This window comes from Corvus cornix, chromosome 1 (genome assembly GCF_000738735.6).
Source record: "Corvus cornix cornix isolate S_Up_H32 chromosome 1, ASM73873v5, whole genome shotgun sequence".
Taxonomy (NCBI): domain Eukaryota; kingdom Metazoa; phylum Chordata; class Aves; order Passeriformes; family Corvidae; genus Corvus; species Corvus cornix.
Genome location: NC_046332.1, coordinates 65145614 through 65433971, shown reverse-complemented (window position 1 = coordinate 65433971; position 288358 = coordinate 65145614). Strand labels below are relative to the sequence as shown.

General features: G+C 35.3%; 1 protein-coding gene and 2 long non-coding RNA genes across 4 annotated transcripts; 2 read left to right on the top strand and 1 right to left on the bottom strand.

Annotated features, from left to right (window-relative positions):
- Window positions 1-32443: 32443 nt before the first annotated feature.
- LOC104693119 lies at window positions 32444-43232 on the top strand. The gene is made up of 3 exons (XR_752479.2): window positions 32444-32699; window positions 37646-37717; window positions 43012-43232. It is a non-coding gene; the product is annotated as an uncharacterized LOC104693119 (long non-coding RNA).
- A 20550-nt stretch (window positions 43233-63782) lies between these two features.
- LOC120410827 lies at window positions 63783-79780 on the bottom strand. The gene is made up of 2 exons (XR_005603179.1): window positions 78998-79780; window positions 63783-64641 (listed from the first exon to the last, which is right to left on the bottom strand). It is a non-coding gene; the product is annotated as an uncharacterized LOC120410827 (long non-coding RNA).
- Window positions 79781-79826: 46 nt separating this feature from the next.
- Window positions 79827-276525, top strand: KLHL1 (kelch like family member 1). 2 transcript variants are annotated; one of them, XM_039560154.1, is made up of 11 exons: window positions 79827-80367; window positions 139614-139796; window positions 151595-151731; window positions 166735-166931; window positions 202824-203036; window positions 221868-222054; window positions 236229-236453; window positions 249495-249657; window positions 262627-262839; window positions 266893-267064; window positions 268042-276525. In XM_039560154.1, the coding sequence occupies exons 1-11, from the start codon at window positions 79877-79879 to the stop codon at window positions 268099-268101; spliced, it is 2241 nt and encodes a 746-aa protein (XP_039416088.1). In that variant the 5' UTR covers window positions 79827-79876; the 3' UTR covers window positions 268102-276525. The 2 variants fall into 2 exon arrangements, with proteins under 2 accessions (XP_039416088.1, XP_039415521.1); XM_039559587.1 differs by having other exon boundaries at window positions 236211-236453.
- Window positions 276526-288358: the final 11833 nt, after the last annotated feature.

Genomic DNA, 288358 nt, shown 5'->3' with positions numbered 1-288358 from the left:
GGATGCAATCTCTGGGAGTTCAAACTGTGGTAATAATTGCTGATGGAAAAATATTGAAGCATGTTGAATTGTTCCAATTTTAAAGCAAACTTTTTGATATTGATTCAAACTTTCAGGTCTAGTAATGAAAAACAGAGGGAAAATATTAGTGGATTGCTGGCCTGTTCCACATGGTAACACCATCAGCAACATCAAGATAGCACAGTCTGCTAGTGGACATGCAGCAAGGTACATCAGCATCACTTCAAGTCCTAACTGTTACAACCAACCCCACTTCAAAAACAGCCAGAACAGTTTTTTGTTACAGCCAAAACCCCACTCTGTACTGGATATATTAAAAAGGTAAGCACACGCAGAGATCTTCAAGGGTCAAAAGGTATTGAGCTATAATAGAGGTAAAATTAGTGGTAAGGAGTTACTATTTCAGTAATAGTAATAGACTTTTAATATCTAATAATGCATATTGCATCTGCATAATAGTGAAAGTAGACATCACAAAGGTGGCAAGTAAATTAGTGAAAGAGGTAGTGGTGTTTGAAAGTTTGACACCTTTATAGGTGAAAAAAACTGAAGGAGTAAAAATGGTTAAGATAAAAACTATGGCATGCCTTTTAATAGCAGGCATAAATTAATTTAGTATTATTAATAAAATAAATAATTAATGTCAGTGTGAAAAACATGAAGCTGCACAAATTAGGCAGTGTGAAGGCTACTACTCAAATATATTTACCAAATCATTCTTCAAAGAAATTTATAAATTAAGAAAACTGGAGAATGACTAAAAAATGTTGCTTTGGTAGTAAAGTTGTTGCTTCATTGGAAGAAAACTGTGCAAATTTTTTGCTGCTCCTGTGAAAGCTGGAAAGATTTTGCTCTTTTTTTTTAATATCTTTACCAGTTTACTATATACCATGTGAACCTCCTGTCAAAAACTGTCTCTTCCTTCATGGTTTTTAATCTATAATCTGTGCTCCTTCTCTATGTCACTGAACAAATTCAAAAATTTGGCAATCTATAGTACACAAAAGCATAGCAAGCTATTTATAACTATAATTCAGAGGCTGACAGATTCTACGTGAGACAGGGCTTGCTGCCTGCAGAATCTCTTTTCCATTTGACAGCGTACAAACTCACCAAATCCTTTGAAGAACAATAAAAAGGCATTTGGACATGTTAGATGTTTGAAAACTAGCAAGTTTCCAATAAGTTAATGAATTAAACATATTATTCTGTCTTACTATTCATTCCTTTACCCTGAAAGGATAACAGACAAAATAATCTGTGTTCTATACAAGAGATTTATTTGAGAGGGCACTTTTTTACAACTACTTCATTGTGGAGGCTGTTAAACAGCAAATGAACATGAAGGCGTGCTCCACTGAAACTTAAGATGGACTGCCACTATTAGTTGAAGGGAGATGGACAGGAACTGTTTATGAAGTGAAGGGGGGAAAAACCCCACAATCAACAATCATGGTGAAATTGGTTCCCAAAAGCTGCTGGTTTGGATATTAACATTAGAAATCTTGCTACTGTGTGGTGTGAAATTCATAGTGTTCTGAATACAATGGATATAAATACAGAATCACAGAAAAGTTGAGATTAGGAGGGTCTCTTGAGACTGTCTAGTACAAATGCCTTGCTAAATTACACCAACTGGAGCAGGTTGCCCCTGACCATATGCAGGAGGTCTTGAATGCCTCCATGGATAAAGACTGCACAGATTTTCTGAGCAGCCTGTTTGGCACTCTCAGAATAAAAATGTATTTTTTTCTTATGTTCCGATGGAATTTCTTGTATTTCAGTTTCTGCCCATGTCTTTTCTACTTTTACTGGATAGAGCTGAGCAGAGTATGTCTCCATCTTCTTTATCACTTATAAACACTACTAAGTTTCCTTCTGTCTTCCTTCCCTTCTCCAGTCTGAATAGTCCCAGCACTTTCAGCGTGTCTTTGTACCAACAGATGCTTCAGCCTCTACTCAACTTTGTGGCTTTTCACAGGAATATTCATATCTCTATCGTATTTGAGAGCACTGAACTAGGTCTGGCAGTTGAGATGTATCTCCCCAGGAAAAGATCCCCTCCTGAACCTACTCGCAATAGTATAGCCAAGGTAACCCAGTAGGCTGTCATCCTGGGTTGCCAAAGGAGCACATTGCTGGACATAGTTTCTTATTTGTGGAAAGGGATTGGTTGAAAAAAAGGGGAGGCAATACATTTTAGAGTGACCACTTCTTAAAATTGTCTCAAACCAAGGCAACCAGGAAAAAAAAAGCCTGTTGAAATAACGGTAAGGCTTATATGCAACAGTGTGTTTCATCATAAACTAAAGCAGAAGCTAGATGCTAATGCAACAGATGAAAATTTCCTCCCTTATGAAGTTTAACTAATTTAAATCTTATCCTAAAAGTAGTTCAAAATTCTGGTCAAATTCACCTTCTATTAGAGCAAGATTAGCAATTCAGAGTTGTCAACAAAAAATCGAAGTTTATCAGTTAATATTTGATGGAAGAAACATGCTATATAATCACAAAGTTATTTAGATTAACATGTTAGTGCAATGTCGAATAAAGACTAATACAATGAAGATATTTTCATAAAATTAACATATTAAGCAGTGAAGGTGCAAAGGGCTCGGTTGAAAGTGATGAACAGTCACAATGCTTTCTGAAACCAGGAAAATTTTAAATTACATTATGCATCCCAATTCATGTCTCATTAATATTAATATTGTTTAGACATCTAGGAGAGGGAGAACTGAATATATACTTCCCAGTTTTTATCTTTATCCAAGAATTGTTTTCAGAGGAGACAAATGAGCTCTTGTGGCAAAGCAGATCAACAGTCTACTGGGTTACTTTGGCAATTCCATTGCTAATAGGTTCTTCCAGCTGATTCTTCTAATTTCACTTCACTCCTTTGTCTCCCATTCTCGATACCAAAACTCTTTTCACTACTCTTCTGTGTCTCTGACAAATAGTGGGTAGAATAGCAGAAGTCACAAGCATATCTTTCTTCCCTTTAAGTCCAAAATTGTTACTTTAAATCACTGGGGTCCATGAAGTACTTGCTAGATATCAACAAAGCTTATTTCTTTTTAAGATGTTATGTATATGTCTTGCAACCAAAAAAAAAACAACAAAAAAACCCAAACAAACAAGCAAAAAAAACCCCTCCAAAACAAACAAACAAGTATGAAAGAAGTCCATATCAGGTCATTTCCGCTTACAAAAGAGAACTGATAAAAACAGGAATGTGTCTGGATAGTTATGAACCTGCTATACCATCTACTATTTTAGTGTGAACAAATACATTATTTAATAAATAAATAAATAAACAAACAAATATCCCTGCAAAAATATGTTACCTTTTTTATAAAAGTTAATAATATGATATTGGTAAATTAATAATTTAAGAATAATAGAAAAATATTGTTCAGGTGTTCTCCATGAGGCTCAGACTGGCAGGAAAAATGTAGCAAGAATGTTTATAGGTTAAGATGTGTATATGTTTGTCAGACCATGACAGGAGTAAAAAGTTTAGAAATTCACTTATTTTGATATATACATGCTTGGTCTTCCAATGATCACACTGGACTATGGAAAAAAGTAGAAATCCTTACCAGGGCAACATACCTATACAGAGATCAACAAGTTAACTTCTGACTTAAAACATACACAAAACATATATATTGAGATAACAGATGAAAATAATTGATTTACTTTCGTTCTGGAGTGTGGCAAAAGTGAAAGTTCAGGTCAAAAAATGCTATGCAACAGTGTTGCTATGTGTGAAACATCTGCAGTAACATATGGGAAAAACCTCAAATTAATATTAGCTCACCAAAAAACCCACACAAACAAAAGGAAGTCTGAAGATGATATTGAGTAAAGACAGAAAGAAGAAGTGAAAAGTCTAAACATCAAGGAACCATCACAGATATAGACATAGAAATTGCATAAATTAATTAGGAAGAAAGGGATAACAGAAGTAACAGCCAGCAAAATTTCAAGAATGACAAACAGAAGTTGCAAAATATGAATTTAAACTAATGGCAGAACCAAGACTTCATGCTTTGCCTTTACTTTGCAAAAACTTAAATATCCCCCCCCAAATAACAAGCAGGGAAGGTTGGTCTTCTGAAATCTTGCCCTTGAATGGTTTTGTTGGGTTTTTTAAAGGAAGATTTTAATGTGAAAGAAAAAATAAAATTAGCATATATTAAATTCAATAAGTGCACTTCTCATCCAGTAACAGAGTAGGTAAAAAGTAACTTTGAGAAGACTGCTAAACCAGTAGAGGCAGAACAGGAGCTTTGAAGTTGCTTTAGCAAGAGAAGATAGAAAAAGTCCTTTGAACAACTTATGATGAACTGTTTGTGTCAAACCAACAACTGAGTTCTGTGGTGGTCTGTGTAATTCACTGAGAATCTAAGAAAAAAGTCAGGTATGACAACCATTAGATTGTCTTTCTGAAATTCCTTCTAGCTTGTGTATATGCTTCTTAACCTACTTTAGTGTGACATCCTACAGATCTATCCCTTTTTTTAACAGAGCCTTTTACCTCAGGGTGGATTGATAAAGAGAGCTCACTTGACAGGAAACCTCTTATGCAAGATTAAAGGCAGGATTTGCTTTGTTTTTTGCAGCCTCATGAAAAGCTGACATCTATGGGACAGAAGGCCACATGGTCCCAACTCTGAGGCTGTCATCACAGACCATCTAATGCCATAGAGCATTTGAAGGTTTCACAAGTCTGTTCTAAGGTTTGGAACTATTTTCTGACTGGAATATTAAGCCTTTCCAGAACATTATGTAATTTTGTTTATATGGTAATTGAAAGGTAAAACAAGTATTACCTTAGGCATAAGGAGATGATATGCTAAACTAAATTTTCCATAGGTGCTCCTGGTGCAGATATCACATTTTCTTAATACTAGCTTGTCATTTCTTGGACATTGTATTAAATGATATGAAATTATATTTTATAATTTTTGTACAAAACAGCAACTTTTGTTGAAGCAATGTGTAAGATTATTAAAATCAACAGGGAAAAAACTTTAAAACTCTTTGTGAAGATTCATTTGGCTTTCATCAGAAAATCATGAAGAACTAATCTGATGATAAAACTAACATGTGAATTCTCTCTTTATACACATCTCTTTCCATACCAAGAAAATGATTAAACATTACTAACTTTATTCAAGAACATAATATAGAGAATGGAAGAATTATTTTCTTCCTCTCTACAGCAGTGAGGGTCAGTACTTTCAGCTTTCTTATGTTAACTAAAATATTTTCTGTTACATACAGGATATTGCTGCAAGCAGGTTTCATGTTATAGAGATTTCATGGTTTGTCAGACTGGGGGAACCACAGCACAAGCTGGCTCAGGCAGTTAAGTCCAGGGCCAGCAGTCTAAACAGGCAAGGGTGTGATAATCCAGTCATTCATGGTAAGGAGACAAGAATTTAAATACTCTGAAAAAACGGTTCTAATGAAAACCCCAGTTTCATTATCAAAACAGATATGATATCTCTGGGGTTCTGAGATCCCCAGTACTCAAGACTTCTTTTTTTCTACTGCAATCTCAGAAAAAAAAAAAAAAGCTTTGGTTGCATCAGATGTTTTAGAAATCCCAAGTTAATTTAGTGCCAGCTGGAAAGCCTAGTCAGATAACTAAGAATCCATGAAGTTTCAGAAGCCATAAAGTTTTTTCTGGGATTTTGCAGTTTCTGGAATTGTCTTGGGACTCAAGAAACTACAGAGCTATATATGTATTTAACATGTAAGAAATTACTCTGTATGATCCCCTATGGTTTTACTGTCCTGAGATCGTCACCTGGATTTGTGCATTTTTACTAATGTGAACATTAGTAAAACCCTTAACACCATTTCTCACAGCATTCTCCTGGAGAAACTGGCTGCTGCTAGCTTGGTCAGGTGTGCTCATTGCTGGATAAAAAACTGGATGGACAGTTGGGCTGAGAGAGTGGTGGTGAATGGAGATACATCCATCTGCTGGCTGGTCACAAGTGGTGCTCCCCAGGGCTCAGTACTGAGACCAGCCCTGTTTAATGATTTAATCAATGATCCCATGGACAAGGGGATAGAATGCACACTCAGTTATTTTGCAGACGACACCAAGCTGGGTAAGAGTGCGGATCTTCGTTAGGAAAGGAAGGCTCTACAGAGGGATATGGGTGGGCTGGATCAATAGGATGAGGCCACGAATTAGTGGTGGACTTGGCAGTGTTGGAGTCAATGATCTTATAGGTGTTTTCCAACCTAAACAATTCTATGATTCTGTGATTTACCATCTGTTGTTTACCCCACTCATTAAGCAGAGAGAGTTCCTACTTTGTCTAAGGAACACTTAATAACATTTAGATTAAAAATTGTGTAAATTTTCACCATTCCAACACTAGCTTAAAACAGTCACATATACAAATAACACTTCTTTCCAGAGATAGTGCATGATGCCAGAATGATGTTAAGCATAACAAAGAAAACTTCAACTCAGCATAAAGGGAAACATCCTGAAAATGTTGGAGTGATGTTTGGGTGTCCAAAGAAACATTCTTGGCTGCCCCAGCAAGGCCAATGTGATGGGCTAATCAGAATGGTGTTAATGACATCACCATCTTCGAGCAGAAAAAGAGAGTTCAGCACATATTTTCCAAAATACAGAATTTCCAAAGCCTTTTCAGTTTTTTTCCGCTTAAATGATGTCTGAATCTGTATTATTGGACCCAAAGCAATCTGAATACACACCCTCATTGTGTTCTGATTTTTGCCAAAAAAACCTCTAACCACTTTCTTTCGACTGCCAAATCCAATTGATGAGATCAAATTCAGGCCATGAAAATTTTCCAAAAGTGAGGAACAGCCCCATAGTCAAGGGTGTGCTAGATGCTAAGGACACATTTATTATTGTTCCAGAAAATAATCAGAGAAACTTCTTGATGAAAGGCCAAAATCTGAGAATTCAGAAGAATCTCAATTTTGACATCTGTTTTAACAGATGTGGGTAAACCATGTCAGGGATGTTTTCCTGCCTTTGAAAATTGTTTTTTAGCCTAAAAGCAGAAGAGGATCCACTGCATCATTCGCAATATTAGGTGTATTAGTTTGCATTTCAAAAGCAATGGTTTAATGCAGCAAATTAACCTAATGTACATCCTTTGGGAAAAAAATAAATGTCTCTCTTATTGTTTTTTACAGGTAATTGAGCATAATATGTTATTCTATAATATGAGGAGAAGTTTAGGGTGCCCTTGCACTGCAGCAGTAATTTGGAGGAATGGGAACTCATTTCATGTCCTTCCCCATCAAGGTATTTATGAGTCAGATCTGAAAACCTAAATGCTGCATGACTGGGTAAAATTTCCAAAAGTTGTGAAGGAATAGAAGCCAGAATGTAAGAAAGAGGCTTTACAGTAGAAGGACTGTAACTATAATTCTATGAGAAATAGATTTTAATGAGATGGAATAAGATCCTGCAACAGGGAATCCCAAATTAGATATTTCCAGGACTAGTAGGCAGACTTTTACATAAGCCTACACATGTTGGGGTGGCTCAGCCTGCTCTCGGGCTGAAACCATCAAATGTCAGTCACCAGAAGAGATCACTGAGATCTAGGTTACCTCCCTCTGGGTGGCTCCAATCCTAAATTACCTCCCCCTGTTCCAGAAAGTTCTCCCTTTTTTAGTTATTAATTGGTTCCCTGTTATGACTCCTGCCTCCCTGTTTTCCCCATTTGTTCTGAAAAATTGTATCCTCCCCTCTGCTTGTACCCCATTGGTTGTTTTCCCTTTTCCTGCCTTACTCCACCCCCATATAAAGGGGGCTAGCCCGCGTCTCCTCGGGGCTTTTGCTGGTCCCTGGTCCTTCCTGCAAATAAACCTGTTGGAACTCACACCAGAAGCCCCTCCCGCCTTCTTTGCCTCCGGGCTAACGCGAGCCATTCCATCGGCTGCCCGACGTGCTTCCTCTGAGGAGGAGCCAGCGCACGCACCCATCCCACGCCGATTCCACTGAGCCGTGCAGCGAGGACGCTGTGGCGGCCAACGCTGCGTCCCCTCTGCCCGAGGGCACACTGGGGCTTGTGGTGACAAGCCTCCGGTTGCGGTATACACATTCTTTGATCCACATGCTAAGACTACTTAGAGAACACTTACAAGCCCTTACTCAGATTTAGCTGCCTTGCCGACAGTGGTTACACTGATTTTCATGCTTTTGTGCGTTTCTTACAGTCTACATCAGCAAAAATGGTGAGTGGCTTTTTTGAAGCATTTACTTTCCCAATACTTCCTGAAATAGTTAATTTATATGGCCTTTACCTTCAGGAAAAGAAGAAATCTTAGGAGATACGAAGACAAAAACATTTATTTTGCCATATATCATGGTTCACCCCTAGGCTAGAAGAGCCAAAGGGGAAATAATAAAACAAGAATTTAAGGGTGAAGTCAGAGGAAGAGATGATAGCTATTTATGCTGCCTCTGACCTTTTAAATAGGGTCTTAGAATCTGGCCCTAAATTTATCCCCATAGAAATTATACTCAGAATTTTTGGGGGTTGTACTTAGTCCACAATTAGTTTTGTCTCTGGTGAGTTCACTATTTGTTAATTTATGTAATCTCTTGTTTTGTATATGTATCCATGTCTCATTACTGGCTTAGACCTTTTTGCCTTCCTCTTTTGAGTTTTTATGTTTATGTATTTTTCAAATTCTTATGATTCACATTTAAGAACTGATTCCTGTTTTCAGATCTCTGTTAACCTGTTGACTGTATTTGTTTACTGCCCATTTCTCATCAGGAGTCTTGCACAAGACTCTGTTGAAGTGCTATAAAACACAAAATAATACACAGTTCAGAATAGATGCATCATTAGCACAAACGTGCTAGGAGACAAATACACACAAGATATTTGCACATTTGTTATGGTTCACATTGCTTTGGTAATGCTTTTATTTTACCAGTTCCTATGCATCTTTGAATATTTTTTCTGTTTACTTGCTGTCTTGTTAAGGTGTGACTAACCAGGATGAGTTAATATTCTGCAATGCTGAAAGTAGCCCACTGTTTTCCTTGTCTACTTCCAGCTGCCTACCTGTTACAAAAACAGTTTTTCAGTACTTTACATCAGACTCTGTGAAACACAATGTGCAAAGGCACAGTATCAAAAAAAATAACAGCTTTTTACAGAGGAACTTCTTACAAAACTACAGCTACACCTGCCATTTAGAGCGCTGGATGTTAGGCCTTGATTTCATCTTCAGGGAATCCTCCCTGCTTGACTTCCATTTTAATGAGAACAGCAGACATCACTGTGGCCAGTCCTGTTTATCAATGACCTGGAAGAGAGGATCAGGTGCAGTCTCTAAGTTTGCAGATGACACCAAGTTGGGCAGCAATGTTGATCTGCTGAGGGTTGGAAGGCACTACAGAAGGATCTAGACAGGCTGGATCAATGGGCTGAGGCCAATTGCATGATGTTCAATGAGGATAAGTGCTGGGTCCTGCAATCGGTCGCAACCCCCTGCAGCACCTGGGGAAGAATGACTGGAAAGCTACCCAGAGAAAAAGGACCTGGTGGGGCCAGTGGAGAACTGCTGAACATGAGCAAGCATGTGCCCAGGTGGCCAAGAAGGCCAATGGCATCCTGGGCCGCATCAGCAATACTGTGGCGAGCAGGACATACCAGAGCACATTTGAGGTGTTGATGCTGCACCTCAGGTCCTGTGTTCAGTTCTGGGCTCCTCACCGAAAGAATATTGAGGTACTGGATTGTGTCCAGAAAAGGGTAAAAAAGCTAGTGAAGGGTATAGAGCACAAGCCTTAAGAGCAGCTGAGGGAGTGTACTAGTTTGAAAACAAACCAGTGGGAGGCACCAAGTCAGAATAACAATTTAATGGGGAAATTAAAGAAAAGGAAAAAAAAAAAAAAAAAGAAAACACTGGTTCAAACTGACAGAGTCAGGATACAACCTGACACCCTGTTAGTCAGGGTGCTGGTAGCAGTCCAGTAGAATGGTGACTGCCATCCTCCTGAAGTGGTAATCCTGTAGAAAGGGTCTGCTCTTCCTCAGATGGTCCAGTGGTGGCTATATAGCTCCTGTCCTCTGGAAATCCAGTGGAAAGGTTGTCTCTGGTGTCCAGAATCTCAGATTATATCCTGGATGGAATGCTTGGTTCCTCCCTCTGGGTGGAGCATCTCACAATGGGATAATTAGTCATGAGGCCAGGTGTTGATTAGGCTCATTTACAGAAGATAGTCCGGAGGGAGTTATCTCTGAGTCAGGCGGCAGGACAATGATGGGCCATTAACAGAAAGATAGTCTGGGGGGAGGAGGCAAGGAAACACTGCCCCACCTGATTTCAACGGCTGATGGGGATGGTAATAGAATACACTGCAACCCAGGACAGGGAGCTGATGTTGTTTAGCCTGAAGAAAAAGTGGCTCAGGGAGAAATAGCCTCAACTTGTGCCAGGGGAGATTTAGATAGGCAATCAGGGAAAATTATCTTCCAGCAAGAGTACACCTGCTTTGCTCCAGCCCTTCCCCTTGTTTTCTGTGACCTGGGGTTAGCAAAGACTGGTCTCACTAACAAAGAGTGAGGGAAAGAAAGCATTCAGGACTTTCATGGAGAAGATGTACATGCTAGGTATCAGTCTTGATGTCAATGACAAAATATACAAATATATCAGGAGAAATGGAAGCTGGGACTTAAAGTACAATATTTCCAGTAGATTAGAAATTCACTGCCAGCAATGTGAAAAAACACCCCAAACTCCCAAATCTATATCTACAGAGTATCTATGTGTAAAATATATAAACCTATGGAGAAGGAGAGATTTTGGGCTCAGAATACCCCGAACAGTGTCTGTTTTATTTGCTTAGACAAATGGTTAGCACACCCAGAGGGACTGAGCTATGAGCAAGATATATGCATACTTAGACTCACAGTTTTGACTGAGGAATTGAAAAAAAGTGTTTCTTAACATATTTGCAAAAATCTTCTTAATAAAAGCTCCAGACCATTCCAAGGTGCTATCAGGAAACAAAACATGCTTTCACATGCTCTAAAATTGTCTATAACATATATGATTCAATATTTGGCTGTTTCCTAGATAAATTAGACAGAGAAAAAATTCTCTTAGAGGACTTCACAGACTTAAGCCACTTTTTTTTTTTCCAATCTATATTTCTATGGAATAGTTATTTGTTTCAACACTACTTTGCATTTATATTTTTGTGGTATAGATAATGCAGAAATAAATAACTGCCATCAAAAGCTTTGTGTGCACACAAAAACACACACACACACACACAAACACACACACAAGATCTTCCAGCTGAACTGGAACTGCTACTGTTATTTGACTCCTTAAAAAAAACCTCTTAGCTATCTTTCCCTCTGGATGCTATCTTTCTGTGGCTTTATTTTATAAGTTACACTGCCTCAAACGAGCAGTGTAGGTTATATGTGTGGATTTGACACACAGGAATTTGAAAATCTCTTAAGATGGGGTTGACACCTGAGCTGACAATAAAAGTAGACTTGATCAACACAAGTGACAATGAAAAATACTTGTACTGACTAATTTCAATGAGGACACAAGAAATAAATACTCTTTAAAGCTTTCAAGCTCAGCTTCAAATAGAACACATGCAAGTAGACATGATTTTTGTCTCTCTCTGTCCTCATCATGAGTAAGGTATTAACTTTACTGATCAGTTTGTCTAAGAACTTTGATATTTTACTGCTGGTTCTGCATCATTTAGGGGCAAAAAACTCTTTTAGCAACCATTCCCAAATTTTTTTTTTTTTTTTAAACTATCATTCATATGAGCACATTTTTAGATATTTTGTAAACTACTATGGAAAATCCTGCAAAAGCTCATATGCACTTTTCAACTGCTATGGAATGTTTAGTATTTAATCTGAAGGATAAAAGGGTAAGAGAATGGAAAAAATTCTTTGAAAACCTAAATGCCCTGGATGTCTTATAGCAACATAAAGAAAAACAGCAGACACCTAATTGCCATCTTCACCTACACAGCTAAAAGAGGTCTGCTATAAAAATTACATGTAATCAATATGAATGCAGCTATAAACAGAACCACACATGGCACCCTGCAATTTAATTCTGTCCTTACTACTGCTGGGTTCCACTTCTATATTTATAGTATGCATAATGAATGAATACATTTTAGAAGTGATCCAAGGGGGGAAAAAAAATCGCTTTCCTTTTTGACATATTCAGAATCAACTACTTGTTTTTCTTCAATCCAAATTAAAATATATTTGGGTTGTGGCTGAGCTGAGGAAGAATTGAGTTTGGTTTGTGTAGCAAAGAAGCTATGTGAAGGAGAACATTTCATTAAGCAAAAGAAAAAATATATATATCATAAACATAATAAAAATTCAAATAAAATAATAAACAAATTTGCAAAAATAATAAGCAGTAAGAAATGCCAAATAATTAACAATTGAATATATATTGTTTTCAGATGTACAGGTCTGTCAATCACTTTTAAAATCTGTCTTCTGGCTTACCTTAACAATAACTTTAAAAGTATTTACCATTTAAATATAAGATACATAATTTAATGGATAACGTGTTGAAAAATAATTTTCCAGGTGTTTGTGATTTTGGGTGTCTTTCTATGGTCACCTTATGCAACTCAACCTTAGTTAATTTTTCCTGAAAACTTGGGTCCTGAAGCATCTACTGGGGATTCATTTTCTGACCTGTGCCATTGTGATGGGTAAATTAATTCTCTGCATTCAGATTTTTGCTCTTCTTTAGTGAAAAAAAAAAAAATCTCATAACTTAACAATCTCTATGTAACTCAATGAGAATTTAAAATACAAGCTCCGTGACTTATTTTTAATTAATTATGTAAAATAAAATTTTAAAGACAATAGAGCTAGAGAGTAACATGAACATTATCAAGAACTAAGTAAAAATACTTCTCTGTTTTCATAGCAAAGGAGTAACAACACTGTTGTTATGTCTGAGATGCATAAAAAGATGTGTGGCCAACAGCTGAAGGGAAGTAAGCAGGTCGCTACTCTGCTCCTATGAGACTCCACCTCAAGTATTACATCCAGCCCTGGAGTCCCCAGTACAGGAAAAGCCTCTTAGACGTCTTGGAGTTTGTCTTGTGGAGGAGGGCCACAAAATCATCAGAAGACTGGAACACCTCTCCTATGAGGGAAGAGAGGCTAAGACAGTTGGGGTTGTTCAGCCTGAAGACGAGAAAGTTCCAGGGAGATCTCATTGCAGCCTTTCGGTATTTAAAGGGTGCCTGTAAGAAAGACAAGGATAGACTTTTTTAGCAGGGCCTGTACTGATGTGCCAAGGGATAATGGTTTTAAACTAAAAGAGAATAGATTCAGATAAGATGTAAGAAAGAAATTTTTTAAAATGAGAGAGGTAAAACAGTGGAACAGTTTTCCCGGAGAGGTGGTAGACGCCCCATGCCTGGAACAATCAGGGTGGACAGGGCTTTTGAGAAAGCTGATCTAGTTGCAGATGTCCCTATTCACTGCAGGGGCGTAGGACTAGATGATTTTTAAAGGTCCCTTACAACCCAGACTAGTTCTTGATTGTATGATGCTATTGTTACTGAAAATAGTAGGTTTAGAATGGATATGTTGCATTCACTATTTGTAGTTGCCAAAATCTTTGCTAGCAGGAAAACCATGAAGAAGCAAACGTTTTATAAATATGCAAGAATCTTTTTCTGCATGTTTAAGAGGGTGGGAGTGCATGCCAAACAGAGAAGAGATTATTTTGCTTTGCAGTTTGTGTCCGTGATCAGACCCAAGGTCCCATAGAGTGTGCACAGAAGACCGGACCAATACCACACACATCACGTCTGCCTCTATGTGTTGCATTATTGTTTCTATATGTGCTGCAACTCTGAAAGCTGAGATCTGTGCTTTCAAGAGTCTGAATGTGGCAGATATGCTCATGTCATTGTCTATGCCATGGAAAAACACATTACATAGAGACTGAACTGCCCATGTTGCCATGGATCCTGGTGTCACCTTGGAAAAGCATATGTTTTTCTTTGTTGTTGGAAACTACTAAATATTCTTCTGTTCAGACTCCATAGCACCCTTTTCCATGCCTCATCTACTGCTCTGATATAGCTGCCATTATAACTGATCTTGTACTTTGTATTCACAACATTATTATTCAATAACCTTTCTTTTCTGTTGAGAAATTGCCTTCTGCCCTTGTGTTTGACCTTTGAAGTACTTCTACCTAGCAGACCTTTCTTTTATTTTAGTATTTATAAAGCATCATCCACTCTTGCAAAATGATTCATAGAATCACAGAATGGTTTGGGTTGGAAGGAACACCTTGAAGGTCATCTAGTTCCAACTCTTCTGCCATATTCAGGAAACTTTCCACTAGACCAGGTTGCTCAAAGCCCCATCCAACATGGCCTGGAACACTCCTAGAAATGGGGCATCCACAACTTCTCTGGGCAACCTGTTACAGTGTCTCACAACTCTCACAGTGAAGAAATTGCATAAAAACATTCTAATAGAATAAAGATACCACCTCCACTGTTGCTGAAAGACTGTTTATTCAAATTCAAATTTCCTAAGCTCTAATTTTCTCTGCAATTGATTTGCTCCATAACCTCAGATTTTTCTGTGATTTAATTGGCTCCGTTTTACTTTGGATTGATATTAACTAATTCAGTGTGATTCTTTTGAAGACTTAGTAGAGCATTGTTCATGATATGAAAAGAAAAATGTTACATGAATGCATATTATCATGTTTAGATGCTTTGCATCAGCCTGCTGCTCATTGATGTTGCCTATAAGCAAGAATTAATGAAGTGAACTGTATCTGACAAAAACGTCTTCAGCAATTGCTAGAAGTATAGTGCTATGAATATACTAAAAGCAATGGCACTGTCATTGCACTCAGGCTGACAGGCTTTGCTAAGAGGCAAGGAATGTTAACTTAGGCTTAGATCTGTTAAAATACTGTACTCTGGACATGGCTTCCTATGTTTGGCTGCTTTGTTGTGCCAGCAGGATGAACACCTGACGATCTGCAGCAGCTAAAGCCTGTGAGCTCAAATATATTGATCTGCTCATGCTGATATTGTTTATTTGGCTACTGGAATGAAGCTGATTTATGCCAAGTTGGTTTAGAAAACTTAGAAAACCCTGTATAACAACATGCATCTATCCAGAACCGACCATACACATCTGTCCAAGCTTTAATCATTCACCAGTCTTTCAGATTGAAGGGAATTCTTTTTTTATGTTTTTTTCAAGTCTCAGGTTTACAGTTTTATTGTTGAATAATCGCATACATTGTTGTATACATTAAAAGTATAGTGTATTTCATATTAAGGAGTTTAATTAATGTTTGACAATATAAGCTCCTGAAAAGATTTTACCTACTCAGAATTCTTCATCTGGTTTAATATTTTAAATAGCGGGGGTTTTTTCTTTAATTAAGAAAAATTAGTAGTTAATGGACTGATCAACAGTGAAACCAAAACCAAGTCCTTTTTTAAAAAGATTTTATATTCAATGTGCCTAAATTTTGCTTCTGCTTTGAAAGGTACAGATAGAGAACAAATGCAGAAGGAAGGCCATGATTTATTCTCCTCAGAAGACACATTTGAATATAAAATGTTCTTTTCAGCAACTTTAATAAATATTTGTAAGAAATACACATATGTTTTAGGTACTGACATAAAACTATATATTCTGAGCACCCTAATCAATCATTTCTTTACTAATTCCTACTGACCATTTGTCTGGGAAGCATAAACTTCTTAGCTGTGTTTTGGCATATTTATTCTACAGTTGGTTAGTATTTTGAGACAGAATAATTTCCTCAGTGTATCATCTGAAGTCTACTTATGCTCAAATAATCCTTTCTTTCTTCTAAAACTTTAGTATAATTTTTGACATTTCCTTATCCTTTTTGCTATGATACATTTTATGAGATACAAGAATTCCACTTGTGTCTAAGAAAATCTCATTAGATTAAGCTACAGCTACAGCTTCAGCATTTCAGCTTCACCCATGAAAGATCTTCACTATACAAGATATTTTTCTTTGAATTCTAATTTCTTCTTTGATAGTTCCACTCCTTCTTTGTGGGTCCTTGCAAAATAAATTTTTTCTTAGAGATATTAGTTGTGGATGTTTAGGTGTGTTCTTGCTGCCAGATCTCTTTCTGTTTAATTTTATTTTTCTTCTGGATGTATGACAAAGATTTGATATAATCTTGTATCTTATCAAAAAACAAACTACTTTCTCTAACTTTAAATCAGGTTCTTAATAACCTTTCCCTCACTTTTGGGGATTACTATTATAACACTGTTTACTGAGATTCTAAATGCCTTCCAAAGATCTCTCAGTAATCTCAAGACTTCTTTTAAGTCTCTTTTATGAGCTTCTTACATAAGACTTCATATTCTCTCAAATATAGACTCTAATTCTTTTAAAGGCTTACATTTTTTAAGGTATCTTTGAATTTTTTTTATACTCTTCTCAATAGCTATGTAATGCAATTGTATAGATTGGAGTTTTTACCTATGAGTCCCTTATTTAAACCTTTTATTTTTTTTCCTATAGGTTCACTTCTCATTCTATCTCTGCTGCTGCTACCTTGAAGTGCCAAATTTTGCTCTAACTTACAAATTATAATTCTATTAAATCCTCAAGATGAAAAAGGAGTGAATTTTTTTTTTCTTTTCCTCAGTTAACAATATGAAATTAGTTTTATATAGACTAGGATGCTGCAGAGGTAGTTTTTCTAGTTTGAACAGTCAGTATGTATGGCTTATCTTAACATTTTTCTAGTCTACAATAATACTTTTAAACTTTTCATCAGAATAGATAGCATGCAGTTTTTATAGTAATATCTATTTAAGGCTATACCATAATCCAAAAATATGAGAAGCAAGTGCAGTAATATATACAAAAAAAAAAAAATAAACATGAGATTTATGAGAATCAGTGAAATAGAAAAGCTCTAAGGTACTCTTTTTTCAAGTGTGATCAAAGATGATTGACCACTATTTATTGGTCTGCAGTTCTGTGTGTGATAGAGAACAGAAAAAAGTTGATCATTAGAGGAGTGGAAGGAAAATGAAACTGTAGAGAAAAAAGGCTAAATTGAATGCACTGGTAAAAATTAGACAATGACAGAAATCAGGACAAGAGTGAAATAATTTCACTTGAAAGTTTCTTTTAAATGATGAGAAATGCTGCAGTGTAGGCCTTAACAAAGGATAAAATTCCCTTCTCCAATCTGCACTGCAGTTCTTAATGGTATATTCTGCAGCTGCCCTGTATACAGGGCTCCCACTGATACTAATAAATGCTCTTTTCATAGAACTATTGCAGAATATGAATAGAAATCAAGAAGATAAAAATTTTGCTGTATAGAAGGGTTTCCTGATGTTCAGAGGGAAGCTCCTGTGTTTCAGTTTCTGCCTCTGGTCCTGTCATTGGGCACCATGGAAAAGACCCCGGATCCATCCGGTTTACACCCTCCCTTCAGATATTTATATACATTGATCCCTTTCCCCACAGCCTTCTCTTTTCCAGGGTGAAGAGTCACAGCTTTAAAATACCATTTTAAAATATCCAATTAAGGAGTGTTATTAAGAATTTATAGAACAATAGGTAAAAGATTTTTATGATTTATTTAATTTGAAATCAACACTGGTATCAATTTAAAGAATGTATAATTGTGGATGCTAGCAAGGGCTAGCAGAGGAATTTTCCTGTGAAACTTTCATTTCTCATAAGGAAGCAGTTAGAGAAATCCAGCTTCTCCCAGCTTCTCTGTGAAAGTTCTTGTTCTCATGAGAACTGGGTGGATAACAGTTTTTAAGAATGTAAATCATTTTTGCAGCTGTAAATTGTTGTGGAAGCTGTAGAATTGTTTTCAGTCTTGAGAGAAAAATATTCGGAAATGGGTGTCTTACTGCTCAGCCTATCACCTTGGGAGGTGGAGCGCCAATAGGCCAATCATGTAATTTCTCTTTTGCGAACCATGGTATAAAGGTTATGGATGATTAAACGAGGTCACTTCAGCCATACCTTACAACCTGGATTTGTGTCGTGACTCCGTCGTTACTGGGGATAACATCGACATATAATATGTTAGTTGACAAAGTAATTGCATTTATACACGTGGTGTATTGCATATATTTAGATCTGAATGAATTTGTAGAATTTCTATTAAAATAAATCTTCATTTTAAAAAGAAAAACTAATGCAGTATTTGATTGATTATTTTTAAGGAATTTCAGTAAACAATCTTCATGATCCTTAGTATTTCATATATGACGTTTTAATACTTGTACTCAGTACAAGAATTCAGTTATAATAGTGAAATGGATTTTCAAATATGTATCAGTAATTTCTTTCAAAGACCAGAAAATTAAAAAAGTTACAGGTAAAAGAGTAAAATTGTACATTTGGTAGACAAAGACGGGGAAAGGAAAGAAGGAATTTTTAAAATTCAGACTAGCTCAATCTAAACTGACTGGGAGTCTAAAATAGGTGAGCAAGATTTTTTTGTTGTTGTTTGTGGGTTTTTTTATCCTAACTAAGATAAAAACAATAGAAAAACAGAGATTATAAGGAATCCAAAGGGATTTCTGCTCAGACAAAGCAAATAGCTTATTCCAAAGCCTAGTAATTAGTGAAAACCTTCAACTTCTCATCTAACTTCAGACATAGGCAGTCTGCTTCTCTCTTTGATGTATTGACTCAAGGATTTTTTTATAATCAATACAGAGTAGCAGGAATTTTTAGGCTGTGATTTAGCTCATCTTAAGTAGATATCTTAATTTAGATGAATCACATATTGCAACTGTCTGGTTTTTTTCATTAACTATAAACAAAAGCTGAGAACAACTACCTAAGATGCAGACTTCTCCATTTAATTGGATAAACCCTCTCTCACTTCATTGGGTCTTGGATTTCTAGAAGCAAAAATATGTTTTTTTATAACTGTATAATGAAACATATCAATATGCTAAATTAGTCCAAAATAACCCATGAGGGGAAGAGGATGCCTATTAACCTGAAAATGAGTGATTCTGTTCACTCTAGGACTGATTCTGCTAGTTTCCCACGAAGACAAATTGATTTGGGGATATTGAGCTGACCAGCTTGTATTTAAGTTTTAATTGTAACTGAAGTCCTTGGTGCAATAAACTTTCCATGGAAAACAGTAATAAAAAGTAGTAATTTATTATCCTCAAGTTTCTGAATACAATAATTTTTAAATAATTCAACAGTTAAGCAAACACACACGTTCCCCTTCACATGCATCCCCTTCCACATCTACCCAGGTGCCTCCCCACCCCCCTCCCCTCCCCCCAACCAGCCAGGATCAGCACAGCAGATATTTAACACCTTAGAAAAGACTGAAATGCTAAATAGATCTCTTCCTGTGCAAAATATCTGGTACAATCATGGGAAAATTTTATTTTAATATCTACATCATATTTAAAACACAGCTTTATATTTTATTTCATTTGCAGAATATTTTCATTTAATTTGTTTAATTAAAATCACTTATTTCTCATGCACTGTATTTCTATGAATATTTTCTTCTAAAAATAGAAAAAAAATTATGTATTTTCAGGATAAAACATTGGCTTATACAATTTAAACAATAATGATATGGAAGCATTTATTTGTCCCTCACTAAGGTGGAATAAGTATTTAATCACAGACCATTTACAATTAAATACTTTACATTTATAAGATGGTTTCAAAAATTTTTGATCCTCATTGCTTATTCATTGTAAACAGTAATTTTTCAGTGAATGGAAAGTATGTGTGGCATATGTACATCAGTTAAAACACCAGTTACTACTAATGGCCAGGCCGAATTACAGTAAATAATGCCCTGAATGATGTTATGCCGCCTTCTTTGTCACTTCATGACACAATAAAGTGTTGAAATAGAGTTTACCTCTTTGATAGTCTCCCATGTTGAAACCCATCCCATCTATTTTATATTGTAATTCTTGTATCTTTTAAAATTTGATATGTTCTACATGGTTTTCATTAGCCTTTCTGTTATAGTAGTGAAAATCACAGATAATAAAATTTTGTGCAACTTTGAATATAAACCGAGAGAAAACTTGCTCCTATACTTAAACCTGAATTTCTTCTGTATTCAAACTTTATTTCACAACCATCAAGAGTCTCATTTGTTGCTGCTCAAAGCCCTGTTCAATCTGACCTTGAACACTTTCAGGAATGGGACATCCACGATTTCTCTGGGCAACTTGTTCCAGTGCTTCAGCGCCCCCCCAGTAAAGAATTTCTTCCTAATATCTAATATATGCCAGAATTAATAAATCATATAAAATCTGAGGAAAGTTTTGAAATTATTTTGATTTGAAACCCTTTTTGTATTAGTAACAACTTACAGATGACTAAATTATGTGGATGGACATTTGATCTTGACACTTTTTGAACAGTGCATGGAATTTAAAATTAAAACCAGTAAAATTACAAACTTCTTACAATTTACTCTTTCCTCTGATATTCAAAGTTGCATATGCCAAATCTCAGACGCTCTCAGAAGAAGTTTTTCTTTCAGACTAAAATACGGTTTATATAGAACACTAGCACTAGTGAAGGTTCTCTGGGCGGTAAGGCGGAACGCCTTCTCATTGGGTTTGTGTACACAATGCATTTTATCCAAACTGGAGAATTCATCCTAGGTGTGTTACATCCATAATTCTTACTGCACCAGGCCTCAAGATTCTGTGAAAATGATCCTGTGGACCTTGAACATAGCTCATGTGAAACAGATGAGAGGTGATGCTAAAGAAGTTGAGGGAGAGAATAAAGAACATATGGCCCAGTACAGACACCAGAAGCTACTTTTTCATATGATCCACAGCCTGAAAAATTGTTTAGCTCGATTTAAAGGCTGTGTTTGACAAACAGGGCTGAAATAGATCTTCAAAATATCTTGTAGATCAAAATCCCTTTAAGCAAATTACCCTGGCCAATTACCTTGCTGCTGATAATTCGCACTTCACCCCAACTGATCAGGCCAAACAATGTTGTTGCAAAAGTATTGTGAAAAAGGTAGGCACATATTCACAGATGCAGGGGAAAATCCCCTTAGATGATGATTCCTTAGGAAAGTGTAACAAGTTATGTACCCTTACCTACAGTGCAGTATCGTTGGTGGGTTCACCATATGTCAGCACCACTTTAGAAAATAAAAGTTTGATCCACAAAAAATATTTAATATGTCCTGTCTTATCTGCTTCATTTCAGCCAACGAATAGGCTATGTTCCATTAGCAAAGTGTTTATAGTCATATTTTATTTAAACTGTGATAATTCTTTATTTTTTTTCTAAATCCAGCCACTGTCTATCCATAATGTCCATGGTAGGGGTGTAATTAAGTTTCACATTCACCGAGTCAAAAATATCATTCTCGTTATCCTTTTATTAAATTCCTGACACCTAACATCAGTCTGAGATCTGAGAAACGAACTTAATTTGCTGTTTGCCAAGTATCATCTATGTGATACAAATTCTACTTGTAAATCACACCCACACGCTGCCATATGATACTACTAGTAATGTCTTCACAACCTTTTCTTCATCGTTAGTTATTTTGGTGAAGTGAATGTTTAGAACATAAGCAATGGCATTTGTTCAAGATGTGCCAGAAAGAGCTGCAGTCTGTTCACTTCTTCGCTGCCCACGTTAGCACTGTGCTGTAAAAAAGAAAGATTACTAGGAAAAGTGTTACTTTTAGTCTAAATTTGTAAATGATATTCGGAATGCCGTGTTAAATGGCAAGATGCTATTTTAAAATATGGCATCTTAAGGGAAAAAGTCTGCTTTAAAGAGGTTTTGAGATGGTTGTTTCTGGGGGAAAAAAAAATGGAGGCATCCCAAGGTCTTTAGCTATTTTGAAGATTGGTTAAAAACACAGTTCCTTCATATAGGAAGAAAAGAGGACAATAAATGCAACTCATTTTAAAATGGACCTATATATGTTTCTGGTTGGGATTACTGGACATAATTTCTTGTAAAGTCGAGGGACTGCAGTTAGCTCTCTAATATTTTCCTTGCTTGAAGTTCATCTGCATTTGCACCTATATCCAGAGTCTCAATTTATTAGTGATGCTATAGTCCATCTATGCATTGAAATATGCAACTAGAGCATGTGTCTCATACTTTCTAGCTAAAATTGGCTGGAACTGAATTGGTATTTACAGTGACTTATATTACAATATTCTTATTTTGAGAAGTTTTCTTTAGACAATCTTTCAGCAGCAATATCAAGTAGTACAACTTGCAGCAGGGAAAGCCTTGTGAGAAGAGAAAATAGCTACACTCCTGCTTTCTCAAGTTTCCTGTAGTTAAATCAATGCCAAAAGGCTTTTCATAGTAATACTACTGTCTTGCAGGAGTACTTGATATAATCCTACCTTTGATAAAATTACTAATGGGCTACGTTTTGCACACGGCAGAAAATTTTTGTTTTAATAATATGGTTTTAATAAGTTGAAAACATGAACTTATGCACCAGTTATATTGACATTCCATGTGGAATGTATGACTACTTCCTAAGTTTCACAATCTAATTTAGAAAATGTTCACTCTGTGTGACTTAAAAATAAGAATTCTAGGCATCTTCATTCATGCTGTTATTTTTTTTAAATAAACTCATTTTACCAATAGAAATATTTTTCCATGACAGCTATGGAAAATACCTATGTTTACTCAGTATTGCAGCATCAGTATATTGTTTATAATTATTTCAACATGGTCCCAAACATTTCTGACTGTAGACAGCAGAGGTTAGCAACAGTGAATGGGAATAACTTCTGAACAACTTCAGTAGGTTTCTCAGGAAAAGGCTTGCTTTCTGCCGCAGCAAATTTTCCCTGAGATATTGTCTGGTTAACAGTTGCATAAAAAGAGTATTTTTGCACAAATCTTGAGGCAAATTCTGTCTCAACTTTACCAGTGAATTCAAAGAGGGTAAAGATGGGGCTTCACACACCTCTGTGCACTTTCAGTACCCAGAGGGGGGTGATCCCTGAAACAAGTTTTTTATCTCTCTTCAGAGCACAATGCATATCATCACTTCATACATCTTTTTCTGGGACTCATGGCAACTAAGTACTAAGAGGCTCTCTTGCTTGCTAAAGTGGGTTCACCAAAAAAATTTGTACCGTTCGCAAATTTGAACACGACTACAATAGAGTGAATTCAAACACTGGCAGGATAATACTCTACCCCAGTAGTAAAATGCCACCATTAGAAGACTCTGTAAAAATACTGTGTACATGCCCAAGTTCTGGGTTGTTTAAAGTCTTCACTCTAAATATATTTTACATTTCGGACATATTAAAAAAAAATTTGTACTGGAAATGAGCATCTCTCACTGGCTCAGGGAAATATGAACTGCACATCTTCATGATTCTAATTCATTGGATTTCAGGCAAATTGACACCAACTCTTTTTCCACAGGTTTTCTATGAAACTAAGGAGTGGGAGAAAACTTTAAACACTGAAGATATGATTTTGTACTTCACAAGTTGATGGGAATTTTGCTATTGGTTTCAACAGCAATCCATATATCAATTCTTGCCTTTGACCCAACAGCTTTTCCTCCTTGGTAATTCAGCTCCTGGTTTTGGCAGAGTAAGGAATACTTTTACTTTGTGTTCTTGGGTTTTTTGAGGTTGAATATATATGTTTTCTAGCTGCCTTGTTCTTGAGAACAAATCATATATAACGTATTATCACAATCCCTATTTATGGCACATTTTCCATTGCAAATTTTTACAGATTGTGTAGGAAAAGACAACAGCTTCAAAGCCTTATATAATTTTGACTTTCGTGCCAAATGAGCCCTCAGAGAAGAACCACTCAATTGATTCTTCTTTTACTCTATTCCCTTCCTTTCAAAGCACTCAAGACACAGTGCCTTTTCAGCCATCAGCTGCATCAGGGCAGTGGGAGAACTTTATTTTACTGAGAACACTCAGTATGGTCCAGGATTGTAAATCTGTAAACAGTAAGCTTGGGTGTTACATTAGGTGTCAAAGGCCACAATAAGACAGAGTTCCAGGACAGCCACACAGATCACTATTGACATGCTGAATCTCACTCGAAGTACGTGAGAGGATTATATCATTTTGATTTTTCTTCCAGGAGAAGAAAGCAACAACATGCAGCAGCTGTTGTTTCTCATGTGGAAGCTCAGAATGAGACCATGGAGTGTTCATTCCAGCAATGTTCCAGCCAAAGTTGCAGGTAACTGTAGCAAGAACTAGATCTGAAATGTTTAAGCAGATCAAGGAAGAAAAGGAGAAACTTATTCATCTGTAGAAGATTTTGAAATTCTAGGGCAGGGAGTGTAGCACATATTTTATATGATGGGCTCACTGGCCTGACACTGAGCCCAAGCAGAAACATTATGTAAAAAAACCCAAACACACACGTATTTAAATACATTATTAGTAGGTAGCTGTCCTCCTGTGCTAAATGCCACTGGGTCCAAGAGCAGCATTGTCTTTCCAGAAAGCCTGTTTTAAATCTTCCAACTTGCAGCTCTAGTCCAAGCAATCCCTGTAAGTAAGGAAAAATAATCCTAGGATGTCTGTGTGATGGGAAACTGTTCCATGAGTCAGGTATATGTTATAGACTCTCCACTTGGAAAGCACCTTCGAATTCAAGACCATGTCCTGAAAAAAAAGTAGATAATCTCAGCAATAGGAGTCAGTGAAATTTTGCTCCATTTTTCCCTTTTTATCTTGCAGAGATTAAATCTTACCTACGTTCCACTCAAACACAGTGATGGACAGGAAATTACAAAAAAGCAGAAAACCATTTTAATTTTGATGGAAGAAATAAACTGAATTTTTAAATTTACCATTTTTCTTTCCCAGTAAATGTTGCTGAATGTCTATCAGGAAAGGAGAAAGCAAAAAGTCTGAGAAAATCCTGAAAAATAAATTTATTGCTGAGACAAGTGTATTGTATTACCACTGTCACATGAAATAATCAGAGGGAAAAATTTAATTGGGAAGAACTGCACATCGTTCTGGAAAAAACCTCCAGCAGCAGTCTTACAGACATCAGTTCCTGGTATCAGTTTTAATAGTTGGGGTTTTTTTAAATTTTGTATAAGATAAAAATATTATTGCACCTTTATGTTTTCTTAATATAATTGTACACATGGCCTTTTTTAATACATATGCTATAGGACACTGTGAAAGTAATTAGCTATAAATATAAATGCGAAAATTTATAACTATTTAGAATAAAGTAAGTCTAATGTGATGTAATAAAAAGAAAACAGCAGTTTTCTTCTGATGAAAAAAAAAATAAGGAAATTGTAGAGTGCAGGCATATTATTTCACTTCCTGATGAGTAGGTTTGCTATGGCCAATGGATTTCATTAGAAGAAAGAAATTCCTTTTGAAACAAAAACTCAAATTGAATTTACATGAATGCTATGATGTTTAATTTCACCAATCATGAACAAAAATTCTCATCACTTGATATGGAAATCATGCTGGTAGTGGACATCAGGATACCTTGCCCATGCATCTGGAACATGAAAAAGCATTAGCAGGCAGGTAAGACTGTGCTCCTGTACCAGTGAGAAGAGAGTGCAACAAGGACATTTTCCTTTAAGAGTCTTCAGGATTAACAGCAGAATAAATTTTTTCATGTGAAGTATTTATGAATATAATTAACCTTTAAAATAACATTGTTTTCAAAACCTTGTTTACAGCATCTCTTATAGACAGTTATTATAGATATAAAAATAAAAGCATTTTTTTCAAACTGTTGTGCACTCTAAAACAATCTACAATAAAAATAGTATTTTTTCATGCTGGAAATTATATGAATTACAATAACGCCTTGTAGCACACTTGGCACTTTAGTCTCTTGTTTAACATAGTTTTTTATTCATCTAACAAGTTTCACATTGACTATTTTTCAACCTTAATTAGTGGTGCCTTTGTACTTATGCAGCATCCATGGAGAATTTCTTAGGTTTTATTCTGTACGTGATCCCAAATGGCAGGTTCTGTATTCTGCCATCTGTCTAGCTTTCCTGTTTGATGCAGCTTCTGAGAGGTATTTTCAGATTTGAGGACTACCTTCAAGAATGATGTTAAATATATGCATTTTACTTCTTGGTTAATGCAAAACTATTTTTCCTTTACAGCACAGTAATAATAGGAGAATAATGATGGTAGATTCAATTCTCATACTAATATACCAAGAACTATTATCATCATCAGAAACCAAGCAAGTCATATTTATTGCACATGCAGTACCACCACTAATGCACATTACCCTGTAAATTCAAAATGAATCTCTATCGTAGGAGTGGATTGAATTTTTCTATTGATATTTTGCTTAAAATGGAAAACTAATTATTTTGACAGCCAATTCATAATTCCAACCTTTCAACTACTGCTTTCAAACAATTGAAACATAGCAGTTTATAAAACTATACAGTACAGTACACAATACCAGGTCAGGTCAGACACATTAAAAAGAACAAAAAACAACGGACAGATTCATTCACATCTGCAAGTCCTCAAGAATATACAAGCTCAAATGTCTCCAAAAAATCAGGCTGGTAGCACAAACAATCTTGCTTATATCACCCTCCAAAGCAATCTTCTGCACCCCTGCCTAATACACCTTCTGCTCTATTCCTTGGACTTCACATTTGCATATCTACAGAGTCCTGCCAACTGAGTCAAAGTTTAGATAATAGTTTTCTGAGATTTAGAAATGCTGTGTTACATTTACTTATTTCATCTCCAAGATTACTTTAAGTTTCTGAAGTTAAATATGTGGAGTATGTCACACACATATTTTGCATATTAATTCTCCTTCACATTAAAACTTCTCACAGAGCTCTGTGACACCTTACTGCAAAAATATATAGCTGAAAAGAGTGGTTAGGGGAAGTTAGAATAGCCAGAAAACCATGTAAACAATCTAACAATAGAGCCTTGAATTTCTGAATTAATTGTGAATATAATGAATTCTGAATATAATTACACCATGTAAGGTCAAAATATAATATTTAAAATATTTTCATATAATAATGAGCATGGGAAGAGAGAATCCAGACAGACATCTTTTTGAAACAGTTCCAGGAAAAAAACATAATCTTAACTTGAAAGTATAGCATTAAATATTTTTATACAACCTGAATTGTCATTACTTATGACATTACTTATGTCATAAAATAATATGATTTGTATAAATGAATTGGAAAACAGGAAATAAGCTAAGAAAAAGATTCAAGCTATAAAAGATATGAGTTTGTCTTACTGTTTAAAATTTTCCTTCTATTCCAGATTAAAAATATTAGGTGGCTAAATGGTCACACATTATTTTAAAAAGCATCTGGATATAAAAAGCACATAAATTTCTGTAGGACTCAGATGTCAGGTATTTCTGAAAACCTTTATTTGACTGCTTCCCAACCCTGACTCAGTCCACTTAAACCCAGCTGTATTTCAGATGTGAGTGAAACTGTACATGTAATGCATATAGGTTACATATAATCTGCAGAAAAAGCTAGATAAATTTGAAGATCTTTTTCATGTCATTTTAAATGGCATTTAAGTTCTTTGTACAAACACACAGATGGGATTTCTGCTGTCTTCTTAAGGCCACTTCCTCCAGAGACCTCTCCATTAAATCTCTATAGTTCTCCTCTTCTGGTGATCCCCAGTCAGCACCAGGATTGTCCAGCTGTGTGTAATTACTGTATGCTATTGCTGTGCACTGAGGGGTTCTGTGTGACAGCATCCCGTGAGCCATCTTAATGTCACCCTATTGCTATAAACTGAGGTACCTCAGCTGGACCTAAAGGGACAAGATTGTGCAATGATTTCATAATATAAATTAGGTACTAAAAAGGGGGCTGGAGAATTTAAATATTTCTGCTTCCAGCTTAAGCAACACTAAGTCTTGGTCTTTATCTGAAAAATTATGTGAATTAACCCATTCGGCATTCATAGGCCAATAAAAAATTGTGAATAATATACTAAGGACTGTCAAAAGAGCAACAATTGCAATAATTAACTTATAAAAATAATTTGTTTGAAGAAATCAGGAAGAAGGAGTAATCATGCATATATCCTACCCTGAGTATCATTCTGTTTATTTATACAGGTTTCTTATTATATTCGCATCTAATGCATTGGACGTGTGCTTGTGATGACACAAATACTTGCAAAACTTGCCAGATAAACCATGCATTCTCTTCAAACAGCAAAACATTTATTTACAGTTGGATTTGCTAATTATATTTGGACTTAATGTTCTTAAAGGTCTTTTCCAACCTAAATGATTCTATAATTCTCGAAGTCACACATCCTGCTCTATTGAGATATGTCATCAGACTATGCTAATACAAATTTTTGGAACTGCTAATTAAAATTCTACAACCACAGTGAAGCTGGGGAGGGAACACAGGTCACTACCGTTACCTTGTGGCATGCCAATACTTCCTTTTAATCACAATGCTTTTCATTTTTAAATCCATGACATCAGAGGCACTAATTAAATGTCCTTGGAGCAGGAAGGAAGCCTTCTTCTCATTTTACTGATGGGTAAGCTGAAATGCAAAGCAGTTAATTCAAAGTGAAAAAGTAATAAAGTCAATACTAAAACTCATCACAGTTTTGTTTACTACCCTAAATGCTTACTATCCCAAACACAATAACAACTGTAAAAACATTGTGGCTACTTACTTTTTTCCTATACCTACATGGCAGGTAGGTATATATTGATTCCAAACAATGGTAATCCACAATAAAGCATCCTTGACATCATGTTCAGGTTTTGCATAGTGAGCTCTTCATCTGATAAAGTTATTCCATTGCAATGGTTTGGGGAATATCTTAGAAGGCTGGGTGTTTGGTTTTAAACCATCTTGACCATTCAGGTATTCAGCAGTCATAAGAAAGTTTAAAATAAGATATGCATTGATTTTCATATATGACAGACATACTTCTACAACAGAGAAGGCTGACCTAACATTTTACTACATATGGGTGAAGTGGTGTTCTGTTCCCCATAGGTTTTTCTATTTATTTTTAACTGCTTTCCTACCAGATTAGTGAGCTAAACTAGCTCAGAAAGGAATCAGATGAGTGCCAGAGCTTTCAAACAAAAAAACAGATGCAAAATGGTGATTTGTAAGTGCCTTTGAAAATATAAGTTTTTGTAGTTTTCATAGATACATGACATTCTCTAGAATGATATTGCTCCAATATATTTTTTTTAGCTTCTAAATTTTATGCCTTCTTTTGTCTATTTTAGTAAATAAATTTTCTTTGATATGTTCTTTCAAGCTGAAACTGGTTCTAGTAGGTATAAACACACTGGTAGGTAAAAGTAGACTATAAAAGATAACATTCAGAATGTATTTCCCTTAACTTTCCATTAAAGCAAGTGAAAAAGCAGGCAGGAGATATTCAGATAATATGCTATGTGAATTGAAAAGAACCTGTCCTTATTTGAAACAACTGAGAAACTCACACAAAGAAATACAATTCAGAGAGATTAAAGGGTCACATATGATGTCAAATCTATACTTTTAATGATTGAATTAAACAAGGTTTCTCTAAGTACAATCATATAAAATAAAGGTGAATTTGCAGAAGCAATTGAACTAGATCTGTTTTATAAATACAGTGTTTTCTAATTAAACTGAGGATTCAGGAATCAACCATGAAATTAAAAGGATTTAGGAACATACAAATACCAAGACTGGCAGATTATTAGATTTAACAGTCTCTTTGAGATAACATTTATTTTTAACTTCTTCTTGTAGTGGGTCTGATGCCATTAGGAATGCTGCAATTAAAAAAAAAAAAAAACCAAAAAAACAAAAAAAAAAAAAACAAAAAACCAACAGTCTCAAAAAGCTTTGAGAAAGCAGAGAAAAGTATGATTTATAGTGGTTAAGTAGTCCTTTAAAAGATGTCTCTTGGAAAAGAGATAAAAAAAACTCTAATGACTGTGGAGTACATTACGAAATTGTAATGAAGCATGTAAGGGGCAAGAGCCTGTAATAAAAATAGTATGCTGGGTTCATCTGTTGAAAACATTCCAGAATGGTTGAAATTATGATTCATTTGTTATGGGAGAAAAGAAAAGAAGAAAACATAAGGAAAAAAAATATTTTGAATGTACTTTCCCTATTCCAAGATGGTATGGGGGCTTTATTTCATTTTGTCACTAAGGCTATTTCATATCTTATCAAATGTTTTGCAGTAGAGAGTGAGAGTGTTCACACTAACCATACAATATTGATGGATCTCTATACAGCAGCAGATATGGTTTAGCAGTCCTTCACAATTTAGTCCTCCAAACTGAATGAGTGTGGCAGATTTAACCTCACTGCCCAGTCCACCAGAATCCTTAATTATCTTTAAAAATGCTTTTCTATATCTCATTATCTGGACATGTCTCCCTATCTCCACTTTGAGCTCCTTGATCTTTCATCTACAGGACGAGATCAAATTTAGTCTGCCAAGGATACAGCCTTTCAAAACCACATATTTTATCTTCTGTGTTCTTAAAAGTATATTCATACTGCAGGGATCCATTTGGAAGGTCCTAGACTTTTTGTTTCTCAGATCTGTTGCTGTGTAAAATAGCTCTTATTTAAATTTTTTCTGTGCTAAAGTATATGGTCTGTGCTTAAATTATTGTGATGCTAACCCATTATCATATATTCTGTAGTCTTACAGAGTATGCAGCAAAGTATTCTGTTCTTCTGAGGACATTTTACTATTTTTATGAGAAATGCTGAAGGTCTGAATTTAGTTGCAAAGGTCACTAATTCGCAGATTGCAAAATTGTTAAGTCTAGTAACAGTAGGGAAAGTGTGCTGTTCTGTGTGTGTAAATGTCAAGTCAGCTGCTGTTGGGATAAAAAGCATGAACATATCCAAAGATCTCTGCATGGATATAAAAGAAACAAATAAGAAGATATTTATTGTGACTTCTGCACTAAGGAACAAGAATAAGTATGAAGCGCTGATTTCAGTGGCTAGACAGTATCATCCTTGGGCCAGCTCTCTTCAACATCTTCAGTAACAACCTGGGCACAGGACTTGAAGGAACAATGAGTAAGTTTGCCAAAGACACCAAATTGTGAGGAGCTGTCAGCTAACTCCCTTGAGGGCAGAGAGACCCTGCAGAGAGACCTTGACAAATAAAAGAGATGGACAATCACCAAACATACGAAGTTTTACAAGGGCAAGTGCCGGATTCTGCACCTGGGACAGAGCAATCCTGGTTGTGTACGTAGACTAGGGAGCAAGAGGCTGGAGAAAAGCGCTGCAGAAAGGGACCTGGGGTCCTTGTCAATGGCAAGCTGAAGATGAGTCAGCAGTGCCGTGACAGCCAGGAGAGCCAGCCATGTCCTGGGGCTCACCAGGCACATCATCGCCAGCCAGGCAAGGGAGGATGGTCCTGCCCCATTCCCCACTGGGGCAGCAAGTGCTGGGGCAGTTTTGGGAGCTATTAGAGAGCATCCAAATGAGGGCTACAAGGACAGGACTCGAGGAAATGGCATGAAGCTGAGTCAGGGGACATTTAGGTTGGATATCAGGAAGAAGTTTTTCATCCAGAGGACGGCTGGGCACCAGAAGAGGCTCCCCAGGGAAGTGGTCACAACATCAAGTCTGTCTGAGTTTGAGAAGCATTTGGACAATGCTCTCAGGCACATGCTGTGATTCTTGAGGATGGTCTGGTGCAGGGCCAGGATTTGGACTCAATGATCCTGATGGGCCCTGTCCAGCTCAGCTGATTCTATGATTCTATCCTGGCCACTAAAGGTATATTGCTTGGTCTCACCAGATTTTGATCTGCTATTGTTGTTTAGAATTTGTATACTAGTGACATTCTGTAGCATATACTGGGTAATGATGTTTATCACAAAAGACAAAGTGCCTTTTCTCAACAGAAAATTGAACATACACTCTATAATCTTGAAAAAATCTTTTCCTTGAAACAACACTGTTTTATGCCAAGTATTCCTTCCAGACCTTAAGGAGAAAGAAGGCAAAATGATGGGTCATATTGCAATGAAGTATTGTAGATGTTCCAGTTCATTAGACCTATATTTATACTTCCACTATCCTTTTGTAAAAAATCATGGTTTTGTATAGCATGTAATTTTCTAGCAAGACACATTTTTGTAACTGAGCCCATCAGTCTCTGTGAAAATATATTTTAAAAAGCACATGACATATAAGTAGGCAGTGACAAGTGGAGGAAAAAAGTATGAGAAGCAGCTCTCTATGATACTAAGGTGAGACAAGAAGGAGGAGGAGGTGCTCCAGTTGACAGAGCAGAGGATCTTCTGCAGTCCCTGGAGGACATCATAGTGAAGCCAATTGTCTCCCTGCAGCCCGTGGAGAACCATGGAGAAACAGCTACCTACACTGCAGCCCATGGAGGACTCCATGCCACAGCAGCTGGATGTGCCTTGAAGGAAGCTGCAGCTTGTGGAGGGAGGACCAGAAAGCCATCCTTGACCTTTACCACATAATGGAAGAGTATGTGCAAATGTCAAAGAGCTGCTCTTATCTACTCTTTCCAGTTATTGTCATAGGTAAGTAAAGAGACAATATAGGAATTAGAAGCCTAAATGCTTTAGCTTGAGGCTCCCATTCTCCTGCCCCCCCCCCCTTCAAAATTTAGTTTTATATGATATAAAATTCAATATAAAGTTCTTAAGGCTTGGTGTTCAGGTATTATAGAAAATTGGAAGTGCAAATAACTCTTGTCATTGTACTTTTTTTTCTTTTCACAGAAGTAAAAAATAAAATTACTGTTTGCTAAGGATTTATGGAAATCAGTTGGTAGAGGTGGTGAGAATGAAGAGTATAATTAATCTGAAATGAGAATATCATTTAGGTACCTCAGTTGTGTACAAGTTCTTTGCCAGGAACTCTAGACTTTTAAACAGACTTGGGACACAATAATTATCTCTGGCAATATTTTAGTGTGTATAGTACATTCATCTTTAAATAGCTCTATCTGTTTTATAGTTATGACTTACATTTTAAACTTTATTTGAAAATAAGTATTTGTGATTCAGATCATTTACAGTTCTGAAGCATTGCAGTTGTTGACAGTTTTTGCTGTCTCCTGAGGGCAGGAAAATAGTCTTTGTAACAATACTGAAACAAACTAGTTGGAAAAAATATTTTTCTTCATTCTTTTCTGTCTATTCTAACAGGCACAGCTATGAGTCTAACCACTGCTATGAGTCTGAGCTGCCTTGCCATGGATGGCAAACTTGTAGTGGCTGGCAGTTTATTTGCACACATTCCTGATCCTGGTTGTTAACTGTTGTGCAGAAGGATCTGTAAACTATTTTCACAGAAGGACATTCTTGAATTGCTTCACTTGTTTCTGAACCAGAGAACTAAGCTAGCACTGCATTTCTGAGATCTTGCTGTGCTAGCCCCCAAACTCATTTCCTTAAAATGAATTTTACTTTAAACCAAAGCTCTTCATTACTTCATGATATAATCCTGTTGTTCTTAATGTTCAGGATATTGTTTTATAACCACAATAATATATTCCAGTAAGCAAATATAACATCTGTCTTAAGTAGTATACATCACTTTCCTTTGTTTCATGGATCATAACATATGCAAGAAATGTAATTAACAATAAATGTACAGGGTGGGGTAACTGGCCACAGGTTTAGGATTCTTTCTCCAATTAATTTTGCTTTGAAATTTAGCTCTTGTCATTTCAAGTGTGCCTTTATTAAAGCAATCAGCCTGTACCACAATGAAGAACAATAAACAGTGGCTGACCATCACATATCAGTTCTAATAAAAATACTGGTCCAAGCCCCAGAGTAGCACAGGGGACTTGTAATAAAGCCACAGTTCTGCAGGCATCTTCTCAGCCTGGAGAACAGCAGACTGGGGAGATGTTATAGCAGCCCTTCAGTATGTGAAGGCAGCCTAGTAGAAAGAGGGAGATGGGCTTTACACAAGAGCATGTAGTGATAGGAAAAGTGTTAATGGCTTTAAAACCTGAAGAGGATATGTTTAGTTTGGATATTAAAAAGAAATTCTTTACCATGAGGGTTGTGAGACACTGGAAGATGTTGTGGATGACCCATTCCTGGAAGTATTCAAGGCCAGGCTGGACAGGGCTTTTGAGCTTAACCCAGCCTAGTGGAAGTGTCCCTGCCAGTTGGCAGGGGGCTTTCATTTAGGTGAGCTTTAAGGTCCCTTCCAACCTAAACCATTCTATTATTCTATGATAATATTCATACTGTGCAGTAGCAGTAAGTAGTTTAAGATAGAAATAATAACAGACAGTATTGATTCTGAGAAATCGCAGTCCAATGAGTTTAACTGTTTCGGTTTTACATATATGGTCAAAATAGCTGTATTATTTCTAGTAACAGGCCTGGCACTTAAATATTGTACATACAAGAGTTTTATAATTTTTAAGGGTTCTGTCACTTGGGAGTTTCTTTTCTTTTCTTTTCTTTTCTTTTCTTTTCTTTTCTTTTCTTTTCTTTTCTTTTCTTTTTTCCTTTCCTTTCCTTTCCTTTCCTTTCCTTTCCTTTCCTTTCCTTTCCTTTCCTTTCCTTTCCTTTCCTTTCCTTTCCTTTCCTTTCCTTTCCTTTCCTTTCCTTTCCTTCCTTTCCTTTCCTTTCCTTTCCTTTCCTTTCCTTTCCTTTCCTTTCCTTTCCTTTCCTTTTTCCTTTCCTTCCTTTCCTTTCCTTTCCTTTCCTTTCCTTTCCTTTCCTTTCCTTTCCTTTCCTTTCCTTTCCTTTCCTCCTTCCTTTCCTTTCCTTTCCTTTCCTTTCCTTCCTTTCCTTTCCTTTTCCTTTCCTTTCCTTTCCTTTCCTTTCCTTTCCTTTCCTTCCTTTCCTTTCCTTTCCTTTCCTTTTCCTTTCCTTTCCTTTCCTTTCCTTTCCTTTCCTTTCCTTTCCTTTCCTTTCCTTTCCTTTCCTTTCCTTTCCTTTCCTTTCCTTTCCTTTCTTTCTTTCCTTTCCTTTCCTTTCCTTTCCTTTCCTTTCCTTTCCTTTCCTTTCCTTTCCTTTCCTTTCCTTTCCTTTCCTTTCCTTTCCTTTCCTTTTTTCCTTTCCTTTCCTTTCCTTTCCTTTCCTTTCCTTTCCTTTCCTTTCCTTTCCTTTCCTTTCCTTTCCTTTCCTTTTTTTCTCTCTTCTTTTCTTTCTTTCTTGAGTTGTCTTTTCTGGTCTTTTTCTTTTCTCATCTTTTCTCACCTTTTCTTGTCTTTTCTTGTCTTTTCTTTCTTCTTTGACATTAATTTGCATACCATTAAGTAGTTACAGTTAATGACTCTTCCCTAAATATCATTTTTAAGTATAAAAATGGATAAATAAAATTGTGAAGATAGAGCATTTCACAGTGATTGTAAAGTCAGAATTAGAGTTAGATATTGAAAAATCAGAAATACAAAATTAAAATTATGGAATAGATGGTTTTAAGGGATTTTATCTGTATTTCTGTGATACAGATTATGACTTCAATTTTTATGGAACATATCTTCTGAGAATACATATTAAAAGTTACTACTTTAGATAATGAAAATATTTCCAAAATAAGGAAATTAATTTATGCAGATGAAAATATAATATTCAAAATATTCAACATCCAGTACAAAGGACTACCATTATATATTAAGCTTCATGGAGATTTCTAATCTCACAGAAGCATAGGAAGGTTTTTCAGCTGATTAGAAAATCTCTAAAAACAATTTATCTTTGAAAAAAGATAAATAAAGATCAGAAAATGGAACACATCCACACTTACTATATGTTGGTTACTAAATATTAGGTCTGTTGAGTGGATGAGTACACTTCCTGTTCACACACACATATTCCTTCCCTCTTCAAACAGTTGTGTGATTTTGGGTCTCAAAGAAGGGACTGTTTTTTCTGTTCAGTATGTTTTGGTTCTCAGAGTCAAGGGGTATTCTTCCTGGATGTGAAGTTCATAAAATTAATAAAATATTTGGTAAAAATTGTTACACCTTCATGTGAACCATTTGGGCTGCTTACATACAATTCTTTTTCTAAATATTATGGCAATTAAAGAATAATTATGTCAACAACAGATCATCTTTTGCAGAAAGACATCCATGGCATGTTATTACACACCTATGGCATGCATTTTTTATTAAAGGACTTTTTTTTCCAAGAAATCTCTCTACATTTAATTTTTCCAATTATTGAACTCTGGATTCATTAAAATATGAAAAACTCTCATTAAAACCAACACCTTGCTCTCCAAGCATCAGCTACCACAAATACATTTGGTTTCTGTCTAGATAATACCAATCTGTATAGGTAAATTTTAGGTATAACCTTGAAAATAGATTTTCTTTTATCAGTTTATATTTTTACAAATATCATTCTTCTACAAACATTGTTAAATTTAATATAATAATAATAATTGTTTCTAGACATTTTGACAGCTAATAAGATAAGAAATCTACTATGGAAACTTGCCTAAGCTCATTTCCTTTACAAGACCCTTGTGAGATGTGGAATGTAGCCAACAACATGGTGAGAAACCCATTCCGAAATTACCAACTGAATAACTTGATTTGATGAACTTAGAAAATTCTTAAGTGTTATTAGCAAAAACACAGTTTGAGCAAACAGAGTTCAGATTAAGAAAGAACAGGTTTGTTCATTTGTTGGATTTCTGGAGGTCGATATTGGAAGCATATCGCTACAAATACAGTGAAAGAAATATATATTGATTCCTCAGCTCCATAAAAATGTCCAGTAGAGGCTTTGTTTGTAAGAGGTATGCAATAAATACACACTTAATTAAATTACAGACACATACTTTTGAATGGACAAATCATAAATTTACCCTCTTGAAAATCAATACATCAATCATTATAGAAATAATATGAGCAATAAATGAAATTGCAAGCTGGTTTTAATTAAAAGGTAATAGTGCAAATATGTCATGTATATTTTTTCAAGATCATATTGCAGTGCTTCTGCCAACTATAAATACTACCAGAAAAGCTGAAAATAAATACCTTTCATGGCACTTAGTTTAACTACAGCAGTTTTCACAGGAAGCACTTAAATAACCAGCAGTACATTAAAGTTCCTATCAGGCCTTCTGGATTAGTACTTGCAAGTTACTAAAATGTATGGACCATGGTATAATTTAAAGTAATTTGGTAAGAAAATATATGCTGAGCATATATGGTACCCTGTCCTTAATTCCTATCTTGCAAAATAAAAAAGTAGCCATTATTATAAATATGCAAATTAAAGCATATGGAACATCTATGCAAAGAATGCACTATAAATTCAGGTAGAAATTATAATCTATTGAAAAGCTGATCAGTGAAGAGAATGGAGCAGATGCTGGGCTGCATCACATCACTACAATTGTTTGTCTTCATCTGACAGAAACCTATTGAGCTGGAAGATCCATTTTAACCTTAGTTTAAGTAGTGACTAAGAGCACATACATTTAAATAACCTTCTCCAGGTCTTTTCATGTCTTCTATTTTCTTTATGAATAGGGAGAGCTTATGCTACAGATTGCAGAGGCACTAAGTAGTGACTAAAGGAACTTGCCTATCAACTGCTTAAAGGTAAGTGGTTTTCCCACCATCCTTCTTTTCTTTTCCTTTGGAAAATCTAGAAAGATTTCACTAGAAACAGTAAGGTCATCTATCACAATATCCAATACATCCAATGAATGATGTAGAATAAATATTGTTCTCCATAATGTCCTTATTTTACCCTTTCAAAAACTTGACTTTCAGTGGGAAAATTTGGTTATTTAATCTTGGATGTTTAGACTCAGTGAAAATTAAGTTCTCCACTTTTCAAAGGTAAATTGTTAGGAATTGTTGTGAGAATTGCTTCTTCAGCAATACGTTTTAAAAGTTACTGCCAAAAGGTAGTAGTGAAATTTGGAGTGTAGGAAAAATCTGAAATAAATTAAAAAAAACCTCACCTGATTTGTAGAATAATGTACAGACACATATAAATATACATAAATAAATATTTTATTCCTGTAACCAAACCATCCTGCACAATTTAAGTTGCTTAAAACCATAGAAATATTACAAGTAGTATTTTCAATTACAATAGAAGAAAGCACTGCTATTTACTTAGTACAGAAAATCATATTAGAAAAAATATTCAGGCCAAAATAGGTTCAGAAGCAATATGGTTTCAAATAGACTTGGATACTTTCTACTCCTTAAACTGCCAAGGGCTACCCTTACATTGTGGAAGATAAGTGAAAAAGTGGCAACTGAATAAAATGTTTCATTTGATTGTTTGTTTGTGAGATTGAGTTGTTTTTTTTTTTTAATTTATTTTGTTTTGTTCTATTTTGTTCCTAACACAAAACTTGTTTATTTATTATTTGTAATGTTAATTAATCCTATCAGGAGATATTTAGGTTTTGATTTTGGAAATATATAAAATTCACAACAGTTTTTATAGAAGTAAGTGGCTAGAACGCAACACCAAACAACTATCTGGAAACACATTTTTAATGTCATGTTTTTCAAAAACAAACTAATTCACAGAAGGCATGTTTCAACCTTGAACTACAGGTACAATTTACTAGCTGGGCATTTTTGTTTTCATAGCTCTAAATACGATTTGATTTGGTAGAAACCCTATTAAAGAGAAAGGTGTTTCAGAATCTTTGGTTTCCATAGGACACTATCGTCTAGAATACTAGTGAAAAACTCACTGAAATTAAAATTCTCACCTTTTTCAGATGTGACCAAGTAATCATTGTACCCCTTTATTCCTAGATACTTGAGACTAACCATTTATTTACAGCAGAATTCCTTACATTGCTTTTTAAAGGTGGCATTTTTTTCTAAATACTTTGACTTTTCTGAAGAATAGTGGAAACCAAAGTCTATAGCAGTCAGTATCAGGGCATTACAAATTAATTCACCAGGAAAAAGAACCAGATAGCAGATGAGGAGATGTACTTATTTTTTCGAGTCTAGATTCTAATAGTGGGATAACTGCCCTTGGAGCAAGATGGCAGAAATAGACATACAAGCAGGTTGCTCTGAAAAGTCTGGATGAGAAGCTCTGGTTTGATAAAGTGCAAGTGTGTTCTGGGATTCTGGAAACAAAACAAATGGTTTTGATCAATGACGGGAGAAATAGTGGAGAAGTACAATGGGAATACTCTTATTTAGTGGGCTTGTCTTCTATAGACAACACCACAATTGTTTTATAATATTGTACAAATGACAGAGCAGTCAATTAGACCATTTCTGGAAATTTTTGCCAGTGTTCCAAACAAAAAAGCTTTTGCAAATATTAGCAAAAAACCCCACCTGTTTATCCAAAAAGCATTAAATTATAGATTGTAAAGGCAATTAAAAATGCAAAAATTGCCAGTGGAAAGCTAATGGGTGGCTAAACATGTATCCACAGGGTACATGTCTCTAAAGAAATACTAAAATACATTAATTCTTTATATCATAATCTTATCCTCCTTCGTATTCTAAATGTGAATTAAAAAACATAATTAAGGACTCTATACATATATGTCAGATTCATCTTATATATAAAGCAAATATTTTTTCACTGGTTTTCTTTAAGTTCTGCTGACTGCATTACACATTAATTTACATGCTTTTTTGCTTCTTTCTGCTATCAATACTGTGCAACTCATGCCATCTACAAAGTATGATTTCTCTCACCTAAGTAAATATATTTAATCTTTAGGGTCCCTTTATATTAAATTGACAGAAAAGTAATTAATTTGTTCCACCTAACATTGATTCTTTTGGTAAAGTTCACCTTGAGAAAACTTTTTTCTGCTAGGATTCAACTCAAGGATTGAAATAATTGAGAAGACTGGTAGGCACTGGAGCATGGAGAGCCCTTCAGCCTCTGTGGATATATATTACAGAATAAAATTATCAACTCTCTAAACTCTATTGATTGTACTGAACAGAATTCTGACTATAATCTGTTTCACATGTAGATATCCCCTTTAAAGATATATGGTAAGATTAATCTCACCTCCTGTTCTGTGCAGGTATTTGTATTTCTATTGACTATTTAGGAAACCTAGATGAATTTCAGATGTCTAAAGTTAGGTGAAGCCTAAAGTTAGGTGAAGCCCACTCTCAACACCTAGAAACTCCTCCCTATAAACTGCAAAACCCACAATGCTGCAGTTCTGTAAAATTTGCCAAAGCAATGACTATAGCATTAACTGAGGTTGCAAAATACCTGCACACAGACATTTTTCAAGATATTCACAAGATATTCTTTACGTAGGAAGATTTGAAGACACATCTTTTATCTCTTTGCTGAATAAAACCCCCAAAATATATTACATTTTTGAATTTAGCACTATTTCTATTACAATTATTTAACTTTGCATGGCTTAATTAAAAATCATCCAATTCAGAGAAAGATTGGTAAACCCAGATAGGAAAGAAAATCAGAAACTGGTTACTCAGAGTGTGAGTAGGAAGACAGGGAAAGATTTAAAAGAGTAAGGAAACTAAACAGAAGCAGTGACAATGAGAGACATCCTGCAAGTTTCCTGCAGGGATTATGTATTATTTAATCAGTGACAAAATTATAAGAGCCTGCACATTTGATGTCTCACCACAGGAACACAATAGGCATTATGCATAGTCATAATTGCCAAAGTAACATGGCAAAGAGAAGGAAATACACAGAATAATATAACTGAGTAATAAGACTTTTTCAATAATTGAAATTCAGGTGGTGAATTATTCAAATAACAATTTTTATATTGTAAAGCAGCAGATATGGACAATCTGGTAAACTGCATATATGTATCACTTGAACTCAGAAAATGATTCACAGAAAACTACAGATTCTAGTTTTGATCAAAAGTTCCTGAATGTCAAATAAGAAAGTATAAAAATGCAAATCAGAACATTTGGGTAAGGTACCAGGATCCAGGGATCAAGAAATTTGTCAAGGCTGAAAAAGCACAGCTGAATCCTCACAAGCTCAGCCTATGCTAACAAATTAACAGTGAATCAGAGTTTTGTCTATTACTAAGGGCAACTCTGTGGAAAAACCCTGCATTCATACCATTAAACTATTAAACTCCCTTATGCTTCAGGACATCATGAATACATCCACAGTGCCTTTTGGGGGTCATCCATAGTCAGTGCTAATTCCCCAAATGTCCTAAGAAACGCTTTAGGAGACTGTAACTGGCACAAGCTTTTCAGGGATCATTCCTACAGACTAACAGAATATGAAATACTGTCCAGGAGCATTTCCAGGAGCTTTAATATATAGATGCAACCCAAGGCTTCACTACTGATGTTGTTTACCATTCCATTTACTTTTCAACTCTTTACTTCAAGCTTAGGCAGCTTTCACAACTGTGCATTCAATAAACCTCTCTATCTGGTCATTCTGTGATTTCTCAGTCTGATGCCCTTGAATATTAAGTGTGTATCTTGCTCTCATTAATAGCTTTCCTTCTGGCATGCTGCTTCCCTGTACACTCGGGTGTACTAATTGGAAACCACTTCCTATCTGTTACACCAGTTTGTAATCCCAGGCTTACTTGTGAGGTGTGAAGACTAAGGTATGGCTCAAGAAGGCTTCATTAGAAATGCCTGATAGTCCACTATATGATTTTCATTTTAAGTTGCTTAGCAACCTTTCTCTGGTATCAATCCCTGCATACAGATTGGCAAAAGGCTCTACAAAGGAAAGGCAGATAATCAAGGAAAGGGAGAGATATATGAAAGAAAAATCTGCATTTATTAAACTTATTTTTGTGAATTAATTCATGCCTGTTCCTTTTTTCACTGATTATTAGTAGAAGAGCAAAGATGTCATTGTAATCTGTGCCCCTCTCCAGTTTAAGATGATGCCAGGAATTAATGGATTAAAAAAAAAAAACAAACAAAAAAACACAGAAAAAGAAAAAGAAAAGAAAAGGATTTGTGTCATGACAGTTGTAGACTGAAGGATCTAAATGCAAAAATCCATCCACTCTTCCCTCGAACTTCCTAGTAGGCTATTTAGATATTACTTTATGCTTTTTAGAAAGGAAATTCTTGAGAGTTAATAATGGGCTCATTTTTAATGCTTTCCAGCTTTTTTTTCACTTTGGTACAAGTTCTATAAATGAAAAGCTGTGGAGTTCTGGAAACTGGAACTGCTCTACAACACAGACTGTTATTTACCATAGGCTTGAAATTAAAGACACTTTTAACTTGTTTTAATTTTCATAATTATATCAAAGGCTGAATTTGTGGAAAATCTTGCATCATTATCATATTATGCATATATATCAGGATATAGATACTGTACTGTGACATAGAATAATATCAAAATTATCTTTTTATGGTTATGTCTACTTACATCTGGAGTCTAGCAACAGAACCAACAGAAGTAACATACCCAAAACAGTGCAAAATCAGCTGCTTCCAAATGAAGGCCAAATGTTGTACCTCCCTTTGACTACCTTTTGATAAAGGCCATGTGTACTTCCCTTATGTATTCAGCTAGAGCCCTAAAACTTTGAAGTACAGTTTTATACAGGCATGGGAATGGATCCTTGAATGAACAGTTATAAAGCACAAAGAGTTCCCATCCAGCTTCAAGCACTTCCCTCTCAGTACGTGACTCCCATGGTTCTTATCTCAGATATCCCTTTGGTGTACTCACTAATAGTGTAAGGAAATTTAATTTGAAAATTTCTCCTCTTTTTTATATTGTACAAGATTGAATTTGGCAACTGAAGGCAGTGATCAGAAAAAGACACAATACCATTCAACTCTCAAACTCCAAAAATTTAGACTAATGGTGAGGAAAGGATTGTGAGCAGGATAAAAATTATAGAAGTATTAAATCTCTCATAAAGCCTTTTTTTTCTATTCCCTAGGTATTCCACATGTCAGAGGGATATGGACTCAATTCCTAATAGCTACTGAAAGAAAAGACATAAATTGGGATTTACCTCAGTAACATTTTGATTTCTTAGTCTTGTGTCTGAGCCTCTGACATCTACTTCCCTGTCTATTTAAATAAACATGTACCTTGTGTTACTATATATTTTGACTGGTTTTGTTGCAAGAGAAAGTGAACTCATGTAAACTTGGGCTGAAGATGAAGGACTTATGATGCTGACCACCTGAAGCAAACACTTCCTGCTTAGGGTAGATTAAATCAGTACAGGCTTCTTGAGGCTTGTGGGCAGCCATCCACAGTGATGTGCCACTGGGAGCTTGGTCCATATTACTGATTATGCATGGAACTTGAGCAGTTTAGCTGGTCACATGAATGCTGACACCACTACAGAAAAGATCAGGCATGGCTGTCAGGTCTGTGAAGAGACTGTGTTACTGTAGAAATCTGTCAGTAATGAATTCTTGCAGTAAGTATTGCATGCAGTACTTCTGACTCCTATATCCTTATCATGTACACAATGTGATGACAATGAAGGAAGAGGACACTGTGTCTGTATATCCTCCCAGGCCCACGCAGAACATCCTTTATATGTTTTCCTTTGACAATCCCATCTATTCCTGCTTAGCCCCCCTCCTCGTCTGTGTCTTATATTATAAGTCTTCCACCTTACAGGGCAAAGTGGGAAAACACTACCATCCTACATTCTAGTCAGTGAGGGAGCAATCTTCAGCTGCCAGCATCTGTGTGCTCTTAGAGCAAGAAGCTAAATCATCAGCCACACTGCACTATAGATAGCAACTGTAATATTTATTGGCTGAGCATATGTGATATCTGCATGATCCACCTAATTGGTTTTTGCTGTGACAGATGGGAACCATGGTGTCCAGGTGTGCTGGGTTTTGCAAACTTTCTGCTTCTGTAAGACTAGAAGTTGTGACTCTTCTCTCAGAATTTTCTTAGAGAGATGACAGCATTTTGTCCATGAAAACTGAATCTTCTACTTTCTAGGTAGTTCATCTGGGGTTAGGGGAAAGAGGTCTTGCTAGCAGAGAAGGAAAAATAAACCTCCAAAGTTTGTGGGTTTTGCAAAGCAGGGTAATGATGGATTTGAAGAAGGCGCAAGACTGAGCAGAAATGTGGAGGGAATGAGTAGGAATAGGAGGTTTTAGTGTGATGCCCTGCAGCACTTTCCCTTCATGGTGTTGTATTGTCATCTTGATAAAGCTGAGTCACCTGAATGACTCCAGCTGAAGGCTGTCTATCCATAATATCTTCCATTGTGTAAATAGGGAAGTAGGATGTCTGCCTGTAGGCAGCCATCTCATGATTAAATGCAGTTTTGAAAACGCACTAGCCTAAATTGACATCTCTATTTTTAGGCAACTGAATCACATCCCAACAGGAACTAATGCGGAAGTACGAGTGGTCATTGTGAACCAAAGGATCTCCCTGCAATCTCTCTCAAATTTCCTACAATGAATACGAGAATACTACTTTACAGAATTACAAAAATATGGTTGATGTACCATGGAACCTCCAAGGAAAAGAATTATGGTGAAAAAATAACCCAGAAAATCATTATGAGTTTAACAATTAGCAACTGAGAGGAACTACAAAGTCTCTGAGTCCTACTTAGGTATTGCATGTAAGAAATGTTATAAGGTGATGTCAATTAATGCATTATAGATGCTGTACAGCCATCACATCTCTTATTATCACATTTTCTTTTGCTGCATTTGGCTAGAGTCTGAAACACTGACATTTAAAACTAATCTGTTGGGAGAAATGCTTCTAAGTCTAAAATTAAAATTGCGTATATATGTTTCAGGAGTTCAGTTGGGAAGTAAGATATTGTCTAGCATCTAAATATGTAATTAAACAAAGGCTCCTTAATTATACTATGCTCATTAACTCATACCTATAATAAATGCCCATCTTTAAATATTTATATGATTGAATTCATGTTGTTGAATAATGTACTTCAGATGATTTCTGTTTAAAACAAAACCATTACTGTGCATATTGCCATTGTAAATGCAGTGAGGTGGTAATAACTCAATGTATTGCAGGGCTTAGGGGTTTTTTTTAAGATGGACAACTACAAATTATATTAGTGTAATTTTATGTCAAGTTTTATATTAATGAGGATGACCAAAAATGCCCTGCAATAGGGAACCATGAGATTTATTTGAAGGGACTGTTTTCAATAGAATGTTATTTCAGCTTCTGGTTAAAGCAAGCCTTGTCCTTGCAGACCTGGAAAACTCAAGGCAGGTAGGTGTTTCTCCTGTCTTATTTTTCAGTATATCCAATATTGTTTTCAGCTACTGTGAGGAGATATATTCAGTTATGTATATATGATATAGTCAGATGATAACAGTTACGCTGCTATCATTCTGTGTCGCAGCAGGGATTACTGCAACAAGCATATTTCAAACCAGGAGTCCTGTGGAAAGACAGATTCGTGGTAGATGTTTCAGAGATGTTTATTTCTCCAGCCGCATGGCCGGGGCTCCGCTCAGGAACTCCGCAGTCACGGGACCCGAGGGACCTTGGCCACACCGGGGAACACAAACCAACCAATGGGAAACAAAGGTGACCAGGGGCAGGGAAACCCCGTGTATCCCCCCCAGGGCCCCTCTCCCAGGGCTCCATGGCAGGGGGGAAGGGACCCCAACATCTCACCCGTTTTATTTTAATAAAAGGAGAATGAAAACAACTGGATAAACATAACAAGAACAGTTTCAAGACAAAACAAGCCACCCTACTGAGTCTTTAAATGTCCAAACAGATTCTGTGGAACATCTTAGGGCTGACGGAAGGGAGACAGAACTCTCTGGGCATGCTTTGTGGGGAAACTGAGGCAGGAGAGGGTTTAATTTCTTCCCTCCCCCTTTTCATCCCCCCTTGGCATCGGAGAGGAATTGTAGGGAAAGGGAATTGTATAGGGAAGCCATGGAGTGAAAAACGGATTAGGAATAAACTGGGGATAGAGTAAACTTAGGAAAGGGCTCATATTGGGTATAGGGTAAAAGGGGGAAGTAGGCTGTGGGTAGGGAAATTGCTGGGATGGATATTGTTTATAATTTTGTGCATAATGGCTGCCTTTGACTGGAATACCCCCAGGCCCAGTAACATTTGCTGCTTGTAAACCCTTCTTTCCTTGCACTATATCAAACTGTACAACTTCTCCATCTCCTACACTTTGCAGGTAATTTTTAGGGTTATTCCTTTTAATGGCAGTTCTATGGATGAATAGATCTTCCCCTGTATCATCTCGTGTTATAAAACCATAGTTGTTTTTTACATTGTACCATTTCACAGTTCCTGTGACTTTCGTGGCTACAATTCTGCTATTCTCATGTCCACTGCATCAGCAGAAGACTTCATGTATTAGTTTCTCTCTTGTTTGTGAACAGGTATGAAATATAATTTCCAAGTTAGACTCAAATTTGTTCTTAATCTATAATTGCTGTATAAGAGGGTATGAGCTCTGAGCTTTTGTGCACACCCAATGCACTTAAGTCATTAATTTTTGGGGTGGTCCAGAAATTCCCTGTGAAGCTATCTGCATAGTTGTGATAATGGACTGACTGGAGAAAAGTTTATTGACTGAAATCTTAGTCATCTTCCCAACAAAGCCTATGACTAATTTGCAGAGGACCTCTCCAGGTTAGAATTTCAAACTCTCCCTATGATTCTCCCAGGTGAAATATTTCGTCCGTACCAGTCTTTATGTGCAGAGTATTGACTCACATCTTGGGTTAAAAACCTGACCTTTTCAGAAACCCCAAATGGTTCCTGTGCAGAACTGACCAAACTTTGAGTAAAGGAGATCCTTGTAAACAGTCACTATAAAGTGTTCGTGGAGATACAGAAATGGTCACATGTGAATCTGTTGCGCATACCGAGGATAAGCAGGAGATGTTTCGCATGTGGTTTAAGTAATGGATCGTACACATCCTGGTCATGTGGTCATGCATGTCAGGGAGCAGCAAAGAGCAGGGCTGCCCCCTGAGCTGAGCTGGAGCTCTGGGTGACCCTGGCATAGGCTGAGGGCAGTCATGGACAGGGCCAGTCCCGTAGAACATGATCTAGGCAAGCAGAGCAGGGGTGGATGCTTTGCTGGAGGATGCAGGTGAGGCTGCTGGGGCATGTAATGCATGGCCATCTTCTTTGAGATTCCCCATGTAATTCCCATCCTCAATGCAAGGATCTCAATACTCAGTCTTTTTTCTTTTTTCTTTTTTTTTCTTTTTTCTTTTTTCTTTTTTCATTTTCTTCCTTTTCTTTTGTTTGTTTCTTTCCTTTTTCTCTCTCTCTCTTTTTTCTTTTTCCCCTCTTTCTTCTTACTCTTTTTCTTTTCTGTGGAACACTTAAGCTCTGCTGGAAAAGCTGTTCTCTGATAATGTACACGATCAGAGTCAGCACTGGGTACTAAGGAAAAATCACTGGAGAAAGCCTGGCATGCAGTCAGTAAGATGCTAACTAGATCTAGGTATAACCCCCAAATTTCTCTTTTGTTTGAGACAGTATATTTTTACAGGTCCACTTCTAGGTAAAAAACAAAAAATCTTACATGAGTAGCTTAAGGTACTTTTGTCCTTTCTTCTGCTTAGGTTTATTTGTTGTTAACTGACATAATTATTTCTTTGTTTTTGCTGATTATGTTTTATAGTGAGCATTCAATTCTTTTTTTTCCTTATTTTTACCATTCTTTCTGAGAATGAGGGACTTATTCTTTTTAGCCTTCTATTTTATTTTTTACTAGACAATTTTCTTCTATCTTATGATTTAAAAAATGAAGTTATTTTTAATGTAAATTCTGTGAAGTATTAAGTAAGCAAATAAAGTATCCCACGTGTGTCTGACACATGAAAAAAGTTATTTCAACTTTTGAAACATAAATTGTTGGTAATAGAACTAATGATATCTGTAATTCATATTCTGAAATAAGTACACTGAGATGAGCTTGTTACAGTCAATATTTTAGGGTAAGACTTCAATTATGTATAAATTATCTGAGGTTACTGGTGTGCTGTATTACTAGGCCTGTTATAAAGCTGTGCAAACAAAGCCCACACGGAAATAGAAAACCAAATAGTAATCATGTAGCACAGCCAAATTTCCTCCCAAACATTTCTGGCAAACTTGCATGCTGGTATCAAATACCAGAATGTGTATTGCCTTCCTAGTCTATTGATATTTTTGATCCCCTTTATTTTAGTCCATAGAGTAAGAATAGAATTGAACTTCTGAAATAATAGATTTAACTAACACAAACTCTATGTTTGTTATGATGTAACCCTATCCTTCAGGAGAAATTTCGTATTTATATCTCAATGATTAGCAGACTTGTTTTACCATTCAGATAAAAAATACAAGCAAAATACAAAGCTAAGCTTCATTTTGTCTGTTTTGGGTTGTTTTGGTTTTTTGTTTGTGCTTTAGATTTTTTGAGTGATTGATTTCCACTTTATCTTGGTCTTTTCTTTCTGTCAGTGAAACAAAGCATAGAGCTTTTATCAGCAATAAATGGTTGCTTTCAGTTGTCTTTAGGTATCTAAGCAGAGATCTGTACTTAGAATCACAGAATTCTTTAGGTGGAAAAGCTCTTTAAGATCAAAGTCCAACCACTTACAGCACTTCCAAGTCCACTAAATCATGTCCCTAAGCACCACAGCTATGCATCTTTTACATACCTCCAGGGCTGGTGACCCAACTGCTTCCCTGGGCATCCTGTTTCAATGCTTCACAATATGTTTGGTGAAGAGATATTTCCTAATATCCAATTTGAATTTCCCCTAGTGCAACTTGAGATTATTTCATCTTGTTATCCCTTGCTATTTGGGAGAAAAGACTGATCCCCACCTCACTGGATTCTCCTTTTAGATAGCTGGAGAGGGCAATAAGGTGTCCCTGTACCTCCCTCTCTCCAGGCAAAACAACTGCAGTTCCCTCGGATGCTCCTCATTTTGCTCCAGCCACTTCCCCAGCTCCATTGTCCTCCTCTGGACTTGCTTTGGACTTGCACTTGCTTTGCCTTTCTTGTAGTGAGGGGCTCTTACAGATGGAGTGATACACTTCACTCATAAGAGCAAAGCAACAATTTACTTTATTGATATAAAACAGCGAGTTGAACAACTTTAATGGTAAATGAGACAGAAGTTTAACAAGATTTGATGACCAGGTACACTTGATTATTTACTATATAGGGTCAGATAAAACTATCAACAAGACCCTCTAAGTCATGAGGTTTTGGAAGGAACCCCCTGCTTTTTAAATTCCCTCTCTGGGAGGGACCTAGGTATGGCTGGATCCAGTACCTGCCCCTAACTTGTTCAAAGGCTTATGTCTACAGGATTAGATGTGCAAAATCATTTCTTTATAGAACTCAGCTAAGATTTCAAAGTTTAGCCTGCTGTTAATCTCTTACCAAGGATCTGCTGTGGAATCTCTCAGCCTCAAGGAATAAACTTGAGAGGCATCACTGCTAAAGGGGAGATCCTGGTGTGTAGCCCATGGTTGTGTGGGAAAGCTCAAAGGGCCCTGAGCTGTCCACTATTTATAGTGTAATTATTGACCTATAGTCATATCTGCATACCAGCAAGAGGTGTGGGTCACTGTCTCCAGACAGACCTTGGCTACCCCATTGCTCTTGGTCACCTTGTCATAGAAGGAGATCATGTTGGTCAGGCAGGAGCCGCCTTTCATAAACCTGTGGTACCTTGCTGTTATCCACTGGTTGTCCTGTACGTGCCATGTGAAGGCTCTCAAGATGATCTTTTTACACTGAAACAATAAAACAGACCAATTCTTGTCTCAGCAATTCTGCTATTAAATGAAAGTTCAAATTTAGATGTTAACTTTATTCATAGTCATTTTATACCCATTTTTTCTTGCACCAACATTTATCCCACAGCTCTAATAACTCTTATTTTTATGCTCTACATTTTACTACTGCCTTTTCGAGCTTCTTTTCACCTGTTTTAACAGTGCTAGTAGCTCTTGTAGCTGCTACTCCTAAACATAACTTTTATAGTCTCCTAATCAGTCAAGTCATCTTTCTCTGGGCACAAGTATACATTGGGAGAAGAGTGGCTAGAAAGCAGCCATGTATAAAGGGAACTGGGGGGCCAATTGACAGCAGGCTCAATAAGATCCAGCAGTATGCCCTGACAGCCAAGATGACAAAATGCATCCTGGGGTGCATCAGGCAAAGCATAACCAGCCAGTCAAAAGAGGCGATTATCCATCATACTGTATTCAGCATTGGTGCGGCCTCACCTGGAGTGCTGAGTGCAGTTCTGGGCCACACAGTGTTAAGGTAGCCCAATGCATCCAGAGGAGTTGGAAGGAATGTCCTTTGAGGAGCAGCTGAGGACTTCGTGTTTGTATAGTTCAGAGGAAATGTGGCTGAGGGGTGCTATTGCTCTATACAGCCTCCTGGGGAGGGGGAGAGGGAGGTGCTGAGCTGTTCTCCTTGGTATCTAGTGATAGGAAGCATTTCTTTACCAAGAGGGTGGTCAAACACTGGGACAGGCTTCCTAGAAAGGTGGTCAGTGCCCCAAGAGTGTCAGTGTTTAAGCATTTGAACAATGCCCTTAATAACCTTTGTTCAGTATTAGTCAGAGAGCTGGACTGGATGACTGTTGTAGAGACCTTTCAACTGAAATAGGATATTCTGTTCTATTCTGTTTTCTAAACCTTTGTAAAATAATTCTGATATCTACTGGGAGTAGCAGGGCACTTTTGAAACTTTCCCTTCATTTTTTCCACATCTGTATTAATTTGGCAGAGTACAGTCATGGTCACAGAAGCAATATTCTACTGATAAGCTTTCAGTTAATCCAGCAGAAACTCACTCTATAAGTTCCTATACACATGACCCCACTAAATTTTGTCCCATTTATATTACTGTATTTTGGAAGTTCATCTCATTATTCCCTTATATAACATTCAGGTCTTGTTATGTATTAATGATGTCTCCCAAGAAATAAGGGTAGGAAGAGTTTAGAAAAGACAGAAGCATTGCCTGATATTTTTCTGTATTATTAATGTGAAACAATAGAGAAATAATAAACTTTAGTAAACATGAAATAAAAAGTCTAACATTATTAGAAATAGTATCTTCCCTTAATTTAACCTTATTCTCTTTTCAATTCCCACACTGTCTCTCCCAGTGTTACCTCTGTTATATAGCATTTCTAAGAAGCGTATGGCTTCCATTCTATTCATTTCAGTGCTCTGCCTGAGGATAGAGAACTATGATCCTAAGTCACTTCCTCCACTAATTTTACAATTATGACCTACAGAGCATGAGTTAAAAAGTCACTTTTGAATTAATCTCTGTTCTTATTCATTCAGACTTGGAAGTTTATGCAGGATAGATTGAGTGTAATCCTTCCTAATGGATTTGATAAATACAAGATCAAGCAGAGAGTCCCTTACAAGAGTAACCGTGCTAGGATAAACAGATTACAGCATGTTTAAAGAACACAGTATCCTGATTGCTGCCTTGACATCCATTCCACTTCTCTTTTTATAGGGTAAAGCAGCAGTCCATGATAGTGTCTGATATGGAATAGCTGAGAGCTGGGAAATAAAATCTGTTTTGCAGGCAGACTCTTTGTAACACATAACTGATAAAGAAGCTTCCTCATGCACTGTTATTCAGCCTGAGGCCTGTGTTAAAAATTATTTCAGAAAATTCAAGATATTAAATGTTTAAAAATGGATGAGCGGGCTTCCATTTGTTGCTATTCATCACTTTTCTAATTTTCAAAAGCATTTTATGAGTTTTGGTAGTCATGTCCCTAGCACTTGCTGAAATAAATTTAAAATGTTAAGAATGCTCTAGAACTGGAGTTTTTATTGCAGTAAAATGACACTTATGAAGGTATTAATTTTATTTTCGTAAACCTTATGAAACATTTCACCAAATACTCATAAGAGCTTAAAAAAAATATTAATCCTCTTTAACAAAATATTTTATTGAAATGCTGGTAAATGCTTTCTGCTGTTTTTGAGTAAAGCTGGCAAACTGATTTACACTGTTTCAAGTACTAATGCATAGAACCCAAGATGCAGTTCTTCTATAATATATGATTTTTAAAAAATAATTAATAAATAATGTAGTTATTGGGTTTTGATGCTCAATTACATTTTAAAAAATTAAAATAATCTATTTTCTCGGAAAAATATTTTAGGTAAGGTACACTGGTTTTGCATCTTATTGTGTTACCACTGAAGTCAAATGAAAGTTCTGTAAAAGATTATGTAACATAAAAGAGCCCATAAAATCAAGTACTTCAGATACATAGGATACCAATAAACTAAAGAAGACATGTAACTTTTCATTTTTTCTGGGTTACACTGGCATGCCTTTAGCTGTGGACTAGTGTCAAAAGAAATATTAATCAACTCCCCTGTAATGACTCATATTAAAATACTGCAGTTGGATAGGATATGTTAATTATTTTGAATTTTGTCATTCTAAGAGTAATTTTCAATGCCATTTGAGATGTATTTTTTTCAAGATGTCTATTGGAGAGAAACAAATTTTTAATTTGTTAATATTCTTTATTAGACTTCTTTCTTTGCATGCTACTTTCCAGACAGAATGTTCTTTGATTTCTAAATCTGAAGGGAGAGAATTGCATACTGAGAATATGGCTGCTCAAAAAACCACTTTGCAAATAATGACAAAATTACTGAATCTGCACCCCTGTGTGTTTTGGTTTGGGTTGGGTTGGGTTTTTTCTTCCTTTTGGGAGTTATATGACAGTAATGAAGGTGTTGATAACTACATGCTATCTGGTAATGAAAAGCCATGATGTCAATAGACTTATGGAATTAGGTCTCTTGAACTTCACTGTTTGAGATGACATTGGCAGATAAAAACCACTTAAATCTCAGACATGTGCACTTTCAACAGTTACATAACGTGGCTGTCTCAAGGGGTAGACGAGGAGGAAGGTCAGATGGGTCAAAGCACCAGTCACAGCTGTGGTGTGTGATCAGGGAGCTGGGCTGTGAGCTCCTGTGGGTGTCACCTTTGTGCCCTTTTCTGCAGTCTGAGTCTCGTGCCTCTCTCTCTTTCCTAAATACATGTGAGCCAGAGCACATGGGGGTCCCCTGCCTGGCTGCACTTTGGGGTGAAACGGGATATTTATGGCAGTGTCAACTGCACCCTCAGGATCTCCTCCTTTCAGAGAACCTGGCAGCTCCCAGCTACCCAAACCTGCCACTTGGCTCCTGTCACTTTCCCTCCCTCCTCACTTTTTTCAGAGCTCAGTCTCATACTTTGCTGCTAAGATTTAAGACTTTCTTAGTGGATGATGATTTTCACTGTTTCTACTATATGTGAAATACCAACTTTTTCCTTGCAGTAGGCAGGTTTACTGTTTTTATTCACTTGTAAACTAGTTACTTCCTGATCTGAAAAGGAAGGATTGGGTTGTGGCTTTTTTTCTTTTCCTTCCAAACACATAACTTTCCTTAAAGCAACAAATTTTCACTTTTTGAGTCAGTCCAAAAAGGTGCTTTAGAACAAACTATTAGCAGCCAGAGCTAAAGGCAGGACAGAAGATTGTAGATTGTTAAGGTTACTAGTATCAGTATTTTGCAAATACTTGAGAGAGATGTCTTGGCTATTTTTCAGGGGTAAGATTGAGCTGGACAAATGCAGTGCTAAATGACATTTTTTAACTTTTAAAGCATATCAGATGGTTTATATATATATATTTTATAAGTAAGACATTAAAAAAAGGAAAAGGGAAAAATTCTTGTTAGGATTTGATTGGAGCATAACTACTAATTAGATTCTTGGTATAATGTTTCTGTCTTAATATGAATAATCACCTTGTTTATGCATTTCTTGCTTATAATTTTGTGAGCAACAAACTCAAAGAAAATGAAAACAAAGCAAGCAGGATGTGCAATTCTCAAAAGTGTCCTTTCTTGCTCCTGATGGCTGGTTTTGTCATGATATCTGTCTTTCTTTACATTTTGATATTTGGCTTAGAGAAGCTGTAAATGGCTGACAGGTTCTTTTTACATTTATTTAGATTCCAGCTGGGACTTTATGTATGGATTAGCTTGAGGCCATGATAGCGAACAAAACATTGAAATATAAAACGCTTTCTTTGCATTGGAGGCCACCTTCTACAGAGATTATGTATAAAATTAAAAAGTGAAAAAATATTCTACACCTGGCAGAAAGTTTAAGAAACTCTTACTGTTAGATGCAGATTCATATGCGTTGTATAAAGATGTCTATCTATTAAAGAAAAACTGAAGTGTCCTTTTACAATGATTTTCTCTCTGCTTCCTGTCTTTCTGACACACCTGTTTCCTACAGAGTCTTAAGACACATGAGCACATGGAATTTTCTTCATCTTTGTGTAAAATCCTTATTTATATCAGGAGGATTTAAACTGTGAATTGAAGATGTTAATTTTACATTTCCAGAAGCTCACCAGCCCTAAAGAAAAGAGATTTGGCAAATCCTCCCTACAAAACGACTGTGACATTCTAGTTCTGGGGTTTTACTCTGTGAAAAAGTCAGGAAGACATCTAATTTTTAATTAGTTCTCCTCATTTGGGAGATCATCTGATTTTACTGGCAGAATTAGCAAGTGAAATCACTCAAGAGCTGCCATGTAAATGTCCCCTACCCCTAGGGACTCAGTATATTAAATGAGTACAGTGTTAACCTGGAAACATTATTATTGATTTTAAATGAGAGCAGCTCTGAAATTTAGAGGAAATCATTAAATTGAAATAATTATTTTGATTCCATTCTTGATCACTGATAATGGAAATTAGACGTGCATATCTCTTTTATGCATAAAAGATGACAATTTCTGTCGCCCTCCTGCATTTTGCTAATTATAATAAATAATTTAAATTAATTCCAGACAAATTTTATAGTGTTTTCTGACAAATAAGAACAACTTGCAGGACATATCAGAGAATAAAAAAGGCCTTAACGCCTTGATTTTTAACTTCTTTTGCTAACTTATACATAATATGACATTTTACTAAAACAATTTAGAAAAAATATTCTGAGATTTTGTTAATTGGTTTATTTTTCCAGTGCCATTTAAGTATTCAAATTCAACCGTATTTCTATGGCAAATTTTCAACACTCAATTTGATTACAAATAAAGACCATTTCTGGAGTATCAGAATGGAATCTCATTTACTGCAAAATTTACAATGCTTATGTAAATTCTAAATGACTGCACCCTGGAGCCACACAGACAGCTGTCACATACTTAAAGCTCAGCCCGCCAAAAGTTCTTGAATAAGGACCCCAGCCTTACTAGAACTGTCATTCTTATCACTCATCCTTTTACTGCTTGAGAACAAACAATGCCCAGAGATAAGCAGAGATTTGAGTAGCTATGCTTCTCAGTCACTAGTCACTATTTTTATTTTTCACTAATTTTACTGCTAATGAAAAAGGCTTACTTAAAAAGAATCAAGCATTTCCAGTTAACTATTAAGACTGAAAACTAATTTATGTAAAAATTCACCTGTAATGACATGTTCTTTTAATGTTTTAATGTATACATATATATATGCATATGCATATGGATTCATACACAATCATAGACTCATAGAACCCTGTAGTTTGAAAATTACCTTTCAGATCATTGAGTCCAGTAAATGGTAGTAAGAATATCTGATATAATCACAAAAAAAATACATTCAGGCATAATATAATAGCATAGCTTTCCCAATTCCTTTCTATCTTTTACTCCAAAGATGACACGTCTCCTTAAAATAATTATGCATTCTTACATTTTAAAACATAAATTACTGTAAAAAGACTAGCAAAAAGTGGTCTTTATTTCAAAAATCCACTCTAAGTCAATGGGGACTGCATCTTCTAAAATCAGATAAGTGGTATGCAAATCTAGCACAATGCAGAGGACTAATTTTAAATGTAAGCACTCTGAAAGGATAAATAGAAGCAGAGGGGGGAAAAATTCACATATTACATTTATTGTCATAAATGAAAATACAAGAAATACAACAACTCTTCATGAAACTTTGCAGTCTTTAGAAGTATAGAAAACTAGATACTTTCACCAGGGAGAAGTTCATCCAGTTTTTGACAGCCTCAGATATACATTCCTTTCTTAGTCACTAATAATTTTTAGAAATAACGTGCAAGAGGAAAAAGGTTGAAATAATGATAATGAAATACAAAAAAGAGAAAATACTGCATTTTTATTTAAGGCAAATTTTAAGATTACATTTTTCAAAAAACAGATTCTGTTAGAAACTGCATCATTTCTTAGACAGCTTTATTTTATATAGTCCTACAAAATTTAGGGAAGTGTTCCAAATTTCATTGCAATAGATTTTGGTCTTCTTCTACTAATACATTATTAACACCATTAATACTAATAAAGGGGAAAAAATAAGAAGCAATTCTATCAGGAAAATGTATTATTATTTTCAGTAATAACTGCATCTGCTCTCAATGACTAAAATCAAACTTGTCGTTATATAAAACACTATACCTAAAAATGGAAATTTGTTTCTAAGGACTATCAAGGAGGATATGAAAACTCATTAATGAGTTTAAAGACTTCTGTTAAACAAAAGCAGAGCACTTGAAAATGCTTAGAAATCAACATAACTACATACAGCCTGGAAAAATATATTAGTAAAACAGAAAGGGATTCAATTCTATAGTGCTCTTGATCACATAGTCATTTCCAGCTGCAGAATATTGATGTAAATCATTATAATTTTAATATTTCTAAGAAGGTAAGTATGTATGTATACTCAAAAACCAAACTGATTGGAATCTGTGATTTTAGATTTCTGGGACTTTCCACTATTTCTTTCTATTGTTGGAAAACTGAGTATAAAAGCACCTCCTTTATCAAATTTTCTGATAATTTTGACTTGCAAATAAAGCCCAAAATGTCAATATTTGGATGGCCCATAATAAATGGATACTTTCTGCATATTTCACTGAAAACATAGTCCCTTTTACTGCTTTTTTCAGAGCTTAAAAGAAGAAACCATTTTGGAAGCTTTGCCAATAAGCTTCCCTGAATAATAATTCAGTGAATAATATGTTGGAATATATAAATAAGTGATAACCCATTATTTACATATATATGTTTTGAGAATATTAATTCCAGTAATGAGAGAGAGTATCTGTCTGATTTATAGGCCAGTCACTATAGTTTTATACAAAATAAGGGGATGATTAATGATTTCCTTTTCACTTAATTTCAAACTTTTTTATCTTTTTCTGTTATGATTTCTCAGAAAGTTGCATCTTATGTCCCTTCAAAAGAATACATAAAAAAGTATTACCCTAACAGAAAGATACATTCAGCTATGAAAGAAAAAGATCTCCAGGTAGCTGGAACTCAACAAGGTATAATCAAAGAAATATCTCGAGCAGAAGCTGTTTCAAACACTTGAAATGTACAGTAGAGTTTGTAACTGTGTGTCCTCCACCTGGCTGCTACTGGTTCTTTGGGTCTTTTGAGTTACTGATTTTTATCCAGCTACAAAAACTTTCCAGCAGAATCATGTTTTATTAACCATTGCTATGTCGCAGGTCTCAAATTGCTACACGCAGACCTATCGTTCCCATTTACTACAGACTAGCATACAGATAGTAACTATGTAATGAATGTTGATTTTAAAGTATATACAAACGTTATGATTCAAAAGTTCTGTGAAGAGATCATCTAAACTCACTATGTGCCTCCCTAGCTCTGAATTTCCACAGAAGTACTTTGGTGTGACCTCCTTGGGAATCTTTCAGTTAACCAGCATGTACATCCCATGGACCTAAAAAAAGTATGGTTGCAGTGTTATTTCCAAGCCATTGGCAAGACTTTTGACTTTTTGAATTTTAAATAACTGCTGAGAGACAAACTGGTACCTCACTTCTAATTGACATGATTTCTCTGCTGTCAGAGGAGTAGCCCAGGCTGTCAAAGAGCTTTGTTTACTCCACACTGTACACCAACAGGGTAAAAGTAACCTCCCAGACTTCCCAGGAAAAAGCTTTAGAGATTATATTAAGAGATGTTAGGTTGAAGCAGATAAATTATCTTGGCTTCTTCTTTTGAAGCGGTGCTTATATGCAATAAGAAAATATTTAATGTGTTAGAGACATACCACAAGTGTAAAAATAGCTCCTATATCCTCTCAAAGTTGATATGAATTTGAAATTCTGAATTAGGAGGGATAAATGAATCCAAAATTTTCAATTTCTCTCAGCTTTTCAACTGCTGCACTATTACTGTGGATTACTTTACTACTACTGGTAATATTTTTTGTTTATTATTACAGTTTATGAGGGACAAATACGGTGGCAAAGTTTGTTCACTGTGGTTTGAGATATCTATATGGCCATTCAGAAGACATTGGATTCAGTACACAGCTTTGAGGTTAAAGAGATAGGTTATGCAAATGGATCAAAATGAGAGTCCCTGCAAGCCTGCACATAAACAAAGCAGTGATACTAGTGATTTAAAGTCAAAAAGGGACAGAAACATATTTTTTGACACTACATGCCAAATCCAAATTTTGGGTTTGGGCAAAGCCAAATTTCCAAACCCCAAATTAAGACTCCATTATGTCTTGCCTCTAATCAGATTTCAGGGGTAGCATTTGTTTCAGGTTGGATCTATCAGTTACTCATGCAGTTACCACTTTAGGCAGGCCTCCATAAAACATAGCTACCTTCCAGCCTGGATACATGGATCTATGTATCAGCTTGTAATACTCAAATCTGTAGGCCAGCAAGACTTCTAAGACTGTACACTGTAGCTAATTTCCACAGTAAATTTTGGGAAGCATAATCTAAGTGTGTTCAATATCACAAAACGTGAATGGACGAGAACAAAACAAGAGACTTATCTCTGCCACTGCAATGCAGAGAAAATACATCTGTAATTAAAATTATCTAACTATAATCTAATGTGGATGTTTGTTTGTCAGGATTAATTATAACACACAAATGTTGTTTATGGTTACAAGTACACAATTAAGGACAACACAGTATAAAATTCAAATAACATATGGCATTTGTAGAACCAGCAGTGCCACCATAAAAAACATACCAGTTGTCATATTTTATTAATCTTATGATAAACCATTGCTGCATTGTAATTAAATGAACAAGACAGTCAGCCAACATCATTATCAGAGCTCCTGTTTTCTTTGAATCTCTTGTAACTTAGAAATCCAATTATTTATGAAAATTACATTGTTTTATTGAATGTGAATTACTGTAGGGATAGCAGACTTGAGTTATTCTCCAGTAATATTATTCCAATATAGCAATGATTTATGCCAAGTATTAATTCTGTCATGTTTCATATTGTATCTATTTATGCGTAGTTCTTGGCAAGAATAACTAGCCCAATATTCCTTAGGTAATGAGCTATTAAGTTCAACAAGTGAACTTACAGTGTCCTTCGAAATATAACATTCACATTTAGCTCTCATTCATGTCAGAGGTTAATAATTTCACAATTTAATAACTTCCATCAATCAAAGGTAATCAATATTATTTTGTTTCGTATGGTGGAACGAACATAAAATTTGGTAACATATCAGTAGCAACCAAAATGTGAAAAAAAAAAAAATTCTTTTCATTATTTGAGAAGATTTTAAGAATTAAAATACCACTGAAAATGAAATGAAAAGCTAACACATTGTGAAAAGATAACCCTAATTATTTTCATTACAAAAATAAAACCTGGAGATATAAACCAACAACAGATGAAGTATCTTAAATTAATTTTGTGTTGCAGTGCTGACCACTCTTTGGATAAATAATCATTAAAATAATGTCTAATCCTATATTACTGATTCTTCTCAGCAACAACAAAAAATCAAGAACCTTAAATCTTTCAGGGTCTTGTACACATCTTGTAAGTGTTCATCTTACATTGAGGGGCACCAGATAAAAGACATTTTGCCCCAGAATGTCTTTGGTATTACTATGTAGACAGCTAAATAAACTATCATCCTATTCTGATTTTAAAACTCAACAATACGTCAAGTAGACACTCCAGTTACTTCACTAAGAAAAAATCATTTGACCTAAAATGGGTGAAGTGGTTCAAATGGCAAACTAACAGTTGCAAAAACAATTTCTAGTAAATTCTTGGAGATCTGAGATAAAAAAGAGACTAATTATATGTGAAATACTGAACATATTGCATCCAAGAAGAAATTAAGCAGAATTTTAAACTTAGAGGACTGTCATACATGTTTTTCTTGTTCTCAGTGAATATAAAAATATGGGCCACAATTATATTATATAAACCTCTCAATTGAGAAGTTACAATGTCCAATCTGCTTCTTAAATGCTAAGTATTTTCAAATTACTTAATTTTGTGTACCTAAATCTATGCAATTGACATAAGGAGTCAGTTCTCACAGCAGAATCCTTTCTGGAAAGGGCTCTGCAAAGGATTTATCTAAAATTGAAAGGATTGTGGGAGAAGCTCTGGCATGTGCATAAATAAACAAGAACAAAACACCTCACATAATGAATCACATGAATTTTTATCAAAACACATGATATTTTGTCTAAAACTGCATTGATATCTGGATTGCAGAGTAAACCTGACTGATTAAATACATTTTCATGTGCAGGCAGAGAACTACATCTTTATAACTCTTAAATCAATAAATTAAGATGCTATGAAGGACAGAAATAATTGATATGTGGATAGATACGATCATTCATTAGCTTATGCATGTTTTGGTTTTTTTTTTTAATCAAGACAAAGAAATATTTTAAATCTTGCTTTTCAAATTGCAGCTTTATTCCACAATAATCTATTGACTGGAGCACAGGGCATGTGACAAACAAACAAACCAACCAAAACAAAACCAAACCCACCAGAAAACAGTACATCTAAAACTGCAGGGAGAGTAGGAAATCTGAATCTACAACTACTATATCCTAATAAACTTCTATTGAAAGGGAAACAAAACTCTTCTTGCTGTGCTCTGTATCTTAAGAAGAAGGACTGTTAATCATCCGTGGAGAAAACAGCCTCCCTGGGGATTGGTATTGTCTGAAGAGTAATGGCACTAAACAGATACTTCTCACTACTGGCTAACTATTGGCTCATCATTCAGCACTCTAGTCTTCTAGTCAGTCTCAAATATATCAACTTGTTTAGGAAGCTAATAGTCCGCCAAAAATGACTGGGATTTCAGTCTACAATGAACAGATCCGAAAAATAGACTTAAAAATAAGGAACCACAAAAATATTCTGCAGTGCCTAGTCCTTTCCAGAGCTGAACTCAAATTAATTTCACACAACACTTACCCTGTTTGTTTCTTTCTATTAATGGAGTATTTTAATCATACTGGAAACATGTTTGTTATAGCAATGTTTTGTAAATAATATTTTTTACTGTTTCCAAATGAGCAATTCATAAACAAAGTATATAGAGAGTAATTACATGAAACAATGAATTTTGGAACTACGAGAGAAGAGAATTTGCTTTTAATGTAATTGAACTAATTTTTGTCATGAAATTGGATTGACATATTTTGGAGTACACATCTGTAATTGCTTCTGCAAAAATAAACAAACAAACAAAAATCAAACCAAACAATCAAGCAAAAATAATTCCTAATCTGCCCAAGCAGTCTGGTGAAAGAGAGGAGACCTAACAAGTATGACTTACCTGAATGAGAGCAAGAAAAGGGATTTGAGCTCTCTGAGACCTCGGAAGGCAGTCCTGAGTTTTCTGGACTGTATACAGCTCTGCATAAATTATATTTGTGGATCATAATGAGAGATGTTTGTATGACAGAAAAATACATAATTTTAATTATATGTTGTGTAATTAATTCAAATTTCTATACAAGCAGAGTAAATATTTGGGCAGCTCCAAAAGGAATTTAAAAATTCAAATAATTTAAAAAGAATTCAGTGCTTTTTTATGATTCTGGGTCATCTTATTAAATGCCAGGCTAACATATTGCAAACCACTATCCTCTCTTTTTAATGAAAATGAAATAATGAAAAATACTTCCAAAACCTTCTGCATAGATTTTTAAAAATGTAAATTAAACTGTACACTTCAAATTGAATTAAAATAGGAGAAAGAAAGATTCTATAAATCTTCATCAGTGAACTCATGCCCAACTCTAACAGAAGACATATTTCAAGGAAAGGTTTCTTCTGTCATATCTTCTGACACCTTCATTTCTTCCAGTTTCTTCCATCACACTGCCAGAATAATATTCCCAAAAAGTGCATGAAGATCAAAAAACCTTTAGAACAACAGAAGGAACATAACAATTGCCATATCAAAAGGGGGGGGGGGCGGGGCGGGTGTTATTTCTTATTTTTTATTTTGGTTTGGTTTTAATTTCCCTTCTTAGCCATTCTTCATCTCATCATTTACATGGCCATTTCTGTAGCATCACTGGTTTTCAGTCATAGAGGACTTTTATTTCTCAATTTCACTTGACCAAAATGATTCCATACATGATACTCTGCAGGGCACATTACCAAGTTAGACTTCTATCCAGCCAGGTAGCTTTCTATCAAGGAGGCATAATATGACATGGGAGTCTAATGAGGTTAGTCTGTGCTTCAATAATTTCTGTTGGACACTAACTTCATTGAATTTATCTGACTTTTCTGACCAGTTATTCTTTCTAGCATCTATATAATTCCAAATAAATAGGTTATTAAAGTACAAGTAAAGAAGTACTGACAGGAGAACTTAGTGGCTGTGGTGCCATTCAAGTGCATCTGAGACTCAGACTTCATATTTCTATCTGTCCATATAATACACTTGGTTAAGAGCTAACACAGCATTTATGAATTTATGTTGTGTAAACACACAAACACAATGCACAGGCAAACCAGACTTCTACAGGGTTTGAATACACTATAGCGAGAAATACCTAAAACCGTACATAAAAAAAATTCCAAAAAAACAGGCACTAGTAAATGAAATATGCCAAATATTAAAAAAAAAAAAAATACTGCCAGTAGATGTGTCTTTAGGTATCTTAAGCAGCTGCAACTTGAAGGAGAAGGACACAAGGGACTGTGTTATATTTGTCATGTCACTGAATGGTAAGGCAACTGGATGGTGCCAAGTCTTACCATTGACTATAACGCAAAGCACAGATTTAGCTTTCAAAACTACATGTGATATCTGAGCACAATAGATTTTGAGTGTGTGCAGTCTGGAGCTCATTTGCAACTTGCATGACCCTACACTTACTCTGTCCTATGTTCTTACCAATTTCTGTCATTTGGCCACAGAACTATCCTTTAAAATCTGCCTTACAACCTAAACTACATTTGAAAAAGGACCTGGAGACAGCAGAGGGGAACTAGAGATTAAAGACTTTGCCTCTGTTAGTAGCAAACCCAAAGACTTTAAGTGTGAGAAACATTCAGAGAAGGGTCAAGTTCCAGATAATATCTGTACAGAAAACCAGATCCACTGATGGGCTATTTCCACACTTGGAAAATATACAAATATCTTTTGGAGTTTAGTGTACAAAATCATAACTAATAGGTATGTTTCAGCTACATTTTCTTCAATAAATAAATAATAAAATGTAATACACAGCTAAAACAGAGGTAATAATTTTAAGTTCTCAAAGTAAAACTCCAGCAATTGGCGGTAATTTTCTTTATAGTTAAAATGAAGAACATGGAAGGAATAATCAATACTTCTGAAAGCAGAATCGACTTTTGAGTGCATTTTTTAATTAACTTCTTAAATCACAGTTTGCTCTTAATAACATTTTAACATCATGAAATATTTTGTTTGCAGTGTTCACAAATGTAGACTATTTTTTTAATTAGCTAAAACCTTTCATTCTCCTACTTGATGACAAATCTTCATACAGAAAACACAAATACAGTGGACTGCAAAATTCTCAGCCACAGCTTTGTAACTAATTTTTTTCCTTTCAAAGTTTTTAAGGATCATTTAAATGAAATCTAAAGGTCTAGAAGAGAATTTACTTTTTTTTCTAACAAGAGAGATATTAAAGTATGTTTTTACAGTACAGATAATTTTCAGTGAGAAGATGATGTCAAAGTTGATAAACAAGCAACAAATAAAACATGGCATATAATGATGATGCATAAATATGATAATAGCATAAAAGTAAAACTTTTTGCAAGGCTAGAGTGCTTGAGAAAATTAATCAAAGCCAGATGGCTCTGATAGTTATTTGACGTCTCTCAATGCCAAACACTACTAGTGGTGTTACTGGAAAAGTTAACTGACAACAGGTATGTTACGAAGAGAGGCACAAAAGTGATGGGCACTTATTTCTACCTGTGCTATAACAATTTGGCATTTTAGTCCCCTTAGTTACCTGTGTTAATGGTATAAGAAAAAGCTTGTACTTAAGTGTCCATAGACATGAAGATTGGCTTTAAACAGCTGTGAACTTACATAAAAGGTGAAATCCTGCTAGGGTTGCAGGTCCATGGCTATGCTGCTGGCTATAACTGTGTCCCGAGATAAAGTTAACTGAGCTGGACATGGCACGGCAGGGGAAATGGCTGGATGTGACAGATAACAGTATGAGAACCTGAAATAAATTACAGAGTACCATGAGTCATGGCATGGGGTGCAGAGGTGGTTAAGGCAGAATTATCCAAAAAATGACCAAAATTCACAGCTAATTGGAGGGATAACTTGGCATCTTCATGATGGCAGTTTCTCACAGGCAAGAAGTGACAAGGCAACCACGTCAGCAATGACCTACAAGGCTGAGGTTACAAAAGAAATGGTCACAGAAATACCCAATTTGGATAAAGATGCAGCAAAACAGGGATCAATAGGGAAGAAGTAATTGAGGTCTTTGTAGATAGGTAGGTGGACATTGGGGCATAGAAAGGGAGGTGGCAAAAAGAGAGTTAAGATAAAGGAAAAGCAGTAATAAGGTATGTTAATGTTGAAATTGGTGCAGCCTGGGTGTACCTTCTGGGCAGTCCTGCACTTAATCACTGTAGCCTGAATCAGGACTGTAGACAAAGCCTGCTGCTCTGAGCATAAATCAGAAGGTCAGCCCTGAAGGAAAGACATCTTGAAGGAGCACATCTGGAAAACCAAATCTACAGTGTCTCCACAGGAGGTCTCGTTCCTGACAGCACCCACATCTGCCCATCACCTCTAACAAGAATAAAACTTTGATACAAACATTCCCATGCAATTCAGATTTCAGGTTTTTCAGCTGCAGATGTAATTTGAAATAATAAAAAGAGATTCACTGGAAATATGATGTCAACATTTATTATTTTGGAGATGTCAAAGGAATACTTTTCTTAAATTATTTTTTTAAATTGCTAGTGTTCATGGCTTAGGATTTGTCCAACCACAATTAACAATTTGTACTTTTAATAGTACCAGAATGCTTCTTTTTTGGACTTATAAAAAGATAGAGATGTGAAGCAAGCAAAAGGCAGACAACAAAGACTGCACACACAGGATAGATTAAACTACTAGGAAAATTTTGCCTGAGATCTGAGACACTTTGTTTCCTGTACCTGAGGAAGAACTTGGATTAGTATCTTGAATTTATTGTAATTAAATGGCATTTTCTCACCTTAATATTTGGCAATATATGCATACACATCTACAACATTGCTGGGCTGCAACTCTCTTAAATGGTATCACCAACTAAGCTATAAAACATAAATACATAAAACATATACTAGCAAGAAGAGAGAAAATTCTTTTCAGAAGTATTTGTTAAATTCTTTATTCAGTTTGCTTTTTTTTTTAATGGAGCCTTTATGACCAAATGGAGAACTTTCAATATCCACTGCCTACTTTGAAAAAAATTCGGAATAAACTGCAAAAAAAAGTAATTTATTGAGCTAGAATCAAGTGCTACATGTTATAGAATCCCTTGCTTCAAGAAGACTAAATATGTATAACCTTCCTTTTTATCAAGTAAATTTCAACAGAGCCTAATTGTGCAGTCTGTCTACCCATCCATCTCTAAACCACATTCTCTCTGTGCAAAATGCTTTTTCCATAATTTTTTAGTAAACTAAAATATTTTCACCTCATTTACCTTAGATTTATACCTCTTGCTCCACAGAAGCAACACATGACGAACTCTGAGCAAGAAAAACATAAACTTTCAGAAGGAAGCAGCAGAAGTCTACCTCAGCAATAATAATTTCTTTTCTTGATTAGAAACAATTAAATATGGATTTAAAGAAATGAAATTTCCCATCTCACCTTCTACAGATTTATCCTCCATTTGAACACTATGACTTCCAATAAGGATTTCATTCTATAGCACTTTAGTGTATTCAATAAAAAAGTAAATTTATCAAAACATGAAATATTTAAAATTTCATACAGTACAGGATAAAGAAAAAAAAAGGTTACCATGTGACCAAATTATAGGATACTAGTTATTTTAAGAGATAACCTGGTATGGTTTCGATTTTAAACGGGTAGGCAAAACACTCAGCTGTCCATTACCAGTTTCTTTTTCCAAGTGGACATGAGTCACATTCATTAAAATTGTCATATTTCAGCAACTCTGACATTCAGAGACAGTTTTCAAAAGTATCTTTGAAATAGTCGCTTCTGTTGTCAAGATGCCATGGAAGTTACAGCCTCCATGGCACTCTACAGTCAACTGTTGGAGAAATGGATGCATGCTGGAATGGTGGCAGTGACTTCACAACTCATAAGCAGGCAATGCTTCTTAATTAATTAAATAACATTAATTAATAAGATAAGACAAATGAATTCATCTCCTTGCTGAAGTGCCTTGTTCAACACTCTACCTTACATTTCTTGAAGGAAGAAAAAAATATGTGACAAAACCCAGAAATCAATCAAAAAAGACATGGACTTAAATGTAAATAATGTTTTTTCATTTCTTTCAGCATATTCCATCAAATTTTGAATTTTTTGCGTTTGTATTCTTACCAAAAGAAATATCCTAGATAGTTTTATGATCCAGTTTAAAAAAAAGTTGCACCATAAACTCTTCTATAATTTGGTCAAAAGCTTATGGTTGGGCTTTCAGCTCTGAAACTCGTCCATGAAGATGCCTAACTCATATCCACTAGATCTATCTCAAATCCTGTAGAAGACACTTTCAGTTAAATCCTTTTCATAGCTGTTACTTTACATCTCTATTGTCTTTAGGTTTCCTTGTCATCAGGGTTCTTCATATTTTCAACTATATGATACCTTTATATATACTGTAGATGTAGCTAAGGTGCTAAATCTGCACAACTAATGCAGCTGCAGTACTAAGGCTTATAAAATTTCTTTTCTGTGCCTTCAGTGCCTTGCTTATCAACTGTATTGAGATGGAAAACATGAGGCAAATACAACATATTATTACTTTCCATACAATTTAGGTTAATAAAAATGAATGCTATATTGGGATATTTTCCAAGAATTGTTTACTGCCAAATGTTAATGAATACTAATTTGAATTTAATCAGGACAGTATTTCCCATAAATTTCCAATTAAAAGGAATATATTTTTCTATTGCCAAGAGATAAGTGGTGTTCAACAAAGTTTAAAATATATCTAAAATTCAAATATGATTTTGATACACACTTTACTAAATACATATCAAGAGGTATAAAAGCCAGTTTATTGGAGAACGGCATACAATCTACTTAACAAAGAGATTTAGTTTATGATTAAATGTTGGGTGTGTTGTGAATCAGATATCAGTGGGCAGCTATCTTTAAAGGTACAAAGATAAATATTCACTAATAAGAAAACCTATATTTAACATTGAGAAATTCATTTCAATTTTTTGTTTTGGAAGATGAGTTATTCCTTAAAAAAAAATTATGAATTCCACCAATGTTAATAATCTGAAGACAAATTTCAGATAACTATTGAACCTGAAATCCACATAGAATCATAGAATGGTTTTGGTTGGAATGGATGATGAACTTGTTCTAATCCCCCTGCCAATGGGCAGGGAACATTTCATTACACCAGGTTGCTCACACTTCCAAGAATAGAGCATTCACGACAACTCCAGCCAATCTGTTCTAGCGTTTCGCCACCCTCTCAGCAAAGAATTTTTTTCAAATATCTAATTAAGCCTTCCCTATTTCAGTTTGAACCCATTCCCTCCTTGTCTTCTCACTACATGCTCTTGTAAAAAGCCTCTCTCCATCTTTCTTGCAGGCTCAGTTCTAGTACTGGAAGACCACAATCAGGTCACCCTGAATTCTTGTCTTTTCCAGGCTGAACAAACTAAGTTCTCTCAGCCCTTCCTTGTAGGAGAGATGCTCCATCCCTCTAATCATCTTGGTGGCTTTCCTCTGGATTTGTTCCAATGGGTCGTCCTTCCTGTACTGGGGACCACAGAGCTGGATGCAGCACTCCAGGTGGGGTGTCACCAGAGAGGAGTAGAAGGCAGAATCACCTCTCTTGACTTGCCTTTGGTGCAGCGCAGGGTATCTGTGATTTCCTTGTCTGTAAGCGTACATTGTTGGCTCATTTCTCATCGCTCATCCAGCACCATTCCCAAGTCCTTCTCAGCAGGGCTGCTCTCCATCAGTTCACTCCCCAGCCTGTGTTGATACTGGGGATTGTCCCGACCCAGCTGCAGCACCTTGCACTTGATCTTATTGAACCTTACGAGATTCCCATGGACCCACTTCTCAAGCTTGTCCTGGTTCCTCTGGATGGCATCCCCTCCTTCAGGTGTGTCAACAGCACCACTCAGCTTGGTGTCATCTGCAAATTTGGTGAGGGTGAGTCATCGATGAAGGTATTAAATAACACTGGTCCCAGTATGCACTCCTGAGGGACCCCACTTGTCACTTATGTCCATTGGGACTCTGAGCCATTGACCACTTCTTTCTGAATGCAACTTTCCAACCAATTCCTTATCCACCTAGTAGTCCACCCATTTCTCTCCAATTTAAAGAACAAGGGAAAAACCTTTACTCCTGGTAATCTGCAATGCTTAACTGCTAAATTACTTCTGGCTCCATTTTGCACATCTGTCATTAGTCATCTTCAAGACTAATCCATCATTAAAATGGCTAGCTTGCAGCAGCCTTTCTCCGTTTGGTCACTGGGCTAGTATTAATTTTCCTGTCTTCAGTAAGTTAACAGTAGCCAAGATAGCCATAGCAATGGAGGGTGTACATCCTGTCAGCTTATTGGAAGCAAAAGGATAAGCAAGAAAGAGCTGAGTCATTACTTAAGGAGTACCAAACATAATTGATGCTGGGAAGGATGAAGTGTTTACACTTTCCTGCTTCAGCTTTCATTAAGGAGGTTATGGATTAATGGACATCACACTAAGACAAAATAAGGAAAAAAGTTACTTAGATATAGGTCAGATGAAATTTCATCAAGTTGATGAACTTTTCTGCACAGGATTTAGAAAAATGGCTGAAAAAAGAGAATAAATGATCTTCCAAAATATTAGGAAAAAGCAAAAACTTTTTTTTTTTTTAAAGGAGGAAAATCGCCCTGGCAAACTGGCTCCCATTGAGGAAGAATGTTAGTACAAAAAATATGGAATATCAAAAGATGTTTATTGTTGGCCAGTAAATTATGCCCTAACAAATTTCATTCAACCAGATACCTCATCTCATTGATATGTTTGAAATATTAAGGTATTTCATATAGTGTTTGGTACTATTTTCTTAAATGACCTAGAAAATTACAGTGAAGAAAAATCTGCCACAAGGTAAGAATATAAATGGTTGGAAAACTGTACTTGGCTGCTGTTCATTGCACACAGTAGCACAAGAAAAAATGTTGTGCATGTTTACATATGTATTTGTCTTCACTATTGTTTAATATATTTATCATTTTATAACAGAAAATAGAGTAGACTATTCAATTTGCAGATCACTTCAGACTTGGACTAGGCTTTGGAGACCACATTAAAATTTAAAGAGACTTGAGAAACTGAAGTTGTTTATCTTCCAAAACAACTGCAAACTGAATGCCAACAGTAATGCACTTTTAGCTTAAAAGAATATGAAAGATTACTGTTGTCTTCACTTAAAAACTACATCCTAATAGTCAAACTGCACATGAATATTTGGGGCAAATAAGAAAAGTGCCCAAAAGTTTACCATAATGATTCTATTACCTGGTATTTTCTTCAGTCCCCTTCTTTTAGATTATCAGAAATAACAAGCCTTCTCTTTTTAGGTTTTCTAGGTAGCAGTACTTTGTACTGCTGATATAATTTCTACTGGACAGTCAATATATGTTCTGGCCATTGCAGTATCCTAATTACTGACCTTCTTTGTTAATTATGCCTTCTTATTAGTTATATGCTGTTGCAATCAAAGTGCCAAGCTCAGGTTAAAAGAAAATAACAAAAAATATTTCAGCCCTTATATATACACTTGCAGCTACAAAGTTTTGTCTCAATTTTACATCTAAATTTAAGTTATATATAACCTTATGGAACTGCTAAAACATAGTGGAATACATTAAAAAAAAAATACAGACTTTCCATTAAAAGCATTTTCTAAAAAACCAAAAAAAATCTGTCAGTTACAATTTACTCAACTTTGAGGAGAAAGTTGAGGGTAGAAGGAGGGAAAGAGAGTTAGAGAGAGATTAAGTAGAAAGTTATCACCACCATGTAGATTTTTGCAGCATCCCGCTGGTCCTTCTTCACCCTGGTCTTCCATGGTGGGGTCCCAGAGTCATTCTTCTGGAAGTAATGCTTTTGTACAGTTCAAGTCCCAGGTTCCAGTCCACAGGGCAGAGATGCCATTCCCACAACCTGGGTTATCATGCGTATCCTTTCCCACAGTTTCCGACCATATAATTTTTTTTGTCTGGATAAGTCTTATCTCAAGTTCCCATAGTCTGCACACTATGGTGTACTAATTCCAAGTCTTCACTTTTGTTAGACATGGAATGAAGGCCTTCCTGTTTTGCCACCTGTGCTTATCTCAAGTTCCTGATGTGGTGTCTTATCTTATGGGAACTTTCTTCTTTAACAGTGTTTTGAGAAATGCAAATGCATTCTTTAAGTCCTCCCAACATTTTACCTCTAAAAAAACCTCTGGGCGAGGGATTAAAAATATAGCATAGTTTTTCAGGAAAAATCAGAGAAAACACTGTAGGAAAACAATTCTGCAAATAGAAATAATTATAATCATGTGAAACTTCAGATATATACTTATGTAAAACATTTTTTAGAGAGTCCATAACCATAAAATCAAATCTTTCTGCTTTTGTACTATGTACTTAAAACCAGGAAATTTCAAGCAATTTGTGATCTTAAATTGTTAACAGTTATTACTGTAAGTGTCATGACATTTGGATGGAAAAGTATCCTTTCAAGTTGTTCAAACAATTACAATCCTCTCATCTGAATCACAAAGCATTTTTTTCAACGGAAAAAAACCCCAACGGTATACACTTTGGGACACTCAGTTCAAATGAAAGTGTGAATAAGCAGATGACAAAAAAAAACCCATTCTCAAATATTTGGTTTTTCAATGTGGTCAGACACTGAATGTAAACAATCAAAAGATTATTTGTACACATAGTCATAGACAAAGCCCCGTCTTTCGTTTTCAAAAGGAAGGACAAGATAAGCAGACAAGAGCTTATTTTATTGCCTTATGCTCAGTGCTGAAGAATTTTTTTAAAGAAATAATAAATTTCTGTAAAAAATACTGTAACTTCTTACACTCTTTAATGCTTTGATTGTGATATGAGATGCGAAAGAATGAAATGCATTGTAAATAAAGATTTCATTGTCGTTAACAGTTACTTTAAAATTAAAATGGCAGGCAGAGATCTCCAAGAGCACAACTACATCCGTATTTTATTGTTAGGATTCCCAGAAAGAGCATGAAGTCAGAAGTTGTCCAAACATCCACCATTTCTTGAAAACAACAGAAAAATATCTGTAACTATGCAATATAAAATTTTAAAGTACTCTTACTCATGCGGTGACAAGGCACTTGATACAAGCAATAAATACATTGACTGAAACTAGAAAGTTTAATTATCATGGAGAAAAGGCTAGTAACTTCCTAATCTGGAAATACACAAGTTTTCAGTCTGGGAATCTGTCTACTGAGACCAGAAAATACAGGAAGGATAAGGTATTAAAAGTTTGATGCTAAACAGTAACTCAAGCCAGAGAATATATCTCTGTGAGGATAGGGGTCTTACATACCATGAGAGATGGGGAAAATAGGGAAATGCTTCTCCTGTTAGTGTGTGTATTCACAAGAATTTATAGTAGTAGGGACAGAAAGCTACATCCAAAGGGAAATGAAACTGTGAGCCGAAGAAGAATTGAGGGGAATTCATGATCATCATGTTACTTGTTTTAATCCATAGTATTAGACATTTAAGGAGCAACAAGATTTACTGCTTAAGTAATTGTGTGAATGAGATGGAAACAAAATTTTAGATTATTTGATTTTTTCTTGATTCAGCTTAATTACAGAATTTTGTTTATATTTTTCAATGGCAAAGAAAAAAAATAGAGGTTCATTTTAAACGTTAATAGAAGTTAATCTCTCTTCTGTGCTTCAAAATATTTTACTCTAATTGTAGGTTGCAGGAAGAAAATGTTTATTTAGAAATGCATACAGTAATGCTGTTAGATGGTAAATTTTTGCTCTTCATTTTATTTCTGAAATAGCATAAACTTTAATATAAAATGATATGATTACACTTGCTACTACACATTAATCTGAGCAACTATATTATATTCATCCATGTATTCCTCAAATTAACTGTCTATATACATAATGTAGTGCAGTTGAAATTAATTAATTTCTACTTCTCTGTTTTTCTACTTAGATGACAAAGTTTGCAATTTAGAAGGTAAACAATATTATCAGATGGGATTCTTTAAAACAACCCAATATTCACTTACTTAGACAAAACATTTTGATTTTTATGGTTAAATTTTTTAGGTATATTATGTTTTCCTAGGAAATAAAACAACAAAGTAAATCATAAGTCAGATTTATTAAAAAAAAAAATTCTTTTAAAACAACCTGGTCACAGAGGGTCATTACAAAATATCTCACAAATGTTTTCAATGGCAAAATTCGCTGAAATAGTATTATTTTTAACTTCAAAAGAACCTGTAAGCTGAAGTATAAGCATCGTAAGGTCATGTCTAGAACAGTAAACAAAATCTCCCTATGCCTGTTCTCTGCTCTGTTCAGCCTCTGGACCCAGGCCAAATGGCATGGTACAATTTACCTCCATATGGCTAAATGCTCTTACCCTCCAAAATGCTGGCTGTATTCAAAGTGCCTACTGAGTATGTTCCCTGACTTATGCTAACTTCTGAATGAGTGTGCAAGATGCTGGTATGTACAAGCCAAAACTGTTTTAAGACTGTGATGCCTTATCAGTATTGACCAGTATGCCAGTTACATTGGCTGTTTAATTTAAGTAAGTCTAATATAATTTACTACTACATGTGTAGTTGTAAAATTCTAGCAATTCCCTTTTTATAGAGCCTATTTTGCAAACCATTGGTGTCTACATTACTGTGAGTTGCCAACATATATTTGGAAGTTTTCAATTCAGATTAAAAAATAAACATTGAATAAAAGATCAGCAAGAAACCTCATATTTTTTGAACAGAACATGAAAGCAAACCAGTTCTAAGAAGATTCTGACTCACAGAAAAATGACAGCAACTATTACTGAATCTAGCGAAGAAAAACCACCCTATTTTCTTTGCATCACCAGTATTTCCAGAGAGATCTATATCATTCACAGAAATACCACTAAAAGTGTTAGTTTGAGATCAAAACAAAACAACATAGTGATTTTTATAAGATATTCTACCACTTAAAATATATAGTAACAGCATCTACGTGAATCAGCAAGTGGTACGATGACCAGCCTCCAAATGCTAAGGGCTAAGGATATTATGTGGAGTATGGCATAGGAGCAGAAAGGGGTATGCTCAAACCTGCAGTAGATGGAGTTCAGCTGTTTCTCTTGACCATAACTTAGGAGAGAATCCATGACACTTTCTTCAAATAAGGAGGATTTATAGCCAGCTTGGGAACTGTGGGTAAAAACTATGTATTTCACAAGAGAACTGACAACTGTTACAACCAGAGAAATTGTGGGAAATTATTTAGGAATTTAAGAACCTTAATATTCCTTAACTTTCCTACTTTTTGAAAATAATTGGTGTCATAATTTCATGTTGTCTAGCCTTAGTTTACTTGTGAATCTTTATCCATGACTAATCCTGTAGCATTTACATTTCTTAAGTGAAATTCTCTGACCATTTAAAAACTGCTTGAGGGTGTGTTTATACAACTGCTTGTGATCATGATGAAATGGATTAAGAAATTACTGTCCCTCAAGCTTATATAAAATAAGCAACTGCTCTTCTAGGCTCCTGCAATGCAGAATAAAATGTATCTGTTCAAGTTACCACTAGGGGTAATTCATATATCATTTTTTTATCCGGCATTACTAAGGAAGCACTCAAAAAGAACAACTGTGGAGAAGCAATTTTTTTTACCAACTGAAATAAATGCAGTTGGTCATGTCACCACACTTTCAGAAACCTGGCCTGTATTGTGCTCTCACTTTTAATTTTGAGAAATGACACCATTTAACTTTTTAACTTACTGAAGGTAAAATCATTCTCAGCAGTTCAATCTCAGTTGAAAACTCACTACAAAATAAACATACATAAGGACTGACAAGTGAATCAGCTCTGGTTTATTTTTGTCTGGTTTTATTATTCCTTTCTTGCCATTAGAAAACAATCATAGTAAATAAGCGTAGGCATATCTATAGTATTTTAAATATGACTATGCATACTACTATGGGAGGAAAATCAGCTCAACAATTTGACTCAGAGGAATGCCAAAGCATTATGTGTATACATTATAAACAATGTAAGAGTTTAATTTCCCTCTACTACCACCTATTCCCAGTGTTTCTCAATTTACTTACCAAAACAGACTCAGAATATATCTACACATCATAGAACTTGTTCAAAAGCTTTGTACACAGCAAAAGTTTAAATAATAATTCTAAAGCATTATTTATTTGCTTGAATCACTTAGCACACTGACATTTTCTGCACAAAGCTTGATCTCTCAATGGATGTCCCATCCCATCAATTTCTCAACTTTCTTTAGCTTGTATTCTACAGTTCTGTTTCATAGCATCTTTTTAACACCCTCTAGCTTCTGAATGTATAATTAACCACCCACAAAATAAGCATCTTTATAGCTGAAGTGCATGTTCATTCATTCATGCGAGAATTCCCACACTGAAGTGAGAATTGTTGTAAAACTTCATTCTAGTACCATCCTTACCCAAAGCACAGTGCTGTCTCTTAATTTTTTTTTTTTTTTTTTTTTTTTTTTTTGGTGCTTGTTCTCATCACAATTTAGTGTCTTCTGGATTAAAAGACAGGATAAAATTCAGTAACAAAAATATGCCTTATCCTTTTAATTTGCTGAGAGGTATATCCCTTCTCTTATTAGTAACTATCATTTCCCAGCACACCCATAAGCTCATCAACCTCAGACTCATTTGCTGTATCTTTCGACTTTATGTAATACAGAGACTCACATAGACTAAGACCACTCTTAACCCTAAGGGGTTTCTTGGCATGATGGTTCCTCTGTTGCTTGTTTTATCAATCAGTAACTGCAACTGAAGTCAACTTCAGTCCTAATCCCCCAGTTCTCCCTGGAGTACAACATGTAAAGAACTTGATGTAAATCTTGTACCTAACAATAAACCGTACTCCAAACCTTTGCAACAGGAAGGAGGAAAAAAGAGGGTTAATAAAATCTGACTCGTTTAGATACCTACTTCAAGTTTCTTCTCTTTGGAAGGGCTTTTTACTACTTGAAAGATTTATTAAAAGGATATATATCCCTAGGCCATTTTTTCTACAAAACACGAGCATGAGACTTCCTTAGGGACATGACTATGTGAATTTATTTCATTTGAAGAGCATTAGAAAGGCAAAAACACAAAGGGAAAGTGTCAGGAATCTGACTCATAACAGGACCATAAAGATTAACCACTTTCATCTGTTTGCTTGACTAATATGTAAAGAAAAAAGAGCCATGAATACTTTCAAGCAAAGTCTGTAAAGTTATTCAAGATTTGAGTGGCAATGAATAATCCAGGAAAACTACATCAGGGATGAAGTTAAGAAACGCTGTTTAATAAACAAAAACACAATGTGATATACAGCGTGCAACCAACACACAGGAAAAGTTTACCTGTGATCATTATTATTTTGGCTATACTTCATGGAACACATAAGGTACAGATGGAAGGCTGCAAGACATCAAAATCTTTCCCTTTGACAACTTAAAAGACAAGTGTAATTTCATAGTTCTGTTCATATGTCTATGTCAATCCCATATGAGTAGACTAAGACATACTTGACTAGTAAGCTAATTACATTAGAGTAATTCCTATGAGTAAGGTCCCTAGAACTCCAGTAGAGAACCATTTTTTCTTCTTCTGGATGGAGAAGCAAGTCTAGGCAAATTACAGAGTTAAGTTAATCTTTTTATGTACCAGAAGTTTCAACTGAAACTCAAACACATTTTGTGTTCTTGTCATGCAATAATTTAGAATATGTTCTTAGTCTCACTGGCATATGTCAAAAGCATTCACTGGGAAACATGAAGATAAGAATCTGTGAAAACCTAACTAAACCAACCTGTTTAATTCTTTTACTTCATGCTCAGGAAACCAATTTATTAATTAACTATCAATACTGACAATGACTGATTTTTCAATGTAGCTTTTCTTGGGGGTAGCTCTTGTTTACTGTACATTGACAAAGTAATTGTGATTGTGATATGAACTATGCTAATCAAGACAATTTTCCAGATTTCATTTTACGATACTCAAGTGTTCACTCATCTTTATGTAGGAGAATCAGGCATACATGCCAAATTAATGCATCTCTTACTGCAAAAAGTATTTATGTACTAAAATATGAAAGAATCAAGTAATGCTAAGAAGTATGTCAGTGCCTATACATGGTATTTTGAAGTGATTTTTGTTATTTAAAAAAAAATTCAAGACTTTATTTCAGTTACTGACATAACTGAAATAAAAATATATGAATAACAGATAACCTGGAGTATTTTCTACCTCTTTTCCTTATAATTGCTTGATAGCTTGTACTGTGACAGGTGATAAAAAACCTAAATCACTTTCTTGGGTGATACTGTAATATATATTCATTGAGTGACCTCTGGAGTATATTTAGAAATATACTTTGTTGGAATGCACTGTCATTTATATTTATCTATTTTGGTGAAGATAGAATGTCTAACCTATCAATTGTTCACATCAAATGATCAATTTAAGTACTAATGCAGATTTTAAAATGACTAAGATTTATAACATGGCAAGGAAATGATGCAATTCTCCTCAAATCAGAGTATCTGAATTGGCCTAATCAGTTAAGAGGTATTAAACACAGAAGAGATAGCAACCTATCTATATGTTCATTGATTAAAACTATTTTATATGTAGATATCCCCATCTTTTAGAGCATGTAACTAGGCACTAAGTAGCCAGTATTCACTATAGATGATTTCATATATTTCATCATAAGAGACGCATTTCTAGACTCTCAGAAATTATTGAAGTTTCATCTGTCCTATTCTAGATGAAGATTTCTAGGCATTTCTTCCTGCAGTTCTCCTAAGCAGCACATAGTCAGATCAGTTCTCAGATAAAAATGAACTGTCTCTTTTGTTTGGTTTAGAATGGTTTTTGTCTCTTTTTTTATCACTGAATACTGAGAGCAAACTTGAGGCACCAGGGAGTTTTCAGTCCAGCTGTGGTGGTATAAATCAATCTTTAAAATGCACAGTGGCAATTTTTCTTCCTTTGAAAGTAGGACTTGGTGCCTTGAATTCTTGCACTGTTAAATCCAAGACTTTATCAGTATTAAACACAAACCCTAATATTGGTTTGTATCCAGAAGCAATACTTCACTGATAAACTAAACAAAACAGTAATATACTTCAGCCATGAAGTAAATATAACAGTAATAAAATTTTTAATTTGTGTTTGATTTCTGTGCTTCCCTGGAGGAATTTTCAAGCTATAATACTTTATGAATGAGGAGTTAAAACAGACCAGCTTGAGGGAAATAATTTCTTCAACCTCTTTTCTTGATTTCACAAAGAGTTAGAATAACAGACTTTTGAGAGCTCATGAGTACATGGGTAAAGCTGGCCAATGCAAAGATTACTGGATGAAAATACAATCTATTTCATCATTTTCTTAGGGATAAATCTTCTTCTAAAATATTACTTGGTAAAGTACAGGTGAATTGCAGGCATTCTGTGTATCATCTTATTGCCACCAACTTTTCATGCATGAGGTTTATGAGCTAGCAGGTGACGATGTGCAGTTTTGCTGCCATATCCTCTCCGACATTTCACCATAGAGCTTTTAATTCTGTAATTATGTCCCCAATGCAGTGTACTCTGTGACACCCCTCCCAAGTGGGCAGATGTTCCTAAGCAGATTTCTTATGTTGTGAAAGGAACCTCCTTTGGGTTTAGCACTGTCAGACTGCACTAAGAGCAAGTATGAAAGGTAAGAAGCAGATGTGTTGTGCAATTTCTGTTTGACACACTGTTCCTCTAGCCAATGTTTTCTACTGGTACAGTAACACTGAGCCAACAGGCTAATGAATGGAGCCTGCAGAATACATCGTTAACCTGTAACCTCATCCAGGCTGCATGCAGTCTATTAAGTCTGTACTCCTATGATTCACATTTTTGTGTTTACTGCTGCTGATACATTTGTTGTTGCACTTTATTTGGCTATATTTGGTATATATACAGCTGTCTCAGAACTAAAATACCAAGGTGAGGAGACCTGCACTGGAGACAGCACGAGGCTGAGAGGGGCAGTTAGTGACCTGCCGACTTACTTGCACGAGGAAGCCTGAAGCATCTTTTTCCCTCTGTCTCTTCACACTGACGGCCCCAGAGCACATCTGCGTCACATGCAAGGGAGGGGGCGGCTTGGTGAGAGGCGCCGAGATAGACGGAAAATTGTATACTGAGGACCTTGACAACCTCACGGGCGGGATTTTTTTTTTTTTTTCCCCTCCTACGTACAGTGCATATAAAGGAGCTCCGTTCTCTTTCTGTGCCAGCTCTCGGGCATTGCCATCCCAGATAACGGAAGGCATGGGACTCCCCAGAGAAACGGGATGGGAAGGCGGGACGTGGAGAGAGGCTTCCAGGTGACTTTTTCCTCTCTGTCTGCACTCGGTCACGGAGCTGTAAGAGACTGAGGAAGTGCCACCTGCCTCCCGCTGTGGCTGCCGCCGCCGCCGCCGCTCCTCTCCGGGCTGTAGCTCGCTCCCCCGTTAATCAGACTAGCGCGTCGTCGCAGCCTCCCTCGCCCGCTCTTCCCTCGCAAGTGTCCGTCTCCCCTGAGAGGTGTCTCTCATTTCTGCCTCTCTCTCCTCCCCTTTCCACTGATCACCGTGCGGTTCTCGTCAGCTCTGGGCATCTCTCCCTCTCTCTTTCTCCCTTTCCCGCTGGGCGTCTCTACCTCCTCTTGGCTCTGTGCATCGCTCCATCCATCCTCCCTCTCTCTCCGCACTGGTGTGTGCGCGAATCTCTCTCCGCCCGGCAGCTGCCACCCCTCGCCCTACAAGCCCAGCGCCGCCCGGAGGAGCCGCCGCCGCCGCTGCCGGAGCGGGGCCGCCCCGCGCTGCCGCTGCCGCCGCCGCCTGGCCCTGCCTGGCTGCCGTGAGTCCCGCCTCAGCCCGCGCCCGTCCCCCGCCCGCCGCGGCACCATGTCCGGCTCCGGCAGGAAAGACTTCGACGTGAAGCACATCCTGCGCCTCCGCTGGAAACTGTTCAGCCACCCCTCGCCGGCGGGCGGCCCGGCGGGGGGAGGCTGCCTGCCGCCCGACAGCAGCTTCGAGCACTGGGGACCGAGCCAGAGCCGCCTGCTGAAGAGCCAGGAGAGAGGCAACGGCGTCTTCTGGAAGAAATCCGCCTCCTCCGCCTCCTCCTCGGCAGCCACCACGGCCAGCCCGGCCAACGGGACACTGCTGCCCGCCGGCGGCCGGCTAGCCACGGGGCACGGCCCGGGACCGCCGCCACCCCGCACCGTCTTCTACGTGGAGTCCCTGGAAGAGGAGGAGGAAGAGGAGGCGGTGCCCGGCGGGATGGAGGTGGCCCGCGAGCCCGAGAAGCCCCTGGAGCCGCCGGAGGGGGAGGAGGCGCCCGGGGGCTGCGCCGATGGAGGCAGCCGGGCAACAGGTGACGGAGGCGGGCACAGGTAGGGGAGCGCGGCTGCTCCGGCGCCACCTGCGCGGCGGGCGCGGGCGGGTCCGCGGGGGTCATCGCGGGGCTCTGCGGCCCCGGAGGACAGTGGCGGGGTGGGTGCAGCCGGGCCAGTGTGCCGGCGGTGCTGCGGCAGGGCGGAGGTCTCGGGGCGGGAGGATTCCTCCGTTTGAGCTGGCAGGGTTTGGAGGCGGAGAGAAGGGCGGCCGGGGGACTGCCCGAGAGCCCCGGGAGAGACCGGCCAGCCTCATGGTCAAGGTGCCGCGGATCACGGATTCTGCCCTTGGCCTTCCTCTGACCTTGCCCCTTCTCTTGGCCTGCGGCTGCTTCTGACCTGCCCCTGTCCCTGACCTGTCCCTGTCCCTGTCTCTGTCCCCACCTCCGCCCCCGCTCCTGGGCTGCCCCTGCCCGCGGGGCTGGCCCGAGAACCGGCGCTTGTCAAAGCCGGCGCTCCGCGCTGGGGATCGTCGCTACCCAACTTTGTCAGAAGTTTCTTAAAACGCTGGCGGGAGGTAGTGTTGTTCTGGCTAGTGGGATGACAGATGAAAGCTCAAAAGTAAAAGTGTCCTATTTCCTGAAACTCGGTGACTAAACCGTGTTGCACCCTACCTCAGAGAAAAATAAGAATTATAAGAATTTTCAGAGTCATGAACCCAGTGACACCTGAGAGGATGTAAGAACAAGCAAGACACATCCAGATTCTTGTTTTTCATACAAATGTGTTAATGTTGAATTGCTTTTCTTTCTCAATCCCTGCCCTCCTTGCCCCCAGCTGAAACAGAAATTAAAATCATTTGAAGAAGGAAATGTAGTTAAGAGAGAGCTTTCAGAAAAACTCTGATACAGATCGTCCTAAGGGTAAAATGATTCATTGCTTTAGCTCTGCTTGCCCCCACCTCCCCATGGTTAAGATTACTTCATTTTCATTTCCCTTGTCTTTTTTTTTTTTTTTTTCTTTGTGTACGGAGAGAAATGTACAGTTCGGTTTCTAAACATGAAAAGAAATGAAAGGAATGATTTGTTTTTTTCCTATTGAAAGTTAAACATACAGTCTTAAATATTAGATGAAGGGACAGTACCGTGGGTATGTTTGGATTAGTATGGCTGGAGATAAACATACATGTAACTGAGTATGTTGCACCTTTTCAGAGAGCCCTAAAGCATATATTGTCTCCTTTAATTTCTTATTGTTTTGTCAGTTAGCATAGTTCATTTAGTAGGAGCTATATAATTTAAACATGTGGAATAGCTGATAAGTGACTTAGGGTATGTTTTTAAAGAAAAAGCAATACTGAAGTTTTTATGAATATTGGAAGTTGTTCTGAGCAACAAGAATTCGAATTTTAATCAGATACACTACAAAGACAGGTAAAACACTAGCCCTAAAATTATCTTTTCAAGGCTTTTGAAGAGTGAGTGGGAGAGGTTAAAAACTAGTACAAATATAGTTTCATTATATAGACTTTTCATTTAGGTGTGTCACTGATCTGAGACTCTGTAAAGATCTGCACACTAACAGAAACTTACTGAGTTTTAATGGTACCCCTTGATTTGCACATAAGAGTCGACTTGGTAGAATTTGTGTACTCTGTGACATGTATCTGATTACTGCACTTACTGCTCTTGATTGTTATAATCCATTTATTCCATGTTCTTCTTTCATTGCTACTGAAACAACACATCTAGTCATCAGTAACTTGTAGTCCTGTTGAAGGAATATGCTTAAATTTGTTCAGATTTAAAGTAACTGTGTCAGGAGAGATGATTTTATTATTAATGAAAATGCAACCTTTTGAAGTATGAAAATGTTTAAGTTAGTTTTAGTCTAAGACTTTGCTATTTCTCATCAAAGAACCTTTCATTTACCTCTATGAACTTTGTATGTTATGGCAAGAGGTGGGCAAGTGCTGCAAAAATGGCAGTTCTGTGCCTGAAAGTCCTGTAATCCAGGTCTTCTAATGCCCTGGAAGTTTCTGTCTCACTCATTCTGTAGAGATAAGTCTTATAAATGGTGCCAACTTCTTTACTTCACTGTGACTGTAGGATATGTAAATTACTCCCCAGTCCAGAATGACAGATACTATCAAATACATAAACAGATGAACATGTGGGACTTCGACCAAGCCTTTAGGCATATACCTGGATTTTTGGTACAGAAAGTGATAACTTCTGAATTTCCATAGTGTTAGTCCTGCCCATATTTAACAACTGCTTTAATATTTGAGGACTGTATGGAAAACAATATTTTTGTTATGTGAAAGTGGTGAGAATTCAATATTTGAATATGTTCCAGTATAGACCGTGTCAACATTATTTCAAATGTTGTGAACAGGAGGTCTCTGGGCAGTAACAGCTCGAAACCCAGTGGTAGGACATAATATGAGGAGCAGTTTGACAAGTTGGCTTTGGTTTTATGCTTGGGATTTCTAATTTTTTTTTTGTTATTTCTGCTATTGACATATATGTACAAGTGAAAATTACTTTTTGGTTTTTATTTTTAGTGTGTACTTGGGATCCTTGTATCTCCCAAAGAGTTTTCATTTGGTTCTTGTTTGGGTTTTTTGTTTGTTTGTTAGTTTCTTTTTTTTTTTTTTCCCCAGCTGGTCTCCTCAGCTTGAGACATGAATTTTGTACTGGTATCCTTTTTCAGCTCAGCTGGGTTTGTTTTTCAGTGGAGTTTTAGTTACTGTTTCTACATCTAAGCTAAACACTAAGCTGGATGATCTCAAATTCTTAATTTTAATTTTAGTGTTCTGTTAGATATTGTGGAATAAGAAGTACATTCTACTTTACTGATTTGGGTTTTTTGCATGTTTCTAAAGAACATCCTGTCTTGTCAATTGTACAGTACATCTATTCATAAGTAAGGCTATGTGTATAGTCCTACTGGCATTAAGAAGACTGAAGGGTTAGACAGGGCATGTTTTAAAGTACGTACTTAATTGTTCTATTTTTCATATTGTATCTGTAAAAAGAAAAAAAATGTTTTATGGCTAAGAATTAGTGTTAGAACACTGTCTGCTTGAAATTGCTTGGAATTGCTTGGAAACATGCATATCAAATTGGTTTAGAGCTGGCATGACAAAATTGTCAATAGATACAGTGGATATTTAAAGATGGTTTTTTTGATCTTCATTTCCTAAGACAAAACTGTTAGGAAAAAAAAATCTATAATGTGAATTTATAATTAAGATTTACAAATCAGCCCCAAAATTCTTGGAAAATACCAGTGCAAAGATTTGCGATATATCCATCAGATCCTCGCATTTTATAATGGAGATTTTACATGATCATGACAGCTCTTTTCAGGTGAGGGGTTAATCAACCCTCAACATGAATGGGATTCACTTAATAGGCAAAGAGTTACTATTTTAATCCCTCCTTCCTGAGTGGATGGTAGCATGTTTTGCTTGCCTTGCACTGTTCAAATCCTGTGTAGATGTAATTCCTCATGTGCTCTCAGGACTATTCACCACTACACGCAGTACATGCCTCACAAACTAGTAACAGGTTTATTTTTACAACAGCCCTATTTTACAGTGGAGGACTGAACCAGAAAGAGAGAGAAAAGAGAAAAAAAAACATTGAATTGATTGGTTTCAGAGCATATAGCACTTTTCTCCCACTAGTTCCTCTGTTCTCAGTTGCACTCATAAATGATGAGCCCATCTGCAAACCAGCCCCAGAGTCCTCTGGTTGTGTGCAAGAGGAGTGGAGAACATGGGATTCAATTAACATTTTGTTTAAGAGACAGCTCCAAGAAGGATATGCCAGATATGCTTAACCCACATAAAGGAAGCACTGACAATGCAGAAGTCTTTCATAAAACATACAATAATTTGAAAATAGAGCTTCTGAAAGAAAATGTCAAATCCTCCCACGATTAGATACTAATAGTGTACCTTGAAGCAAGAACTGAGAGGACTGAGTACTGTGCCTTCCTCACACAGCAGTTTCATGCTCAAATGTTGAATTGCTAGAAAAAGTAATGAGGAAAGCATTTTACTCTGTTGCTGTCGAGTTTGTCAATGTGAAGTAAAAAATTCAGTATTAATGGGAATCCAAAAGGTTAATAAATGAGAGAATGATATTCTAACTCAAACATTAACTTAGAAATTTAGTTTGCAAGTCTCTGTGGTCAAAACTATTTATTTAAATTAAATCATTATGATCAGTGTAGAATCAGGAACATAAAAATGTACATGATTAAACTATAGGATCAAAGCTTTTGTACAAGCATTTATTTTGTATTTTTCAGTTCTGAGCCCACAAATCCTGCATTTTGACTCTTTTGCCCATTAGTCTCTCCCACTTCCAAGTCTTCTTCCTTTTCTTCTAGCAACTTACAACCTTCTGGTTGGCATGCATCTATAGAAAGTTATGAACTTGGAACTGGTCAGGATGAGCAACATTCTCAATGCTGCTTTCTAATTTATTGAGAAAATATTTTGACCATATTAGAAAATGTAGATAAAATTGTCATAAAAATTTGCTACTTAAGTACTTCATGTACTGTTGTAAGTGTATCTAGTCTCATGAGAGGTTTCTGGTCTCTGGTTTCTAAGTAAATGGAGTTTCCTGTTTACAGCTTTCATCTCGCTACCTGAGCTTACAAAAAGAGGACAATCAAGGTACCTTCCTATGTCTTAGTCTATCCTGTGAGCTCTCACACCTTCAGGTATTTTCACAACTGATCATGGCTGTGGCCTTTCTGAGGTGATATCCACATTTGAACCATAGCTTCTGCTGTGATAACCAGATCCTAAAATTAGATACTAAAGAAGTCAAATTAATAGCTGTGTATGTTTTTATACTATCTCATATAGACTTCTTTGTTAAGAAGGTAATTTAATGCTTAGGGTGGAATATAGATCACACAATTCTGCATTTCTACGTTATGGAATCAGAAGAGAAAAATCCATTTGTTTTTATCATGAGCCAGTTTTTCAACTTGATTATGAAACTTCTAAAAATGGTTATATAACTTTTATGCTTTTGTATTTATACTTTTAACTTTCACAACAAAAGAGTCAGGGTTCTTACACAACACAGGCCACAGACCTTTCTCCTCCAAAGCTCTTATTCATTCTCAGAGGATCTATGCTCTGTGAATGGGAGGCAGAAGAATCCGGTGATAAAAATAGTGCAAGATCACATAGCTGAAGACTGTATATATACATGTATGGAACTAAATAAGTTACAAGGAAAATCCAGGTCTAGAACTTCCTAACTTTAAAATCTGGCTCTGCTACTTGTAGAACAGCATTTCTAAAGCTTGGCTGTTTGTTTTGGTTTGGTTTTTGACAAAAAAGCAGAAGAATGCACAAGTCACTTCATGTGCTGTCATTTCTTTTGTCCACCACTTGAATGCAGAACTGAAACTTGAGGATTCACTGTGTATCCCACGGTCACATGAACTGACATCAAAAGAAAGTTCTTAATTTTTATGTGGGTAATTACAATGGTGATGGTGGACTCTCTGCAGAAAGATTGAGGAATTCAACATCTGAAGAATGGCAAGTCTTCAGAGTCTTCTGCTGCGTTTGGGATTCTAGTGATAAGCAAGAATTCATATAATGTTCTTCTTGGTGCTCCCAAACTTTCTTTTGTTACATCCTCTTTACATTATTTTTGTTTTGAGTATCCATTCTCCTGGGTCTTATTCTAGCTTTTTTTCCTTCTTTCCACAGTCTCAAAGGATTCCCAACTGCCTTCCTCAAATCCTAGGTTCCTTACCCAGAAAGCATTACTTGGTTTTACCAACCTCTCTTCCCATCTACCTTGTTGATTTGCTTACCAGGTTACTTTCTGTCCAGCCTTGTCTGTATCTTGTCAAGATACTTTCAAAAATAAAGTCAAATTTCCCCTAGTTCATTATCAGCTTCGTGGACCTCTCATTCTTCTGTTTCTCCCTATTTCGTAATCTTTGAATTTCAGTATCATTTAAACCTTCCCTTATCTCCTTTGTCAGTTTTAATAAAATCCTGATAGAATTCCCATTCCTATGTTTTTACCTCAGCTCCCCATTTTACTATGTTCTCTGACTTGTTTCATCACTGGCTGCCAAGTTGATGATACTATTTACTATGTTTAATGGGTCAGCAAGATACTTTCAATTGAGTAACTCATTCAGTCCATGATGGGGATTTATCTTCTCTCATCTCATCGCTTTCTTAGATGCACATATTCGAATAAGGTGAATTATCTTTCAAATGTCCCTATTTCTCTTCATTGAGTGTAACAGTTATCTAAAGTGGCTAGTTCAGGTTCAAATGTTCAATTTAAATGTTTAATGTTCAATTAAATTTGATAAAAAGAACATAATTTGAAGTCTACATTGCAAATTCAAACTGTTCTAAAAAGACAGAATAAAAGGATAGAATTAATTGAATCTATTATATATTCACAGCGTTAGTAAAAAGCATATCTCTCATCTCATTAAAAGTATGGATGCTGCTAGAAAACATCAGCCCATTAAACACACTAGAAAGGAAGGGACTTGACCAGTTTTTTGGTTGTTGTTACCCGTGTACTTTAAACATTGACAAAACCATCCATTCTTTTTTCCTCTGGACTAACTTGCACTGTTTTGCATGAATATTTCAAAAAAATTCAAAATTAAGAAAAGATTTGGCAGTGAAAATATCAGTTGCATGGAGAGTGACTGAATCAGTAAAATACCTCTAAAACTATGGACCTCATATGGGTAACATCAAAGAACATTACAAAAGGGAAATGCTTTTCAACCTGTTCATAGTCAAAGTGAAAGCAAGTACAGAGAACAGCCATCTGGAAAATCCAGTTGATGGTGCATCTTTATAGATAAGTCTCCAGAAATACTGTTGGCTTGAGTATAATTTTTTTTTTCCTTGATGAAACCATTTCTGGAATAATAATAGTAGGGACTTACATAAGTCTATACAAATAAATAGATATCATCTACATTTCTCTCTGTATATAAACATCATAAGATTTACATATATTAAAAGTGCATTATGTATATAATTTATATAGTTATTAATAAATAAATTAGAGTTGATTCCTTTATACCCTTTTTGTGAGCAGTGAAGTTCACTTAAATATTGTGCATGGAAAAAAAATTAGAGCATATTGTTGGAATCTGTTCCATTCATAAGAATGGTGCTGATACATATAAACATGCTCTTAACACATGATCATTTCTTTCTAGCAGCTACTTCTTAGCCTTGTGACACATTTTTTTTATAACCGGTTGGAATCAGTTTAAAAGTTTGCTCTTTCTTTTTATATCTCAAGCTTGCATTTTTTAGGTGAAAACTGCTCCTTAAATATTATGCTATGATGTTTTGGCAGAATTTCCTAGCATACAAATTTTCTGGTGTTATTATAACAATTTTTTAGAATACAGAATTGATGACCTAAAGTAAACTATTTACACTAGAGAAAGAATTAGATGCTATTAAAGTTTCAGAAAGGAAATTTCTCCTATAAAAAGTTAAGAGCTGCTACAACTTCCTCAGAAAGATAACTAACTCTGTAATCATCCCTAGTAAAAAATAGAAAAAAGATCCCCCAAATTCCCAAACCTTAATTTTACCAAACATTTAATTTCAGCAGTATCTAAAATGTCTGATTTTTATTTCAAAAAGTCATAACTTACCAATAATTTAAGACAAACACAGATCCAAAATACTAAAATATTATGATTTTTTGGTAAGAGTTTTAATAAAGCTTATAATTTTCTTTAGATGTTTTTCCATTAGTATTTTAAATCTTCTATTTCAGAATTTTTGAAAATGTTAATTTTAAATGTAGTAACAGGTTAAAACATTATCATCATTTACACTTTAAAAGTACTCTTTTAATTTATTATAAAATAATAAGTGAAAACATTTTTCTGCATAATTAAGTATGTTTCTCCAAAGCTCATGTTAAAATTTAGCAGGAAGCTTCAATACATGCTTCAAGTTTATGTCACATTGTTCTTTCCATATCTCCTATTTCCAGCTGAAGTCTTGAATGTTTGTACTGGCAATGCTGAGGATTACTGTTAGTTTAGACCAGTGATACCATTCTCTTGTCATAAAGATATATATATTCAAGGCATCAGAGGTGATTGTCATGAGTAGCCTGGTTTTCCAAACCACGTTTGTAATCATACCTCCTATTTCTTCCCTCTTCAGGCCTTTACTCCGTATCTCCCTGCCACATTTTGGCTGTTGTGTAGACCTGTCCTACCCATTAGGATCCTGAATCCATTCTTTAACTTACACAGGCACATCTTATCTCTTGATTTCCATTTTCACTACTTCGTATGAAATTTCATCTGTTCCACTTGACCCATAAAAAATATTTACTTTAATTAATGAGATAAAATGGAAAATAAATGATCATTACTTAGTTCTCAGAAATGAGCCAACAGAAACAGACATAGAGAATTAAGACTTGGTTCAATGTGGTGTGTATTCCAAAGTTTGGACTTCAACTTACTATATTAAAATGGAATGTTAGAAATAAAACATGTACGATTGTGCAGAACTGAAAATAAGAGATTTTATATTTTAGTGTTTGCCATTATCTCAAAATGTATTTGAAAGATGGAAAAGTCTTTTTCAAAACTTAAAAATTATTTCTTGAATCTAAACCAACAATCTGTATCACACGGGATTGATTTTCTGAGTTTAATAGGCAATGATTTTCTTGCTCTTTAATAAGTAGCTGGGTGTAATTCATGGAACACATCATCTGCCATTCATTCTTTTTTTAACTGTATCAGTCAAGTCTTCTGTTTTACTATGTTTCATCAACATTAAAATATCCAACCTTTTGTAACATCTGTATTTTCCTGTCATCTGTTTTCATCCTTCCTCCCACTCTAACCATATGGAAAAGCAGCACTGGTTTGACACCTTGGTGTCTTTTTGCTCCTATGTAGGTTTGCTTCGTGCAAAACTCATGGAGGAAAACAAAACCAAATCAAATAATCTCAAAAGATCCTTGAATCTGAAAGAATATAGTCACACACTCTGTCTTTGCTGAATATAGTCCTAGGATTGAATCCTATTTGGGCTCCTAATTCTTTCTAGAGATTCTTCAATGGTGTCAGTGATCCATACCTAAAAATAGAATGTAGAAATATGTAAGGAGAGAAAAGTACAGGATGCATACCTCATGTGTAGTTTTGTTGTGCTGCATGATTTTGTTGAAACTATTCTTTCCCAGATTATTTTCTATTCTAGCCGTGAGTAGGTTCTTTCAGAGCATAGAAGTTTGATCTTCAGCAAGTATGGAGAAAACATGATAAAAACCACTGTGTCTGTATTTGCAGGAATATGTGGCACTTCAGATACTCAACTTTCAGTTCTTAGACAGACTTTCGATTGCCTACAGAGATGTAAGTTCTTTTCATGTTCTAGACCAGTCAGGTGCATCACCAGTCCAAGCCTTCAGGCTTATCTGCTCACTGCTTTTTTCCCATATTCCTTGTTATTTTTCTACTTATAAACTGGAATCTGTAATGTTACAGTACATCCATCCACTACTAATCTCCACATGCGTTGCTATATTTTTATTAATGCAATCAAATTGTGATAGTTTATGAATGTCCAAAAGATTAATTTTTTAAAACTAGTTATATTATAGAGTTTTATTATGCTAATCATCATGCTAAATGCAAACCTTCTGCGTGTAATGTCTGTTGGCTGTATTTATGCTCCATTTATTTATTGAGTTCTCTTCTGTCAGTTGTTTCTTCATAATTTTGACTATTAACTTATCCACAAAGATAACATACTTTTTACATCGATTTTATGAAATTCAGAACAGAAATACCCCAAAAGAAATTCCGCACCCCCTTCAAAGGGGCAATAGTAAGCACAACTCCAAAGTATATGAGAGATTGAAAATAAGGAAGGAGAGAGGAGAAAGAAGGGAAGGGGGAAAGTAAACAATATGGAATAAACTACTCAATATTTTCAGTCAGTGGAAACAATTTTTAAAATATTTTTAGTCTTCTGTTGATAGACAAGGATTTCAAACTACTGTCACATCTCAGAAGTTGGTTTTTTAATAGCAAAAGCTTAAATTAATAATTGTTGGCTAATAACAATGCCTGCACCAACATATTTGATGATAATTAATCCTCCTGAATTAAGTTTTTGTGTATCTTGACTCTGGTATTTTAATTTAGAAGATTAATGACTTTTGTTTAAAAAGTAATAGTCTTTGAGAAGATAGAAGTTTAGATGAAAGTGAATGCTTCACTGTTCATCAGAGATGTAAATAGAACTTATGAAATCTGCTATAAAAGGGATCGAAGAGGAAAGCCTTGACATGCAAAATTAGGAACAGTAGTTGTATCAGTAGGAATTTTTCATATGTTTCTTTGCACCCGGTACTGTCATTTTAGTCAATAAGGACTAAATAATGAAGTAAAGCATATGCTTCTTAAAAACAAAACAAACAAAAAGAGTCTTAAATGATTCACCCATATCTTACAAGAGAGAACTAAAGTGCACAATAATCTTGAAAAAAATAAAACACCTCTGAAAAAATGAATATGGAGTAGTGCAACTTGCTATCCTGTCACAACAATAATCAGCAGAGATGTCAAGTAGGATCAAATGTCTAGATAGCATTCTGCAGAAGTGTTGCACTTAGTACAAAGCAAATAAAATATGAATCAAGTATTCCACACTGCTGCTAAAATTCAATCATAGGAGTAGATGAACAGACACATAGCCCACAAAAAAAGAATTCCTATTCTTGGATCTGTTTGGGTAGAGTCTCAGCTCTACTGTATTGTCCAGAACAATCAAGAAACACATGGATTGTCTGAAGAAATTCCACATAAAAAAAATCACTATCATTTTAGGAAACGTGTTGTATCAAGAAAGGATTATCACAGGAAATAAATTTTATTATATTTTTTAAAAACCAAACAGATTTCCTGGTAGTGGTGTGGACTCTTTGATATCTGGGATTATAACATTATAATAAACTAGACAAACTTCTGTCAATCATGACATGTTTAGACGTGACAGTCTTTTTGCCTTGAAGAAAGAAGCACATTCAATAATTTCTCACAAACTGTCAGTCAGTATCTTTCTATGAAAAGGTTGCCTGCAGATGCTGACAAAGATTAAAAAAAAACCCTAACCTTTTGTATGAGGACTAAAAGTTTTTTGTTATCATTCCATTTTTACAACAATCATCGAATATATCTTTCAGAATTTAAGTACATCCTCTCTTTATGTTTTATGACTTCAGCTGAATTGCTTTTCCACTGGACTACTGTGGTATGCTAGATCTCATGACTACGCATAACCAAAATCAGTCCCCATCATATTAGACATTTAACATAATGCACAGACTCATGTCTTAAAAATCTTGGTGTTTAATGAAATTGCACTAATTTAAAGTAAGTGCCAGAACTATTATTTGTGGGGGTTTTGTTTTGTTTATTTGTTTTGTGGGGTTTTTTTTTGTGTGTTTGTTTGTTTTTTAAGACAGAACACTGAAGCAAAAATACCCGAATTGCATGGGGAAATTTATAAACTGAAACTAGGTATTTTGAGTCTGAGTCCTTAAAGACAAGATGCTAAATCTCCACCAAATAAATGTTATAGTAAAATAAATTTATCCACAGTACTCATTAAAAAAAAAGTTTAAGTACATAATTAAAACTTCTGTATTTAGTTCATCAAGCTGTAGCTCTTTAATTAAGTGAAATTTAGTGTGTTCCTTTTAGTGCACAAGCTTCGTTGTTATCCCACCCAATTATCCCACTCTATGTCATATTTCTCATTACATTATCTTAAAAATATTGTGGAAAATATAATGAAGTGTATTGCTTCCAGAGAGTGAATTAGATGCGAAATAAAAAGTTAAAGGAACTTCGTATGGTTTCCTAACAGCACTAAGTAACTGCTAGTGCCGTCTCTCTCACCACCATGTAAGTCGATAAGTTGATTTCTCTTCAGGTGGCACTGTTTTCATGATGGGCTTCAAACATTACTAAAGCTGAGAGTTGAAATAAGATGTTTTTATGTGTAAGGCTCTTAATTCTCTCATAATAAAAGAGTACGCATCATTAAGAATGTAATGCACATGGTTGTCTAATCAAGGAGATTTCTGTCTGAAGTGTCCTGTTTCCTTTGTAGTGGTGACTGGAAATGTAGCAAAAAAGAGGAAGTGAGTAATTAAGAAAGGAAGGAATGTGCCTTGTCTTATGAACTCTAATATAAGAGGCTTACTTCAGAAGGAGAAATTCATTGGAAGGTTTCTTTCCAAATTCTGGTGATTAAGAAATGATACAGATGCTTCTTAAATTTTTGGTCTGGTGTTGAAATTAATTCCTTTGTGCATGACACAAGAACATTTTGAAAAGATCAGTGAAAAAAAAATACAAAAAACTAAAAATAGTGAGATTAATTAATGTCAAATGAAACTTGGAAAGTACCCTTTTTTCTTTTTTTTTCCCTTCAATCTAAGTGTTCTATTACAACAGAGATGTGTCTAGGCATATGTTATTTTGCAAGGTGAAGTTAAATAATGTCTCTCTTTGAGGGCTTGTTTTTCTCTCTTGCCTTTTTGTGTAGTCTAAACAGAGCCACCCATGTTTATTGTACTGTAGGAAAAGCTCAATATACTTCAGGATTTTTACTTTGCTTAGCTTTTATGTTAACATATGAAAACAGCAGTTGAAAAAAACAACCCAGTCCAACAGATGGTTTGTGCATTCTGCTACAAGCAGATGATCGGTTCTCTCTCTAGTGTATGCAGATAACATTGTCTGCTAAAAGTTTTCAAGAAAGTAAGATTATGGCCTAAATTAAGCAGAAAAAAAGTCAATATGTCTTTTTTTTTAAATTTATGTTAAATGGCAAGGAGTCTACATATTTCAACATATGTACAGTTGTAGGTTTTGGTGTATATAGATATAGATAGACAAACCAGAAGAATGCTGATTTCTGGAAGTATTGCTGCCTCTCTTTGCAAATATCATGTTTGGATTATCTCTTGCAAACTTTGCTGTTGGGGCCACAACATGAACCTTTTATCTCTGTATGTTTGAGTATATTGAAATAACTAGTAGATGGGTCTCACTTTCCTCCTTGATTTGTTTTGATTTTTTTTTTTTTAATATATATTTTTCATTATTTATTCCCAAATTTCCTGGAGAAAGTACAGACAGTAATATTGGGTTTTTTATCTTTTGAAAAAAACACTACATTGGAGGAGACTCTGATGGAGCTCAGAAAAATACAATTCCCTTTGGTGTGCAGGTGAAGTTTAATTTATCTAAGATTCCTTACCATTACCATAACAGGCAATCTTTTGTCAGAAAACAAATTCCAGCATCATATCGGAGTAAGCAGCAGTTGTAATTGCTTTTGTAGAGGTTTTTCTCTTCAAGAACAGAATTTCGTCTAAAAATATCTAAAAAATGCACAAAACCAACACAAACTTCATATCATGTACAGTAGACAATTTTAAGAATATCAAAACTCAATCTAATGCTGATCTAATTTGAAGATAAATTATCTATCAAAACCAGGTATTCCTAACGACTATTTTTGTAAATATGTTGCATGCCTTGTCTTTGCTGTGTGGTATTTCAGAAAATAGGGTAAAATTATGCATATTTTTGCCATAACCTTTGTTTTCCAATCCCTGATTTGCTGTATCTCATGATAATTCATATAACAATGTCTGTTGAATCCATGTAGCAAGTGATTACATTAAATGAGTTCATGTAGCAAATGTCCTTAAGCTTGTTTGAAAATTAATGGAAGCCAAAATGTGTTGAAAGTAGGAACAAATAATCCCTGTGTGTACAATTTGATCCTTCTACTCCAATTCACTGTGGATGGAAAGGTCAGTCAAAAAAGATCTGATGTTTCTTTCTTTAAGCAAAGCGGGGATGAACATGGAAAATTCATGGAAATATTTTTGTGATAAAATACTGTTTTATAAAAAAACAGTGGGAATGAGTGATTCCACTGCTACCATTTACTGATTTAAAATTAATAATTAAGATTTTCAGAATTACTGAAACATCTTATATGGCATATGAAAAAAAACCAGTCTCACTAAAAAAAAAAAAAAAAAATTTCACAGATCATGATTAGATACTTAAAAAGCCCAAAGACAAGAACTAGTGCTAAATTACTCAGATTAATATGTTGGATTGAGCTGATAAGGACTTTTTATTTAGTAATTTTTGCATTCTGGTTCATGAAATCATCAAGGTTCTGACTGCATTGTTAGAACTTTGGAAAATTATTTGTCTCAAAGTCCCATCAAATAGTTCAAGAGATGATTGCAAATTTAATGGAAGAAGTAAATATATATTTTATTATTAATTCTGAGATCACAGATCATATTTTGGGGAATTTGGCCACCACATGAATTTTTTTTAATGTGTACTTTTTCTGAGCACAGAAGTTCTTCTCTGTGAATAGTTATCTCGCTTAAGTAATCTTTTGGGTTTTAGAGGCTGCTATGTTTATATATACTTGCTGTAGGATTGAGAACAGTGTCTTGGGGTGACTTTATGATATGTATCCCCTGTTGCCACTCTATGCCCAGACATGATTCCTGTGCTTTTCTGTGTCTTTAAAACTGGATGTGAGAGAAAAGAAAAGAAGGCAGATGAACTTTTCAAAAGAAGTTCATGCTCCAAGGTCATTCTATCTTCTCTGTGTGCTTCTGTGGAAGCAAGAGCGGAGGAAGCACCCTTTTTGCAGCTTTTCAGGCAGCTTTTGGCTCTGTTTCTCCATAGAGAGACAGAGAGTTAAACTTTTTTTTCTCCCTGGGACTTTGACCTCTTCTTCTTCTCTTCTGGACTGTTCAACAATACCAGAACACAACGGGAGACCCTACAGTGTTGGCCTGGAGGGAGGCCTATGCCAACACAGCTCCGAAGAGGAGAGAGAGACCATGCCCAAAGAAAGGACTCTAAAATCTTCCCAGGTTTCTCTCCACAGAGAGAGGTTTTATTATTTAGCAGCATTATTCTTTTCCCGTGTGTTTGTTAAATAAATAGGGTTTTTTTCCTTCACTTTCCTCCAAGGAATTTCTTCCCGAACCTGGTGGGAGAGGGGTGGCTGTAACCTGCCTTCTCTCCGAGGATGTTCAAATTCAGACGTTCCTCCAAATTTGTCTCAAACCAGAGCAAACATATAAGGCTTTCAATAACAGTAATAAGTTTTAGATGGATGAACTTCACTTTATTCCATGCCTTTTGAAGAAATATGCTAAATTAATCTTATATTAAAGTTTATAATTTACTATGAGCATAATATTTCAGTCTTATTTTCCATTACTGCTGATAGCTACTCAGTAAGATGTAGTGTCAAAAGGAAATGAGCCATAACAATCTTATATATAGGAAATAATATATTTTTTAAGAGCTTAATAGGGGCAAAAAAAGTGCAATATTATTCTTCTGCTAAACCTTTTGTCACATGCTGTGTATTGTCCCTGCTCTATGACCTTTTCAAATGGCATTTCATTTTAAATCTCCACATTGTTCTAGAAACTAATTTCTGAGATTAAAGCAACATTACTTAGGTTTTATAATTAGAAAATTTGGTAGAACTGACATGCAAACCAGAGGAACTAGATTTTTAGTAAGCTTCTTCTGACTACTGTAACTTTTCTTACTGTTGCTTTTGTATATTGGATTATTAGGTCAAAAACAATTTAACAACTTTTCCAAGTTTTCTTTGCTAAAACTGCAGGCAGTAAGCTTTGATGAACCTCTTTCAGCCTTGTTTTTCCAGTGATACATTAGTTTCTTCAATTTAATTTTATTCATCTAAAAGAAATACATCTAATTCAGTAGTAATCTTGTCAACATAATGTACTCAGTATTTGAATACAGCTTGTCTGAAGAAAGAAGATGTGGCATATACTGCACAAGATGAGTTCTCTATCTCTGTGATGAGAGGGAAGCAGGATCACAGTTCTTGAGTGAGATCCTTATTGAGGTAGAGTATCTCAATGGATTTTAGCCATTTACATTTAGATTACCCATGTTGGTGTATCTTTCTATATTCTGTAGTAAATGGAGAAAAATATATACTTTAAGCCATGGTTCAGCTGACATGTATCAGATGTCTACAGTAGTATGGATTGGATTGTGCTTAAAATGTGCTTAGATTTCTGTGCTATCCATTCTATGTTTCCATAAAGATTGTCCATGAATAGTATAATGAAGAATAGACTGGGGTAAGGCAGAATCTGAATTTTACTCTTCTAATGCGCTTTAATTTCTGGGAAGGCAGCCCAAGCCTTATCATCTTAACCTAAAATGATAAAAAGAATGAATTAGAAGAGAATAAATATTCTTTTAAAGGTAGAGATAAAGAATAATTTTTAGCTGCTGTCTTTCATGTGTAGATGAAAGATGAAAGTTACTTCAAATTACAACTACTACCATGTAATAGAAGATATTAGGATAGAAATGTAACTCAGAAGGTTCTAAAACAGATAGAAAACAAGAATTTCACAGTTCTGATAAAGAAAATTGTGTAAACTGTAATGAAAATTCTGCAAATTAGAAAAACATATACAAAATGAAAATTTCAGAAGTAAATTACTCTTGCAATTGAAAGTGTTCTTTTCAGTCCTAGGTACATATTTTCACCTATGGAGAAGTAAGAGAACCCCCAACTTTTTAACATTGCTGAACCACCTGCTGAGGCATCTATCTGAATTATTTTTAAATGTGCTTAAGAGCTACATATAAGAATTTCATACAGAGATACTTTTTAGAGATACTGGATTTCTGAATTCAAACAGAATGTATTCCGATTGAGGCTCAGCCTTACAGAGCCCCATAGCTATTGAGAGGTCTGCTAACGGTATCGACTAAAATACTTTTGATGTCTGGTGACAAGTAGTGCCTGATCAAATTTTGAGATTGGCCAAGACTAACTAATTGAAAGTTTTGAAAGAAAGTTTGTAACAATTTCATTTTACTGGATCTCAATGGTTATTTTCTTTTTTTTTTTTTCCTGCTATGCATCGACCAAAAATAAGTATAGCGTGAGAAAGAAGTATCAGAAAAGCATCTCCATAAAGCAGCAATGCAATAAAATCTGTATTTCTTTCCTTTCTGGTAGATATACTAGCTGTCTTTTAAACAGAGGTTATCACGAACTCAACTCTTGTCTTAATATTTCATAACCTTAAACCTTATAAAACTTTAACTCTGATATAAAATTTTAATAGATAGCAGAAGATGCTGAATAAGAATGTTTTGAAATGGGTTCTTTAGCACAAAGAAAAAAGCACTGAAGTAATTGTGAATATTTCATGTTATAAGAACTAGCTTCAATGTCAAGCTTCATTTTTTCGAGAAAAAAATATCCATCGAAAGGTTAGTTATAACCTTTGGAAAAGGTTACTTTAATAATACCAAGCAGGGAAGCATATGAAATGTTTGCAAGCTTTTGTGGTTTTAGTATGCATGTTTCTGATGTCAATTAAAAATATCATCATGCAGGGAAAAGTGCATTTTGAAGTAAACACTGGTAAAAGCTTTATCCTCCAGAAAATGTTTTAAAGGAAAACAAATAAGGGGCTAATGATTGACATGTATTTCAGGTTGAAGTCTGCAAGCCCCAGTTTATTGTGGGAGTTAAAGAGTAACATTTGAGTTTTCCGTTAATTCTGACTGACTACACCATTTTGCTTGGCTTCATTGGTCCCACTAAAATTAGAAACCAAAGTCGTGAATGACAACAACAAAATTTAGGAAGGTCCGTTTAAAGAATCATGCCTGATATCAGGAGTATTTGATCACAGTTAGATGGTGTAGTCCATTTATACCAAGTTCCTCCAGCCATGAGTAGGTTGCTTAAAGCTATATGTGATGGGACTATATTAACAAGTTCTTGGCTAACTAGTATGATTGATGGCTATCCAATGTTTTTGTGTTTCCTATCCTCAACTCAGAAATAGCTTCAAGGACTGAAATGAGGGGCATTTTGTTTTGATCTGTCATTTCTTTGCTTCCTTTCCATGCCCCAGTTGCTCTGTAGCTTACAGCGCTGTCAAAAATGGGTCACCTTACCACTGACTACACAAGTTGTGACAAGCATTAATGTGAAGGAGACTTTTACTCAGAACAAAGGAAACAGCTTCTCAAATTATCTTTCCTCCTTCTTTTCTCTCACCCTTTTTCTCTTTTTTTTTCTTCTCATTCCAAAGCATTGAGCTGTATTGCTGTCATAGCCTTGTGAAAATACTGCTTTGTAAACTGCAAACGTAATAAAATTGCTGGTCATGACAAATGACTCAAGTCAATCTTTCCTGTTAATTCCATGTAATGGCTGCAGTATGTACTGTGCTGTACTGAGGAATTAGAGTATAGTCTCTGCAGGAACTAACCTACCACTATTTAAGCAGAAGTAAATCAGACAACAATGAATGGTCTTCTTCTTTAAGAGTATTCATAAAGTCTCTACTGTGCATTTACTTTGGAGGCAAAAGTTTCCCAGACTTCTGGAACCTTGTGCAGCTTCTGTGTACTAGTTTTTCTTCTATCAGGTTCTAATTTCATTGCATACAAATTTCCATAGGGGCTTTGAGAAGGTTTGATTCAATAAAATGATATAAAATTGACTCTTCATTTTACATCTGGAAAGTGTGGACTTTAGAGACATTACCAATAACTGACAGGGATAAGATGCTCACCAAGGTAGGTATGCTGGATCATCTAAATGTATGGTTTCTGATTCAAGAGGTGATTGTAAGAAATATTTATTTTAAATAATATGACTGTGGTGGTATATTATGCATTCTAGATTACATATAGACACATACACAAACAGATTAATCTTCCATTCCCACAGAATAAAGATACTGAAAATGTCTCAAAAAGAAACTGTGTCTGTATTTTAAATTTTTAAGAAAAGAATAGTCTTTATTAAGGGAATGCTAAAAGAGGATTAAAATGAAATTACTGTCATATCACCTTTTTGAGAAGTTAAAGACAAAAACTCACTGTCAGATCAAAGATTCCAATATCTGACTTAGTAAGTGGCTGCTAGCATATATTAACATAAGGAAAGAGTATCAAATGGTATACTATATTTATTAAGAAAATAAAATTATCCACAATGAATCCAGAGTTATCTTCTAAGTGGTAATAGCCAATTTTTAGCCAATTTAGAGCCTATTGTTTTCCATATGTGGTGATTCTTCCCTAGTCTCCTTGATTCTGCAGTTATCAACACTGAATTTAATCTACTGTTGTTATCATTCACATGTATTACTCAGTCATCTGGAAGCATGAGATCTTTCTTATGCCTCTATGATCAGGTTAGATGTGATGATAATTAATAATTTAAATAAAATAATTTATATACTCATTTTTCTTGGGTAAATAATTAACAACAAGCCCAACACACAGATTGTTCAGGGATGTTTCTGTGGAGATCTCTTCAGTATTAAAAATGACCATTTATTTAAATTCTTCTAAATTCCAATCTTTTAGCTGATCATTAATTCATTAAAGATCTTCTTCCTTTAAAACTGGATAGATTCTTTCAAAGGCTCTGAGGGGACAACTTAACAAAAGTTTTATTGAAAACAAAGTACATATTGTTCATATCATATTCATATAATTGCTGATCCCTTTACATACTAAAATTTGTAAGCTTAGGATTTCTTCCTTGTAACCCAGTTTGAAAATGCAACTTCTGTATCCAAGTGTATTTAAACATGTTTCTTATTTTATTTTTATACTAATTTCCTTTTAATAGAGGTAAGACAATGACTAGACCTCTTTTTAAAGTTGATTTCACACTAATAGCTTCTGTCCGTTATTCTGATATCAAAGGTGGTTTAAGTAATAGCTTAACCCACAGCTGATTGCTGTGTATTTCATAGAAAATTAGTGGATGAATAGCAAATTATCCAGACAATTTATCATTTTATATTTTATGAATCCTTTTCTTTTAGCAATTTCATTTTGTGACTACTTGTCAAATTTTGTTTCCAGTAAAAAGAAGACATCTGGTCAGAGAATCTACATGTGTCCCTCTGTGACTGCACTCTATTGTAAATAGAAAATTAGAAAAGATACATTAAAAAAACAAAACAAAACTGCACAAAGCATAGGACTTTCTGTATTTAAAACCTTGAAAAACGCATATTTTTATGCAGTTTCTTTCCAGGTATGATTCACTTTTTCAGGGTGTGATACTACAATATTTCTACTATCCATTTCTTGTTCTTTGCTAGAACTATCATCTTCATTTCAAGAGAGTCTCGAAAAAAAAGGAACAGGCATCTGAGAATATGAAACTAAAAGATTGTTCGGTTTTAGAGCTGTCATTCTGTCAAGCTTTTTTAAAGTGCATCAAAAAATACAAGTTCATAATAACAGAAAAATAGAATGGGAAGGAAGAATTTATTTCCTCTTTTTTCTATCATTTTCTATCATTTTTCAGTATATAAAACAAAGCTAGAGATATGATAAAGACTTAATTTTTAGTAAAAGTTAATCCAAAGATTAATTTTTGTAGGAATGCATAATTATGAAATTAATTGTCTTTAATTTCTGTTATCAGGTGTTTAGTGATGACTGTTAAAACCTCAGCAAATAGCCTTGTGGCTTTGTTAGTACAAGGAGATAATGTGTCATCTCACACATAGATCATTTGATGCCCAGTGAAGTTTATTTGAGCTACTGAAGTGTTACCATTTATTTAGGAAAAGGTTTGACTTCCTCATGACTTTACATTACTCATATATAACGAAGCATCTTTGGGAAGGAAGAGCAGAAGGAAGGAAAACAGGAGTCATTTAAATGCTTTTTAAATGTTCTCACCATTTGGTTATTCTCCACATGAAAGGTCTACTAAAGTATACTATCTCCTAAGATAAAGGCCAAAGTTCAGGAGACAGTGCAAGCCCAGGGCATACATCAGAATATAAGCATGCCTGTTACTGACTAGTTTGGGTGTCTAAACTCTCTGCATTCTGTGACTTTTGGTTGGTTGGTTTTTATTTATTTAATTTCTAAGTTACTTAGCAGAAAGTGATCTGCTTTAATGCTGGAATTCTGATAAATAACTACTATTTAACCATATTGCCTCTTAAGTATTCTGGAAGCTTCTGATTTTTCTTGAAAATGCAGAAAAATAGCATGAGAAAGAGTTTCTCCCTTTTGAAGAAATCAGTTCAAATAATTTGTTTATTAATCTTTCAGTGTTTATGTTTGTAGAATACTGTGACTGATAAATAATTGCAGAATTACAAGAACTTCAGATATGATGGTGCATTACGCTGCTAATGAATTCTGTGCCCAAAATTTTCCTGTGAAAAATTTAGGCAAATAGAACTGAAAAATAATTCTTCACTAAAATGCAGTCACCTACATTGTAATTTTATTTCCTTTTTTAAGAAAGTTTGAACACATCTCTGCATGACTTGGGAAAGACTGTCTTTATTCTTTAAAGGGGTCTTTTGATATTATTTGTGCTGACTAAAGGATTATAAAGGTGTTAATAAACTTAATAGCATAGATTAAAAGCATAATTAGGGAATTATGTAATCACACCTCATTTCCTGCTCACTTTTAAATGCATCTACTAGGAGAAATTCAGAGTAACTTACAGCAGACAGCTAACAGGAAGCACAAGCAATCTCGTTAATATAAATATTTTCTTAGTTTAGTTATGTACAGATATGTATGAAAATATATACACATACATATGACCTATATGATCAAAATATATCTTTTTGTTTTGTGGAAACTGTATGGGAAATAGGCTTGGATGCTTCTGCACTCTAGCAATCATTCCTCCCCCCGCACAGAGGGCTGAAAGACTGGGGAAGAGGAGATTGAATAACCCCATCCAATCCTGTGGAGAATACCAGAATGACACATAACTTGAAAAAAATGAATTAGTTTTAGTAAAAAAAAAAATTAAAAAAAAATAAAGCTATGCGGTGCAATAATACTCTAAATTATTACTATAATTGATAAAAGGACTCCTGCTCTCAATGCATAAATTCCCACGAGCCTCACAGAGTTTTGAATTAAGAATTCATCTCTAGAAAGACTTACTTATTTCAAAATAGAGCATATGTGCTGTTATTTCGAAAAAAATTTAATGTGTTAAAATTTTATTTTAAGAATAAGATATATACATTAAATACTAGAAAATATTATGCTTTTTTTGCTGTGAAATACTTGATACCAATATGTTTTACTGAATATATGAAAATAGTTTAAAATATTTATATCATTAAAAATTTATGACCTTTTTAATAATTGTGATTTAAATTAAATAATAAATCAAAATATTTGGAAATAACATGCCAATTGTTTTGACTCACAGAAAGATACTATTTTATGAATTTGTGCCAGCCCTGCAATGCTATTAAAAGACCATCTTGACTTCTATCTAAGAAACATTGTTACCTCTACAATAGTTCAAGTTTTTAAATAGTTTTTAATTATATTATTTATGCTATATTAACTCGTGAAATCTACTGCAATTTTGAAGTAAACAAAGGGAGAACAGAGATGTGCACGTGTACCCAGGAAAACAGTGCTCTGTGGGAAACAATGGTTTCACTAATGTAAATCCCAAGTCTCAAGGATACATTTATTCCTGTCCAAATATTCTATGGTTTCTCAGCCTAATCACTGTTTCTTAATTAAAAGAATATGGATTGTTAATAGTGACCTGGACAATACTAACTTGGGTAAGTCTGCGCCACACTGTTCTGCAAAGCATAAGCAAACACACTTTGGATTGCTGAAGTGGATATAGCTGGATTTTGTTTCTTAATTTCAGCTTGTTCAAAAAAAGACCAGTAATTCTGTAGTCTGTAGTTTTGCTAATTGTCAATAGTCTGTAGATGTTCTTGTGTTTTGGACAAACTCAGAAGCTGTAAATACCAATGAAATAAACCCCGCATTCCTTCTCTCTCCTAAAGAACAATTGCGTCTTATTAATATTAACTACATATACCTTTCAAATCCATCACTGAAAAGAAATTAGAAACAAGAAAAGTGCTGTGTTTGCCCTCTTTCTGAAGCTTGAGCTTCATTCAGGAAATATGTTCCAGAAAACTTAGTGTTGAAGTCCCACCAATTTAAATAAGAATGTATTTCCTTTCCTTAATGAGATCTTACATTAATAGTATCTTCATTTCAGTTGCTCTTCAGTACACAGGAAAAAGCTAACACCTATCTGTGATTCCTTCTAAATGAGATTCTTACAAAACAGCAATAATGTTTTCATTTTTGAAAATTTTATTTACAACTTCTGACTACTGAACCAAACAGAATTGAAGAAGGCAGTCCTCTTCCTTCATGAAAGCTTTACACAACAGTAGAGTTAAAAAGGGAACAAATAATTGAGAGTTTTAACTTTTTTTAATAGCTACTAATGTTCAAAATGCTCTGTAAACAAAACCAGAGTAAGGATTCACCAGAGAGGCCTCTTGAAGATACAAGTTGGAGTCCTTATCCTGTAAGGGACAACGAGCTGTTAAAAGTTATCGGTGTTGTCAATAAGTAAGGTGGAATGTGTGTGTGGGTTTGAGGACCAAAAGCTTTGTTGGTTTTCTTTATACCGCTAAATAGGGAAGCAAGAGCAAAAGGTGTTTCCCTCCTATATATCTCCCCACTATGTTCACAGAAGAGCCCATGGTGGCTCTTAGCCTTGAATAAGCACACACCTGCCTTTAGGCATCTGGTTGAGGCATAAAAGTGAGGAATACAAGAACTTGCCATAATGGCAGTAGAAAAAAGAAAAGTATTTCCAGGTAATCTAGCACATTTTTGGTCCATTACAGCAGCTAACTCAGTGTGATAAGTTGAGCCTTTCCTCATTAGCACCTTCAGCTTTGTGACTCCTTCAAAGCGAGGCAAGAGAAAAATAAGGGAACATATGGTAGTGTTGTAAAATTACAGAATCAGTCTCTCTTTATGGAGGTCAGGGAAGACTGAGAAGTTGCTCCCAGCAGACACCTGCTGGTCTATGCACTCTAAGCAATTGCTCTCAGGTCAGTATTAGGCCATGAAATGCAGAATCCTGCTTGAAGGAAACATAGTTGCATACTTCCATGAGTCCAAGATTATTCCAGAAAATTAGATTCGCTTTGGTAATAAATTTCTTGTGGTCTTCTTTTGCCATCTTTCCTTTGTTCTACCTTCAGATGAGACTATGACATGAACATTAAAGGAAGATGCAAGTAGAATTCAATATCAGGCCGATAAAATGACATTTAAAAACAGCTTTGTTTTTATTATGGACAAAGATCCAAATAGGTATAGATTTTTACATTCTAATTTAAGACCATAAATCTCCTGACCTTTAATGAGACTGTTACTGTCACTGATTGTTGAGATTTCAAATACCCTTTTGAAAAATGTGTGAGGTTTTAGAAACTTAGAAACAATCATGTGTTTTTCTACTAATTAAACTGAACAAATTTGGTGTGGAAGCCACATTTAATTGAGCGTGTTCTGCATGCGTATGGGTTCAATGCTCCAAAGCTGTCATCCATTATGATGCTTTTTCTTAGCATAATACCAGAATAAACTCAGTCAGTGTGCCTAAAGTAAACAGGAATAAAAATATAAAAGCAAATTGATGGCCTCATGCACGAGCATACATAAAGTATTCCAAGGAACAACACTCTAAAAAGGCACTCTTTGAAGATGTACTGAAATGCTGCAATGGTTATTTCTTGTTTAAAAATGGACTGGCAAAAAAAAGTATTTCTAAACCAAACAGCAGGCCTGTGGACCCTTAAATGTTACTGAGTTAATAAACCTAAAGTAAATCTAAACTGCCACATATTGGAAATCCTTGAATTAGGGCTGTCCATTAATGTCTTAAAATTTTCTATGCTTGGATTGAAGCAAATGAACTCTCTCTTCTCTTTTACTGTTTTGTTTGCCTTAAGGACTGTTGATCAATCTATCAATCAACAAGTATTGCAGGTACCCCCTTAGAATAAAATTTGTAGCTAAGCTTGCTATCCTTAAGGTCTAAGCTAGAATTGCACACAGTTGTACTTAGGCAGCTAAATGTCAATATGTCGGTCAGGCATTGATCCGATCCATCTAAGTCTCTTCAAACATCTCCAGTAAGAGATTTTTTAAATAGCACTGGTAATATGTCATTCAACAGAATAAAATACTTAATTTTTTACCTTTATTCTTTTATTTCATGTGGGTTTTTTTAGAGCAAGAGAATGCACTTTGCAATTCTGATACAGAGAATATACTTTAGAAATACTCATTTGTTTATCACTCCCATGAAGTGATACATGGGAAATCATAATATTGTCATGTGCTTGTTATATGAGACAGCTGATGGTTTGTGTGCCACCGTCTACCAGCTATATACAAATAACTGCTGAGGGTGACAGTTGTGGTACTCCCACTTAGCAGCTTTGGTGGGACCCTCTCAGCTTCAACAGCATGTCTTATAGAACATTCATGAGATGTGAGCAGTTAGGAGAATATTTATCCACTGACTACCCTGTTTGTGGCTCTTTGAGCCCTAAGCAGTGTCCTTAGTTAATGAAATGGGGAATTCTTTTTTGCAGGCTTTACACAAATCCAGAGCTCAGGGTTTATATTTCATTATTTATAATTCCTATTGCATAGCTGGATGCATGTACTCATTCACATTAATGCTGTTGAGTTTTGCTAATTTTATTAAATATATTATTAAGAGTGAGCAGTAGCAATGTAACTATTAATCTCAATAAATAAAAAAAAAGTTTTGCATTTAGTGGTCAAAACAATACATGCTTCAGTTCCTTCTTTATGTAATTTGAAATCTTTTTACTGACTTTTCAGGAGCAGTAAAATTCTACTTGCAACTTCTGACCACTGAACCAAAGAGAATTGGAAAAGCCAGTCATTTTACTTTACTTCTATTTCCTGTGATGTAGACATTTGAATGTGGTCGAGCAATTGAAGCACATATTGTTAGAAGAAAAGCTGAATAATTCAGTCAGAGAGCTCATAATATCCTTGCTAAAGGAAATGGCCATAAATGTCCAGATGAATACTGCTCTAAGCTCAGTTAACAACTAAGTTCAGTTCCTCCTGCATAGATACCTAGTGCCATTTGACATGTCTTAAGATGTCTGAGATATGTTCCATGAGGTTGACAGATACTGTAGTGGATTTAGGGGATTCTTTATGTGATGCCTTCTGAAGACCAGACAAGACACGTGAGAGCATCTTAAATTGCTTCAAGATGCTGGAATGTGGGCAGCTGAACTGGTATCTTATAGCATAAAGAATGCTATAGTGACACCTTTATCCTCAAGGCATAAAGAGTTTTGTCAGTAAGAAATAATAATTTTAAATACACAGATGTATCTTGTGTTTACTTGGTGAACAAGTGTCCGATAGAAAAGCTATTTTGATAATCCCACATGAAACATTACACATTTTACTAATTTTTCTATTTTAAAATAGCATGATAGGGTGATAATTAACATGTTAAAAAGTACTTGTTTCTTACTTAATACACACATACAGCAGACTTCGTTGATAATTTTAAAAAAATGAACAAACAAAAGACCCCCAACCTATCAAAGAGGAGATTGATTGTACTGTAATTTGGTTTTGACTATTGTAATTTCTTTTCTGGAAAAAACCCCACAGTTATGGGCCATATTATATTAGGTTTTATGATCACATAGCACAACTATAGTAATGAAAAACCATGCCGATTACCAGAATTAGGTACAATGCTCCAATAGAAAAATAAAAGTTGTTAATTGTGATCATGAATAGAAAAAAACTTCCTGAAAATATTTAAGATTCATATATCACACCTGTTTCCAGTTATTATTTTCTCGCCTATATTCTAAAATAGGGAGCAGAGATTCTATTTAATTTTTGCTGTGTTTCTTTACATAAGTTCTTCACTTAAATTTGTCCCTCCATCCTGAATTAAGTTATTCATGCTCTATATTCATTTCAGATGCCTTGAAATTGCAAATCTAGGGAGCAATTTTTGTAGATTATTTCATTTTCAAGGGACTCTAATACAAAGGTTTATTTAATGGGATGCTCATTGAACATGGTGCTTGAAAGAAATACTGTCTCTTACTGCAGGAGTTTGAAAGCAGTGAAGAAGTGATGGATTTATAGCAATTAAATGAAGAAGGTATCATTTTATTGGCTTAAGACACACAGAGCACATATACAGAATTTCACTGAGGTAACTTTATTCTCAATAAATAAACACCAATTTTATAAGGTTGCGATCGAGAGATAAAACCTATCCTCCTATCACCTGTATTTGAAGAATAAGTCATGTCTAACCAATCTCTCTGTTAGATGAGCTTTCTCAATTAATTAAAACCTAGGAAAGATTTTGGCACTTAAGCTAGCTGATAAATGAACTATTGATATATGATGTAGGTGTAATCTGCCTCTGGTAAGTGTTCAACTGCTTAAAAATCAATCTCAGGATAATTATTAAAGACTTGTTGTAAGCTAAAAGGACATTTATTACAGTTATGTTCTGAACCCACTTTCATCCACTATTTTAATTGCTTGAATAATAAAATAAAAATTCATACAATCTGCAGGTGAAAGACAAAAGAGATTCAAAAAATTACTTCAAATATAAGTCTAATCTCCCATTGATTTTGAACCATTTGGAAAGAAAAAGGAAAATAAAAAGAAGAAATCTAGATTTTGAAACACAAGTCTCAGATACAAGCAAATTACCCATGGGTAGTGTTTTAATAATCACAGATGTGTATATCCCACAGCAAATGCAAGGTAATTTGTATGAACATATTTCTCTTCAAACCATGAATAAGCTGTTTCACGTTTCTAGTGTCTGGCTAAGAATAGAAATTTTGGTCAGCTGATGTGTACTATCTTTTGGGAACATGTTTAGCTAGAGATATAAACACTGAGAAGGATTATGACAGATATCTCTAAATCTCATTCACTGAACAGTTTTGAGTTTTGAGAATTAGGCAGATATCTTCCAGTAATTCTCAAGGTTTGCTTAATTTTTACTAGGCAGATGGTTAGGGGTTTTTTTTATTATTTATTTCATTTTAATATTTAAATCACTTTTAGTTTAGCTCTTTGCCTACTATATCAGAATCATATCTCTTCCCAGTACAGCTAATATAATGAGTGTTTCTCATGTCCCCTGCTTGGCCAAATGCATCCAAATGATGAGCACTTGTACTGTTCAGCAGAACCCCTCTGACTCATCCTGAGGAATGCTCCCTCCCACCCTCGTGTAATTTACAGAGTGCACAAGGAAGACCAGGAACAAGAGTGTCACCCCTGCCACCCATATTCTGAATGTGTCAGGCTATTTAGTGTGCAGCTAAACTAATCTGCCTTGCGTTCCTAAGTGACGTGTGTGCACAAATGCTGTCTTGATACCTGTCTTGGTATCACCCCAGGACAGTACCAGTGCTATTTGAGAGATACAACGTCCTCAGCTTTCCCAAGCAATTCCAGGTCTCCTAAGCAACCTGCAGTGACTTGTTTACTCTCCCTGTGCCTTCCATTAGCCTTCACGACCTGCTGTCCAAGGACATTGGGAGTGCTGTACCTCTGAAGTGGCACCTCCTGGTGCACAGCTGATGTACATATATGTCTCCTTAGTAATCTCAGGTCAATTTAGAATTGTGCTGCTTACTGATAGTATCATTGCACAAAGAAATGGGCTGCAGCAATACTGCATGTGAGAAAATAAGGAAACAAGGTTTGCAAAACAAATTAGCATCTTACTGTAGCTTCTTTTGAGAGCATGATAGCAGTCTCCCTCTGGTGTGTGTCTTTTCCCATCTCTGTATCCCAAGTCACACTACATGCTAGTTCAATTATTTGGTGCCGTGAACATTTCACAAGAACTTACCCACAGGTGTCAAACTCCCAACTATCATTATTTTTATGAGCCATCATCCCTTCTGGTAACTCAACATCTGTCCTGCAGGCTCACCCTTCTCCCTGCCTGATTGTCTGCTTCTAAGGATTGCAAGCAGCCGCTCAGCTGTCCTCTTCAGTAACACTGGGTTTCTGTGTGCACTTGCCAGTAACTTCAGGAAAAGGAGAAAGAGCTCACCTTACTGAGCAGGACCCCAACACTGGAACCAGCTGGAAAGGGAAGAAGTGGTATAAAAATATGTGGTATTGTTATTGTCAAGCTAAGATACTTCCACACAGAAGCTCAAGAAAGGAAAATGAATTCTCCCTCAAAAGATGTACAGTCATAAGACTATCCTCTTTTCCAGTTTAGGGTGCAGTATTGCACCTATGCATACGTGTATATGTACACACAAGAGATATTTGTGCAGTGCAAGTGCAGTGCAAACTGTCTTGGCAAAAGTCACTATCTACGCCTGCGTGAGGTCTGCACTGTTATGAATTTTTTCTGAAGAAGGGAAAAGGAAACCTGGAATTAGATTTTTTTTTTTTTTCCAGGAGTTTCAGAGCACTCTGACAAAGCTATTTACCACACAGTGAAAAACCTCTGCTGCAATTGTGATAGTAAATTTATTCTTCTGCTCATCTGCTCTCTCATTTCATACAGACAGTGATGATAGAACTTATTTATCAAGCGTAAACAATTTTTGTACTTACCTTTTCTTACTTATTTCTATTTTTCAGCTTTATTAACATCAGAGTGTTCTTGTGGTTTGGTTTTTTTTTAATCCAGATCTCTAAATCTTTGCAAGAAGCAATCCTTTAATAAGCATATAGGTTTCTCCTTTTTAAGATACAGCTAGATAGCAAAGTAAACAATCAATCTGTGGATCATCTGTTTTCTCAGTTCAGCATATTTTCCCAGGAATCAGCATGATTCCTGCCATAACAGTAGTTAATGAACCAGTACTTCAAAGTCCTTCTATTTGTTGTTATTTTGGCCACTGGTAAGTAGGCTATTGCAGCTAATGCTTAACTGTGGCCAAATCTATCAGAAGAAAAAGACAGTCTGTATAGTTTTATGTAGGTAGCAATGAATTTCACGGAAGCTTAAAGGGTTTTTTTCCTGAAAAATCAATTGCAGCTGAGCAACTCTATTTTTGCTGTTGCTGTTGTTAGATCTATGCTGAATGATTGTCTCAAGTTAAGAATGCACATCCCAATCAGAAATGGAGTTTCATGGAGCGTAAGTGCAGTTTTGTTTTAAAAGTGGTTATAATTTTATAACTAGATCACATTAACAAATGTAGATAGTAATAAGTAATTTATGCTACTGCTTGTCCTCATCAAACTCATTACTGCGAGTCTTTCATCCCTCTCCCTAATCAGAAATATGAAAAATTCTCCCAAAAGGCCATCTTCATATCTATTCCCTTTCCAACCCCCACCAGTGAAATTTTCCTGTAGAAAAGTCATGCGAACAAGCTTATAGGACATGAAGAAAACAAGCTCTGGGAAACAAGCTCCAGCTTTCAGTTGCCATTTTATTCAAAGTAGTAATTTCTCATGGTCAAAGCATAATTTAAGTGCATGGAGTTCCCTGTGAAAAAAACATGAGAACAGGGGAGAGTAGAATGGGAAGAAAAAAAAATAATAAACTTTACAGAATATTTTTGTAGAACTACCTTTAAATTCAAACAGAAAACAACTAATAGGTTATCTTAAAATTTTCACTTACCTTAACTGCAAGATTGGGTCTTCACAAATGGTTTTACTTCAAAAGTGTATCTCATATTTTTGGGAGAAGGGAGGTCAGGGACTGCTGCCTAAGGGAAGGGGAACAGTGAGCAGGGGGTGACCACAACACGGATGCTGGTGAAGTACAGCCCTAAACTATCTATACACAAGAGACAGAGACCAGGGCTTGTAACTGGGTCTGTTGATACCCCCAACACAGCAAGCAATGAACCACAGCCAGGGTACTTCAGGGACATCAAGGTTGTAAGGGGACAAGGCCAAAGACCTGGAGACAAAGCTTCAATACAGACAGCAGTGTAGTTTTACTTTTAAAACAATTCAATTTCCTCTTTCATTATTTTAAAGTACAAACTATATTCCTGCATGCCTGCAAAATCAGCAGTGACTCAGAAAGCTTGAATCAAGCCTAAATGACCACCAGTCTCTGTAGACATTAGAAGGAAGAGTGTTGCCTTCCAGTTTTTATTCCTGCATGGAAACAGTCTTAAGGTGCTTGTGGATCCTTCAATTTCAATATAGTTAGAAACATTAGAAAAATGCAGTCAGGACTATAGGCATATAAAGGAGGTTAAATATATCCATGAAAAATTCTGAGCAAGACTAAGAAAAAAAGAAAACAATATTTTAAATATTAGGAAAAAATAGACTTTGCTAGCATCAGAACTTGGTAGACAGGCCATACTGAAAATACAGCAATCATATGGCCAATATGGTGCATTTGTAAGTTTTCTTTCATTGAAATGCTATCTGATCTGGTTTTAATTTGTGAGATGTTAATATTGAACTATTAAAAATACATAATAGATAGCAGACAAAGTAACAATATATTTATTAGAAGTGAACTTTCTGATCAAATCCTTGAGCTAGTCTAAGGAAAATTTTGTTTCTTCTAATACTTGAAAAGGCCAGCTCGATGTTACAGGCAAACTAGTCTCAAGTTAATCCTAAGGAAAGAATAAAGAAGTTGATATGGTATGCACTATGAATTAATTAGTGCAAAACAAAAGAACTTCATGAAAGATAAGTTTTATCAACTCAATTAATTATCTTTGTACAAAGGACAAAATGGATACAATCTTGTAACGCACTAATAATACATTTTGACACCCATAAGGTTTTATGTTAGTCCTTCATAAGATTCTAATTTAAAAGAAAATAGTTTGGTATGGGGGTTTTTTTGTCAGATAAATGAAGTATGACTTGCATTGAATTCATTAATTTTCTCTGCTCTAGACTTTATGCTGTCAGCATGCATAAATATACAATTGCTTTAAAAAAAATATATAAATTTATTGATGCAATCTGCAGATAATTCTGAAATTATAGAATCCCTCATAATAATTACAAAATAATATGGTCAGCATCTGTACTAGTAATGGAATATTGCAAAGAAAATCTTTTGAATACAAGCTATTTCAAGGTATCCATGTATATTTGCTAAGAACATAAAATATATTCCTATGATAGGAAATAGCATCCTCGAAGATATAAATATTTTAGAGACGACCAACAAATTGTGAATGCAGAAAGAATGCAGAAGATTAAGTAAGAAAATACATGGCAACAATGATGCCATCACAAGAACTATACCTCCTATGCTGGTATGTGCTTTGAGGAAATCATGGGTCTGAAAACCAAACAAAACAAAGCAAAAAACAGTAGAGGAAAAAAAAAAAAGAGTGATCTGATAATTATGCATGAGAGAAAGTTAATAAGCAGAATAATTTATTTTCTTGACTGAGAGTATTTTCAAAGAATTTGATCATGACTCAAATATTTGTACATAGGAAAGCATTTTCTTGTGGAACCCTAGTGCTCATAAAGCAAAAGCATCACCATGTGATTTCTGACTTTCTGGGTTTCAGAACTGGTATTTGAGTTGTCTTGTAAATCCTGAATCCTTTCGGAGCAAGCAAAATAAGTAGGAATATTACCCACTTGAAGCATGTGTGTGTTTCTGCAGTCAATTGAGTTCTCATGTATGTTTTTCCAGATGATGTGGGGAATTCAGTACTAGGCTGCTGCTTCATTCCCTTCTGCACCATGTAATGTGTTCCATGTGCATGGCTGCATTCATCTTCATATATGTTGGGGCTCTTGGTGTCTGTTGCTCTCAGGCATGTTGGTAAATATGCATTTAATGACGGTTTACTGTACCTTTGACTTAGTAAAGTGTTTTTTCCAGGGATACTGGTAACAGTTTGGTCTCCTGAAAACATTCAAGGAGGCATAATCAAAGAGGCTGGTCTGAATCAGCTTGGAAGCTCCTGACAAACATGCACAATAAATAAAGAAGCTGTGAATTAATATATATTTGGAGATAATAGTATTTTTTCCATTTATTCTTTTCTTGCGTATTGTAGCAACAATTCAGTTGTTTTGTTTTTGTGTTAGTGATGCCAACAAATTCCATGTATATTGAAAGGAAATAGTATCTCTAACCCAATAAAAAGTATTGTGTGAAAAGAGCACATGCTTTTTTTTTCCCCTTCAACTCCCCACACCCCCTATTCACATTGTCACTGTTGAACTAGAGTATTTTTTAGAGGAAGCCAGGAATTTCTTATGTAGACTCCCTTAAATAACATAATTATACCAACTGCTAGAGATACGGGCTCTGAGGTTTATTAATATTATCCAGTTCTTCCTTGTCTTCAGAGAAACAATGGAATGTGGAAAGGGACAGAAGAAAAAATAGAGAGAGCATAATTTATACTTATCTCTGATTCTTATTATACCTTGACTGAGAGACCATTATTCTAATGAGAAGCATGGGTCTCAAGCCACTGTAAAGGGTTTTACTTCAGTGACTCTAGAAAAATATTTAGCTAGGCTTTTTTATTCTTACATGGTTATAGTTAACTTTGTGAAATACAAGATTTATGTAAAAAGAAAGGATGGTTCTGTCGTTGAAACGTATTAATAGACAGGAGACTTAAGTTTAGGTTTTGGCTTTACTTCAAGCCTTCAATGTAATTTTGCAGACTAGTCACTTAATTTCAAAGCTTCCATATGATCTGTGATATAAAGATATCCTCATTTTTCTTTTTATTATGCTTGAAGGGTAGTATTATTCTAATAACATGTGATATTAAGCTCCTTGAGAATAGGGTTTTTTGCCAGATAGGGTGAAAGATTGTCCTGGGGTGATGTTATGAAGCCGCTTTATTCCTTAACCGCACGCTCAATGCCCAAGGACGCTGTGCCTGTAAGACGGACCCGGGGGTGGGGCCTCAGGACCCGAGCGCGGGGCAGTTGAACGGCTCAGCCCAAGGGCTCAGGGGCTCTGGGGCTCAGCAGGGCTCGGGAGGGAGTGCGCTGTGCTGCTTTTTTGGTTTTTTGTGTTCCAGCTAGCTGGAAAGAGGTTCTGTTGTTTTTTTCTTGGTTTTTTCCCTTTCCTTCCCCTTGCCTCACTGCCTCCCTTCCCTCCTCGCCGGTCTGGGGAGCCTGCTGGGGTGGCCCTGGTGGGCCCGCGGGGTGGCCCTGGCTGGTCCGAGCCCACATGTCTGTTCTCTCTCCAGGAATTTGTTGTATTTTGAGGTTTTTTCCCCTGGTCTACCCTGTTTTGTTTGTGTGTTAATAAACAGTTTGAGGGGTTTTTTTCCACTCTCACTTGCTGTGACCCACTTGTCTTATTGGTGGAGGAAAAGGGGAGGCCCTTGTCCCTTCGGAGGAGACACTCACTCCAGAGTGTTTCCTCCTGAAGTTTTGTCTCCAAAACCAAGATGAAGATATAATTCTACATCTTTGTAAACTCTTTACATTTTGGTAAGCTGCCCTATAACTTAAAAAAAAAAAAAAAAAATACAAGAGGCAAAAAAAATTACTGGAAAAGAAGAGTTGTTTAAGAATTAGAAGAAATCTGATAGATCATTCTTTTTATATCAGAGGATTTTCTTAGGATACAGCTATGAATTCTGATATGTAGACACATTTAGGCATTCTGTCTCTTCTACAGCTGATCTGTTAAAACTTGTTTTAAAGAGAGGGATAACCTGAATCCATAGGATCATAGACTGATGGAATCATGGAATGGTTTGGAATGGAAGGGACCTTAAAGGTTCTTTAGTTCCAACACCCCTGCCATGGGCAGGCACACCTTCCAGGTTGCTCAGAGCCCCATCCAACCTGGCCTGGAACATGTCCAGGGGTGAATGGAAATGGTAGCATTGTGACTTCTATGCGCTACCAGTGAAAATATTAATTATTCTGATAAAAAGACTTAACACTGAGAATATTAAGTAATTGTGCAGCCAAAGGCGTTTTCTCACCATAAAGTTAAAAGTTTAAATTACAATTGGCAATCTTTTAAATCTTTGATTTTGTCATTTCTCTTTCTAACGTTTAAACAAATCAGGAAACTAAAATCTTCAAATATGACAGAATAAAAGTCTGGTACAAGTGAAAATAAAGTCTGTGGTTAAATATAACTGAAAGATACATTGACATAATTTTTAACTGCTGTACATTGACCTGCTTTTTTGGTTTGCCCTAAACAAAAGCAAGAAAGAAAAGAAAAAACTGATGACACATAAACTTCTTCCTTATTCATAGTGGAGAAACAAGACAGAGCAATAAGAAGAAATAATTCAATTAATGGTTAACACTGCTCAAATCTCACTTTCTCCAAAGAGTGATGTTTCTCAGCCTGAACAAGAGTGCTTCATAAAGGCATAAAGTCAGACATCAATAGACATCATGAAGAGAGGAGATAAAACTCTTCTAAGCCATGTCACTCAACATTTATGCCAAAGCATAATTGTCTATTTAAAGTGTCCACTTATGTATTAAAACAGAACTTTGAATTAGCTGCATTCTGCCAAGGAATCTTAAGATTTCAAAATGGTTAATTCTAAGTTGCAAGCAAGTAGTGTGAGGAGGTTTTAAAAAAGGGAAAAATAGTGAGGTGATTCAGCTGTGCTGGAAAGTGAATACTAAATACATATCTGCAGAAGGGCAGATAGCTTTGAAGAAAAATAATTGGAAAAAAAGTGATTATGATTAGAAGGATTAAAGTATGTTTAAATGGATGCAGTATATTAAACAATAAATGTGTCTTTCCAACATTTCTAAAAGGAGCTGGATTCATTGTTTCCATCAAAGATGTGTTTGCTATTGACAAGATGGTACAGAACAGCTTAAAGAGCTTTCAGAGATTAATTATGAATGCCAGTTTGAATCCTTTAGAATACAAATTTTATCAATATAATAAAATGTATGCACTAAACATCTTTTAAAAACACATTAAAAGCTTGGGGGGAATAACTCAGCCAACTGATGGCTAAATCTTTATTTCTACAAAGCTTAAAGGTAGTGTGGGGAGGCTGGGGAAGGCACACTGTTTCTGGTCCTTGGTCTTGAAATGAAGCATCCCAAAATGACGTTTTATTGTAATTAATTTTTTTTTTCTCTGCCAACATTAAACTTGGCATTATATGCATTAAAATCTCAAGACAAATTATAAAGGCAGAGGTGCGAAAATGCAGTGTAGTAACAATTTCATGTTTAAGAAGTGGAATTTGTGGTGACTCAAGACAATCTTTCAAGTGACTATGGTTTGGAAATGTATAGTGAGCAAAAGTGGTGTGAAGTACACTGAAATAGGCTTTGGGCTTTTTGTCCAGTATAAAGTGGCAGAATTATGAATGGACAGCAGTATAATATCATTCCACAGAAGAGATGCTGTTACATTTTTATTCAGATAGCTATAATATCACTTATGCATAATACTATATTTCAAGCTTAGGAACATATCAAGTTCCTAACTGAAATTCCGTCTCCTACACGATCTTCTCTACAACCATAAATAACATGTTTCAGTTACATGATGTTACATAGTCAATGTCAGTGGTCAGTGTTGTCTAGAGAGGGCTTCCAGTTCAGGATAGTGTGTAATCATAAGAAGCTTTCCTGGGCTGGACAGTCACAGAACCCAGGGTTCTGGGCATAAGACCCAGATCTCCCACTGCATGAAGAGATTCCTATTACCCAGAGCCATTACAGACTGTTACTCTTAACAGATGGCCTCAATGATATTAAAGATCTTTTCCAACCTAGGTGATTTTATGATTAGTAAGTCCAGAATGGGTATGTGTCTCTTCACCTCTGCTTTATATTCATGCTAGTCTGGAGTTGTGAGGGAGTCTGTCTTACACTGTATGACTGTCTTTTCCAATCACACAGTATAAGGAAGTTGCATCTCGTTTCTTTCATTGGTATTCCCTGCCGGCTCAATTAGGTGTTCCTGTTGCTGGTTATCTGAACTGTTAGGAAACAAACAAGTTTTTCTGTCTTCTACAACTCTACCTGTACATGCACTTACTAATTTCATTTCTGGAAGGAATAGCCATACTGTTAGGCATCTCATTATATCTATGATTGTAATGAACTCTAATTTAGGCTTATATCCTTTGGATTTTGTTCACCCTGCAGCAGATTTTACTGGTGATTATTTTCTTACCAGCTGTAGACCTCTTTGGCCAATCAAGGATGAACTGATGCAAGGTTACAGTATCTGTTATCTTGGTGCTTAAAATCTGCTAGATGTCTGGTTTTATAGGTCAATCAGCCTGCCTTGTTGCACAGATTTGCAAAATCTATATAAGAGGCAGGTCACTGCTGAGACGGTATTTCCAGGAGTAAAGAGAAAGGGTAAATTTATGTTTGTTTCATCCATTGACAGGGGATGGCAACAAACAGCTGTTAAGTTCATTAGGGGTCATATCATATAACATGTTTCATCTGTGAATTAGTATGCTTTTAGGCAGCATAATAGAGCTTGATGGGAAGGCTGTATTGGCTCTGTTTCTGTTTAGGTTTAAAGGGTTTAAAGCTCTAGAGTATAATAATTTGGAGTTAGTAATTTATCAATGGGAACAGGAATTGAATTAAGGTGCAAAGTTCATCTTAATACAACATAAATTTGCTCCTCTGTTTCATTTGGTTCCAACAGTAGAATAGTTGATGGTTTGGTATGTAAGGATAAGTATTATACCATGATTAATATGTGTATGTTATCAAAACATCATTAGGACAATAAGAACCTTTTAATGATTGGCAGGTTTGGGGTTGATTTAATTTTAATTGGGAAGGATAAGGATTAGATTTCAGTTGAGTTTTTTTAATTGCTTTTTCTTTTCCTTAACAACAGTAGCTTATATTTCCAATTTAATTTTTATTATAAAAGCTACCAGCATTTAAATGCATATCCGTTTCATCTGAGAGTAGAAATGTTTGGTCTATAATTATTTTTTCGTGCCAAAACCTTTAAATAGATTAAGTATCATCCTTTCAAAATCAAGTAAAATCCTTTTCCAAGGATACAAAGTAAGTTAATTTTAAAAGTAAAATTTACTTCATAGTAGTATATAACTTTATGTACCCCAGAACTTATCCTACTAGATTTGCAACTCTGAAAAGTAGGAATTTTTCTTGTGTGTTGATATTACAGTTACGCAAAAATCTATTCTGTCTGCCCATTTTTAATTATTCCACAAATATGGATGTAAAATATATCTGTGCTAATGAGTAAGCACTGACAGTGAAAAGTGCATATTGGACTATAAAGGCAAACCTTATTAGGTGGATTAATGTTAGGAGCTCGGAGAAGTTAAGAGTCCTTCCTTTCCCTTTGCTAATAACTAGCATTCTCTTTTCCGCTTTCCTTCTTGGAGAGGCTCTCTGAGTGTGCTTGTAAAGTGTGAACATTCAAGTATATGGCTATTTTTACCTAGAACTGATTAAATACATTAATCTAAGTCTTTTAATGTGATTTAAATGCTTTGATTTTTTAAAAATGTTGTTTTCCTTACATTGTTTATATTATTGTTCTTTAAATTGGCTCCTTGGTTTAATGTGCTTAAGCTGGTTGCTTGTGGGCTTTGAAGCTAGTTTGTCTGTAACTCAGAATAATCTGCCAGTATGTTTGAACACACAGGCTTTCAAGAATACACGACATGACAATTGAGACAAATCCTTTTTCTTTCTGGAAAAAATCCTCCAAGAACTTTCAAAATATAATCTATCCTGCTGTCAAAATACCAAACCCTATTGCTTCTCGCCTCAAGCCATGATTGCACACAAGGAAGAAATCTACTCAATGATCCTAAGTTTCTTTTCCAACCTAAGTGATTTTATGATTCTATGTTTCAACTATTGCAAGGCATGTGTTATGTTTTGTTTACTAATACGGGTGCAGCTATTGAAATTTATTACATTTGGTTGCCTACATTACATTATTTACATAAAATACAGCATTTTGCTAAACTACAAACATGATTTAGTTAATTCTGGCATTTATTGCTTCATTTTTTTCTTGGCCAGGTAGTGGATTTTTGGAAACACCACTTCATATGTTGATGACACAGCTTCTCCATTACTAAAATGCAGTTAATAATGACAGCATTTTTTTTAAGAACAGTGATGCTGAATGTGCAGACTACATCTAGATAATATTTGAGTTTAATGGAAATATTAGATTGGTAAGAGCAAATTAGTATGAAGGGTCGTATAAAGTCATGATGTGCTACATTAGCGTTAACCTTTTAATTTGTTCTCGTTTTGAATGTAAGAAAACTAAAGCAGTCAATTGCTTGCATATTTATGACTTTCCTAAATGTGTCACACATGAAAATGCATTGTAAGAAACTGAGTTTTTTCATTTTTCAATAATAGGTGAACGAAAATGTCTAGTTGAGAATAGCTTGACATAAAATCCAATCAAGATAATGCGACCATGAACTCATTAACTGGACTTGGCTGAACTGATGTACAGTGGATTACTGGTATCTTCTGGGAACTAATGCCTTAACCATACAATCCTTGAGACCCATAGTAGCATCTTGAACTGTACCTGGAATTCAATAGGCAGATGATGCAGCTTACAATGCAGTCAGGTCACAATGCATCCTTGGAAGTTGGGGTTTTTTTCCTTTTCAAAGAATTGTTAAGAATAACTAATTACAGCTGTCCAGGCTAGAGGAGGTCAAAAAGCCATGCTCTGATCTGACAGCTATGGTCATAATTATTGTGCAAAATGTATGTGAAATAGATGAACTTCACAGTGAACCACTTGAAACTTCACAGATGATCACTGACCTTATTGAATTCCTCCTGCATGTGTAGCTCACTAATACTGCTAACAGTGCTTGATACAAATTTACTTTCATTCCTTCTTTTGAGGTGCACTGAGAATTTTTTTGCGTTAAACTAAAAGCTAAATGTGATATGCCAAAACTCTTGCTGAGTGAATTGTATGTGTCTGTGTGTATGTTTGTTCATATATACATATATGCACATATATATATAAATATGAAAACTCACACATACAAAATGTATTATGCACAAAACTGTATAAATATGTAAATGCCTAATAGATTAGAGTCAAAGGAAAACCCAGAAGAGAAAATGTTCCAGCACATCAGATGCGTGAATGGTCTGTTCCCTCTCTCCATTCAATAGTTTTCCTCGAGTGTGGAAAATGAAAGGTAGAAAGCTAGGTTTTTACTTTTCTTTTAAGAAAATGTAGCCTCCAGTTTCTGTGTCTCAAGATACCACCAAAGGACTGTAGGAAAATGTTAACGTTGTATTCGTATATCTTTTCCTCTAGTGCTTGAGGAGCCTTATATGATGCTCATGTGAGGAAGTCTTGCTTAGCCTGAGATTACCGCATTTTTACCTGAGGGAGAAGCACTCTTGCGCTCCTTTTTCCACTAATTGCTGTTGACATATTTTTTTCCGTAACTTTTTGATGTGCCTTACATTAAAACACTTTGAATTGGGGAACAAAATGAAGTTTCTTTGTGTGTGAGACAGAGAAGGAATGAGGGAGTCTGTACGAGCAAGCAGAGTGGCCTTTGACCTTGGTATATCCAGGTGCCAGAATCTGGGCAGCTGGGGTGTCTGTGTCCAGCTGCTGGAGACATCCAGGAGCTGCATTGTGCATAATTTCTTTCTGTTGGGTTTTCTTATGCTCTCTGTTTTCTTTTAATGACTGTGTTATAATTATTGGTAATAATAATTTAATCGCAATTATTAAACTGTTCTTATCTCAACCCACATATTTTACCTTTTTCTGATTCTCCTCCCCATCCCACTAGGGAGCAGGGTGGGGTGGGGAGTGAGCTCAAGGTGACACAGCAGTGTGCACTCCGCCATTTAGAATTTCTATTAGAACCAAAGTGTTTTCAGATACTGCAGTTGTATCCTAAAAGTGAGAACATAGCATTAGAATTGACAAGCACTTCGATGAAGGCATTTAAGTATTAAGGTAAATTTGTGATGGGTGATTTGTAACACAAGAACATGGAATAGATACACCTTTGCATTCAATGTTTAGTTTAAATTTATTTTGCATTTCAGCAACGGTGCAGAAGTTTTTCCACAGAATTAGGAGTTCTGTCATGTTATAATAAACTTGCTAAATAAACTAACATATTAAATGATTTCCTAAATATTTTTATAGTCTGAGATGCTTGTGAAATTATGTACTAAATTGATTTTTCTTAATTTCTATTATAACTGATTTTTAAATCATCAGAAAAGGTACTCTCAGGGAAAAAAGTGAACAAATACAACTTCCCGAACAAATACCCTTTTAGTGTCTTTTATTGTAAATACAATGATATTGTGCATGAAATTTTTTAATTATGTACTTCTGCTAGCCATGCACATATATCACTTAAATTAATAAATTTGCATTAAATTAAACACATAAGGATAAAGTCATCATCAATTGCTTAAGGGAGGTGAGCATACTATTCTGAAAGCAAGAAAAGTGATAATAAAATGTCATTTTAAGAAATTTGTTACAGAGACAGCATATAATGGCAAGCATAATGATTGAAAGTTAGACTTTTTCAGTGTTAAGGTGTTCTGGTGAAGTTTTAGGGATGAGATTATTCCAGACACACACAAGTAGAATAATCTTGAATAAGCACAATTTTGGAAGAAGACTCACAGGGTTGTTTTTGTTGTTTTGTTTTGTGGAGTTTTTTTTTCCCCAGCATAACATGTACCTTTGAAATAACTTCTGTTGATGCCTTGTCAGTGGTGGTGTTTTAAATCGGAAGGGTCTGTCCAGAAAGAATGAGTAGTATTTTACAATGTGTCGCAATTACATGTTATGATTGAGAGATTTCATATCATTATAGGATGAATGAATCACTCTTTTTGACAGTGAGAAAAAAAGATCATGTCAAGCACACTAGAAAAGCTTCAATGAAATATGAATCTTGTAAGTCTGTGCTTGCCAATAGCGTAATGCATCCTTGACAGATGCCCAAATACAACAGCTGAGAAGCCCAAAAACTAGTGGGCATGCACATATCAATATTTTAAATTGAATTCTCCATCACAGCAGAGCTTGTCAGAAATCAAAATCATTAGCAGGTGTATTTCATTAATAAGAGTCAGTCTCATACACAATTGTACCTAATTTAATGATATGTAGTATGTAACGATTGCAATTATCCAACAAACATGTATTAGTAACTGCTATATTACGGTCACGCAGTCTACAGAGAAGATACCCAGGTTTGTTGCTCTGTTTCGTAGTAATTCTTGTTTTAGTTTCTGGCTAATAAAATGTGATGAGAATTATTATTAGGATTGTCAAAATAATTTGGAAATAAAGACATTGTACTCCACCATAACATTCATAAAAAATACAAGTGTGCTGTCTTAATCTTTCATTAATGTGAAGTTAAAGGTCCTCTCTATCAACAAAAAAAAACCAATGAAAAAACCCTGTGTCTAGTTGGGAATTTACTGACATGGAGTAAAGTTTCTTGACTTTTTGTTGGAAGTCTCAGTGTTTTGTTGATAAGCCATGAAAGAAATGCATAATCAAACAATTATTGTTAAAGTAATTATAGTTAACATTACTTCTTGTTGAAAGAAAATATTACATGGTGTAAAGTGGTAGACAATTTATCTTTGCTTTGGAATAAGAAGATTGGCAGAAACCTTGTGTTTGTTTTACAGCACTCCTAATGAAACCTGAGGCATGCTTACAGGGATTGATTCGTCTCCTAATTTTGTGAATGCAAGTTGCTCAGGTACAGGAAGAAAGCTGGCAACAAAGCCCTCATAGCCTACAGACATCTCTGGCCAAGATATTGCCAAGTTGTCACATTCTGCCCTCAAGCATGTGTACAATAGTTTGATGTATTCCACTTATAAAACCTTTTTATACAAGCTGGATTTTTAAGTGACAACTAAATGAAATGAATTCCACAATTAGGTCTCTTTAACTATGCATTTTCTAAACTACTCATCCCAAGCAGCAATTTCAATTGTGAAAAATTGTCATATCTGTAATCATTCTTAGAGGTGGGCTAGTAATTAGAGCATTAATGCCTTCTCTTTTGTCTTACAGCTGCCAAAAATATGGAAACATTCAGTCATGACTGGAAATGGCTTTTCAGCAAAATAATGTCAACCAAATAAATGTATATGACAGCGGATAATGCTTTCGATAGCTAATGAATATTAGCTGTTGAATTGAATAAATAATGAACCTACCAGGGCAGTGCACAGACTAGACAGTCTGTACAAATCATAGAGCTATTGAAAATGTTTTAGATGTGATCAATTACCTATAGTTGGGGGTTTTGTTCTGTTTCTTCAATTTTCTTGTTTTAATTTTATTTAATTGTTTAAATTAAGGGCAGAATTTCCTGTTAATTTACTTCTTCCCTCCCCTTTAGACTTCTGATATGGAGGAACACTCTGGTAGCAAAAATTTTGACACACAGCAACAAACCCTGAGGACATAAACCCACCATGTCAGTTTTGCTGACATGAGATTGCTCTAGAGCTATTCAAATTTAAGGACAGAAGTGAACAGTCCCAATAACCTTACAGACTGAAAGGTTTCTCAGATACCCTATGCTAACATATTCATTTGGGTTCTATATGAAAAATGGTGAGGTCAGGCATGAAATACGACTGGTTTTGTTGCACCGATGTGAAGTAATTGTAATAAATTCAGTTTTATAGAACTAGTATGTCTGTAGCTGGACTAGCTCTAAAGTGATTGAAGAAGCAACTTAGTTGAGCCTCTATATTGCTGTTCTATAGATTACTGTGTTTGATTTGTTGAAAAGCAAATTTTATATAATTCTATATATCTTTATGGAAAAACAGTTTTTCACTTTTCAAATATTTAATTTGTTTTAATTTGTTTTGATTTTATTTAATTTGACACTTTTGAAAGTTACTAGAAAACACAGGTGAAGACTGTATATATGTATACATTCATAACTTCCATTTGAACTGATATAGTAAAAACAAAAATTCTAAATATGGATCTAAAAGACTGTGGTACCTACTTAATTACATTCTTCATTATTTTTGGCTGTTTAATCCCAGAGGGATATTGGTAGTATTGCTCAAGAGTGAGGCATAAGAAACATGCTCTTTGCAGTAGGCAGGACTTTCTATGCCTTCTGAGTCATGCGAAGGAACAGCACTAAATATATTCTTAGAACATTTTTGTCTAAGTAGGATTACTTTCATCTAAATAGGCATTAAAATGTCATTTATTAATGAATTCAAGTAATGTCTACATTCTTTCTAGCTTAAGAAATAATTTGCCTTTGTACTTTATTTATTTATCTATCTATTTATTTATTTATTTTTAAGGCATTCAGATGTTTTCTACTGTATTTGCATTTCATCCAAAGAATGACAAAGAAATCAATGAAAATCTTTCTTTCTAGTCTTGGGTGCAGACATAAACAGTGTTACAGATATTTTTAAAGTGGGTTGATTAGAAGTACATTTCTGTTCTCTGTTTTTATATTAATCTTCCCATTTCCTTTGAATATTAGATTGCTCAAGAAAGACTAGCAAGTTATAATATTCAAATGCACTGCTATATTTTATAACATTTTATAATAGAATCTTATTAATGCAATGTATTTTAATACCTAGTATTGTGATGAAGAGAACATTCATGACTTATAAGATATTATTGCAAAATTTCAGATATTTTTCTTTTAATAAGTTGTGTAACTATAGAAATAAGTAAAGATATATTCTAAAATCATTGGTCATTTTTAAGTATGTTTCCTGAGATACTGGGTCTGATGGATATCACATTAATTATGTTGAATGAATAACCTGTGATAAAACCATTTAATTGATCCATGAATGATCTAAAAAGTTTGAGAAATTATTCAGAATTTGGCTTTGGCAATCATATCTTTATGCTATTTGATAGCTTTGTAAAGGTTGGAGATGTTCTTAAAGATGTAATATTTTAAAATATTTTCTTAATGACTGATATGAACTTTAATTTTTTGTCTTTTCAAGTATACTTGGACTAGAATTTTATTTTTAAAATAAAATTTCAAAGTTGAAGAAATAAGTGTAAAAAAACCTATCCATCACAGGTGTTAACTGCTATTTGAATAGCAATATAATTCACAGCTACACTATTCTATGTAGACAGAGTTTGATTCAGATAGTCAGGGAATGCAAGGCTCTGCAGATTAGTCCATATGCACTGAAATTAGCTTGGCATTAGAAAGCACGCATTGAGAAAGCAAGAGCAAGTACATGCAAGAAAAAAATCAAGTAGACTTGACGAAGCAGGCACTTTTTGAGATGCAAGCAGTGACAGTATAAATTAGCCTGGTTTATAATGAGCCTGATTAAAATAAATCCTATTCTAGTCAGTACTTCTTACTTTTGAAATGGTCTGAGGTTCACTGAAGCCAGTCGGAAGTGCATGCGTACAATTCTGTAGACCTGAGAATTTAAGGGATTACATATTTTATAATAGAAGTGGGTATTTTTAAAACACTTGACAAGTACATGAATATTCCATATGGATTAAAGGTAAAATACAGCCAAATAATTGTTACTACCATGCTTTAAAGCTGTCCTGAGACTATAAGGGAATTTGTACAATTTCTTTTATGTCCAGTCATCAAAGAAATGCAAAAGATGTGAATAGGTTTTATCTCTATCTATATGACCCGCAAGTTGTTTCTCTTGTTCTCTATCTAAATATAAAGTGGGAAGGAAAAAGAAAGAGAATGGCCTCAAAACAATTGCTGTGATACTATAGCCTAAGAAAAAATGGGAAGCATAAGCAGCAATCAGTGTTGTTCCAAAATACTCCTGGACACGCCTGTTCACATGCACCAGTGCTGCATTATACTGAATGCAGGTGGAAACGTAGTTGTTTGGAAATATAGACATTCCTTTTGTCATCACTGGGGCTCAGCTTCCAAAGGCGACCGTTGCTGCAATGTTAAATAGTGAAATGCCTAAGCACTGATGATGAAAGATCAGGTTCCTTAAATGTTTAATGCAAAAGGCTAAGTACCACAAAATGGAGATCCATAAAAGCCATCACACTTAGAGTCCTCATAAACTAGCCAATTTAGGGCAGGTGAAAAGAAGATATACCTTTCTTTATATCTTGCTTTCTTTTCATGTGTATTTCTGGAAGTACCCCCACCTGTGTCAGAGTAGCAGGCAGGCTGTCTCAAATCTGTATCTCTTTAAAGATATGAGGAAAAAAAAGTGCAAAATGGCTGATCACAAAGGTCTGGCTTCTTTGTGCTATTTGCAGTTAATTCTGTGGTCAGAGCACTAATGCTCTGCTCTTGGTTCCTCCTTCAGGGAGAGGTCTTACTTTGGGTTTTACAGACTGATCTATGAAGGAGAAAATAAAAGTATTTCAGATACTTCAACTTTCAAGAAAAATTAAGCAAAAGGCGGAGGGGTACAAGAAAATAACTTTCCCCTAATGGAAAAAAAAAAAATCTAAATTCTACGTTTTCCTTTTATGTTTGTGTCACACTTTGTATAAATAATAATAAAAAAACCAATTTCAATCACAGGCAGTAACGTGAGAAAAATAATGTTGGGAGTTTTTTTCAGTACTATGAGGTAAGCATTAATTATGCTACAGGCTGTTCTGTAGCTCTCTCTGCACATAATATTGAGGTTTTGACTGGAGGTTCCATACTTACAAGTTTGCAAATTAAGGGCAGTATTTAACGTGGATGTGTGTGTACTTACCTTTTATTTAATTCAGTCTAGCATATCACTCTTATTGCCTGATTTCAGCCTCTCTAGATAGTAACTTTAAAAATACTGTGGTAGACAAAAGCACTATTAATGGCTAGGTGTTTGTGCTACCATGCATGCATATGAAAAATTCATTAGGTGTTTTTCATATTGATTGTAGGATGAAGAACACAGCTCGGGTTTGTGCTGGGTTAATGAGTGGTAGCTGTTATGAAATACGTAGTCTTTAATTGCTTGTGAGTTAAATGCACAGTGTTGTAGTGATCCTGCAGCATAGAAACTGAAACCATCAAATTAATCTTAGACAGGATTCACCAAATTGTCAATTTTAATTGCTGTTTTCAGAATTAGCAAAAAATGTACTGACACTTCAAAACATCAGAGCAAAATCACCTACAATTTATTTCTGTATTTCAGACATATCCTTCTCACTGATTTACAGATGCTGTGAAATTTGTGAGAGTCACCAAAAGATATATGACACTTGATAGATCTGTAACAAATAGCAGGAAGAGATTGTATGCTGCTTTCCACTGAATGCTGTGCAGGCTCCATAAAAGCTTGTCTTGCAGCAGGGCATGGGTTGAATCATTCATACGGTTTACTGAAGGGCAGCGTGTGCACGCATGTGTGTTGTGATCTCCCACCTCACCAAGTGCAGTACTTAACTGAACTAGAATTTTAATCTGGGAATTTTAAAGATTCAGCTTCCAGCGGTCCTTGACGTGATTTCCATTGCAGTCATAATGTGTTTTAAGCTCTGACATGCTACCTATGCTGTGGAATATCAGCACATAATATAGTAGCACAATGAAATTTTATTGAAATGTATACTAAGCACAATATTCATAAAATATTTGCTTATCCTTTTTTGAATGTCATTGCCATCACTCACATATATAACTTCTATTTATATAAAGTCCCTATATCACAAATGAAATGCTGGAAGAAAATGTCTCTTAATAAAAAAGCGATCTGCATCCTTGTATGTATTTGTGCACACACTCTGAATGAGCTAATTTACTTGGTTTATCCATATAGATATGGTCATTTGTCATGACAAGATAGTTAACACATGACACAAGCATCTCTCTTAGGCATAATGCAGGCCATCCATTCAGAAAATAGGGCACTGTTACAGAAGGAAGCAAAAGCAGCTCTATCTTAGGAGTCTCACTAGTAAATCCAGCACTGCTGTTTTATAATCTGAAGCTGCATTATTCTGAGTAGCATGGGGTAGAAGAAAGCTGCTATGTCAGTGGCAATGGTACTGATTTTATGAAGTTTTAAAATGGCAGTTCTTGGAGAATTATACACTACTGATAACAGCTGCTAATGGAATTATAGCCAGAGCTGTCTGAAAGCTATGGGAGTTTTCCTCCATAGTACCTTAGAAAACTCTCCTGTGTGTGGTGTTGGCTTCATCAGTTTCCAAATGTACAATCTTTAGTGTGTATGTTTGTAAAAATCTCATTCTGTTTGGAAGTACATGCATAAATGCTGAGTGGTGATACTTAAATGATATAGGAGAACTACTTATGTTATGTTATGTTATGTTATGTTATGTTATGTTATGTTATGTTATGTTTGACCACTTAAGTAAACCACAAAGGCTTGGTGTAGTTTGTCATCTGGAATAAGATGTATTAACAACTGGGCATCAAGGAAACTGAAAGTGTGCTTTGAGAGAGCGTGAAGTCTGTGTTTTTGCTAGCAGTGCTCAGCTGATAGTGCACAGTGGTACGTAATACATCGCCATGAATTTTTTGAGCTATTAAGAAAGGAAAAGGAATTTCTCTCATTTTCATTGTGGCATCTACCACTTGGTTTTCTTCCTGCATCTGTCTGCTTGTGGCTGCTTGTCAGGCAGAGGAATGAATAGATGTCATGAGCACTTTAAATCTTCAAGAAGACAGGGAAATACATCTCTAACCCCTTGCATTTAACAGGCCACTAATAGCAGCCTCCTGTACAGTTTTTACCCTTTGTCTCAGACTTCCCAGATGATAACTCCCACTGAGAGGACTTCCACTTCTGTAGGTAAGTTGAGGTTAGCTTAAAATAAGTTTTGAATTTCTGAGTCCTAATAATCCTTTTAATTCAACTTTCGATTGGTAGAAATGGGGAATCATAAAATTCTAGAAAATACTTAACCAGAGTATTAAAAAAGTTTTATGGTGTCAGTCTGTCTTCATAATGGAGGTAGTGTATCCCCATTGCATTACCAACTGGGTAATTAAAATATTAATAGACTGTGAATGCATTGTGAATACTTGATGCCTGTGATGAATGCAGGACACTTTCCTGTTTTATGTATTTATTTGCCATAAGAGCATAAGAGGCTTGGAAGACAATAAATCAACTTTTGTTGGTTTATTGTTTTTTTTTAATGAGAAGCAAGCGGTCTCACAAATATAAGGGATTTCATTTTTGCAGTGGCACAGTTATATACATATTTTTTTTCAACTCAGAGTCAAAATCTTCATTAATTGAACATGGTGAATGAGGGCAATGATTTTGATGGATTGGGGAAGAATGGAGAAAGAAGGCCTATCTGAAGAAAGAACCTTACTTACTTCTAAAAGAAGCTTACTCCTGATCTAAAGAAAAGTTGTTTCCTTTCAGGAAAGTTGTTTCCTTCCTGTAGGAATTTTGTCTACTTCTATGATAATAAAAGTAAAGAGGGAAGGAAAGCTGAGCAGCTGGGTTGTACTCTAATGAAGCAGGCTCGCTTCATTCCTGCGCTAGAAGTAGAAATACTGCTGCCAGTAACTTAAGGAAAGGTGGTTGTTGTTCTTGGTTGTTCTCCAACAGTGTATGTCTTTAAAAATTGAGGTTTCCTGTGACGTCTTTTCTGGATTGTGTTTTCAGGAAGAACAGGTTGCCTCCTTTCAGGAAGCAACTTGTTTTTTACTAAACTAGCATTTTACTTAAAGCATGCTTTGGGGAATTTTGCATAGCATGAGCAAAACAGTTGTTAAAAACTTTTTTGACTTGAAGGGGTATATGAAATGGACATTTTCTTGGTAATGGCACCATTTCTGTCTGGGCTATCTTTCATTTTACCTCTCAGAATACATAAATTGGAAAGTAAATGTCTCCATTAGTAGTACAGACCTGTAACTTCACAATAGTGTAGGTTTACAGGCACCTAGGATCTGTTTGCAGGGCTTCTGTAGACTCTTTGTTTTTTGTATCCTCCGTGGCACAAAAAATAAATTCATACAGCAAGATCCAATATGATAAAAAGTTCTGTTAGCAATGTGAATGTGTAAAATATATCAGTATGTGTCCAAGTCATTAAAATATGATTCTGTGTAGCTAGGAGACCTCTGTTCATTTTAGTTAATCATCGGTTTTCCAGGAACACCTGGAACAAACTGCTGCCTCTATTTGGGCAGCTGAAAAAGCAGTGCATGTAGCATTAGCTCTGTGTGGGAGAGAGCAGTTCAACCAGCATCTTTTTCTGTTGCATAGCAAGACTATTTAGAGGCAGAATAGGTCAAAGATAAGGGGTGGGGGGCAGAAAGTGTAATTTGTCAAGGAAGTGATGGCTGCTAACTTGTGACAGAGGTTTGTAGTGGTACCATTATTACTCTAGCTGTCAGGTGCCTGGCACAACCAGTATAATGAGCCTTAAAAAATCAGCCTTCCTTCAACAGTTTTTTCTGGATTTTAAGAAGTGTTTGGAACTTGAAATAGGGTTTATAAAATGATCATCTTTGTGTTGAAATGAGTTTCAGAAAGGATGAGAATGATTTTAGATATGAAAGAATTTTTGGCTGTGTTACACTACAGTAAATTGTTGTGGTTTTACATGATGAGAAGAAACACTAAGAGATCTTAGTTATGTTTCAAAGACACTGTAAGAAACAATGAGTAGATTTGAAAAAGAATTTAAAAAAATAAACATGTTCCTTTGTTTGGTGAATGTTGTGAAGAACACAAGAACACAGAACAAAGTATTCAATGTCTTAGATCCTATGAGGCAACTCAGCTATCAGGAAAATAAATTCTTTTCCTTTCAGTTTAATTTTTATTTTTATTTATCATTTTTTAGTCATGATTTGGAGGTTTTGGATTTTCAGGGAAAAATAAAAAGTGAGAACATGTGAGAGAAACAACCCCGCAGATGCCAAGGTCAGTGCAGGAGTGGGAGGAGGTGCTCCAGGCACTGGAGCTGAGATTCCCCTGCAGCCTGTGGTACAGACCATGTTGAGGCAGCTGTGTCCCTGCAGCCCATGGGAGACCATGGTAGAGCAGAGATCCACTTACAGCCCATGGAGGACCTCAGGCTGGAGCAGGTGGATGACTGAAGGAGGCTGTGACTCTGTGGGAAGCCTGTGCTGGAGCAGGCTCCTGGCAGGACCTGTGGACCCATGGAGAGAGGAGCCCACGCTGGAGCAGGTTTCCTGGTAGGTAGTATGGGGGATCCATACTGAAAGCTCTTGAAGGACTGCACCCTGTGGAAGGGACCCACGCTGGAGCAGGGCAAGAGTGTAAGGAGTCCTCCCCCTGAGGAGGATGGAGTGGCAAAGTGTGATGAACTTACTACAACCCCCATTCCCCATCTCCCTGTGCTGCTGAGGGGGAGAAGGTAGAGAAATTTTGAGGAAAGTTGAGCCCAGAAAAAGGGAATCATTGGGGAAGGTGTTTTAAGATACGTGTTTATTTCTCATTATCCTGCTCTTGTGATTGTTAGTGAATTAAATTAATTTCACCAAGTTGACTCTTTTTTGCCTGTGATGGTGATTTTTGAGTGATGTCTCTAGTCATCTTATACATTAGATGTCTCAAGAGCTGTTAAAATGAGATCTGAAATTCTGAATTAAAATGAAACAAAAACACACACACAAACAAAAACCCCATCCAAAATACAAAACTAATACTGAAAGACCAAATTGAATCAATTATCATATGTGAAACTAAATGAAGTCAGTTCCACAGACTTACTCTTTACTAAAAGCATGCTTTGAGGACTTTTGCATAACTTGAGCAAAACAGTTGCTAAAAACTTTTTTGACTGGAAGGGTTGTATAAAATTGATATTTTCTCAGTAATGGCACCATTTCTGTCTGGGCAACCTTTCATTTTACCTCTCAGAATAAATAAATTGGAAAGTAAACATCCCCATTAGTAGTACAGACCTGTACATTTTCAGTTGGAAACTTCTGCATCAGCATAATTTTATGTATAACATCTTTGTGAAAATTCATAAGTGAATAAAGTTGATAAAAGCTTTCCTTATGGGATAAATATTTTGGTATGTCTTTTAAGACAGTTTATAGTTGTAATGTAAAACATTATCAAAATGAAATTTTTTAACCTTGTCAAATAAAAGCATTACAATGTGGCATTTTTCTGTCTGTTGAAGAAAAAAAGCCCCACCATCCAAAGCCCCCAACATTTGACTTAATTAAAAACCACAGAAGCAGCAAACTTCAAATTTTACATATATTTAATTTTTCTGCAAGTATTATATGATGATATTTTAGTTCCTTTTTCAAAGTTTGAAATGACTCTGTTGATGATTGCTGCTGCTCACTCTCAATCTTTATTTGGAAATTCCATCTTTTGAATATCAGCCAAGGAAGTGTTGGACTGCTGAGCCCATTTACTTGTTCCTCCCTGGAATCTAAATTGCTGGGAGCTGTAAGTATTGGAGAGAGATGCTGAAAGTAATACTGACAGAAAATAGAGCACAATATTGGTAGGAGTACTAGTGGAGGTGAGCAAAAGCTTGTGCTATTTTTAAGTCTGGACACTGGACTGTGGAGAAAGAGGAGAGGAGATAGGAATCTTGAAGTAGCTGTTTAGAAGACTGTAAAGGGTAAAAGGTGAGAAAGTACAAAGAGATAAAGGATCAATTGAACACTTAAAGAACCAGCCACACATCCTAACAGTTTAAGTGGTTCCTAGGGCATAGGACATGGAACAAACTCATTTCATCAATAAAAGTAATAAATTCTGGAAAAAACTAGGGGAAGACTGAGGGAAGCTAAAAAATTTGTCATCAATATTACTGAGTTCTGTAAGTAATTGCTTTTAGAATAATGAGATTTTTTAGTAATTTATCATTATTTGAATTAATTTTATTTAACATTTTATTTTTACAACACATAAAGGCAAAAATAAGACATTTTAAAAACAACTGAAATCTAAAAAACCCAAGTATTTCAGGAGGCTATGGAATTTTATGTGTTGGTTTATCACCACTGACAAGAGAGGTCTGTGCTTATAGCTTAGGTTAGGTCATTATCTGGTGAAGGATCATAGATAAGAAAAAATCCAACTGAGAGTGTTTTGAATTGAGCTAAAACAGATGCCTAGCTTTGTATATTTTATTAGTAACCTGGAAAAATCATGCTGCCAACAAAGACTTCCTTCTCTAATCATACTTCTGCTTTTTTCTCCTGTCAGATACTGTAGTGGGTTGACCCTGGGTGGACATCAAACACCCACCAAAGCCATGCTATCACTCCCCTCTGCAACTGGACAGGGCAGAGAAAATACAGTGAAGGGTTCATGGGTTGAGATAAAAACTGGCAGAGATCACTCACTGAATACCATCAAGGGCAAAACAAGCTCTGCTTGGGGATATTAATTGAAATTATTACTAACAAAGTCAGAGCAGGATAATGAGAAGTAAAGTAAATCTAAAAAGCACTTTTCCCCCACCCCTCACTCCTTCCCAGGCTCTACCTCCTCCCATGCAGCAGTGCAGGGAGAATGGGAAATGGGGGTTACAGTCAGTGCATCACACGTTGTTCCTGACACTTCTCAGGGAGGAGTCTCCCCTGCTCCAGCGTGGGGTCTCTTTCCTGGGAGACAGTTCTCCGTGAAATTCTCCAACATAAGTCCATCCCACAGGCAACAGTTCTTCATGAACTGCTGCAAGCAGGTCACTCTTCCACAAGTTGCAGTGCTTCAAGCATAGGCTACTCCAGCATGTGTCCCCCAGAGGGTCACAAGTCTTATCAAAGAAAATTGCTCCAGCATGAACTCTCTCCACAGGTCTGCAGGTCCCTGCCAGTGCCCTGGTGTAGCACGGGGCTCCCACAAGTTCACAGCCACGTCTCGGGCATCCACATGCTCTGGTGTGGGGCTTCTCCATGGGCTGCAGGTGGATCTCTGCATCCCTGTGGTCCTCCATGGGCTGCAGGGGCACAGCTGCCTTTCCATGGGCTGCACCACCGGCTGCAGGGGAATCTCAGCTTCAGTGCCTGGAACACCTTCTCCCCCTCCTTCTCCACTGGCTGGAGTGTCTGCAAGGCTGTTGCTTCCACATGTTCTCACTCTGCTCTTCTCTGGCTGCAATTACATATGTGCAATAACTTTTTTCCTTCTTAAATATATTATCACAGAGGTTTTACTACTGTTTCTTATTTGCCCAGCCTTGTCCAGAAGCATATCCATCTTAAAGCTGCCTGGCATTGGCTTTGCTGGACATGGAGGAAGCTTCTGGCAGCTTCTCACAGAAGCCCTCTCCCTGTGCCCCACCCCCACTAACAAAACCTGGCCACGCAAACCCAATACAGCCACTGAACAAGGCAAATATTTCTTCTCTATTGAAGCAGTTTGCTGTAGTGCAGTAGTCCCTCCTCGCTGTCCTTCCCATGTTTCTGAAGAGCTCCTCAAACAATTAGTCTGAGATCACACAATAAACTGGTAGCTGGCATTTTGTGTCTGGTAATGCTCTTAAGATGTACAGGAATACAGAACAATGGAGCATTTTTGCTGGACATACAGATGTCCTATGACTGTATGATGCCTTATGGTGTCCAAAGAATGAGTTACATTACAAGTATCTTGATTCACAAATTGCATTTAGGAGGAAACACCATTGTAAAGTATACATTATACAGATTTATCTGTAGAACGAAGAGTTTATAATGTGTATTGGACTCTTTAATTTTTTTATTATTATTATTATTATTTTACAGAGAAAAAGAATCTCTGAGACATCAGCAATACATCTCTGGGTGAAACTGGTGAAACTAAAAAGTCCTATTTGAAATTCTGATTTTTTTTTTTTATCTGGCAGTTCTACCTGCTGAAACTGGGCAGAGCCTGTAGCTGCAGATACGTTTGCTGGTAGCAGAGTGAAAAGGATAGCTTTTGTTCTCAAACAGAACTTTAGCCTTGCTGTTGCAGTAAGAAAACTGTTTAAAGTCTTTATAAAACTCCCTCTTGCCTTTTTGCAAGTGATCGCTAATGAGAGCCATGACTTCTGACAGTCCATCTTAGATGGTGCAATTCCACAGGCTATTGATTTCTAAGCATTCAATAAGTAATTTTTAGAGAATGAATTGTGTGAAGATTTTTTTTCACTCTTATGGAGTACTTCTTCTAGTTTTGCAAGTTATAAATAGCAAAGCAATGTTTTTTTCCACTGAAGAACTGAATATATTTTGAGTATGTATTTTGGATATGTACCCGATAATATACACTAAATTAAATTGAACAGGTTTTGAATAAGTTTGCATGATCAATACTGCATAAGTGAAAACTGAAAAAACAAGTTAAATACAGCAGGATTTAATATTCCAGTAATGATGAAATTATATGACATTTTCTGGTTAAAGAGTTCTTTATTTGGAGCCCGGGCTTCAGTGGCATGAAGAATAAATGTATTCAAATTGAGTATTTAAAATACCTAAGTACTCTGTAAAGTTTTCTGCTATACACAGTGATATGAATCTGGTTTTTTCTGCACTTCTATGAATATTTCCAGAATAAAACATTTCTAAATCTAAGCCTCTGTTTACACAGAGAAATGTGGTATAGTTTCAAATCATATGAATTCTCTATTTCAAAATACTTCTTTTTTATTCTTTTGTTCAGGATATTGTTTACCTACTGATTTTATTATTTACTTAACAAGAAAGATATAGGTAGCTAAATCTGTGTGTGAAGTCCCTTTTTCCCTGGCATTTTCTCTTTAACTCCTCGCCGACATTACTGTATACTAAAGGTTTTCATTTCTCTATTCTTGTTCAAACCAGTGGGTTTTTTCTATTAAAAGAGGAGCATTGTGGCATCAGATGTTTTAGATTCTCTAAGGGTTTTTTTCTATTTACACTATTTTAAGATCTGGGATGGCTCAAAGACTGGATTTTTCTCTACACCTTTGCGCTCTTAAATAATTTCTCTTTTAAGGTTGGGATGCTATTCTTAGCACTGAAATTTTTTTCCCCCTTTTTCTTTTTTTTTAATTATGCCCTATGCACTCTGGCTTACCATTTCATAGAAAAGCATTTAAGATTATTGGTTATTTGCAATGTTGGTAATTTTTGTGAGCCATTTAATATTCTCATGCTGCAGTATCACCCTTCAGTATAATTGCTGTAATCTTGAGAAAGGTTTGGTTTCCTTATTTCTGTACCATTAACTAAGTTGCTTACAGATAAAGTGTTTTAGTCTGGACAAGTCCCAAATGTTTGAAATTTCCACACTGAGTTCAGGCTCTGCACTTGCCATCTGAGGAAGATTATGGAAAAATTCCACCTGGAGTCTGTCCAGTTCACTGATTACAGGATTTTGAGGTACACAAATGCTAAAAAGGGTTTTGAAAGACTCAGGGCATATTCAGTCAAATTTGTGTTGGAGTTGCTGCTGAATGCAATCAACAAGCCTTTCACTCCATTTGTGGTTACATTTGCTTGCACCTAAACAAGACCAATATATGCAAAGATAAAATGTGATTTTCATATTGCTAATTGGCCCTGAGTACCTATATATGCCTTTCACAAAATGGTAATTGGTAATAAATGGTGTTTGCTTTAACTAATTCCTACTTTAACAAGTTGCTATCTGAATTTAAAGCATTGATTATGCAGACAGAACATTTGTAATGAGACAGAGATAGAGCCTGAATAGGATGAGAAGCAGGCTTTTTATCTGGGCTTTCTTAGAAAATAAATAAAATATTAACTTACTGTCTTCTACTAAGCTTATTGCTTGCTATTTTTCATGATAATATTTAAAATATGCTGTGTCTTTGGTGACTTGCATTTCAGCAGTCAGTTGCTGACTTGCTAAGTCACAGATATACTGAGTTAGAGGGTAGAAAGTGTTGCTTATAAATGGCTAGCAGGAAAGAAAGCCAAATTAGTGGCAAACACTACCTAGCAATTCAAGAACAAAATAGACTAAGGTTATTACAGTCCAATCTTACTTCACAGGACAAGCATAAATTAATTGGGGTATTTTTTCTGACCTGGAAAAGACAGCATTTTGAATTGCCAAAAAGATTCAGGACTAGTATCCTATCTGTTCAAATGTAAGCTGACCTAGACCTATCTTCTGAAATAACAAACAGTATGAACCCATTAAGATCTGCTCATTCCTGTTACTTTCCTCTCTCAGAATTGCTGTTGTTGTCACTTCTAAATTCCCCAGAGGACACGAAGAAATGGGTCTGTTTAAACCTATCAACCTCATTTATTAGGCATTAATTTATTTCTTGTAAATTACTTGACATTCTAATTCTCCAGCAATAAAACTAAAGAAATCTCTGTATGGCTGCAATCAAAGTTAAATGGGAAAAAAAAAAGAAAAGCTGAAATAGCTGCCTACTGCCCATTCTAATGAGCTTAGCTCTATCATTAGTTTTATGGCAAAGCATCTGTTAATCAACCAAAGATGTGGAAATAAACTTGGATTTCTGATCAACATGGTTGGAGTCCAGATTAGATAGAAACACATAAGCAAATTATGTCACTCACAGAATGAATGTGTTTGTTTTATCCAGGAGGAAATATCTGGCATAAAGTACTTGACAATATAACAAGATTAGCTATAACAGAATTAAACAAGTGTTTCTTTCTAAATCACCACTTTATAACTGTTTCTGGTGAGGAATCATGTTTAATACCATTTTGCCAGTTCAGTTTCCTATAGACAGGCTCATGCAAATTGTAACCTTTGCAGCATGAAAATAAAAATATCAATTAATTTAAACCAAATGATATTTTTTCATTATCCAACTTAATGTTACAAAAGTGAGTTTGCTTATTTTAAAATAAATTTGAGTTATAATTTAAAATTAAGTAACTTCACTTTACTTACTCTCTTAAGTTAGTACCTGTACATGGCACAGAATAGGTGGTGGGGCAGTGAGATACAGAAGTAGCTGTGTTGGTTCCCTGTGAAATTATCTGTATGCCACCTTCAATTATGCAGGATTCCAGCTACTTTAAAGGAGTGCTGTGAAGCCTAGTGGTTACTGTGACAGAAAGATGGACCAGCTCTTCCTCCTTATACCTGTTGAGCCCTGTACAGTGACTGTAGGAGATTATGTGGAACACTTCCAGACAAAACATAATTCAAAAGTAAATTGCTAGCATATCTCAAAATTTTTTTGTTTGTTTTTGGTTTTGGGTTTTTTTTGGTTGGTCGGTTTTTTGTTGTTTTGTTGTTGTTGTTTTTTGTTGTTTTTTGTTGGGTTTTTTGGTTTTTTTGTTATTATTTTTATTTTAAAACTACATTTCATTCTGATTTTTAAGAATTATTATGTTTATGCACTTGTCAATTTTTTTCCCAGCACTGGCAATGCAGACTGCATTTTCTTACAGGTCTTTCAATACCATTTTTTGAATGTAGTACCTACTGAATCCAAACCTTGAGTTTTGTATGGATTGAAAAAAACCTTGTATTATTACTGTAAATAAGCAACATTTCTTATGTGCTCCTTAATAGTTATATTTCAATAGAATCTATATAAAATGAGATTGGTTTGAATTAATTTATAATATTGTTTCATATGCTGGACTAAAATAGGTCTTCTATTGCTCTTTTATTGATTATGTAAACTGTTTTGTATGTATCTAGTTGAAGAAAAAAATCAGCCTCATCTGTGAAATCCATAATTTTCAGCACTACAAGTCATATATAATCTTAAGACTTTCATTTGAATCCATCTCATTACATATTTGTAAAAGAAGAGGGTGTCATCTGTGTTGAGAACTATTTGGAAACTCTAGCATAGTTTCCTAGTTTCCTCAAGGACTAGTGGCAGGCTAGTCAGGCTGTCCTGACACTTTATCTTATTTTCCACTGCAACACTGAACTGTGTAACTTCGAACTAGGAATAGATGCCTATATAATGAAAAAAAATTACATTTTTCTCCCGTTTCTTTCTATTTTTCTTTTAAATATAGATGTCATTGTCTTTGCAGGCTAAATTTACTTTGTATTAGTATGTCTTCTGGTTAAAAAGTAAGTTTGTAGTTTTTCATTGTGGAAATAATCACAATTGATTACAAATTAAGACAATTAGAATTTTATTTTTCTTTCCTGGGTGGTATAAAATGAATGTGAATTTGAGGAAGTGAACTAGAGTAGGCACTCAGAATCAATGGAAATATAGGATTGACTTTTCCATTTCTCTCCCAATGTAGTAAGATTTTTATACCTTGCATTTCTAGTGATGAAAACAGGGAAAGGATGCATTGATTTACTTGTATCAGGTTCTAGAAGCTGTGATGAGGTCAACACATGGTCACATCTTATCAACATGGAGTTTCTCTTGTGCTTTACAGACTGTCAGGAGCCAGCCACCCCTTGCCACCCCATTGTGACATGGATTCGTGCAGCTCTGAGGAATTCTACCAGGCTGTTCACCATGCAGAGCAAACCTTCAGGAAGATGGAGAGCTACTTGAAGCAGCAGCAGCTCTGTGATGTTATCCTCATTGCTGGGGATCGCAAGATACCTGCACACAGGTAGGAGATAAGCATGAAATATTGAAATTACAAAAGTAAATTGTTTTGGGTATGCGTATTTCTTAGAACAGTGTCTCTTGTTGCCCCTTAATCTTCTTCCCTCTTGGCTTTAAACATGAGTGTAAGTGGCTCAAAAAAGTGGATTTGTAGGTTGGGGCTTTGAAGGTGAGGTTTTTTTGTAGAGATTTCAAAAGTTCAAGTAGCACTCAACTAGCAAACTGATGGTGAGTGTGACAATTCTCCCTGCTGTGATGCTGTTCTTATGTGAAGAGAATGGAAGTTTCTGAAATGGGATGCTGTATAGCTAACACTGAACACAGCACCATTTCTAGCTTAAGATCCTGATCCTCTGATAAGTCTGTTGTACAGTCTCTCAGAAACTTATAGTAAAATACTGAACACGTTCTTCTCTTCCCATGACCTGTGCCTTTCAATGAACTGAAAAATACCATATTTAATTTTAATGATAATTATTGGTCTAAAACTTGAAATTGCATTATAATTTCTAAAATTCTGTAAGATTGTCTGGTATTAAAGCAGCCAGTATTTATGAAACTATACTTAGTTTTAGATAACAATTAGAGTTTAAAATAGTTATTCTTCCTTGAGATTTTGGTCTCAACAGTAGTCTTTCATTTAATGCATGCAAATAAAAATCTGATCCTAGAGTTTGGATTAAAATACAGAGAATAATTCAGAATTTCTAGGTGAGCAAGTATTTTTGCAGATGCATAAGGCTGCAGACCAAGGGTAATCTATTCCCTGCTTGTGTCCTGATTTCTCTGCTGAGATACTAAATTCAGAGCAGGACTATGGTTCTGCAGCAGGAAGTCAGAAAAACAGCCAGTGCATTTCTGAACTCATAAATTGACTTCCTGGTGCAGGGGAATACTATAAGGTCATCTTGGCAACTTGCGCCTTACAAAGTTCCTTTTGCCCTAAGTGAATATGGAAACAGAGACTATTCCTGTTAAACAAAGAAGCTGGACAGTCTATATTCCAACTCCCACAACAGTAAGTAAGAGAAAAAAGGTGCAATATACGAGACTGCAAAGCCAAAGTTACTGTCCAAATGCTAGTAAAACCAGACAGAACCTTCATTAAAATATTTAAATCACGGGTTTTTTTACTTAGTTTAGTTCAGCTCCCCTACGAGTTTTAATACAGCTGTTCGTATTTGGATGCGCACCTTTTAGTAGTAAATTTAATTTCACATTTGTCATTTCAATTCTACAGTATATATAAATCCTTCCTGAGCTGGAAAAATGCTCTAATAGAAATTGACAATTAAATAATAGCCATAATCTTATTTAGATTTTTATTAAACCTTCAGACACCTTTACATTTAATTTTCGACTTCTCTGTGGTCTGCAGTCAAAAGTCCAAATCTCAAATAACTGGAAAAGTTTTTTTAATAGTGTTTATTCTACGTTGTTTTAGACAGGTGTGGCTGGAAAAGCACAGGAAGCTGCTTATTTTACTGTGGCCATTACAATCCTAGAAATTACAGATCCAACTCTCCCTGCTCAAAGCAGGGTCAACTGCACAGTTAGATTAGACCATTGAGGTCATACCCAGTTAGTTTTTAACTATCATCTCTTGTGGAGGTTCCTCTCTTGTTAGCCTGTTCCAGTTTTTATTATCCTCACTGTTTTTAGTGATCCAGCATGTGTATTCCTGGCAAATTTGCTCCATAATCTTGGTAAGATAAACCAGTCTATAGGTGCCTACATCTTTCTTCTTGAGGATGGACATAGAAATTGACTTTCTCAGTTTTTAGAAACCTCCTCCAATTACCATGATTACAGATGGGACAGAGCGGCCTTTCAGTGACATTGTAGAGCTTCCTCCAGTATTACACCTTAAACTTATCCTCAAAACAGATCATGCTAAAAAAAACCAAAAAACAAGCCAAGCCAAATAAAGCTTTTTAGAGCAGTGCACAAAATCTTTCAAAAATTTTGCACTTGCTTCCAAGGTATTTACAGACACCCTTCTTTACTATCAAATCCCTTGCTGACTTCATCTGTACCTGACCTTTGTATTTTTGTATGTTGGGACAATGTTTCTATACATCGCCCATGTCATTCATCTCTGCTTTCATTTTCCATGCACTCCTGTTATGCATTTGAATTTCATCAAGAGGCACTTCTGAAGTCCAGGCTTGTAATTTGCTGTTCATTCTACTAACTTCTCTGAGGATCCAGTGTCTAAAATTTTCTTGTCTCATGGTCACTGGAGCCAAGTTTGCCAACATACTTCACAGGTCCTTTTTTTTCACACCGAGACCTGTCAGAAGCAGATGCAGTGAAGTGTCTCCTGTAATTAAGGTTTTTTGCAGTTTAGGCCAGGTAATATATACTTTGCATTCCTGAGAACATCTAAAAAAGCCTGCTTGCAGAGTACAATGACATGCAGTATTTGTGGAGTTTTTAAATTATAGATAGGAGCTTGGTAAAATATCCTCTGTATATGTTTATAAAATCTGAACCTAGATAAAATGAATACTCTTTTAAAATCCACTTAAAACATATTACAAGCCATAGTGTATACTGAATATGTAACTAGTCTTTATTATGCTATTTGATGATCTGTTTAGATAACTTTTTCTCTAGAGGAGAAGCTATTGCTGTGCCATAAGATTTCTAAAGCCTGATACTTTTGTAGAAAGAATGTCAGGTAAGCTCTGATCCTAGCCCAAATGCCCCCAAGTTAATTTTTGTCATTAGTGTTGAGGGGTTTCCGTTTTATCAGTTTTTTTTTTTCTTTTTAAAATTTTTTTAATTTTTTTTTCCCACATTTTTATTCCTCACAAGAAAAAAAAAAGGGGGGAAGAAACTCAAATTACAAAGTATTACAACAGCTTTTCGTTGTTTGGTTGTCTCAAGCAGCTTTAAAGTTATAATGTGTTTAAACTTTTTGTTAGCACCTGAAAATTACATTTGTCTGATCTAATAATCCATTAAACAGGCATAATATTTTGCATGGAGGAATAGTAAAAGGAGGTACAAACCAACCAAGTATTGTAGTGATGAACCAGAAAGGATTCTGAGAAAGTAGGAAGACCTTTTAGTAGGTATTTCAGTGGGAAAAGTGACTGACATTTAAATAAATTTCAAAAATTTAGCAAACCTCTTTTTTTTTGTTATATTGCTATAACATGTATAAGTAACAATTAAATATAAAAATGTAAATACCTTAAAAAGAGAAAGAATGCTAAAATAATAATTTCCCTTAATTTAAGCTGTTGCACGATTAGCAATCCATCCTAATTTATTATGAACGTGGAGTTTGTAGTTTCTCCGCTCATTCTGGAGAAGCATGCTATATATTTTTTTCTCATTTTCTGTACCTGCCATTTAGAATATAACCTTTTTCAGACAAGACACATATTGTAGTTTTACAGTGGCTGGAATAAGATGAACTTGGGCATTGCTGCTACAAAACAAACAAAGGAGTAAAACCAACCCACTGTAATTGACACTTCCTTCTATCCAGTTCACAATCAGCCAAATACAGTTGTATCTAGAAATCTGGACTGCAGGTAGAAAGAGTCATCTAAACCAGAAAAATACTGGGAAGTAAATATTATCCAGACCTATAGTGATATGATCAGAGCACCAAGTGTTTCCAAGGTAAATGAAAATTGTTAATCAAGCAATAATCCCATGGGTCAACATAAAATTAAGAATATGTGTTTGCCATAAATGATTTGGTTTTTTTGAGTGAAGGCAACTTAGATGAATTATACTGGTTTTAGATACTGTACTTGAAATGCTATATTCTACAGCTGCTGAAGAAACATCAAAAATGCTGCAAAGAAAAGAGCTAAAGTCACTGCAAATGATAGATAGACCTTTAATATTTGCACTGGAGGGTTCATTAAAACTTCCATCTAGGACTGCATAAATGTTAGAGGCATCTCTAAACTCAGACTGTAGTTTAAGACATTTTGATTAGTAATGCTGCACAAAACAGTATAGAACTCAATGCTGAAGGGAAACAAAAAAAGAACAAATGTGAAATAAGAATAGAATTTACCTACCCCTTTCCAATTAAAACAAAACACTCCCATATAACAGAGACTGGATTCAATAAAACAGAAAATTCAGTAAAAACAGAAAATGCAAAGAAGATGTACAAGGAGAGTTACATCCTTGGCTTACAATTCTGACTTCCATTGCACTTGTTGAGAAACCAAGAAATTACTTTGGTGGTTGTTATAGTATAGTCAAGTATAGTTGAGTGTATAAGGAGAAATCCAAGTTTTTATCTTCTGTTTTCTCTTAATATCAAAGAACCATAGACTTTTTTCTTTCCAATACTCAAGATAAGGATTACGGGGGGCTCTTACCATGGCCAAAGAGGTAGTACAGAACTATTGGGAAATTACCAATAACACATAAAACAAAGTAAGTAAGTAAGGTTATGCAACTCTTTCTACAAGTATTTGAATGAAAAGTGAAGATAAATTTATGAAACACCTTCAACAAAATGCAATTAGCTTTGTCTGTTTCAGTTCTCTAAGGAGTGGTAACAACTTTTTCACTGCATTTTGAGTGCTACTATAGAGAGACAAAGTTGAAAAAATAGTATTAGTAAAATGAGGAAAAGTTAATGGAGAAAGTTTAGCTGAAAGGCAAGATGAAAGAATAAAGAACCAGGCAGAAGAGAAAGGACAACCAGACAGAGAAGGAAGGAAAGCCTAGAAGCAGGGAGTGAAAGAAGAAAAATGCACATTATATAGTCTGAAGACTTGTTTTCTGGCACTAGTCAGTAACAGATGCACGTGGAAATGCAGAGTAAAAGCAGTATGACAGTGCTACGTTATTCCCAGATACCTGTAAGTGTTGGGGGACTTCCCACAAACACTACATCTGAGCTGTGTTGTTTAGTACAACCCACTGTCCATGAGTTTAAAAACAATTCATTCAAGTAATATGGTTGGGACAGAACAACAGCAATTGGGACAGAACAACAACAACAGCAAAAATTCCTGCTATCAGAGGGAAAGCAGCAAGGCAATTGAGATAAGCTTTTAATATTAACCTTGATGGATAGTCTTGGTTTGGAGGTTTGGGTTGCTGGCAAGTTGAGTATGAGTCAGCAGTGCCCTGGCAGCAAAGGGCCAACCATGCCCTGGGGTGCACCAGGCACAACATCACCAGCCCATCGAGGGTTGATTGTCCCTCTCTGCTCTGTGATGGTATGGCCTCACTGAGAGTTGTGTGCAGTTTTGGGAGCCACAATATAAGGACATCAGACTGTTGGAGTGTGTCCAGAGGAGGGCATCCAAGGCGGTGAAAGGTTTTGAAGGAAAAATGTACAAGGAGAGCAACTGCGGTCACTTGTCTTGTTCATCCTACAGAAAAGTAGGCTGAGGGATGACCTCATCACAGTCTACAGCTTCCTTGAGGGGAGCAGCAGAGGGGGAGGTGCTGATCTCATTTCTCTGGTGACCAGTGACAGGGCTCAAGGAAATGGAATGAAGTCAGGGGAAGTTCAGATTGGATATTAGAAAAAGGTTCTTCAGCAGAAGGGTGGTAAGTCACTCCAACAGGCTTCCCAGGGAAGTGGTAAGAGTTCAGGGAGCATCTGGATCATGCACTTAATCACATGGTTTATTTTTGTTTTAAGAGCCTTAAGGGTCCTTTCCAACTAGAGATATTTTATTACTGTATTAAACCAGAATACTAATGCTATTACTTTATGGACTGGAAGTAGGTGCAGTAACTGAAGTGGACTTTGAAGGGTAAAAGAAACAAGGATGAGGTGTCTTAAGAAAGCAAAAAGAATTGTTCAGCCAGCTAATCTCTGAGACATCTTGAGTGACCTGTCTGGTTTAGATCATGTGGTCCAGAAGGGTGCAATGTTTTTATAGGTCAGCTTTAAACCTGAATAAAAAACTGGTTCTGACATCGATGTTTAGGGGAATGATTCCTGTTTCAAATTGAATTATTTAAAAAAAATGAAAATGAGGGAGAAGATAAATGATACAGAATATGAAAATAAAGAAAAAAATTCAGGTAGATGAGAAAATAACATATAAGAATTACTTGGGTCAGGAAGATGTGACAGCTCACCATCAAAAAAGGGACTGAAAATCACAGACAAGAATTAGAACAAACCAGGCTCTATAAAGGAATGGGTTGTGAAGATCAATTAATAATGATGCTCTATTGCATCATTTTATACAAACAAGTTCTAGAATAAAAGAAAAGGATGACAAATGGACTTTAAAAAATCTAGATACTTAAGCAGTCACTTACTCTAGTGACTTCACAGATCTATCTCTATACTTTCATCAAACCTTGTGTCTGTGTTTCTGACATTTCTGCTGGTAGTTCAAAGATGATAAAACTGAAATTTTTCTTCTCCTGGAAGCTATTTTCCTCTTTTTCTTGTGGAGATTCAGTGAACAAATTAAATAATTAAGTCCACAAATTTAGTATCACAGTTGATTGTGTTGTCTTTCTACAATCAAATATGTGTGCTCTGTCTGAATATGTGGGTTTTCTTCTGGAGAAGAACACTGAGCTCTGATTTATATTTGGATCATAATGGATCTTCATCAGCTCTAATCTTCTTCACTGTGATTTTTTGCCTGTTATGCCTATTCCCAAATACTGAGAAATTACTAAGATTCATGTGTCTCTTTTTTTTTTTTTCATCTTTCTACTGGTTCAAAACAGTATGGAGTTCAAAATAGTGGCTGCAGTATCAGGTATCTTCAGAAGTTGCACAAGAACACAAACACATTGAAAAAGTGTTTTGGAATATTGACTTTGTTATCAAATCTGTCAACTGAGATATGTGCATTACTTGCAGTTTCTGAAGAAAACTAAAGCTCTGGTAAACATTGTGTGTTTGGTGGAAATGATGATGTCGGATTTGTGTACCATTCCTAAAAACATTGTGGCAACATAAGAGATATAATGAGATGTATCACTGTGTTGCAGTTTGTACAGTACAAGAGATAGAGGCATTTACTGTATTTATGATTAAGTTTCAGAGAGACAATAAAAGACTTAAAAGAAGACAAAGAAAGTTAAGAATGTAAACTCAAAAGGCGTGGCTCTCAAGGTAAAGAGAAAACATCACTTAGTGTAGACTATTGGTGTCTCTTATAGCTATATGTTATATAAATAATTAATATTAAAGAAAGCTATGTTTGAGTAAAGAATAAAAAACACTTTCTTGTTTCAGAGTTAATAAATTCTTATCAAAATTCCATCTGTCTCTCTATTTGGCTTATTTGGGGATATTAGTAGTAGTAGTAGTCATTAATACATAGTTGTTCTCAAAAAAAATTGCCATGGTATTCAGCAAAGATAATCACTACCAGTGGTAGTCCAAAACAGTTGATCTGTTCCACAGCTTGCTCCTTTGCTGTGTTTTACTCAGAAAAGATGCCAGTCTTGTTTTTACGGTCAAAATTTTTCTGATTATTTCAAGTGCGTGCATGGATATTCCTTAGAATATGTTCTGCAAGCCTTAAAATTTATGAAATCATGGAGCCTTCTGTATGCATGCAGTGAAAGTTTAACTCCTGCAAGAAGACCTGTGGAGCAGCTATCAGTATGGAGCTATCTGTAGAGCTTTACTATTAGTAGGCACACAGAGTATCAGCTAATGTCCCCGACAGAGCAACTAATCACTTTTAAAAACAATGAGTCATAGGGTTGGAAGGACTGTAAAGATCATCTTGTTCCAGTCCCCCTACTGTGGGCAGGGACACCTTTCACTAGACCAGGTTTTTCAGAGCTTCATCTAGCTTGGCCTTAAACACCTCCTGGGATGAGGCATCCACAGCTTCTCTGGGCAACCTGTTCCAATTCTTCACCACCTTCACAGTAACAAATTTCTTCCTAATATCTAATTTAAAACTACTCTCTTTCACTTGGAAGCCATTCCCCCTTGTCCAATCACTACATGACAATATAAAAAGTCCCTCTCCACCTTTATTGTAGGCTCCTGCAGGTACTGGAAGGCAGTAATCAAGTCACCCCTAAGTCTTCTCTTTTCCAGGCTGATAAAGCCAAATTCTCTCAATCTTTCCTAATGGGAGAGGTGCTCTACCCCTCTAATCATCTTGGTGGCCCTGGACTCACTCTAACAGGTTGATGTCCTTCCCATGCTGTGAACCATACATCATTCATTGAAAGTGAGATTTTATTTCTTTCAGAATTCAGAGCTTAAAACTGCAACTTTTAAAAAGAAATAATACTTATGAAGCATATATGTGAGTATGTATATATATATATATATGCACAATGCTATCTGTCAAAAAGGAAATTAAAATGTCATGTGGAAAAATTCGAAATCTTGCCATTTTTTCCCCAGAGTCTTTGTAAATGAAAGCTGTTCTTATGCAGTGCTCCAGGTGGGGTCTCACCAGAGCAGAGTCGAGGGGTAGAATCCCCTCCCTCATCCTGCTGGTCACAACTGTTTTGATGCAGCTCAGGACACATTTAATGGCTTTCTGCGCTGCAAGTGCACATTATCGGGTCGTGTCCAGCCTCTCATCCACCAGCATCACCAAGACCATCTCAGCAAGGCTGCTCTCTATCCATTCATCCCTCAGCCTGGATTGATACCAGGGCTTGCCCCAGTGCAGGTGCAGCCCCTTGCGCTTGGTCTTATTAAATCTCATGAGATTCCCATGGACCCAGTTCTCGAGACTATTCAGCTCCTATGTGTACTAGCATAATATATGTGGAAAAAAAGTTGTGCCTTGCCTATGAGTTTTCAGTCCAAGTAACATCTGATATTCTACTCAGTTGGCAGTAAAATATTGTAAGAGTTTTCTTAAAGATTTTAAGTGATCAAGGTTTATTTGCTTCTTTTAATTAATAAATGCACCATCAGTGTTGAGGCAATTCTGTGTCAAAGATGTATATAAAAACAGTTGTGAAAATGGCAAAGAAATATTCTATAATAAACTAAAATAAAATCTGATATCCTGGGGAAAAAGGTCACAACCCTAATCAGTCATATGGGTTACTTATAAAAGACACCAGAAATTTATGCTGAAACTAGTTGTAAATGTAAAGAAGTCCCTTAATCTGGAGAAAATCTTTCTGGTCTTACAAACTCATTTTAAGCCATGAGTTACCTGCTATGAGTCTCAAGGATGAAAGAGTTTATTATGTATTCTCACTGCCAGATCAGTAGTTGAAAAAGGTGACATCCTGAGACACCTTTCTTGATTAATAGGTCAACATGCCTTTAAACCAAGATTTAGGGCTGTTTGGAGCCTTCTGATCTACAAAAAGCAGCAGATCATTACAAATTAATTGATCTCTCTGATTTCTCACTTTTGATGTTCTATCTCAACCCTGAAACACAATAAAGATTTACAAAAGGTGTCACCTTTCAGAATTAAGTGTAATTAGCAAGTTCCTCTCACTTCAGTTCAACTTGTGGAGCACTTCCCAAGGTAAAAGTTAGTGTCTTGAAATCAGTTAACTTTTTTGGTATAGTAAGTTGATGAAATAGCTGATTCAGTATTTCTGTTAACTATTGATTAACATAAGACAGTTAAAAAAACCAATCCTCTTTCTTTATGACTCTGTTCAAAAGCTTGTCTTGCTTCTGTAGGTGAGCTGCTACATCACAGAACCTTTCTGCTCATTTAAGCCATATTCTTTGGTAGGTGGTGCAAACCAGTAGGGATAAACCTCTAAGAAAAATGGGTAATGCTGAGGGCCTGTGTTATTTTTTTTTCTTTTTTTTCCCCCCACTTTGGACTAGATCTTGTGTGTTCCTGTAGACTTAATGCTCCCTTGCAGCTGAAATCCATTAGGTAACTTCTTTGACTTTCCTCACCCAAACTGTGGGAAATCACATATTATTATAGAAGTTTGTGAGAGAGATTTAATCCTCCTGTTATTTATTTCCTGTCCTCCCTCTGTTGTTTGTCATTTCTTTGTTTTGTATTTGACAATATATGCATGGCAAAATTATATGATAAATAACAGCTGAACATAAATTATGTGAATTAAAAATATAAGATACTGCTGTTTTAAAATATTTCCATTGATTATTAACTGGTGTATTAAAATTTCTGTTCATTCATTTGTCCATTTTTTTGATGCAGCCAAGGGTTTTGGTCTTGCTTTTAGCAAGTGACCAAGTTGAATACCTGTAGTTGAATTTAAATTATGGCTAGTAAATCTGAAGCAAAACCTAATGGAAAATGGTCTTGAATGAAAATCTCAGTCACATACTTGTATTACAGCTCTGCTATCTGTGAGAGTTTTTATCTCATAGAACATCATCAATATTTCATGGGTTTTTTTCCTTTCTGTGATTTTTGTGATGCTTTTATTAAAGCATCTATTAACAATAAAGTTACTTATTTATAAGTGGTCAGAAAAAGTGTTAGAAGAAGATTTATAAAGATAATAAGTAAGATGTCAATAAGATAGAATAAATAAACAAACATAGACTGTAAATGTTCCTCAATGGTGAAAAAATAGTAAACTAGTAAATAGTTAATTTTGGTGGCAGCACCAAAATATATTTCTAAGCTTATCTTTTTGTAGTCATCTATTGTCTTTTAGTCATTACATAAATATAAATGTGAACTGTTTATGAATTAGGATGTTTACTTCTAAAATTCATGATTGCTAGAGTTGAGCACAATATGAAAAGTGATAAAACTGCACCTACTCAGTCATTTCCCATCATTAGAGGCAAAGATCATATATGTGTCTTCAAGCTGCTGTACTTGCTGGTAAAATATAGTAGCTTAAAGCACTGTAAAATTATGAAGCCAATTCAAGCTGTCATATTTTACTTAGCTATTGGAATGAGCTAAGAGAGCAAAGACAATCAATTACCATGGTGGCTGATAAGAACTTGTTTATCTTCACTATTTTTTTCTATAATAATTTGCCCTAGATAACAATATAAAAAAAGGCAAAACATTTTTCTCTTGGTTTCCAAGTTCTCCAGTTGTGATTGTTGTGGTTTTTATTAATGTGTTTGTATATCATGTTTTCAAATTAGTCCAGAAATGTGACCATCTTTATGGAAGCACACGGTACACTATTTATAGATGTACCACATCTCTATCTCAAGATCATCTGTGAATATTCAGTCCTAATAAGATCACAATTTCGCTGTAGATGGTATTTGGAAGAATGCCTTAACTTAAAGCCCCAGTAATTACAATCATACCTGATACTTGCTGTGGTATTGATTTATCTAGATCATAGCCATAAACAGCAAGCTATGCACATTTTGTAGGTATTTTCGAATTATTTTCCTTGGACGTGTTTATTAAAAAACCCATACTATTACACAGTGATGCTATTATATATTTTTACTGAGTAGCATGTTAAACTACTAACAGTTTAGTGGAAGGTTTATAGACTATCTAAAGTCACATGCTATAATTAAAGTTTGTAACAAATAAGCCTTTAAGAACAAGGAAGAGTACCTCTGGAGTATGAATTGCATGTCATTAAGAAGTTGTCTTTGATACTGAGAGATTATCTTGTTAACAGGTGGGACATTTGCATGATTGGAAGATTATCAGAAAGATTGAGTGCTAATTTCTATGTCTGTTTCATAGTCATATGCTAAAGTACCACTTGGTTCGTATCACAGGAGGCAAAACCAAATTAGAATTAAATGTCATGCTGTGTTTTGCTGCCAATGTGCATTAATAATACATTGCTCCTAATGATTTTTAATTATTATGAAAATAATTTTTAAGGAAGTTTACATATATGTGAAATTTCTAATACATATATGCAAGCAAATTACACCAGCTTCTAACTTTTTTGCAGACTTGTCCTCAGTTCTGTCTCTGACTACTTTGCTGCCATGTTTACAAGTGATGTTTGTGAAGCCAAGCAAGAAGAGATCAAAATGGAAGGCATAGACCCCACTGCACTGTGGGATCTTGTTCAGTTTGCATATACAGGTATTGTACTGCATACATTATACTTCCTATAGAGGCAGATGTTGATATTCTTGTTTGCTGCATTCCAATGAATTGTGGTTTTGTTTAAATATTTTTCTTTATAATCTTAATAATCAAAAATGTTTATTTACAATTTCTGGGGATGAATTCAGACTGTTACCTCCAAGCTATTAAATATTTCAGGCTTGTCAAGTTCAATAGGACAGTCAAGAAAATGATGTATTTTTCTTGGTTTTCAAACACTTAAAAAGAGTGCCTCATACTCACATAATTCAAATTACATAAGATCACTGAAGAAACAGTTGTATTTTTTGAAGACTAATCCTATGTTGCTGTCTTAATCAAATCTCAGTTTAAATAATTGAATAAATCTTTAAAATTTTGAAAGATTTGAAAGAAAAAAAATTGAAATTTAAATAAGAAAATGTTTTAAAAGGTTTTATTATGAGCCGGATGTTTTCACTTTCATTTCCTTTCATAGGCTGGTACTCTGTTTTGAAGTGTAAACTTATGAATAACTCACAATTCAGAGTTAATAAATCAAAGCTCTCTTCTGAATAGTTTTTACATTTTAATGCATTATAGATTTGGGATTTATCCTTCTTAAGCAACTTGTTATGCACAATGTAACTGAAGTGCATTAATCTGAAAGAAAGAATGCTAATGTTACAAAATAAGGTAATTATAAGAGAGGAAATGCTTATAAGATTTGTCTTCTATTGCCTTGGATCATGTAAGTATGAAGTATATACTGTTTTCTATTTGTTTCCTAAAAGACATCCTTATATTGTTTAAATTAACCATATTCTATCATGATGATTCTATCATATATTTGATTTAGATTCAATTTTAAATGGATACCCCAAACCCTGCAGTTTTAATCTTCTCTAAATACACATATAATGACTCAATCACGAGTTGCTGTTCGCTTTGATATATTTAAGCAGTATATGTGCTGGGTTTTTTATGACATAATAGCTTTAACATGCACCACCATGTTTTAGAAAACAGAAATGGCAAATAAACATAATTTAAGATAAAAATATTCTTTTTGAGGCTAATGTTTGAGAAATACATGTTCTAGGAATGTAAGCAATGATTTACGTGGTACTCTACATGTTCAAAGGGTAGTGCCTACTCCTGTCAGCTGTGGCTTTGCCACTCAGGAATGTGCATCATCCAGAGGGTTTCAAGCTAGGGATCCATGAAATGAAGTAGTTCTTATGAGGCATAAGAAGGTTACAATCTGATTCCTTGGTAAATGAATAGCACAGAAATACTGGGGCTAAATCAAAATACCTTGGAACAAAAGAGCAAAAAACACTACTGCTAATGTTAAATCATTTTGTAAGAGGAAGGTAAAAGAAAGAGGAGGTAAGAGAAAGGACAGTGTTGTTCCTCTGGGAACAAAACTGTGGAAACACTCAAGTAATGTATGGTTCTTTTAACCCAGCTTTCACTAAAATATCACATGGAAAGATACAACAGAGTTGTTATTGACAACAAAAGATAGCTCATAAGTGTAGATTAAGGAAAGAAGGGGACTCAGAAGAAAGGGAAAAAAGAAACATTTTCAAGATGAATGAAGCTATCTAAGAACTTTATGGTTATCTCTGAGAACTTTGGAGACTGGATGAGACAATGAAAAAGTAGAAGCAAACCTCTGCTTTCCAAAAATGTTGAAGATTTTCAGCTCCTTTATGCTCCTTGATTTCTCTATGCCATGTACTCTGTTCATTAGATGAGGTGTAAAAATTGAAAGTTTCTTTCTGGTGTAAGGTAAATATGGGCCAGACTTCACAAATGGATGAAAAGAGAATTCCACAGCTAGTATAATTCCCGTGTTTTCTAATTTTCCTTCTGTGAATTTGCCTCTATCATATTCGTTAATTTAAACAGTCACAAAGTCCAAACTCCCTCAGAAATTGCAACATTATGTGCTATTGTAACACCTTGAACAATTAGAAACTTAAGATGATAACTAAGATCTATAATGTCTTTCACATGCAGTGGTAATACACCATTATCCTTTTTTTCTAACTTATTTTGGAGACCAAGTAAGACAAAAAATGTCTTAAGATCACACTTGCAAGTTTCACAAATACTTACTGACAATAGAAGAGTGATGAGATTCAGGAAACGTGAGACAATTTTACATGCTAAAATAGTGCATGTATTGGATGCCATGGATCATTCTGTATTGCATGGCTCTTCCACCAGGTTCTTTGTCCTGACTTATCCTTATTTATTATCCTGACTTATCCTGACTTATTCTGATTTATCCTTATTTATTCTTAGCTTGTGTCCTTATCTCTTGAAGTTCATGTGGGATTATTTCTTTCTCTATTCCTTTTCTCTGCACCAGATGTCTTAGCAGATACCTAAATTTCCTAGTTACAATTATGCTAATAAATTAAACAGTGCTGGGGAAGGTTTGCAGGCACTGGAACACAATTGTCTCTATTGATCCTGGCAGTTTTAGCCAAATCCAAATAGCATTCTCTCTAAAAAATGGTGGGTATAGCTTGGATACACAGCTCATTATTAATGTGGCCAACCTTGTACAGAGTGTAAGAGCAGTCAAAAGTGCTATGGAGAATTCGGTGATAATTCATATGATTAGTGAATTCCTAGAAAATAGTCCTAAACTTATTTAGTTTATTGAAATTAAATAAAATCTAGGCTTCTCAGTTAATCATTCTGAAATCATAATTTCCCTTGACCTTGCCAGAGCAAAACCTTAATTTTTTCCCTTCCGTTTCATTTCCATCGTCTTACGTGATTTATCTAGCTTCATAATTTCTTATTTCTTTTCTTGCACTCTGGTTCCTTATTTACCAGCAGTCTAGCTCATGTCCCCTTTCCCTTTGAGTCGGTTTATTTTACTTGTTCTGCATGGATGTGGACAAGTGGAAATTTAAGAAAACAGCCACTGTTCTGTTACCCAGACGCACAGCAGCCAACAGAAATTCCCTTTCAGACTTTTGACTTGTAATCTGGAGCATATGTCTGTCTAGACTTAGACAGAATATCTGGAGAATTTTGCTGCCAAATTCCAATTACTGACTGCACAATATGTGAAAAAGTTTTCAACAACTCATGTCTGTGACCAGTTTAGCTCTTTATTGTTCTACCTCAGGAATAGAAAACAATTTTGACCAATGGGCACTTATTGACTCCTATTTTCTTTTTCCTGTCACTACCTTTATAGCTCAAGGAGCTTCAAAAAAAAAAAAAAAAAATCACATATAGTTGCTGCTGTTATAGAGAAGGTTTTCCCTGGGGAAAACTGAACATGTCAGAAAAAAAACAGATGAACATGGACTTGTTTGCAAAAATGTGGAAGTGTATTACAGTGCAAATATGTTTAGATGTGATTTAAAAGAGGGAACCATTTTCACATCTTATCTGTAATTCAGTCAGGTTTATATTTTTTTAGAATCTAGTGAAATTATTTCATTTTTACTGTGAATCATACATATTAAGTATGAGTTTAAGATGGATAAAATGTATGTATCTATGAAAAGTACTACTATAGATGCGGATATCCTAAACTGATACCAGACCCTTCACCAATATAATCTAATACTGTTGCAAAATATCAGAAATAAAGCTCAGCAAGGGGAGGTTTTGTACATCACACACTTATGGAAAAAATAATCCGGGGGTGCATCAGGCACAGCATTGCCAACTGGGCAAGGGAGGGGATTGTCCTTCTCTGCTCTGCACTGGGAAACCCTCACCTTTAGTCCTGTGTATTGTTTTGGGTACCGCACTATTAAGAAAGACATTAAATTATTAGAGAGTGTCCAAAGGAGAGCCATGAGATTTGTGAAGGGGCTTGAGGAGAAGCCATATGAGGAGCAGCTGAGGTCACCTGGTCTGTTCAGCCTGGAGAAGAGGAGACTGAGGGGAGACCTCATTGCAATCTGCAACTTCCACATAAGTGGAAGAGGAGGGACAGGCACTGATCTCTTCTCTATGGTGACCAGTGACAGCACCCGATGGAATGGCTTGCAGTTGTGTCAGGGGAAGTTTAGGCCGGCTGTTAGAAAAATGTTCTTCACCCAGAGGGTGGTTGGGCACTGGAACAGGCTCCCAGGGAAGTGGTCACAGCACCAAGCCTGACAGAGTTCAGGAAGTATTTATTTGGATAGTGCTCTTAGGCAAAAGGTGTGACTCTTGGGGGTCGTCCTGTGCAGGGCTTAGAGCTCAACTCAGTGATCCCTGAGGGGCTCTTCCAACTCACCTTATTCTGTGATTCTGTAAGCAAATAGATTTCTAAATAATTGGCAAGGTAGAATTACATGATGATCAGCAGAGCATCAAGTCTTGTACAGCCTTGATTAGAGCAGCTCCTTAGTGAAGGCACCAGCCAATCTAAGAGTAGTAACAGGAAGACAGAAAATTAGACAACCAAAAATACTGATTTAAAAATAAGAAAAGGTGTTGAAGTTTCTGTGAAGATTCAACATGACTAATTATACAATTATCAAGTTATGTGATAGATAAACTGAATTTGAATAAAGCTGAAAAAGTTGACATGTTAAAATATGTGCTATTAGCTCTGTGTTAGGTCAGTCTTGAGGTTGTTTTTGGAAGTGTTCTGGGGTTTTTTTATATATTTAGAACTTACTCTTTTTGTAAAATTAATAAGGTAGTGACTATATATTGTTTTACCTGAAATAAGCACAAAGTTTTCTAACTACATAAGCTACATTATACTGTAATTACAGCTTGTATAATTTAAATTATGTAGATGATGTAAATTTATCAGAAAAACACTCCATCAAAATTATGTGCTTCTTGTAATATACACAGGCTCACAAGGATAGATCAAAAGAGCTTTACCACTGTTTGTTGTGAAGGATATATTTGACCAGTAAAAAAATATGCAACTTCACTAATCTATCCACACTTTGCTGCATTTTGTTGGTTTATTCAAATAGAAAAAGTATGTTTTCTCTGTAATATAGCAGAACTGTGACTTAATAGGAACCAAAACTTCCTCTTTTGCATATCTTCTCCTTGTGAGTGAACTGAAGAAATCTGAAGCCAACACTTAGGTGCAACAGCTATGCAGAAAATATGTTTCAGTTTTGGGCAGCAAGATGATTGATAGCAAAAAAATCTGTGATTGAGATCTTAGTGCCCTGGGATAGATGGATATGTATTCTTTGATCTTTTAAGAATTCAAGATAAGCAGTGATACAGAAGAGTGGTTTTTTACCTCATTTTCTTAGGTAAAGCTTCTTTCTTGATCTTAAAGCTTGAATTTTCATTATTTTCAATTGTGCTTCAACAGGTCAGAGAAGACTGAAACTGTAGATTGATATTCTGTTGTTTTGCTGCTATCGGTGACTCTAGGAGCCCTCCTTTGAAGTTACAACAGAGCTGTGAAGTTACTATAGATTTCGTATATTGGAAAATCTAATTAGCATCGGGATATCTAATTAGCATGCATTCCCAACAGTGATCAGAAGAGTAGGTTGGTGCTTTCATACCGTTAATGAAACTGAAAAAGTAAAACCCATTTCAGTAATAGAAAACAAAAAATCCTTGATTTATTTATACATATCTGAAAAAAAAAATAGAGAATGGATCATACATGGAGGAGGTTCAGCTCTGCTGTATAGCTTTTAATTAGCTCTTCTTTGGGAGATTCTTTAATTAAAGTACTGTCAAGTGTCTTTGTCAGAGCTACAGCTAATAACACACACAGGACTGACAGCAGGGATGTAGCAAGTAGGAACATGCCTTTAAGCCCAAGGACCCTTAGGTCCTGCAGCACAGAAACGATATTAATTAAATATCCCAAGGAGGTTTCTTTCTTTGTTTTGGTTTGGGGACTTTTTTTTTTTAATTGCTGAAACTCAGTTGTCTATATGAACAAACAATGAGAACAACTCTTAGCATACTTTGGGCTTGTGCCAATTTATAGTGTCAGAGCCCAGGGGTTATCACAAACACAGGACTACGCTACAACATGCTGTTTGAATGTGACTGCCATGGTTTGGAGGATGACTTTGTTTGGGGTAAAACTGAGGCCATTTCATTCCCGTTAGCCTCAGTGCTAGAGGGAATTTCCAGACCAGCTTAACTCAATAGATATAATGTAAGGCTGTATGTATTTTATTAAAGGCTTATGCTCAGACAATCTGGATTTGCTGGTGGCATGTTTACAGTGTTTCAGGCTACTCCTCTGTAGTAGGTATTGATCACATTGAGAACTGGAGTTATCCTGATGCTGTAAAGGTCCTTTCCTCTAAGTCTGTGACATGTTGAGTTTGTTCAAGGGTTATTTGTTCTGTAGTATCACGTTAGAGACCGCTGTGAACGTGGACCATGTCTAACTAGCACTTCTTGCAGGAGGCTGTTACCTGCTGCTGTCCCACTACATTTTCTCAGCCATGTATTTGATGGTTGACTTTGCACTTGCAGAGAATAGGCCCTTAAATTTCCATTCATATCAGATAGGAGATCATTTGTTCCAGGAACTCTGGGATGAGTGATAAAGGGACAAATTTAGGTAGTTGAATTGATCTGAAAGACTTTGTCAGCCGTTGTGTAATGAAGAGTACAGAAAAATGGTCATGTCTCATAGTAGATGTTCATAGGCCTTGAATAAATTTAACTTCTGGATGTGGATGATCCCCTGTGAAATTCTCTTCTAGAAGTAGATACTTGTCATAATTCATCATACTTTTCAGGAGTCAATAAAGAGAGAGTTGCAAAGAGAGCAATCCAAAGAAGCCCTCTTTATTAGGGTTTCTCCAGTTTAGGAAGTGATAGTTATGGCACGATCTGTAGAACCATTCAAGTTATCTGTCCATGGATGTTCTGCATTGACTCTGCAAAGTTCATACATACCTTTGCTCCAGTTACATTTCAGATTGACATTTTCATGTATACTGCTGTTCCTCATAAAATTCTTACTTATGCACCTGGATTAAATTCTCAGCTATACTGTCCATCTGTAAAATACAAGAATCTTTCAAAGTTCCTCAATGTAACTGTAGGCCCAGATTGTTGTCTTCTTTCCCCTGTGGATGTCAGCCTGCTTGGAAAAAAATACCTTTCTTCACTGAATACCTTTCTGATTCTAAAACAAACTGTGGGCTTTCACATAATTCAAGTCTGTATGAGAGAACTTCAGAGACCCATTTGTCTTAAAGAATGGCAGAGAGTGATTGCCTTCTTAATTTTTTTTTTTTTTTTTGAGCAAGCCATACTCTGAGGACCTTGTTTCCATCTGGATCAGATGTTTTCCATTCCTGTCACTGAAACACAAAGTCCTTGCTCGTTCCTGGAGTTCTAAACTCCAATGAATTGTTATTCCTCCTTTTACCCTGTATACTTCATTAAGGGACAGAATTGTCAATTATTAGGAACCAGCTGTTGTCTCATTCTTTTGGCAAAATATATGAGAATTGTTTAGAAGAGAGCTCTGAACTGAATATCCATAAATTTTGAGTATTCAGAATGATCTAGAATATTATGGAGAGATAGATAGTGACTGTGTTTTGTTGTACTGTGATGCAGTCTGCTATTCTATAGAAGTCAATAAGTATGAAAGAGGTCTTTGGTGGATCGATGCCACGAATATTGCACAGGGTCCCTCGTGGAGACGCTCAGGCAGCACTCCAGTAGCACCCACGCGTGCGCACGATCTCACCTTCGCAGGCGGTCGCGAAACAGCCGCTCACACAGCACAGCCCCATAGCACGAGCCAGGGATAAAGAAGGCGTGAGGGGTATCTCTGCGAATTGCAATTCTGGGAGGCTTTTAAGTGAAACCAACACACTCAAAGGAAGCAGGGACAAAGAACCAAGAACGAAACGAACGCGTCGTTTTATCCCGAAGGGTCCAGGGGTGGGCAAAAGCATCAAGAAAACAATGGTCTGAGGGCTAGGGGGCAGAGGCAAGGGTGAGTGAACATAACAGGACCAATGGGAGAAGGGATAGGAGGGGGGAGAGAGTCAGTAACCAGTGGAATCTTGGTAAGGGAAACTTTCCAGCCCAGAGGTTTACAGAGAGACTGCTTTCAAAGCAGCATGGGGGTGTAAAGTGGACTTTGCCACTGCAACAAATAAGAATAAATTCAGGCAGACACAGGGAAACTATGAGTATGGAGGGGAAGAACAGATAACTGAGTGCGCTGCAGGGTGCATTTTTGAAGCTGTCCCTTGCTAGGTTCAAAGTTCTTCATCTCCAAAGAGAGATTTAAACAAGTACTGGACATGGCTGGAAAATGAGTGCTTTTAAGTGAGTGCATTTAAGCCTATTGCTTAAATGGCATCAGGGAAGTGATCAGACAGGCTGCTGTGCCATGGTCTTCCTCTTTAATGTGTTTCTTTCTGGAGGTCCTGCAGTGGAGATGTGTACCCGTATCCACTCTCTTGAGTTCAGCTGCCTAGCTGTGTATCCCCAGCTCCAAAACAAGAGCAAAAGAATCATGAAAATTGCAATGGTAGTTTGTGAAAGATGTCCTCACCTTTCAGGTGTTTACTCCTGTTCCTGCAATGTAAAATACCTTCACTCCCTTTCTGCTCTGTGCCAGCAGTTGTGATGAAATGTACCCTCAGAACAGGATGCAACTGGAGTACTCACTTCTCCCAGCAGTGCAGTCCAGCCCAAAGCAAAATAGATTTCATTAGGCTGTAAGGTGGACTCTTAAACAAAAATATTTTCTTGGTAATTGGTGCCTCCATTTCTGTAACTTTTTGTTCTCTAAGCGTGGATTTTAACTTCTCTGTGTTACCGTAGCAGAAGCTGCCAAATCATTGCCTGAGAAGTTAAGAAGCTTATTCTGGAAGAGGTGAGTGTTCCTACTTCGGAGCTAGCCTCAGATGTGGAGAATAAAATACTGCTCCTTCAAACCTGAAAGCTGAGCTCCTTTGTCCTTGAGACCTTTTTTTCCTTTTTAAATTTTTTTTTCCCACCAGCAGCCAAAGCTTGACTGTGTAATAGAAAGGTTGTATCTCTCTGAGATGTACTCAATATTTGGTACAAGTCTTGTGGAATGAAACTTCCCCCCCATCCTCAAGATGAAGTTTGCTTTTCTTTACAAACCTAAATTCCTGGAGTGGCTTTTGATGTGTGCAGCATGATGAGCAGAACCTACAGTCTGGAAGAAAACATTAAGTACTGAAGTCCATTGACTAAAAACAGTTAAGAGAAACTAAGGCCTTATAGATGAAATGAGCTTTTGGGAATAATTTTTGTCATCTCCCAGCCTATTTTGTGTATGAGTGCAAGATTTGTGCTGAAATTTAATTAGTAAGTGCTGGTTATATTTGTGTGTTTTTTGAGGTAACTTTTATCTTGGCTTTTTTTTCTTTGTTTTAACCTGTGAGGTTTTTTTCCTCTATTTATGTACAAAGCTAAGCTTAAAATTTACAAAGGCAATGCCTGTATATTGGCTAAATTATTGGTGACAAAATTACTAACATAATGGTCATTTGTACAAGTACAAACCAGTAATATTTAGCACATAATCCCAAGAATGATGTTCATATTTTAACAATTTTTCTATAACTAATGGAAAAACATATCTTCTATCTCAGACTGCTAACATATCTTTCTTCACAGTTGATAAAAATGTTTTATGAAGATAAATGATTTACTGCTTTTAGTCCTGTTATTTGTATGTATATCTTACAGGGGACTAAGTTCAAGTATATAAAGTGAGCTAAGGCACATGAATGGCATAAGGTGAAAATAACATTTTAATGTCTCTGTCTAAAAAGCTGATGTATTTGAGTCAGTGGAGAAATTTTCTCTAAAACCTGACATTTCAGTTATACAGGAGGTGTTTTGGTTTGTAGTTTGAGGGTTTTTTTCAGAACAGGAAATGAAAAGGTAACACATTGGGGATTATTTTGGCTAATAATAGTTTTTTCATCTTTAGCCAGACATTTGCAAGAAGTTTCCTGCTCAGGGGGATTTTAATTTGTTAATAGCATTTTCTTATCGCTCTGCAATGTTGTAATTTTCCATGCTATTTAAGTAAAGGACAGTTTGGAAGTACTGGCCAAGGATCACGTGATTAGGCCAGTTTAGTCCACTTACTCAAAGATATGACATGATTAGGGTGTAAATAATTGTACAGTATTTTAAAAGAGTGACTCTAGTTAATTTATAAGAATTCTCATATTACTGTGATGAAGGCTTTTTCATTTTTCACAAGCTGCATATTTATATGTCTCTGGAATAACTTAAGAAATTATTTTATACATAATAATACTTAAATGAAGGGAGCCAACATGAAAGATGGAGTGGGAATATTTACAAGGGCCCATAGTGACACAGCAAAGGCTTCAAACTGAAGTAGAGTAGGTTTAGATTAGATAATAGGAAGAAATTCTTTTCTGTGAAGGTGGTGTGGTACTGCAACAGGTTGCCCAGAGAAGCTGGAGATGCCCCACCCCAGAAGTGTTCAAGACTAGGCTGGATGGAGGAAACCTGGTCTAGTGGAAGGTGCCCCTGTCCATGGCAGGAGGGTTGGAAGTAGATGATTGTTATGGTCCCTTCCAACCCAAACCATTCTATAATTCTAAACAAACACAATTAGCCATAGAATGCCTTCTTCCTCAAGTACAACTTAGTAATGTGGTCTGCAGCAAATAATTAATGGAAAATAAAAAAGAGTTTGATCAGGAGAAACCTCTGCTGACTGAGTATATTGTTTCCTATTTTCTTTTCTGAAAACATCTTCGCCTTTATAATAAGTATGGAAGACAATACAACTTAGAATTTATCTTTTACGGCATAGGTCAAACTGGAGACTAAAAGATGTTCTGCTACACAGAAGATACTTTTTGTAGCATTCTTCATTGACTGCTGTTCATGGATAGACATGAGGTGATTTTACAAAATTCACTACCAGGAATTGGCCATAACAGAGAGAATTGATCATCAGAATTGAACCCAAAGAGTGTTTCATCACCTGAAACCTGATGACTCTGATGATTCCAGTGCTGTGTTTGGGAGCAGATTAACTGAATTCATATCACAAATATAAATATCAGTAGTGTCTGAGTAAGTCAAATGAAGGTGCTTCTTTTGTCTGAAATCAAGAAATAGCTATTCAGAGAGTGATTCATCTCATTCTGCAGTACATGACTAAAAGAGAGCGGGTGAAAACTGCTCTAACACCTCCTATTTCTCTCTGTGGACTGTAAAAGGAGATTGTGGGTGATTAGGTCAGGTGGCTGCTTCAAAGTACCTAAGGAATGATTAAGATAAGCAAAAGGTCTATTATAGCAATGTGAGGCACAGTACCTTTTTTATAAGCTTTTTCAGCTCTTCAATGGAATTTGATGCTATTTCAGAAAAGCAATTTCTTATTGTAGTCATGTTTGTAGGCAATTAATCTACTATGCATAAGATGAATAAATATTATCTTGATACCATTTGCTGCCTTTTTTTTTGAAAAAATGAGACCTCCTAAAACTGATTAGCCTATAGAATAATTCCATTCAGCAACATTTCAAAACTGCAACACAACTGATATTTCATGACCAAGACACATGAAATAGAAAGGTTAAAAAGATTAATACCTGATTACAAGGAATTAGTTTTAGCCTTTGTTTCCAATTCCTTGACACTTCCCATGATTTCCCTTGTAGACGCTTACAGTGCTCTTAGGAATGTTGAGGAGTCTTGCTATGAAAGAGAAAAGAAAAAAAACTACAGTCCTCATGAGGTGAAAAGATGTTACCATGTGTTACAAATTTAGGTGAAAATTCATTGCTTATGCACAGAGCAAAGGAACTGTACCTACTGAGTGGTCCCACCACAGGTCCAATATGTTGGTCAATAGCTGTGGGAGGCTATTCCTGTGATACACACTGATCTTATTAACATCATACAAAGGTGGGCAAAAATTTGGTGATTCCCTCTAAACAAAAATAGTTCTAAAGTATAGTCAATAGTGTAGAAGTCAAAACTGTCCCTGAACTTGGGAAAAGATTTAGCGAAAGAACAAGAATATCAGAGAATTCTTATATTATCTCTGCTTCACATTTGGTAATGAGGTAATAAAATTTATGTAGTCATTATGAGAATGCATGCTAAAGACAGGCATTTTAATTTCTGCATAAGCAATGTGCATAATTTTTTTCACAAATACAGCTATAATTTAGAATAACAATTAGAATACATTAAAGTTCTTTTGATTGTTTTTTCCTCATATTTTTTCATCTTAATTAATGTAATACAAAAGGAGATTTTAAGCTCTGGTTAATTTGTTTTTGTCAGACTAAGCCACTTGAGCAAGCTTCTTATTGCATAAAAATGTGAGGGGGAGGTGAATTGAAGAAGCAGTAATATTAATGCCCCCTTGAATATCCCATTAAACAGTTTTAAATGGATGCTTGGATCTTCTAATTGCCAATATAAAACTGTCTGAAGATTTGATATTTTATATACGGACCCTCTTAACAGCTTTCTTTTTTCAAACTTTGACCATGCTAAACACTTGATATCCCAGAGGAATTTGCATAAAAATGTCATAGCACTCTTCTAAAAAAGTGAATACAGCCCTTGTGAACAATTTATGAAGCTGTCTTGATGTTTAAAAAAGAAGATAAGATTTGGAAAACATTTAGATGGATTAAAAACTTATCTATCATTGAAGAATGAAGAACAATAAACTCTAATTCATACTGAGTGTACTCTTCTAGCTCTTATCATAGATATATTAAGTAGTAAATTAGTATTTCTGAATTTAGTTAAAAATAAGTCAAGTTGTAATATATTCATATCCCCAGATATCCCAGAAACCACTGTATGTTTACTTCCTCTATTAAACTGTAAAGCAGGAATGTGTTCACACTCTTCTATAAAAATGTGAATCATTTTCTTCAAAATGTCATGTTAGTTACATAAAGAAATGTCTAATTCATAAAACAGGTAATATTTTTTATTGATTTAAACTTAGTTTAATCCCACTGTTTCCCAACTAATACCATACCAGGACTAGTGTACCTTAAAGTAAACAGAAAATATCTTCAATTTGAAAACAAATAGATTGATATGGTTTCAACTGATTCCTTTGGGTTCTTCTCCTAAGGGTAGCTACCTTTAGTGATAAAAAGCCAAATGATGAGACTGTTACCTTTCCTCATAAAAGATGGTGATTCTTTCTATACTTACATCACTTTGCAAATGCTGTTTGGATCAGTTTTGTAGGGCCAGAGACTTTTTCGAGCTCATTGTTGAGAAATAGCATGTAAGAAAAGGAGATTTTTCTTCTTTTTTAAACTTATTTTTGTTTCCATTTCTCAGTTCATCTAATTTTCAAAGGTGTTTTGCACAGTTTTAATTTTTTTTTTTTACTTTTGGTACCAGGATGGTCAGTTTTAAGCTGAAAACAAGTATCTTTTGAAAGCTTCCACTTCACACAGTGGAACTGTGTTCCAGAGAATAGATTGTGTGTTGAGCCAGCCATTACCTGCAGGGATGCAGCAAATGAGGGAGTGTCATTGATAAATATATGGGTCAGCCAAGAATCTGCTGCTGAGTATGCCTTCTGACCACATTGCATAGAGATGTGGTGTACAGAAATAGTGAGAAAATGTCAGATAACATAAAGAGAAACGCATGTGGCATTAATAGAAGAATAAAAATAAGCAGAGGAAACCCACTGAAATTAGCCTATGTGCTTGATCTCATGCTCTGACCTTTGCAGAAGGTAACTAAATCTAGTAAAGTATAACTTCACAGTTTCCATCTTATATTAAAAGCTCCAGATACAGTGAAAGGAGAAAATATCAGATGTGCAGTGTTAATGTTATTTTGAATTTGGTATTGCAATATAAAGCATCTTTTCGAGGGCATACTGTTGTGAAGTGGAGGATTTTAGAACTCCTTAGTGCCATGCAATAGAATTACTAAGATTTGTAGATTTTTTTTTTTTATGTGACAGCAAATAAATGTTTGTATGTGGAAAAGAGTGAGTTTATCTAAGTGTTGAACTATAATGCTTTTAAGAGAAAGATCAATATACATTTAATCCTTTTATAGTCAGAAATGATTTTTCCAAGCACAGTAAAATAAAATCAGAGGTATTTTTTGACCATTTGTATTAAATTTGTACATCTTATTTTCCTATTCTTTTTTTTCCTGCTCTCCAAAACATCCTTGTAATCTTTGGTTTGTAGTTTTTGAAGTTATTAATGTAAGAGATTTATAAGATACTAATGTGAAAGTAAGGCTAAAAATGTTGGTTGGGGGGAGCACTATAACAAGAATTACATATTCCAGCCTAAAATAAATTATTTTTAAAGTTTATTTTTTTCTATTTTATCTTTTATTTATTAAAAAGTGTGTCATCCTTCAAGGTGGAGATAATGACTTGTGAAATTATAGAATTAAGTGCCATATAAGTATTAATTAATGGTTCTTTTCCTTAATATAAATTATTTTAGAGGAACTGTGTGCTATGAGAAGCCTGCCGTATGCTATTCAGATAACATTAATCCCAAAGTCACATTGCAAATAAGCAACACAATGTTTGAAGACTGTTAAGCCTTGTTTTGAAGATATATTTATGGGTTTATTCATACTATACTAGGCAGTTAGTTCATTCTTTTCAGGGAAGTAAATGGCTGTGAGGTTTGCTCTGTGCCACTGAAGATAACACAAGTTTTATCGCAAATTTCAATGAAAAAAAAAAAGAAACCCGACAAAAAAACCATCCACAGCCAAGTTGATATCCAGATATTCCAAGTCTTCTCTTCCATTTCACACTGTACAGTGTCTCTTTTTATGCCTGTTATATAGTTGAATTAATAGTAGTTTAAAGAGAAATATTTCTAATACTATAATTTTCAGGTCACATAGGTGCTCAGTCAGGGAGATTAATCCTTCTTTTCTTCCCTTTTTCTGTAGAGTTATTTATCTAGAGCTATGATTATTTATACAAACATCTTTCAATACTGTATGTTTTTTAAAGACCAAGTAAATAAGTTTGCATTTGTTATCAATCCTTTTTTTTAGGCTGCCTGGAATTAAAAGAAGACACCATTGAAAACCTCCTAGCAGCTGCCTGCCTCCTCCAGCTCCCACAAGTAGTAGAGGTTTGCTGCCATTTTCTAATGAAGCTTTTGCACCCATCCAACTGTTTGGGAATACGAGCATTTGCTGATGCACAAGGATGCACAGAGCTCATGAAGGTGGCTCACAACTACACCATGGTAAGGCAGTTTTGGAATATTAAATTATAATCTTGTGAATCCTATATATCCTCTACAAGTAAAAATACCTTGTTAGTTTTTTTCTTGAAATTATTCTGTATTCTATTCTGTATTTCTATGGAACTTTTTTTCATAAGTGGTCCTTTTGAAACCATAGCAGTGATGATTCCTATGAACTTCAGTGAAGTTACGGGAATTGGCCTTCTATGATGGATGCAGTCTCCTGGGCCAGCACTGTATAAGACTTATTTAGATACATGGTCATATACAGGTGATAATAATAAAGTATATGTAAATCATTATTATACTTTTAAATCACTTTCCTTTAGTTAAGCTGTGTCATTGTTCTGCATGTGAACACTATGAGGGGAAGTTTTGTTGGGCTGTGGGTTTGGGTTTCTTTGTCAAGAATTATCCCTCCTTTTAAGCATCTGTGAAGTAGATTAAGCCAGGAAGTTCTAGAAATAAGGAATTTTATCTGGTAATATTTAATATTTTTCTAGTTACATCTGACAGAACAGGTATGGAATCAATATAGAATTTTAACCAGAATCAATGAAGCAGCAATACACTACTTATTCAGAAATTCAATCATACTGGTAGCCATTTGATTCTTCATAGTTTGACAAAATTTAAAACACCTGGCTCATGAAATTAAACTTACATAAAGAGTAGATTATATATCATTTATGAGAAATAATGGTCCCTCTAGGTCTCTACTGAAATTATTATTGAAGTAATAGAGCACTTTTCATTGAATCTGATTCTCTTTTTCAGCATTTATGTCCTTGTTTTATTTATTCTTTTCTGTAACTAATAGCACATTGTAATTCACATGTTTAACTGTGGTGTTTTACCACTACAGTTCTGGTAGTTATACCCATTTTACACTTCTGGAGCAAGCTCTGTTGTTTCTCTGTATTTAGGCATTTAAATTATAGTGTTACAGGTCCAAGCTAGTCAGTTAATAACCTTCCTCTGTCAGTGGAGAGAAATAAGCTGTCAGAGCAGAATTCATGTGATCTTCTTTCAAATGAAATTGCATTAGGACTGAACAGATGTGTTTTGAAAAAACCCAACCTTTTATCAATATATTTCTTAGATTTATATATTACATTCATATTTTTGTTTTATTTTGTTGTATGAACATGAAGAAAATAGAGAAAAGCATTGATTTAAAAAAAAATTAAAATTGCTTACGATTCTTTAGAAGAACTTACTGAAATATTTTTGGGTGAATGAAATTACTCATAGTACATTTGAAGACTTGTGACTGATACATACCTAATGTATCGCAAAGTTCACAAAGATTAAGATATTTGATATATAATCTATTATTCTTTTAACGCTGAGATTTAAAATCTCAATTATGTGTAATGGGAAAATCACCAACAGAAGATGTCAGATCAAAAAGGAAGTCACAAGACTTCGTTTTTGCTTGTAATTAACTTGCTTGTAATTAACAAGCAAGCTCTGATTTATCTGCCATGGATTTGCAAGCATGCACAAGTCATACTTTCTCTTAGCTAGAAAAACAAATAATCACAATGAAATGACAATATTTTTTTCTGACCCAGTGAAAACATAACCCTAAAAGATAAGCTTCATAGTGCATGAGATTTTCACAGGCATTGTGTTACTTAATTCAGGTGTGAGTCAGGTCACATCTAGTTGACTGTTTTGTTTTAACATGTGTGGAAGACCAGTTGTGAGTGGGGAAGGAGCACCTTATTGCCTATCTTCAGCACAGCACTCTCAATCAAAGAGAATCTACATAAGAGAAACATGATTAGTTCTTCTACATGGATACATGACTAGGAAAAACTTACACAGTTCAAGGAAGATACCCTGAGGAGTGTGATACAGGAACACCAGAGACCTGGGAATGTGAAGAAAGGGGAGGAAAGCGATGAGCACAGGCAAAGAGCAGATGCATAGTCTCCGAGGTGACAGAAAGCATTCTTTCTTCCTTCAGACTCCAGGAAAGTAGTATGGACTGTGATGAGGGCAAACATAAAGTAGGGCAAGAGCGAGTTTGTTTAACAAACTCCTCCAGTCTTACGCAGAGGATTTGAGGGGAAGCTCTGGCTAAAGAAAGGATGGGGAAAATCACTGTTTCTTTAAAAAAAGTTATCTTGCTTTCAAGAGAACTTCAAGGCCCTTTCTTTAAAGTTTTTCAGGGTGCTTTTTTTAAAAGTTCAAAGTGATGTATCTCAAATTCTGGCTCTGTGAATCTTCTTCCACAGTGTTACTGCAAAAGCTTGTTGTGAATAGAAAGTAGTAGTACTCCCTTAACTTCGGAATCTTGTGCAGATGTTTGCTTGAGATAAAAAAACTCAGAGAAACAATAGTTCTGTACTGGTGTAGGAATGCAAGACAAAATTTTTCAAATAATCTTGCAAAAATAGATTTATGCATTAATGAATTTTTTATTTACATCACAGGACATACCTGTGAGCACCATGCAAATAAAAATTTGTATCCTTTGTTTCCAAAGGTTAGGGAAATAGAAGTTATTCAGTGTGACAGAAATGGTTTATGCAATAGATTGTGTAATAATTTTGAGATATGACTCAAGTTAAATCTCATCTTTGAATAATTTCTTAGCTAATTACATAGTTGAAATTAAATATTCATTGATTCATTTGAAAAAAAACCCAAGTAATAAAATAATAGGTCTCTGCCTGCATTTTACCTGGCAAATGTTATACAGCTTTTCTCCGACAATTACTTTCAAGTAGAAAGTAATTCGCAATTGTCTTCACAATAGCATTTTAATGAAAATCAATATATTTTCATGAAATAGTTTGCTTCATTGAATCTCTATAAATGTTTTAATCTTCATTTTTCAAAGAAATCTGCTTGCCTAGTCTCAGACTTGATGTAAGTTCCAAACTACATTGTTGTTATATATATATATAACTTGTTTTGTGCTTTCACATAACATGTTATGAGGGCAAGACATTTGAGCTTGGAAATTTCTTTATGTTGAAGAAGAAAGAGCTTCTAAAGAGCAGACCAATTAATTTTAGAATCCTGTTGACAGGAGACAAATAATTTCAAACATGTTTTCTGTCACATTGAATAACTTCTATTTCCCTAACCATGAAATCTGTGGAAACAAAGGATACAATTTTTTATTTGCATGGTGCTCACAGGTATGTCCTGTGATGTAAATAAAAAATTTGTTAATTAAATAATGTAAATAAAATTCATTAGCTATAAAGTTATATATCCCTTTCCATGAGCAGAGGTATAATATCCCTGGGGATAATTAGTCTTCAGTGTCAAATATCAAATTATTATTTTGAAATGCAAAATCCAAGTGAGGAAAAGCAAATGTGGTCATAGAAGAGGGGAGAAAGTGAGGAAATGAAGATAAGAAAAGCAGTGAAGGAAAATCAGATAACATTTGAAAAATCTTAGAAGATACATCTGCCATATAGCAAATTGTGAGGTTGATGGAAGTAAAGTAAATTTCATAAAAATTTAGTGAACACTGAACGCTGGCGACTTCTATGTTTGCATTCCCTGTACTTTTTAGAAGTGGAACTTGGATGGCAACATTTTAAATGAAAGCTTTACTAGGAAGGAGTTAATAAGAGCAAAAATGTAAATTGTCATTGGTTTCTTTTTTAGACACATCAGATTTAATGTAGTTTGTTTTATTTCTGAAGTATGAAAATGCCTTGCCAGTGTTTTATGGTGTGATTTTAATTTTTTTAATTATTTTTAATGAATCTTCTAATTTAAATGGCAGCACAAATATCCATGTCTCTTGATTTAAGACTTCTGTACTTCTTAATTGCAATCTGGGTTGTTACTAGCTTGTCAATTTCTGAAAGCTTTCAATCTGCAGAGCCATATGTCTGATAAGTTTAAATTCCTAATTTATTGTCAGAGTTAAGTTAGATAGTAGAGTGAAATGCATGTGTGATGTCTTTTTAAGAAAAATAAAAGCAGCAAAATGGAATATATCAATAAGCTGAAGCAAATGATTTCTTCTAGCAAGCATTTTTAGTGACAGTTCTTTATTCTTCTAGTTATAAGAGGCTTCATATGTAAGGAAGCTAACCTCTAAAGTCTGCAATTTATCAGCTTGTCATACTTGCCAGAAATTAAAGTCGTACTGTTGGGACTTATCTGTCTCTTTAGAAAACAGAGTGTAGTGTAATTTGAAATTGTGATGGCCACCTTGTTGGGATGCAATTATTTTTTGAGTAGAAGATGTTTTAAAATATGTTCTATTTTGAACCATTGTATGTTTATTGGTTAAAGTTTGTAATAGACAATACTAGATGAATGGACTCTGTGACTTTAATGTACCATTAGCCCTTCTTTCAATGAGTACTTGGCTACACTGGTAAATACTGAAGAAGGCAAAATAAGCCATATTTTTCCCTAAAAAGATAATTGCAGTTTGGTTTTAGAGCATGGGAAAATATAAAAAAAATACTCATACTTGGTATGGTTTTGAATACAAATGTGATTTGCTTTCTCTCAGCAAAGCCCATGGTTCTGCTTGTGTTGCAGTGTATAGATAATGCTTAGAAATTGAGAGTGTTCCCTTCAAAGATATAGTACCAGTTTCTTCATCTCATTATCATGCCATTTGACTGAGACCTGATTGCTTCAAACAGAAAACTGAAATACCTCATAGATATAATTGTTTAACCTGTCAGTGATTCACTTTTCAGGAAACTTCACTTAAACCTCAGCTATCATTTCGCATCTTATAACTGCTGTTTGAGAGTTGAAATGATAAGAGCTTGTTCCACATTTTTATTTCACCGTATTTCAAAATGAATTGCTAAACATAAACTTGGAAAATCTTCAAATTACTTTGATGCACTGAGTAGAAGAATGGCCATAAGTAAAAATTCCTTGACCAGAAGAACATAAATGAATAAAGTGATTGATGTGTCTGTAACCCAGTCATAACTTCAGCAATGTAAAGGCCCCTAAGGTATGTTACAGTTCCAAGCCTGGGAGATGCAGAATGTTTGCAAGTGCCTTTGAATGAAGTGGTGAGAGGTGTTTAGCTTCTCAGAGATGCAGTTCTGTGCTTTGCACTGCAAGGGCCATTAGTCCCAGCACAACAAAACATTATTCAAACTTAATTAATGAGCACGTAGGTAATCTCAGTGACATGTACTGACTCTATATGGACTCTTTAATTTACTGAGAATTCTGATTGTACTGCAGACGGAGAAACCATTTCATTTAGTTGAAGTGTATGCCTTACGCAAATTTTTTAATGATCTTTTATGGTGAAGAGTTTCCGTGATTATTTTATTAGTTATGTTTATTATCTAGGTTTCAAAATTTCACGGTTAAAACCTGTTGGGGTGGAGTGGGCAAGGAGTGATATGTAAAACCTTTTCCTTCCATTTACAACAGTTAATCCTGAAGCATATTGAAATATTGTAACATTACTCCATATTCAAATTAAGAAAAATATTACTGAGATATTGGCAGGTGATGATAACAGTCATTAATGAGTTGTAGTTTTACATTTAGATGTTAGGGGTTTATTTCAGTGCTAATATAGCTTTAACTAAAGTCAAATAACAAGTAAGGCAAGAAAACTCTAGTATTGTAATTTAACAGTTCTTTAGTGTCATGGTAAGGAACAGTATTTCCCAATTTAGTGTTCCCACTAAATCACTCCAAACTGTGCACTGCTCACTCACTCCCCCTTTTCTCTCCCCCTCCCCCCTGCAGCAGGACTGGAGAGGTGAATTGGAGGCAGAAATGGTAAAGATGTTGAGATAAGAACAATTTGCTGGAAACAGCAGAGAAGAACAGGAAAAGTAACAGCAACAATATTATACAAATGACAAAGTGTACAAGAAGGAGGCAAATTATTCACGTTCAGCATGGGGAAACCCCCCAACAATACTCAACTGCTTCATCTGCTGCACTACCTGACCTGGAAGGGAGCTTTTCCCAAGTCCCTGGAAAATGATATGAGGTGGTATAGAATAATCTCCAGGTCCTAGCTATCCTTCCTTCTGGCTACTGCAACAATTAACCCTGTCCTGGCTGCAGTCAGGACATTTTTCATATGCTGTTTAACATCATATATATCTACAGGGTCATAAATTGTCTTTCTACTATTTAATATAGCTGACCACATGCTGCTCAATAGATACTGATCAGATAACAGGTTTTTTAACTTCAAATTGTACTTTGTTTCCACCACTTTGACCTCCTTACCACCTTACCTCCTTACATTGGTGACATATGGATAAATAGACAATGAGATGGATGGAAAACTGACTGGACAGACAGGCCCAGAGACTTGTGATCTATAGTAAAAAGTACAGCTGGTGACCAGTAAAGAGTGATGTTCCTCAGGGATTATTTCAGGGTCCAACACTCTCTAGTAACTTTATTAGTTATTAGATGATAAGATGGAGTTGTCTGTCAGCAAGTTTGCAGATGTCATCAAACTGGCAGGAGGAGATGATTGATATGTTTGAGAACAAGGCTGCTGTTTAGAGGGCATGCTGGAACAATGGGCTGAAAGCACAGAATCACAGAATCATTAAGGTTGGAAATGACCTCCAAGATCAAGTCTCACTTTGAATAAATAGCACCACACCCACTAAACCATGTCACAAAGTGCCACTTCTACTTGTTTTTCTAATACCTCCAGGGATAGTGACTTCACCAACTCACTGGAGAGCCTGTTCCAATGCTTCAGCACTCTATCAGTGAAGAAATTTTTCGTGATATCCAACCTGAACCTCACTTGGTGCAACTTGGGGCAGTTTCTCTCCCCATGTCCTATCTCTAGTTGCCTGGGAGAAGATGCCAAACCCCACCTCAACACAAGCTCAATTCAAGTAGTTGCAGAGAGCAGTAAGGTCTCCCCTGAACCTTCTTTTCACCAGGCTAAGCCACCCCAGTAACCCCGGTCACCCCAATAGGATTTATGTTCCAGACCCTGCACTAGCTTTGCTGTTTTTGGCCACTCAACCCCAGTGTTGCATGGGGTTGTTGTGACCCAAGTGCAGGACCTGCACTTTGCCATGTTGAACCTCATACCACTGGCCTTGGCCCATCAATCCAGCCTTTCCAGATCCCTCTGCAGAGCATTCCTACCCTTCAGCAGATGACTCTCCTGCCCAACATTTTGTTGCCTGCAAACATCAAGATGCACTTGATTCTCTCATCCAGATCACAAATAAAGGTATTAAAAAGGCTTGGTTCCCAAAAGTGAGAAACATCATGAAGTTCAGCAAAGGGAAATGCAAAGTCCTGCAATCTAGGGACACAACCCCATGCACTGCTACAGGCTGGGGAGCAACTGTCTAGAAAGCAGCTCTGCAGAAAAGGACACCAGGTTGAATGTAAACCAGCAATGTACCCTTGCTGCAAGAAGGCCATGAACATCCTGGGGGGTATCGGTGAGAGTGAGAAAGTTGAAGAAGGTGATCCTTCCCTATTTGGCACCCATGAGACCAAATACAAAGTGCTGAGTCTCCTTTTGTATTCCTCAGTACAAGAGAGACATGGATATAACGGAGTTAGTCCAGGGGAGGTCACCATGCTGATTGGATGCTGGAACACACAGTGCATGAGGGAAGTCTGAGGAAGCTGGGCCCGATGAACCTGCTGTACTGAGGGGGACCTTGATGCTCTCTGCATCTATGTGACTGAGCCATACAGACAAGAAGGTGCCAGACTGTTGTTGGGGGTGCAGATAGGCAACAGACACAAAGTAAAATATACAAAACTCCAATTGGATATTAGGATTATATATTTTTTTAGAACAATGGGAGTAGTTAAATACTAGGAAAGCAATGACCACTGGAATTTTTGGGATCTGTTCTTGGAGGTATTCAAGACATGACTGAAAATGTTGCTAAGTAACTTGACCTAGTTAAGACATGCACTGAGTAGGGACTGTGACTAGATGAGGTCACTTTGAACCAAAATTATTCTGTAAGGCTATTAAATGTATTTCTTGTATGTTTTTGGTGTTCTTAGATATGAGCTGTGTATCCAGGGATGACATGAAGCAAAAGTTCCGATTTTTTGGGTTTTTTTAATTTTACTTTTCAAGCAATGTGCGACAGATGGGTTTCCTGGAGCTAGCATTTAATTGACTTTTATTAGCAATAAGCTACTGGTAGCATGTTAGCAACAAATTAACAGTAACACACTAAAATTTTAAAACATTCTGTAATTTTCTGTTTCTTATGCTTGGAGTACTAGCTTGGAGTAAAAAGTTGAATTACATCTCTATTCAAAATGCTTCCTAGATCTACATAGGATGCTAATTTTAAAGAAAACAGATCCCTTCACTTGACTAGTTAAATTCTGATTTTTAAAGCTGTTATTTTGATACTCTAACTGTTTAGGAGTTGTTTTTTAATAAGATCCTTCCTCTCTCTAGCATCCCTTGGTCAAGTAAAATGAAGTTGAAGATATTCCAAAGAAACAAGAATACTTGAAATAAATAATATTACCCAGGATACAGAAATTAGAATTAAAAACATTTTTGCAACTTACAATCCAATATCAATTATGCCTGACTGGGAAGTATATCTTTTGAGGTTTAGAATTTTCTCTGTTTTTCCCCTTTAAAGCCATACTAGTGATACACAAAAGTGAATGATCTCAACAGTGCAAACATAAGCAAGAGTCACAAAATCCTTGCAACTTTCAAATGAACCACATAGTTTAATCTTTTATTTCTCTTGATAAGGATGACTTTCTTAAAATATTTCAGTAGCTTTTTTTTTTTTTAATATAAACTATTATTACTATTATTATGACTCCTCCTCCCAATTCCTTTTTTTCTTTTTTGAGAAGAATTTTTACTTTATAGGCCACCTTTCACACATCCAGTATTTTTAATATTCTTGTTTGAAAGTAATAATCAGCACTTAGCACAGTGTGCTGCTTTCATTTTAAGTTCTCCTTAGTACAGCTGTGACATAGCATGTTACAGTACCACTCCATCAAGACACAGTTGGAGAAGAGGAAGGTAAGAGCATTTCAAGAACTAGCATATGGACAGCAAGACAATTAATAGAAAATAGAAAAGACAACTGCTGGTAGTAAAATGCTGTGAAATCTACAGGAAAATAGTTAAGGAAATAGTCTGTAGTGCTTTAATCACAATTTGATGGCTTCTTAATCATCAGGAACTTCAATTTGGTTGCTTAGATGCTACATTAAAAGGTTACTAGGGCAGAATTTTGTATTATTCTTGAGAGGGCTGCTCTGAAAAGCAGCACCCTCAGCTGAATAATCTTTTTACATTATACACAAGTCTCAACTCTTCCTATAGCTTTAATTTGTTTTTCAAGTTTATTCTAGTTCCAGAAAACTGAATATTCAGCAGCAATGTTAATATCCCATTGACCTAATAGCTTTTATGCTTTAGACATATAATTGCATACTAAGGGTACTCTGGTATGTCTGTTCTTCTTCATGTGGTGTCTGTGGGGTCAGCAGATCTACATCTCAATCTCTCAAGTGAAGGATGTATCAATTCATAAATCCTGCTTCATCTCACTGAACTGTAGGCAGAAATAAATTACTGTTCTTAGAGGTAGCTCAGGACAAGCAGACTTAACCTAGCAAGCATTGGTGAGCGCCTAAATCAGTGTGAATCTGTGTCAGTACTACAGAACTGCAAATGTCAAACTAAAAAAGCACTCCAAAGACAGTGAATCTTTGAGGATTTTCTTGGCATTCATGGAAGACATTGAAGATGAGAAACAAGACAGCTGAATTTTGTAGCTGTAAATTCAAACCTTTGAGTCTGCATACCAGTGTAAAATCAAATACCTGGCATTTTCCATGTCTTTTGTAAGATTAAAGGATGGGTCCCAGTACTGGGGATAAGCGTTCTTTCTTTGTTTTCATGAAAGTATTCAAGGATGGTTAAATACAAAACCCCACATAAGTACTTAGATTGTGTGTGTAGAAAATTAATTCACTAAATTCTTTGAGAATATAGTATGTATTGAAGTATGTACCCCAGTTCAGGGGTACCAAGAAAGTGTGACATAAGCTTTAAGTGCATTTTCTGTCTGCTATTCCCAACACTTTAAGATTGAGAAAAGATCCTTTAGGGTAGAAAGAAGACTCACTATTGCTTTCTGTGGGCTTCTCAGATAACAAAGAATATAGCCTAACTGGAATATGAAGCTCATGGGAGATGAAAAAGGGCTAACATTGGACAGGATGATTGAACTGATACTGGTATGGGGAACTCTGGTAGGAAAAGCAGAAGACGGAAAGATACAGGAACAAGACATGATAGAAAAGAGAATCTTACTTAGGACTATGGCTGAAGTAAACATAAGAATATATAACCAATAGAAATCTTACTCTGTAGAAACTCCATCACTAAGATTCTTGTCCCTACTCATTGCCCTGCTTTCTGAAATCATCAGTGGCTCATATTGTTAAAATGGCTTGAAAATATTCAGTCTGATTCTGGCAATAATGTGTTCAGTATAATGCAGGGTGGACTTCTCATTTCTCTGTTGACTAAGAAAGAATTTGCAGTCATATTAAAAAAAAAGACAATGAAATCTCAAGGAATGATACGTTTTTGGTTACTTCCAGTTCTGGGAAATAAAAGATAACATTTGAGAGTAGAGGTTAGCCCTGGTCTTTCCTGAACCAGTATGAGAAACTGAGGCTTTACAGTGTTCTGTCAATGTAAAGGAACCCTTCAATAAAATAATGACAGACGTTAGAGAATCATAATACAGAGATACTGAGAAAAAACATTACCTGCAAGTATTTCTTCCTAACTGGAGCCAGGGGGACAAAAGAGTGTATGTTCTCACTTACACCATCGACATTAAAAAAAAAAAATCATTATTAATAGACAAGACTTTGGGCTTTCCATTTCATTGGCATGTTACTCTGTACTGAGACTTTGTATCTGCTGGTTCATAAAATATTTCATTTTATTCATATTCAGAAAACCTCTTGTTGTATTGCAAACTTTCAGAAAGTTTTTTCTGTCATGGAAGCATCACAACCTTGCCTCAATAAAGACTTGGGTGACTGGATATAATGAGCCATAGCTGACAATACAATACTAACAAAGACAGAGTGTGATAAGCCTTGGTACAGGCTGTGCCTCAGCAAGCAAGAGAAGAGCAAAACCTGAAGCTGCCAGAAAGTTACATCATATCATCATGGACTGATTTTATTTGTGGCCTGTGTGATACCTCCTCAGTAACAGGGATTGGGACCACAAGAGCAGGGGAAGGGGCATATTGTTGTGCAGGCATCCAACATTGAGCTGCAGAAGTTATTGCATTCCCCCAGGCTCCACTGTGCCAACTCACATTTAAAGCCAGCTTCAGGATCTGGAACTGTGTGTGGGTTGTACGTGTGGGAGTGTGAAGTTTTTCCTGACACAGCTTACCCACTGCTTTGGTTCAGTTATTAGACTGAACTTTGCAGCATCACACTGTCTGGTACTCTTTCTCCCTGCCCCATCCTCCTTGACAACTGTTCATTGTGGATTTTTTTCTTGGCACTAAGAAATAACAGATTATCTCATATTGGCTAGAAAACATCCTTACCAGAAATACTTTTTTTTTTCTTTATGGAAACATATAATTTTAAAACTGTTACATTTTTGTAACTCATTTAGACTTAGGTTTTAAAGGTTTTAAAGACATTGTAATACATGATAGCTACAAAAGAGGACTATATATATATATATATAAATATTCTAAACCATATACTTTTATCTAAAAACAATAAAAGTACAATTAAATCTTTGCAGAAAAGCTCATCATTGTATCAGCTTTTTTCTTACAACCTCTTCTGAAGAAGAAACAACAAAACTATACAGCAACAATAAGGTGTGATTTTTATATGATCAACATATAAAATGCAGGAGGCTAAACCTGGAAATATAGCTGTATGTAAAGAATTACATAATTTCATTTTTTCCCTCTCCCTGTCTTTCACAGCGTCATTAATTCCTTTCACTTTCCCCATGTCCTTCCCCTCTCCTTCCTCCCTCTGTTCCTTCTGCTCTCTCTCCCCCCTACTTCCACCTTCCCTATATCCCTTTCCTCTCCCTCCCTCTTTCTCTTCCTGCTTGTTGTCTTTGTGTCTTTCCTGCTTGTTGCTTGGTTTTCTTCCTTCCTTCCTTCCTTTCTCCTTCCCTCCTCTTTGATTTCCATGCTTTACTGTCTTTCCATACATGATGGGTTTCACCTCTTGGTCACTTAAAGTAGACACACACCTTAATGGTTGTCAGTAGTAATTCTGTGCTACACAGAGAATACTTAATGGAAACCTTAGAAATTAGCTGGAAAGGCAGTAGATATGAAGAAATCAAAAAGGATAACTGGAAATGACAATGTATGTTAGCTTCACTGTTCAGGTATGCTGTTCATTCATAAGTGCATATATCTATTATATGAATATGTAATTATGTACATATATAATACATAAGCTATATTATATATAATTACAGTTTTCAGGTTCAATGTAATGTAATTATAACTATAAAGGTCTTGACACTGTGTAAACACTGCTCTGCAATAGCAAAAACATCCCTGTGTTATCAATGTTGCTTTCAGCATATATGCAAAAATAGTCCCATGCTAACTACTTTGAAGAAATATAGCTCTATCCCTGCCAAAATCAGTACAACCAAGAAATTTGTTAGTTTCTAAATGGAAATGAGAGACTGGTTGACCTCATCACTTAAAACCCTCATAAAATAGTTTCTTAGTTTTTCAGTTTTTCTGAAAATTTAACCAATGCTGGCATGGAATGAAAGCAGTAGTTATTGTTGCAAGTGTTGAAATTTTCTAGGGAATGGGAAACTGCTATCAATTCAGCATTCCCCTAGGTAGAGAAGATTTTTTTCAATTAGCAATTTTAGCTGATCCTCACTTCCATGTCTGGATATTTTTTTTCTTTTTTCATGGTCAGGCATATCTTACTACTTTATGATTCCCTTTGTATGTGACCTCACTTTTGTGACATCCAGTGTACTTGCACTCTAGCAGCAAAGAACACTTGTTTTATAGAATAAGATTATAAAAATTAAAAGAAAGAAAAGAAGGAAGGAAGGGAAGAAGAAAAAAACCTCTTCGTTTGAGTGATTCCTTTAAATAACTTCTAATCTTTCAGAATTGCATTTCCAAAAGCCTGTCTGAAGATGACTGCTTCCGAATTACTTCAGAAATTAAAACATGCTTCAAAAAAAGATGAATCAGATGCTTCTTAGAAGGAAATAGTCCTACTTGATTTTGAGATCATTATCACATCTAGTACTTTAAAAAGTATTTCGAGTAGCAAAAAATAATGTAATTTAAATGGTCATAATTTCATTAGTCGTTAAAACTAATGCTTGTTTATACCAGCTGGCCAACACATATACTTCTAGAATCATCGTATTAAGATTTTTTCAACTTATTTTAAGGGTATTGCATATTCCTTCATGACTCTTCTTATATTGTTTCTTTGCTTGCAACCCCTGGAATTATTTTTTCAAAATGGTGCCATATTAACATCATACCTGGTGTTAACCTGTTTAGCCAGTGTGTTTTACGGGGTTGAGCACACTGGTATAATCTGAGTGTCTTCCATAAGCGAAACATTGCTGAGAGCAAGATGTAGGGAACTGTGTGGATATTTCTTGGGACTTTTCTGTGGGATGAAAAAGTTGGGAAATCTATCACTTAGCACTGATGTTGCTGAAAACAGAACTTATAAGGATATTCTGTACCACTGAAATGCCCATAATAAAAGACTGACAGATGAATCAAGGTTAAATATAATGTACTTTAATAATTACTCAAAAACGCTCATGCCACTGAAGATTAGACTTAATATCAAATAGCTGCATGCCATTCTCCCCTATGTCATTGTTTTGGAACACTGGAATTTTCAACTTCAATATGAATCCATAGTTACTAATCTCTCAATTTCTTGTCATAGGCTTGACTGAAAATTTTAATGCCCAACAGAAAGTGTAAGTCATGGCAGTTGCATATTTAAATTATGTTTTTCCGAGAGTTCATGTTTGCTGTCAATATTTCTGTTTCATTCTTAGAACTCCCCCTGGTGGATTATGTAATATATAAATAAAATCTAAAGAATATGGCTGTAGAGGCTAATTTTGCAACTTTCAGTACTAAGAATATTTCAGTTAGTGTTTTATAAATATATGTATTATTTATCTTGATAGTGGCTATATATATTTCTTAACTTGATATTAATTCTCAGATAATCTCTGAGGCTTTTTATTTGTCTGTAATGTGGGTGTCCTCTACCATGAAAAGGAGAGTTTATTAAAAAAAAAGCCAAACCCAAACAAACCCAGTTCTAATAAATTGAACAGTCTCAAGTCTGTCGAAGATATAAGGATTGGCAGGGCATTCATGAGAAATACCAACCATGGAGAATTGCCTGGGCTGGTTGCTTAACACTAACATTATTTTTTAATGTGCCCACAGGTGAGTTAGTTACATACCCTAGGGAAAAAAAAGATGAAGAATGAAGGGTCTGAATTTGAAATGATACTTTATGTAAGAAGGACCAAGAGAAGAATGCTAAAGCACAGGAAACTGTAATGGACAAGAAATATCATAGTAACTTGTAATTATTTATGTGCTCGGGTTAAGACAGAGCAACCAACTGGAAAAGTTTTTATTTAATGTGTGAAATTGGATTTTATACAGCTAGCAACAAGCTGATTATTGCGCATATCTTCCACAACTATAAGAACATATGACTTATTCATTAAAGAAAGAAAGTGACTAGCAGTGGTAAATGGAGTGGGAGGCAGGCAAATAGTAAGAATTAGCACTTATGAAAGAGATTATGATAAATTAAAAATGGAAGAATACTAAGGTAGCGAGAAGTCTCTGTTGGAGACCCATAGACCTAGATTTGTAAAGAGATGCCATTGTCTTTCAGGCTGTAAAAGTGAGAGATTTTATGAGGGATTTTCATTTTGGAAGATTTGAAGATGTAAAAAATGTAGTTAGTAAATACTGCCAATAAAAGTAGGACTAGTCATTTCTGGAGGTAGTAGTTTCCAGGTTTCTTTACCAAATAATTACTAAGCCAAAGCAAATCCATGACCTTGTGGTTTTAGAGCATCATTGAAACAGTGGTTCTCAAAGATAAAATTGATTCATGTGATGACTTTGCATAAAAAGAAGGATAAACAAAGAATGAGGAACACTTAACAGTCTTGATTGCAGAATTAAAAAGTTTATTATAATAATTAGTCCACTTGACCAAATAGTTATTAAAAAATAAGATATTGAGGAGATTTAGATCTTTAAAATCAAAGGTAAAAATAAAATTAGGTGTTAAACTACTTAGATTTTGCATTCCCAGAAAGAGAGGAAATGCTTGCACAGAGGATTATAACCAAATACATAATTGCATCAAACAACATAAACCCATGAAAACAGCATAAAAATGAGCTAAGAAAATACAAGTAATAAAAAAATCAGTGCAGAAAAAGCAGAAATCAATAAATACAGACTTACAGTGGAAAGTGCCAAGAGCAGATTTTAATTATTTCTTTTGAACATATATATGAAAAAATAGAAGATTTTCACTGCGAGATCAAGAAAATAACAGTGTTAATTACAGTGAGATGGTGAGGGTATCTACAAATAATTGCATAAATGTCATTAAACTTAACAGAAACATGAATTTGCTTATAATAATTACACTAGTTTCAAACATGTAGACCAGAGTAGGATGTGCTTCAAGGAAAACTGAAGTTCTCGAAAGGAAATTTACCGCAATTAAGATGAAGGTAAAACTTGGAGTTAAAAATATATGCTAGTGATACAAGTATATTTATGTGTCTTTGTACATACATATATATATATATATCTGTATCTCCAAATATCATACGTATACATACGTATGTGGAATAGATAAAGAACTCCCTTCTGTGTCAGTCTGGTGCTGTGAAAAAGTGCTAATCTCTGGATGCAATGGTGGATTTTGGAATATTTTGTATAATTCTCATGCCACCATTTTTAAATAGCACTTGACATTTGGAGGGTGTGAAAAGGGGAGACACACAGGATTATAGGACAAGTGAAAATGTCTTGCAATAAATATCTTAGAGTGCTCAGGCTCTTTCAGTTTATTAAAAAGAAGAGAAGACGAGGTTCTTGATGACAGTGTGTCTCCACAGGGAGAAACTACTGTGCACTAAACAGCTCTTTAATCTAGTTGAGAAATCTTAGCAAGAGCCAATTCAGTCTAGATGGATTGGAAATAAAGTACTTTTCCATCAACAAGATTGCTTAAACACTGGAATGAACTGGGTTAACTGCAGAGAGAAGTGTTGAATTCTCTATCTCTAGGTATTTTCACCTCAAAATTGAATATGTTTGAATAAAATTGAGACAAAGCAGAAATTATTCTTAGTCAGAGAGTAATTGGTGAATTGTATATGCAGAATGTATTTGATATACAAAAAAACCCCAGATTAATGACCTAACTAGTTTTCCTGCCTTTAATTCCAAATATCTGTATCATGCTAATCTATTTTTTTTCCCTGTTAGCGCTTGATATATCCTGTTAAAAAGGTGCAACAGCGGAGCAGGCTGCAATTTTGTTAAGTCATGAATACTGAAAATTGAGTGAAGGTGAATTTTGTGGGACAAAGGCCAAGTTCTCTTTAACAGGTTGCTCAGCAGGGGGAACATTTTGTAGTTTAGAATGTCATTAGAGAAATTTTGCTAGACAAGGTATCCATAGTATCAGAGAAGATAGGTAATTCCTTAGCTCAGGAGGAAGCTTAAGCTTAGAGGCAATGGACTTCTTTTCATGGCATCACAGAATATGCTGAGTTACATTGGAAGGGACCCACAAGAATCATCAAGTCCAACTCCTGTCCTCACACAGCACCATTCCCAAGAGTGACCTGATGTGCCCGAGAGCATTGTCCAAATGCTTCTTGAGCTCTGGCTGGCTGCTGCTGTGACCACTTCCCTGGGAAGCCTGTTCCAGCGCCCAGCCACCCCCTGGTTGAGGAACCTTTTCCTGATATCCAACCTTAACCTCCCCTGACACAGCTTCAGGCCTTGTTTCTTGGGTCCTGTCGTTGGTCATAACAGAGAAGAGACTTCTTGCAGGAGATACATAGAATTTGTTGCAGCACAGGAAATGTTGCAGTTCAGTCAACAAGAGTATAGTTGGCTATGGTGTGCCTACTAATGGAAAGATGCAAAGAATTTACCTCAGTGCTCCAGTGATTCTGGAGCCTTTCCTAAAATCTAACCACTCATGTAGTCTTAAATAAACTTGAATAGACTAAATATCTTACTTAGTTTGAAGAATACTTTAATATATGCAATAAAAAAACCTTCTGAACAGAAGTATGTAAATTCATGTAAATTCACATAGGGATGCTGGCTATCCCGGGAATGAAGAATTGATTTATATAAGTAAAGTGTCAGTATTTCTGATACTGGAGAAATTAGCTACTTAGATGTTACACATTAGAAACTATCCAAGTTTAAATTCAGGTGATTAGTAGTTTACATGATGCAGCACTTCTAACTGCTGCCATTATACCATAGTGGTAATAAAGAACAGTTTCTATTTCATTTAGGAAAGAATAGCAAGATTTGTTTACAGCTAAAATGTTTCTAAGGTGTATTTATAAAAGACTGCTGCCAGGTTTTTGTCCTTAGGATGGCAATACCTAACTTCCTTTTTTCTTGCATACTTGGGAATTTATCTTTCCATCTGAAAATACAGAGATATGTAAAATGTGTACAATATGCAGCATCATTTAAACAGAACTTCAGTCCTTTTACAGAATTCAGATGGTAAATTTGGCTTATTATTAAATTAATAGAAACAATGATGATTCTTTTTTGTGTTTTGCTTCTATTCATGTCCTTAAAATAGTGTATCTCAAGCTAGAAAGCACTGTAGAAAATGAGACAACATTAGATCAGCAAAATGTCCTGCTATTTCTAATATGTTTAAACAAATGGCGTGGCATTAAAAAATGCATACAGCCCACACCTTATTTTCCATTTTCCTTGCAAACATAATTGTCAGTAATGAATAGCCTTATCCCAATAAAACAAATATTAGTTCATCCATGAATTCATACTTATACCAGTACACACTTATTATTCACCATTTAAAATTCAGAATATAAACAAAAAGCCAGACTTAGCTTGCATGACTTGATCATGTTAATGTTGGTTGTCTGGTGTAAGCTTGGTTTCCAGGCTTCTTCTGTCATCAGTGGAGAAATAGAAGGTTCTCCAAAGGATATTTAAATGTCATCTATCTTCAATCTCAGGGTAACAATAGCTATTCAGAGATTAAATATGAAACAATTATTTGTATTGATTACATAAAAGGTGGCTTCCACATTCTCATTTATGGAGATGAGTGAGCACTGATTGTTCCTTTCAAAGTGTAATTCTCTTCCTCATGGTTCATTCAACTCCTGCATCTAGATCAGTGATATGTGGCCAGTCACTAGCCCGATGTAGCTCCATCGCTACAACTGTTTGAATTTCACTGTTCAGATTATTTCGTATGTGTAGAAATCCTAAGCATCAAAGACAGGCTCCTGAATTGTGCTCCAGAGAGCAGATACTAGAGAATTTGTCAAAGTATTTAAATTCTTTTCAGTGTTTTCAGATTTCAGTGGAAAAGGTCATCCTTTCAAACAAAGACATTAAATTCTAGTGGTGCATTTAGATCCACATAAACAAGGATAGTTACTCTGTTTTCATTAGTTGAGTAAGCAGTGATTTCTTATTTGCTATAGTGATTTAATATTTACTCAGTACATGTATTTGTTTTGTTAGGGAGCAGGTTGTAATTTCACTCATCCATTCTTTTCATAAATAGGAAAACTCGTGGATTGATCTAAGGAAAGTGAGGTATAAACACTGTCATGTATAATACATTTTCTTCATTGATTAGGCTTAGAACAAAAAATATCCTTTTCATTTCCATTTAATTTCCATTATATGTCCATTATATATCTTTATGCAACATACTCTTCTTAATAATAAGAAAAGAAACATAAAATAATTGCACATTTTTAAGATTTGTTTTATTCTAGGCATTGGCTAATGTTTATTTAGCCTGTATGTTCTTTTTTGCATATAATAAATGTTATATGCTTTATAAATATGCAAGTTATATCTGACAGGTTTCTAGCCTGATGAGATCAGAGGTGCCTAGGTTGGGAAAGCTTCAAGAAGGAGACTTACAGGTATATTTAGCTACTGAATGCTAGAGACAAAACACAGTTCATTAGTTCATGTTAATGTAGATTTAATAGATAAATGTAAGCAAGAACTTATTTCCTAGTGTTTCATAACTTTCTTTCTATCTTTTAGATTGTGATCTCTTCCAGGTGGTGCTGCTTCAGTGTGATGGCACTACCAAAATATTTTATTTTCACTTTGACCAGTGTTTAATTCTCATTTATGAATTGACACTAAGTGAAATTTTAATTTAATCAGATATGTGGAGTATTCTGTGCAAGTTTAAGGGTGATAATTTGTAAGTAAAGGAATGCCGGTCATTTTTTTTTTTTTTTTTTAAATAAATTAATTACGTATGCTGTGGAAACAATCTGTAGTCTTGGAACAGAGCCTAAGCTTTTGTGTCCACTGGAATATTTTATCATCATTAGAATCAATAGTGAAAAAGGACTCTTTAAGTTCTACCACCTTATTCTGTGACTACATCTTAATTAAATTATTAATTACAATAAGTACTCCTTGGGAGGTCACAAAATTTCTTTTTATTTATATTTTTATTTTAGTTCAGCAATTAGTTAATTAGGCTTATATACTTTTGATAAATTAATAATGAATTAATTTCATGTGTATGAAACTCATCTTTCTGAACCTTCTCTCATCAGCACATTTCCATCAATGTCTCTTATGTTTTATTTTTTTACGTCTGTGTTAGAATTCTAAAGTCTTCCTCACTGGCAATGAGTTGCCTAGACAAGGCTGCTCAAGAAATTGAGCTCTGATGTGATTTATAAAAGAGATCCTACTGAAAAGACATTAAAAATCAAAATATTTTTCACCTATTTTCATTATATTAATTTGAGGTCCTGTCAATTCTGACATGTTATTTTAAAGTTCTTATGATTTAAATTGATCTTTCTACATACAAAGTTTCACAGGCATATTCTATCCTTTGGCATAAGTACTGCTGTTCTTGTGTACTGATGATTAATAAAATTGCAGAGAATCTTTTCCATTTGTGAAACTGGGCTACATCTGGGTTTTTTATGTATCACTTCCTATTGCAATGAAGGAGTTGAATTGTGATTTCTGTTTATGCTAATTAACTTTTAAAAATAAATTATGTAAATTGGCAATGTGTGTTTGTTTAAATCTGCAGTTTCACAAAACCAAATTTTGCCAGTGGCACTGATGGTTTGGTATAGCCTAGTGCAAAGACTTAAATAGGTCTAGACCTGTCTGATTTTTTTCTTGTAAGAGCAATGTTTTGTGCTTAACAGTAATATAACTTTTCAGAAGGTGAAGTGCTGAGCACTGCTAACATTAACTAAAGAAACATCCCTCCCTTCAAACCCTTTCGGCAGGGTTATATCCAGTCAGTGTAACTGCTGTTTGCAGTAGGGTTAAACAAAATACAGTAAAGCCTTAGGACGCTGCTATCACAGCTAGGCAGATAAGGAAATTGTTTTTCCTCAAAATACAAAGGTTAATGAGAATTAATAGTTTCACTTGTGTTTCATTAAAGACTTTCCTAAAGGTAGTATAGTCTAATTCCCTTCTTCTGTATCCTACATTGCACTAGGTTTTTAAGACTTCTAGTTAAAAGTTCAAAACTGTTTCTCAGACAGTTATATCCTTTTCATTTTCTTAGACTTCCATTATCTGCCAAGAAGGTGCTGATACCTCATCTCCCCATATATAGTTTATACAGAAGGCCTCTTAGTTGGCATGCAGTAATGTTATAGTTTGCTATGAATAAATTCAAGCTGAGTCAAAGGTGTTTATCTCATGTGGTTTATGTTGTTTATTGTTGGCTTTGCTGTTGTTTGCAGGGGTGGGGGAAGTTCTTTGTTCTTTTTTTGCTTTTGTCTAGGGTGCTTTGTATTTTCTGGAATGCTTCTAAAGGTTAATCAGTGTTCCTGTTTCACATGTTGGTAAACCATACCAGAATGTTTTGGATTTATCTTGGTCTATTCTTATATGAACTACTTTCTCTAAGATTTGATTTTAAAAAAGGTACTATATGGGTCTTTATATTGCCAAACGGAGAGCAACACGAATGACATGCAGCTAAAGTCAACATTATCAGCTTTTAACATGTGGACTCTCTACTGAAATAATTAAAATATTCTCTTCTGATGAAGGTTGCTGCTGCATCTGTATAAAGACCAACCATATATTCAGTTGCATTAGCCAGGGATTGAAAGAAATTATTACCCCCCCCTCTGCCCAGGACTCATGATGCCATAATGGAATGCATTTTCCAGCTGGTGGCATTTCAATTGATGAGCAAATTGAACCAGCTATGAAGCTGAAACAGGAAGGACACAATATATGAAGAGAACCTGAGGGGGCATTCATGAAGAAAAGAAAGATAAGAGAGATGGTATTTTCAGCTGCCTATCAGGGGTTATGGAAAAGATAAACTTATTCTTTTCTTGAAGTTGCACAATGAGAGGACATTGGGCACCAGTCCCAAGTTGCAGTTTCCAAGTGAAAAACACATCCTCACAGTGAGAGCAGTACTCATTGCAGCAGTTTTCTCTGACAGGCTGTGGAATCTCTGTACTTGGAAATATTCCAAGCTAGACTCAAGGCTGTGAGCATCCTGTTTCATCAGTCAACCTGATGCAATTAAGTCTAAATTTCCTACATAGCATTGCCGTGCAATCAAGGGAAAGTGTAATATTCACATAACACTCAGATGTAATTTTTTGTGGCACTCTGCATTTTTCAATCTTCAGTAGAAATTTCATGAGATTAGAGCTGTGATTCAGATCAGATTCAAAAGCCTGTGGTGGAATGTCTTCAGTACGGGTATGTAAGTGTATGTTTATACATGTACATGAACATATGCTCATGCATTTTTAAATGTATGTATATATTTATGGCATTACTGACCAAGTTCCAATTATGAAAAACACCACGTAATTGATAATACCCATAATTTTGGACTTGCTACTCATGTAATTGAAATGAAGATAATTTAAAAGAAATGTGCTAATTCTTGTAAATTATTACTAAATAGTAGCCTCTACATCGGTGACTTGATAAACTAAGCACATTCTGCAGACAAATTTGTGGTCAGAGAAATAAAAACTATATCAATGGCTCAAAAAGCCTAAACTATCAGCCTAGGAGCGTAACTGTAAATTCTATTGCATTCTGTAATGGGCTTACTGTGGAGTTAATAATTAGTGTCTCTCACAGAAATTATGCTACCTATTTAGAAAATAACGACTTGTACATGCAATCTCTTCACATGAGGGAAAACTGTCAAAACTGTGGAAATCACTATCTATAATGAAACATCTCCTTCTACTTGGAATTGGACATCTGACAAGATTGTGTCCAAACCAAATCAATTTTCCATCAGTCTTCTGCTTTTCATAAGACTGAACACCCTGATTGTTTTGATTCTGAAGACATAAGCCATGTACTGACACACAGAGCAAGAACTAAAAGTATTGCTAAACTTCTCTGCTACTCTTCTGAGATCAGCATTTTAGAGACATCCAAGCTTTTTCTTTAGACCAGTTTAATTCAGCTGTAAAACCTATACAGAGTTCATTCTGATGGCTTTGCATAGGTTTAGACAAAATCTGAGATAGAGCTGTGAAATTCCTAGGGGAGTAAAGTAACTTTATGTTAATTAGGATTTGATAACAATTTTAGAAAGATACTATCTTAAGAATTTATTTAGAAGTACACCTGATAGTTTTCCTATTTGCAGTGAATCTTAGAAATGTATTGCTATGGCTTCCTCATGAAAGTTTTTGTCACAATGTGCATCCACAGAAAAGATTTTGCAAGCCTGTTTTTAAACACTTGTGTTTTTCTCATGACAGATTTTATACATATCAGCATAGATTCATGAATTCTGTAGAATAAATTCCTGAATCAAAATCCACTTTCTTTTTTTTTTTAACATTTTGGTAGCTAAATTGCATGTGAATAATATATGTTCTAAACATATGTTCTTAAGTCTTAACATTCTTAATCTGTTATATGTATCAGAACCTGCTGAGATGTATTGCAGCTGACTTATTTATCATAGGCTTGGTAAAAACCTCTTCCTTTTAAGAAGTGATATCCAGAATATATTTTGGAAATGCATTAGATAATTCAGTACCACTTACTAAAGATCTCTGTCAAGTACCTGCTGGAGAAAGTATATATGTGAAAATACAGATACTTTGATTCTTTTTTGTTCAGGATGTCCCTGTACAATGAAGTAGAAGTGCAGAATAATGTCTACTGCTGTCTGGTTTTATGTTCAATTAAAATTGAGAAGAGACAAGAGCTTCCAGAATTTATCAACACTTCCAAGTTTTCAGTAAAATCCGAAGTTTTCTGAAAATTTCCTTATTTTAAATAAGGTTGTATTTGCTATGCAGTATCTTTCATAATAATAATAAGAAAAAATTGACTGAAGGGCTGTAATAGACACTTAAGACACAAATGACCTGGAATGAGAGAATAGGATATTATTTCCCTCAATTCAAGAATGGAGATTTCATCAAATCTATTTCAGCCACAGGTTTAAAAGTAAAAAAAAAAAAAAAAAAAGAATATTTGCCTTTTACAGACGTGCTTAAATTGTGTAGTTGGCTGCAGGGGATTATATGAAGGCAAAACCTAAATAAATTCAAACTCACAAATTTTCAAAATTTGTGATACACAGAGAAGATAGAATATTCACCATTTAAACTCCTTCTAATCATTGTCAAAACTACATCTGGTCACTGGTAACAAGTGTATCTCTTGCTGTAAGCCCGTACAGCCCTTTTTATGTCCCATGAGCACTTAAACACTGCATATCACCTAAATACCTAAATTCTGTGCAAGACCTTATCATCTATCAATAAGCTTACCTGAATAAATACCAATTAAAAATATCATTTTTAAATGTAATGGGTAGCTTCTAAAGCACAAGGGAATCAAAAGATCCACTACTAAAATTTGAACAAATCCTCATGTTATTTCAAATTCTTCATTTTAAAGAATGTTCATATTTATCTTCTGCTATGCTAGGAAGCATAATTTCAGGTGAAAATATCATGTAATACTTTCTCTTTATTTCCAGAAAAAAAATTGTATGTTTGTTTGTGTTGGTTCCTGCACTTGGGTCACAACAATCTCATTCAGCACTACTGTCCTGGGGAAGAGTGGCTGGGAAGCTGCTCAGCAGAAAAGAACCTTGGCCTGCTGGTCAACAGCCATCTGAACATGATCCAGGTGGGCAAGAAGGCTGATGCCATCCTGGCCTGTATCAGCAATAGTATGGCCAGCAGGACCAGGGCAGTGATTGTCCCCCCATACTCAGCACTGGTGAGGCCACACTTTAAATACCATGTTCAGTTTTGGGCCCCTCACTACAAGGCCACTGAGGAGCTGAGGCATGTCCAGAGAAGGAGCTGGTAAAGGGTCTGGAGCACAAGTCTTAAGAGTAGTGTCTGAGAGAACTGGGGTTCCTGGAAAAAAGGAGGCTCAGGAGTACCTTATCACACTCTACAATTTACCTGAAAGGAGGTTGCTGTGAGGAAGGGATAAATCTCTTTCCAGAGTAACAAGTGACAGGACAGGAGGAAGTGGCCTCAAGTTGCACCAGGGGAGATTTAGATCAAGCATTAGGAAAGAATTCTACACTGAAAGAGTAGTCAAGCATTGAGATAAACTACCCCGGTAAGTGGTGGAATCATCATCCCTGGAAGTGTTCAAAAGGTGTGTGGGTGTGGCTCTTGGGGATATGGTTTAGTGGTGAACACAGTGGTGCTGGGTTAATGGCTGGATTCAATAATTTTAGAGATCTTTTCCAACCTTAATGATTTTGTATTTCTATGAACTTGAACATAGGTTAATGAAAAAACACCTAGACAATCAACAGCAAGACACAGCTATAAAGTTCTCTTTGCTTTCTTCCCCTTCCTAATAGAAATTATTCTAAGAAATTATTGCATATTACAGTTAGTTGACAGCATGAGATTATTTGATGTTAACATGTTAACATAGTCTTGGAAAGAGTGAAACATAATGTCTGTTCCTTCCAAATTTGTAATTTCAAAGCAGCAATAAAACAAGAGTAACTGTCAGTTTAATCGATATTATGTGCAGTATGACAAATGTTTTGCAATTTCATTTCAGTCTGAAATTTTTCTTTTGGGAATTTCACAGCATATTTTCAGCATTCATTTAATAGTTTTCAAAAGTGTTTTATCAAACAACTTAATGTGACAAGTTTTCAGCAGCCTTATGTCTTGACAATCACTTAAAATCTAAATACAGTGGTTGTTCTACATTATAGTATATACCATTATTTTGTTGAAAAGAGTGTGGAAATTCCATTGTTAATGGTCAGACGTCTTTGTGTGAATCATTCTATTTTGTGAAATATTGTGGAGTACAAAAATTTCAGTCATCTAGAACAGGGCGCATATTAATATACCATAATACTGATACATAATACTGATTCTTTAGCATTAATCTGGATTTAATAATGTGTTTGAAGGTTTTAAGTGCTGTCAGAAAGGGATTACCATATGAGTTTCTTCAAACTTGCTTACAGTGCAGAAGTCTTTGGAGGTCCCCTTTCAATTGTGAGGTGGTTCTTTCCCAGAATCATGCTTGCATTTTGACATTTGTCTAATTAGTAATATATTCTCTTGTTCCATACTAAAATTCTCAGGAATGCTTCAGTTTATGCTGGATGCTAGTTGAAAGGTGAATCAGAGTTCAACAATGAAAAGGAAACTATGTGAGAGAATGTTTCAGGCGCATAAGTCAGGCCTTTCCTGAACTTTGTATTTTCCCTATGACGGGCTTTTTGTTTACTGGAATGCTCTTGGCAGTATGCACTTTTTCAATACAGTGATTTACTATAAATTAATCAGAAATGCTAACATTTTCATATGTCTCTGATATGATATTTTAAATATTTGGTTTCAGTTCAAATGACTACTGTATAAGAAATACTAATGTCAACTACCATTTGTAAATACTTCACTCCTCAAACAAAACTTTAACTAAAACATTCTCCAGAAACAGCATATGTGACATGACACAAAACACATAGGCTTTGAGATGCATAATGAAGATAGAAGAAACCAAGTTGTTGCAAATCTTTATAGTGTGGAGAGTCATAGAGAAATGCATTTTTCCTCTATGATCTTGCAATTACCCGTGACTGCATTTTGATTTTAATGGCTACCTGTTTTTAATTCAGGTTTAAAGAACAGGAATACAAAAAAAAAAATCCACTCTAGTGCTCTTACTGAGGTTCCAATTACCTTTTGAAATATTATCTTAATTGCAGTATTTATTAATCATTTATGAAAGTAGAGGCTTTTTTTATAGACATGATCTTGCATATGCCTTCAGCCCTTGCTTTGTGCTGTATTCCATTACATTTCAAGGCTAAGTAGGGTCAGGACAGGTCAGTGAATGATTATGAGATTATAAGTATATTTTTAGGTGTTACCACAAAGAAGAGTGTTAATGATTAAATATCTTGTTTTCACTCCTGAACATTACAACAGTTACAGGACTGTGAATAGATTGTAAAAGCAAGGCCATAACCACTCAGCCGCTTTGAGTTGTTAAAGACCCAAGAGATTATTTTGAGGCTTTTAAGTTTTGGTGCTAATGGGCTCATTAATCAGACTGAGAAATTCATAATAAAAACCAGTATGTATGAGTAGAAGACAGACAAGTTCAAATGGGATATTAGACACATTTTAATGTTTAGAATGATTGCTTCTGAAAGCTACCGTGAAAGCTGCAAATTATCCATCTCCGCATGTCTTTGAGTTGATGCCTTTATAGGAAGCAATCTTCAGTGAATCAGATGTTATTAGGCTCAACAGAAGGGTAACTGGGTTGAAACAAAACTGAAAGGGATTCCAAGGCAGTTTCCTGCTTTGAGAAACTGTTCAACACAAAGCTGAAAGGAATGGCTGATAACTCTAGAGAGCTGTGCAGCCCTTCAGAGTGACCCAGACAGGTTGGAGAGAGGAACTGTCTGAAATTCAACAAAGGCAAAACAGTGTCTTGCACCTGGGGAATAATAACCCTGTGCACCAGTACAGGCTGGGGACTGACCTGCTGAAAAGCAGCTCTCAGGCCATGAAAAGGACTTGGGGGTCCTGATGCACAGCAAGCTGTCCATGAGCTGGCAGTGAGCTCTTGTGGCGGCCAACAGATGGCCAACAGAATCCTGGAATGCATTAGGAAGAGCCTTGCCAGCAGGTCAAGGGAGGTGATCCTTCCCCTCCACTCACCTCTGGTGAAGCCACACCTGGAGTACTGTGTCCAGTTCTGGGCTTCTCATTACAAGAGAGACAGAGCTCCAGGAGCAAGTCCAGCAGAGGGCTATGAAGAGGATGAATATCTCTGTTATGAGGAAAGGCTGAGGGAGTTGGGCCTGTTCAGCTTTGAGGAAGAGACAGCTGAGAGGGGAACCTCATCAATGTATATAAATACATGAAGGGACAGTGTGATCAAGGCGATGGTGTGGAACAATTGGACAAGAGGCAATGGGCAGAAACTGATTAACAAAAAGTTCCCCAAATATGAAAAAGAACTTCATTACTTTGTGGGTGACTGCATATTGGAACAGGTTGTCCAGAGACCCTGTGGAGTCTCCCTCACTGGAGATATTTAAGAACCATATGGACATAATCCTGTGCAATGTGCTCTAGGATAACCCTGCCTGAGCAGGCAGGTTGGACCGGATGACCTTTCTAACCTTCCCTAAACCTTTCTAACCTTCCCTTCTGTGAACTGCATCCTATGTTATTACACTGGTTCTAAAAGACGTGTTCTCATCCTATCCACCGGAAATCTGTTCCCAAGCTTAATGCTTTAACAGCAAGAAATACTTTTTTTTCTGATTTCCAGTTTTCTTTCAATCAGATTTAATTTATGTGAGTTTCCTGTTACACTTGTTACCCTCCATTTTCCTTGTTTTCCTCTTCTGTGCCTGTAATCAGTGTAAACAAGACAGGGGCTCTATGAGGACATAAATATCCTCACCTTTACATAAATCAACATTATCATAAATCAGCATGTTCTCTACATTATTCTCATACTGAATCCAAAACACAGCACTGCACCAGTTATTAAGAAGAAAATGAGCTCTATCACAGCCAAAAGCAGTACAGTAGGAAAGAACGAAAAGTTGTGCTAGAAGATTAAGAAACTGAGATTGTCATGGTGACTACTTTCCTGAAGTGTTACAATTTAAACCCAGAAAACTGTCATTCTGTTAGCTATGTGAGAAGGGTTGCATTCCTGCTGTGGAAACAGCGCAATTTAAACAGCTGGGGCAGCTCATATTTTCCATACTTGGGAAGTGCTAAGGGTAAATCTTAGACAAGTAAGAGCAAAACCAGACAATCACCAGAGTCAGTACCAGTATGTATCCACACTATACGATACTGTACCATTGTGATAATTTGCACTGTGATTCTGTATTTTTGCCACTTTCAGCCTTTTAAATCCCAAGTGCCTCTGGATGATTCACAGTACTGATCTCTTCTGCTATTTACTTGAAATTGTGCTGTGAACCTATCCAATGACAAATATATCAATCTGGGCCAATTCAAGTCAGAAAACAGAATCATAGAATACTTCAAGTTGAAAAGGACTCTCAGGGATCATTGAGTCCAACTCCCAGCCCTGCACAGGACAATCCCCAAGAGTCACACCATGTACCTAGGAGCATTGTTTAAATGTTTCTTGAACTCTGTCAGGTTTGATGCTGCTACCACTTCCCTGAGGAGATTTATTTTGGGAAAGTAAACAAGCATTAATAAAGACCCCCAAAAAAGGGAAAGAAAAAAAAATAAAAGAAGGAAAAAAAGAAAGATGCAATAATTAATAGCGATTAAATTGGTTTACAGACTACTAGAGTTTTGTTTTTCCTAGATACCATGGTAGGAAGAAAATGTTGTGCATACATTGAGGCCTAATGCCGAGAAGCTCCAGGATTTGTGGGATGCAGGACCTTCCAGGACAGTGTTGGAAGATTGTTTCAGTTGGGGGGAGCAAAATGTGTACATGTCCTCATCCATCTAGCAAATTGCGCCTGTTTTGTGTACAGGTTTAGGCTTCTGGAATCTTACTAGATGTGTGTAGCGGGTTCAGTTTGTAACTGGGCAGAAACACCAATTTAGTGTACTGGTTCTGTTCAAATTATCACTTACTTATCTACCTTCTGTGAGATAAGAGTTAGGAGAAAGCAAAGCAGGCACAAAACTTAAAAGAATATAAAGAAGTTTATTAACAGACCTAAAAGGAAGGAAAAAAAAAAATCATACCACACCTTCAAAACACTTCTCCTCTTTCTCCTACCTCAGGATTTCAGCTCTTCTTGCTTTACTTAATGTCTGCAGGCTTCATCTATTCTGGAGGAAACTTACAGCACTAAAAGGGTTAACCTCACCTGGGCTGTGCAGCTGGAATTCGCTTATCGCTGTTGGTCACATGATCTTTGCTGGGCAGTGGGCAGCTTCAGCTGAATCTTGGCCGCACTGGAGGGGGGGTGTAGAGCCGGGCCGCGCCGCCTGCACAGAGCAGGGCTGTGGGGGGAATGGAACAGGGCCACATGGCTCCAGGATGGCTGTGTCCCAGCCCAGCCTGGCCTGAGCAGGGCCCAGCCCAGCCCCGCTGGGCTGCACAGGCCCTGCTCAGTTACCTGTCCCAAGGCCGGAAGCAAGAGAGAGCTTCCGGGGGTTTGTCCATTCTTAAATGTGGACCACAGAGGCGGTCAAAATTTTAAGTGGCTTAAAAAATTGTCAATATTCAAACTAGCCAGTTGATTGGTTCTGTTAAGTCATAGAGGAAGCTGTAAGCACCTCTTTGCAAGAAAATCCCTTCTGGGACTATGCTTGCTAACCCATGTGAAAAAGAATATGTGCAGGATGTGAGACAAGATCCTTCACCAATACAAGAAAAAATATTAATCATTCTGACATAGCTTGAAAGTTTTTAGCCAGTTTATCATTAATAAACCAACATGGCAGCAAATGTCTGTGAGCAACTAGTTGTGAGCTACGCTTAGATTGTGGAATCCCAGAATGCTGCATCATATTGACAATGAATGACAGTATAGTATGGCTAATTCTGTAGCCTCATATCCTAAAACTCAATTATTATTGTTATTATTTTTTTAAATTAATTTAAAAGTTGCAAGTAAAAAAAGAAAATATTTAGATTTTGAAAGTCTAACTTAGTCATCTAGAAGTCTCATACGAAGATTTCAGTATGCTGTGTGAGATGGTACCCACAGTTGCAGTCTCTTCTATCCTTAACATGCTGTCTGCTCTCCCCAAAAAGCAGCAGTTTCTTATTTCTCTTCCCACTGACAAAGTTCAGAGGAGCATACACAGATATGTAGGATCTCTTCCACCGTCCTTTGAACACCCCAGCCTTTATAGCCCTTTTGTAATGATTATATTGGGCTGGCATCTGGTGCTGGAAGAAACGTAGATCCTTGGATTACCTAGGTCAGCTAGAGCTCACTCTCAGATAAAATCTGAGATTTGGTTGGAGATTCAGGATCCGAGGTTCAGGTTTCCAGATAGAATCTGGGATTTGGCAGGAGAACCAGACTATAAGGCTATTAATAAATAGTGGTCCTTTGTCTAATGGGAGTTCACAAACCTGAAAAGCCCATTCTTCTTAGGGAAGAAATTACACAATGTTATAAAGGGGATGTAGTATTATATGATACACAGCTGATATGGAAAATCAGGCATAAAAACAAGAGGTTTGAATTCAGTGTAACACAGCAGCAATAATTCCAGACTGAAATATCTTGGGAATTGACCAATATCAAAATTTGCTTTCATGTCTTATCACTTCAGAAAGTATACTACCAATATGATTTAATATGAAAATCAGATGCACTATTTATTCATTTATTTAAATCTTCTCATGAAAACCTCAATTCTAAACTAAAAGTAGTATGAGCTTAAAATATTATGGACGTTAGTGATGTACTAAGTGAAAGCCTAGTATATGGGTATCTTAGTTTTGGCATTAGTTTATTTGGTTTAAATTTTTTAATTGTTAAGATCACAGCGTCCAAATCGCAAAAACATAAAACATTTTAAATAAGACCCATACGTCCAAAACCAGAAAACCTGCTAAGCATTTTACTTCCTTGGCATTTCTGGTGTAGCAGGTTCTGAATAGCACTCTCAGAATATGACATTCTTTGTCAACATATGAAATTATTTAATATTTTTGAGGTTCTTCATTATAAATGATATATGCTGATTAGTGAAATCAATGACATAAACATCAATGAAAACTAGCTTTTGCTAGATAATTTGAGATAATTTGATAATTTGATTCCATGTGGAATAATGATCATTACAAGTTAAGATTAAAAAAATCTAATTCAATTGTGTTGGTGACATCATTATAAAGATATGTGGTATTAAATTTCATTTGCTAATAATTTAATTTTATTAGAGCCTTTATGTTTATATGATGCACACCCTATTAAATACTTGGGCAATTGCTTATCTGCCTTTAAATATAGACGTGTTTTGTTTACATGGCTCTACTGTTCTGATGCTTCATGCTTATTTAATGCTAACCCTGTGTACTGCTGAAAAGCTTTACAAGTGAAACATCTCTGCCATTGAAATGCTATGACTCCACAGCAATGGTTGCTGCATGGTCACTTGGAGAAAGTGGAAGAGCAGTCAAGTGACACAGCTTTGTCCAAGCAGGTTCAGAGACTTTCATACTTTCTACTGTAGGTTACATTTTCTGAATTAAAAGCAAAAATCCACTACTCCACTTATTTAAAACATGGAAAGGCTATGCAAGTGATGCATGCAGAAGGGGCCCAGTGCATCTAGTGAGACTTATGAAATAGTGAAGACCAGATCTACAAATCCTCTTAAGTATTTGAGTCAAAAATTACAGGTCCTGGAGACTCATACACCTCTGTCCCATAATCTTCGGCACACTTTAAGGTTCAGTACCCTTGTTCTCCTAATAAAGTTTTATGTGCCCATGAGGACCTAGGCATTCCTGAAAGCACTTCACTAGAACAGGATGAGAGGAAATGGCCTCTGCTTGTGCCAAGGGAAAAAGACACTGAATATTAGGAAAAATTTCTTCCCTGAAAGGGTGGTCATAGTGTGGAATCACCATCCCTGAAAGTACTCAAAAAACATCCAGATGTGGTATGTGGTACTTGGACATGGTTTAGTGCTGAAGATGCCAGTGTTAGGTTAATGGTTGAACTAGATGATCTTAAGTCTTTTCCAGCCTTAATGATTCTCTAATTCTGTAACTGTGTAGCTCAGTTCCTATCTTGCACCTTAATTTCAGGAGAATTTAAATTTTATTAAATGTATCATGGAAAGATGTCACAGATATCTGTTGTATCCTGTAGAACAGTTAGCCATTGAAATATGCTTTGCTGCTCCAAATGAAATTAACTTCAAGAAATTAAAATGTTATCTAGGAAGATTTAACATTCATTAGTCTGTTCAGGAAATGCTAATGAGTTGAAGGAGAGAATTTTTAGCTCTGAAGATCAAAAACCTGGATTTTATAGATATATAATCAGAATTATATCTATGACACTTATATTATATATATATGTATATATATGGCATATTTATTACATATATGGTATATTTATAATATATATGGCATATTATATGTATAAAACATAATATATATTTGTTACGTTCTGCAGTACTCATGCCTGAGTAACATGAAATTAATGTAAGTCCAGATGTTTAGTAGAAGAGATTTGAGCTCATATGTTTTGTCTGAAAACTTTGTTTGATTCTACTTTAAGTCAATGTTCAATCAGTACAGAGGCTGGAGTAAGTTCTCTTTAAGCATATATGCAAATGAAAAACATTAAAAGATGACCAAAAAGACCTTAATCAAACCTAAAATTATTGTTCTGAAGTTAGAGCTCCTGCTTTGAATGCTATTCTTAATTAATTGAGTTCTGTGAGTTCCTGAAATGTGTTCCACCACCACAATGCTTCTCTATAGTACTGGGTCTTTGGATTAATATGCTATTGCAGAGTTTGATGTTGGTTCCTATTAAGAAGTAGAGTTATATTTTTTTTCATAATGGGATTTAATCTCAGTTGAACCACGCTTAATTAAACTTTGTCTTATAAATCATTTTATTGAGAAGTGCAATGAAATTTTGTGAATTTTATGACTTTTTAATTAAAATGAATTAAGCCAGCTTGTGGTTAAGTGCCTGCCTACAAACTAGTTCCCTTACATTTCCAAGATAATCTACAATGTTCTGGACACACAATTTAAACTTTATCAGGAGGTAATAGTTTAAAACCTCATTCCAGAGAAATCTACATTTTTAGGGTCCTATTGACATTTAATCTAGTGATTTTGAAAATAACCGAGTCCTGTTTTGATCCAATTATCAATTATGTTAAGGTAATTTAACAGCATGGTTAATGTAGTCCATGACCATATATATATACCTTTGATTTTCTGTTGTGTCAGCATCCTATATATGTAGAGTTAAAAAGTAACTGATTGAAAATTAAGTTTTACCTATCAAAGCATTCACATTCATAATAAAAAGCATAATTTTTAACTATATCTGATTTATTCCATCTGCACTTACGTATTTTATCTGTAATTACATTACACATTTCAAGGATCTACTGTCTCATGATTTTGTCATGTCTATGTCTGCATTATTCATCTCTGCTACCTTATATAAAATAGTACGCAGTTAATTTTTAATAAATATGCTTAAGCAGTAAATTTCAAAAAATATGAAGTTGGAGAATTAAAATAAGAGTTTCCTTCTATTGCATCAGGCAGGGAAGGACAGCATGTCACATACTAGAGCCGGAGTATAATTCTGATGTTGCAAGTCTTGCGCATTTTTTTCCTGTATTTGTTATGTCTTAGCAATACTATGTTAGTTCTATTTCAGTTTCCAATGACCAGTCAGTCCTTCTCCTGGTGCAGACCCAAACAAGCAATTACAGATAGTATTGATTTGGATTTTGATAGCTGAATTCAGCTAAAAACTGAATTTAGTGGGTGTAGCAGTGGTATTATCCACTTCCCTCAATTTCGATATTCTTACACTTAAGTCCTTGATTAACGTTTTGTCATTCTTTCCCCACTTCTCGTCTTAGAACATCTATCCAAAACAGAATAATGAAATTCATTACTATCTATTAGATGTTGTAACTTACTGCTCCCTCTATTACTTCTTACATTTTTGGTTTATATAAAAATTTTGTTCTTTTTTCTTGTGCCTCCAGTCTTCAACTACTTCACTTTCGTCTTATAATTGTCTGTGGATCAAGAATATGAAAACACATTTACAATTTCTCCACAGATATGAAGCACCCTACAAGAAATGTTTGGAAAAAAATATCTGTAGAACTGTGATTCTGCTGTGTCCTGTTGATGTAGAGTAGGTAGTTCAGGGAGTGCTTAATTCAGTCAGTAGGATTCAGACAGCTAAATGCAACACTTTTTTTGTTGTTTATGTTTTATGTCGTTTATAAAATAATTTTATAAAACCAATTTAGTTTATAAAACCTATTTTATTAGTCCTGGTTCTGTCCAGGACAAGGTTAATTTTTTGCAGGAGTGGGGCATAGCAAGGACATGGAAGTTGGTCTGTAAAACCTTATGTCATTGCCAGGAGTGTAGGGGAAAGGTCTCTTCCAAGGGGGAGCAGTTCCTTCCAGTCAAGTAAATGTGACAGAGGGATCCATCTGGTGTTGTCTATTGGGGATGGGGGGGTTGGTGTGGGGGCTGTGGTTCTGTGTGAATCGTTTCCTTTCTTGTAGTATTGTTGCTGTTGCTGTTTGTTTCCTTACCTCATTGCTTTTTCCTGTAAATTTTTCCTATCTCAACCTGTGACCTGTACCTTTTGTGCCTCCAGTTTTCCTCTCCAGCCCACCACAGGGAGGAGGGGTGAGGGAAAAAGCAGGCGAGCAAGAGAGTGTCATGTGGTTTGGAGAGTCTTGGTGGGAGCACTGAACTGGGGAGTACCATTCCTAAACCACAACAGTATTAGTTTTCAATACTGTGGGATTTTAATTGCTGTAAACATTTTGCATGATAACTGGATATTAACAATCTGTTCTAAACAAGGTCAAAAAATAATCCTTAATTCATGGTGCTATCTTCTCCTCATATGTGTAGACAGAAATCTAGATATTCATAATATAACTACGTATGACTGACAAGTTATTTAAGAAATAGATCAGACAGTGAAAATATCCAGGAAAATGTAGTATGTGCATGTAAAGACTTACAATATATTTAATGTGCTCAACTACAACTGAGTTTATAAAAAATTCAAACAACCGCCTTTACTAATTCTGACAATTTTTAATTACAGTATTATCATATAATCTTCATTTTTTTTTCGGAATATATTTATATATGAATTGCAACTATGGCTGTTGAACTCTAATCGTTTATGTTTCGTTTTTCTCATGAGCTGCAAGGGTATGGCAGAGCATACCCATATCTAGGTATGGCAGATATAGACTAATCTTATGGCTTATTAGCTTTAACAGTTATTTTTTATTTTCTTGCTGGATCTGAAATTACTGGATTACTGGATATTACTGGATCTGAAATACCTTTTTCTTCACAGGAGAATATAATGGAAGTTATAAGAAATCAAGAATTTTTACTTCTACCAGCCGAAGAACTCCATAAACTTCTTGCCAGTGATGATGTGAATGTTCCTGATGAAGAGACCATTTTCCATGCCTTAATGATGTGGGTGAAGTATGATATGCAGAGGCGATGCAATGACCTAAGTATGCTGCTTGCTTATATCAGATTACCACTCCTTCCACCTCAGGTATTTTTAGAATTATGCAATCATCATCATCATAACAACAAGATCGTCATCATTATTGTGTTCTTGTGAAAACTCTCATCAGTTTATAATCTGCAACTTCTGAATACTCTGTGTGTTTAAAAGCAAACCTGTTCAGAATCAGAAAAAATGGGTGGTAGCCTTTCACCCTGAGTGATCTCTCTTGAGGATTGGGCCAACACATACACAAGAAGGGCAGAGTTGTGAAACTGAAGAGGAGTAACTGCAGATTTCATAACATGCTAAGGATAACAGGCAGAATAATAAATATTCTCAGTAAAAAACCCAGCAAAATCTAAACAGAACAAACAAACCAACAACAAAAAACCACATGGGGCTTATGACAGATACCAGGCTGAGGATGAGTCAACAGTATGAATTAAGAGAACTCTATATTGTTCAACAACACAAAAAATTCTGTCACCAGGCCATATGAAGTTATTATTCCTGTAATAGCTGGTGCTGCTAAGGCTGCACCTGCACTTTTGTTTCCAGTTTTGTACTCCACAATTTGATAGGCATAGGAGAAAATTGGAGAAGGTCCAGGGGTGGGCTACCAAGATGGTATGACAGCTAGGAAAGGAGAAGCAGAAGAAGTGGGCTTGTTCAGTCTAGTGAAAAGAAGACTAAGCGATGACCTAATAGCAACTCAAGGCCTGAAGGTAAGATCATGGAACCACATTCTTGAGCGCACCACAAAATGTAAGAAGAGGCAAACATTCCAACTTGCAGCATGGGCAGTTCAGTTTGGACATTGGCTTGGGGAGGAATCACTTGGAATGCAATGAACAAATGTAGCAGTTTTTTCAAAGGCTAAGTGATCTTCTTCATTGAAGGTTTTCCTGAATTAGCTAGACCAGATCACTAAATCCAGTGTTGGCAGAAGCCCTGATGTGACTTGACCTAGGTGACCACTGGAAGTCAGCTGGATCTCCTTTCTTATGAATGCTTCTATGAATCTGTGATTCAGGCTTCAGCTCCTGATTTTTTTTTTTTTTCCCCAGAGAACTAAGTAGCAATTTTTTTCCATAATTCCATACAACTGATCATTCTCCTTTCACTTAGTGTACTGGGTCTGCATGGAGTGAAGTTAACTTTCTTCATGGCAGCTGATAAGGTGCTGTGCTTTGCACTTACTGATAAAACAGGTGAAAGTAACCCATCTTGTTAACAGATCCCTTGGGGCAGATTAGAGTGAAACAACACTGAATGACTGGTGTTTTTAAACATACATGCGTAGGCTTTATTGTAGAACAATTTGGTTGTACAGGAAAACAGGCATATAGCTATTTACAATATAAAAGCATAAAAATGTCACTTAAGAAAATGTATAAGAAAGAGAAGGAAGGGATAAGATTAGAAAAATTTCACCACCTCAAGATGAGACTTGTTTTGATGTCTGTTGAAGTGATGGTCACCACATACTGATCAAATGAAAATTTCAGACTGGATCACCAGCTGACAGAGGAAATCCCAGGAAATCCACAGGACAAAAAAGCTACTTGGTTTATATTCTCTCTGGTAGGAAAGCCCAGGTACCTCCCTGGGAGTGGGGAATTTCAACTGGATGATGTAATGTTGTGGATCATGGGACACTTCGGGAGTCTTTGGCACCTTCTAAGATACACCTGCCTATTACATCAATGAATTTGAGTCCCTTAAGACCCATTATGGCCCATCAGCAGAGCTCAATACCTTCAGGCTACATGTGGATGCCCCAGTAGTTCGGAAAAGGGGAGTTATCACAGCTGAGGCACTTGAGTAGAGACAGTAATGTGCATGGAAGGATTTGCCTCTGTCCTTACCTGGTTCAACACCCAGCTATAGCCTGAGGTGTCAGCTGTGCTTGCTCTCTGCACCTCGGAGGTTACTTTGCACAGGTCAGCTTGTTCCTGATTTTTTGAGCCGCCAGCATTCCAGTCTCTCTTCCAGTATCACTTGAGGAGTGCTCCCTTTACCTTATCTCAAGTTCCCCTCACAGTCCGAATTCCAGACAGTAGGCATATTTGGGGAGAGATGGAGAGATGGGTTTCCATGGTCCCAGATGAACAGCTGCATCTTTGCAGTTTTCTACTGTGGGCAAAAGTCCTCCAATGATTTTAGCAATTTAAGCCATTAACCATTTCAGTCTATTACACAGTGCTGGTAACACATGTGTTTTGGCTATTGCTGAGCTGCACTTATGTAGCAAGGGGGTAGGTGACTAGTGAGTTGGGTACATGAAAAGAAAAAAGTTTAAAAACTGTTTATAAGGAGATTTAGAAAGAAATATTTTATAGTGATATACTGGCAATTCTTTTGAACTTTCTGTTCTATTTAATATGGAAATTAAGTCATACATACTGGTGCTGGTCTGTACTTGAGAACTGCTTCATAAATATATCAACTATAATGCTAAAAAAGCAAGGTGTTTTTTGAAATTAGAAATAAGATATAACAAAATTTCAGCAAAAAATTATTGAGACCTGAAAGTGAAAATTTACTTTTTATTACCAAAAGGGGATTTTTTTCTTGCTGTGGTTTATACTTAAATATATATCAAATAAAACCCTCTATCATTTTCATTGCACTGGAAATTAACTGAAGAGCTCTCTGGAAAGAAGCCAGGTCAAAATTAGCAGCTAATCATTGGACCTTTGAAAAAAACCCGATTTATATTCCTTACTTTTAAATTCTTTTGAAAAATATGAACTCATAGACTACAGAGATTATTAACAGATTGGAAAGATTGTACTGAGATCCTCTTAAAATGAAGCTTTAAATTTGTATCCTGGGTTTTCATGATACCTCATTTCACTCTCAAGGTGCAGTAATTATATTGGCAATGTAGTCAGACTTAAGTACTACAATATCAAACAATGGGATTCATAATCCAGTAGATGAATTTAGGAGAAGTCAAGCCAGTATTAACACGTTAAAAGGAAACTATAATGAAGCTGAAAATGAAATAATAGAACCTGCAATGTTGCCATAGAAACTTTTTTGCTTCTTTGATTTGCCTGGAACCATCTTCTGAATTAAAACAGTTCATATTTCTTCATTCAAGTCAAAAAGCAAATATTGGTAGCTTGGCCAATATAAGAAATTATTTCACATTATAATAAGTAGTTACATAGGTAATAGGCAATATAATAGCTAATATAATAATAAGAATACTTTCCAATAGGTGTTCCAGACATTTTATGTTGATCCATACAGGAAACATAATTTATGCTCGTTTTTGTTCTTAAGGGATTTGTAGAGAGTAAAAATTTGGTGGCACTCCTAAAGCTTATTAATGCTGAAGTATTTAGATTATTTAATTGAATTGTTAATTTACAAGCTTATTATGAATTTTTTTCACTGTAACTTTTAATAGCATTCTGTACAGAGAGTAAGTTAAACAAGTTAAGAAACAAGCAAAAACTATATTTAAAATGACATTTAGTCAGTTGTTAAAAAATTATGAGAAGCTACTTTTGTGGCTAAGTGGTGGTACTCTTGCCCTCAATTTTCAGCAGTATTTTTGAATGAATTTTAAATTAAACCCTTTTAATATTAAAAAATCCCAAAAAATTAGTACATGTAAAACAAAACAAAAACACTACAGACAGTTTATATACAGGTGTGTGTGTGTATGTATATATACATATATATGTCTTTTTTTTTTTATATGATATGATAAACATATACATAGTCACAGCATCAAAATGACAGGATGCCTGAGGTTGGAAGGGACCTCTGGATAACCTCTGGTCCAACACTTCTGCTCAAGCAGAGATAACCTGGAGCCATTTGCACAGGACTGTATCTAAATAGTTTTAAGTAATTCCAAGGATTGTGCCAGTGCTTAGTCACCCTAACAGTATAAAAATGTTTCCTGATGTTCAGCAGAAACGTCCTGTGTTTCAGTTTGTGCCCATTGACTCTGGTCCCCTGGGCACCACTGAAAAGAGCCGTGGTGTCTCTTTTATGCAGCCTCTCTTCATGTCTTTATGAACATTGGTAAGATTTCCCAAAGGTTCTGCTTTTCTGGGATGAACTGACCCAGCTCTCTCAGCCTTTCCTCATAGGAGAAGTGCTGCAGTCCCTTCATTATCTTTGTGAGCCTTCACTGTATTCTCTACAGTATGTTCATGTCTCTCTTGCACTGAGGAGTCCAGAATTGGACACAGCTCTCCTGGTTTGACCTCACCAGTGCTGAGGCTGGGGGAAGAATCACTTTCCTTGACTTACTGACAATACTTTATCTAATGCAGCTCCAGATACCACCTGTCTTCTTTGAGGCAAGGGCACAGTGCTGGCTCCTGTTCTGCTAAGCTACTTTCCAGCTGGGTGGCCCCCAGCATCTATTAGTGCATGAATGTACGTTACACATACACATGGGCATACACACATATATATATGAATTTATTTAATTCTTTCATAGTAGAATGTAGTTAGGAACCTTTTCCTTAGAAGTGAAAATCTATAGTCTTGGAAAGATATATCCGTTAAGGTATGATTAGAGAATAGCTAAAGGTGTTCTCACCTTAATCTCTGATGACGTGATACAGTGATTGCTATTCCCACCCCTCAGGGAGCAAAACAGTTCATCTAAATCCTCACTAACTGGATATAGACAAAAGTCTAACCTTGCAGCTGAAGCTGAAATATTAACTTCTGGCCATGAAGGCACATGGTGTAGAAGAGATTGAATCTATTCCACTGAATTCTCCTTATCTTTCTCTCCACCTTTCTCAAAACACAATAGTTTATTCTGTGTTTGTATCTCCTGTTCCCTGACTCAAGCTGTGCTGTGAAGCATTCGATGCAATGCAGCTGTGTATTTGAGCCTCTGCCTATTTTGATTACTAATGATGTAATCATGTTTACTAAGATGAAAAGCTGGTTGCTGCTGTTTGTCTGTACACAATGTAATGTATCTGTTAATGTTGATACTACAGCATGAGCCAAGAATTCTGCAGCTTCTATTGGGCAAAACATTATTTTTATGGTGTTTTTTAAGAGTCTGAGAAATTGCTGATGGTACTTGGGCTGCTGAAGGAAATTACAAGCAAGAGTTAGAAGTTAACACGATACTGAGTACCTAGAATAGCATGACAGTAAAGATGAGGATGTGATACTGTTTTAGTGTTTTTCAGATGTGCATGATAAAAAGAGCACAAATATTTCATGGTAGAAATGCTTAAATTAAAGCTAACTTGTATTTCAGAAGTGTGCTGGGTTTATAAAGGCTGTTATTTGCATCCACTTGTAACAGTAGGAGAGTTAAAAAATATCATAGAGTAAAGCAGAGATATTACTGTCTTTTCCTCTGCAATACTTTTAATGATATCACTTTCAGAGGCTTGCAATTCACATCAGTAGGATAATGCATAGTCTTTGAGTATTAAATACATTGTGGCTCAGATCCAGTGAACCTGTTATAGGCATCTAAATTAGATTTCTTGCCCAGGAGCAGAAACAATGCAGTCCTTATAAAATGAAGTAAATACCATGTAAGCCACTGGAGAGAAAGTAAACAGATCCACATGAGTTGTCCTCTTATTTATACAGAGTTGCTGTAGGTAACTTGTAGGAAGCACTGAGCCTCTAAATCCCCTTAGAATTCACACATTACATCTGACTGTACATGATCTGAAAAATATATATGAATTTGCATGTAATAATTGAATCGAAACCCTTTAAATCTTAGATAACTGACACGATGAGGTAAACTTGTAAATTCCTTCCACAGCTCAGCTGGCATTTGGCAAGGAGTTATTTCTTTGTACTGCTAAAAAAACCCCAATTAACCAGGCAGTTGTCAGACAGGTTCATTAAGTTCTGACCTTTTCAATATATATTGAGCTAGAGGAAACAAGTGAATGTTTCTTTGCTTAGCAAAAATGGAGGGTATCATTCTATGTCAGTCAATCTTTAAATTTGTCTTTGAGAGCAGTGTGATTGATAATATTAAATGAGAAGCTTTTTCAGTTCTCTGACTGTCTCCAGCGTCACTAAACAAGTGCAGCTAATAAGAACTCACACCTGAGTAGAGTTCCAGGCTTTTAAGATTGGTTCCTACCAATTGGTCTGGGGTAAATCCTAAGTATGTGTGTAAACTCAGTCATCCTCTACACCATTTTGTGAATTCTTTCAATCATTTCTAAATAATTGCATACCAGGAAATTATAACTTGAATCTGAAAAGACTGAAGGTATGATTCAGTTTCTTACTCACCTATGTGTAGAGACTTCTCCACATCTCCACATCAGCTAGATTCCTAACCTCTCACTATAGTGATGCCTTTTCCTGGTCTTAGAATCAAGAGTCATACACGGTTAGAAGGGGAAAAGGGATTTTACCTTGGTATTTTTTTTAAGGATCTTTAGGTGCACACATCCAGGTCAAATGCACCGAAATGCACCCCGCCAAATGCACACCCCCAAAAGATTGGGTATAACATTATAGGTCTTACTAATTAGCATATCTATCAAAGATTCCCCAATGAGAGGCTCAAGTGAGCCCCCTGCCCCAAGGAGCCTTCCCCTGCATGGTTCTGTCTTAGTTTACAGAATATGTTCTGGAGAGGACCTTGGGGTCTGGGGCACACTGATCCCTAGCTACGAAGCTTCTAAAATGTTTAGTCTCTCAGCTTGGCAAACAAGTCCAAGAATGTAGGGAAAAAGCACTAGGAATACAGAAGTTGTAAAAAAAGGTATGACGGGGTATAAAAGAAAAGGCAAAAAATGTTCATGGCATCAATAGGCAATGAAGATCTAGTGCCCTTCCCAACGCTTAGGAGCAAACATGTGTGCTGATTTGAGAAGTTCCATGGATTATCGTGCTGCCTGGTTCCAAGCAATTTTTCTGGAAACATTTCCTCATAAATCCAGGGCTATATTTACTGGCTCTGTGTGGATTCTTAAACACCTTGTGGCATCTCAAATGGTGCTAAATGCTTGGTTTTGTGCAAGTGGATTAAGCATCACTCGATTTGAACGCCAACCTCTATCAGAATAATATAAATCAGGGAATGTGAAGAAATTTAACAATATTTTTAAAGTAATATTTATGTTAATTTCAAGTAAATAAAAATTAATTACCTTAAGAATTAATAACTTCTCAGTCCACAAAAAATGAATTTTGATCAAGCTTCTAGGATGATCTCCATATTCCTCTATTAACTTACCAATGTAGGAGAAATTTGGGCTTGAAATTTCAGTTGCCTGTATAATGACAATTAGTGGAGTATAGCCAGTAGAAACACAATAAGCTGTTACTTTCAAAATTTTCTTATATAGATCATAGAGTAAAGCTAACTTTTTGACTTTTTTTATAGCAGCTTCTCTGGCAGTGGATGTAGCTTGTCAGCTGATACTTTACCTGAACAAAGATATGATACTTCAATGCAGTGTGCAAGATACAATCCAAAGGATTTCTTTTTTATGCCTTTTAGATAGTTCTAGAATTGTCCAAAAGTCCTGTCAATATGGCTGGGATTTTTTTGTGTAGATAAATGACATGTGAACATTTGTAAACATGTAAACAAGTGAAAGTGATAACTGCTTAACATAGTTATGTGTGACATTCTTTTCCAAATGCATTTTATTATCAGTAAAGTTTAGTAAATACCAGTAAATACCAGTAAATGCTTTGAAGCTCTTACGAGGTGCTTTTCAAATAAAAGGTTGTCTCAACATAATACTCTTTCTTTATCCAACACACAGGCAACTTACCTGACTTTTTATTCAGTGTCTCATGATATACTGAGCATATGGTTCACTACTAAACATTTTAGGGTAAAATTATTTAGTGGAAGAGTGGATTTTCATTAATTAAATCACTTCTTCATGTGGTCATAAAATTATTGGGGAATGATAATGATGCATAGAAAATAAAGACCTTGCCCCTCTTAAACTAATTCTGTGTTGTGAAATACTTAGAACAATAGTTTCATAAAAATGCTGTACTTCTGTTGCTTATTCTATGCATTTTTTGTGAAACGCTTATGAGAATATATGTTTCATATATGTCCCCACTAGAATGTATACACTGTGTCCATGTGAAAACAGATATTTATGGATAAACTAGATTATATTAACTGTTAAATCAATTAGAAGCTCTGGTCATGTAAATAAGGGGATATCTTCCCTTGACCTTTGAAATAGCGCCATACTTAAATGAGTAATACATTTGAGCTACATTCGCATAAAATGATGTCTTCAGTTTTGAGAAGACATGTTTTGCCTTTTGCTTATGTTTTTACAAGGTCATATGATCTATAGTCATTATTTGGCAGGTTTATATCTTTTTCTCTCTTACTGACTGTCAGCTTGTAGATTATTGTTGTGGGTTGACCCTGGCTGGGTGCCAGGTGCCTACTAAAGCCACCCTACCCTCCTCTCCACAACTGGACAGGGGAGAGAAACTACTGTGAAAGGCTCATGAACTGAGCTTTGCTGCTAGTTTTTGGTGTTCCATAAATCATGCCTCCAGAGGTCAGGCAACCATAAGTTATTGAAAGTAATGAGGCCAAAGATCAATTTCAACAATTGTTAACAACAGGTAGTTTTAAAAGCAAAAACCATTATTGCTAATGATGTCACTGAAATCTGTCACTCTTAAGTAAAGAAGGAAGGAAAAGAGAGGTCTAAGAGACGGGTTAGACTTACCCTCCATAATGTTAAGTCCTTATTTTTTGTAGTGTAGTGCTGTTTTCTGCATGCTTCCTTCTCCCTTAGATTGATTCAACATAGTAGACAAGCACAAAATTATAAACATTTTCTCTTCTAATTCTGGTTGAGTCATCCACATTTCAGAGATTGTGTATGTCTTCAAAGAATTCATCATATTTAATATTTGTAACATTTAAACATTAAATATATCTGGAAAAGGTACTTAAATACAGTTCCCCTTCTGTCATGTTTTCTTACCCATCTTTTTTGTCTACTTCTAAGACTGAAGATCATATTTGCATCAGGAGAACATTATTTATGGGAAAAAATGCTTCTTTTATGTTCCATTTCTCTGTACTTATTCTCATATACGAGTTTATGAAAATTACATCAATTTTGGTAGACTACAGCTAGCTGCAGTTAATAGGTAACTACAGTAAAAAATAAAAAGCCAGTAATTTTTAAATATGGGCTATTAGTTCTTATTGACTGAATAATGTTTGTATTCCATTTGTTCCATCTGTCGTGCTTTTACCTAATCTCCTATTTATCACTTTCAGAAAAAAAAAAAAAAAAATAAATTCAGAAGAGCTTCAAATAAAGAAATATGCCTTCAAACAAAAGGACACTAGCCAGTAAGAACATTTTGTGAAAGGCCAACCTTTTTATTGCTTCTAGTGTTGGGGTATTTTTTATATTTTCTCTTTTTTTTTTTTTTTAATGTGATTGGGTTTCTTTAAGTTTTTGTTTCACTTCCTTTTGAATGCAATTTGACCTCTTGAATGCAATTTGACCGTTTCTTATTTCTTATGTAGTATTTTAACAATATTGCAAAATATACATGGCTCTCAGAATTATGAACTTAGTTTTTTCCTCAAGGAGTAAAGAAGAAAAAGTACAAGGTACTCTAAGAGACATTGATCTTGCCTAACTTTATCTAGAAACTTAACATTTAATTTAAGAAGAGATTTATCTTGAAATAAAGATGTTTTTTCTTCTTTTTCTGGAGAGTGAGCGTACTTTGATGAAGTAAAATGTAGATCTGTGCATCAGTAGAATTTTGTAGCTAGCTTGCATCTTAGATTTTGCCCTCATTTCAGCCCCTCTGTAAAATACGTAGATTGATAAAATTGTTGTGAAAAGATATCACTGGAGGCAGAAGCTGGGGTGGGAGGGTTTAAAACAATTGCTGTTTTCCTAAAGTGAATAACATTTGAATCAGTAATACATCAGGTTGATAAGTCAATTGGTCAAATTAGTACCAGTTTCAAAGACAGACCTGGTTGTACAAGGAGTCCAACAAAAGTCAGTATATGTGCCAAAAAAGTGTGGGCATATTTACAAATTAAGCTATAATTTTAACAGTGTCATAAAAGATAACATGGGTCCACTTACAGAAAATAATACTGAAGATTATAATAAATGGGTTTGTTAAATCATAAGCTTTGAAGAAGAGTTAATGTTGTGAAAGTGATTTCAATACCATTTAATTACTTGCCACAGATGCTACCAATGAATGCTCCAATTCCATTACTTAGTTTATTCGAGAGGAAGGGGGAAAAAGTCAGTTTCTTTATTTCTGTATCAAATGTACAGCCTCAGAGAATGTGTGTGTACATGGTTGATTGTTTCTTTAATACATTCTTTAGTGTAATCTAGTGATAAGTTAAGGAAAACAAACTTCAACTATGCTATACTCTTTTATTGGTTTGGTTTTTGTACCCTGACGTGGGGGAGGAATAGGGAGGACTTGTTTATAACTGAAGGGTAGAAAGCCAGTTTAAAATTTTTTCTGAATATTAAATAATTTTTAGTGTGTTGGGGAAAAGGAATTACAAATCAATTAAATACTGAACACATTTCTGCTGCCAGTACTATGACCATCAAAAATGCAAGCTTAGGAGATGTCAGAATTCAGATTTCAGGCAGAAAACATAATTAGATTTTTCTTCCAAAATTGCAGTCTGAGACTAATCACTATTGCTGCTACGTGACTGATGTCTTTGCAATATATTATCACCTGCATGCATACAGAGATCACAGACCTGTAGTCAGACTAATGAAAGTATGTGGTGTCTAAGCAGTAAATCCTAATGTAGACTATTCATAATAGAAATTATTAGCTGTATGTTTCAAGGAAGAGCTGGTCTAGAGTTTCTTAAAGATCGTTAAGTCTGCTGCATCTTATTGCTGAGGAGAAAATAATCTTTGTCTGAGAATACAGAAATCTAAGGGATTTAGTGTAGTCTTTCTTCTTGAGTTGGTTGAGCAGCTGGCTTGACTAACACATCATGAATAATTTAGTCCATAAGCAACACAAATATTGAATTTCATATACTGAGTATTTGTCTTACTACAGAAAAATGCCTGGAAATCTCTGAGCTGAAAAAACTTTCCTGAAATCATTAATTAAACATGAACAAGAAAAAAGAATTTAAAACAGATCCAGAATGTTCAATGAGCTGAAAGAAGATGGTAGAAAAGAAAATGAGACATGCTAAATTTGAGGTATTATTAATTGCAGATATTTTTCATTATTTTATTTCTAAGACAAAATATTGGAATGGTTGTTTTAAAAGCTAACAAAACCTCAAAATGATAAATTAGAAATAAGATTATTTTAAAAAATTAATGTAAGGCTCCTGATTACAAGTCAAATGAGCAAAGCAGATGATTATGTTGGCTTTAGCTCAATACATTCAATTCCTAGCAAAACCAAAAATGTCTTTTAGTAATATTGCTAAGGTTCATATGGGTAAAATGGGATTTAGAAATGGAGTTGAAACTTCAGCTACATACAGGATCAGTTTGAAACCTTGTATTCTCTATGTTTAGAAGTTCCCAAAAAAAGTTAACAACTTTTGTAGTTTTTTTACTGTTTAAAACCTAAAGGGGAGACTGAGGGAATATTTAGGTGTTTTCATTTACTTTAGATAAAATCTACTTGCAAATCAGGATCTGTATAATAAATGACACTATTGATAGTACCTCAGAGTGCAAAAATTGGCAGAAAATAATTTTATGACTGCAGTACATTTTATTTTCAAGATATAGTAATTTAAAAGCAAGTTAAGTGAGAAATATATTTGCAGTAAATTCACAATTTTACAGTTCTTGACGTTGTACCTTCTGGTATGCAAAATGAAGGGATTTTTTGTGTACAAAACTGCCCCAATTTTTAAATTAATGCATAATTAATGTCTTTTTATAAAGACATTATATGCATAAAAAATGTCTTTTTATGAGGACCATTCAAAATTTTAATGTTCTCTGATTGTAATTCTTAAAGATTGTAATAATGTATGGTTAATCAATAGCCCAAAATACTTTCTCACATAAACAGTGCAAACATGATGCTCTTCTCATTCCTGTTCTCAGGATTTTTTTCATGAGTACTTAATTTTGTATGTATAAAAATAAAATTTGTTGTATATTTTTCCTTATTTGAAAGTATTACTGATGACTGAAATAACTTGCTGATTTTACTTTTCTTTAGTTTCTTTTACTTTATTTTACTGAATAGCTAATAATACTACTACTGGAAACCACTTAAATTTCTAATGCGGGCATGTAAATGAATACCTTGCATTGTCAAGAAAGTCAGAATGCTCTGTTGCTAAAATCTGTTCAAGAATAAATGTTAAGCAGGATATTTATTTAACATTGAAATAGCAAAAATTAAAGTGATATTGAAAGTAGCAAACCATACCTTAATTCTATTTCCCAGTACCTTTCTGTGATTAATTTCATAGTTATCTTTCATTTTTTACTTGAGCAAAGGAAGAAATTTAGAACTAATCCATAGTATTGGATAATTTTGGATTCTGATATAATTTTATCCACTTTTACAAGCATGTAAGCACCTTCACACAAAAAGTATGTGGTTTGGATGCCAGATGCAGTATGGATGTTTAAGACTGGAAAAGCTGGTGTTGTGGTTTAACCCCAGCCAGCAACTCAGCCTCACACTGATGTTTGCTCACCCCCCACCCCTGGTGGGAGGAGGGAGAGAATCAGAAGAGTAAAAGTGAGGAAACTCATGGATTGAGATAAAGACAGATGATTAGGTGAAGCAAAAGCCATGTGCATAAGCAGTGCAAGGAATTGAACACCAAGCAGGTGTTCAGCCATCTCCAGGAAAGCAGGGCTCCATCACGTGTAACGGCAGTTTGGAAAGACAGACACCATCACTCCCAATGTCCCACCATTCTTCCTTCTTCCCCCAGCTTTCTATAAGAAGCATGAAACACCATATGATCTGGAATATCCCTTTGGTCAACTGGAGTCAGCTGTTCCAGCTGTGTCCCCTCCCAATTTCTTGTGCGCTTCCAGAGTCCTCACTGGCATAGGCTGAGAGGCAGAAAAAGCCTTGATCTTATGTAAGCCTTGCTCAATAATAGCTAAAACATCCCTGTGTTATCAACACTGTTTTCAGCACAAATCCAAAACACAGCCCTATACCAGCTATGAAGAAATATAACTCTATCCCAGCCAAGATGAGCAAACTGGTAAGAAAATGCACTGTAAATATTCCACTGAAATAGGAGAAACAAGGAAACCTGTTCCAGTTTCTCACAATGAAGCAAAAAAAAATTAAATTACTTAACTCACTATTATGTTTATCCCATAAGTTCAAAGGTTTTTAACTAAGAAGTTTAAATACATTAAACAATTGTCTTTATAACAAGAGAAGTGTTATCCAACAGAAGTAGCTGAGAGTTTATTCCTTTTGTAATAAAAGTAGTAGCACTCCTCAGGGGACTTTATTCCTCTCATATTTGCAGTGAAGCATAAATAGCCTGACTGATATTTCTTAAAATGGGTATATTTATTTATAGCTTTAATCAGAATAGCAATTAAGTTGAAATCTGCAGTTATGATAGTATTACAGGCATTTCCTGCAATTGTCTTATAGACAGAAAATACAAAGTGTCAAACAATTTATTCCTTTCACCACATTAATCAACAGAAATACTTACATTCATATGGCAGTATTATGATGTAGGAATAATGACCCCTACCAGCTTTAGACAGATAAAAATTTCTTCTAGTTGGATCTTTGTCCATAGAAACACAGTGATTCCTAACATCTACAGCAGCATCAGCATGGTAAGACTTAGAAAGGCTGAGAACTATTTTTGTAGAAAGTTTCAAAGCAGTATTTTTATTCTTTCCAGAAAGTCAGATAAACCCTTTATTTGCTTTTCATTTTAATCTGTACAAAGAACAATCGTGACCTTACATTTCAGAGGTCTCCATTCTTTTCTGGTAGCTGCATTACTGTGATCATCAACAATAACCAGCCGTAAAAAAGCTGTACATAGAAGAAGACTCATAAAAGGACAATGATGGCTAATCAAACATCTCTCTTGAAAAACATTCAAAGTGCAAACTTTAGGTCATTAATTCTTCAGATATTTGTTTCATATGGTAATGTGATTCTCTGACTCAAGATTGTCAAGTGGCTCCAGATATATTTTGGATCAAGGAAGAGACTTACGGGCTTTCTTAAATGAAACGTGGCATGAAAATCCACATTTCATTAATTCACAATTCATTTAAAGGACTTTTAACTTTTGGTTCTTCTGTTACCATTTTTAATACTATTAAGATAATTCTAATCCTCTGTTCCACATGACATTGGCATGTAAGTTTCTAAGGGCACAGAACACTTTAGGGCTTTTCAGAGGGAGAATGCATCTAGATACTGCATAATTTTTAGAGAACTGGAAGTTGCTTTCTGTCTGTGAAAAAATTAATGTGTTTGGGTATGAAGTTCAATACTAATCAGTGTACAGAATAATTATGTTGTTAAGGACTATTCAAGACTCTAAATCATAATAAACAGACATGGGCAGATAGAGACCACATAATGCATTATTTGGAATGATGCTGTCCCTCTTTTGTAAGCATCCATCTACTGGATTACAGATTAAAACTTTTGCATGTGCTTAGTGTTTAATTTTGGCATGCAGGGAGTACTTTCTCACTTTGTTCACTTTTATAGACCTGATATTTGTCCTGGAGGAAATACCCATGTTTTTTCTTTTTAGTGGTAGGAATCCAATGGTGTTTCATCATCACCCCTTTTGGATAATTACTGTGTCTGAGGCACATATCAAGGTGGAATCTGAGGTTAGTTCATCCTGACTGAGTGCATATTGTCACACCTTGCACTTTTCACAAGGTAGAAAGCTCTATCTAAATAACCAGGAGGTGTTCTGTGCCTCTTCAGAAGTATGAGGTCACTATGAAAGCTTTGGTGAGGCAGCTCTTTGCCTCTTCCATTGCCTTGTAGTCTCTTCCAAGAGTGGAGTAAAGGAAAGGAGTGGTCATTTTCTTTCCAGGTAGGTGGTATCCCCTTTTTCCCTAGCAGTGGCTGAATTTCATCCTAGATGACACATGTTCAACAGGGTAGAAAGTGACCAGTTCCGTGTCTCAGATGATCGTTTATGTAGAATATGCATGATTTTGCTTCATATCATTCAAATCAAGTATTCAGATCCCCATGATCATAGCAGCAAATCACTGGGATAACAGAGGATCTGGGGAGATCTGTCAGGAAGCAGCAAATGCAGAGCTGCTCCTCAAGGAAGGAGGGAGCTGAGGGTAACAGCAAGGCAGGCAGCAGTCAGTGCAGTCCCATGGTGCACCCACTGTCAGTCACTGAGCTGGTACCAAACTACTCCTTTTGTGCTGATTAGACTTGACTTTCCTTTTGGCAGTACTTGAGTACTTTGCACTCCAGAACTCAAACTGAATGTGCTTCACCGAGTTGAACATGCCTGTTCCCTGCAGCATGGTGCTGAGAGTCATTTGGAAGTATATCTAACAAAGGACTTTTTGGGGATTTTAACTGGGAAAAATGAGAAACATGATGACACGAAGTTACAAAAAATTCTCAGGATATTTCTAGTCCAAGAAGTTCTAGCAATGGTAATTAACTATGCTGGCGTAGCACTGGTATTGTAGTCTTTTGAGAAGCTACAGCTTTGTGAATTTCCATGTTACAAAGCCCAGCAATATTTATTTAATGTTAGATACAATTCTCTCTTAATGAAGGATGTCATAGACATGGAAAAGAAAGCTGAACATAATATGGTTTCCAGGGAAACATCCTTACTAACTGAATTTCCTGGTCAAGTGCATCCTGATTTAATAAAGATATATTGATTGTTTTGACATAATCAGGAAAGATAACTATGGAGTAGAAAAACTTTGAAGCAGATTATTGAAATTTAGACAACATGAAACAGCTTTATATAACTTCTGGTTACTAAATAGTAGCTTCAATTTAATTTTTTTTTTTTTCCACTATTCACAAGTTTTAGCCTTTAGGAAATTCAGAAATACATTGTTTATCACAAGTTAGCCCATGTTCTGAAAAAAGTGAATAGGAGAGAGGAATGAATAATTTATTCTTTTTTAGGATATGAACAAATGTTCCTGTCCATTTTAAATTTTTTATTTATAATTTTTCCATTATTTTTTCCATTTCCTATTCATTTTTAAGGTGAATTTCTAACTTGAAAGAAAAAGAGATTAAGCTTTTATTTGTGGTTGGTGAATTAAGTCTCAGAATTTTGTGACAGAACAGTGTTCATGGATTATTTCTTCTTTATTTGAAACACCTGGCAACTCAGTTGAAAGATTTCAAAGATGAATATTTGCTTTAAGAGCCTAAGGACCTCTGTGTAAAGGAGTCAGTCTAAAAAGCAGTCTAAAAAGAAGTCACCAATATTGTAGTTGGACTTTGATCCTTACTGATATAATAAGCTTGCCATAAAAACCTTTGCCATCAATTTCATTAATTCCGTTAAGCATTAGAAAGTCTATGTAACTTAATATTACCTCAAATTTGTGCAGAGAAAACTGGTAATTTGATTTCTTAGCTCTCTTGTGCCTGTGTTCTATTTAGTTAATGTTGACAGAGTACTCTGTTTGGTTCAGTAGTCCTAAATGTGTGTTAAATCATTTTGCAAGAGAAAGCATCATCCTGCCTAAAATCTGGACATGGTTTGTTTTCAGATCTTTGATTTTATAGTCTCCTGAGCAGTGTGCTGAACACTTTAAAGGCAAAAAGTCACAAAAAGAATACATGAAAAATCTAAACATTATGAGATAAAAATTAACTTAGTGTTATGAAATATGCCTAGCACCCCTGTTTATACGCATACTTTTAATATTCTTATTTAGTAATGTTAATTGAATAATAACCAGAACAGGCACACACAAATACACAGAAACCTTTATCACAGAATGACAGAATCACAGAATCATAGAATCATAGAATGGTTTGGGTTGTAAGGAACCTTGAAGATCATCTCATTCCACCCCTCCTACCATAGGCAGATGCACCTTCCACCAAATCAGGTGGCTCAAAACCCCATTCAGCCTGGCCCTGAACGCCTCCAGGGGTGGGGCATCCACAATTTCTCTGGACAACCTGTTCCAGTGCCTCACCACCCTCACAGTAAAAAATTTTCCTCGTAATATCTAATTTAAACCTACTCTCTTTCAATTTGAAACCATTCCCCCTGTCACTACATGCTCTTGTAAATAATCTTGCCCTATCATTCCTGTAAATTCCCTTCAGGTCTTGGAAGGCTGCAATTAGGTCACTCCAAAGCCTTCTCTTTTCTAGGCTGAACAATCCCAGTTCTCTCAGCCTTTCCTCATAGTAGAGCTGTTCCATCTGTCTAATCATCTTGGTGGCCCTCCCCTGGACTTGCTCGCACCGCACAGGTCCATGTCCTTCCTATGCTGGGACCCCAGAGCTGGATGCAGCACTGCAGGTGGGGTCTCACCAGAGCAGAGCAGAGCAGAGGGGCAGAATCCCCTCCCTGGCCCTGCTGCCCACGCTGCTTTGGATACAGAACATGTTTGGCTTTCTCGGCTGTGAGTGCACAGTGCTGGGTCATGTCCAGCATCTCATCCACCAGCATCCCCAAGTCCTTCTTGGCAGAGCTGCTCTCGATCTGCTGATACCAGGGGCTGTAGCACATATTGCCTTTCTTTCAACCATAGACTCATTTCATGACTGATGCCTAAAATCAGAAGCAGATGACAACTGTCTACACGTGCCAGCTGTTAATATTTTAGATGTCACAGAAAACGTGTTATCTGCCAAAGGCTGATAGATTGATAAAGGACATTCTAGCATTCTTCTGCAGCCATTGAAGCCCATATGAAATAGCTGAGACTTCTTAAAAGGCAACTGCAAAACAGTTTGCATATGTTTACATATATATGTCTGTGGGAAGATACATCCTCAGACTCTGGGAATGAAATTCTCCTGCTTACTGGCCTTTAGCTGCTTCTCTGAATATAATTTGGTCTCCTAGATAGATGTTCTACAATATCTAGAAATTTACCACACAGTACAGATATGCTGTTATATGCAATTAAAATTTGCTCTAATTTGGATGACTTAGGTTATCTGAGATATCTACATGGATCTGGCAGATATGGCACAAAATCTGCATGAGCATTGCACTCTTCTGGCCTGACATCAGTCAGATCACAGAATCAAAGAATCATTCAGGTGGGAGTAGACCTCAGGAGTTCTGTAGTCCAACTCCTGCTCAGAGCTAGGTCAGCTGTGAGGTTAACCCAGGTTGTGTAATTCAGTGGGATCTTGAAAACTTACACGGTGATTTATGACATCTCAAAAGCTGGTAGCTATGTATATACAGGTAAGTGAATCACACCCCTAACATTTACAACTCCTTCTTCTTTGGAAGAATAGAATATTCTTTCACCTGTATGTACTGAGCACTGTTGGTTTTGGGGTGGGGCATTATTTTGGTTTGGTTTTAAAAATAGGGGATCTTCCTGCAAAGAGATGCCTTATAGGCCCTTTCAGTAATATGCTGGAAACCATTAAAAATTTGTCAGCCTACAAGAGAACATTTAGTTTTCTTCAATGCCATCAGTAAAAGATTAGTAAGATTGTAGTCTTAAGCGCTGGTGAAACACTGGCCTTAAAATCCTTTAAAAATCAATTAACTATTTACTTTTTGTCTGTATTCCAAGAAAAAATAGCCCTGCATAACTGTATTTTAGCATGAAGAAATATACTTCTGACATCCATTTGTGTCTGTCTCTCATTGCATGGTATTGCTTTTCTAGGAATTTCTAGGATTTTATATTCATTTAATGTCATTCACAGATACTGGCTGACCTGGAAAATCATGCACTTTTTAAGGATGACCTAGAATGCCAGAAGCTTATTCTGGAAGCCATGAAATACCATCTTTTACCAGAAAGAAGAACTCTCATGCAAAGTCCAAGAACTAAGCCTAGAAAATCTACAGTTGGAACACTTTACGCTGTTGGAGGAATGGATAACAACAAAGGTATTATAAGATATTTGCTGCTTTATGAATTATACTTCACATGTTCTTTGTCAGAAAATGGTGAAATAACTTTCTGTTCCAATATTGGTGAGGGGGTGTTTAAACCAGTCAAGAAATGCTGTCAAGACTTTTGGTCCAATGAAAATCTATGGATATTTAAGGAAAAGCATAATACAGTTAGAGAAAAGAAACTGAGTTTTGAGTTCATTCTTTCTTCAAAATTATTATAATTTTCAGAAAAAAAATTAGCAAAAAAAAATAGAATGATAGTAATATACCTTAGTTATAGACTTCTAGAAATTATTTTTCCTTTATAAGTCAAATACTTCTCTCAGTTTCTTTAACCTATGAAAAAAGGCAGTTTGATATGCAGTGTATTCCATCCTTAAGTAATTGTCTAAAATATTATGGATGATTCATGGGTCTTCCAATGCAGAAATTTGTAAGTCTTCTAGAGAAAAAGGATAACTGGCTTTGACTAGATTGCTAGTTTGTCATAAAGGGAGGTAAAATTACCCCCATTTTTCTGTGCAGAAAAATAGGAAGAAGAGGAAATTTTATTAAAGCATTTTGTTGTTATTTGTTGGGAATAAGAGTTATGATGATAGGTTGTGCTTTCATTTCTGGTAAGTTTAATCCACTGAATTCTTGAATGGAATGAACCAAAATATTTGAACTAAAACTAGCTATATTATAAGCTTATATACTCAAAAAGGCTTTTTCTTTTTTGTGATATTAACCAATAATTGCACAGCACTTAAATTTTCACGTCCATATTTAGACTGAAGACCAAGCCTTCAGAAACACTAGTTCTAATATAAAATAAACTGTACTTGAAAAAAGTATTTTATAAAATTATGTCTTCAGTTTCACAACTGCGTCTTGGTGTTACTGCAGTTGTTTCACTAAATAGCTGTGGCTATTTATTCTCCAGGGAGACCTTATAACAAGTCACCTTCCAATACCTAAAGGGGCCTACAAGAAAGTTGAAGAGAGAGTTTTTACAAGGGCATGTAGTCATAGGACAAGGGGCAATGACTTTAAACTGAGATTGTAGGTTTAGATTAGATACTAGGAAGGAATTAGTTACTGGGCGTGGTGGTGAGACACTGGCACATGTTGCCCAGAGAAGTTGTCCCATGCCTGGAGGTGTTCAAGACCAGGCTGGATGAGGCTTTGAGCAATGTGGTCTAGTGAAACATGTGCCATCCCATGGCACAGGGGTTGGAAAGATGATCTTTAGGGACCTTCAAACCCAAACTATTCAATGATTCTATGACAATAAGAAATTGTTGATGAAAGAATCAATCAATACATATATATATATATATTCTTAAAGTAGCTGCAGATTATTTTTGTCCTTGTAACATTTATAAACAATTGTGTAGCTAAATGTTAGGCAGGGGTGTGCACAGAACATTGTCTCTGGATGATAAAATACAAATTTCCTCTTACTTAGGACAAATTACAATACACAAGCATTCAGGTAGCAAATGACAGTAAACCCAATTTGAGTGCAGCTGTATTTGTTCTCATTTTCTATTAATATCTGTTCCTCAATAAAAATACAGAAATATTTAGGAAGACAGCACAAAGTATAGCACCATTACCACATCAACACACAGCCTATTTTGCAGATTCAGGTCAGGCAGAAGCAGTTCATTTTTGTAGCAGCAGGAGAAAACACAGAGCAACAGAGGTTTAGCCCTCTGTTTCTGACTGAAAACTACCAGGACTTTTATGCATTTACAGCAGATAAAAACTGCTTTGAGAAGAGGCCTGGTATGGCAGAGGAGCATCTGCATAACAGGAGCCTGTGTTACAGCTGATGCAATGTGTATTCCCAGTCACCCAGGCTCTGCAGCTGTGCCATCTCAGCTTGAATCTGTTCAGCTCATCCCTCTTGTGATCCTGCTGTGTTCTTGACTAGCTTCTGTGCCCAGTGAGTCTTGTTTCCATACGTCCGTTCAGGAGACCTGAGTGCTGTTTGCCTGTTTGGAAGAGTCACTGAGTTCATAAAGCAAGCCTGAATATTTGGGCTGGGAGATGATACTGATACTGTATTATGTCTTCTCAATAATTAAAAATTTATTTTTCCCCCACAACTTTCTTCACTGAAAGGCTGATATGGAGGGTTGCAATTCACGATGATGTATTTTTAATGCTTCCTGATGTTTGCTACCAAATGTGAAACTGTTGCAAATAATTGGATGAGCTAGACAAATTAGCAATTTATTAACTAGCATATAAAATAGTGTCTAAGTGCAAATATTATGAAAGCATTTGAAGGTTATGTGGCTTGTCACATAAAATGTAGCCTAGCATGCTAAGTTTGTTTTGAAATGTCTTCTATAATTATCTTCCTTTCCATAAAAACGAAGTGATAATTAAACTCCAGCAAACAGCAACTGGAATTCTGCCTGATGTGAAAAATTAATGCAGCATAGTACTAAATGGATAGAGAGGAAAGTATCAAAGTTAGATAAATTTGTAATTTTAATTTCCTAGATGAACTAAAATAATTTAAGTCTGTTTCCACACACCTTCGCTTATTTATTAATTTAATTTTAAAGGTGCATCTAAGAAACACATTTTCTCTATATGTCTGAATTAATGCAGAGATATATTGATTGGGATGCATTAATAGATTGGGGGTATGTGCTTCTGACAAAGTTCCATTCACTTTACCCATTAATATTATCACACTGATTTCTCTAATCTGGATTAGCAGGATTCAATCATCTAGTAGTATACAAAAGTCCACACATAAAGAAGGATGATAGACTGAAATAAATGAGTAATTGCAAGAAGTGGGCATACAACAATTTTTAGGAATGATTAAGCACTGGCTTCCTGCAGCCATCCTGGAATCCCAAACACAGAGCAGAAGCCAAGTGGTAGAACATGATGTATATGGTCTATGTTAGATGGTGATATGGAAAATTATGAGCAGGAAAAGATGCAGCAAGCGGAGATTGGTGTCAATAATCAAGCAGTGTTGTAGTGATGTCAGAATGCTGATTAATTTCTCATGAGGTGTCCTAGCCTGTCTCACTAGGTAGCAGTTAGAATAAAAAGGGACAAGGGGAACTTGCAGAAAAAGAAAATAAAAGCATTATGGTATCCATGATCTAAAACCATTGGTATATATTATTTTTGGAATAGTCCTAGACTAGTTCATCAAAGTCCTAGATTAGTTGTTTACTGAATCCAAGTCTTGAAGTAAGTGCAAGGGAATAAGAAAGGAAAAGTTGCATGAGCAAGAAACTCTTCCATAAAAATGTGGCAGGTCATTTAATAAGAAGATGGAATAGTCAATTTACTGAAACACTGATATTAAATGTGTGCTTTTCATTAATCTTGTGACTAGATATAAAACCTGCTGCAAAAAGTGCCCTGATGGTAAACAGGTGGGGTTCATCATTAGTCTGTATCAAGCAATATTAAAAGTCCTTTCATTATTATTATTCATTATTATCTAAAATAACTTTTAGAAAGATCTTTGCTATTGCCACAGATATATTAAAAAATTAACTTTTTGAAATATGAAATTGAGGTCTCCAGTTATTTTTTCTTATACACCCATGTTGCATGTTTTTCCTTTTCTTTAATCTATTTTTAATAATTGCAATAATTCTTTTTGCTTCACAAATATGATTTATCAAATGTGGTTTATTACATATATATATTTATTATTATTATTTCACAGGAATGTCATCTAACATAGCTACATAACGTTACTCTTGTTCCAGTGAATTTTGGAGATGTCTTTGTTTTTCTGGGCTTTTTTAGTTTTGTTTTTTTTGTTTGTTTGTTTTGTTTCATTTTTTTTCTAGCAAGACATTTCTCAAAGCAGATATCATTTAAACTTTATTTATTTTAATTTTATACATTCAAAAAACCTATTGTAAATACTGTGAAAGAAAAAAAAAAGAAGAAAGTAAAATCCATCCAGATTGTTATATGGCATTTTGCAAGTTGTAGAAATTGCTACAAACCACTTTGTCTTCACATACATAAAACATTTGACAGCATTTATTATCTATCCATTTGATGCACAAACCTATCTTGAGTAAACATCTTATCTTCATCTTACCTGCATTTTCATTCAAAATATACAGTGTATGGTAGCTGTCTTTAATTTTCAGAGTGTGAGTGCTTAAAATCCTATATTTGTATAATACACAAAGAGCAAAATCTACTTAAGAAGATAGAGTATTTTCCTTTAAAAGAAAGAAAAGTCCAAAGTTTTTATTACTGAATATTTCTCCCTGGTGTGCTTTTTGAAAAGTTTTATAAAAATGTGCATAATTTGTAAGAATACTTATGTATGTGTATATATCAGCCCCGGTCTGACTCCAGGAGCAGCCCCTGTCAAGCAGGAACATAAACAAACATGCTGTGGTTAACCATGGCATATATAGATGTTTCCACAAAACAAAAGAACTGAGAAGTGAGAAATTGATGGTTCTTCTTGCAATCCTACTTTTTTTACTGATAACATCACCTATATGTCATTACCACTACTCTCTATGAGTTTCTTCTGCCTTTGGTGCTAATTTGTTTTCACCTGTCTTTTCCATGAGGACATTTGTTATCTTAAAGAATCCTGTAGTCATAACCTTAAAATACCTCAGGAGGACAATAAGCCAAAATAAATTGTGCCTCTGACATTCCAAGCAGCTGTCTGTATATCACTTTTTATTTAGATGCCTACAGTTCTACGCTGAAATCTTGTCTGCTCTCTTTAAGTAGCAGTTCTATCTCAGCCAAACAACTCCAGTGTTTCCAAGTACCAGAAGTGAGTAATTTTACTGAGATAGATGTGAAGGAGCAGCTAAGGGTACTGGGATTGTTTCAGCTGCAGAAAAGGAGGCTCTGGAGACATGTTGTCACTCTGTACAACTACCTGAAAGGAGATTATAGCAAGGTGGGATTTGGTGCCTTTTCCCTAGTGACAAGCAATACAATGAGAGAAAATGACTGCAAATTTCATCAGGGGAGGCTTTGATTGGATATTAGGAAAATTTTTTCCACTGAAGGAGTTGTCAAGCATTGGAACAGGCTGCCCAGGGAAGTGGTTGAGTCTCCATCCCTGGAGGTAATTGAAAGATACGTAGATGTGGCACAAATGGTTTAGTGGTTGACTCCACAGTGCTGGGTTAAGGGTTGGACTCAGTCATAAAGGTCTTTTCTAACCACAATGATTCTATGATTTTGTGTTTACTCAGTTCCATGTAATATATTTCACTGTTCTTTCTTATGCTTTCTGGAATTAATTTTTTCAAAATATTGACACATTTAAAGATTTTTTTTTTAAACATAAAAATGTGTGCTGGCATAATCCAGTGTTTTCCCAGACATTCTCTAGCTAGCAATGGAAAACACTGGAAATGGAAAGCAATTTACCTTAAATCTAAAAGGCACTAACAAGTAACATTCCATTAGCTTTAGCTCAACATTGTACCAGTGACCAGCTCTGTTTTCATTTTTCACGCTTTGTAGAAGACTCAACAGGAAAATAATAATGGAATATATAAACAGGAACAACAACACAGAGAAGTATACTCTTGTTAGAATAATCAAGATAGCATAGTAATGTTATCATGGTGGGTTTTCTTGAGAAAATTAGAGCACCAGAGTAAGTGGCAGGCAGGCTATGCAGAATTAATAACTAAAATTTTCAGTGTCTGTATTGCAAATATGCATTGAAACTTACTTTGCCTTTTAGGCTCCTTAAACAGAAAAGACATAAGTTAGCTGTTAAAAAAAAAAAAAAAAAAAAAAAGAGATCCACTACTTTTTAAAACAGAAAACCAGACAATGGATTTTGAGAGAATTAATCTTTTGCAGAAATGTATACTTTTTAAATAGCCCAAGAGTTTATTATTGAATATACGTTTGATAAACTACAAAGATAAATATATGTACTTCTTGTATTCAGATAGAAACAAAACATTCTGGAGAGAGAAACCATAATCCATGAAATAACAGGAAGTAACCTCATGAAGTTCAACATGGGGAAGCGCAGAGTCCTGTGCCTTAAGAGGAACAGCCCCTGGAACCACTATAGTTTGAGGGCCACTCAGCTGGACAGCAGCTTGGCAGAAAAGTACCTGGGGTCATTTTACCCCAAACATCTGCCTAACAATTGTTCAGGTATTTGGAAACAGCAATATTGCATGTGCAGATTCGATCCCTGGTAGCAGATCTAGGGAGCAGAGGAAGCTGTACAGAGCAGCCACCCTCTCCATCCACTGTCTGCTCCATGGCAGACCTTGCACAGGAATTTTAAAGCATGTGCTTCTATCAAAGAGGAAGATATGAGGGGATTATTTTTCCCTGTTTTCATTTGCTTTTGGTTTCTCTTGAAGGCACTGAGAAAGATTTGCCTCAATACTCACTGCAGAGGTGAGAGATGTTCCCAGTAGATCTCCCCCCTGGCAGAGGGTAGCATGAGAGGTCACTTTACATACCTTGCTACTAAGACAATGCAGTGCATCTCTTTGAGGACTGGGGCTACATCAAGAATAAGGAAACAGTCTTTTCCTGGGCAGTTATCAGAAAAAAAGATGGTCAAAATACCACTATTTGAGGTTTAAATACTCCTCTATCCCTTCTCTTTTCAGTCATCAAATTGCTTACATCTTCCTCACTCTGGTCAGATCTCACTGGAAATACTGCTCAGTCCTTTAACAGCATCTCAGACAGGTGATGAAAGGACTGGAGCATCTCTCCTGTGACGAAAGGCTGAGAGATTTGGGACTGTTCAGCTCAGAGAAGAGATGACCTCCAGAGGTCCCTTCCAACCTCAACTGTTCTGTGATTCTGCAACATGTTAATGTAATTGTACAGTAAAAGTAGAGCTTGGCTAATTATTTCACCAGAGGAATATGAAATATACTGGCTAATCACTAATGAGATAATTAAATGTATAAATCACACTAAAATTCTCTTCTCGTCCAGTTCTTATAAGTATTAATATGACTACTTCTTTCTTTTCACCCTATGATTTTCAATATGTTCCAAAACATTGTCTCATAGGCTAATTAGCAGTTAAAGTACTTTGATTTAGCAGTGCATTTCAGAATAGAAAAAGAACCAACCCATATTTTAACACCATCTGGTACTTTTTCAGTACCTATTTTATATCACTAAATTTCTGGCTTTTTTTTTTTTTTTTTTATTCAGTGTAATTATCTCCTGGAACTGCTGATTCAGTTACAGTTTGAAATAAAAAGAAGATCCTGAAGTTACCTATTCTGAAGCCTCCATGGCTTCAAATGTAAGAGAAGAGCCAAAGTTATCACATACAAGATAAATTTTATCATCCCACAAAATTCTTCCGTTGTCAGTCTGTTGCCCTGGAATTCACACCTGTTGGTACAAACCAGGCAATTATGCAGACAGCACAAGAGGCTTCTGCATCATGGGTGTGTTAGGGGGATTATTATCCTAAGAACAACCCTCTGTTCCTCCTCGTCACTTCCCTGAATCTTATTCTGTTGTCTGACATTTCTAGTGCAGGTATCATATTACTTATTAAAATACACATTAAAAAAAAAAAGAAAACTTTGTGTGTGGTCTAGAGAAGACACATGCCTGGCAGATGGATAATTTAGAGAACTTCTATACAATCAGAAACCTCGTATTTTTCTGTACACTAGTGAATTTCTGTTCCCTGATCATCGAAGTTTCATTGATGGTTGTCACCTACTGGTATTGGCTTTTGAGTAAACCACCACAAATTCTGAATCTTGTTCTGGAAACAGTTCAGTGCTGGAACCACCCTCAATAACCAGGGTGGATACTACTTAAAAAATGGTGGCACCTTCCAGGACAGTCCTTCAACTCTATCTTGCACCTTCAGCTACGTCACAAATCTCCTTGCCAAATTCTAGGAAATGCTCCAAAAGTCTCTATTTTAAGCACAAGAACATCCAAGTAATCTTCAGTAGAGCTTTCACCTTATTTTTAACACTCTGAACTGGAAAACCAAATAAAAACAATTATCTTTTTGGACTACAGATGGCACCATATAGAATCCAATCGGTCTTACCTGGGTCCTACCCATGAAGGTTAGGAATAGTACCCTTTGCAGCAGGTTTACCTTAAAGGGAAATAGTTGAAACAAAACAGAATCTCCCAGGAACTGAGCTAAGGGCTAAGCAGTGTGGATGAGCATCTCTACATCTATAATGAAAAATAGTGAAAGAAGCCTGGGGGTAATGGGAAACTGGTTGCAGCACCTAACTGCTCTGTTCACATTGTTTAAGCCAAATCGTCATTGAAGTAGATTATTGATTTTGTTATGGTATGCAATGAACTGCCAATCAGATGAACCATGTGTTTAGAATCAATATCAATCATGCAGTAGGTAAACTACAATACTAGACACTTACAAAATACGAATTTACATCTTTAAATTTCTTTACATTCTTCTTGAGCAAATCCCTCAAAATTCTAGTCGCAGACACACGTACATACACACACAAACACAGGTACATAGTCTGTGTAGGTCACCATCACCTGCTCCCCACTGGTGGGGGCTCCAGTGAGTGCACACCCCTCCTTCAGAATATGTAGTTCCCCTAGCATTTGCTTTTGTCCACATGTAGAATTTTGTTTTTATTGTTAACACATTATTTGCACAATTTTCAGTGGGACCAGAACTGTTTTAAGAAGAGGCACGTATTTTGTTGTTGAGCAAAGGTAGACTATCATCCTGCATGATAGAAATCATTAATAAAAGTAATTTTTGTAATTTTTAGACTCCATAAAAATATAAAATAAATGATGTTTGTTTTATGTAATAAAACATAACTTTGTATTATAAAACAAAGTGCACAACATCAAAGACATTGCCTAAGATCACTGTTGAAAAGCTGTCAGTTCTGATACTCTCAAAAATATAAAGATTAGTGGAAAAGACTTGTATTGGTTTTAGAGAATTCTGCTCATATAGAATAATTGAATATTCCCAAAGGTTTCCTGATTTTTTTTTCCCCTATCACTATGTGGCAAATCCTTCTGACCTTTTAGTAGATTTTTTCACTAAAAAAAGTAAGATTCTTTTTGTGTATGTGGTATAGATTTTTGGAGTGCTTAAAGGAATTTCTAGGAGTCTTATTACAGAGTAGTGAACTGCTACCCTATGCTACCATTTTTTGTATAGCTATTTCTTTACCAAAATATTCTCCTTGGTATCTGCATCAGCAACCTCAGGTCACATTTGTTCCACTTGAGTCACTATCCTTTCAGTTTGCAATGTAACGTTGCAGATCACTAGATCAAGGTCATCATTTTGTGCCTACTCACAGCAGCATCTCTAAATCTTGAACAACATGATCAGAGTACATGTCAGCAACAGCTTTAGTAATAGCAAAATCAGCAGAAAGTCTTACAGGAAAAAAAATGTAGACATTTTCTGATGATAAATGTAGAACTCCTACCCTTCTTCATGGGTTTAAATACTGAATCATTCTACCAACAAGGAAAAAAAAAGGTACTTTTATGTGGAAATGTCTACATTGAATACAAAGATAATTTGGCAAAAGGGAGATGTTTAGGATTTTCATCTGCTTCTGAAGCAATTTTCACTTTGTATGAAAAGTCCATTTATACCTAGCTAAAATAAATACATTGCATTCATCGTCTCAGACAATCTTTATTACTTCATATAGCCTACATCAGCTTAATGAAAAATACTGAAAAATATCTTTGAAGGACAGGTTTCTAGGTATTTCTGCATTTGACTTAAAATACTGAGTTGCAAATAATGTTGCTATATTATTAGTCTTCAGTCATCAACTATGCAAAAAATACGAGAATTACAATCAGGTTTCTACAAAAATCTTGCTTTATAAGTCATTAGCAAGGAAATGAAATATGCTTAATTTTAGCAAAAGCCAAAGTTTCAAAGTTTAATACGAGATAACTAGAGGATCAATTGAAAGGTTTCACCAAAACAATTTCACAAATTCATGTGCTTAAAAATGACAACTAAAACAAAGAAAATAGATATTTATATTGTGCAATGGTGTACTGCTCTGAAGATAAAGGTGAAATTGTGAGATGTAGTACTTTACTCTTTCATCAGAAACATGGGGTGGAAGGATCGTTTTAATCCCTGCTGCATACACAGAGGAGCTGTCAGCAGCAGTTAGACATTAATGTAAAATTACCCTGATCATCTATGGCATTTAATTTCTGAAGTTTTCTTTCTCTGTAGGTCTCTCATTACTTCATAGACCTTGATTAATCAGGGTTTATAATGCCCATATGCACAATACACAGAACTAATTTCATCCAATGCCCAGCTGGATCCTAAGTAGAATTTAAGTTAGGAAAAAAAAAAAAAGTTGAAACGTATCCAGAACATCCAGACATTATATTCTTACCAGAAATTATTTGTGCTGGCACAGTCATGGTATAGTTTTTTAATTTACTCCACACTTTTCTTTATCATGCAAATAGCTATTAAATGAATTCAGTTTCACCTCACTATGTCTTTTTCATATACTCTGTCTTCCGTGCTACATCCTGGAATTAGTCTGTTTTAGAGCTCTGTCCATCTGAAAAAGCAGTTTGTGCATGCCTGTGTGTATAGTGGAATTGCATTGGTGTGTAGTACTTTTATTGTAAAATCTTCAATATTCTGTGTATTTGCTTTTCTTTCATCTTTACAGTTTCATACCCAGTATCATAAAGGCAGTCTAATAAATAATTTATTTCCTTTTTACCATTAGACCACTCAAAACCCAGTAGTGATATGCAAGTGAAGAAAATAATAATAGAATGCATTTTAAAATATAATTTCATGTATTTTTTAATATAGTTAGTATTTTTATTTGTGTCTATGTGTGTTGCTTATTCTGTGGTATTCCACCTGTTTTGTTTTGTAGGAAAATATGTGTGTCTCTGCATAATCAGCAGATATACTGCAGCTCAAAATGAATAATGATTTTTTCCTTTATTTATTTTATTCAAATCTTCACATTAAACCTGTATCTGCAATTTCAATAAAAAAATATACCAGTCACTTTCCAATTGCTTCCTTCCATCCTCATGTTCTTGGGAAATTGGATTTTCTGGTTTTCTGAAACATGTAATCAGAATTACTTTGGTTTGTTCATGGGGATTAGAAAAAGTCCTTGTCTACAGATTTCTAACATTGCTGAGACATCCTTTCACAGCCTGAACAGACTGAGGTAGGCAACATCAACCAACATTGCTTACTTGAGTTTGCACAGTTTGGAAGTTGCTTCAGTTAGGAGTTGGCTCTGCTGACTGCCACCTACTAGTCATGGCAGAGAGGAGAGGACTTTCTTATCTCAGCTGGCATGTGATGCTACCAATTTTTTCTTGTTGCTGGATCCAGCATCTGGGTGAGTGACTGTTCCTTCACTGCACCACAGCATGGTGGATTAAAAACCCTAGATACTGATCACACCTTAGAAGTGATGAAAGAGATTGGGGATAAGGTTCTGTCTGTCTCTCTGCTAGTTGCACATGTCCAGGGGGTACCTTATAGTCCCTCCAGACTGGGCAGCAAAGAGTGGCTCCTTGTTCTGCAATGTAGCTATTGATTATGTATGCGCTGAGCTCAGCACTGGTGAGATCACACCTCAAATCCTATGTCCAGTTCTGGGCAAGAAGGAGATCCTAGAGCTCACAGAGTGTGTCCAGAGAAAGGCAGTGAAGCTGATGAAAGGCCTGGAGTACAAGTCTTGTGAGGAGTGGCTGAGGGAGCTGACATTCTTTAGCCTGGAAAAAAAGAAGGCTCAGGGAAGAGCTTATCATTCTCTACAACTTCCTGAAAGGAAGTTGTAGCAAGGTGGGTGTCAGTCTCTTATCCCGAGTAACAAGTGATAGGGCAACAGGAAATGGCCTCAAATTGCACCAGAGGAGGTTTGTATTGGATATGAGGGAAAACTGCTTCACTGAAAATGTTGTCAAGCACTGGAATTTCCCAGGGAAGTGATGGACTACCCATCCCTGAAGGTATTTAAAAGATATGTGGATGTGGCACTTGGGGTTTAGTGGAGGATTTGGCAGTGCTGGGTTAAAGGGTGAACGATTTTAAAGTCTTTTCCAACCTAAATGATTCTACAATTCTACAATTCTATTATCCATTTAGACTTCTGGCGAAGACAGAACTACTACCCAAAGTAATAAAATATAATCAGTTGCTTAAAGTTAAAACAGAATTCCAAAATATTTCATGAAAACCTTGATGTTTATGAATTTCTTAGCTCCAGTAGCCTTATTGTAAGTCATTTTTTCAAGGTCAGTAGAGATTTAGCAGAAAAGGCTGTGAGAGACTCTAAGAGTGACGTTGCTGTCCTTCTGAATTAAGGATCCTAAAAAATGGGAAAACAGACATTTCGTAGTCTTTGCTCAGTGACAGGAGATTTTAGCAAAAGTAGCTCAAAAGTGTTGTCATCAAGATGAAGCAACGGCCTTGTTGTTTATGCTGTGTTTGATGCACCCCTGGATGCTTTAGAGCTTCTACTTTTATTCTGTTCTAGAGCAAATTTGTGATGTCAACATTTGGCAATATAATAATACTTTCATTCTGAGAGTATTATATGCAAATATATTCAAGCCATAAAATCGATGAAAAATCAATATTCTAATATGGTATTGATTTTATATACCCAGAGGAACTGACTCTTAAATAGCTAAACTAATTTGTCTAGTAAAATGCTACTGGTATCAAGATTTTGCCTCCTCTCCTAGGTGCAGAAAATACTTTTACTTTCAAGATCAAAACAGTTGAGATAAAGAAAAGAATCTATTCCTTTGCCAGAAATACCCAATTTTCTTCCTAGGAAAGGTAGAAGATTATTCTCTCTTATAGTCTAAGCTGTGCAAATATTTGACCATATGTATGGGAATGAAGAACAGTCTAAATATTACAAAAAGAAGTTCTCTGTAATCTGCAGTTAAAGAGATCCTAAAATCTTTGCTGATAATACCTTTCAGTTGTTCCACCGCCTTTTTGTTTAAAGATTTTTCTAGTTTGAATGCTACTATTCCAGTGTCATTGCAATCAAAATAATTACTGTAATTTAAGAGGTCTTCTTTTCTTGTCTGAATTGCAGTCTAGAATGTATTATATTCATGTGCCTGATAATAATGATTTTATAGGACTGACACCTACTTCACTTTGTGTTGATTTTTGTTATTATTCTTGTTGCTGTTTTTATTGTTATTATTATATCATCCTCATCATCATTAGAAAATAGTAAGGCACCTTATTGGACAAACAGAATTTAAGCAGTCCAGGAACTCCAGGATAAGATGCTCAGTATATAATATAATATAATATAATATAATATAATATAATATAATCTCAGCCAATATTAGAAAATATATAGCTGATCTTAATTGGAAGACTGTTTGTTATGTAAGTACAATTTTCTGAAATCAGAATGACAAAGCTTTTAAACTGTACTCTTTACTATTGGAGTAAATAGTTTTACAGAACTCATGTGCTACAGTTCTAGCTCTTAGCATGAATAGATTCAACATATAAAGCATTATAATTTTATTAATATGCATCATTATAATATGCCCTGCAGAACCCCCAAAAAACAGTATCAAATAATCTGTATATTTTGTTCTTTCAAACCTAAGGATTAATGAATTTACAGCTGTCAATTTTAAATGAGGGTCAAAAAGATAAATAAGTATGTGTCTCTAAATTGAATGCAAAATTTGCTTCATATATCTTGTGGCTTCATAAAACTGGGAGGGAATTTAATACATCCATTTGTAGTGTACATTATTGCTCCTCTGCTACACTTAGATACAAATTGAATTTAAATTATGACTTCTTTAGTTCAATTAACAAAACTATTGCTTTCATGTTTGTTTGCACTTGGTTCATTGCTCTTTTGTTCCACAGAATGAATGAATCTAAAATAATTATTTTCCATGGAATTGTAACCTTTTATTTTAATCCAAAGAATTAGTTCCAAAGAGTAAAGCTTCATAATTAGCTTGATTTTTTTCTGTAGCATATTTAAGCTTTGGAAATGAAGCACTGTTATGTGTATGTTAAAATGAAGCTCTGGTTACATTTCAGATGGATTATCAAGTCATTCTCTTAAGCATTTATTTAAATGCATCTATAATTTTGATATTTGTAGTTCTGCTTGTCTCATCAGGAGCTACAACTATTGAAAAGTATGATCTCAGAACAAACATATGGATTCAGGCTGGAGTAATGAATGGCAGGAGGCTTCAGTTTGGTGTTGCTGTCATCGATGACAAGCTGTTTGTCATTGGAGGCCGGGATGGTTTAAAGACATTAAACACTGTTGAATGCTACAATCCAAAGACCAAGGCTTGGACTGTGCTACCACCTATGTCAACACATAGACATGGCTTAGGTAAGAAAAAATTATTTTTAAAACGTGCCACATTTTTTGTTTATGTAATTTTAAATGGAAAACTCAGTACTTTTAAGCTATGGTAGCATTCTGGCCAGTAACAATAACTCGGTTTTACAATATTGTTGTTACAAGGTATAGAAAACTAAATTGTTCATTATCTGTTCTGCTAAAACCACTGGTTATGATACAATTATTACAATGTCACGAAAAATAGAAATGGAAGATGCTGTTATGATCTGCTCCAGAAGGGGAGTGTAACCCAGGTTCTTCTTAATAGATCCCTTGGGGCAGTTAGATGACAATGAAAGATCGGTGTTTGTAAATATGCACATGTAGGGTTTATTTTAGAATAATTTGGATGTAATTGGAAGCAAGTATGTAGCCATTTTGGTTATTATTATCATCTGTAGTAATATAGCAGTATAAAAATATAAAAATAACATTTAGAAAAATGTATGTGCAAAAGAAAGAAAGAGAAAGAAAGGTTAAGAGTAAGGTTAAGTTAAAAATATTACCACCTGTGGATCCAGTGACGAGGTTTGATTGCTGCAATTTAGATGTCTGTTGTTTGAAGTGATCATAGTCTTGATCTGTTGGGAGTGGGGGAAGCCCACGAAACACAGAATTCAATGGAAGGAAGTTTTACACTGGCTTTTGCAACACTGTGGATCACATGTTGATCTACACTGAAATGAGACAGGGAGTGCTTTCAGGGGCAGGTCTTTAATGGTTTATGACATGACAGCTGCCTTTCACATCAGCATAGCTGAGCCATGAGAACGGATGAATACTCCCAGGCCTATGTGTGAATGTCAATGTTCCGTGTGAATGGGACCTTCCAAGGTAAAGTGGGTAGAGAGTGGGAGGAAGAGTTTTACAACTGAACCAGTTTGTGTAAGGGAGGACACTAGTCTGATAAAAAGAACTATACTGCCTCCACAAGGTCTGCTTCTTATTGGCGTCCAGTGGTGGGTGATCACCCCCTCTGATTTATGCAGACCAGAGGCTTCACCAGCACCCACACAAAAATTCACCTTCTCCCCCTTGGGTGATGCAAACCCCAGCCTAGTAAAGCACCCTACCACCTCCACAGATGGGCAAATATTTGACCCATTAACATCTCACTCTTTCACAGACACATTTAGGGATGAAAGTGTTAAAAGCAGGAGAATGGCAAGGAGGATGGCAGATTTGCTCACATGACCTTGCAGCTGGGAATGGCAAGGCCTGGAGAATAACAGTGTGGGAATCCCATATATATGTGTCTATTACGCCTTCTGCTGTTTATCTCTGTTTTGAGAAGTAAAATTTCTGTGTAGAGATAACATAGGTGTTTGGAGAGACTTGGAGACACTCTTTTGGACATATTTGAGCTCGTTGTTTTGGGAGAGAGAGCAAAACTCAGCGGTCATAAAAAGCACAGAGGAGATCACAGCACATTGGTAAACCTGGATAAATGGGTGCAAACAGCAGCCTGGCCACCCACTAGGATTGGACTAAGTTGCCATGTTCCTGCTTGTGTGTCTCTGCCAGGGTGTTGCTCTGGTTGGGAAGGTAATAAATAGGAAATAAATTTACTCTTTGCATTTCAGCGGTGGTTTTGTGGTTATTCCAGCTGCCTGCCTGTGTCGACTCACACAACACTCTATGTTATGCTGTCCATTCCCCTGAGTTGCAATCAGCAAGTCCTTTATTGTACTATTGTGTCAATACCTCACAAAATGACCATGCTTTCCTGCCCTTCACTTATGTCTTTGGACTCTTGTAATATGCATGTGTACTGTTGCTGTTAAACAAGTCTTAGAATAGAAAATAACAATGGGAATCTATATCAGATGGCATCATGACGCTAAATATCTCGCTGATTTAAAATTTTTTCCTAAGTTTAAATTTAATTGTAAATTAGAAAATGCGTGAGAAAATATTTGGATTACATGCAGAAATACATGTAATGTCTCTTCTGCCAGTGTTCCAGAATTTTATAAAATCAGTGCTGTTCCCAGGGGTGGTAAAAATGCAATGACTGCAGCTATAACTACAGGAAAGTAGTAATACAACATTAGGGTATGCTTGATAGAAAAAAAGATTTGTCTCAGTTACAAAAGAGATGAACCTATGATTGAAAACCCTTGGTGATCAGTTTAAAAAAATAATTCTGGACTATAGTTTTACATGTGCTTTTGGTCAACAGATTTAAAAGATACCATTATAGTTTAAGTTGAGGAATGTTGAGGTTATACCTGTAGAAAAACTGGTATGTTTTCTATAGTAGGAAAAAAGGAATAAACTAGGAATTTGACCATTTGTAGGGTTTTTTTGCTTACTATAAAATAATTTTTAAATTTTTATATTGAAGTAATTCAGGCTTTTTGTAAACAACATGTAAAATGAGGAGAGAAGTTTAAATTGGGATGATTAAATACTGTTGTTTGGGAGGTGTTAGAAATGCGTTCTTTATTTGGAGTTATGTAATAATCATATTCTTACCTGAGAAGCCTAATTAATAGAATTTAATAACTTTTAAATTTTTTTTTCTAAGTATCTCATAAAGTTATTATTTTAGGGAGTGCTCTTTGTATGGAAGTCAATCTGAAGTAATTTTTTTTTCATTTGTTTTCTAAACTGTGTGCTCTGTTATATCCATGTAGCAAAAATGCTAGAGTAGTTTGAATTGGATTTTGTATAGAGGATGGAAATAAGCACCCATCCTTTACATGGACGTCTTTTTGTTGACATAGCAAAAAATTGTGAGGGGTACCCTATTGTAACTAAGGTCACAGCCAGATAATACAATTCACTTTATCCTGTCTTCACATAATCTTCAATAGAACCATGTGTATAGAACTTGATACATGTAGAAACGAGGAAATAGAAGTTGACAGGCCTTGTAGTGAAAGTCCATAGTATAGGAAGTCATATTTTAGGCAGTTTCAAAGCTGCCAATGGAAGATGAGTGAAAGCTCTTTTAATGGCAGTGTTTGAAATAAGTGGTGCTAAAGTACAAAAAAGAAAGGGCAGACTGTGGCATCCAAAACTATTATTTAAAGTAATAGTGATTCTAATATCCCTGTTGAGTAGTCCATAAAACAGAAAGGAATATGAAAGAGCAATAGCACACCAGAAAGGCAGTGAAAGGCAGAAATGAAATATGGGAAAGGTGAAACCTGACAAACAGAAAGACAGAATCAAAATCCATATAGGGAAGGAAGAAAGAGACTGGAAGAACAAAGAGGTGAAAAATGTAAAACAGATTGTGGTTTATAAATTCAGCAGTTTTATGAAGCATCTGCATCCACTTTTCCAGTTTCTTTGCTGAACTTAATAGTCTATGTAGAGGAGGGGAGAGAAAGGAAATACGGAACCAATGATAGACTAATTAGAATTTTAGATATCAAATCCAGTGAAACTGTGATTTAAAAAAAAAAAAAAAAAAAGATTGGTACTTGTCTTGTCTTTCCAAAAGAAACAGTTTAAATGCCACAGTGAGAAAATTAGGCTGTCAGTATAATTAGAGAACAGCAGTCTTTTCAGGTAGGTGCTCTAAATAGTCTTGTTCTTTCCATGAACTATGTAAAGTGCATCTAAGCTCCTATTTAAAGTTTTGGCTTTGAAAGTATACTGATCTCACTATCCATAGTCAAATACATATCTTCAAGATGATCAGTGTGGGAAGGAGGCTGACAGTGCATGGTATTACCTCATAAAATCCTGTACGACTTATAGTGGAGGCAAGTTACATATTTTTCCTCCTCCCCTCTTGGAAGAGAGAATCTTCCCAGTTGTAATCATCTGAGTGAAAATGCTATAAATGCTATAAAAATATTAATAGCTGATGGGAAAGCCTTAGATTTATTTACATAGGATATACGCCTAGGGTAGATAGGATTCACTCTACCCAGACTGAAAGGCCGTAGAAGACCTAAAGAGTTCCCAAGTCTCAGTTTACACATTGGATTAGTCTTCAACCTATTGTTCTGAAAAAGCTAAATATGTAATGTAAATGCATTTTAAAGGACCTGAGGGGTATGCTTGAAATTAGAGTGAATACTTTCTTATAATGTGGTTTTCATGGAACTGGTATGTGCAGGAATGAATACCTAAAAGACTAACTTCAAAACTCAGAAGTGGAAAGAGAATACATGAAGTTAGGGAGTTACAGGATAAAATATTCCAGAATATCTTAGATGTTGCTGACAAAATATCAAATGGCCCTATGTGTTTGCACAAAGGCCTGTTTCTATATTTCATAGAAAGGGAATGACCCATCGTGCTTCTTCGACCCAGCTTGATTTTCCACTTTCATGCTTACTGCTCTAGAGTCCAACTCATAAGTCAAACGGAAGGGAAAAAATTTTACTTGGGAAAAATACAGGGATGCCTCTGTAACTTTCAAGTAGTGATGAGAAATACTAATAGTTAAAAATACTGGAGTGAAAATTGTGGAGAAACTGATCTATCAGTCTTCTTATTACATGGTAAATCTTAGAAGTAAAATACATGTATAAATATAAGTAATATAAATAATATAAAAATATAAAAAAATCTAGACATGCAAATTAGTTATCAGACACCGGTATATTTTTTATATCACTAAATGATAATTTAGAAAATATTTAATATACTTTTAAAAGTATTCAATTATTGACTATTTCATTGATTCAAAATTAATGAGATGCTTTACAAGTAATGTTTGTATTTTCAAAAGGAATTATTGTTTATCAAATAGTTTCCCAATGTGTGACAGCTTAGGGCGTAATTACAACTCCAGAATTTTAGAGATCTAAGAATTTGGGTGGGATTCAGCTGCTTAAGTAGGGACATATATGATTGAGTAGAGCAACTGAGATGGCATAATCTCATTTCCATGGGAAAAAAGAAGTGTAGCATGTTTAGGATTAAATAATTTGTGGGAGCAGTTCCTGCTTCTCAAGGTAAAACAAATACTTATTGAGTAGACTGGAAACTGAGAATCTGGTAATGCGACTCTAACTTAGATTCCAGTTGCACTGGAACTTTTAGAAAGAAAGCCAAAGATTGGGTATTTATTGGGTATTTATGTCTGTATGTGGGTATGATTTGGGAGATGTTAAAAATATAGATTTTTGAAAAACTATTCAAGATACAAAACTAAATGAAAAAATGTAGTAATATTTATATTATATAGTAATATATAATATTGCTATATAGTAATATTTATATATGGTAATATATATTTATAGTAATATAGAAAATTTTCTATTTAAATAAAACTAGCATAGTAATGAAGTACATAATATCTTAAAGAAGTAGCAGTAACATAGTAACATCAATGGATGCACAGTTTAGTAATTTCTGGTAGAATTATTCCTTCATAAAGCAATAAGTTAAAAAAAAATATTCTATATAATAACATTTCCCTATATAAATATTGACATGAAGCAGTTATTTTTAATCCCATTGCTCTCCCCTGGTGAATTAAATAAAGTAATTTTTAACAATAAATTTGTAAATTTCAATAGCTTTTTAGAATAAGACTTCAATGCAATGTCAGAAAATGTAGCAGATACTAGAAATATTACTAGATCCATAATAGTAAAACAGTATCTGATTACACTGAAACAAGTGAAGGAGAAACACATAGGTAACACATATTTGATACTACAAATTTATAATGAACATGTTATTGCAATAAAAATGATGTATATTAAAGATACATTTTGTTAGATAAATATGGAAAGTGATCACCTCTACTTTATTTTATGCCAAATAAATTTTGTTTGGAAACAAAGTCTTTAAAGAATGAGTGTTACTAACAGATTTTTTAAAGCCGTTCCATCAGGAAAACAGGCAATATGAGCAGACTAGATCAGATACACAGCAAAACCACTAACTGTACAGGCTCTCTCACTTTTACTGCTTTCATGAAACATAATATAACATAGATTATTGCTTACTCAACACCAAAAATCTAATGATGAATGATACCTCTCTTTAGACCTAGTTTGAAGGATAATTTTCAAGTCAGTGAGAGTTGAACTTCCATCTTCCGTTTTAAAAACTTTTGCTATGGCAGTTAAGCAACGATGTTATTTTAGATAGTGCTTAAGCCCCAATAAATACGTGCTTGTCTATGGAGTTACGATCTGTCAGAAAGCATTCCAGGAAGAGTAGAAACCACTAAAATAGACTAGGAATATAAATAAAACCTTGATATAGCCTTAACACTCCCATCCATGGTAACTGTAAAATAAACTATAAAAATGTAGAAGATAAAAGGGATCTTTGTTCTTCTTTCTCTGCTATCATGCATGATAGTTTCTTCTTTTTATGTATCACCATTGCTGGGCTACCAAGGAGCCAAAAATAGCAAATTTACATCTTCCATTAACATACAAAAAAAAATAAGTAGGGGTCTGGATTTTTTTTTTTTTTTGTTTGTTTACATCATAATAAATCCAAATTTTTTGTATGTTGTCTGTATGTAAAAGAAACTCTGTGGAGATTAAAAAGTATAGAGCTGCAGAGATAGATGCATGAGGATCTGAGACTCCAGGCTGGACATCAGGACATCTATGAACCTGGAGGCCAGAGACAAAAGGCAGGAAGGAAGAAATGTCAGTAAAATGAAGAGAATTGAATTAGCATTGAAACCAACAGATTAGGTCATACGCTATTAGTATGATAAAACTGTAATTATTTATGACTAATTGGTTTCCCAATATTGTGGAGCAACTATTTATAAATAAAAGAATTCTTGAATGTTATAATGATATTTTTTTCATAATGTTTGTTACAGTGCCAAACAGCTAGAATACTGGATAAAGGAAACTTTTCCAGATAATAGTTTTTAGAGCATGCAGACAACTGAAAATATTATAGCACTTCATGCTATCACATATATGATACTGACCAAGTTCTACTGCACTGGGCAATGGTATTCCAGATTTCCAGAGCATGATGCCATACTCATTTTGGTCAGTTCTGGTCAGCTGAGAAAGATTCATGTCCCAAAAAGGTTCAACTCAAGACCCTGTTGTAAATATCTTATGTTTCTGCAATGGTAGATCTTTCTGGGTACATCAGCATCTCATAAAAGCAATAATCTAGTTAATGTGTATGTTCTCCATCTTTATGTGGTGATTTCTATGCACAGAATACCTCACAATCCATCGCCTCCGAAAAAACCCAACAAACAAAAACGCCCAAACCCACCACCTAGGCATTGAGTAGAAGAGTTCCTCAACAGACTAGCTTACCAGAACACAGCAATGCTCTGATATAGCTGTATTTTTTACCCCAGAATCAGCTATTAAGTGATTAATTTGAGAATCTTTCTTTTAAGCAACATCGACTGTACTATAGACCTCTATGTAGTTAAATTATTGTTATTTTTTCATGTTAAATCTCAGGAAAAATATGCCATTCTGACCGCTTTCACTGTGGGTTGACATAAGGCCTGAGTATTTTAAAGTATTTTCTCTGCAACATTGATTTGCATGTATATTAAATTTTTGCTTTGGATTTTTCTCCTAGTCATGGGGAACATTAGAGGGATTTTTTTTTCTGCATTATTAAGTACCTTTTCTTTGTACTCTGCACCTTTAGTAAGTAGTAGATCATAACCCAATTCACTAAAGAGTTACAAATCTTAACAGCAACACTTACAATAATTTCTGAGCCATGTTCTCAGGATAATAGTGTGGCAGAGTTGAGAATCTAGTGTCTTATCTACAGGACTGAATATAAATAAAGGGTCAACAGACAGATCTTTACTTCTATAAATTTGCATTATATTAGCATGTTAGTGTAATATCTTCTAGTCCAAGAGGGCAGTGATATTGATATAATTCTTTAAATGAGCCTTGGTAAGTGCTTGTGAATTTACATAGGAATAGGTATTTTCAACATTGAGTCACTGAATATTCACTAAGGAAGGTAGATCAGGTCTAATTCTCCAAGTAATGACACACTAAATTCCAGGCTTGGCCTATGGCAGTCCTATATGCAGCATCCAAAGAACAGTATTTGTATTTCACACTCAGTTAATATTATGGCTTTGAGAAGTAAATACGAGGTTTAATTCATTATTTAATTCATGGTGCATAACTTAAAGCAAATTGGACTTTACTTTCTTTGGCACCACTATTATGGAAGAAAAGTGGTTTAAGATGTAAAGGGGGAAAGAACAGAGTAAGAAAAACCAGGAATATTGATTACAATTAATACAAAGTTGTATAAATATGCTTCTGTGGGTGTGGGTGAGAAAGGAGGTTGTTAGAAAAGTTCTTCTACCTGGACACTAAATAAATGCAGAGCTTAAAAGGGTAGAATTGGGTGTTATTTGATTCAGTTTAATACTTGGATAACAAACCACTGATTTGTCTTCTCACCTTCAGTGTCATGATACAGTGGATGTCTGTTATCTTCTTGAAAGCTAATGTCCTTATTTAAAAAATAAGGTGTGGGATACAAGTATATCCTTCCCAGTTAAAATTTCATGTCTCTACAAATATCAAAATGCAGAGACTACAGTGAAACTAGCACCACAGATATTTTTTTCTTTGACATTTTGTATCCAAGTGTCAGTATGAAACTATATTTACAGTTGTTTTATAAAAAAATTACACTTTTTAAAATTTCACTCTGTAAAATCAGGTCCATTAGGCAGATAAGGAAATGCAGAGTTAAAAATATGATAGGCAGTGTTCCTTTATTTTGTAACATTACAGAAAAGCAATTAAAGTCCCATTCCAGTCTTCAAGTATAAATAATTGGAACTGTACAGATCTCAGCACCTAATTAGGCATAATAGGGTTTTTGCTGCATAGCTCTGTCAAGGCAATCTAAAGAAAAATGCCTGCCATTGCAAACTGGACAATTAATTTTTTAGATCTCCTGTAGTTTAAAAATAATACAGTTTACTTTTATAAATTCCTAAGTCAAAATGCTTAGAAGAATTATTTTCCAGGTACTTTTTTTGTTCAGGAAAACATTAAGGTTTCTCTGCACTGTACTTACTGCAGAGTACTTAACTACTCAATATATTGCTGAAAACATGTCTTCTCTTAAGAAAAAAAGTTGCTTCCTTTCCTAAAAAGGTTGCTCGTAGTTGCTTCAGCTCTCCAACTCTATGAGAACTAGGAAAGCCAAACTGTTCACAGTGTCACATAAATGAAAGCAATTCATCAAAAGATGGGTAGAACAAATTACTCCCTCGATGCCAGAATTATTATTTTCTACAAATTAAAAAAGTGAGATCTGATTCCACCAATTTCCAGTTTCTTGTTCTTTATTTAAAGATAATAACTTTGGTTATTTAATATAATTCTCTTATGGTAAAATTCTCACTATCTGAATGTATTATTGCTTTTGTCAGAAAACAACAGAGCACTAGTATCATGTGAAACATTAAATCCAAGGGGATTTCTTCTTTTCTTGTGTCTTAAACTGGTTTTGCGAAATTGTTGAAGATGAGGTACAGGAAGAAAAGCTATGAGGGCCTCCTGTGCTTTCTCTTTTCTTAGCAAACTCTCCTGAAAGACCTAACAGTATTATTCTTCCGTCCAATTTGCTTAATAACAAATAAGAGTTTAAATGTCAGCTGGAAATAGCTATTTTCTCATTTAGAAACAGGAAAAGCTCATTCTATATAGTATATTTTAACAAAAAAACATTATCTACATTCTGAGTGTAAATCTAGGTGGACTTTTATTATCTTGTGGACATAGATGACAGAAAACAAAATTATGTACTCTGACGTCAGTTTACTCTAGGACACATAATGAACACAGAAGCCTGTTTCATGAAGTTGAAATGAACTCTGATCTTCTAACACACTGTTCAGTATCTTGACTACAAAAAGATGAGAAATCTTATCTCAAGAGACTAAGCTGAAATTGGCTGCACCATTTAGAAAAAATAAAAGGTATATAGAGTTCAGTACCTTTGCTCTTTAAGGAGGAGGAATACTACAGTGTGCTAATAGGATTGGAACTCTGACATTTCAGCACAGTCTACTTACAATGAATTTAATTTTTTCTTCAATTAAAACAAATGATCTGGAACATTTAGAAAAGAGAATAGTCTTGTTTCATCAATTTTACTGGAAAATATTTTGGTTTGTGATCTTGGGGAATGTGTCCCTTAAGATTGTGGTGTTACCATTTGCTGTTATCATGGACTGTTCAGTAATTCCAGTTAGAGAAGAGATGTACTGCAATCCACCCTGTGTGATAAGGAGGCTACAAGCAACATCTTTGGGACTACTCTTTAGTCCATATGATATAAAAATCACAGAGAATTCTGGCATCTAAGAATGAATTAAATGCTTGAATTCAATGCCTGAATATTGAATTCTTCATATATGATACAGTCTGCTGTAATATAAAATGTATATTTATATATTTGATTGGGGAAGACGATTACATTATCATGACTACTCATTAGAATATTTTGAAACATATGGTGCAAGCACTGCCTAATGGGGAAGGAAAATACTTTTGTATTGCTTAGAACTTTGCCAACCTGGCTTCTTAGAAAACATAAGAATCAGACTGTGGGGCTTCATAGATATGTGGGTCTGAGCACAGGTAACAGAGGCACCCAAGAGATGCAACAGTTTGTACAGCAGCTTCCACAAATGGGTGCCAGAAGCTACTGAGGGCAGTATGTTTGTTTCTGCAATGGGGAAAAAAATCAGAAGGAACTGTGCATCTCACAGTATAAACTCAGAAAAGTTCTCATGAGAACAACAGAGAAGCCATTGAAGACTATTTTCTGTATAAAGCTCAATTACAAGGGTATAACAAGAAAGGCAGAGAGAGAGCAACATTATATTAATGCAATGAGTTTATTAGCTTTCATTGTCATTAAAAAAAAAAGTAAAAATCCATGAAAACACAGGAAGAATCGTGTTTTGACTAAGGGAAAATCAAATTTCCTACAAAAATAATTGAAATAATTGTGATGGCTTAATTTCCAGCAGGAAATAGATGAGAATAAAACTCAAATATGAAGTACTTGAAAAAAAACCTGAAATACTGAATGAGATACAAAGAATAATTGAGGAAAACTCTTTATACCCTAGTGAAAGTGCAAGTAAGTTATTTGAGGGAGTAAAGGCTGGAAATTTCAAAACTGATGAGATGTGTTTTTATGTGCATCTTAGATTCCTTGTGAAATTCACTGCATAATAATACAACTCTGTTTATGTGTGAAGGTGAGAGAGGGTTTGTGTGTTTGTCTAGACACCAATTATGTGTAAATGTATGTGTATAGATATGTTTACCCCCCTGAACTTTCTTTGAATATGATTCATTTTGTTACTCCAAAAAGAATTTGATTTTCCGCTTAACTTTGCATTTAGCAAAGAGTATATAGATGAAAAGCTAAGGAGTACCATGTTTTTATAAGAAATCATAGTAAATAAGTTTCTGACAATGTAAATCTCTTTGTTCAGGACATAAGAGTATTTAAAAATATTAGATACTAGAGAAAACAAAAAACATCCCCAAACTACATATATTATCATATAATCCCCTAATTTTTATGTGAACACTGACACATCTTCCCACATGCTGTTACTGGTTGTGTTCTGAGATAAGATATTGAGCTATATGGATCATTACTTCAATTTAATATCCACTTTAATATTCTGGAAAAATTATAACTGGAGCATGTGATTGAATAGAAAGCATTTCTAAGCAAGACAATGAAAACAATTGGAGAATGAGTTCTATAGAAAAAGATGAGGTTCAACCTTCATTTGGAGGAAATTGTTTTTAAGGGTTAGTAGGGTTTTTTGAATTCCTTTCTTTTTTAAGTTAAAAAATATTGACAAACGAAAACCAACACCCAAAGTGCAGGATCACTTTCTGTGAACACTGAGATGAAACATGTTCAAACTCATTGATAAAATATAAAGTCAAATAAACTTTTAGTTAATTACTTTTCTGAAATGGAACAAAACATTCCTACACTTTGCATTGTTTGAAATTAAAGAGAGACTTTTCTGCAAAAAAAAATAAAGCCATTCTCTAAAACTTTAATGATCTACTCTTTTCTGACTTTCTGATGAGTTCAAATCGTGTGAAATGGAGTGAGGAAAAAAAAAGACTGACTTAGAAACAGGACTGGATTTAGCCTGAGATTTTTTCAGAGCGATGTTCATTTGGGATCACGGATTCATAGAATGGAATTGCTGAGCTCACTGTCTTAGCTATAATTTATCTTCCAGAGCCTTCTAAGCTTAACTGAAGAGATTGCAAGATAGAATAGGGCGGGCGTCCCTTCAACTCGGTGATTCAAACCCCTCATAGTTAAAAATTTGTTACTTATTTAAGTATTTCCAACTTTAGTCTTCACACTTAATATTTTGTTTACTTTTCCTCAGTAGATAAAAGAATCCTAATATAGCCAACATTATTTTTCTGTGAAGGTGTGGTTATTTCTTTTTTTTGATACAGTAAAACTGAGGAAGTAGCTTAAATTTCTCAGTATAATTACTTGCTCAAGCCTTTGAATGCGTTTTTTGATTCTGTACCAGTCCACAAGCTTCCTGCTACTGAAAAATTGATGTTTTCTTTTACATGATTGACAAAAATGGTGAAAAAACAGACTTCAACCACTGTAGAAGCTATTCCATTCAATGAAATCCCCCTTAGGTTGACAATAATCTGAGACCTACCAGGTATCCAGTCCATACTTTATTATGCGCTTTGCTGCTATTCTAAAGAGCGAATACATGATCAGAATGAGATACTAAAGGGAATACAGAAATCTGAGAGTATCACATCATTGACAGATTATTTTATGAAGCAAACACTCTTCTCAAGAAATGAAATTGTTTGTTTGACATGTTTTTCATAGAGCCATGTGGAGTGGCATTAATTTTGTTCCTGTTTGTTAATTCTTAATTAATCAGATCTCAGATTGGTGCTTCCTTTTTCACTTTGAATATACAAGTTCATTTGTTGGTTGTGTTTTGGAAAACTTTTTTATTTTTTACTACTGATAGAGGAAACATACTTTTATCTTCTCTCACTTTCTTCTCCATTTTAGGAGTTACAGTGCTTGAAGGGCCTATTTATGCAGTGGGAGGACATGATGGTTGGAGTTATTTGAACACAGTTGAGAGGTGGGACCCTCAAAGTCAGCAGTGGACATTTGTGGCAAGTATGTCAATTGCCAGAAGCACTGTTGGAGTAGCAGCATTAAATGGCAAGTGAGTAGGGTATGCTTACACAATTGAAACACTTATTTTGAAAACCAGTGAAGCTTAATTGTCATTGCTTTCCCTTATTAAGTTGCAGTGGCATTGAAATGTTCCAGATTAAATCAAATGGTCAAAGCTACTTTAATAACCCTGTTACTCTACAAGAAACTGGTTTCAGTGGTGCATAAGGCCTGCAGCAGACTAGCAGAAGCATCATCTACACAAATAACCCTGGAAATATTGATCTACAGTCATGAAGAGCTGCATATGATTATGCATATATATTCCAGCTTTGTTTCTTTTTCACAGCTGACCATATATTTAATGCTTCCCAGTTAATAGATACTCAGTTGAATTTTGCATGAATTACATGAAACTTTTAAATTAAAAGAAATGTTATCTGTGTCCCAGAAAGGTAGGATGGACACCACTGAAAACCAGCACGCAGTGGTCTCACTGCAGCAAATAAAAATATTCTAGAAACAGAAATTGATTTTCATTCTTTTTATCTGAGTAACCATCTTTAAAAATATCCCATATGCCAAGAACTGCAACTTGAAAACATATGTAAGGACCAAACCTTTCAACTCCCTGGTGCTAATTTGCTACATTGCTACACACAACTGACATGTGCTGCATTCCTCAGGATATTGGAAATGGATATCTCATTGGGAAACAAGATGGTGGATTTAACATTCAGCAAAGGAAAGCAAAATATTTTACTATGGAAGTTCTGAGGAGTTTTTTTCTTGGTTATTCATTACGATTTCTTTCTTCTGCAGTGAATAAAATAAATAAATAAATGAAATGCATTAGATGGTCTTTGAAGTGAGAGAGTTATAAACTATTCTATGTGTGTATCTCACACTGCTTGGGGCACTTTGCGTACAATGGATACTGGATGCTAAATATTTCAAATGTGAGTTTCTTAAAACACTTGAAAAAATATAGCCTCTTCTTTTGTGTTTTAATGTGGGAAACTATTCCATTAGTGATCTTCCACTGCTTTGTGGTTAGCTTAATTTGTTTTCCATTTAGATTAATTTTAAACAGAAAAATGAAAATTGTATTTTTCTATCAGCTTATGAGGGAAATAAATAAAAAAATTAAAGCTTTCATATTGTGATCTCCTCAGGCTCTGAGTGAGGTGATTGATTTGTAAGTAACCTCTTATTAATTTCCAATGTATTGATGTGTTTTTGAAGCTCACTTGTGTAGACCATGAAAGTAAATTATTAGTTATTTTGCTGCTCAAACAAATTGAAAACAATACTATCTGAATTTGGCAAAACAGGGGCACAGAAATTAATGTTATTTCACTGAAGTACATTTTAAAATTTAAACTGAAGTTCTTATATCAACATCTTTCCTAAAACATGAAAATGATTGTGTCAACATGTGCATCATATTCTAATTTGAAAAAGATTTAATTATCGAAGCAATAAAATCCTACTGAATTTCTCAGAAATTCAGAAAAATAACTATCTGAAGTACTTTTAAAAAATTTTAACGTAGTCCTTTTGACAGGGTTCTTTTCTATAATCATGTTGCCTTATTACATTTCAAAGTTGCTCCTGTTTCACCCAGGAGAGCTTAATGGAATATCTTCTTCTCCCAACACAAAGGTCACCAGGTTGTTACCTCCAGATTTCCCAGAGTAAGAGGATAGAATAATTACTATCCTTCAATGAGGAACACAGGCAATATTCATTTCCTTAAATGTCTTTCTAGTTGTAAGGGGCAGCTAGAACAACTTATAAAAGATACAGGTTGTTTTCTAGATAAAAGACACATGATGGATTTATTTTCCCAGAATTTCAACAGAACAATCGATCTGGTGCTACATAAGAAATAAATATTTAAGATTTTAAAAAAAGCTGAATAGTACAGAGATTTGAAGAAGAAAAGGACTATATGCAATAACTAGGATGTCACAGTTACCCCTGGATTTCTTTAAAGATCTGTTCTGGGTTAAAAGAGTCTAATAGTAAGAGCAAGTTCGTTAAATTACCAGACAATTCAGTGGCACCAAAGGGGGTGATATCATGTGTTTCATATTGGACACATGAATACAGAAGTATTTGGATGACCTTAAGAAGCAACACAAATAGAATATTTAGTAGTTTATATGTGAATTAGCAAGCTTTGTGCTTGAAAAAATTAATGTTAAGAAGTGAAAGAAGAGGTAAAAAGAGCTCCGTACGATGTTAGCACAGAAAAAGAACACAAGAAGAAATCTAGGGGGGAAAAAAAGGAAATACTACTGAAGAATACATACAGTTTAATTAATATTGGAAACATTTATGTTATTTGGCTTACCATGTGGAATTCTGGTCATCCATACTGAAGGAAGTTCAAGTGAAATTGCAAAGCTCATATAGTGTATACCATTAATATCAATAATGCATGTCATACCAAAGAAAAGCAACAAAACTGTTACAGTTGACAAAGGAACAGATGCACAAAATAGCTACAATTCAGCTGGGAAAACAGAGATGGAATAAAAATAATATGGGGCAATAAGATCGTGTCCACGAAACTCTCATCAGGTTCTAAATGCCTGTTTATTGATTCATAGAAAGGGTAATATTATGTGTTTTTATGCAATACCAAAGACTGAAATCTGAGAATTTTCCTTTTCAGTAATATTTTTGTTTTGCCAAGTCAATGTATACTGAGGCTTTGAAGATTCCATCTCCTTCATCTTCATCTGTTTCTCATAGTCTAACAGTAATACAAGAGTGGAGTGTGTTATCCTTATTCTCTCTCTCTATACATACATATATATATATATAAATTATTTATTTTTAACTTGATGTCTTTATCAATTTTTAAAATACTTGGGTAGGTGTTGTAGGACTTGCCATGACTTTAGAATTTCCTGGGATGAAACATGGTCAGTAGTTCCTTCTGGTATTGAAACAGCATCATCCTTTCTGCCTTGTTACTGTTAACAACCCTGTTGCACAGACTGGAAGAGAAAGAGTGCATGAACTTCCTCAGATCAGCAATAGATATGAGTGTTAAAATATTAACTGTGGGAGGGAGATTTACACTTTGAAGAAACTGGGAGAGGACAGTGCTTTTTATATGCAGATAATGAGTCAGAAGTTGGGATGACTTATTTGAATCCTTCTTTGGGGCTGACATACGTGGTGTGTAACTAGTGTACAATTTATACTATGTAAGACTAGCATTTTTTGGTTGTCAGCAGATAGTGCTGAAGCAGTAGTACTTTTCTACAGTATGTTAGGAGCACCAAGGAACCAACAATATGAAAAATTTTATCTTTTCCAGAAATATTTCTACATTATCACTTACTATTTCAAGATTTTCCTAATTTCTTAATCTTTAAACTCAAGAAGAAAAAAAAAATCTAGTTGACACCTTCAATCCAATAAATACAAATCCTTTCCATAACTTAAAATGTAAATGGCTCCAAATTTATATCTAATACCATAGCTATTTATTAGCCTTCTATTAAAAACTCTCTAATACATGAACCACACATTCCCTAAGAACACTAAACCTTTACACTAATTTATTTTCAGAACATATTTTATGCTAATGGTGTAGCTCGAAGTAGAAATGAAATAAAGTTTACACACTTTCATCAGGAATACATAAACCTCAAAGACATTCTCTGTATCATACAGCTTTATGTTATTCCAATTTTTGTGTCACTACCATAACCGATGTTTTTCTGTGCTGCTCTATTATATGGCCACAAAGACTGCATTGCAAAAAATATTCCTTTGTTTCTACTGGTATGTTCGAAATTATCAATATTTTTTTTGAAGCAACTGTAGCTTTCATGGCATAAAGTCTGGCCCTTTCGTTTTGATCCCTTTAGCAAATATCAGTAAATCTGTGTTACAAAAGGATAAAATACTCAGCTGTTGCTATGACCCACAGGCTGACTTTAAATGGTAAAACATCACAGCAGTGCCTTAAGTGTCAAAAGTAATGACTTTGACACACACTGGCAAGCAGTTCAATCTCATGGTAACATCTTGTGGAGTTAAGAAGAAGGGAGTCCTGACCTTTATTGATTGCCATATCCTCAAATATGTGCTATAGTGAACTTGATATTTCCCCCTGCTGCTGTTGTTTTTATTAAATACCACACACTATTGTTGGTATATGATAGATGGCAAAAAGCAAGGAATTGTTGAATCTTAACTTTTAAAAATATAACTGTGCAAGAATTCTTTTAAATAATATTTTACTTTTATTTGTGAAAAAAAAGTTTTATAAGTATTCATTATCTCTGAAGGAAAGTAAAAGAGCAAGGAGAAATGCTTCAAGAGAATATTATTCCCCATCAATATCTATCTGATCACTTACCAATTGCTGTCACAGGGAAATAGACTTGACTTGGGGCAAATTAATGCAATTTATTAGTAATAAAAATAGATCCTGTCTAGTGAGAAGCAATCCCAAATTTTAAAATACCACCTTTCTTCCCCCCTTTCCCCAGCTCAATATACGTCTTGTAAAATCTTATAGCCTCACCCCGAATGGTGCACAGGGATGGGGAATGGGGGTTGTGGTCAGACCAAAATTGCTTCTGTCTGTCACTCCTTCTTCCTCACACATTTCCCTTCCTCCATCATGGGCTGTCTATGGGCTGCAGCCCTTTGGGAGATAACCTCCTACGCCAAGGTGGTGTCCTCCATAGGCTGCTGTGCCTCTGGCTGGTGATTATCTTAAGCAGGAAAATGCAATGCCAATACTACAGGCAAGATGCATAAGCTGACCCAGAGATATTTTCTTTTACAGGAACCTAAGCATAGATCCTCTTAATCCAATACAACATCTTTAAAACTGGAGTTGTCTGGCAAGCCTCATCTGTCTCCATCAATTATGTTTCCTTCCTTTTTCCTGTTTGCCTTAGACACTGATATTTTTCCATATTTTTGTTGAAAGACAGTCCAACATAAAAAAAAAAACCCTGATTTTCTGGTTGTGTCCTTTAAGTAATTATTTATTATCAATTGGTAATGTCAAATTTTGCCCATTACTTAACTATAGCAGATAGAATTTAGATCAGATTCCACATTCTATTAATTCTGCTTAAGCACTGGTATAAATAGAACATACTAATGATTACTTTAAAATTCATTTGCATATACATATTTATTATTCTTCCCTTCACAGTCATGCAAATTCATTTGTTACATTTTCAATTTTACTAGTTACGTAGAGAGACTTTAATAACTATGTAGCTTTAGGATTTTTTTTTTTAATAATTATTTATCTATTTAGTTACATTCCTTCAGTTCCACCTCTTGTGCAATAATTGGATTCATTTATTAATGGATTTTCATAAATTGGATTATTGTTTTGGCAGTGCTTTTCTAGCTATTCTCTGTTTCATTTTGAATGGGAAACACAGAAAGCAGGCCAATAGAGATGTTGCGTATGTGCAGTGGAATGTTTTGTTTTCAGATCATTTAATGAGAAAAACTGGAAAGAAACTTGTGTTATTTAGATCAATATTGTGCCTGCTGTAAACAGCAGTTGCTTTAGTTTAAAATATCCCTTACGATTATTATGCACTATTACAAAGTTACTATCAGAAAGTTTAGCCTGACGAACCTTCATTTTTAAGAAAAACAGAAAAATTCAAACCAAATTACTGTGAGCACAAAAAAGGTTCTCAAAATCATCTTGTAGTTAGTCACTCACCAGGAATATAATTGCTTTGGACTGACCTTGGAGAGACAAAGGTTAATAATTCCACAAAGTCCTTAATAGTAGTTTAGTGTTTGGCTTGAGAGAATTAGCAATGTATTACATTCATATAACCACCTACAAAACTTGATTGTGTGGCTGACTACAACCTCCTCCAGGAGTTCTGCCCCTTTGGCTTTCATGCATCTTATAATAAACTATCTGTGGCATTTTCTCTTGGCAGAATCTTTAAGGCTTATTACTAATTCAGTGCCCTGGTCTGATCTTTTGTACTTTTGCGCACAAATTCATGTTTCCTATGTGGAGGTCTCATGCAGCTCAGTGAATGTACAATTTAATTCAAAGTGCATCATATCCTCTCTTTTACAAGCAAGATTTAACTTGCTATTTTACATCCAGACTGTAAAATAAGAGACTCCGCACAGGTTTACTTTTTTTCTGTGGGGCTAGGCTAGCCTTAAAAAGATACAAGCTAGATAAGTAGATGTGACTCTTAGAAGAAAACAATGAAAAATCATGAAACTTTACAGTAAACCCACTATTTTTCCTTCAGTCCAAGGCAGATGCATATGCATCCTTCCTCTTTAGAAACTAAGTGATTGGCAGGAGACACAGCACATGCTATGTGCATGATCTGCTATATGCAGATCACACTGCTGATCTGCAGGGTGAGCCTATTTTCTCTGGCTATTCTATGGCCAGGGTCCCAGATGCTTGGACCACATTTCTATTTTGAAAGTTTACTGCACATGTACATCTTGTAGTGTGTATGCCCCCACTATGCCCTTCTCTTCATTCATCATCCATACAACAAAGTTTTTGGACTAGCTGGCTGTTGACTGTAATTTGTGATAAGGTCTTTCATGCAGGTTTTGTAATAAGAAACATTTTGTCTGTTTATTATATTCTTTTTTTTTTTTCCTGTAAGCTTTGTAATGAACAACAAATTCTACATAGATAATGCATATGTTCTAGTATGGTATGCATTAACTTGGACATGTGTGGGTACTTCAGGCCAAACAGACATAGAGAGTAAACTTACTCAGTCCTAATACCTGGCAGAAAAAGGCAGTAGTGTCACTCCATCTAATTTATGCTTTTAGATGTAACATATGCACCAATCCAGACAGTGGGAAGCACTGTGGACAATGCCTAGAAAAATTCACACCCTATTTTTTAATTGTGCAGCTTCCACAATTAAGCAAAGACATTTAAAAAAGCATTCAGCAATCACTGTTTTCTCTCTTGTGCTCAAGACTGCAAAAAGTATTAATATCCTATATTAATTATTATAGTTAAAGTTTGGCTTTTCATTTTTATCTTTAGTGGGATATGAAGTATGAGAATCCAAGCCTGTCTCAAATATTACTTGGTGCCTGTATGCTGGGACAGGAAAGAAGCCCTTGTTCAGTGCAGTGGGAGAAGCCTAGAGATCGTCCCCTGCCCAAATGTAGGCATTAACTTAAGTTACACACACACACACACATGTAAACACATATGCATTCATGTGTGCATTATCCTGTGTATACAAATGCTTCCTTATTTCCACATATATGTAAATCTGGAAGAATATTTAAAGATGTACATCTGACTGAAATTAAAGAAAGCTAAACATTAGTCTAATACTCAACTAAATATCTTTATGAGCAACAGCCCCTACAGCAGCTACCAAATATCTACTATACACAGCAGAATAGAATAACAAGCTATCTCCACTCCTAGCTTTCTATTTTTCCAATTTGAAACTTGATTAACTTCTTAATAACTAATATTGGGATAAGATTAAATTTCTTTTGACTTGGCAGACCAACTTCAGCTACATCTTACATTATTGGTTGAATTTGTTGAACTGAGAAAAGTTTGTTCATTTTAAAGGTCACAGGCTAAATGATCTAAGACTTTTTTGCAAGTCATCCATATAATTGCAATGCACGGATGCTTTTTAATACTTCAGCAAAGACTAGGGTACTGCTCAATGTTATTAAATAAAGGAAGCATTAATAGGCTTTAATTGTGTTTTTTAAGGCTGAAGTAACAATTCAAAATTTCATGCCAAACTAACAAGACAAGAAATATGACCAAAACCCATCATTTCCCATCAGTGCCATTTTTTTCTCATGGCTTTTGTGGCTTGAGGTTTTCTTTGCTCTTATGCCTTATTGATGATTCACTTGTCTTTTATTAATCCATTTGAACTAAGAAAAATACCTTAATAGGCATATATAGTTACTGTCAGGTAAGGAAAAAAAAATGTTTCAAACTGTATGCCTTCTGCCCACAATATTCTCACTAACCACAAATAAATAGTTTTAAATCAATATATTAAGTATGACGTAGATATTTTGCATGATGATAAAATATAGCAGTATTTTTTTTTTGGTCAAAAAATTCATGCAGTCATATGTCTGCTTTCATAACAGACTCTACATCATCTACCTAATCAGACAGTATCTCAAATTTGTCTTAGGAGGTTATTAGCTATTAACAAATTTTGTGAAACTCTTTTGCAATGGGAAGAATAACAAACACTTCAAAGACTACCTCACAAGTTATCAGCCTTAGTAAGAACAGAGACAAATGTTTCAACAAAAAAATTCTGTTTTACTCTAAATGAACTTCGACCTATAAATAGTTTTAAAACTTAATTTGAATCCCGAGAAGTTATTTTGTGTTCTTTTATAACAGCTTTTATGATGTGGCTGTTTTATAAATATGTTTTTTACTAACTTATGGTTTAAATGAAACTCTTTTTTTTCAGAAAAAACAATTATTCTGCATCCAACTATAGTGAAAATGAGACACATATTGAAATTATTCTTCCTTAACTGTGGAAACTACAAAAAGGTGTAGATATTTTAAAATATTTTAGTCAAAATCATGGAATAAATGGATACTGAGACAAAAAATGGAACAACAGTATGGTCTAAAATTATTAAACTCACAAAGAAAATTAATATCATAAACACATTATCTCAGTCTAGCACAAAGTAATTCTATGGATTCACTAAAAATTTTATTTAATGACATGTTCACTGTGTGTTTTAAAATAAACAATAGAGCAAATAAAGGGTCTCAATGCACATGCTGTAGTAAATCATTAATTTACAAAGGTAATTGGTAATTTTGCCTTATCTGCCTTAAAGCCTGATAAAGTCAACAATGTTTTTTTAACTGGTTGAATCTGCATTCAGTCAATGGTCTTGAATAGAGAATGTAGCCCACATAATTCTGATTACAATTTAAATTGCTTGAAACAAGTTCTTTCTATTAGGAAACTAAAATTTCTAGTGTAGAAAGTCAAGCTTTGTCATAATGATATTATCCATGCAAAAGGTGCTTTTCTCTCAATATTTTGTCACAGAATCATAGCAGGTCTTGGGTTGGAAGGGACCTCAAAGATCATATAGTTCCAACTCCCCTGCCATGAGGAGAAACACCAGCTACTGGATCAAGGTCTGAGGACTCCCATCTAACTTATCAGTAATTACTATTCATTTAATTCTAGGCACTTACTCTATGGCTTTATTTTTTTCCATCTTTTTGGTCAAATTCTATTTTTAATTTATTTCCCTACTGCATTACAAATACATAAAATGCCCTTCCAAATTCACACGCAGAAATAAGACTTCATTAATGCTTTCCATTCACAAAATTATTGTATTTTGAACTTTTGCCAGTGAACTACACTGGCTTAATCAAGGCAGCATGGGTAATATCTCTCCTCTCCTACAGTCTGACTCTTAGGTCAGGTATGGACTGATTCAGCAATACAGTAGTCCAGCACTGATGAAAATTATTACTGTCCCATCACTCCTACCAACCAGATATCTTTTGTACCAGAGTAATTTTCTGCTGCTCTTTCAGACACACTGAAAGGCCAGAAAAGGGTGAAAAAGAACCTAAGCAAAAGACTGGATGAGGTCTTTGATATTCATAGTGAAAGAATTTTGAAAGGGAAAACCTCATTAAGAAATGCAGCAAGGGCATGATTCAACTGTTTTCACAAGCTATACCGCCTCACATCAAAGGCAGTCTGGTCTTTTGAGGTTGGCTTGTCAAACTTAATTTAAAACTGGCTTTTCAGAGTAGTTATCAAAGGTTTGTAATGGCAGAACTGAGATAAATGCTTTTGATCCAGCTGGTCGTGACTTCTCTTCATGCTTCCTACTTCGAAACCTCTACTTCATTTTTCTAGCCAATTTCACATACAGGTGTATATATATATGAATGTACAAGAATCTCTCTCCATCTTAGTACAAGAAGTGACAAAACCCTGAAAAGACAGAAGAGGCTGAGCTTGGTCTAATTTCGTATCTGTGCGTCTGAATCAGCTGCAATGTAGGACATTTAGGAATAGAATTCTATAATAGCTCCACAGGCAGAACTTTCACTGTGGAGATAAAAGCGCTCAGTACTGGATGCTTTCTTTTCCTTGTTGATCTCTCTCTCCAAGCAGAGATATATAGTTATTATTTTTACAATAATTCTACTTTTGATGGGATACACGGTGAAGAGTAATTCAGCTAATTCAGAGAAATACATTGTACTTTTCCCTGTAGAAATTTTATTACAAACTGTTGCCAAGCTAGACAAAGCTGAAAAAATTGATTAATTTGAAGTCCTCTAATAAAATAGGACCCTAAGCACTAAGAAGGAAGTAAGATTACTAAATAAATTTGGTTATAAGAATTTCAAAAGTTTCAGATAGCTGTACAGTATCCCGAATATTCAGTGCTTGTTCCAGAGTTGTTCTCCAGTCATTTGGGGCCTTTGTGAACATGGACTTGGAAATTTGGCTGAAGACTGGAAGCAATTCCTGACTGAGGTGTTTGAGCTCAACCACAGTCAGAGCTTTAAAACAATTACTTGATTTTCAACTTTTATTTATCTGAATTATTTTTATTTCACCTTTGTGACATTTAAAAAAAAAAAAATTATTAACGACTCCTTGCAGAGATAGAAACACAATCAAACTCTAAAATGTTAGTTCTAAAATATGATTTTGAAAATGAATTTTGTTCTGAATAGCAGAGCGTATTTTAGCAAAAGACTAGGTGGTCCCAATCACTGGCTGAAAGTTTTATCAGCTGCTTATGAACAGCATTTGCTATCTTTTTACCAGCAACTTGAGTGCCTTCAGCTATATTTTATTAGCTGTCTTAATTGGAATAGAGGAATGAGAAAGCATGTTCCACTTTCAGTGTGCAAATATCAGCTTAAATAAATAGATTTATTTCAGTTGAAAGACAATGGAATAAATAAGAACTTTTCATGCCAGAAGAAATATCAAAGCAGTGGGTATTTTGCTTAGGGGTACACAAAATTATTTGCACTGAAGTCTGCAGAAGTGTTGGTTCTTTTTATTTTTTTAAACAGTGTTCAGTGTTTGTGTGTCCAAATATCTACTTAGAAATATATTTGAAAATCTCAGAAGTGTTAATCGTGGTTTATATTTTTGGAGATCAATTCACTTACTGACATGTAATTGTCTACTGCCATTTAAATTGCTTCAGGGTGCCAGCAGTCATGAATTTTTCTACTGTGTACTATTTTCCATATCTCTCAGCCTGGAAGGAATGTCAACATACCTTAAATGTCACAAAAAATGTTTTATCACTGTCTGTGGGTAGCTTAACCAAGTAACATCTTTGAAAATAAAGGTAACATCCTTGCAGACACCTACATGTAAATGCTTATATTTACATTTATATTAATGTAAATGGTTTTGGTCAGATGTTTAAATATTTTTAGTGCTGTTTTTTAGGCTCAGATGACTACTCTGAGCGTAACAACAAGTTAGACACTGTATATCCACAGATTAACACATTTGGCTGCCTTAATATTGATTCCATCTGTAGATATCTGATAATCATAAAGAAAGCTACATTATTAGGTCTGGATCCAAAGAAATTGTTGTTAAAAAAGTGTATTTGCTTTAGTATCTCTCATAGAGGAGTATGGATTCTCCTGGGTGCTTTAGTCTGAGCACAAGTATGTCTGTCAGGCACTAGCAAAATGTTCTCAGGCTTCAGTGACATATTTAGTGGTTGTACAGCACTTCCTTATTCATCAGCATCCATACCAATGAAATGTAATGGCAAATGCACATTTAAATGGCTCTGAATTCATGGAGTGCTTAGGACAGTAAAAGCTTCCAAATGAGTAATTGCTTTACAGAGACAGCTTTCACATCCAAAATTGCTTAGTGGTTGGACTTTAAAATAGCCTGTGTTTCTATTAGTTAATCTCCAGGCACTGTATAAAAGGCAACAGACTGCAAAAAGATTCATATAAGGAATGAATACAGCATGGTATTAGTGGGAAAGAACAATAAGAACCATTTCCTCCTGGAACCCATTATAAAGAGTAGAACGAAACAAGTTTCTTGCCTGCAGATACTTACAAACACAACAGCTTTTTTGTTAAACCACATTTTTATCATTTCAAGTTTAAAATACTCTTCAGAAGTTGTCCATGACTTTCCAACATAACTCAATCCTCATAAAACATTCTGATGAAGAAAAACACAGTGCTTGAGGCTTATAATTTTCTTGCAAAGTAGACAATATTAGTGTGGGTAAGACTTTTCTTCAGTGTAAGCAAGGGCCTTGAAACTGAGGTAGTACTTTTTAAAAATCCGTGTTTAAAACACAATGTGATATTCCTATCTGCAATTCATTTCATATTTGATCTCTACTATATTGTAAGTGTAAAATTCATTCTGAACATGAGTTCCCATTGATAGATCTTTATGTGGAATTTGTTGAATATCAGATCTAATTTTCCACATTGTTTGTACTTCTTAATACTTTGATGCACAGCAGAAACAGAGAAACTATAATAAATGGATTGCATTTTTCTTATTTTTCTGGATTACCAATTATAAGTTGGCACTTCCACTTCCATCTCATAGAAGATGAGCTTAGGCAACCACCTACTTACAGGATTTGTAAACCTATAGAGACATACCTGCATGTCATTTGTCGTGCTCTTGACTGTATATGCAGTAATGAAAGAAAGAAAATATCCATTAGCAGAAAGAAATATCTTCCTTTCTATTCAGATGGGCAAAGTACTAAATAGCATGTGAGCTTGGTAATAAATTTGGTAATAACATCTGTGTTTGCTCGCTATATGAGATTCACATGGTTTAAAAATACCATATATTTTCTTTTTTTCTATTTTCTGAAGTCAGATAAAAGAACAGATACTCCTTGCTTTTATTTCTGCAATTCTGAGCTCTTGTTTTATCAACATTTTTATTTGTGTGGACTCTCTTAGGTTATATTCAGTTGGAGGTCGTGATGGAAGTTCATGTTTGAGTTCAATGGAATATTATGATCCTCACACAAATAAATGGAATATGTGTGCTCCTATGTGTAAGAGAAGAGGAGGTGTAGGAGTGGCTACATGTGATGGCTTTCTTTATGCAGTTGGAGGTCACGATGCTCCGGCTTCTAATCACTGTTCTCGACTGCTGGACTATGTGGAAAGGTATCAAATTATACATGCATTTTTTTTAATACAAAGTAATATCTGGTAGCATTATTTTCTGAACTTTGTTATGGTAAAATTAAACAGATATTTTTAACCCAAGAAATGCCTAGTTAGTACTTACTTGAAAAATTCTATAAAGGTCTGTAAAAGACAATTTCTTTGAAACTTATTTGTCATCCCTTTTTATTCACAGTACTATTATATATTACCACAAACACAAAAAACCACTTTTTTCACATCCCATTTAAGTAGTTTTAGGACACTATTTCATACATTGCAGTGTCACAAGCTAACCACTTTAGTGATAAAAATTTTTCCTTGAAATGATTTTATAACTGAATTTACAAAATTAAATTGTGTTTAGAAATATTTTCTAACTCTAAAAACATAGCTAAGCAAAGAAGAAATAAATAACTGCTTAGGTGATGGATATTCCCAGTACAATATACTGCTTCCTTTAACAGAATTGCCACCTTCAAATGTGGTGACGTAGGCCTTATACACTGTATTTACAGTACCCTGAATTTTGCAAGTAGATTTTCTACAAATTCAAGAATATCTAGTAGGGCAGTACAGCACAGATGAAGTGATCATGGCATTCAATTTAAAGGTATTCTTCAAATGTTTCATGAAGGTTTGACTTTTTTTCTGTTTCTGAATGCCATAAAATAGAATAAGGAAAATATTCACTCCAAATGTGTACAGGTTGCAAAAGTTAAAGTAGATGTGTTTGAGTAGTTGGTTATCTTAAAATATAAGCTGGGGAGGATTTATGTCTTTATTTATTTTCTGAAGGGGTTAATTAAATGTCAGTTATTTCTTCTGAGTAGAGCTTGGCATTCAATATTTAATTGAAAAATTATAAGTTAAAACTCCTTATGTTATCCATATGATTTTGCTCAATCTTAGACTCATTGCCATCTCTACTGCATGTATGCAAAGATCATAGACTGCCAAATACTTCTCATCTCCAACAGAGGGACAATTAATCAGGGAAATCCCATGATGCCTCTACTTACAGGGCCTATCCTTGTGGACTTCTATTTATAAGGAACAATAACAAGAATTTTCAATTAAATAAATTTATATTAAGACTACTACTGACAGTCTTAGTAAGTACGAGGTCTTTTCAACTACTTCTATTTGTTGGGGCTCATAAGGGAGCTTTTCTTTCTTTTTTCATTCTCTCTTCTTCCAGTGTTGAAGATGAACCATATTGCATCATATTTGTCTTTCTCAGGGGAGACTGCAGCAATGAGCTAAACCACATATCCTTGTGCTGGTTTATGCGCTGGTATTAGAATGACCATGTGTAGTGTCCCTCGTCTAGATTTTTTTTCCACTGATAGCAAATGTGTGGATAATGCACTTCAACAGTCAGCTCTGAGATTAAAAGTTGGGACTAACAAACAAGAACTTGTAGGCTATTAACTTGCATAGAGTGGATGTGAATTAACTGGTGGACTCCACTGAAAGGTGAAAAAAACTCTCATGGCCCTTGCAGTGATTAGTTTATAAGATGGCTGGAATGCAATTTAGTGTGTCTGGTTTTTTATTCCAAAATAATGCATCATATTCAAAAAACAAAAGCCCCTTAATATCTTAGGAAAACAAAGAATAGTAAGTGATGAGGAGGTATATTAGTCTAAGTTATTTTATATCTCTCTGAAAGTTTTTCTTTCCATAAATATCAAAGGCCTGTGTTTTAACTCTTCTTCTTCAGGAATGAGGCTGCTTCAGTCATTTTTTCATTCTGATGCTGCCTGTTAGGATGTGCTTTATTCCAGTACGAATTTGCTCCTGGAAGACTGTCAAACCAGACATAATATTTTTAAATTTATTTTTGAGATTATGCAAATACAGTGACAGCAGATACGTGTTTTTTAAATGCTACTGCTAAAATCCTGCTCAATAGTAATTAAGTTTTACAGTTTAATCTCCTAAGTTTGATGCAATTTTAAAGGATTTCCTCTGGAATCAAGCATTCTGAAATAAAATAATAATTACATTTCTCTCATCTTCGTAAGTTGTCAAAGTGCAATCTTCTATTCCCTTTTAAAGGCAAAACAACTATTTTCTTCATAAGAACTATACAATTTTCAAGATATTTTGGCAGATTTCATAAAGCAGCTTTCTTTTTCAAATGCTACTCAAAATTTGACAGATGCTAAAAACATAGTCATTTGACCTATAGCTTTTTCCCCTTCATCTCACCTTGATTTCAAAATTGATTTCTTTCCACATTCAGAAGCTTTTATCAAAACCCTGCTCAGCCTGGGGCATACCTAGTTATTATGACATACACAGTTGCTTTTAGCAGCAAAAAGGATGTCAGAAATCTCAGGTATTTTCCTGGCAATTACAAAATCAACAAGTTCTTGTGCAGTTCTATGTTGTTGACAGAATTGAATTATAAGGATTTGTTTTAGCCTTTCATACCTGTTTATTGGAAGAAGAAAAAAAAAAGGTCCAATGATGTCAATTGCATTGTTTTCCAGCTTTTCTGCCTTCTCACCTTGGCCCTTGTAATTTAAGAGCACTGCATGAAGGAGTCTATTAAACATTTATTACCTTTAGGCAGGCAAAGATACAATGCACACTGGTGCATTTCACTGGATGGGAAACTGTTTCACCTAGAGGAATGTGATTCTGTTGTTGAAAAAATTCACACAATCTTGAAAAAAATCTATTAAAAAATATTTTTTTTGGCTTGTTACGTGTTCCTTTGCCTTCCGCATATTCAAGCAATATTTTTCAATATTTTCCTCTAAAGTTAGGAAAGACATTTATCATAAATCTAGATATTTGACATCTTATTTTCTGAGAAGTCCCCCAAATGCCAGGATTAGCAGGTAGGAGGTGAGTAGGTTTTTTTCTTAAAATGTGTTTACTTGTCAAGGACCATATAAACAAGGTTACAGACAATTCTTTTATTGACCAATTTAAAACTCATATTTATGAACCAGGAGGCTGTTACAACCAAAACTGTAACATTGCTGTTTCAGTGCTTGTATTAAATATATATATATAATATTTCAGTCTTCAAATATGTGGGATTTCAAAAAGTATCCCTACAAGTTGCTTATTGATAATATGACTGACTAAAATACTTACACTTTCAAGAAAATTAATGTCTACAAAAGGATTTGTAGACTAAAACTGCTTATTTTCTCCACTGATCCAATGATTCTATAACATAGTAGACTTGCTTAAGGATAGATGAAATTAATTTTATTTTACTGTGATACAGTATTCAGTTTTAGTAATATTTGATATCTAAAAATGAGATATCAAATGTAACCTAATACTCCAGACATCCTCGGTAACAAACTATCAAAAGATAATTAATTTCTGGTTTATGGATGTCCAAAACAGTTACAATGGAATGACTTCTGAAATGAAATAATATCACCTTATTAAGGAATATCTAAATGAATAGCTAGGGTAAATATTTAATTTTTAAATTACCACCATTATAAAAAGGATTTGTACCCTCAGTTTTAAAAATTCAGTGGTGATTATGTCATAAAACCAGTATTAATTTCTTTACTTGAGCAAATATCAGGAGGAGACTCTAATGCAGTTAAGCATATTCCCTGAATACATAGGGTTGTTTTTACTATTTTATAATATAATTTCAGAAATTAAAATATGATGAAATTTAATTTTAGAAAGAATATTTATAATATTTTTGGTGTGCTACAAGAAATGCCCTACTTAAAATGTATACATAACGTATAAATAAAATGTATACATCCATCCACGTATTGTTCATATATCTTTCTCAGATCTTTTTCTGACACTATCCTACGAATACCTTAGTATATGCTAGAAGGTTAGCTGAGCAAAAGTTTCTAATCAACATCTAGAGGGTTGAATTGGGAAGAAAATAGATCTGTATCTTTTTGCTGTTAGGAAGAATACCTTTGGATAGGATGCTAAAGGATTTTTTCCACCCCAGGAAAACAAAAGACTATATTCAAGTGAAAATCAACATGAATTGATGCTTGTCTTCTCTCCACACACCCAGTTCCGTTCTTCTTTCCTCAGGTATGACCCAAAAACTGATACATGGACAATGGTGGCTCCACTGAGTATGCCTCGAGATGCTGTTGGTGTTTGCCTCCTTGGTGACAAATTATATGCAGTAGGTGGCTATGATGGTCAGTCATACCTGAACACTATGGAAGCATATGACCCTCAAACTAATGAGTGGACACAGGTAATTATAAAGTTTATTTTATATATACGCGCACACACACACACACACACACATACATATGAATTAGCCATTCTAAGTTTCCTTTAAAGTTAATGCAGAAAAGTGCATACTTCGAAATCATGATCTTATCCTAAAACAAGCATTTAAAATAGGTGAGATGTATTACACTCAAGAAAGCTTATTTCTTTTTATGATTGCAAAGGGGAACTCCTGTTGACTAGCTTAAATATAGACATATGTGATTTAAAGAAGCCCATCTTTTTTAACCTACATGTATTAATGAGAAGAGCTTTTTATGAAGTGCTGTAGGAAATAAGAAATGAATTTGGAAAGATTTTTTTTTTCACAAAGCCACCAGTTCACATTAAAAACAATTAATAAGCATGCTTGGAGAGGTAGTTAGGAGACATGTAAACAATGTTGTGATTTATACAGTGCCACTAAGTACAGTGTGCTATTACGTACATATAAGCTGACTCTACTGTGATAGTTTCAGCAAGATTCAGTCTCCTAAAGGTATTAATCCTTGTCTTGTCTTGAATAGTGTTTAAAATTGCCAAAATTATTCTAAAGGGTACTTGAACCTCTTTAGGAATACTGGAACCATATATTTCTGTATTGGTAGCTCTCACCTTGCCTCAAGGACTAAAGTGGCAGCATCAGCCACCGTCTCTACAGAATATAGAAACCCCTTGCATATCAATGGTTCACAAAATTGATGACAACTCTAAAATTAATTTGTGCTTTCTGTTCTTGCACTTTCAAATGAAAGATGTGAGGTGTAAGTAATTTTAAATTACAATAGTAGGGTAGCGTGGGTTTTATTTATTTTTAGCAGTTTACACTCCCATTAGTTTTGACCATTTTACAATAACGTTGACACAGCACTTTGACAATCTTTGTATGGCTTGTTCCTGTTTGGCGATCTTTTGCATGGTTTGATCCTATTCAGTTAATTTGTGTCTGTTTTTCTGCAGATGGCTTCCTTAAATATTGGAAGAGCTGGTGCCTGTGTTGTAGTCATCAAACAACCATGACTTTGTCAGCACTACTTAGGATTTTACTGACTGTGAAATGATTATTTTTCTATGAGACAAAGAGAATGATAACTTGACAAGAACAAGGATTTACACAGTGAATACACTGTTGATCACAAACTTGAAGAAGTTTGGAAGTGACAAAGATTAAGTATTTATGCCCTATAAAATAAAACCGTTCACAGTCATGAACAAGGAAAAAAACCCAGAGTATTGTAGGCGTAAATATGTGAATGTAGAGTAGTAAGTTCAGGTACTGTTCTCATGAATGTATCCTGGAGAACTGGATAATCATGGGAAGGCTCTACACAAAGAGCAGAAAGGCATATGAGAACAGTTTTCATGGCTGCAAGAGAACTGCAGAAACATGAAAGTATATTTAATCAATTTTAAACTGTGTTTTTTAAAAGAGAAAAGTGGATAGTAATATAATTTTTTTGCTGTTCAGGTCTTGTCTTCAAATGGGTTATGGCCTTCTCATTTAAATGAGCAGTTTGATTTTTACTAAAGGGAACAGGTCAAATGGTCTGGATATTCATAGCAACTGAGCTGTGACTAGAGTAGGAAGAAAAACAAAACTAAAAGACTTTTTTCTAACTTCAGACTGTACCTCCTTGGCAGTATTAACGCATCTTATAAATGAGTCTATGAGGGAGAAGCCTGTGTGTTTAATCAACTAATGCATAAAGCAATCCTGTGGCTGCACTTGGGCTTTGCTGCAAATATGGGAGTCAAAGGAACAGTTACCTAGTTCTTTCTTATTCTTATATTCAGTTTAAGCATGTGGGCTCTAATCTCATTGTTTAATGCATCTACTGCATGTTGGAAGCTCATGACAAACTGGAAAATTGATATCCTTCTTTCACTGCATCATGTTAACTGATGAACTGTGACCAGAACAGTCTACATAGCCTCTTCTAGAATTTCAAGAGGGAAAAAAATCATATATTTTATTTCTTTCTGATGCTTGTACATACAAAATTTTGCCTAATTAGAGCTGCCAATTTATGACTTTCCTATTTATGACTGAGAATAACTGCAAGTCAGGAAATCAAAATAAATGCAAGTGGAATAAGGAAAATTAAACCATTTTTTCTAATAAAGTTCATATGGTAAATATACTACTGTCATCTGTGCTTCCCTTTAGGGTTGATAATTTCTGCCAGTAATGATAACTTTGAGCTTTTGTTTTGGCATTAGATTTGATGCTGATGCTTTCTGTCTGCTCAGCTGAATCACTTTGAAGCTAAGGCCACTACAGGAATATGAAATTCTGCTATTCAGGGGCGCACAGTTTCTGGGAACAGGACACCAAATATACTTTCTAAAGCCCTGCTGATCCTATAGGAAACATTTTATGGCCAAAAAGCAAAACCTCACAATCCTCTGTCACTATCAATTTTGAGAAGGAATTCTGGTTCCACTAAAATGAGTTTTCTTAGTGGAAACCTTTGCAATCATCTGAGATGAAAAAATACATAGAGCTTCTATCTTGGGACATCTGATTTGAAGATGTGTCTAACAGCATCAGTATTCATGTAGATCTTTGTTTACTGACATGAGCTGAATTACAATTCTGAAGCCTAAGTATATAGATTTGAAGATTTTAAATAATTCTCTGTCCTAATTTGGAATCAGCTGAAAACACATCAATATTCATTTTCCACAGCCAGTTGCTTTTTGAATTGCAATTAGTCTTTCACAGACAAGCATGTCAATTTTTCTTCAACTACAAGAAGTTGTTGAATAAAAGATGTTACCTCTCTAAAGATTTTGCTTCATGTAAACACAAGTTTTGAGGACCAAATGAAGAAGATTCCAGAATTAATTGTAATTAAATATAGGCATTGGCATTCAGTTCTCCTACAGAGATACCTAATGAACTTAGATATTGAATTTGAATTCTATTCCCAGAACTTTCTTTTGATTTCATTATATTCATACACAACAGAAATATGATTGATCTACCTATATACTGATCTTCAAAATCAGATTATTTCTGTTAATTTCATTCTGTGGCAGATTTATTTTCTGTGCCTTGATCATTATCTTCCTCCATTTATCCTCAATTTTATTTTTGATTCTCAATTTTCTTTTCCACTTTTTCAATTTGCCTCTATTTTACCAAAATTATTCTCATAAGAAATTTTTCAGTCTATTTTACTTCTCTTATTCGAAAGAATAAAATTACTATTTGTTTTATTTTGATTATGTAAAATCTAGCCACAGTAAGAGCCAAAATTGGCTTTCATATTCTTTGTATACAACTGCTACAAGTCTCTTCTAAAGAGAATTAATGAAGAATTTTTAATTCATTTTTTTCTCATCATTATGTTTGCTCTTATTAAAAAAATAATAATAGTTTTACCTTTGTTTTCAAAGGGAATGTATTTAAATCCAAATAGTATATCATTGCAGTCTTGATTTCTGTGATTCATTAAGACCCATTTTTTATGTATGAGTTAAAATCTCTTCTGATACACTGAATTGTGCTAAACAATATTAGGTTTACAGGAAAATCTGATGTCTTTTCAAAAAACAGGTGATCTTGTTGATCTACCACGGTGTCTTTTGTCTCACATAACGTCTTTGATTTCCAAGTGTGAAAATCACAGTGAAATAAGAGCTGCAACAAACATTAATTTTAGTGAAATCAATGACTAAATTCTGCAAAAGGCTGCTTTTAAGGTTACTAGTTTAATGTTCTGGTTTAATAGTCTAATTTAATATTCTATTAGTATTCTACTGTAATATTCTATGCTCTAAAATGTTAACTTTTTCTCTGTCTTTCCAATTTTTTTTCAAGACCATCAACCAGTTTTACTAAGAATGTCTATGTTTCACATTAGCCTGGATTTATACATGGAATTAGATCCATTTTTTCTTATTGTTGTCTATCTTTATACATGAACATCTTTTGAACTAATCAAACACAAGTAAAAATAATTAAAATTACAGTCGTCTGAAGTAATTAAAATTAAGACCCTCTGGGACTACTGAGAAGTCTTACATTTCTCTGTTTTATGTGTCAAAAATGCCTTTTTTATTTATTCATGGTTTATTGGAAATTTTATTAATTTTCTTTTTGCTGCCACTGGTTTTGAGATAGAAAGAAGGCCAAGGAAGTGAATGCTGGAAAAGTTATTTTTAATTGGATGAGTCCATACAGATTTTTATAACAAATTAGAAAAAGCAATACTGTCAGAAAGCAATCATTCTCAGATTGTTGCAAAGAAATCATAGAGTCATAGAATGAATCACAGAATCAAGATCATCTGGTTCCAACCCCACTGCTATGAGCAGGGACACCCTCCACTAGACCAGGTTGCTCAGGACCCCATCCAAATTGGCCAAATTTGCTTCTTGAGGTGCTTTTGGAAGCAATACCTAAAAGACAAAATAAGCAGGTTTCCCAGAAGAGGAAATTGTTATGGCTGTAACAGTGCCATTAATATTTATTAATAGAATTATTAAAGAAATTATGAAAGAACTTACTTTTTTCAGGGCTTTAATTGGTTATTTAAGTCAACAAAATAAAAAAAAAATACTGCAGCACATTATGTCTCTGTTTTTCAAATTAATTAATCTTTCTGATTTAATTTATCTCAAAATGCTAGCTGGCTGAACTTCAAGAGTATACTTTTCTAGACACTCTTTGAGGCTGTATAAATATGGAATAATTCAACTTGAACTCAATAGAAAAAAATCAAGAAAAATAGCTAAAATTTTTATTACACTTTTGATGTGTTTTTACAAATAATGTAGTGTTAAAAAATCCATTTCAAAAAATAAATACTAACATTGTGATCCTCTACTGCTTCTGGAACTGTTGATTACCTTGCAGTTTTGGACTATTCCTTTTAGGTATTTTTTATATTTACAGTTTTTTATTATTGACAGTGATGGATGCTAGATATATAATCCATATTAAGAAATATCTACATAGAAAAATGTCAATTAATAGCTATTCTTTAGTGGAGCTCTTTAGTATTGACATTATGTGATCCAATTTTATAGAAAATTTTGCATTGTTATCAAAGTCACAAATAAGGCAATAAAAAGATCTAAAGGTATCTGAAGGTGACCTGTTATCTATGACTTTGCATTACTTATTTCATGAGGAATAAATAGAGAAGGCATTTCCACAAAATCTTTAAAAAAGCTCTTGTAACTATTATCAAATAACAATAATAGATTGCATAATTTAAATTCTTGAAATATAAAGTTCTTGGATTTTTTGCATTTACTGTACCAAGGAAATGTACACAGACTAGGTAATGCAGGCTTACTGTCAGCTCAGAATCTCAATATGTAAAAGTAACTACAGATATATTTCTTTAAAAACAGATCATCCATGTAGTATATCTGTTCTAACTTAAATGAGAATGCATAAAATATTCAACAGAATAATTATTCTTCAGCCTTGTTCTAACTCCAGTGTAAAGCTGTAAATTGGCATAACCTTGCATTTCATTGCAAATTTCCTCATTATAGTTCTGCTTCATAGTTCATGGGGATTGGCTACACTTTGGCACAGAAAAACCACTGAAAATTGTTAAATCAGCAAAGGTTTGATTTCCAAGTGTAGGACTACAGCTGTTGGACACGAAAAGATAAAGAAAATTACTAGCGCAGATAAGAATTGTAGTGACAGGGAACAATACAACCTTGAGTCACTGGCTATTCACACCTTCACCTTGGGTAATCTATGGAGCTGCCAAATTCATCACCTAAGAGTTGCAAAAGTAGTCAAAGCTGAGGTATAAGCAACTTACACTTCTATCACCCTATATTTTTCCAGATTTCCCATGATGACATGATGCTTAAAAAATGCACTAAAATTAAAATAAGGATGGTAATAAATCCTCTCTTGCAGAAGTCTAGCACTCCTCAGAATTACGTCTGTGAATCAGATTAATGTTCAGTCTTCTTCTCTTAAGTGGCCTAGGTTGTGTGTTAAGTCTGGTGACATCTTTAGTGAACTATTTCTAATGTCCCCAACAAAAGTCACTGAAGAGGACGGCCTTTAATGGCCTCCAGGAAGAAATGGTGTTCCAAAGGTGAGATGTTTCAATTAAATAGATGAGCATTCAGTTTAGCCACCCCACATAAGTGTCTGATATCATGTGAGATGCCCAAAACTATCTAAGTCATTCACACTGGGCTGAAGGTATGACACAGATGAAGTTATGTAGTGGTAACAGAAGTTTGAATGGGCTGTTAAGTATTCCAGATGATATTAGACACCTTTTTGTGGGCAAATAGAATCCATGATCCCATATATATATATATATATGTATGTATACATACATATGCAGTGCCACTATCTTACAACCCACCTGTGTGAAGGGAAAGGCTGAATTTCAAAATATTTTACTTCAGGTTGCTTAAGATTGAAAATATTAACCTTGATAGTCCAATGAATGATACAAAGAATGAACATAGGTGTGACAGCTCAATCCATTAATACTCATTAATGCTGGCAAGTATGGGAAATGCTAACTTGGAGAGATCCACTTTATAAGAAAAATCAGCTTCTGTGTATCACTTCAGTCAAAAATTTGTTCTGTAAGCAAGTCAGGAATAAATCACCCTTACTCACCAACATTAGTTTCTATCACCTAATGTAGGCTTTTTGGGTTTGCTTTTCTATTTAACAGTAAAATGTTTCTGAGGGCAATTCTGTAAAGGTTTGAGTGGCACATTTCAGTCACATTGTGGAAAATCTCACATGCAGACATAGTGTGAAAACCAATACTATATGGCTTAGGTTTTGAGTTTGTTTTTTCTTGTTTCTACATCTGTATATTTTCCAGGATATCAATTAATTTTAAATGGTCATTTGTTCCATATGAAAGGTAAAAGAGAAAGAAGACTTGCTATAGCAGGCTGAATGAATAAATATCCATTTCATAATAAAGAGCATTCTCAAATATGGATATCTACTGTGTAAATATCCACATCAGAATTATACATCCAAAGGATTTTCTTATACCCAGAGTAGCAAAATCACTATTTCCAGGACATGATTCATCTCATTAATATGGTGAAATAAATCACACTTTAAAAATGTGTTTCTCTCCATTGACTGCAAAAGTGCCTAAAATGACTAGTTCAGACAGAAATACTTAAGCTGGATAAGATGAATCTCTACCTTTGATAAATGCCTAGAAGGAACTGGTCCCACAACTATTTATTTCCAATAACTATGACAGGAATTTAATTTAGAATAGAACTGCAAGACTCAAATATGCATTGAACAAAAATCAATTTCTCTGTTCTGAAATCAAACACTCATGATATTGAGAGAGTGGATAATTTGGAGCTTTCAAATGACATGAAAAAATAAGCAAAAGATGGCTCTCTGTTAACCTAGAGGGATAAAAAGTATTCAGAAAATTGTAGCTGCAGCCCCTGGTTACCTAGATTTTAGATATCCTAGATTTCAGGGATAAGGAAGCAATTTAATACAATAACCTGCAAAACATATCTATATATGATATATCTAAGTTCATATGTCTATATGAACTTAAACCTTCAGAACATGAAATAGGATTATTTAAAAACTTAGGATTGCTGTAATCAATGGGCATCTTTATTCCAGGCCCTTGTGTAGGAAGAGAAAAACTGGAGAAAAGCAGTTTCCTCCCACCAGATGGGTCACCTCATCCAAATGTAGGCATACATAAGAATCACCTGCTTGAAATGCATTGTTTTCCTCTTTGATTCATAAAGGAGCCAATGAGAATAACCCAGATTTAGGCACCTAAATTAGTAGAAATACCAATAATGAAGAGTAGAAAAATGCCAATAGTGTGATCTGTCTGAAGTTGTAAATCTGTTTGACTTTCTTACAGATTTATCCACATTATCATTTATCTCACAAGTAGCTTACACCATACTACATATTCTTGGCCAGCCCTATATATAGACAATTAAAGGATATATACTTTTTGTGACCAAATGCAACTTTTGAAATAATATCCATTGTACAGCTAGGTGAATTTCTTTGTTGTTTTTATGAAAGTTCACGGTCTTTGTGCAGTTCTGCTCAAAGTGTAAAAGCACTGGATTAATTGTTGGTTTCATCATAAATTGTGGATATTTAGCACCTTCCAAAATCACAGACCATTTTCTTTGCTCTTTAAAATCAGATGTTTATTTTTTTATTCCGTTTTTCTAAATTGTGGCTATATTTTACATAAGACATTTTTATGCAACACATGTTTATGTGTCTGGATCCTTGCAGAAAAATACATGTCAGGATTCTGCTGGAATGCGATTACCAAACACATAAGGTTTTAAAAATGCATTTTCTGTGATAGGTACTTAACATATCTTTGGTTATGTGTAGTTGACTTTAGGGAACTGACTCAGAGTTATTTAAAAATATATAAAGAAAATGAAAACAAGATTTTCAATAAACTTTACTTGCTTGACTGTTATCTTTCCCCTCTTGCCTCCAAAAAAAAGCAAGAAAAGCCTCCAAAAACCCAAAAAACAACAACAAAAAAGGCAACCAAAAAAGTAAACAGATAAGTTCTATGTACTTTTTAATTTCATTGTACATTCAATAATTTATATTGTCATTAATTACGATTACTTGAAAAATTAGAATTATACAGAGGAAGAGCTTTAACCAAAATGGGACAGAAGTAACTGTTATGCACGGATTGAACGCCTTCATTAACTGGGGAAAAAAAAATCATTTTTCTAGAATGGTCTAGTCAACCCACAGTGTCAGTAATCTTATGCTAATGGATGACTTGTTCTTTAGCTAAAATGCTTCTTTCTGCCTTCATCTTACATACCAAAAGAGCTTGTATCAGATTTTGGCTGCTTGCTTTGAGAAAGAGACTGGAAAATGAGGGCTGAGTCTTTAATGCAGGAGGGACATTGTTAAAGCAGGAATGATGTGGTTATCAGCATGTCATAAATATAAAATTTCCAGTGCTGTCATATGAGCATGCAACTGTTTGCAGATGTATTATAGGACTTTTGCATCAAATGGGTCCAGTCAGAAGTTTTGAAGTTTAGTAAAAAACAAAATCAGTATTGAAGAAATACCTTGGGATGCTGACGTATGAGTTTACTTAGTATGGAAAGGGACTTCAGAGCAAAATAAGTGTACAATGTTTTGGAAAGTAAGACCATAAATACATTAGGAAAATGTATAAATATGGTTGTAAATACATTCGATTAAGCTGTCCTAAGTTTTGCAATATTTGCAGAGCAGTTTACTGAATGTTTTGCTTTTACCATGGTTCTGTTAACATCTTGGACATGTATGTATAGAATGCAAGTGAAGACAATAGAGCACAATGTTAAACTCTTAACTTGACTTTGTTTGACACAAATTGTTTCTAATAAATTTGAATCTTGAAAATGTCACTGTGCAAAAATAAATATGCCTGTTTTTATGTGTTGCAGAGGTGATTCTTTCAAGTGGATATGATAACACAGTTAGGGGCTTAGCTTGCATATTTTAAACTTGCCCACACACTTGTGTTACACTTGTGTAGAATCAAAGGGCAAGAATCTTAAGACTCTAATAAACATTAGTATTTTTTTTATTCTTTTCTTAAGTCAGACTATCAAGAATATAATGAGATGACAAATAACATTAAAAATTTAGACTTCCAAGGTTTTTTGATCACCTTTTTTTGCAAACATAATGAAAGATCTTCTTTCCCTCAAAAAAAAAAAAAAAAAAGTACATGCAGTGCTATGTGGTTCAGGATTTAAGTAGAGTAAGATCATGAAATGCAAGTGAGTCTGGATGCTGTTTTATATTATCAATAAGAAATAAATTTTCTGTGGAAAGAAATATACCTGTTGAGGCAAAAGAGCTGTCTTGGATCACACGTATTTGAAGAGTTTTCTTAAATCACACATATTTGGAATGGTTTAGTGTCCAAAATTTTAAACTGGGATATAAAATATATGTGTTATAAGACTTAGGAGTAATTAATATTTCTTGGGTCCACCTGTACATTCCAGGTTTGTTCTGAATTCATCTTAGAGTGAGATCCAGCTGCACTCTACTGTCTGGGTAGACAGTTCAGCTTGACTGAGATTCAATCCATTTGTTTTCCCAGTTTTCACGTATAACTTGGGACAATCATGTATTCTCTGTTCTTTAAATCCATTCCCTCACTCTGTGAAACATGATTTGTACTATATACTTAAAATACACAGGATTTATGAGAAGATACTCTAAAATATGTTGAGGAAGATATGAGAGGGATGCATGACATATAGGTTAAAAGTTCTGCCAAAGTCAAATTTGAATAGAGAGTCCAGAAGCATAAATAATGCATGTACTAGAATTTTCATTAAGTAATTTCAAACTCCTTGGAGAGACAAATACTTTAAACATGAGTGCATCAGTAAGCACGGATTTTGAATAACTGATATCAGGCTTTCTAAGGTGGACAGTTTAAATGCAGAAACTTTGCTGAGAGTGTACTTCTCTTTAACATTTATCTTAACCTATTTTGGATGAGAGCTGAAGTGTCAAAATTCTTTTTTATAAGAGATGCTAGAAATATTTAAGCAAGAAATTCTTTTTGTGTTCAGCTGAGTTTAACTTTGGGTACAATGAACCTTTGCCACATAATTTACTTTTCTCATGGTCTGAATATTTCTCTTGAGTAATATACAGTCAAACAATGGTTAATTGTTTATGGTTCAAATTAATGAAAAGGAGGTTGTCAAAAGCAGCCATATATTCTACATCCTGTTAATTAATGTAATTTTTGTTCTGCAAATACAGTACATGTCCAAACCTGTCCAATCTGTTAATATAACATTCCAAAAGAAATATGGTGCGGCTTGAGCCCTGATCACTGTACTTCAGATCATAAAAAAGATAGTATAATTAGTGTCTTCTAATGTTGCCTTTAGCTGGAGCTCATAGATTTGTTCTTCCTCTCAGTACTTTTCCTTCAAATTCCTCTTTTTTTTGTGTGTGTACATGTACATCATCAAGAAGTCCTTCTTACATTGTATTGAAAATTGTTATATTACAGCCATCTATCCTTTAAAATTCTTTCCTTTTGCGTTGGGAAATTATATTTATTTTTATGAGGATGAATTATTAGTAGTATTGACCTAGAAGAAACAAAGTAATTGCCAATTATACCGTCATAAAAGCTTTGTTTTTCTTCATACTATGCAGAGGTAAAATACTCATGCTGCACAACACATTGCATAATTTCCCTGTCAGAAAAATTTCATATATGTAAAAACCAGTTGTTACTGTTCATTCTTCTCTGATAATTGTATTCAGTGAAATATCAAGGAGTTGCACAGGGGGATTCAGGATCTGCAAGGGATCCTTGTTGAACACAGAAATTAAGAACTACAACCACTAGCTGCGAAGAGAAGTCAGGAAAAATTGGTAGACAACAAAGAGAAGATAATTATTTACAGGGTAAGACTGGGAAGGAAAAAAATTTAGAGTAGTTAAGAAAAAAAATGTAGACAGAAAATAAAATAAGATGTTTAAGGAGGAGAAGACTAAATTTATGGAACTACCTTTTAACAAGAATGCTTAGAAGTTAACTGGAAAATTGATTAATAAACTCCAAAGACATAAACTGAACATTATTCCTGTATCAGATCACTTTAATCATGCTATCACATTTTGGCCAGGCCCCTAGTTGTCCTGAGAGGACTCTGCAACTTCAAAAAGTAAGTTTTGGCAATAGGAGGTACCTAAAGCTGATGCCATTCTTTACAAATTGTAAACATAAATGAAGATTCTCAATATTATAGCAGCTTTTCTAATAACATCCACAAAATTCTCTTGTCCTCTTTTTACAACAACATGTTATTTCTGCTGGGAAAAAAAGAAATCACAGTGGTATCTTGATCCATATTTTGCTTTGGCCCAAGGACTTAAAAAAGTGTTACTTTGTGAGTTCATGATGCTATACTCTCTCTATAGACTCATGCTTAACTTTTACATTTGCTATACTCATCAGCTTTGCAGCTGGTGCCCAAACTATGATGAGGATATTTCACAGAACACATTCTCCACATCACTGCAAATGTGTCATTAAGCAGCAAAGAATGAAAGGTTCATTGAGCCAGAGAAACAGAGCATGAGCACCAGTATGAGAAGGAATATGACTTTCTAATCTATTAATCTGGGCATTCATCATACAAAAGTTCTGGGGTTTAGCTCTGCATAAAATGTTTAATATATTACATTTTGTAGTCTATGATCCTTTAACATTAAAAAGATATTAGGCAAAATAACCACCATTGAAATGTAGTCATGGATCTTCCCATTTTCAGTATTTCCTCCCATCTAATTTAGGTAGTTCTAATCACTTGTATGCTGATTGGCTTTGTACCCTGCATTTGTAGCTTAGATTCCTGATCCTGGGCAGTTGTAGGTACATGAGCTTATTATATTTACACTCTCTGCACAGTTATATTCTTCCTTTAAGTTACTTAGGGCAAATTGATGAACATAACCCAGATATTTAACTTCCAGGAGATTTATTAATAGAAGTTCTAAGTAATTTTTTTACAATCCTACAGACCTGCACTTCATCAGAGGAAGTTCACCATATTGTATAAATCTACTCTTAGCAAATGACATAACACCCCCTTCCTATATTTTCACTGTAGATGTGAAGTTTAAAGTTCATATAGTATTAAGTAGCCTGACAATTTCTTAAATTGATAAGCACAGCATAAAAATGGCCGCTTACGAACAAAAAGTCCCACTATGAATCTAAAGGAATTTCCAGAATTTTAAAGGTCTAAAGAAATAAAACTCTGGGTACATTTCTGAACACAAAGATGGTATCTTTGAAGTAACGGAAATAAATTTCCTTGATTTTATCCAAACTAAAAGAAGATAAGAATGTATTGTACTGAGTATGTTTTCATGTGTTTTCTAACCTACACTACTAGGATCAGGAAAGTGGTAAATCTCTAAAGCAAAGAAAGATAGTTTGAACTATAAAATCTGCCTAACGGGTAAAAAAAAGAAAAGATATCAAAATTGAAATTATAAATTTCTTTATATCAAAATCTATAATGGCTCTTGTCTATAATGACAGCCTGTGGCTCATGGTAAGTCAAAGAACTAAGCAGCTCTAGGGATTATGTTTTATTTTTGTTGCATTTTATATAGCCTAACTACCTGTGTACTGCGGTGGCCAGTGAACATACATTACAAGGGACAGAGAGTTCTCAGTAAGACAAGCCCCTAGTACCACAAGAACCACTTCATGTTAGGGTGACCAGAAGGCTTCTCCCAGGTTGCCATGTTCTGTTACGTGAATCTATCCCAGTTTGGATTCCCCGGTTGGCTGTCAGCCTCCACCCCTCATCACTCCCCCAGAGCTTCCCCATTGGTCCCTGTTCCCTAGTCCTGCCCTTTCCCCACCCCCGGATAAAACTGTGAGCTGCGGGATCATGTTGGTGTTTGCCTCTGCACCCTTCGCCAGCGTAGCAGCAATAAATGCTGCTGGCGGAACGCACGCAAATGCCCTTCTGGACTCTTTGGTACCGACGGCATTGCTGAACCCACCCGTGCGGCTGTGGGGGCACGCGGGACCCCACGGAGCTGGGCAGGGACGGTATTAATGTACCTCACTCATGCGGGTTTTATTGGTGTTGGTATTAAAATATAGCCTGTTAGTTTATTTCAGAACATTAAAGAACACAAAATTGGTGGTTTCTTCTTTTTTTTTTTTTTTGTGGTATTATATTGCAAGTCAAAGATCTTCATCAAAGAGGCAGACATAAAAGGGGCTGTCTGACCACAGGCAAAATTCTCCAGAGTCTGATGGATGCCTTCATCTGACGCCTGGTACTGTTACACCAAGATACATTTGGGGGATAAATTACAAATACAAAGCTCAGGCTGCCTGAAACTGCTTTTGAAGAGTTTGATGAATCCCATAGTTGTATAACATAAACACAATAGTGATGGCTAAAATATCTCAGGATTGCCCTAGTATGATAGTAGAATATTTAGAATATTAAATAGATACTTGGAACTTTAAGTAACTCAGGCATGTGTTGAACAAACAGTTTAAGCTAAACATCAAAGGGCTTCCGTGGGTGATACTATTGGTAAAATAAAGTAACAACAAAAATTCCTTTACGGTTTCTCCAGTGTACAAGCAAGAATAAAACGAAGGGCTTTCTGTTGTATCAGAAAGAAAAACATAAGTTGCATGATAGAAATTAGTTGGAAACACATCATCACAGACTTTCAGTTATTTTGAAAGTTTCAAAAATAACAAGAAAACCATCCTGTAAGAATATAGAAATGTTCTGCACTATTTCTGATGAAAGATCCATTGACTCTCTAATTTTGTCTAATTTTTGAGAAGTGACCACCACCAGGAGCTTCAGAAAAAAATTTTATGAGGTTATACTGTTGCCTATTCCTGTCTAACTTCTGTCACTGCCTGAAAACTTGCGTGGGCAACACAAATTTTTGTGTTGTCAAAAAGAAAGAATTCCTGTGTTGTAACAAAGAAACAATGACTCATGCTTCCTTGTCCTCTCAATCTCTTTTTATTTCACTTTACTCATTATTTTACATAATTCACTCTTTCCTCCCTGGAACCTCTTTTCTACCGATGGAGACTTATTTTCTTTTCATTATACAATATTTACTCTGTAACTTCAGTTATCTTTGTCAACCTGTTGCTACTTTTTTAAGGGTATTTTACTCTATCATGTTAGATATCATGGTTGCAGAACTGTATTCCCTATTCAAAATTTAAGTATCGCCTGGAGGTTCAGTAGCATCAGTATGTTTACTCTTTTTTCCTTTATTTTATAAGAAAGTTTGGAGATATTTACCTCTCACATGGCATCAGATTATGAAAATGTTATTATACATTTATTTCTAAAGATAATATAATCTTTATTTATAAAGATTATTAGATTTATTTGCAAGATCTCTTCCCTAAGTATAGTTAATTTATAAATGTTTCTAATTTTTTGTAATTATGACCATTTTCCACACAGGATTATATAGATTGACCTTCAATTTTATCTGGCTTTTTATCAATGTGTTGGTAACTCTCAATTCAGGATTTGGTCTTACAGTCAAGCCAATCTTTTTATCAGTTGCAAATGTAATCATCTTTCACCCATTTTCTTTTTATCCCTGTTATGATCTTGATTTCATCCCATGGTGGCTTGGTTTCTTTAATAAGTTTTACAATGTCATTTTAAAAGGTTTTGGAAATTGAGGTGCGCTTTATTAAAAGAAGTATTTCAAAGATTTCTGATTTATTTTTCCAGTGTGACTTCCTTTAAACTAAAAGATATTGACTTTCCCTGATATTTTTTAAGCTAATGATTTTATTCTTTACCACAATTTTTAACAGTCACAATTATGTAAAACTCAGACCTAATTGTGTGCAAATATTCATATGCCCCCAAATCTTCTTATTAACTCATGTATTGCTTTTCACATGTCATTCCCTAGGGTAAATTAAAGCCAGTCTTAGTATTTAACAACTTTGTATCTGGCTTCCTTTAATACTCTGGGGTGAATATCATTTGCTTCTGGAAATATGAGTATTTTACTTTATTGATTAGCACTTGGCCTACTCTGGTGACACCTGCCTTTAGTGACAGTTCCATCTCAGAAAAGGAAAAATTCAATGTAGCAAATTTCCAGAACTCCTCCATAAGAAATATAAACTACTGAAATAGTTCTGTTTCTACAAATTTGGAGTTTTTTCACACTTCTTGCATGTTCTTTTACGTCATGATCATTGGTGCACACGGTAAATTGTTTTATCATTCTTCTGAATCTGAGAAGTTTCAATTTGTTTATGTTAATAAAGTTTCAGGAAGTATTTTCTCAAGTTTTCTTCTGGCCATTTTCATTAAGGATTTATATTTGTCTCTTGTTTTCTTTGTTTCATCACATTTTTTACCAAGTGAAGATTTCTTTTACTTTACACACATATCTCCTTTTTTTTCAATAGTTTAAAATCTTGAGTTGTTTTTGGTGGGTGGCAAATATTTCCATTGAGGTGCCAATGCAATATCTTTAATAAAATGTTTCACTTCACTTTGATTAAGAGAGGTCATATTACATAACTGCGCTTCTCACTAATGCATTACTAGGCCATTGCAAAGTCTTTTATGAAAATATTATTTTCTCTTTCTGCCACAAAGGGCTGACAAATGCCAAGACTAATGGATGCTCCTTCATATCACGTATGAGATACCTAAGAAATGTCAATAAAAATTAGAGGAACAGGTGATTTGTATATTCATTTCCTGAGATTTACTCAGCATGGAGTAAATTGTGAAGTCATATAATAGAGTATTTATGTCCATGCTACTGTTTTTCCTTTTCTTTTCAATTGTGTGAAATTCTCCGGTAGCACTACAAGGATACTGCCTGGTTCAAGTTGGTATGATAAACATTTGAAAATATTGTATAGCTTCAAGTACGTCATCTTTTACTTTTAAGCTTTGCATTCAGAAATGTGGTAAAAGTTATGTGTCAATTTAATGGCATCAATCCTTGCAATAACAACTACCATTACAAAGGAAAAAGTAAATTTTCAGTAGCAGGACAAGTGCATGTTGATTTCAAATGACAGAACACTGTAAGGGTCACAATGTTTTCACAAACCATTGTATCAAAAAGTACAAAGGATTTTGTGCAATTTAAGCAGAAATTATTAACAGTATGCCAACAATGTGAGGTTAATGGCTGAAGGCTTATAAACCTTAATACAAGACAAATATTGTGGTATGACAACCTTTGCTATCAAAGTTACTAATGAATATTGAACAGGCTTCTGATGCATGAAATACACAATATATGGAATTTTCATCACATTTCAGTCAGTTGCCTTGAACTAAGAAAAGAAAAATGTAAATTGAGTAAGACAATCTCACTACTTATTCTGTGCATGAAAATGAGCTGGATGTGATAAGTTTGATCATAACCTTTTCAATAAATATGCTTGCATAAAAACTCATAAGGCCATAGAGATGAGCTTGTATTTTTAAAACTTCAAGACCAGTTCTTTAAAATTAATAATAAGGTATCAGACAGGGATATATCTGGTGCTACTAGTGATGCCTAAGATTTTAACTTTTATATTTTTCAAATCCTGTACTGCCTAGTGTGTAACTCTGAAGTTTCTTGTGGCCTGTTAGCTGTTGTTCTCTCATGTTGGTTAGATATAACAAACCTCACTAGGTTTCCACCTCAAGCACACCAGGCCCCAAAATGTGTAAATTAAAAGCCTCTGATAGGGGGGCCAACTTGGGGTAATTACATCATTAACTGAAGTGATAATTGGAGAATTAACCCTGATATGCAAATGAACCAAACTTGCAGAAGTGTGAAGAACTCGTGACCTGTCATCCATCTTGGGTGTATCCTTTGGCCTGCCCAGGGTGTACCTTTGAAGGCCCTTCAAATAAATACCTACCTTTATTCCCTTACTCTTGTCTAGTCTCTGTTTTTAGGTGGCCATCTCAGGCATCAATAGAATAGAGAAAAAATCAAATGTCTCACATTTTTGGTCAGATAATGGGTCTGGTGGATTAAACAGAAGTCCTAGCATTAGAACAGTTATTACATATTGTTGTGGAAAGTGTAAGAGATCCAAGAAAACCAAAATTCTTTCTCCACGATGTTTTCTTAAGACTACCTAAGTTTTCCTTGCAACTTTTTGTTAAGTACAAGCAGTAGAGAAATCATTATAGAAGTGTAGGAGTGATAGCAAGCTATCAGGAAATGTGGTTATTTAAAATAAATAAATAAATTCTTTTCTTTTAAACATTTTAGACATGTCAGCCATGGGGCACTCATTTTTTTGTAGACCAAAAAAAGAAGGTTTAAGGAATAAATATAATAAAGTAAGTACTTAAAATGTGAGTTAAATTTGCATTAGTATGTGTGCTTGCCATTTATAAAATTCCTATGGTGAAAGTCATATTGAAAAATTAGTATACCAAAAAACTAAATCAAATTATTTTATTCCACAACTGTTTTTCTTTCCACTCATTAAACATTCCTCAGCAGATCACCCCTTTTCACAGTCCTTCTCAGTCTTTATGATCTCTGTCCTTTCCTCTCCTAGTTCTTCAGTATTCCATTTCTTCAGTCCCTCCTTACCACTGAAGGAAAAGTTACTGTATTCAAATTCCTTGTACTTATATTCTCCTCTGAAACTCCATGTTCTGCAATAACCCTCCTTTCTTTTTCTATTCCATTCTATAATGTTTCACTTTAACTCTCTTCAGCCATATTTTAGTTCATTAATGTTAAGGGATGGAGGGAAACTATTCTTCAAAGTAAACTACTTTCTTAGGCTGAAAAGGCAGAAGTAATAAGAATATTTCATAGGATCTAGCCATGTCTCAAGGCTGTCTGAGGGTGATTTTTTGAATAAGGTGTACTAAATTAGATAGTTACGGAAAGAGGAATAATACTAGAGTTTTTCTCTTTACTGTTCATAAGGGGAGTCTAATGAAATAGCTCAGAAACACAGGTATGATGCATACAACTAAACTTTAGTGAGATGGATATTGCATAAATGTCAACTTTTATCCTAAGGTTCAAATTCAAAAACAATATAGTGGCAATCTTTAATAATTAAATTTGTTAAATTTGACAGCAGATCTCTTGACTCAGAGCTGCTTCTGATTTCAGTCGTTTACAGTAATGAAAACTGACAGTCATAATATTAGTCTCTAGAAATGTTCATACAGTAAGATAATGACAACTGGAGATTTCCGTGCAGTGATTTGCAAACTCATTCTTCTATGAGTTATACCCAGTATTCCTTGATACTACTTCCTCTTCCAAGTAATGTATATCTCATCTCCACTTGGAGGGCAAATGTTCATGATGAAAAGTTTTCCATAGCAGCAAAGTGCATTACATGAGAATGGAGTATTTAAAATAGTAGACATATACTATTACAGCTGGTGGTGGGGTCTGAGGCTGTGACCCAGGAAGACATGACCGGTCCAGGGAGGTGGTCCCGAAAGGAATCGCCTGCCCGAGGTTCGGTGTCTTCCTCTCAGCTGCTGGCAGAGGAGCCCTTGCAGAAGCTGTCAGCTCTTTAGTGATATCAGCTCATGATTCCAGCTCAGCTCTGCAGGGCAGCCTCTAGGCCAAACCAGACCAGAGAGAGAGACGAGAGGCTCGTGTGGCTGGCTCCGCACGAAGGTAGCTTTATTGTGGGTCCCCTCTAGCGAAGGGAAGGCCAGGGATGAGCTCTCTCCTCTACAGAGGCGAATTGGTCTTCTTTTATAGGGATACAGGCAATCAGCAAGGGGACCAGTGGATTACAGAGGGTCTGGGATAGACCAATGGGTTACAGAATGATCTGCATAGGGTATCCCAAAGGATTGTGGGTCTACTTTTCCTCACCATGACTCAAAAGTCCTTTCCAGGGAGTCCTGCTGGGCGGTTGCGAAATCTCTTATCTCAGCAGACATCCCTCCAGGGCAGTGGCTGGGCATATCCCACAATATACCTTAAAAACAAAACTAGAACATAGTATTATTACATTTCCATAACAGGAACATTGTCTTGTATTTCTCTGTTACAGAAGGGACAAAAAACATTCCTTTTTCTTGTTGCAAGACAGACATAAAAAGTCAGACTCCACTATGGTGAAAATCTACATTGGTAGAGAGAGTCATTCAAGGAAGAAAACTGAATCCCACTAGGAAGAAAAAGGAAGGAAATGATTATGTCTAGGATTTGCAAGTGAAAACCTAAAAGATGCAGATGCATGAGATCCACATAGATTCTGAAGAATCGCGATACTCTGTTTCACTCAAAGAAGAAGACTGATTGGAAACTAATATTTTTCAATCTGATAGCTTTGGCCCTCTTTGAAATTACAGTTTGGACTATGGTTACTACAGTTTAAGTTTTCACTTGGATAATTAAGATTACAATCAGTAGGAGAGGATCTAAAGCATGGCTACTCGTCCTTAATAGAGAGATGAGAAAGTTTTTATGTGAAGCTGTCCGAAAAGCAGACACAAAACTTCTATAATGGTACTGTAGTAGTCTCTGGCATTCTCTCCATTGTCATGGAGACTCCCAAGAGCAGAACCCTGAAAATTTTGTGCAATATAATACAGGAGTCTCTTCTAGATATTTCTTCAGTAGGAGCTTGAAATATTGGTCAGATGACCACTCTCTGAAAAGCCTAAAAGGTCAGAACAAATATGAACGAATATTATTTGGGCTTATTTTTGGTTTGCTAACATCACTGAAACAACATCTAAGAGCAAAATGTTAAGATAAAATAAGAAAAGAATTTGTTTGGACAATTCAAATGCAGGTCATATAAATAATTTTCTAAGAGCAATGTAGGGTTAAGAAAAAAAACATGCTTATATTTACCTATACTTTCAATCAATACCAAGTATTTCAGTTTTCATAAATGTTTTTCCAAAGCTAAATCTTGGTGAAATGAGACCCACTTCTGTTTTATAGATTTAGAAAATATTCAAATGCCGTTTTTATAGATGTTTGTTTGTTTGTTTTGAATAGAACTACTCTTCATACACATATATAAATAATAATATGTATGCTACTCATTCCAAGTCGCTGGCTGAAACTTGAACAGCTGTAGTTGTACTTCCAAGGTAGTCTCACATGACTACTTACGTCACTTTTGAGGGAGACATGCACTAACATACACCATGTGATAAGTATGGAGGTAAAACTGTCCTGATTAATTTGCCATGGCACCTAATAGGCAACTCATAAGATCTAGCAACAGAAAGTAGTAAGTGTTTTAAAAACAATGGACTGTATTTATTTCTTACACTAATTTCATCATGTTCACCAAATGAACACCACTTATTGGAAGATGTTCCATGACCATCCATAAACACCAATTCATGCTTTTCTGGGAAAATATTTAATTCTATGATACAAGACTTCATATAAAGATAGATTAAACTGATGGATTAGCATCTACTATGAAAAAGACCACCAGTGTTATATTAATTTGAATTATCATGGAAGCCCTTTAATTCAAATATATAATGCAACTAAAATGCCTTGTTCAGCAGGTACTTAATACCTGGCAATATTTTCATAATGACACACAATCATTTGGGTTCACATATGCATAATGTACAATAGTTTGTTTAGCTTGACAACAGCTGTGCAAATTTCAGAGTTTCTGGACTCATAACTAATAAGACAAATAAAATTTGTAATAATTTGGGGGGTAGTACTTGTTTTTTTTCTTCT

What these genes read in the sequence shown, in the direction of transcription:
- KLHL1 (XM_039559587.1), top strand. Translation starts at nt 79,877, where the DNA reads ATGTCCGGCTCCGGCAGGAAAGACTTCGACGTGAAGCACATCCTGCGC. An exon ending in CGCAAGATACCTGCACACAG is followed by an intron (nt 139,797 to 151,594) that starts GTAGGAGATAAG and finishes ACTTTTTTGCAG; the next exon opens with ACTTGTCCTCAGTTCTGTCT. An exon ending in TGTTCAGTTTGCATATACAG is followed by an intron (nt 151,732 to 166,734) that starts GTATTGTACTGC and finishes CCTTTTTTTTAG; the next exon opens with GCTGCCTGGAATTAAAAGAA.